Source organism: Lithobates pipiens, unplaced genomic scaffold (assembly GCF_037356315.1).
Source record: "Lithobates pipiens isolate NorthernLeopardFrog02 unplaced genomic scaffold, aLitPip1_a1.2 Scaffold_3, whole genome shotgun sequence".
Lineage (NCBI taxonomy): Eukaryota > Metazoa > Chordata > Amphibia > Anura > Ranidae > Lithobates > Lithobates pipiens.
The window spans coordinates 111139020-111427377 of record NW_027507790.1 but is presented as its reverse complement, the minus strand read 5'-3'; the positions used below and the strand labels follow the sequence as shown (position 1 = coordinate 111427377).

At 40.8% G+C, this 288358-nt stretch overlaps 1 protein-coding gene and 1 pseudogene across 4 annotated transcripts; one reads left to right on the top strand and one right to left on the bottom strand.

Moving 5' to 3' along the window:
* Window positions 1-21824: 21824 nt before the first annotated feature.
* Window positions 21825-22130, top strand: LOC143941241 (galectin-1 pseudogene; annotated as a pseudogene).
* A 100658-nt stretch (window positions 22131-122788) lies between these two features.
* On the bottom strand, window positions 122789-230791 carry ZNF608 (zinc finger protein 608). Of its 4 annotated transcripts, none has more exons than XM_077462175.1 (10): window positions 230632-230791; window positions 225248-226343; window positions 187178-187430; window positions 137903-137990; window positions 133906-136354; window positions 131551-131956; window positions 129309-129484; window positions 127416-127569; window positions 126316-126397; window positions 122789-123799 (listed from the first exon to the last, which is right to left on the bottom strand). In XM_077462175.1, exons 1-10 carry the CDS (start codon window positions 230670-230672, stop codon window positions 123793-123795), a joined length of 4752 nt encoding a protein of 1583 aa, XP_077318301.1. In that variant the 5' UTR covers window positions 230673-230791; the 3' UTR covers window positions 122789-123792. The 4 variants fall into 4 exon arrangements, with proteins under 4 accessions (XP_077318301.1, XP_077318304.1, XP_077318303.1 ...); XM_077462178.1 differs by lacking the exon at window positions 230632-230791 and adding an exon at window positions 226823-227478; XM_077462177.1 differs by lacking the exon at window positions 126316-126397 and having other exon boundaries at window positions 230632-230790.
* Between the last annotated feature and the right edge of the window lie 57567 nt (window positions 230792-288358).

Below are 288358 nucleotides of genomic sequence, written 5' to 3'. Positions count from 1 at the left end.
GCCGCTCTTCGTCGGCGCCTCGGCGGACATACTACAATTCGAAAGCCGCGCCTCCGCCTCCGCCTTCGCCTGTGATAGGCGGAACACTGAATTTCCCAGCAGCCTGTGTTCCGCCTATCACGGACATCGTCTCATCCTCGTACTACGGACGAGGATGAGACGATGTCCGTGATAGGCGGAACACAGGCTGCTGGGAAATTCAGTGTTCCGCCTATCACAGGCGGAGGCGGAGGCGGAGGCGCGGCTTTCGAATTGTAGTATGTCCGCCGTCTGTCTGCTCGATACGCTGATCGAGCAGTCAGACGGCGATGACTCGAGTATAAGCCGAGGGGGGCACTTTCAGCCTCAAAAAAGAGGCTGAAAATCTCGGCTTATACTCGAGTATATACGGTAATATGTTTTAATAAGCATATTTAACCTTCCTGATGTTTAATAAACATCCTGAAACTTTAATCCATTATCTAATTCTTAAAATATAAAACCACATTGTAAAACATAGAAAAAGTTTACCCAAAAAGTATTCTAATGTGTTTTAAACATAGAAGTTCTACACCATAAATTTAAAGGAAGGCATAACAGGAGCCATATTAGAGAGAAATCTCACAACAGTTTGACAGCATGTGGCATAAAAAACAGAAAATTACAAATTCCTCCAACCTTGATCAGGTTGCTTGTAAAATTTCATCTTTTTTTTAATTTTATTTTTTATAATCGCTTCTTCTTTATTAAGACATACAATATAGAAAAACACATTGCACAATATATCTATATAAATCTTTTCAATAACATACACCACACTAACCCCCCCCACCCCCCCACCGAGAAAACACACTGGATTCTTGATCATGTCCTCTTCAAAAGAGAGAAAAAAAAAAGGAAAAAGCCCACCATTTACCTACCCATAACAAAAACTCAATTTCTGCAAAACATTATTCAAATTATTATTAAGAAGACAGCTTTATAGCGCCCTATCATGTGTGTCAAACAACCAACAATACAAAAAAAAAACATAAATAATAAAGAAAAAATATATAAATAATAATAAAAAAGTGTATAATTTCGAATTACTATTTTCGTATCCTATTATGTTTAGTGTTTTAATTTAATATAATCTCACTCCACTATTTCATTTTTATACCTCTCCGCCTTTCATTTCAGTCTACCCTTCTTTATGTGATTCCATTACGTGTTGCCCATCCCGTGCCTAATTGACTATTATGACTTATTCTCTTCCTTTAATTACCGTATTTATCGGCGTTCAACACGCACTTTTTCCCCCTTAAAATCGGGGGAAAGTCCTGGGTGCGTGTTATACGCTGATCCCCACTGTCTGTGAGGCTAAAATACTGAGCGGCGCCGAAAAGGACTGAGCGGCGCCGAAAAAGACCGAGCGGCCCCGAAAAAGACTGAGCGGTGCCGAAAAAAACGGAGCCGTCTGCTCGGCTCTGCTCGTAGTCCCGCCTCCCTGCTGTTTCTGGAGCGAACGCTGCCGAAAAAGACCGAGCCGACTCTACTGTGTACTCGGCTCGGCTTGCAGTCCCGCCCATACTGCGGGACTGCAAGTGGTGGGCAAGCTGCAAATGACACTGATCATTCTGCAATGATGGACAAGGCTGCAGATGCACACTGATAAGGCTGCATTGACGGGCATTTAAATGTAAGTTTTTTTTCCCTTAAACTTCCCTCCTAAAACTTTTTTCCTTAAAATGCCCTCCTAAACTTGGGGTGCGTGTTATACGCCGGTGCGTGTTATACCCCGATAAATACGGTATATCAATCATCTCTCCACTGTGCCTCCCAGAGGAGGAAAAAAGAAATAACACAAGAAAAAAACACAAAAAATAAAAAAAACACCTCCGACCAATTTCTCCCCATCAGATGCATCCCGTAGACTATTCGATCCATAATGTAGCATTGCCCCCAAAAGGATTTAATCCATCCCTATTTCTGAGGAGTAATACAGCCATCCTGCCCGTGTATCTTTCAATTTATTCTGTTGGTCTTTAACTGTTTGCCGACCGCCGGCTGTCAAATGATGGCCAGGCGGGCATGGCTCTTGTGGTGGGAGAGTGTCATATGACATCCTCCCATTTAAACAGGGAATGCACTTGATGGTGCGCGCGCATCCCTGTTTCTTCAGTGGCGGCGTGTCACGGAGACACTGCTCGCCACCGAGGGGGGTGAACAGCCATTAGGTATGGCTGTTTACCACGTGATCGGCCGTGATGAAGTGACGGCCGATCACAGATGGTTACACCCCCACTGTGCACGGCACGTGCGCACGATCGCAAGCTTGCTGTGTGTGCACATCGGTGGCAGCGTGTTCCCGGGAACACTGCTCATCACCGACGGTGGTAAACAGCCATTGGCTGGCTGTTTACCCACGTGATTGGCTGTGATCGTTTCACTGCCGATCACTAAATGTAAACAAACCGTGGTAACAAAATGGGTTCTCCTCCTCACACACCGATCGTGTGTGAGAAGGAGATTGCGGTGACATCTTGTTACGGCACAGCAAGAGAGCAGAAAAGCTGTTGCCCCATTTGTCAGCAGTAGCCTGTAACTAGCTACAGAGAGTGAAGTCCAGTAACAGCGCTACAAGAAATTAGCGTACAGTGTCAAAGAAGAAGGTATCTCCAGGTATACCCACGTTAAGATACCAGAGCTGGGGACGCTAGGAGATTTATATCTACATTGTAATAAGGCTGTAAACTCACAGCCGTGAGGTAAGGGCACCTCCACCCACTTACTGGACGGAGGGGAGAAATAATCACCACACCCCTGTGTTTGCATTATCTATGACAGCACCAACACCAGAGTTTGAAACATTGCTGAAGCTTATACTGGCAGAATTTGCACGTTTAGTCTAATTTTATGGACTGTGTGTTTGATTTATTTAATCATTCATAGCACCAGCACTTTATTTAATTTGTTTGCTGCTTGCAGTGTTTGCACAATGGAATGCACTGGATAGAATATCAGCCCATGTTTATTTGCTGCTAGCCGTATTTGCACAATGGAATGCACTGTATAAAATATTAGTCTATGTTTTATTTGCTGCTATTTTTTCTTTGTGATATATTGAGTGTGGATTCATATTTTGCACATTCACTTGGCACTTTTTATTAAATTTTTGCACATTTATAATTGCTGCTATTAGATATTGCTCATATGTATATTGTTTTTTTATATTATCCAGATACAGTCTCATGATCACTGATATACTATATATGAAGCACACTATGCTCATTGTGGAGCATATATGTTAAAAGGGGACTTTTGACACTAAGCAAGTCTATATCCATTTATACACTTTTTTCTCACTACTCTTTATCTATATTCTGAATATATAACTCTCCTGTTCACTTTATCTTGCTTTGCCTTCCCTCTCTCTTTTCTTTAATCTCTATACATACTGCGCGACACTATCATCTACAATTAAACATCTTGTTACCGCTTACGGTGTACACCAATGACACTGATTGCCCCCAATAAAGAGGACCTGTCACTCTCAGTCCATCAGAGTACCTGTCACTAGTGATGGACGAACTTCCGACGGGACGTTTCGCGAACGCGAAACGCGAACGGACACAAACGTTCGCGAAAACGACCGTTCGCCGCGGGCTCCATTGACTTCAATGGGAGGCGAATTTCGCAAACCTTTAGGTCGAATTTGCGGCCACGGGGTAATTATTAGGGGGTAGCACGTAGTCCCACCACCTGGACAATAGCATAATACATGTATGAGGTGAATTTGGGATCGATAACTACAAGCATTTTTTTTTTATTTGGGAAATTGTTCTGACAATTCAGGACTATGGAGCTAATGAAGACAATGGAGGAGAGGGAAGGTCAGGGACCAGGGTAGGCAAACAAGAGGGTGCAGGAGATACAGAGCACTGACAGCAGCACCGTAATACAGAGCACTGACATCAGCACCGTGACATACAGCGCTGACAGCAGCTCCGTGACATACAGCGCTGACAGCAGCTCCGTGACATACAGCGCTGACAGCAGCTCCGTGACATACAGCGCTGACAGCAGCTCCGTGACATACAGCGCTGACAGCAGCTCCGTGACATACAGCGCTGACAGCAGCACCGTGACATACAGCGCTGACAGCAGCTCCGTGACATACAGCGCTGACAGCAGCTCCGTGACATACAGCGCTGACAGCAGCTCCGTGACATACAGCACTGACAGCAGCTCCGTGACATACAGCGCTGACAGCAGCTCCGTGACATACAGCGCTGACAGCAGCACCGTGACATACAGCGCTGACAGCAGCTCCGTGACATACAGCGCTGACAGCAGCTCCGTGACATACAGCGCTGACAGCAGCTCCGTGACATACAGCACTGACAGCAGCTCCGTGACATACAGCGCTGACAGCAGCTCCGTGACATACAGCGCTGACAGCAGCACCGTGACATACAGCGCTGACAGCAGCTCCGTGACATACAGCGCTGACAGCAGCACCGTGACATACAGCGCTGACAGCAGCTCCGTGACATACAGCGCTGACAGCAGCTCCGTGACATACAGCGCTGACAGCAGCTCCGTGACATACAGCGCTGACAGCAGCTCCGTGACATACAGCGCTGACAGCAGCTCCGTGACATACAGCGCTGACAGCAGCTCCGTGACATACAGCGCTGACAGCAGCTCCGTGACATACAGCGCTGACAGCAGCTCCGTGACATACAGCGCTGACAGCAGCTCCGTGACATACAGCGCTGACAGCAGCACCGTAAGCAGCCCCAGGAGGAAGTCAGCACAGCACAGGGATGGTGTGATCCCCTCATAATAAGAACCCCCAGGAGGAAGTCAGCACAGCACAGGGATGGTGGGAGCCCCTCATAATAAGAACACCCAGGAGGAAGTCAGCACAGCACAGGGATGGTGGGAACCCCTCATAATAAGCAGCCCCAGTAGAAATATGACACCGCTCAACCTCTTCAAAGAGGAGGGTAGGGGCATATAGTACGGTGTGCTTTTTTGGGTCAGGGAAGTGAGCCAAATGAATTAAGAAGGTCTGTGTGCTTGATTCCAAAAATTGTTTATAGACATATACATGGTCTACTGATCACATGTGTTGAATTCCTCCGAGATCCATGCCTCATTCATTTTTAGAAATGTGAGGTAGTTAACACTGTCGTGAGCTAGGCGAGTACGCTTATCGGTCACAATCCCCCCTGCTGCGCTGAACGTCCTTTCGGACAGGACACTGGATGAGGGGCAAGCCAACAGTTCGATTGCAAATTGGGCAAGCTCTGGCCAGAGGTCAAGCCTGCCCACCCAGTAGTCTAGGGGTTCATCACTCCTCAGAGCGTCCACATCGGCCGTTAACCCAATGTAGTCGGACACCTGACGGTCTAGGCGTTCCCTGATGCTGGATCCGGATGACACCTGTCGATGGGTCGGCTGAAAGAATGACCTCATATCCGAAGTCACCAACACATCTTCAAACCGGCCTCTTCTTGCAGGCGCTGTTGGATTGGTACCCGCAAATCCTTCTCTGGGAGTGGGAATTGCTCCTCTGCCAGCGCACGCAAAAGCAGAATGCAGCATTTCTCGAAGCAAGGCCTGGAAGTGCTGCATTCTGACAGCCCTCTGCGACGGCGGTAACATTTCCGCCATTTTGTGTTTGTACCGGGGATCTAAGTACGTTGCCACCCAGTACTGGTCCTTGACCCTCATGCTTTTTATACGGGGGTCCCTATTAAAACACTGGAGCATGAAGGCCCCCATTTGCACTCAAGCGGAAGGTATGTGGTGGTGGTGGTGTTGTTGGTGGTAGTGTCTTTGGGGGTGCACATAGCAGAGAGTGAAGAAGAGGGTGCAGATCGAGAGGATGAGGAGGGTGCAGAAGAATAAGGCTGAGTGAGCCACTCAACCAAGTCTGGTGCGTCCTTTAAAGTAATTGAACGCACCTTCTGCAACTTCCCACTTTGGCTCAAGGCTGTTGCTCCTGCCCTACCCCTACCACCCCTGCGGAAGGGCCTGCCTCTTCCTCTGCCTGTCATTTTTTAAATCACCCTGTGACAAAACTCTTAGTCCCTATACCGCTGAAGGACTGCTGCAGTATAGGGCAGCGGTCAGCAGTAGTGCACGTCAACCCTATGTATTGTGGACCGATAGCGGTCCTTACAGAACAGCAGACTGTACTGCACTCAGGCCTATGTACCGTAGCACCCTATACCAAGTTACCAGTCCTTATAAAAACTTTTGTGGACCAAGCAGGTTGTGTGTTAGTGTTTAGCAGACTGTGCGTCAGTCCCTATACCGCTGAAGGACTGCTGCAGTATAGGGCAGCGGTCAGCAGTAGTGCACGGCAACCCTATGTATTGTGGACCGATAGCGGTCCTTACAGAACAGCAGACTGTAACGCACTCAGGCCTATGTACCGTAGCACCCTATACCAAGTTACCAGTCCTTATAAGAACTTTTGTGGACCAAGCAGGTTGTGTGTTAGTGATTAGCAGACTGTACGTCAGTCCCTATACCAATGAAGGACTGCTGCAGTATAGGGCAGCGGTCAGCAGTAGTGCACGGCAACCCTATGTATTGTGGACCGATAGCGGTCCTTACAGAACAGCAGACTGTACTGCACTCAGGCCTATGTACCGTAGCACCCTATACCAAGTTACCAGTCCTTATAAAAACTTTTGTGGACCAAGCAGGTTGTGTGTTAGTGTTTAGCAGACTGTGCGTCAGTCCCTATACCGCTGAAGGACTGCTGCAGTATAGGGCAGCGGTCAGCAGTAGTGCACGGCAACCCTATGTATTGTGGACCGATAGCGGTCCTTACAGAACAGCAGACTGTAACGCACTCAGGCCTATGTACCGTAGCACCCTATACCAAGTTACCAGTCCTTATAAGAACTTTTGTGGACCAAGCAGGTTGTGTGTTAGTGATTAGCAGACTGTACGTCAGTCCCTATACCAATGAAGGACTGCTGCAGTATAGGGCAGCGGTCAGCAGTAGTGCACGGCAACCCTATGTATTGTGGACCGATAGCGGTCCTTACAGAACAGCAGACTGTACTGCACTCAGGCCTATGTACCGTAGCACCCTATACCAAGTTACCAGTCCTTATAAAAACTTTTGTGGACCAAGCAGGTTGTGTGTTAGTGTTTAGCAGACTGTGCGTCAGTCCCTATACCGCTGAAGGACTGCTGCAGTATAGGGCAGCGGTCAGCAGTAGTGCACGGCAACCCTATGTATTGTGGACCGATAGCGGTCCTTACAGAACAGCAGACTGTAACGCACTCAGGCCTATGTACCGTAGCACCCTATACCAAGTTACCAGTCCTTATAAGAACTTTTGTGGACCAAGCAGGTTGTGTGTTAGTGATTAGCAGACTGTACGTCAGTCCCTATACCAATGAAGGACTGCTGCAGTATAGGGCAGCGGTCAGCAGTAGTGCACGGCAACCCTATGTATTGTGGACCGATAGCGGTCCTTACAGAACAGCAGACTGTACTGCACTCAGGCCTATGTACCGTAGCACCCTATACCAAGTTACCAGTCCTTATAAGAACTTTTGTGGACCAAGCAGGTTGTGTATTAGTGTTTAGCAGACTGTGCGTCAGTCCCTATACCGCTGAAGGACTGCTGCAGTATAGGGCAGCGGTCAGCAGTAGTGCACGGCAACCCTATGTATTGTGGACCGATAGCAGTCCTTACAGAACAGCAGACTGTACTGCACTCAGGCCTATGTACCGTAGCACCCTATACCAAGTTACCAGTCCTTATAAGAACTTTTGTGGACCAAGCAGGTTGTGTGTTAGTGTTTAGCAGACTGTGCGTCAGTCCCTATACCGCTGAAGGACTGCTGCAGTATAGGGCAGCGGTCAGCAGTAGTGCACGTCAACCCTATGTATTGTGGACCGATAGCGGTCCTTACAGAACAGCAGACTGTAACGCACTCAGGCCTATGTACCGTAGCACCCTATACCAAGTTACCAGTCCTTATAAGAACTTTTGTGGACCAAGCAGGTTGTGTATTAGTGTTTAGCAGACTGTGCGTCAGTCCCTATACCGCTGAAGGACTGCTGCAGTATAGGGCAGCGGTCAGCAGTAGTGCACGGCAACCCTATGTATTGTGGACCGATAGCGGTCCTTACAGAACAGCAGACTGTACCGCACCCAAGCCTATGTACCGTAGCACCCTAGACAGACCAAGTTACCAGTCCTGATAAAGAGCTTTGTGGAACAAGTGAGTTGTGAATGATTAGCAGACTGCAGCAGAAGGGCAGCAGTCAAGTATAATATTCTTTCTATATTTGGAAGAAAGAATATTATACGTGTACAAGCCTATTACCGTACCACTGATACCAGTCCTGAAAAGAACCTTTGTGGAACTAATAGTAACAGCAAGTCTTTAAAATTATCCTCACTGCCTGACACACTGCTTCCTGCCTGTCCCTATACAAATTGGCAAAAAAGAGTAGGCTGGAACGATTAGCTGGAACAGCTCTTTTGTGGACCTGATAGTAACAGCTAATGATGATGATGATGATGATGATGAAGAAAGACTAATCTGGCTGAGCTGTCCCTAAAATAGCAGCATACAGCGCTCTGTCCCTTTATCTAAACTGACAAAAGAAACTCAGGCTGCTGACCTAACACCTATACCAGTCCTGAAAAGAACTTTTGTGTACCAAATAGCTAGCGTTTTCTCTGTCCCTACTCCACACAGGATCCTTTCCCTACAGTGACAGAAGAAAGAATGTAAAATGGCCACCGGATCGGGTGTATTTATAGGTTAGGGGGAATGTCCAAGTGTCCCTGAGCTGTCATGTCTCAATTGGTTGTCCTGTAACACATGATAAACGTGTCACGAAAGGTTAAAGTTCTTGTATACATTAAACACGTAAGTCCGCCGGGGCGAACGACGGAAAAAGGCGTTCGAACCCGCGGACGGCGAAAGTCGGAAATTCGCCGCGAAACGACCGCCGGGCGAAACGTTCGTCCATCACTACCTGTCACAGTCCATCAGAGTAATGGACCAAAGGGCCTGGTAATGGGCAGCGGGATTCCCATGCTCTTTTTTTCAATTATCTGTATCTATATTGCCGAGACCCAACAATTCATTACAACCATGATCAGTTTTATTTTTCCTTTAGAAATGTAATTTTGCTGTGGTACTGTTCTAAACACAGGAAAAATGCAGCACTTTACAGGCATACTATAGACACCCCCAGGCACGATATTTAAAGGACAATTTAATTTTTATTGTTTCACTTTAAGCATAAAACAAATCACTGCGGACGTTTAAAAAAAATTGCATTGATACATGTTCCATGGGGCAGGACTCGGATCCCCAAACACTTTTTATGACAATAACTTACATATAAGCCTTTAAAATTAGCACTTTTTCTGCTGCAAACCGAACAAGAGGGTGTTCTGCTCATCCCTACTTCAGAATAGGTAGACTGGTTGCAAACTCTCTCTAAAATAGTGAAATCTAGCAGAAAGGTTAATCTGAAACAGGAATCTTAATGAACTTGGTAGATGTTCACTGCAATCCTGCTATATACCTCCAGGCGAATTGATCTTCTGGATTGGTAAAGGGATCCTTTGGACTCCTTACCAGTTCACATGAGGGTGAATCCTATTCTCTGATCTAATATGGGCTATCCAGGTTAGGGAAAGAATGTCCCTATGTCTCTCCATTAGAGAGATTAAGGGAAATGGGGATTTTAAAATGCCTAACAATGCAACTAATGACCAAATAAATATTATTAAAAGTGGTGTTGTTCCCAAACAAAATTGACGTCTTTTTTCCCACAAATAGAGCTTTCTTTTGGTGGTATTTGATTGTTTGTGTGGTTTTTAGTTTTTGCGCTTTAAACAGAAAAAGAGCAACAATTTTGAAAAAAAAGTAATTGTTTACTTTTTGCTATAATAAATATCCCACATTTATTTAAAAAAAAAATTCTTCATCAGTTTAGGCTGATATGTATCTTCAACATATTTTTGATAAAAAAAAAAAAAGAAATCAGAATAAGTGTGTATTGATTGGTTTGCACAAAAATTATAGGGTCTACTAAATAGGGAATAGATGTATGGCATTTGTATGGCATATTTATTGGGGAGAAAGGGTTACTGGGACATGACAGAGATTAATGTTCTCAACCACTGGGAAAAGTAGATCCCTGTCATGTCACCTGTCAGAGCGAGGAACTGCCTTGTTTACATAGGCATTTCCCCATTCTGACTGCGTACAAGGCAATCACGGGCCGCCGGAGGACATTGAGTCCTCCCGACTCGTGGGCACGCTCCCGCAGCATCCAGTGGGAGCGAGCACATGCCGCTGACACGTGCCCACCTGCAACTGAGCCTGCGCGAGCCGCCATACACCTATGTCAATTCGTGAAGGAGAGCCAGAGAGACAGCTGTCACAATACCTCCACCACATTGACATCTGGAAAAGTTATATTGACGACATATTTCGTTTATAGTCTGGCCCTATTGGGTTGCTGCAAGAATTTATTGAAAGATTGAATGTGAATACCTTTAATCTGTAATTTACTTTCTCATTTGATATCCAACAAATTTCCTTTTTAGATCTGAAGATCTACAACGGACCTAACAATCAATTAGCGACAGCACTGTACTGCAAACCTACAGATAGAAATGCCCTTCTACATGCACATAGTAATCATCCAAAACATGTCATTCAAGGTATTCCTATGGGCCAATACTGTAGGATCCATAGAAATTGTAGTGAACTTGATGTTTTTGAAAAAGAAGCTCAAAATCTATGTTTTCTTAGGAGAGGTTATAGTCATAAAACAGTTAAATGTGCATATCGGAAAGACAAAAACAGTTCATGAGACCTAATTCTGTTTCAGGGAGATAGGCAGCATTCTCCCAATGCAACCAGATTTACTACTGGATTTAATGCACAATCTGAACAAATACATAATGTGTTTTACAAACACTGGCACATTCTGACAGAGGAGGATATTTTGAGATGCACGACCTAGTATCACATATAAATGCAATCAATCTATCACAGATATGGCAACATTTAGCCATTACATGGCAGGTGTGATGAGAGAGTTGGGACATTAAAGTGGCCAAACAATATATAGATACCGGACAAACCCTCCGAACATTAATCTAATAAAAAAAATCCCCCCAATATTGGGTGGGTGCGGTTTACAAACAGTGGGTGTGGCTTACATTATAAAATGTTTGTCATGCATTTTATATTGTAAGAACGATATGTTGTTTTTGGGTACATACATGCAATCATGTGTGCTGTATTAAAGGTGGTGATCTGTTCAGCCCAGTTGCTTGCCTTTTTGCTCAATGTCCAAATTTGACGTACTACAAACTACAAATTTGATGTAAAATTCTTTATAAGGGATCCATCCACATGCAAAAGGTGGTGAATTTGATAAGATCGTTTTACAATGAAAATGTAGATGGATTTACAATTTGAAAGCTTGTAAAAAAAATGGTTTCAACTACAAACTTAGCATTGCTCCTTTCCTAATTTTATAATGAGGAATATTGATTGTCAGCTATTTTAGTTAGTTCAGTATCCTCACAGCTTACCCTTATGTGACAAAATTCTTCCCCCCTCCTCCTCCTCTTTTTGCCCTAGCCTTCCCTCCCTCCCATGTAATATATATAAATCATTTTTTGTCTGTCAGGGTTTTGTATTTTGTTAAAAACATATTGTCATGGTATTCCGTTGGAATTATTGTTCATTCTGCCCCTTTTCCTTTTTTTTTATTTAGACTGGCTCTTAATTGATACTTGATTTGCATATTGTTTCCCATAATGTTTTATTTGTTACTTTTTATCTCATATATTGTGTGGTAGTGTCAGTTGCGGCTGTGATTTTTTGGAATGGTTATACAGTATATGGTTTCTTTTTTCATGCTCCTTGTCATACAGCTGTGGGTCCCTCTTGACACACATTGCATTGCAATGGTTCCCTGCTGCCTTCCGATATAGGCGTGTTCAGAAAGTTATGGATGTCACCTACAGTTCTTCACTTTGGGAGAATGTCTGTCTGGAAGTGAGTCACTGGTTTTTGCCCACGACCACCTCACTGGGCATGGGGGATGAGAGGCAGTGTTGGAGCCACCCCATGGGATATATAGACGGCCCCCACTCCAACCTCACTTGGCAGTGCCATTTTTTTCACTTGTCTGGCATGAGCACATTGTAGTGGAGGTTTATGAGGTTATATCAGCATATAGGTAAGTTGCTTTTTGTACTTGATCCTATTGTACCTGTGGGGGTTTTGGTGGGACTGATATTTTGTCATTCCTCTCCTTGTTTTGTATTTAGTAGTTGCAATAATTCTTGTTTTGTTTTCTTGAGATGGCAGTCCAGTTTTATATAACAATATTTGGTTTTCTGGTATTTTTTTATGTACCGTTTGAAGGTTGCCAACGCAGCTGGGTATTGTGTAGACATTTTATTACAATTTTTGGGTATGGATTTAGTGCCTAAAAAGTCCACCCAAGGGGAATTTATATTTTGTTTAGTTGTATTGTTAGGCACTCTAAAATCCCCATTTCCCCTAATCTCTCTAATGGTGAGACATGGGGACATTATTTACCTAACGCTGTTTGCTACTTGGGGACTGTGGTTATCTTCTTAACAAGCTCCCCCTGCCCAATACTCATTCATATGGGCTACCTGTCCATCACAGTTAGCATAATGGTTGTAATTGTTTTAGGGATCTCACATGTCTTGATCTGTATTTACAGAAAACATGGATTTGTCTAGGAAAATGTAACATTACCTATAGTAAATCTTCCTCTTGCTCCTTTTTCCGGTACAAAGCATGTATAGTCAAATGCATAAATCTCTAGAAGGTAATATAAAATCAGTTTAGTCAAATAATGTTCTAGGTGGCCCTCTAATTTCTTATAATACAATGTAAAGCATATACATGTATGGCTATATAAATTGATATAAAGCATTTTAGGGTAGGGTAGAGTAGATGAATGAAATTAGGTTGGTATAGTCTGATGAATATTTTTCTTTGTAATGTCAATTTTGCTGTACCACATCCTGCAGCAAGAAAAATAAATTCTATAAAGTCCTCCCCAAAATGCAGTCACACTGATGCAAAGTAAAAAAGTGTTTTAAATTGCCAGCAAATGACAATTCTCTGTTGTCTTTTTTTTTAGGACCCCCAAAACACATGACACACATAGAGTCTGATACATATTTTGGCGGACCTTTGGAGGGACCTGTGTGTTATTTTGTAACAAAATGTCATTTTCTGGCAATTTAAACTGTTTGATTCATGTTTTTCTTGCATATGTCACTTTTGCTGTAGCACATCCTACAGTAAGAATGGCAAAAAAAAAAAAAAAATGCATAAAGTCCCTCCCCCTCCAAAAATGCATACCAAATCTTTTAACTCTGGTATGGATTTTAAAGTATACTGCATGCAAAAAAAAAATGCATGGGGTCTCCCAGAAAGTCCCATACCAAAGTTAAAGGATCTGGTATGCATTTTGGGAGGAGGATTCCAATGAAAAAAAAGCATGGGGGTTCTCCTTAAAATCCATATAAGATCCTTAATCTGGCCAGCCTTGAAGGCGGGGGGGGGGGGGGGGGGAGTGTTTTAAGGCCCTCTCACCAGCCATTATCTCCCTACATTACACAGAGAAGCACACAAACCTAGTGATGATGTCACTGGGTCTAAAACAAGGTACAGTATTGTATGAGTTAATTAATAATTTAATAATTTTATTAGTATGTTGATGTTGATATGCTATGTTAATTTGCAGCTGTTTATCATCAGCCAAAAAAGCCACACCATGTGAATTGCCATCCTGCACTGAAATTTTTCCCACTTTCTGTGACTGAGACACTTTTCTGCAAAAATAAAACTACCTTTGAAGCCAATAAATATCTTTTTGAAGAAAACACCAATATGGGTTCTGATATTCATGCATGTACTAATTTTATGAACAGCTTTTACTGAACTAATGTGATACTAGAGTTCAGTGTGAGCATTAACCACTTCAGCCCTGGAGGATTTGGATACTCAATGACCAGAGCACTTTTTACAATTTGGCACTGAGCTGCTTTAACTGGTAATTGCATGGTCATGCAATGCTGTACCCAAACAAAATTTGCATCCTTTTTTCCCACAAATAGAGATTTTTTTTATGGTATTTTTTTTTATATAAATGGAAACATTTTGAAAAAAATAATATTTTCAATTTTTTTGTTATAAAAAAAACAAATCAATAAATTCAATTTTAGTCATACATTTAGGCCAAAATGTATTCAGCCACATGTCTTTGGTAAAAAAAAGTCAATAAGCATATATTTATTGGTTTGCACAAAAGTTATGACATCTACAAACTAGGGTACATTTTCTGGAATTTACACAGCTTTTAGTTTGACTACCTATCTCATTTCTTAAGGTGCTAAAATGTCAGGGCAGTACAAACCCCCTCCAAATTACCCCATTTTGGAAAGTAGACACCCCAAGGAAATTGCTGCATGTTGAGCCCATTGAATATTTTTTTTTTGTCAAAAGTGATTGAAGAACGACAAAAAAATAAAATAAAATACACAACATTATCACTAAATGATATATTACTAACACATGTCATGGTTATATGTGGAATTACAACACCAAAATACATTCTGCTGCTTCTCTTGAGTATGGGGATATCTCACGTGTTTCAGGACCCTGAAAACCAAGCAGTGCATTCAGGATTTCTAAGGGTGTAAATTTTTGATTTCACTCCTTACTACTTATTACAGTTTTGAAGGCCATCACATGCCAAGAAACCACAAACAGCCACAAATGATCACATTTTGGAAAGTAGACACCCCAAGCTATTTGTTGATAAGCATGTTGAGTCCGTCGAATATTTTATATTTTGCCACAGGTTGCGAGAAAATTCTTTTTTTTTTTTTTTTTGCACAAAGTTGTCACTAACTGATCTATTGCTTACACAAATATCAAATATTTCATGGCCACAACATGACTTTCAGCAAAAAGCTTAAAGTATCTTCTTACCAAAATGGGGTAATTTGTGTGGGTTTTGTGCTATCTTGACATTTCAGGGCCTCCGAACCTGTGATAGGTAGTGAGGAAGTAAAATCACCATTTTACGCCCTTAGAAAGTCTGAAGGCAGTGATTGGTTTTTAGGGTCCTGTACAGGCTCAGACTCAGGCTCCCAAAAAGTCTCACACGTGTGGTATCCTCGTACTCAGGAGAAGAAGCAGAACTTATTTTGGGGTGTCATTTCACATATGCCCATGGAATGTTTGAGCAATAGATCATTTAGTGATAACTTTGTGAAAAAAAATAAAAAATTGTCATGGCATACCTGCTAAGCAAATGATAGTTAACAATAAAACAAAGTAACATTACAGTATAACAGTAAGACATACCATACCTGCAAAGCAAATACAATAAAACATAGTAAAAAAAAAAAAAATGAATGCAATCTATACCTTAAAAATAAGCATAGGGGCATATATGCTCTTTTTTTTAACTGTGATGGTGAAATCACCTTTTACAATATTGTAGTCACTGATTTACGTATCATGGGAGCAAATGCTATTGCTGTCAAGATGAATAAATCAGTGTTTCAGCTGAATAGCGTACCTGAAAAAAAAAATGGTTAACAATAAAACACAGTAAACAGTAAAGTATAAAAGAATTACATACTTACATACAAAGCAAACATGATAAAATATAGTAACAATAAAACATTGCATTGAAGAATACAGTAAAAAAGAGCAGAACAATCGAGAGAGAGAGAACAATAAAACAACAACCTTTTTTTTGTAATATATATATATATATATATATATATATATATATATATATATATATATATATATATATATATATATATAATATATGTATGCAAAGATCATGATGTTCAGGACAGGAGGGACAATAATAGCAGGTGTCACGCCTATATCAGCTCTTTCTACAGACACAACATTTTGTTTGGGGGGCTCGTTGGGTAGGGGTACCAGGGAGGACATTCCGAAAATGCCTCTCATGCAGCCCTCTCATGAAGCCGGCTTACTGCATTTGGGAAGATGGGCCACAGCACCATCTTGAAACAGCAGGAAGGGCACTATGGGCTCGACAGGCCTGTGTTTGTCTTCTTCTTGGTGGCTTCAGGACACTAGTTGTGCTAGCCACCACACCAGCTTGAACTGCCCTTATGGGACTTGGCATGTCATCATGTGATACTGCAGTGCTGGTTTGACTACGACCAGGGTGTATTAGGCTGCTGGTGCTTGCCAGTTCACCAGAAGGATGAACAGCACTAGTACTGGCTCTCTACTCCATACAAGAGCCCTGCAGTTCTTGCACCTCAACAACAGCAGAAGAACGGGGTCGGGTATGCCGAACCTTGGCAAGGACCACAATTCTGTCATCAGAGCTATCTGTCAGGGTGCTGTTACTGTCTACAGGATCGTATTCTGAGCCTGAATCTGACAGATGAGTGACTTCCTCTTCACTATCTGTCATGCTCAGAAACGTGTAGTGTGATAACAAAAAACTTGCCACTACCCTCATTTATAGCTGGCTATTGAACTAAGCACCATTGGAGGGCTAAAACAGTTAACAACAAAGGCCTGGGGAATGCACAGGAAAAAACCAAAGCCTACTTACCAGTGTCTAACAGTATGCATTAAAAACAGAGGTTTAGTCCGCACGCAAACGTGTAGGTCTCTTCACTAGTGTACCTTCAATTTTACATTTTGGTCTCTAAATTGTCTGGTACACTAATGAGACTCACAGGAAAAAATAGCCCCTGACTGTCAGCGAAAACTCACACATTCTGACATTCAACTACGAGACGGAAGCTATTGGTTACTGGCTATTGATCTTCCTTTTTTAGTCCCGTCTTACGTGTTGTATGTCACCATTTTCTCGATGTTCGGAATTTGGTGTGACCGTGTGTATGCAAGACAGCTTAAGTTAAATCCCATCGGAATTCTGTTGGGAAAACCATCAATGCTTTTTCCGACCAAAATTCTGATCATGTGTACGCGGCATTAGCATTCACAGGGATCAGGCCTGACTGTGCGAACACTGCAGTTATGTGTGTTGTGTCTTTGTATGTGACAGTGAACGATTGATATATTGAACTTGGATGGGCTGAGCTGGGCTGGGCGGAGGGGCTAAATGCAGGTGCTTGCAGGTATCTGGGCTGATTTTTTATTTTTTTTGGGGACCCTAAACTATTAAGAATGCTAATAGAAAACATTGGCTAAGACCTGAGGACTGCCTCATGTATTGATTTTTGGTGTATTGATATGATTGTCAAATGTATTGCATTGCCTTTTTGAAGACTTTTGACTTTTTATAACTGACTTCATGCAGGAGGCAGAAACTTGTGAATTAATCTTTTTAAAACAGCAGTTTCTCTGGTATTGGTTCATTTTAATTGCACTGAAAAACTAGCATTTAAATACATCAAGAATCAACAAGCAAGATTTGTTTATTTGAAGGAAATCAGGTGATCTTTTAGAAAAAAGGCTTTATTGATGATGAAAATGTTATTTTCAACTCCATCGAGCAACCATTAGAAATGCATCTAGTGTCTTTCTTTTTAATGTAAAACAGCTTTCATCTTATCTTTATTGTTCCATTAAATTAAATCATTCTACTAATAAAGTTTACCGGAACCTCTGAGTTTTGTTCTTTTCAGTTTTACAAATAAATTTTTAAGGCTACAGAAATCACTATTTAACACCAGCAATCTTATAACAGATGTGCTTTCAAAGATAAAGAGCTTTACGGCAAATACTTTTAATAAATCCAAGGATTAGTTTGCTTTCAGTTTGCATTATACTATGCATGCTGAATTATTTGGAGACTAGAGTGTTAGCTAAAGAACATGTTGATCTGTATTACATCACTCCAGGAAAAGGTCATTTTATATCTCAACAAATCTTTAAAACATAGAATTTACCAAAGGATAGAAAGATCTTGAAAAATATACCATGTAACATTGGAATATATATTATGTAACCTTGGAATGGAAAGAAACATAAAACAATGCAAGACATTGTATTTGAAATATAGAACATGAGCACTTTTAAGTAGGGTTAACTTCTGCATGGGTATCACCAATAGGGGTGATCTAAGGCTACATGTACACTGGCCACTAGAGTTGGGCCAAACACCCCCCAGTTCAGTTTGCGGCCAAATTTTTAAACCTGAATTTGAAAAATCAAAAGTCCCCAATTTGAAGAGTTATGCTACGTACACACAAGCGGAATCTCCGACAGAAAAAGTCAGACGGAAGCTTTTCATCATATATTCCAATCGTGTATGCCTCATCTGACTTTTTTTTTTTTTTATTCTGGTGTACCTAGAAATAGAACATGTTTAAAATATTTCTGACGGAACCAATTGCTATTGGGAAAACCACTCGTCTGTATGCTGTTCCGACGGACCAAAAACGATGCATGTTCCGAAGGAAGTATGAGATGGAGGCTACTGGCTACTGGCTATTAAACTTCCTTTTTCTAGTCCCATCGCACATGTTGTACGTCACTGCGTTCTTAACGATCGGACTTTAGTGTGATTGTATGTAAGCAAGACAGTTTCAGCGGAACTCCGTCAGTAAAACCTTTGGTGTTTACTCCAATGGGAAAACTGGTCACGTGTACGTGGCATTATATGCAAGTTATTGGCCATAAAAAGGGGTATGGGGGCCCGGGTACAGCCCTGGGGCAAATGTATCAATGCAAAAACATTTTTTTTAAAAGCACATTTTTACAGGCGCAGTGATTTTACCAATGTTTAAAGGGTTGTAAACACGTGTCCTTTTTCACCTTAAGGCATCCTATGCATGCCTGCAAGGTAACCCCCTGAGATAGTGCTTCTCCCAGGGTGTTTACCAACGCGAGGAGGAGCCGCAAGAGCTACTGGGGGACCCCAGGTGAGGTCCACACTGTGCAAAACTAACTGCACAGTGGAGGTAAGTATGATATGTTTGTTATTTTAAAGAAAATTAGGGTTTACAAACTCTTTAAAGTGAAACAATAAAATTAAAAAATCCCTTAACCCTTTTTCTGCCAGGCCCTGTTCTCCATTTTTACACTCATGTAGCCAGGCCTTTTTTTCTTTTTTTCCATTACTTTTTTATTTTTCCTTACAGCTTTCAGAGTTTGTTAAAGACCTGCCAAACCATATATTTTCTGAAAGCACATGACCAGTAGAATACAAATGAGGTACTACTGATTTTTAGGGTACAATAATATTTGCGCAAATGTTTATCAAACAATATTTTTGTTAACAATACACTAAAATCATTATTAGCAAAAAACACAGTACATTTTACAAAGTGCCTACTAAATATAAAAGCTTAACCTGTATTGAGTTAATAAATAACAAATATTTGTCATTTTTAAATTACGCCTTTTATCAAAATGTTGAAAACTGAACATACACAAGAATGTAAATAACTAAATTTCTCTAAAAATCTGAAGGTTTTCATTGTTCCCTTACAGCTTTCAGAGTTTGTTAAAGACCCCCCCCCCAACCATATATTTTCAGAAAGCATAGGACCAGTACAATAAAAAGAAGGTGCTACTAATTTTTAAGGCCCCATGATATTTGCACAAATGTTTATCAAACAATATATTTGCAAAGAAATCTCTAAAATAATTTTTAGCAGGTATAAGCACAGCAAATTTGACTAAATTCCTACTAAATTCCTGCTAAATATATAAGCCTAACCTGTATTAAGTTCCTTTAAAAATTACACATATTTTTTATTTATTATGTGTTTTTGTAAAATTGTGAAAACTGAAGGCATGCAGATATGTAAATAACCACTTTTCTCTAAAAATTGGAACGTTTTCATTGTTCACTTACAGCTTTCAAAGTTTAATGATCCCCAAACCATATATTTTCTACAAAACATAAGACCAGTAGAATAAAAAGAAGGTGCTACTGATTTTTAAGGCCCCCCGATATTTGCACAACTGTTGACCAAAGCAATATTTTCACAAAAAATACACTAAAGTCATTACTAGCAGATACAAACACAGCATTTTTTACAAAATTTCTGTTAAAATTAATATACAAGCTTAACCTGTATTGAGTTAATAAATAACAAATATTTGCCTTTTTGAGACATAGTGAAAATTGGACATACGCAAAAAAATTCTTTAAAAATCTGGAGGTTTTCCCTTTTCACTTACAGCTTTCAGAATTAGTAAAAGACCCCCCAAACCATACATTTTCTAAAAGCACATGGCCAGTAGAATAAAAAGAAGGTGCTACTGATTTTAAAGGCAATGCAATACAAAGTTTACGCTAAAAAAACACAAAAATCATTAATAGTGGATTTATACATGGCAATATGTACAAAATTCCTGCTAATTTCCTTGTTAATATAAAAGTTAAACCTGTATTGAGTTGGGGGGTGTGGCGACTGAGCTCCATGATGGCCTCTTAATTCAGGAGCTCTGTCAGGTGACTGGAGAATCCAACAATATTGGAGCCTCCACATCACTTAGACAGTACCTCCATCAGACCCCAGAGCACCTCCATCATGACGAGGAAGAAGAAAAGGCTGCCGCCACAGCCAAGAAAACTTTCAGACTTCCTCCCCTGCATCTCCCATGGACTCTACCAAAATGACGGTGGCGCCAATGTCTCACAGCCGAATGAATAGGCCATGGCCTCTCCGTGCGCTGGACACCATAAGGCAGAAGACACAGTGACATCCCTCCACAGTGGATCATCCTCTGCAGCCTCTACACTGACTACCAGAAGCCCGTGCCAAGTCTAGACCATGCAGGGAAAGCTGGAACCCTGCTATGAAGGTGAGTGGTCTTCAGGCCTCCCAGACCATTGGCATCCGCATTGTCCCAGACCCCATTGACAGCTTTCCAACCTCAGGTCAGCCCATATCTGACACCATGCTAAAAAACATGCTCCTATCACTAAAGTCTTCCTTACATAATGACATGGTTGCAGCAATGAGAAATTGCCAGGCTGAAGTACATGCTCTGGGGGAGAGAGTGTCAGGTCACCTTGAGGCGAGGTGACAGGTGCACACCGTAGGATCAGGAGTGCACCGCAAGGTTGTGGACCCTACAGCTGACTGCTGCAGACGGGGGACAGATCCCACTGGGGTTAGAGCGTAAGATTCCCTGGGGCGCGGAGTCTAAGAGCCAGCAGGTGTTCACCAGCGCCTCTGGTGGTGAGGATTGACTTGGCTGCAACTGGCTCCAGGTCGCAACCCCCAGGGTCCCCCAGCTCACACCCACAGTAGGCAACAGGAGGATAGGGATGGTGAGGGACAAAGCCAAGGTCGGGCCACAAGCAGACAAGAATAGTCGGGAACACGCCAAAAGGTCAGGATCACAGGCAAACAGGGATAGTCAAAACATGCCAAAGTCGGTAACGGAAAACAGTAGAAGAGCACACGGCAGGAAACAGGAAACTAACACACAAAGAAATACACAATGGTTGATCAGCACTGATGGCCTGCAGTGCACAGGTTAATATAGGGCTCCCTGATAGGGCCTGGGGTGGAGCCAGGCTTAGAGGAGAGGTTATAAAAGCCACCAGCTGGCCTCTTAGTCTGAAGACATGAGGGGAGGTAAGCAAACACAGGAAGATCACTGCATAACCATGACAGAGAGTAGATCATGTGGAGAACACATTGGGAGAATACTCCATGTCTTTTAATACCCTGGTGGATGCTCACAATGTTGTTAACGATGACATTCTGTAAATCAAAGATAAAATAGTGGACTTAGAAGATAGGTCCAGATAGACAAGTTTGTCTGATAAGGAAGCAGCATGGCAGATAATGTTTTCCATAAACTTGGGAAAAGATGAAAAGAATATAGTGCTGCACTTTAACCCTCGCTTTGATGACCACAAGATAAACTTGAACTCTATGGTGGACGATGTCTATGGAGAGAAGCTGAGGGAAAGTGTCTTCCCCTTCCAGGAGGGGTCAGACACCACGGTTTGCTTCCAGTTTGAGCAAGGCAAGATCACCATACAATTGCCTACCGGAAATCCTTTCTCATTTCCAGTCCACTTTCCCATAGAGGTGATCTCGTACTTGTCTTTGGTGGACCTCCAGCTCAAATCCATAACATTCAAATGAAGAATCCCACAGAGGAACCACCTTTCCCCACTTGTCCATATCCAGGATCTGTGAAATGGCCATAGTGGACAAATATTCTTACCTTTATTTAAATAAAATCAAATGAGCTCTAAAAAAAAAAAAAAAAGAAGAAGGTCCAGATGGAGCAATCTAAAAATCAGGGGTATCCCTTAAACTGTACTGGCATCTCAGCTTCCACAATACATCATTCAAGATCTATTCATTGCATTATTGACCACATTGCCAACACTAAAGGCTCACCATAGACAGGGTACATAGGGTGCCAAAACCCTCTTTCCTGGCAAATGAAGTCCCTTGACATATTCTTCTAAGACTTCACTTCTACCGCTCCAAAGAACTCCTTCTGGATGCATTTAGGAAAGCTACACAATGCTCAGAACAATACGCCTCACTACAAATTCTCCCTGACCTATCCAGACATATGTTGCAGCGTAGACGCAATCTAGCCATGATCACCAAAGCTTTGCGTAACCATCAAATTTCACATGAATGGAAATATGCAGCCACTCTCCTAATCACTCACAATGGAACCACCACTGCAGTGTCCTTCTTAGATGAATGTCTAAAAGCCCCTAGCCGATGGGGTATCATCACAGATGTCTCCCCTAGACCCTCCCTACCTGACACTCCACTAACCATTAACTCTGAATGGCAAGTGGTGACACACAAGCGCTCATCAAAAGAAGAAAAACACCTAAAAGGAGGCTCCTCAATCCTAACTCTTAATGGCTTATCAAGGGTCCCCGGATATGGACTGATGATGACCAGTTCTTTGTTTCCCCTCTGAACCCACCAGCAACATTTACTGCTCCTGAATCCCTCTGTGGATTCCCCTTTTTATAACTATAGATTTATTGTTCTTGTTGTCGTCTTTTGTTTTACTTTGTTGTTGTTCTCTTCACTTCCCTGGTACACCAACAGAAATCAGTGATCATCTGCCTGTAGAACTTTCATTGCCTCACCAATGGTCATCCAAAACGCTCCATGGAGTCTGTCCCTCCATCACAATTGTCTACCTGAAAGGATACAATTATTCGCCAAACTTTCAGCGGATGTACTATTTACTAGTAGTACATCCTAGTAGCTCCTTTTACAGTAAGTACCTAAATCACACCCCTCCTTCACTCCACCAATATGACAATTAAGTGCTTGTTCCTTAACACTAAAGGCCTTTACCACCCAGCCAAAATATTTTCATTATGGATGGAGGCTAAAAAAAAAAACAAGCCAAAGCAGAAGTGTCCAAGAAACTAATTTCCAAACATCAAAACTACCGAATTGCTCACACAAAAACTCCTTTATATCAAATGCCTCTGAGAAGAAACGAGGAGTATTACTAGCTATAGGAGACACTCTAACCTTCCAACTCTGAGACTCTATTTTAGATGATGATGGGCAATACATTATCATCACCTGTGATATAAACACTCAACCTTATACCCTAGTGGCGCTCTAGGCCCCAAATTCACACCAACTCTGATTTCTCCGCCGGCTCCTTAAGCACATCAGAACTATCAGATATGTATGATATATAGTATGGGGGGACTTTAACCTTACTGTAGAACCTCTTCTAGACTCTACATCGCGGAGCTCAGCTCGCACTTCTATACTACGCCACCTGCTCCACTCAGAAGGAGCTGTATGATGTCTGGAGGTGTCAGCACTAGGGATGAGCTTCGTGTTCGAGTCGAACGTACGTTCGACTCGAACATTGGCTGTTCGTGCGTTCGGTGAATTCCGAACGTTTTGGCCGTTCGCGTCAAAATTCGAGTGACGCGCGCGCGGACCACAATGCACTGCGTTGGCGCAGTGCATTGCTGTCCGATGATTGGCCAAGCATGCACTGTGACCCCGCATGCTTGGCCAATCGCAGCGCCGGCAGCGAGGAGAGCCATGATTGGCCACAGGCATCCTGCCTGTGGCCAATCATAGCTCAGACTGTGTAGTGCACGCCCCACACTATATAAGGCCGCCTTTAAGGCGGCCTCCTGTAGTGTGTTACTTTGCATCTGAAGCAGTGGGTGTTCTGTGTACCTTCAACACAGTACACACCAATCGTTTTTGGCTGATTTCCTATCTTGCTGCTGTGTAGTGGTTGTTGTCTGTGCCCTGACTGCAGTATACACCACTATATTCACCTCACCTATATAGCTAGTGATCTAGCTTTAACCACTTAACAACTGCCCATTGCCGATTAACGGCTTCAGGGCGGTTGTTTAACTCAGAGAGGCCGTTAATTAACGGCCTCCCAGAATTCTGCTCTCGCGTGCCCCGAGGTGTGCGCACTCGAGAGCATCCGTGACCGCCGGGTCCATAGGACCCGGCGCATCACGGTAAACGGCCGCTCATAGCGGCCGTTTACCACGTGATTGCTCCGTCAAATGACGGAGTGATCACTTGGAAACAAACCGGCGTCATGTTATGACGCCTGTTCCTCCCTCCCCTTTCTGTACCGATCGGTACAGCGGAGGGGAAAGAGATCGATGTCAGCAGCGATGTGGGCTGCATCTGCAGTGCCCACATCGCTGCTCACCGAATTTAACCCCTCAATTCCCTGCCAATACTCTGCAATACCAGTGCATACTCTGCAGTACCCTGCCATTACTCTGCAGTACCCCGCCATTACTCTGCAGTACCCCGCCATTACTCTGCAGTGCAGTACCCCGCCATTACTCTGCAGTGCAGTACCCTGCCATTACTCTGCAGTACCCCGCCATTACTCTGCAGTACCCCGCCATTACTCTGCAGTGCAGTACCCCGCCATTACTCTGCAGTGCAGTACCCCGCCATTACTCTGCAGTGCAGTACCCCGCCATTACTCTGCAGTGCAGTACCCTGCCATTACTCTGCAGTACCCTGCCATTACTCTGCAGTACCCCGCCATTACTCTGCAGTACCCCGCCATTACTCTGCAGTGCAGTACCCCGCCATTACTCTGCAGTGCAGTACCCTGCCATTACTCTGCAGTGCAGTACCCTGCCATTACTCTGCAGTACCCTGCCATTACTCTGCAGTACCCCGCCATTACTCTGCAGTACCCCCCATTACTCTGCAGTACCCCCCATTACTCTGCAGTAACCCCCATTACTCTGCAGTACCCCCCAATACTCTGCAGTACCCTGCCATTACTCTGCAGTACCCCCCATTACTCTGCAGTAACCCCCATTACTCTGCAGTAACCCCCATTACTCTGCAGTAACCCCCATTACTCTGCAGTACCCGCCATTACTCTGCAGTACCCCCAATACTCTGCAGTACCCTGCTATTACTCTGTAGTACCCCGCCAATACCCCGCCAATACTCTGTAATACCCTGCCATAAATTGCCATACCCAGCCATACTCAGAGATACCCAGCCATACTCGGTGATACCCTGAAGTACCCAGCCATAGACGCCCCCCACCCCTCACCGCCCTCCGGTGCTTCTACCAACTCGCCAGTACGATCAAAGCCAGAATCTTTTTTTTTTTTTTTTATTTCAGGCTTCCCAGCCTAGAGGTGAGATGTGGGGTCATATTGACCCCCCAGATTTCACTGTAAAGAGGACCTGTCACCCCATATTCCTATTACAAGGGATGTTTACATTTCTTGTAATAGGAATAAAAGTGATCAAAAATATATTTTTGGGAAAAAAAATGTCAAACTAAAATAAAGTAAAATGAACAATAAAAAAATAAAATAAAAATGAAAGCGCCCATGTCCCCATGTGCTCGCATGTGCCACACATGTGAGGTATCGCCGAGAATGTTAGAGCGAGAGCAATAATTCTAGTCCTAGACCTCCTCTGCAACTCAAAACATGTAACCAGTAAAAAAATATTTAAAGCGTCGCCTATGGGGATTTTTTAAGTAGCGACGTTTGGCGCCATTCCACGGGCATGTGCAATTTTGAAGAGTGACATGTTTGATATCTATTTACTCAGCATAACTTCATCTTTCACTTTATGCAAACATTGGGCTAACAAGTGGTTAATAATAGAGCTTGCAGTCAGTAGTGTTAGGAGATAGTGCGTGCTGTCTGCGTGCTCTGTACCCAGTACATAACGCTATAATATAGGGCAGGCCCCTACTTTCAAACATCCAACTTACAAACATCTCCTACTTGCAAACGCAAGGAGACAGCAGCAAGTGAGATGAAAAAAGATGGACGACAAAACAAATTATACAGGGGTGATAACCCTTCCCTATGTTTTCCAAAAGGCTTAAAGATAGTTTTTTTGACTGGAGCTACACTTTAAAAATGTACCGGTTGAAAATGACAAACAGATTCAACTTAACACAACAAACCTACACAGTCCCTGTCTTGTTTGCACCGCCTGTATACTGCTGTTCTGAGTATATAGGGCCTGGGGGCCACACGCATTTCCTTTTTTTAATATGGGTACGGGGTTCCCCTTAATATGTGTACAAGACCCAAATAGGCTGGTAATGGGCAGGGAGGGCTACCCATGCCATGTTTCTCAATGATTTTCAACCATATTGCAGGAACCAGATATAACATTAAAACCGCAAGCAGTTTTAAATGGTGTTATTTCCGTTTAATGTCATTTTGTGCAGGGACTGTTCTAAACACGGGAAACACGTGGCACTTCACAGGCATACTATAGACACCCCCCAGGCACCATATTTAAAGGAATATTTTACTTTTTTTTTTTCACTTTAATCGTCATTAAAATCAGTGCTCCCGCCAAAACGGTAGTTTTTAAAACTTTTTTTTGCAGTGACCCATGTCCCCTGAGGCAGGAGGCAGGTCGCCAAACCCTTTTTAGCACACTATCTTGCATATTAGCCGTTAAAATTAGCACTTTCCAATTCGAACGTTCGAGTCCCATAGACTTCAATGGGGTTCTAACGTTCGTACCGAACGCGGGGGTCGTTCGCAAGTTCTGGTGCGAACCGAACCGGGGGGTGTTCGGCTCATCCCTAGTCAGCACGCAAGCTAGAGAGACTACACTTATTTCTCCCCAAACACCATACGTACTCTTGTATAGATATGTTTCTCTCTGACAAGTGATTATTGTAAAAAGTTCCATCCTCTGTTATACATGACATTACTTGGTCAGATCACTTTGCTATATCTATAACACTCCAGGAGCGGATTGCCTCCCCCTCCAGTCCTATTTGGTGTTGCAATGTCAACATTTTACAAGAACCCAACACCTCAAAAGTAATCTCCCAGCATCTCTGAAAATGTTTCCACCACATGACTGCGTCTCTTTAGGACCCTTACACAGTCTGGAATGCCCACAGTGGCATTTATTAGGGGGATACTCGTTCAACAAGGAGTCTGGCTTAAAACAGAACTCTAACCTTTACCTTAATACTCTCACTGCAGAAATTCACAACCTAGAGATAAGCAACAAATCTAAACCCACACTCAGAACTGAAAACTCCCTTCACAGACTAAGGGAGGAATTGAGGACTTCATTAGTCCAACATTACGATAGACAGCTAAGACACCTGAAACTCGCATATTATGCCAACATGAACCGAGCGGGAAAGTTTCTAGCTAACAAACTCAGAGGAGTACAAACTAAAGATCTCCCACCTGCGCCATCCTACCCTAAAACCAAAGTTGTTAACCCCCAAAGGATTGCTGACCAATTTGCGGATTACTACAGCAAGTTGTACAATCTCAAAGATGATCAACAAACTGCCCAACCCACCGTCAAATACATTGCTGCTTTCTTAGAAAACCTTAGCCTCCCCCAACTCTCAGAAGTTCAACTTCGCTCCTTAAATGCGCCATACACAACATGTGAGCTCAAGAAGGTTATAGCATCCCTTCCAAGCGGCAAATCGCCAGGGCCTGATGGCCTCTCTAATGAATACTACAAAGTCTTCAGCACATTATCATCGCCACACCTTACCATGGTAAGCACTGCAGCAGCCTCTACTTCCTCATTATCCCCGGAGATGCTGAGAGCTTACGTGGTCACTATACTGAAACCGGGGAAAGAACCCACTATTCCAGAAAATTATAGGCCAATCTCACGTCTGAATGCAGATGTAAAAATACATGCTAAAACGCTGGCAAGATGCCTAACTAATATCATCCCAACTCTCATTCAAAACTACCAGGTGGACTTTATACAGGGTAAGCAGTCCTCTGATGCTACTAGAAGAATCCAAAATATCTTACACTTTTCAGAGACCTCACAGACGCCTTCTCTGCTTCTTGCCATAGATGCGGAGAAGGTGTTCAATAGGGTCCATTGGCATTAAATGTTAACTGTATTAAATAGATTTGGTCTTAAGGGTTCTATCTGTTATACTAGCTTTATACTCATGCCCCTCGGCCCAGGTTTACACTTCGGGCTTCCTATCCAAGCCATTTCAGATCACGAATGGCACCCGTTAAGGATGCCGTCTTTTCCCCACCATCTTCAACCTAGTCATAAAACCACTAGTGGAGAAGGTTTGCACGCACTCTCACAGCTCAGGATTTTAGTTCAAGGACTGACCACATACAATAAACTTGTTTGCGGGTGATGTCATCATTTTCCTGACAAATCCCTCAACTTCACTCCCTCAGGCACACCAGGTTCTTGAGCACTTTGGTAGTATATCCTATTACAAGGTCAATCACAACAAATCCCGTAACCTAGACTTATGGATCCCCTTACAGAAAGCCAAACCCTCCAAACCCAACTACCATTCACATGGAGCTCAAAAGGCATTCCTTACTTAGGTGTCACTCTAACAGACTCTTCATCCTCACTAGCCCAATCTAACTTTACATCACTCATCTCCAAAATTAAGAACCAATTAACACACATGTCTCAACAGGAGCTTACCTGGTCTGTTAGATTAGCAGCCTTTAAAATGGTAATTCTTCCCCAGATACTTTTTTTTTTAACTTTATCTCTTTATTGATTTTTCTTTCCCAATTTAAACATAACATACCACATTGCCATATAAAACAAAAGCACCATACAAATTACATATAGCCCTTTTACACCCTTCCATTCCCCACATTCATCTCATTCCCCCACTCACTCAGACTCACTCCTCACACTATTTCTTAACTGGCAACTCCCCCACTCACTCAAACCCACTCCTCCCACTATTTCTTGACTAGCAGCTCTTCCCCTTTTAAGTATAAACACCTTCATTCATTTTCTCATACCACAACTTCCAGATCGTATCCATTTTTTTAATACCGCCCTGTCTTATATATGCTACCCTTTCCTTAAGAATAACCCTATTCATATTCTGCGCCCACTCTTCACTGGTAGGAGGTGTTGGGGACTGCCATTTCTGAGCTATAAGTTTCCTGGCTTGAAAGAGGGACCTTAGTTTCGCTAGTTTACTATCTTTGGGATCACTACCCCCCTCAATCCATCCCAATACACACCCCATAGGTTCCACTTCTACTACCGTCTCGAATACTCGATTGACTATCGTCACTACCTCTCTCCAATACCGATGTAGCTTGGGGCATCTCCAAAACATGTGTATCATATCTTCTTCTGTCCTTCCACACCTAGGGCAAGCCGCATCACGCCTTCTACCAAACAGAAAAAGCCTCTTGGGGGTGTAATATGCTCTGTACAACAAAAATAGGTGAGAAAGCTTTTGAGGAGGGGAGATGGACACCCAAGGTGCCAACTCAAGAATCCTCTCCCACTGATCTTCCGAGATGCTTCCCACATCTGCTTCCCATTTTTTTCTATTCGTTTGCTCCTGCGTTCTTACCTGAGTCTTCTTACACAAATTTACATAGACTTTAGATATTAACCCTTTCCCCGTTTTTACTCGTAATATATCCTTAATTACTGGCATCTCACACCATTCTATTACATCCTCCCCAAACTGTTTTCCCAAAGCGTGTCTAACCTGCAAATATCTGAAAAAAGACTTCTTCGGAATTGCAAACTGGTCCCTTAACTCTTGAAATTGTTTCAGATTGCCGTTCTGGTAAATCTGATGAATAAACTTTATGCCGCATCTTTCCCTTTCCCTTATTTGTCCTATTTTCTGTATCTCATCCAGTTTATTATTACACCAAAGGGGGGAGTACTCCGTAAATCCCCTGTATCCCAATATTCTTTTGGTTGCCTCCCACACCTTTATCATCAACCCTAGAGTAGGAACATCTCGCAGATAGATCCCTGACTCTAGTGTCACTATCAACGTTCTACCAAGAAGTTGTTCAAGAGGGGTTTTCTTTTTCCGTCGTCCATCCACTAAGCCCTCTCCCGCCAGGTGTTGTAGCTGGGCCGTTAAAAAATAGTTGAATGGTTGTGGAAGTGCCACTCCCCCTCCATTACTTGGAAGTTGCAAAGTTTTTAAGCTAATACGTGCTTGACCCCCTTTCCAAATCAATTCTCTAAATATGGAATCCACCTTATAGAACCATTTTTTGTACACCCATACTGGAGAATTGTGTAGGACATATAAAAGTTGCGGTAAAACTATCATTATAATTAAGTTACATCAACCTGCTGTTGATAAAGGTAATTTCTTCCAGATATTAATTTTATGTTTGAGTTTAAATAGCAAAGGGACCAGGTTGTTCACTATGTACTGTTTGGGGTCTTTAGTGATGCATATGCCTAGGTATTACATTTGGGTCACTATCTGGATGTGTGCAGCTTCACAAGGTAAAGGACTATCCAGGGGATCAATAGGCAATATACAGGATTTCTCCCAATTTATCTTTAATCCCGCAAAATGTCCAAAATCTTTAATTCTATACATTACCTCCCCTATAGAATGCTGCACATCTCCAAGAAGCAGGAGAAGATCATCTGCGAATAATACTATTTTTTCTTCCTCGTTCCCTCTCCTAAATCCCTTTATCCCCATATTTGATCTAAGGGACACGGCCAAGGGTTCAATTGCCATGGCAAACAGGAGAGGGGACAGAGGGCATCCCTGCCTCGTTCCTCTCTTCAGTCGAATCCCTGCCAAGCTATCGTTATTTATTCTTATCCTTGCTTCCAGGGATCTATATAGCATTTTCACCCATTTTATAAATACCGGGCCCACATGGAATTCCTTTAAAACCCTCCACAAATAGCTCCACTCTAGAGTGTCAAAGGCCTTGGCGGCATCCAAGGACAGGACAGCTCTCTGACCATCTCCATCCACTGGTATTTGAAGGTTTAAGAAGACCCGCCTTATATTTATACTTGTGGATCTACCAGGAATGAAACCTGATTGATCAGGATGGATGAGCTTTTCTATCACTCTATTTAATCTAGCCGCCAAGACCTTTGCTAGGATCTTTACATCCAAGTTCAGTAAGGAGATAGGTCTATATGATGAGGGGTTGAGGGGGTCCTTATTTTCTTTCGGTATCACTATTATGGTTGATTCCATCATTGAAGACGGAAGCTCTCCTGTTTTTAATGCCCAATTAAAAACTTTTAGCAGTTCAGGCATTAACATCTCGCCAAAATGGCGGTAAACCTCCACCGGGAGGCCATCTGGGCCTGGGGCTTTTTGTCCTGCCATTTCCTGCACGATACGCCGAATCTCTTCTATTGTTATAGGGCCATCAAGGGTATCACCATCTTCCTTAGAGAGGTGAGGCAATGTCAACTCACTGAAAAATGTATCCATTTCTTCCCCCTTCTCAGCCTGGTTAGAGTAGTATAGATCCCCATAATAGGCTCTAAATCTCTCTAATATGTCTAACTTATTTGTGGATATCCCACCCTCTGCCATACTAATCCTTGTTACCATAGAAGGTGTTGAGTTTGTTTTCACTAAATGCGCTAGCATCCGACCAACCCTTTCACCTTCTCCGAATGCTTGTTGTTTCTGGAATATATATTTGTTTTCAGCTTTCTCTAACATTATATGACGGTATTCCTGCTGCGCTTTTAACCATTGTCTCTGGTTATCAAGTGTTGGGGCATTTATATACTGGATTTCTAACTTCCCCAACTTCCTTGAGGCAAATTCCTCCCCAGACCATTTTTTAATTTTAGAGATCTGTTGTATCAGGAGACCTCGAAGATAGGCTTTTAATGTATCCCAAACAATCCCCGGCGAAGCCGTGCCTGTATTCTAATCAACATATTCCCTTAATGCATCAAGTAGATCTTTTGGATCTCTCATAAGCTGCAGCCATGGGGGACTAAGTCTCCCCCCTCGTTACTGATTTCCCTTTCCTATCTCCAAGGTAGCCATCATTGTCGAGTGGTCAGAAAGGCTCCTTGGCATATATTTTATTTTACTTATTAATTCAACTGCCTCGTCATTCCCTAGGATCATGTCTATCCTTGACAAGGTTGAATGTGTAGTAGAGAGACACGAAAAAGACAGGGATTTGGGGTTCTGATTTCTCCAAAGGTCCTTCAGTCCCATTTCTCCCATGAACTGTAAAAGACGGCTTTCCGTTGTAGCTCCTTGTTGTATCCTCCCTTTGGGAAATCTGTCCATTGTTTTATCAATAACCATATTAAAGTCCCCCGCTATCATCAATGGGACTCCCAGCTTATCCAACACAAACTCAACCAATGCATATACAATATCCATGGAAGAGGGCGGCAGTATATAAATATTGGGCAAAAGTTTTTTCCTTTATCTTACCATATAAAAAAACATACCTCCCCTGTTCATCAATCTTAGCCTGAAAACAATTAAAGGGTGTCCCTGCTTTGATCAAAATACTAACCCCCCCTAGAAAAGGAGGTATGTACTGAGTGATATTGGATAGGGTACTCCCCCCAACTTAACTGCGAAATAGAAGCATTTGTAAAGTGTGTCTCCTGTAGGCAAAAAAACGTTACCCCATGTGACCTAGCTATTGACTTAACCGCCATCCTCTTCCTCGGATCTCCCAGACCTCTAACGTTCCAAGAATATACAGTGAAACTTTCCTCTTTTGACACTGTGAATTCACTCATTGATAATTATAGTGTTCATCCTTATTATAAAATTTATATAATCCACCTTTAGCACTCAGTTTTATGTGGTTATCTCTTATCCATTGTTTCCTTGTGGTTAAGTATACTTTATACAGTGCTCTTAGAATGTGCTTCTCCCACCCTTTTCTACATCCTATATACCGACCAACCCTTATACCCCTCCCCCCCATCTCTCCAATCACACCCACCACCCAACTCACACACTTCTCCCGTTGCCTCTCTAGGCACCTTCTGGGGCCTTCTAATGTGACCTTCCCATACAAAAACTTTCCACACCATTCTACCGTGGGTTAATCCCTTTCCTCGCCCCCTCCCCTCCACCCCCCCCCCCCAAAACTCTCCAAACACAAAATATACCACATACAGCAAACATATGGGGAGAGCAGCCCGCTAGCCTCCCCATATAAAGGGACATCATGCGTGCCGTTCCCCCCCTTCTCTATCTCGCCCTCCCCTTTCACCTCTCTCCCCCACCAATAGTAATAGAAACAACTTCTTAACAATCGTCTCCCCCCTCCCCCAACCTCCCCCCCACAACAAAAAATGGTCCTGTATTCTCCCTCCTCTCCCCCCTCCCCCCCAAAACAGGGAGAGGAGAGGGAGAGGGGGGAAAACCGAAGAAGAGATTAGCAGTCCACCAGCATTATAGTCTCTAAGAGTGGGACTCCAACCACTCCTCAACACCTCTAGGGCTATTGAATATCATAGCCCCTTCAGGGGCATTTAACCGCAGTCTTGCTGGATATAGTAAAGCATAAGTCACATTCCTCCGGCGAAGTTTACGTTTTACTTCCCCAAATTTAGCTCTCCTCCTTTGAAGATCCGGCGAAAAGTCCGGAAAAATCGATACTCGAGAGCCATTATATACAATCTTGCCCATCTCTCTAGCTTTACGTGTAATGGTTTCTTTGTCTTTATAAAACAATAATTTGGCCAAGAATGGTCTTGGGGGAGCACCAAATTGTGGAGGTCTTGCAGGGACTCTGTGTGCCCTTTCGATAGCAAAGAGTGGTGAAAAAATATCTTGACCAAACATATCTCCAAACCATTTCACTAAAAAAGCTATAGGGTCTGATCCTTCACAGTGTTCTGGCAAACCCACTATCTGAATATTTTTCCTCCTCATCTTATTCTCCATTTCGTCTAATTTGTTTTCCTGTTTGGTTAGCTGTTCTTGCATAGACCTGACTACCCGTATCAAAGAATCCAGGTTGTCTTCAACCCGCCAAACCCGACCATCTAAGGCTGTAGTCCTTTCCTGAATTTTTGGGACATCCTGTCTAACATAGGATAATTCCTCCTGAATGGAGATAAGTTGAGCACTCATTCCTCCTAGGGATTCTCTTCATGAATTGACTGCCATCAGAACTTCTTTTAACGTTGGCTCAGATTCAGATTCCAACACTTTCAGAGCCCCCTCTTCAAGCGCGTCAAGTGCTCCTTCCAGGTTTGCAGCAGTGGCCTGACCCTGGGTGTTTTCCATATCTTCATCTCCTTCCAATACCATCACGGGGTGATTTAACCCGTGGCTTTTCCTAGTGCTCTTGGCACCTGACAGTCTATTAGTTTGATTTTGCTGTCCTTGTTGGATACCCTTCGGGGGGGTCTGGCCAAGCCCCTGACCAGGGTTATGGGCATATTTTTCTAATTTCGCGGCCGCGGCTGCTTGGCTTGCTTTAGTCGCACGATGTGACGGCATAATGACTTTAACTTTGTGCAGGGCTATTATTCAAAATAAATAGAAACAACCCCAAATCCGATCGGATAGTATGCCAACTATCCTTCAAAAAAAAAAAAAAGAAAGGGAGAGGGGGAGAGGAGAAGGAGAGCATACACGACAAGAGAGATATCCTTTCTTCACCTTTATCTTCTCCCAGGGCAAATAGTAATTTATCTATTTGAATTCAGTTTACCCGATATCCCGTAGTAACTTAATAGCCTGGTATATTACCCCAGAGTGGATCAGACCCTGGGGGAGGATGCAATAGTTGTTATCAATACTATGGACAGAGGCAGCTCTTTACAATAGGTTAGCAACTCCTCCAGTGGATACAGTTCTTTATGTTATTCTCTTAAAGTGGTGTTGCCACCAAAAAATGAAAAGCTGCTTAAAATTCATAAAAAAAAATAAAAAAAAAATAATTGGCAAAAAAAATTTTTTTTACTCACCTCTAAATACCGGTTGCTAGGGGTTCCCTCGTAGTCTGCCTTCTTCATTGCCCGGGCTGGTGACATCACTTCCCCTTGCGCCGCACATTCACCTGGGACCTGTCACGTGTCCCAGGTGACTGTACGGCGTATCACGGCGCCCTACGCCACTCGCGCATGTGCAGTGGGTGCCCGGCTGTGAAGCCACAGCCGGGTGCCCACAGTATGCATGACGGCGCCGCGAGCAGAGCGGGGAACAAGGGGGGGGCTTCGTTCCCCCCGCATCGCTGGACCCTGGGGCAGGTAAGTGTCCGATTATTAAAAGCCAGCAGCTGCAGTATTTGTAGCTGCTGACTTTTAATTTTTTTTTATAAGGGGTACCCCACTTTAAGCAAAGACCTTAGTTATCAGAGCTGAGGCAGGGGAAAAGCGCAGAGCAAGCAGATATATAGAGTGGGATTTTAAAGGACTGTCTGGGTTTATTTTATAAGGTAGCTTTCATAGCCTGGTGTGCTGTCCCTGCATCAATCAAACCCTGGGGGGGGACAATGTCCTAGCAGATCCAGATGAATCTAACAGCAACAACTCCACTCAGTACTTGTGCACACAGACAGGCTCTTTAAAATGAATTAACGACTCCTCCAAAAAAAAAGAAAGAAAACCAATTCCTCATATTATCTCTTAAGCAAGCTGCTTAGTTGTCAGAGCTGAGACAGGGGGGGAGTAAGAAACAAATATACAGGGTGGGAGTTTAAGGAACTATTCAGAGTCCTCCCTCAGCGTATGCAATCTTAATCACAGTTCACAGTTCAGTTCAAGATTCACTGGGCAATACTCACTCACCACCCTCTTTAATACAAAAGTATTCCACTTCGCTCAGCTGCTTCTCACCACCTTCTTTTGAAATCCTCTGCATGTTGCTCAGGTCCTGTCTCTTTTAGCGGTAGATACGCAAAAAGCCTGTTCCTCCTATTGTTTGCTTCTCTGGTCTCAGCCTTCAGGTCCCGGGTTAGTCTCCAGATCTAACCACTCCCGGGAAGCAGGAAGAGAGCTGCCCCATCCAGAGTTTCACCCACTGCCTCCGAATCACAAGCTCCGCCGCACGGCGGAGCGGCAAGCGGGGGGAGGAGAGAACGTCCGTTCGGCGTGGAGTCCGTATCCCAGGCTGCTGTCCATCCGTGAGCAGGCGGGGCTGGTGGGGGGAAACGCCGCTCAGTGTGGAGACATGAAGGGGAGAGCGAGACGCCGGCTCACTCACACACGTACAACCTCCTCCCTCTGCATCCGGTCACGCCCTTCCCCAGATACTTTACTTATTTTGAGTACTACCAATCCTTGTCCCGCCATCCTACTTTAAAACCCTAACTACTAAGAAGCTGCATTTGGGAAAACAAGAAGACAAGATGTGCAATCCTAATAAAACACAAATATGTAGAAGGAATGGGATTAGTAAACATACAGGATTATTACTGGGTGGCACATGTGGACCAACTTAAATACTGGTTTGGCAACAAATGTGACCCACTCTGCTCTGCCCAAGGCATCTTGCTCCCTAGCTCCCTTGTTACTTCCTCCCATGCTATCCTCTGGGACTTTTCCAGAAGCTTTGCCATTCTCTGGAACTCTCTACCTTATTATGTCCAGATAGCTCCTACCCTGTCCTCCTTCAGGCAATCCTTGAAAACTCACTTATTCAAGGAATCCCACCCCACCTCCATCTAAAAACTGTACCTCCATCAGATCATCCCCTGCAAATATTACCTTTAGTACTACCTCCCCCACCCTTTAGATTGTAAGCTCCAGGGTCCTCCAATTCCTTCTGCATTGAACTGTATTGTACAACTTGTACTGTCTCCCTTTATGTTGTAAAGAGCAGCACAAACTATAGGAAACCTAAATAATAATAATCCTTTTTTTGTCCTATGTCTCTATATTATTTATGTTTAATTTTGTTAGGGTCTTTTGTTAAGTGATTTTTTACAGGGTCAGCAGCAGCAACAGCAGAGTGAAGTTGCTGGTGATACAACAAAAACTGCCCTTTGTTTAGTGATATAACTAAAGCTGCATGTTATTGTTGTTTAGTTTAGTACACAAAAGCACCATAGATTCCGGAGAAAAGCTCCACACTGCCAGCAGCTGCTAAGCCCCATATAAACAACATCATATATGGTAGGCCCAAAGTGGTTCACATGCAGCCATCAGGGGGTGAGCAGCACCCTTAACCACAGGCCAAATGAATGGTCCATGTACAGGAAATATATGTTGTTATTTTTTTTTTAAAATGGGAGTGCCAGTGTTGAGTGGCTAATTAAGCCTTTATCATCGCCCTCTATCTCCCAGGCACAGAATCACGTGCAGTCAGAAGCAGCTGCTAAAGTGTAATTTTCTGCCTCATCCACAGTTATTCCTGCAATTTCTCACCAGCTATTGGAGCACAGTATCAGCCACTTGCTTCTAGAGGATATTCAACAATTTGAGGTTAAGGAGCAGAACAATGGGAGTGTAGAGGGAAGAGACAAAAGGCAGGAAGAACCAATTGGGACCAACGTTTCTGAAGCGGCAGCCTACTGCCAAGTTGCCTCTATTGATGAGGAGGGGGGATAATGAGGTTTCTGGGTAGCAGATATAGCAACGGAGGAAAATGCAGGAGAAGCACAGCATCAGCTAGGCAGAAAAATATCCAGATGCAGCTCAAAGACAAGTGGAGGGAGCAGTCATTCTATGCCATGTGTTAGCAGAGCTTCTTGTGGGGAAGGGCACTGGTATCCTTGTGTGCTTCCTAAAAGTTAGCTCCGTAGGCCTTTTTCAGCACATGCACTGTAGACTTCACAGTGGTAATTTTCAGACTGCTTAAAAAATATCAAGTGTAACAATAGCATTTGGGTACCATGTATACGAAGAGACACATGACTTCTCACCATGCAGCTCATTTGAAGCAATGCCTGAATGCTAGCCATCCTTTTCAACTATACCCTCACTATGCAAGACTCCCAATCAGAAACCTCCAGCAAAAGGGTTGAGTGTCTTGAAGGGGTGTCAGAGGTTTACCTTATGGCTCTTCCAGACTTAAGAGGGTCAGCATGATGCTATGCAGAGTTTCTCTACCCCAGATGCTGAAACAGAAGACGTATGTACCAGCCTCCTCCATGCCCATCAGCCCATCAGTTCAATGCTTCTTTGCAAAATTGCTGGATTATAGCTCCTGCCATTCCAGCTGGTGGAATCAGCTCTTGATCTGGGATTTGTAGCCTGTTCTGTACCACAGTGGCAGGTTCCCTTCCATCATTAAATGGAGGGTAATGTTACCATTGGTTGGACCATGAGGTCAGCAGAAGAGTCCACCTGAGCACATCAAATATAGGCATGGAACTTATATATCATTTATGACCCGTTGGATAACTCTGCTAGCTTCTGGAAAGCATGCAGGGTGGATCTGGTTGTATAGTCAAACATTCTTACTGCTGGTGGCAGTGACTGTGCAGTCACCTCTATGTACTCATCATCCTCAATTTCCTTTGTAGATACATTGAACCACAATGTTATGCAATGATTTAGGCAAAACAATGCCATGTAGAGTTACATCTGGTGTGCCTAGGGGACAGGAGCCACACTGGGACATACATTCTGCCAGCTCGGCAACAGGAGGCCTAGAAGTGGTTAACCCCATACCATCTTGTGCCGGGGAAGGTTATGTGTGACAATGGCACCGACTTGCTGTTGCTCCTTCAGCGGGTAAAGTTCACAAACGTGTCTTTACATTTCCTCAAACTGATAGTGCAGTGCTTCCTGGAGAGGTACCTTGGCTTACAGAATGTTCTGAAAAAGGTCCAAGGGGTATGTAGTAATTTCAGGTAGTCATACCCAGCCAGTGTGTGGTTAAGTGAAATTCAGCCTGAGCTTCGCCTGCCTACACACTACCTGATATGTGACATGCCCACCAACTCTACCTTGGCCTTGCTGCAGTAGTTGCATGTGCATCAGAGGGACACAAATGAGTCACTATGTGAGTATTAAATGAAATCAGGCCCAGGAGAGCTGAAGTTCTTCTCCCCATATCTGTAACTGTAGTGTTAAATATCTGTGGTGCTAAACTGTTCAATGTTGACCTCATCAGTCTTTTAATCAAAACATTATTTTTTTATTTCTACATGTAATATACCTGCTTAATCCCTAAGAAATGGTTGCCTGTCCAAAAAGGCTTAATAGCTGTGGTGCTAAACTGTAAAATGTTTCCATCTTCAGTCTCTGAATCAAGGAACTCATTTTTTTCCTCCCAGAATCAATCCCTCACAAATTGCAGCAAGTCCATACAAAATTCGAAATTCAGAAATTCGGAAATCCAGAAATAAGAATGAAAATACAAATAATTCAAAAGAACAAAAATTCTAAAATTCAGAAAACCAAAAATAAAAAAAAACTGAAATAATAAATAACTAATAATAACTAACCACTTGCCGACTGGACCATAGCCGATAGTTGGCTGCAGCATGGTCGGCTTATTCTGGGAGGGCATCCATGGACGTCCTCCCACAATCTTGACAAAAGGGCTTAAAAATCCAAACTTTTTGGGCTTTCCGTAAAAAAATACACTATTATTTGTTTAATCAAGAGGAAATCTGCATGTTTTCTCCCTCTGACATAGTATCTTTGTTAAAAAGGAGTACTATTGCTCAACAAACCAGTGCTGTCTTTTTGCTTGTGGCTCTGGAAACTTTCCCTTTTAGCCAGTGAATACACTTTCATGGTGTGCAGCACGTCTGTGAAAGATTTCAGGCTCCGGACTGTGACATAATGGAGTTAAACATTAACTCTAACTCAAAGTTAAATATATATTGCAGTGTATCAGGAAGGATAAATGGTAATACATATTGGAGGATAATAATAGTCACTATCCCAAAGCAATTCATATAATACATACATACAAAACCAATTATGATACATGACAGTAGAATAGATAGTAGGTGAGCAACCCACTAACTTCTCTATGAGGTATCAAGCATTGTTAAACATAATATATTGGTACAGATGCATATGAAGTGGGATCATAAAACATTTAATAAAGGTAATAGAGTTACATATAATTCTGATAAGCATATGTAGCACTCACTCTCGAAGGAGTGTCTGATTTTGATTTGGGCCTGCACTCTATTAACAGCACCCCACTAACTTGGCTCAGTCCCCTTGACACAGCTGTGGTGCAATACAATACAGTACAATATAATACAATGCAAGGTACCCATATTATAACCTCAGGATCCACTGGCTTCATCTGCTGGGAGAAAACAGTACGCCACACAACTGGATATTTAAACAACAATTTACTGTGAAAATATTCAAGGAGGTGATTACAGTAATTGCGCTGTCATCCCAACATAGGACGACTGCACAATGGATTTCAATATAAACAATTTCAAACAATATGTATATATATATATATATATATATATATATATATATATATATATATATATATATATATGTATATAAATACCCGGGAGCTCCACCTACTTTTTAAGCTATGCGTGAGATCTCACTTAAAGTACTTCTTGTCTTCGCTAGGTAAAATAATTCCTTGTGATTTGTAATCCACAGGTTAAAGTAAGTTAAGTTGAGATAAAGGTGCTCCTGGTATAACTTCAGTACTTATACTACAAGGCTTGAGATGTCAGAGTAGGTAGGCCTCAAGCCTGCTCAGTGTCAGTTGCTCTGCTCCTCCTCCGTGGAACTATAAATCCCAGTGAGGCCTGCGAATGAGTCTAACTGCGTGTGAAAGTTAACAAACTGTGGGCCGTAACCCACTCATCAACTGGATCGGAGCTCCGTGTAGTAGCTTTGTGCCGGTGACTGCAGCTTGCTTCTCCATCAGCTGGCCCCGTCGCTCCGTTCTGCTGGGTGAGCCCGGTCCTCTGATGCTCAAATGAGTGTCTCTGGATCTCTCCAATCTGATCACTGTCTCTCTGGCACCGTCAGGTCACTTGCACAAACAAGCGAGGTTTGCGCTTCGCAAAGGCTGTGGGCCACTGTCTCCGGGAGGGCCCTCACACAGATCCTCATAGGCAGGCCATGCAATCCCCAGAGACCTAAAATAGCCACTCAGGTCCCTTTTATGTCCTACCCAGCATGCACTGCTAGAGAAAGTGTTCATGGGTAGGTCATCAAGCCTCCTGAGTAAAAGGGTCAACCTTCTGATCAAAACAACAGTCACTTCCTGTATATGTCTTTTGTGCTGTCTTCAGAGCAATAAACATTTAAGTTCAGTACCAGTATTTGGCCGCTAGATGGCGCCAAATACTAAACCAAAGACATGTCCATAGACTTGTGATTATAGCATGAAAACACACATTAATAAGCGAGGATGTCAGTGCTACACATATAATGAATATAAACACGTTTCATGGATTAATCCACTCTTCAAGAGTAGGCTTGTGAGATAAATCTGTAATGATATTAATAACTTTCTATATAGTCTGATATTTGTCCAAACAATTAAATATAATGTGGAAACCCAACTCTATGAATACTTACAAAGCAGCTCTGTGTTTGAGATGAAACACTATGACCTAGAAACCCCATAGGGCATCATTTCCGGGAACTGTGGCAGTATAAACTGCATATTGGTCCAGCACAGGGTCAAAGGGGGACGGTGTATCCAAGAAAAAAAGATCTCAATAAAAACCATGGATATTGACAGAGCCATCATAAGGGGGCTTCTATAAAAAAACATTAATATGTGTATTGATACATGATATAGGAACTATCCAGCACTCAATTATAGGGCATGGAAAGTATAGTTAAGTACATAGTAATGTCAGTGAAGCCCAGACAGAAGGGAACAAAATATAAAGACATAAAGGTGAAGGAAAAGAGACTGTGCCACCATGGAAACTCAAACTCATAAAATTGTGTATCAAAAGAGCTTGTGGCAAATACCATGTGCTGAGGTGCTACCTAGTGTTAAGCCGTGGAGGGCTGGAGTCAAAAGTGGTACATGTAGTCCAAGGAATAGAGGTTGAAGATTCAATAAGATACACAGCCACCCAGGTATGAGACCTATGTGGGCCCGGCTGTGGTACACTCTCAACATCACATAGGCGTGCAGGGTAGGAAGAAGGTGCCCTCACCTGCATGGCTGAGCCACCCGGTGTTTGGCACCAAAACATTCCTCCCATGTTGCTTCAGATGTAAATAGCATCGGTGTAATGGCATCATCTGTTGGTAGGGGGCGTGGAGTCAATGCGTAGTGCAAGACATCCCCCAACCCCACGTATAGGTAGGAAGAGGGAAAGCCTGCTGTAGACATTGCAGCTTCCGGAGCAGATGAGAGCCAAAGGACTCATAGACCACATCACGTGACACAAACCACACATTATAAATGTAGCGGTACCTCCATGGGGGATGCTGAGTTTGTTCTTTACGTTTTTCCAGACTGCTCCGCTTCCGATCCCCCATGCAATTACATGACAGACAAGCAGTCAAGATTCCGGATTTATGATTCTTTATTTTGGGTATAAGTCGGTGAGCTATTCAGTAGGGTATATGAGATGCCCCATCCGACCCCAATTTTAGGTTAAAGGGTATTAATCTGTAGCCGTGGCTTTGATAATTAAGGCCCTTATAGCGATCCTTTCCTGGTTCCACTTCTATTTCTGTCATAACACTTCCAATTTGGACAAATAAGCATTACTCTGAATAACACTGTGGGTGTTGAACTCAAAGTCACAGGCCATGCTGCCTATTTCCGTTACTTGTATGGTCAAACTTCCCTTAGTCCTGGAAAGTGTTTGATACTGTGGTCCTTGGATACACAGTATGAAGTTCCTAAATAGCTCTACTAGGTTTGCAGTCCCATTGCTCTCTCCCAAACAACAGTTCATGTTCTACTCACAGAAAGTCGAGTCCAGCCTTCTTTCTTCATTTAGCTCCTACTTCCTCCTCCTCCAACGCTGCCCGGCACATCCCTGCAGGAGATGTCTGGTATTCCTCCAGCGCTACATGTTACCTCCTTCTCCAGGGGCCAGACTATCAGCCTCCCTGGACTCGCCTCCTCCCAGAGGCTCCGGGATCTCTGAACTTCCAGGCCTCCGGACCTGAACCTTTGAACCTTGAACTTCTCCTCCCAGGCCCCCAAGAGCATGTGACCTTTTTATGAGAGACCTCCCTGTTGACCATATGAATTAACCATTGGTCAATTCTCTCACGTGGGGTTTCCTGCCACTCAGGTCTCAGCCCATCCTCTCTTTCCAGCACAATCCACTATCAAGCAGAAGAGGTATCCCTGAACCCAAGGTTAGGTGGCCACACCCCCTTCTACTCTGAAACTCCCAACCCTGAATAAACAACCAGGCCTAGTAAAAGTGTACAGCCCTGGCTAAATAAATCTGTCTCTATATCTTACACTGTCAGAAAAAGACTATTGAGCACCTATTGAAGGTAGAGGGTGCTACATAAAGAAATAACTACTTGTCGATTTTGGAAGATGGAATCGGTAACCACCAACCAGATTGATGTCATATCCCTCATAGAGGGATGAAGTAGAAAACAAGATAAATAGTTAAGCCGCGTACACACGGGCGGACTGTCTGGCCAACTTAGTCCGTCAGACAATCCGACGGACAGTCCGTCATACTTTCGAATGAACGGACTTGACCACACACACCACTTTTTGAGCGGACTAATACGGAGTACTAAGTCCGCCATACTATCCGCCCTACTTTTGAAATGAACGGACTCGCCCACACACGCGGAGGAAAGTCCGCTCATTTCGAGCGCGTCTCCAGGTAGGCGGGGCCCGCGAAGGAGACGTCGCTGACCCCGCCGCCTGGTATGGACTTAAAGGGGAACCCCAACGCCGAAAAAATTGGCGTGGGGGTCCCCCCCAAGTCCACAACAGACCCTTGTCCGAGCATGCTACCCGGCCGGCCAGGAAAGGGGGGCGAGCAAGCGCCCCCCCTCCTGAGCCGTACCAGGCTGCATGCCCTCAACATGGGGGGTGCCTTGGGGAAGGGGGGGCCGTGCGGCCCCCCCACCCCAAAGCACCTTGTCCCCATGTTGATGAGGACAAGGGCCTCTTCCCGACAACCCTGGCCGTTGGTTGTCGGGGTCTGCGGGCGGGGGGCTTATCAGAATCCGGGAGCCCCCTTTAATAAGGGGGCCCCCGGATACCGGCCCCCACCCTATGTGAATGAGTATGGGGTACAATGTACCCCTACCCATTCACCTGTAAAATAAAAGTAAAAAAAAAAACACAACACACGAGATAAAATACTTTATTGCACAGCTCCGGGGGTCTTCCGTCTTCGGGGGTCTTCTCGCCGGACTCCTCCGCTATCTTCTTGTAGCTCTTTTGCTAGCGGAGGAGTCCGGCTTTCTTCCTCGCCGCCGGCCTCTTCTCCCGACTTCGGGGGTCTTGTTCCCCTCTTCGGTTCTTCTGCCGGGCCACCGCACCTTCGTATAGCTCTTTTACAGGCGGTGGCCCGGTCTTCTGTCGCCGCCGCCGCCTTCCGTTCTTCTTCTTCTTCTTCTTCTCCAGGAGATGTTGCCTCGACGATCTCTCCGGCCGGAATGCCAGGGACGCACTGCGCGGCCACTTATATAGGGACAATGGGGCGGTGTCACATGGCTTTATGTCACATGGGTTGGTCACATGGGTTGATGTCACATGGGGACTATGACATCATAAGGGGGCGGGGTCACTATGTGACACCAACCCATGTGACATAAAGCCATGTGACACCACCCCATTGTCCCTATATAAGTGGCCGCGCAGTGCGTCCCTGGCATTCCGGCCGGAGAGATCGTCGAGGCAACATCTCCTGGAGAAGAAGAAGAAGAAGAAGAACGGAAGGCGGCGGCGGCGGCGACAGAAGACCGGGCCACCGCCTGTAAAAGAGCTATAAGAAGGCGCGGTGGCCCGGCAGAAGAACCGAAGAGGGAGACAAGACCCCCGAAGTCGGGAGAAGAGGCCGGCGGCGAGGAAGAAAGCCGGACTCCTCCGCTAGCAAAAGAGCTACAAGAAGATAGCGGAGGAGTCCGGCGAGAAGACCCCTGAAGACGGAAGACCCCCGGAGCTGTGCAATAAAGTATTTTATCTCGTGTGTTGTGTTTTTTTGGTACTTTTATTTTACAGGTGAATGGGTAGGGGTACATTGTACCCCATACTCATTCACATAGGGTGGGGGGCCTGTATCCGGGGACCCCTTATTAAAGGGGGCTCACGGATTCCGATAAGCCCCCCGCCCGCAGACCCTGACAACCAATGACCAGGGTTGTCGGGAAGAGGCCCTTGTCCTCATCAACATGGGGCCAAGGCACCCCCCCATGTTGAGGGCACGCGGCCTGGTACGGCTCAGGAGGGGGGGCGCTCGCTCGCCCCCCTTTCCTGGCCGGCCGGGTAGCGTGCTCGGACAAGGGTCTGTTGTGGACTTGGGGGGACCCCACGCTGATTTTTTTCGGCGTTGGGGTTCCCCTTTAAGTCTATACCAGGCGGCGGGGCCAGCGACGTCTCCTTCGTGGGCCCCGCCTACCTGGATACCCGCTCGAAATGAGCGGACTTTTCTCCGGGCGGGAAAAGTCCGCTCATTTCAAAAGTACGGCGGACTGGCATACACACGGGCGGATTGTCCGCCGAAATGCGAGTCGACGGACAGTATTACGGAAATTCCGAAATACTTAGTCCGCCAGACTGCACGCTGAAAAAGTCCGCTGAAGCCCACACACGAGCGGACTGTCCGCTGAAATGTGTTTCGGCGGACTAAGTTGGCCAGACAGTCCGCCCGTGTGTACGCAGCTTTAGAAAGACAACTGTAAAACATTATATAACAAAACAGGTTTAAACACACCACTGCATGCTTCCATCCCTATTAATCATTAAAAAGAAAGAAGATTTGGGACTTTGAATGGGGCGGCAACCTGGTAAGGTCAATATGCCTCCATCCCTGGGACTTTAAATGAAGTATGCAGTCAAAAAAAGGTCAAAGTTTTAATATGTGCAGTAGTATGTTTATACAATATGTATGGCTGCTGTCCTTGAAATAATATAGACTAGCTGTTATTTAGTGAACACAAATTTAAAAATTATCTTTCTAAGATTGTTTCCCTGGGCCCAAATTAATCTACTGCTGTACTCTCAAGCCAAGTGCTACATGTGTGGCTATTGTCTCAGAAACATGGTTATACTTTTTTCAGGTTGGCAAAACAACTGCCTCTTCTCTAGAATGTAGCTATCAGGACAGATGCACACTGTTGGAGTCAGGAGTGCACTGCTAAGGTAGTGGACACTACAGCTGACTGTTGCAGATGGAGCTCTGGGTGGTTCAGGAAAGCAGGTCCACCGGAGCACCAACACGGATCCCATTGGGAGATAGAGCATAAGATTAACCAGGGCATGACATCTATGAGCCAGCAGGTGTTCACCGGAGCCCCAAGTAATGATGATGAAAAAAAAAACAGCAAATGCTAGCTCTCAAGATACCGGTATGGTGACTCACAATAAATTCAATAAAAACTAGTAATACAAGGCAGGACTGGATAAAACAATTTTAAAAAGCCCACGAGTAAGTATAAAAAGTCCAATCAGTTATAAAAGATACTGAGTAGTGGATCTAGGGAGCTGAATAGGGTGGTATAGTCTAAAGGGAAACAAGGACTAATAGCTGCTCTTCTCAGGAGTAAAGCCAACTCAGGATCAACATGGAAAACAAAAAAAAACAGAAAAGCACCTAGTGGCGAGGATGGACTGTGCTGCAACTGGCTCCAGGTCGCAGCCCCCAGCAGGGGACGGCTGGCAGCCTTAGGCCTGGGGGGCAAGTCCAGTCAAGTGGCCCATTAATACCTTGCCGATCAGCTGCCATCGTTATACGGCAGCAGATTAGCTCCCTGGTGCCCACGGCGTGACGCTGGACCCGATGCGCGTGGCCAGTGACCGCTATATTTGCCGGCGACCTGTGATCGCTCCTGAGAGAGACAGAATGGGGATCTGTCAATGTAAACAGACATCCCAGTTCTGACAGGGGTGTTAGAGAGAGATCTGCTGTTCCTAGTGATCAGGAACATCTATCTCTCTCTACTCCCAGTCACTACACTGCCCCCCACAGTTAGAAACACCTACCCATGGAACATTTAACCCCTTGATCACCCCCTAGTATTAACCCGTTTCCTGCCAGTGACATTTATACAGTAATTAGTGGGTATTTTTAGCTCTGATCGCTGTTTAAATGTCATATTGGCCTAGACTGATGGAGAAATATATACATTTTTGGGGATATTTATTATAGCAAAAAGTATAAAATATTGGTTGTTTTTTTTTCAAAATTTCACTTTTTTTTGTAATGCAAAAAATAAAAACCGTGACCAAATACCAACAAAACAGAGTTCCATTTGTGGACAAAAAAACCTGTCAATTTTATTTGAGTGCAAAATCACACATCGTCAGTTATGGCGATGGTGATGGTGATGGGTTTACTTCCCCTTTGATTCCCTGCAAAGGTAAAGCATAATGGGCTACTATGCATCGCATAGTAGTCCATTATGTGTCACTTACCTGACACAGGAGCCAGCGAAGTCACCGCTGTCCCATGTAGTTCCGAGCGTCCATCTTCTTGGTGGGTCTCGCTGCTCTGGCGCTGTGATTTACCGGAGCCGCAATGATGCCATTCCCACGCATGCGCACGGGAACCGACACTCGCGGCATATCGCCGCGATCTGCGGCTTGCCCAGTTCGCCTGCGTGGCGGTGGCTGTCTTCAGGTAAATATCTCCTAAACCTATATGGTTTAGGAGATATTTCTTGGACCTACAGGTAAGCCTTAATCTAGGCTTACCTGCAGGTCAAAGTGGTTTGTAAGGGTTTACAACCACTTTAAAGCAATGCAATTCCGTATGGCAAAAAATGACCTAGTCAGGAAGTGGGTAAATCCTTCTGGGGCTGAAGTGGTTAAACCACTGAATCAGCTCACCATCATCAGTGCCCATCAATGCAGCCTGATCAGTGCCGCCTCACCAGTGCAGCCTGATCAGTGCAGCCTCACCAGTGCAGCCTGATCAGTGCCGCCTCACCAGTGCAGCCTGATCAGTGCCACCTCACCAGTGCAGCCTGATCAGTGTCCATCAGGGCAGCCTCACTAGTGCAGGCAGTGCTCATAAGTGCAGCCTGATCAGTGCCCATCAGTGCAGCCTCACCAGTGCAGAAAGTGCCCATCAGCGCAGACAGCGCCAGGCATCAGTGCAGCCTGATCAGTTCAGACAGTGCCCATCAGTGCAACCTGATTAGTGCCCATCTATGCAGCCTCACCAGTGTAGACAGTGCCCATCAGTGCAGCCTGATCAGCTCAGACAATGCCCATCTATGCAGCCTGATCAGTGTCCATCTATGCAGCCTCACCAGTGCAGACAGTGCCCATCCATGAAGCCTCACCAGGGCAAACAGTGCCCATCAGTGCAGCCTCACCAGTGCCGCCTCACCCGTGCAGACAGTGCCCATCAGTGCTGCCTCACCCATGCACAGTGCCCATCAGTGCAGCCTGATCAATGCCGCCTCACCAGTGCACATAGTACCCATCAGTGCAGCCTGATCAGTGCTGCCTCACCAGTGCCCATCAGTGCAGTGTGATCAGTGCCGCCTCACCCATGCAGACAGTGCCCATCAGTGCAGCCTGATCAGTGCCGCCTCACTCATGCAGACAGTGCCCGTCAGTGCAGCCCGATAAGTGCTGCCTCACCCATGCAGACAGTGCCCATCAGGGCCATCTGATCAGTGCCACCTCATCCATGAAGACAGTGCCCATAAGTGTAGCCTAATCAGTGATGCCTCACCAGTGCCCATCATCAGTGCAGCCTGATCAGTGCCACCTCACCAGTGCAGACAGTGCCCATCAGTGCAACCTGATCAGTGCCGTCTCACCAGTGCCCATCATCAGTACAGCCTGATCAGTGCCACCTCACCAGTGCCCATCATTGCAGCCTGATCAGTGCTGCCTCAGCCATGCAGAGAGTGCCCATCAGTGCAGCCTGATCACTGCCGCCTCACCCATGCAGACAGTGCCCATCAGTGCAGCCTGATTAGTGCCACCTCATCAGTGCAGACAGTGCCCATCAGTGCAGCCTGATCAGTGCCGTCTCACCAGTGCCCATCATCAGTACAGCCTGATCAGTGCCACCTCACCAGTGCCCATCATTGCAGCCTGATCAGTGTTGCCTCAGCCATGCAGAGAGTGCCCATCAGTGCAGCCTGATCACTGCCGCCTCACCCCTGCAGACAGTGCCCATCAGTGCAGCCTGATTAGTGCCACCTCATCAGTGCAGACAGTGCCCATCAGTGCAGCCTGATCAGTGCTGCCTCACCAGTGCAGACAGTGCTCATCAGTGCCATCTGATAAGTGCAACCTCACCCATGCAGACAGTGCCTATAAGTGTAGGCCTGATCAGTGATGCCCCACCAGTGCAGACAGTGCCCATCAGAGCCATCTGATCAGTGCCACCTCACCCATGCAGACAGTGCCCATAAGTGTAGCCTAATCAGTGCCGCCTCACCAGTGCCCACCATCAGTGCAGCCTGATCAGTGCCCATGGAATGTGGGGGGTCAGCTGGGGGTGTGTCAGGGTCTGTATTACAGCTAGGTACCTACTTTCCTTGCACAGCCTCTTCAGAGTGGGTGATAAATCTCAGTCACTTCTTCTCTGCCACTCCTCAAGCCAGTGCCTGGTCCCAGCCCACAACTGCTCAGGTCATGTGTGACGTGCTGGCTGCCTCTGAGGCTCTTGGGAGGTGGGAGTTGTGGTCTGCTGCACTGTTGAATTCCTCCCATCGCCAGGAACTTCAGTGAGGCCAGACTACAACTCCCAGAGTGCCGCGCAGCAACAGCCAGCCAGCCGGCGGCTAATACTGTATAACACAGTCACACATCACAGCCTGGGAAAAATAAAGTAAAAGTAACAGACAAAGTCACGGCCATAAGGTAGGCGGCTTGGGGGGAGATTTCCACCCTGTCCCCCGGCCCACCCCTGGCCCCCATGGTCTCCAAGCTCACGGTAGGCTACTGGAGGATAGAGAGGAAGCAGCAGTCCAGGATAACAAGGGAAAGTCAGGAGATAAGCCAAAGGCCAGGCAACTAGCAGACAAGAATTAGACAAAGAACACACCAAATGTCAGAGTAACAAGCAGGCAGGGATAGTCAAAGAACAAGCCAAGATCAGTGAACAGAAACAGACTTAGAGCACATGGCAATAAACACACAGGAAGCCAAACACACAATATTTGATCAGCAAGGCTTGGTTTGCAGTGCACAGGTTAATATAGTGTTCCTAGTTAGAGGCTGGGGTGGAGCCATGCTTGAGGGAAGACTACTAAAGCATACAGGTGAACAGCAACTGGCCTCTAAGCTGAACACAACAGAAAGGTGAGCAAACAGACATGAATACTACTGCTTGTCATGACAGTAGTCTTGGAGATGTTTTAGTGCACTTTGAGTTGAAACATTTTAGTAAAATTTGTACACAGTACGGAGTGGTAGTTGTTAAAATTAACTTTTCTTAAAGTATATACTCTGCAATATATTTTAGCTATACTGTCCCTACTACTTCCAGAGCTCAATTATCATTTTTTACTGCTACATCGAAAAATTATTGTCTTTGAAAAAAAAAAACATCTTCTAAAGCATTTTTTGTGAAAATCAACCATATTGGTTTGCTGCTATCATTTGTGAGCCAATGAATAATATATATATCTATATCTATATCTATATATATATATATATATATATATATATATATATATATATATAAAATATTATATGTGCACTTTATGCAATGCCACAAAACAGTTTCACAGATGCTGTCTCTGAGAATCATAAAGTTCCATGTGCATTGATTTAGAAATGGTGTGTTCAGATGTTTTCTAATTCTGGGTATTTTTAAAATACTCCTTAGGTATCAAAACATACATGTCTTCTAATGTCTTCTAATGAACGGTCTAGGTGTGAGAAATTATGTTCCACAGGTGTAGATTCATTATTTTCTGTAATTTCTGTTTTGTTTCCCTATTATACCATCATTTGTTGTTCTTGTTACATTGATGCACCACATTACTAGGAGTGCAGCTGTATGAGCCTGTAATACTGAAGGTTTTTGTTGTATGTGTGTTTTTTTTTTAATGGATTTATGTAGTTGCAACATTTGCAAAGCTGTTTGTTGAAAGGATTGTTCCCTTGTTTCTTTGTTTTTTTTTCCCCCAGAGATTGTTCTTTTGGAGATTTCTTTTTAACATTTTTACCTAAACATTTATGTATCTGTACTGCTTGAACCTTAGGAGCAGAGTGTAAACCCAGAAAGCTTGTGCTGAAAATTATTAGAAATCCCTTCACCAACACTAAACAGATGCCAGAGATGTTTATGCTGTCCGTCAATTGTGGTAGGAAACTGGTAGAGGAACATTTGAAAGAAATAAAATGGCAACATTGTCCTGTGATGAGAAACAGTTTTATATAAATAATGGATTTTTCTGTGCAAAAAACAAAATTTTGCTTTTCAACTAAAAATCAACTTTAACAGGGGGCCACAGTCCACTTGGCATCAGGCTCTCGCTGCAGCCTAAACAGTTCTCTGCCCTCCAGCTACTTATTTTATGTAACCTTATGAGCAGCAGCTCTGCTGCACACATGTGCTTGGTTATTCTGCTGAGTGCATTGCAAAGTATGCAATAGTCTATAAATACATCTCTATGCAGATGGGGCTCAGAGAGTGTCTTTAGAGGCTGTTTATAGGCAGAAGGTTTCTATGCATTAAGATAAAAAAACCTTCTGTGTGCATCAGCCTCCCAAGCACCCCCACCCCCCCCCCCCCATTACCTACCTGAGCTCCTTCTCTCTCCAGCAATGTCCACGATCCCCTCAGCCATCCAGTACACTCCTCCGGAGTGGCTGAGACAGAGCAGTGGCTCTATTGGCTCCTGTGGCTGTCAATCAAACTCAGTCAGCCAATCAGGAGAGAGAGGTGGCGGGGCCAAGTTGGGGCTCCATGTCTGAATGGATACACAGAGCTCTGACTCAGCTTGGGTGACCCCTGCAGCGCGCTGCTGGCTGAGGGGCAGTCAAAGGAGGGAGGGACTAGGAGAAGCAAAGAGGGACCCGAGAAGAGGAGGATTCAGGCTGCCCTGTGCAAAACTCACAAGTATAATATGTTTGTTATTTTTATTTTATTTTTTAAAACAAGCCTTTACTATCACTTTGAATGGGTCCCCCAAAATTATACATTGTGAAAGTAACTAAGGCAGAGTGGCAAAATATAAAAAATAATAATTATGTCAGCTTTTCCCCAAAATCTTTATAACCAAGAGGGATATTTACAAAGTGTAAGCATTCCACCAAACACATTTAGAAAAAAAAAGAAAAAAAAAAGTAAAGTATTATAAAATGTAAACAAAAAAATATTATCTTAATATTCAAGAGTTTTATACAAGGGCTCAAGCAAATCCCTTGTATTTTTTTCAGAAAGCATACATGAATGAACTTACCGTAACTTACCATACTACTCTAGGAAAACTATCTCTGGATAGAGTAATAAAGTTTTTTTGCAGTTTGTGTTACCAATTGGGATATTCACCCATTCGTTGTCCTGTTGACTATTGTCACTGAGACAGAAAGTGAGGGGAAAGAAACATTTTTAGAGCTGTCCCCAGAACCTGGGACTTTGTGAAGTTTTGTTAAACTTTCTATTGAGAGTGAAGGAAAATGTCCCCAATGTTACACAAACAGTAAAAACTTCCTGGCAGTGGTTTTAACCCTTCCCCCTCTATAACAAAAAAAAAAAAAGATGTTGGCTCTTTATACAGTTAAATAATTAAAGATACACACACGCCAAACCCTTTACCAGGTGTATCACCACAGCGCTTAAATGACACGAATTCTACACCTTAGCTGCCACTTCTTACAAACTATCAAAATATATAAAGGTGCATACAAACTAGTGCTAAAGATACAATTAACTAATTGGTTGCACGTGGCGCTGTTACCTGTGTGCCTTTCAGTCAACACTCCCTAATCTTCTAAAAAATCCTATCCCACATCATACAAAATGTGATAATTAATAAACACTTAAATAGATACCCAAATTTTCATTTAGATTAAGTGTACAGTGACAAAAATGAACAAACGTGAATATAGTCCATCCACCGAATATAAGAAAATCTAGAGTATATATAAAAAAAAAATTTATATATAAAAATAATAATAATAATAATAATAATAATAATAATAATAATAATAATAATTATTATTTTTATATATAAATTTTTTTTTTATATATACTCTAGATTTTCTTATATTCGGTGGATGGACTATATTCACGTTTGTTCATTTTTGTCACTGTACACTTAATCTAAATGAAAATTTGGGTATCTATTTAAGTGTTTATTAATTATCACATTTTGTATGATGTGGGATAGGATTTTTTAGAAGATTAGGGAGTGTTGACTGAAAGGCACACAGGTAACAGCGCCACGTGCAACCAATTAGTTAATTGTATCTTTAGCACTAGTTTGTATGCACCTTTATATATCTTTATACAGTTAACTGAATGATTTAAAGGCTTTTTAAAAAAAAAAATCATAATAATAATAACTGCACCCAAATTTGCAAAAAAAATGTGCACTTATATATTTTTTTGTCAACGAGCCTAAAATGTATTGCAACAGTGATCAGCAGATAGACTCCTGCAAACTGTCCCCAGCTCTTTCTCCATACTGAAGTAGGGACTGTCAGTGACACTACACTTGCCTTTCATTGATAACTACAAGTCTGTCTGCTGCAGTGACAGATTAGACTTTGAAATGTATTTATTATTATAGGTACTTATGCAGCACCATCAATTTACAGAGTGCATTACATATTCATTGTACATTCACATTAGTCCCTACCTATAGGAGCTTACAATCTAAGATCCCTAACTCACATTCATATACTAGGGACAATTTTAGACAGAAGCCAATTAATCTACCAGCATGTCTTTGGAGTACTGGGAGGAAACTGGAGTACCTGGAGGAAACCCATGCAGGCACAGGGAGAACAGGCAAACTCCAGGCTGGGATTTGAACCAGCGACCCTTTTTACTGCTAGGCAAGAGTGCTACCCACTATACCACTGTGACATCCAATTATTTATTTAAAGGTCTCTGTAAATGAATGACGCAGAGTTACCCAAAATTCAAAACTGACAGCTGTGGCTGGTGAGAAGCCCCCTGCATGCTGTTAGAGGAGGGTTATTTTGGAGTGGGGAGGGGGTCAGCTTGTCACCATGTTACATCCTAAATGTGTAACTTGTAACATGCTCTAAAATGTGGAGTTAGCCTTTAAATCTCATTAGCTTTTTTAATTTAGCGATGAACAATAAACAAGTTTTTAAGTAGATAAACTGTATATGTCATTGTTTTTTACTGCGCTTGGGAAGCTACCATCCAATCTCTCTGAATTCAGTAAGGAAAGAGGTTAAAATTATGAGTAGCTCTATGGGTGGTCCCTTGGGCTACTCTGGAAATCAAGAGTTGGTTTAAAATGATATTTTAAGGCTCCATCATCCTTTGGATAGTTACATAAGCAGCATACACCCCTCCCTTCTCTTCTTTATCTTGTTTAGTTTGTGTATCTAATTGTTTTCGCTTTTTTTTTTTTAAATCATGACTATGATGGGTTCCTAACCAGGGGGATCAATAACCTAATAGGCATCCATCTAAGGTTTAAGATTTGATCTGTTTTCAATTGTATTCCACAGTGAATAACTAATAATAATAATAATAATAATAATAATAATAATAATTCTGTGGATGGCTGTGTCTTACACTTTTGTGAGCTGTAATTACTTTGTGTTACTTTTAGTTATACGGTTATTCTTCTCCTTTTGTGTCTAATTGCATTTTGCTGCAGAAAGTGTACAGAAACCCACATTGCAACATTTGTTCTCCTAGAGTCTAGAGACACAGTTTTCCCCTTTTCTTTTGTAACAGATTTCAATAAATAAAAAAAAAAAAATGAAAAAACAAAACAAAAACGTATACACAATAGCCTTGAATCCTTGTGTGAACATTAGATTATTTACTTTCCAAACTAATCAATAATTGTTATAATTAAAACTGATAGTTGCAGTAACATGACAGAAGGCTACTGCCAGAATGCTGATTGTGTATTTGGCTTAGAGAGATCAGCCGCTGCAGTGTAGAACACTTATTTTCCAATTTGTTTTTTGCTGTGTGCAAATTGCTTTAGCAGTAGCCAGCTGATTCAGACCTTGCCTGGAGGCACACTAGATTAATTGAGAACCATGCATTCACTGCATACAGAATAGACTCTGTAATTGCTGAAATTTGTTTGTATGAATTTTCCAAGAAGTAAATTCATTTTTATCTATATCCTTTCCTCCTTTTATTTTAAAAACATGTTAAAAGATTGTGGCAGTGGCAATTTTAACTAACAAAGCTACAAAGTCTTGTGCAGTTAAAACCAACATCATTTATAACAAATGCCCTGCACTAAGCCTATTATACAATTAGAAATAGAGATTAATAAATTGATTTGCCATGTCTGAGGTTGGATCTTGATGAGCCTGATTTGCTGAAGGCAGATATTTGCAAGCGTTTTACCAGTCTAGCCAAAAAGTATTGCTCCCTATCATTTCCATGTGCCCCCATATTACATTTTTATTCTTTCTCATAACAGATGAAAAGGGGTTGTGCCAATATATACAGGCCAGTATCAAAAATATGTCAGGAACACATTTTTGGCATGTGATTACATTTGTAACTGATTATATCTTAGTGCTGCAGTGTGCAGAACACTTAGCATAAGGAGCAATTCACACTACAATGCACATACAAATGTGCCTGCAGTCAATATCACTTCCATGCATTTTTTTTTTTTTTACTTTGAGATTTTTATTAAGTATCAAGATGTACAGGTACAATAAAAGGTAAGTATTTATGGACCTATACATTGTACATTTGAGGAGCAATACATGTAAAATAAACAGAATATACATAGACTATTTCAGTATTTGTTTTTCCTATACTTTTCCAGGGTTCCTAATATAATAGGTTGGGGTATCCTCAGTTAGAGGAGAAGCCTGTCACCCCTATTGGGATCATTCTGTGAGCAGGCTAGTCAAATATGAATTCAGGAACTGCTATAGCGACCCATGTACTGGTCGCTTGAAGTAGATAATTGTCAAACAGCAATGGTGAGAAAAAAGAAAAAAAAAAGAAAAAAACAATATAATAATACTGAAACCAAACAGTATAAAAGAAACTATACTGTCTATAGGGAACTAAGACAGATACTCAGATACTCAGATACTCAGAAGCTCAGAAGCTACAATAAATGCTTTGTGACACCTTTAGATGTGATTTCCATTTATCAACTAGGTGTAACATTAGGAATACTCATGTAACAGCACTAAAGGCTTTTTTGGATGACAACCATTTATCCAGGAACTTATAGTATATATATATATACACTCTGCCTTCTTTGTATGCTAGCATTCGAGCCTTTAGGCCGCGTACACACGCGGGGACTGTTCGCTCAACTTTGTTCGTCAAACAGTTTCAGCGGACAGTCCGCTCAAAATTAGCATGGACGGACATGGCCACACACGACGTACGAACAGTTTGCTGAAACCGTGCGCGATGACGTGAACGGCACGTACGACGGGACTAGAAAACGACGTCCTATACACTGCAATGCAACCTTCGGCGTATAAATTCTTTCTGAGCATGCGCGGAACTTTGTTTGACGAACAAGCCTACACACGAGGGGACTGTTCGCTGAAACAAGGTTTCAGCGGACAGTTTTTCGGAAATTCCGAAAAACCTTGTTCAGCAGACTGTTCGCTGAAACTGTCCGCTGAAAGCCCACACACGAGCGGACTGTCCGCTGAAACACCGTTCAGCGGCCAAAGTTGAGCGAACAGTCCCCGCGTGTGTACGCGGCCTTAGAGTTTATTCTAGCAATAACTTCTTCAATTTTTGGGGAGGTTTTTGATTTCCATTTTTTTTTCTATGGAGATGCCTGCTGTATATAATATGTGTGCAACTACTTTTTTGGATAAGAAAGTAAAATATTCTATACCCAAGCTTAATAATGCTAGTTCAGAGGTGGGAGTACAGATGATTTTAGTAGTTACTGATAGGTGGGAGAACACATCTCTCCAAAAACCGTGCAGGTCTTTACAATGCCACATTATATGTAGCAGCTTGCCATTGTGTTGGCATTCTCTCCAGCATAACAGGGACACTGTAGGATTCAAGGTGTGTAGACGCATAGGGATCATGTACTGTGTACCTGTGAAGTATTTTATGTGTATTATCCCAGTGGTCCACGCACGCTGATGATTTGCTGTTGTTTTTTTTTTTTTTTTTTTTTTTTAGTTTCAATCGTTTTTTATTAAAGTTTTTCAGAGAAAATACAGAGTCGTTGATACATTCTTTTAAATACTGGAATAATAAATCCATAGTAATGCAATGTATAAGAGAACAAATTTCAAATAGATATATTTAGAAACAACTGAGGTTAGTGGGCACAGGTACATCAATCAATATAAGGGGGAAAGCCGCCCCTCTCCGGCCCAAGCTTCCCCAATGGTCTCAAAATTTTGAACAGTATCTTGTAGGATACTAATAATTTTTACCTGAGCCATGATCCAAGATATTTTCCGTTTGGCCTGGTCACTGGAAACCGTGGACTGCTTCCATGCTTTTGCTATCGTAATTTTAGCTCCTAGAAGGATGAAGTGAACAAGGCTCCTTTTACTTTTAGAGGCTTTTTCTATTGGGAAGTTCAGCAGTGCTATGTGGGGGGACATAGGGACAGACAAATCTGTCGTCTTTCTGATGATTGCAAAGATCCTATTCCAGAACCCTCTTAGTTTTGGACATTCCCACCAAACATGGATCATGGTGCCTGTGTGATTGCATCCTCTAAAACAAAGGGGGGAAGTTGAAGGATATAATTTTGCCAGTCTAGCGGGAACCATCTAGTTAGAACTTTTAGGTCCCTACGCTGAAAAAACTGAGTGGGGTCCCCCCCAGGTCCATATTAGACCCGGCCGGTCAGGAAAGGCGGTGGAAACGAGTGAGCAGCCCCCCCTCCTGAGCCGTACCAGGCCACGTGCCCTCAACATGGGGGGTGCTTTGGGGAAGGGGGGCCATGCGGCCCCACCACCCCAAAGCACCTTGTCCCCATGTTGATGAGGACAAGGGCCTCTTCCCGACAACCCTGGCTGTTGGTTGTCGGGGTCTGCGGGCGGGGGCTTATCGGAATCCGGGAGCCCCCTTTAATAAGGGGGCCCCCGGATACCAGCCCCCCACACTATGTGAATGAGTATGGGGTACAATGTACCCCTACCCATTCACCTGTGAAAAAAGTGTAAATAAAACACAACACACAAGGGTTAAAAATAATTTATTGCACAGCTCCGGGGGTCTTCTTCCATCTTGGGGGGTCTTCTCGCCGGACTCCTCCGCTATCTTCTGCTAGCTCTTTTACTAGCAGAGGAGCTTTCTTCTTCGCTGCCCGGGGTCTTCTTCTGACTTCGGGGGTCTTGTCCCCCTCTTCAGTTCTTCTTGCCGGGCCTCCGTGCCTTCTTCCAGCTCTTTTACAAGCGGTGGCCCGGATAGTTTGATCGTGTGTACGCGGCATACGTTTCAGTTAGGGGCATTTCAAGGATATTGATACAGTGATTGAGGGTGAGTGGACCTGATGAGTTAAAGTAATGGCCTATTTTGTATAGCCCCTTGTTCAGCCACCATTAAAAGGCTCTAATGTTCATGCCTGGGGGGGAATTGGAGATTGTGGAATAAATGGGCCAGCGGCTTAAACGGGGATACATTTTGAGTTTGTCCCATACCGACATCGAATGAGATAATGTTGGGGCAAGAATTGCTGGTCGTTTACTATGGTGAATCCACAGTAATAAATCTAGTGTGAATTGTGGTACTGCTTCCCTTTCCAAATTCACCCAATCAGGTTTTGCAATCCGGGAGTAGCTCACTGATATTTGGGCCAATTGTGCTACTTGGTAATACCTGTGTAGGTTAGGTAATCCTATCCCTCCCTTGTTTTGGGCTCTAAAGAGAACCCCCTTAGCTAGCCTGTTCCCCTTTGATCCCCAAACAAAGGCTATAATTTTTGCCTGAAAGCGTTTCAAATGGTCCATTTTAATAGGTATGGGTAGGCACCGAAAGAAATAGAGAATACGTGGAAGTAGTGTCATCTTTATAGCGTGAACCCTCCCTAGCCATGATATAGGTAGTCGAGACCATTCACACAAATCTGATTCCAATTTGCAAAATATTGGCAGATAATTGGTTGCATATAGCTGCTCTATCCATGCCATGTAAAGGCGGAGTGGCTTTTTAGCCGGGAAACTAAGAAATCTGGTAGATTTATGTTAAGGGCCTGCGACTTTGACATATTGACATGTAGTCCTGAAATTTTTCCGAAATTGTCCAGTAGGCAGCAGACATTTGGTAGAGAGATGAGTGGTGAGGTGATGAAGAGGAGTAGATCGTCTGCAAAAAGAGTGCATTTGTGTGATTGTGGGCCACATTGAACGCCACAAATATCCTGATGAGTCCTGATCGCTATGGTTAAAGTTTCAATCGCTATTGCGAAGATCAGGGGGGATAGGGGGAAACCCTGTCATGTGCCTTTAGAGATTGTAAATGGCTCTGAGTAGTATCCCTGAAGATGTACTCGCGCTTTGGGAATTGAATATAGTGGTCTTAGAATTTTAGTGAAGTGTCGTCCAAACCCCCAATACTGTAATATTTTGAAAAGATAAGGCCATGAGACAGTATTCACGGCCTTGTGTAAATCTATAGATAGTAAAAGTCCTTCTTGAGATTGCCCCCCATCCCAGCCCGATCTCAACAGTGAGATAATGTCAATTGCCCGTATAATTTGATCAGGGCCTTGCCTACCCAGGATGAACCCCACCTGATCTTTATGTATGTATAAGCTTATGAAGGAGGATACCCAGTCCGCTAACAATTTGGTTAGGTCATTATTAATGAATGATATGGGCCTGTAGTTGTTAACCTTCCCCCGGGTCTTTCCCTGGTTTTTAAAGCACTGTGATAAATGCTGAGCTAAGTGAGCGTTCCAGGGTCGTTCCCTTCCTCAGGGCATTAAAGAATCGTGCTAGATATGGGGAAAGAATGGGTAAAAACTTTTTTTTTCAAATAAGGTTTTAATTTCAAAAGGAATAAGACAGCAAAACATAGGTACATATATGGTAGGCATGTGGTACACATACATATGCAGGAGTATATTTCCGAACATGCCTAGACAGACACTAGAGTTGTGGCGGGAGAATCTCCCTGCAGAGTTTGGCATCACATATTTCAACAGTAATACCCCTGCCTTGGGTTGTGTGTGTAGTGTATATTACCTTGAGTCCAAAGTCTTGCTTAACTGTATACAGTTGTCTAAATAAACAGAGATATGAAAGGGAGGAAGAAGAGAATGGGGGGGGAGGGGGTAGGGCAGATCATGGTAGAGAATATATAAGAATAGGTAAAAAGTACTAAGATACCTCTGTTTTTCAACCGCCGGGTCATAACGGGTCCTCCCGGGAATGCCACCGCTCCCAGGTACCATTGTGGTCATCCAGTTTGTCCCGCAACTTAGCCGCCATCTTCACCATTAGTTTCACATCATTGACCATAGCGTAAAATGGAGTCTTGAGATGGGGGCACAGGTTTCTTCCAGTGGAGGGCTATTAAGCACCTTGCTGCCATAAGAACATGCCTAAGTAGTTTTTGTATGGTTTAGCTATTTTCGGTTGGGAAAGACCTAACAGGAAGAGTTTCGGATTTAAGGGTATGGGTGTTTCGAAGAGGCGGGCCAGTAATTGCTGTGTGGAAGTCCAGAATGGGACTATTAAGGGGCATGTCCAGTAAATGTGGAAAAGTGTGTGCCTCTGGTTTTTTGGCATCACCAGCAGCGATCTGAGGTGGAGGGGTATATTTTATGGAGTGTGTCTGGGGTCAGGTACCAGTGAAAGAGAATCTTATAGGCATTCTCCTTGTACAAAGTACACAGGGAGCTCTTGGCAGCCTGATGCCAGACCGCACCCTAGGCCTCCTCAGGGATTTCTTCTCCCAATTCCTTTTCCCGAAGAAAGAATATATGCATGCTTGCCCTGTTTTTGTATAGAGTGCTTGTTTAAAATTCGGTATATGGCAGATGTCAGTCCTTTACGCGATCTGCCCTAATACATTCAAATGGGGAGGGTGCAGAAAACTGAAGGCGTGGGGTTATGTTTTGGGCATAGTGTCGCATCTGTAAGTAGCTGTAGAATATCTGTCTGGGAAGGTCATATTTGGATTGTAGCTCGGAGAACGGGAGCAGCTTAGGGGACCTGGGGCCCACCAGATGTCCGAAGTGAAAGAGGTTTCATGAAGCCCAGGGCCATGACATCTGATGAGTGAGACTATCTGACACTTCGGGATTGTATAGGAAGGAAGTCATCAGTGAGCATTCAGATTTAAGCTCGTATTCACGGGATAACTTCTGCCACAGCCGACGGAGCTGGGATATGGGCCCCTGCAAACAGCCAGGTTCCACTTTAACATTTGTGTTCCATAGGAAGCTATTTAGGTGCATGGGTGCTAACCAGATTTTCTCTATCTCCGTCCATCTATTGTACGACCTTTGGGGGAACCAGGAGATTATTGCTCGTAGTTGGGCCGCCTGATAATATCTAACCAAGTTAGGGAATGCCAGGCCTCCGTCGGTGCGAGCCGCCATCATGACCGAACGTGGGATCCTATGTCGTTTGTAATTCCACACATAGTGCAGGAGGTCAGCCTGTAGTTTGTGGAGGTGGCTGTAGGGGACGGGGATGGGGAGGGTCTGGAATACGTATAGGAGTTTAGGGAGTAGGACCATTTTGATGGATGCGATTCGCCCTAATAGAGATATTTGGTGGGTATTCCATTTTTTAATCAGCTCTCTAATTGACCAAAACAGGGGAGGATAATTAGCCTGGTATAAGGACTCAAAGGATGGGGTAAGATTAACCCCCAAGTATTTCAAGGAGCTCCGCTCCCAGTTGTAGGGAAACTCCGATTGTAGATGGAGAAGTTCTCTCTCTCTCTGGGATGTTAAGCGGGAGGGCCATGGACTTTGCAGCGTTTGTTTTATAGCCCGATAGCTCGCCATATTTCTCAAGTTCAGCAAGTAGGTTGGGTAATGAGATTCTGAATTGGGTAAGGGTAAGGATGATGTCATCCGCGAACAGAGATATCTTAAATTCTTTACCTCTTACAGGTATACCCCGAATATCTGGGTTACTTCGAATGGTCGCCGCCAAGGGCTCCACGCATAGGGCAAAGAGCAAAGGGGAGAGTGGGCATCCCTGGCAGGTACCATTGGTCACTGGGAAGGTAGGTGAGGTGGCAAATGGGGTTTTTACCTGTGATGTAGGGTTGGTATAGAGGTGTCGCCCCGCTTGCAGGAAAGGTCGCCTAAAGCCCATGTGGCCTAACATGCCAAGCATGAATGGCCAACCAAGGCGGTCGAATGCCTTTTCTGCATCCAAACTCAGGACCAGGAATTCCGTGTTGTCTCTATTGGCCACATTGATTAGGTTTATAACTTTGCGCGTGTTGTCACCTGCTTCACGAAGGGAGACGAAGCTCACCTGGTCCTTATGAATGAAGGAGGGGAGTATCTCGTTCAGGCATGTCGAGAGGATTTTTGTAAAAAATTTTAGGTCGGTGTTTAATAAGGCTATGAGCCTATAGCTGGCGCAGGAGGAGGGGACTTTGTCCGGCTTAGGGATTAGGGTGAGATAGGAGCATTGCATGTCGGTCGGGATGGGAGTCTGCTGGAGGAAGGCATTATAAAGTTTGGTCATATGTGGGAGCAGCAGAGGGAGAAAGGTTTTGTAATATTCGTAGGGAAGTCCGTCCGGTCCGGGGGACTTGTGGGCAGGCAGGGCTTTTATAATCATTGTGAGTTCCTCATCAGTGATGGGGGCATTTAACGTGAGTAAGTCTGAGGCTGACAGTTGGAGAATTCCAGCTTGCTCTAAATATTGTGTCATTCTGTTCATTAGGTCGGGTGAGGGGGGTTTGTGCAGGATCTCGGGTTTATTGTATAGGTCAGTGTAAAAATCTGCAAATGCGTTCGCTATGTCCCGGGGGTGGGATAAAAGGTCCCCTGATCTGTTCTTAACTTGATGTGGAGTGTCGGTGAGTGTTCGATCTGCCAGTTTCCTGGCCAGTAGGGCATGTGCATTGTTGCCCTTGTCATAGTAGAGCTGCTTGGGTCTAATCAGAGCTTTTTCTACCTGACCTATTGCAAGTTCCCTGAGTGTGGACCATATGCGGGTGATTCGTTTAAGCAGTGCTAGAGATGTGGAAGTTTGCAGCTGAGCCTCTAGAGTCTTAAGTTGCGTTTCGGCCTGTAATTTGGTGGATTTGGCATCTTTTTTAAGAGCCGAGGAGAGGGCAAGACAGCGACACCTGAGAACCGTCTTAGCCCTTGTACACACGGTCAGACATTCTGATGGACAATGTCCAATAGGACCGTGTTGTCGGATAATCCGACAGTGTGTGGGCTCCATCGGTCTGTTTCCGTCGGAGTATCTGACAGACCAAGTTTTCCAGCTGGGCTATAAAATTTTCGACAACATGATCCGATCGGACTTTGTCCGATCATGTGTAGAGAATTCCGTTCGGACAAAGTGCCACGAATGCTCAGATCAAATTCCTAGAACAAAGCTATTGGCTACCAGCCTGAACGTAGTCCCATCCTAACTAAATAACGTCATCACGTTAAGTACAATCAGATTTTCTGACAACTTTGTCCGACTGTGTGTATGCAACAGTTTCAGACAAAATCCGTCGGACAAAATCCATCGGACAAAATCCGGCCGTGTGTACAAGGGCTTATGGGCTGCCCAGAGGGTGGTAAGGGATATGTCTGGTGTCTCGTTTTCGATAAAGTAATATTTTAGAGTGGATTCTAGTTCAGTTTGTGAGGGGAGATGCTGTAGAAGGAAGTCATTAAATCCTCCAGTTGTATGGTCTGCGCAAGGGAGCTTCAAGGTTTAAGGTTACTGTAATGGGGGCATGGTCAGACCAGGAGATGGGGAGTATCTGTGCAGAGTCAGTGATGCGGAGCACATTGTTATTAACAATTAGATAGTCTATATGCGAGTAATTATGATGAGGGGCCGAGTAGAGGGTGTACCTGCAATCACCTGGGTGGAGCGCCCTCCAGGCATCAAAGAGAGCATGATTTCTAGTGAGTTGGCGGAAAAGCCTAGAGTCCCTCACGGCTTGAGGTTGTGGGGCCTGGGGGCTCACCACGAGGCGATCGCAGGCCACAGAGTGCGATAGGTTAAAGTCTCCCCGATTACAAGGTAGTCGTGGGGCGTTCACGATAGACACGTGAGGACTTTGGCTAGGAAACTATGTTGGCGGATGTTCGGGGCATACAGGGCGCAGAAATTAACTTCTTGGGTCCGCCATCGGCCTCGGATAATAATGTAGTGACCTTGCGGATCTAGATAAGAGGCAGAACAAATAAATGGGCATCCCTTTTAAATAGTATAGTGACGCCCGTCCTTTTTCGTGGGTTAAAGGCCTGATAGATTTGGGGGTAATGTCTGGAAGCAAACGTGAAGGTGTCCCCCTTATGATGGGTCTCCTGAACCATGATAACGTCTGCCCCTGATTTTTTAAATTCCCGAAGTGCCAGGTGTCTCTTCTTGTTAGAGTTCATGCCGTAAACATTTAAGAACATAATCCTAGCCATTGTGTATGGTGAGGTGGGTAACGTCTATACTTAACTGAGTCTGTAATTGGTAGATTTGGGTCTGGAAGTATGGCATCCATGGGTGGCAACCCGACAGTCATCGAGGCATCTGTTAGATTTCGATCTGCAGCAGGGAAGAGGGAGGAGAATCTAGGGAGGAAAAGAGATATGTAATATAACAATTATATACATATGTTATATATGTTATATACAATTATATACATATGTACAATTATCATCAGATAGGTCCTGTTCTAATCTATAAAAATGGCGATCTTCCAGTTTGGGAATAGGTAAAGAGTCTAAAATGGAGTCAATACCAGCCTGAGCCTCCTGTGCACCTCCGCTATATAAAGTTTTATAAAAATCATGGAAGTTGCTCATTAATTTCTGAGGGTTGTGTGTCCCAGATCCATTTGGGAGACGTATTTTTGGTAGGGTAGTAGAGCGAAGTTTGCGAGCTATACCAGCTGCTAGTATTGAATCTATTTTATCTCTCATTTGGTAAAACTGGGCCCCACTCCATCGTAAATTTTTCTCTGCTCTTGATGTAAGAGCAAGGTTTAAAGCCAGTCTGGCATCATTGAGTTTGGCTGCCGGAATAGATTTAGGGTCTCTTTTATGTTGCTTGCTAATAGTTAAGAATTCCTTTTCTAGTTTTTCTATATCTATTTTATTTGCTCGTTTGATTTGGGAAGAAATCTGGATAAGTTTCCCTCTGATGGTGGCTTTATGGGCTGCCCACAGAGTTTCAGGGTTTATATCTTCCTTGTCATTTAGGGAAAAGTAGCCATTGATGGCTTTCTCAATTTCAATTTACCTCACAGGGTCACTAAGTATTGATTTGTTAAGCCTCCAGTGATTCTTTCCATGAGGACTCAGGGCTCCTTGCATGAGAAGAAAACCATAGAGCGGTCAGACCACACATTATCTCTTATGAATGATTTGTGTGCTAGGGATATATGCGTGGTAGACTGGAAGATATGGTCAATTCTGGAAAAGGATTGGTGTGGGTGTGAAAAATGGGTATAATCCCAAATTTGAGAATTGAGTTCTCTCCAAATGTCAATTAATTTATGTTGGTGAATGAGATTAGCTTTGTTTGGTTGGGCGGGTAGTTTGAATACCCGGTGGGCGCTTTTTGTCAAGCCCAGAGTCGAAAGCTATGTTGGTATCTCCTCCCATCACAATTGTGCCTTCCAGCATGGGTCCCAGTTTCTGGAACATTTGTTCAAAGAATTTTGCTTGGTTTTGATTGGGTGCATAATAAGAAACAAAGGAGTAAAGTCGGTAATCCAACATTCCCTTGATTAGGATGAATCTTCCATCCAGATCTTTATGTTCCAGCTGGAGTGTGAATTTCAATTTGTGTGAGAAAAAGAATTGCTACACCCTTAGTCTTATTATCCGCATTAGGAAGGTAAAAATTTGGGAATTTAGGATGGATGAACTTGGGGCAATATGATCTAGGGAAATGTGTTTCCTGTAACAAGATCACATCAATCTTTTGGCTATGGTAGTATTGAAATATTTTTCATCTTTTAATCTGGGAGTTCAATCCCTGTTTATTTTGGGATACTATTCAAAGGTCAGTTTATCAGCTTCAGCCATGGAGTAGATGGCAGGGGAGCTCAAGTGACACACAGCCACTTACCTGCAAACCTCGTGGAAGAGGTATATAGGATTTGTCCTGGTGTCTGGAATTCAAGTCAGGTAGGGAAAGGATGCAATATTTTCAGGAAGGACATCTGGAAGAAAGACAAGCATGAGCAACAGAAAGAGAGGAGAAAAGTATGTAACAATGGTGAGATGATATAGCTTATATAGATATAACTTCAGAAGGGAGGTGGGGCAAGGCCCCAACTCTCCCTTAAACAAAATTAAAGAGTATTCTTCTGCCAGAGAAGAAGCAACCCTGTCCAGGGGAGAGTGGTAATCAACATCTCCTGTTCAGGCAGAGGCACCAATAGGCTGCTCCGACAGCAGCACCTTTGTATTACAACATATATGAAACAATAGCAATTTATGATAGTAACGGACATGATATGATAATTCGGACATGGGGTCCCGTTAATCTTGTTACCGGTGTAGTTTTAATAGTGTGGTCCCTCCTGCTGAAATCAGCTAGGACATGACCCACAATTAAAATAATAATAAATTAAAGAAAAGAGAAAAAGAAAAAAAGGGGGGAACTCCCCCCCACCACACCGTATCTGATAAACTACATTTAAAATATCATGTTTTAAAATAGAACCAGTATAGAACCCAAATAAACCTGTCCCCGAAATCCCTCCCTACCCTCAAAAAGTGGTAAAAAATTTAAAAAGAGAAGGGGTGCAAGAAGTGCTCTGAAGAGACCCAGCTAGGGCCATTCAAATGGGATGGACCCAGAGCGAAAAAACAGTTTGAGCGCATCGAGCTTAGATAGTCACATATAGTTAGCTAATTCAGGTAGGTGCGGATTCTTTGGATCTCTTGGTTTCTGGTTTGTGCCACACCGGAGTGATCGGCTCATGGGCATCTGTCGTTTAGAGGATCCAGCGGCAGGTCCAGGTGGAGGAGAAGACGAGGTCTGAGTAATGAGTCCCAAATGAAGAAGGAGTTTTTTTCCCTCCTGAAGCTTGGAGAAGGTATACGACTTGTTCTTGAGATTGAATGGAAATAGTCACCAATATTTTATGTCATTTCTTAGTGAGCACTGAGAGGAGTGGTTTAAGCGATCTCCTTTTTTGGATGGTAGATGGGGATAAATCCGCAAAGATTTGAATGGAATGATCCTGGATCTTGAGATTTGCGATGGAGCGTGCCTGCTACAGAACTTCCTTAATCTCATAATAATGTAGTTTCACCACAATATCTCTTGGCAGTCTGTCTGAACAGGGGGGGGGGGGGGTCCCAGAGCTCTATGAGCCCTGTCCACCTCCAATTTGCACGGGTGAATATCAAGGATAAGGCTCTGAATGAGAGAGTGAACCACTGCATGCACATCTGTGACTTTTTCCAGAAGACCTCTGATCCTGAAGTTGTATCTGTGAGATCTATTTTAGACATGGCCGTCTCGAGCTGGTCTTGAAGGTCCTGTATACGATCAGTGTTTTGATTTTTTCTGGTGATCGTGGTGTCCAGGCGTGATTCGATTGTTTCTTTGCAGGATCCTAAGGTCTGGAGTTCCTCTTTAATGTTCCCTGTAATTTTGGCAGCCGTTTCAGAAAGTCCAATGCTCAGCATGTCTGAGAATCTGGAGAATAAATCCGCCAAGTTATTAGGCATATCAGGCCGGAGAGCATGGAGATCCTCCCTTAACTGTGGAAGAACAGAGCTTTCTTCCATAGGGGATAGTAAGAAGTCTTCCATAGTGTGCCCTAGCAATGATTCCGTGGATGCAGGGGATGCAGCTCCTGTTAGTTTGGTGCTCTCTAATGCCCTGGGGAGAGGACTAAGGTGTATGGATTCCAGGGCTGTGCTGTGTGGGAAGTTACCCTGATTATCCTGTGCTGGAGGCTGGGTCATGGCCGCCATCTTGGTTCCCTGAGGAGAAACCACAGCGGGAGAGAATTGTGCCTTTGGGGGCCTATTAACCGCTCCTGTGTATCGGATGTGGTACCCGCTCTCGTCACCTCTCAGGGGCTGCCTGATGAGCTGGTGATGGGACTGGTTGCGTGCCTGTGTGGGCGATTGTGTGTCGGAGCAGAGTGGTGCTCCCAGACTACATGGCCATCTTAGGAGCCGCTGCCAAGCGTGCGCCTCGGGTCAGCTTCATTTCTCTGCCAGAATCCCAGAATATCCTCCCATATAATGAGGATGATGGCAGGGGATGATGTGGCAGAGTCTGGTGGAAGGATGGAGAGTATTAGTCTATCTGTGTCCAAAGATGGAGCTGGATTGAGCTAAAATGGCGGCCAGCCTCCAACTGTGACTGAGGGGAGAGCTGATTGCAACTCCAGACTACTCACTCCGGAGGCTCGCCTACAAGGCTGGGAGGAAGGCAGGTGAAATCCAGTGCTGCTTTGGTGGAGGATGGTGGGTATTAGGCCCTGGGAGCCTGAGAATGACTCCGGGAACAGCCGTAATGTACTAGGCCGAATCGGCACAATAGTGGTATGGGCCAGTGCAGGGGATGATGCCCAAAAAATCTGTGGGGTCCAGATCTGTTCCAGGCGTGATGAGGCTTGGATGGATGCGGCTGGAGTGTTGGGGATTCAGGACCTCTTCTCTGAGGCGTCCTGCTCGGCTCACTTCTGGTCAGTGATTTGCTGTTGTTTTTTATAGCTAGTAGCCATTGTGGTAAGGAGAATGAAATTTGTAGTTGCAATATTTATTGCATATGGATATACCTTTAGTGCTGGGATTCGTTGTGTTCATTAGAAAGTTCCATATCGGAAGTAATACCTCCATATGGGGGGTCAGGTTTTTCTGCTTGTAATGGAATGATTAATTTGTTGGATTTTAAAGTTGTCAAGGGTAATTGGATTTACTAATTCTTCTGTGGAGAAGTGGATACCCTTCTGGTTCGAATGATTAGTTGAAAAGGTTTGTTAGTGGTATTCATATGTTGTTAAAGGTATGTTTAATCAAAACAGTTTTTCCTCTGGATACACTTTCTTATTTAGTGAGGACTAGGCCGTGATTGAGGCTTGAAAAGTCGGGTTAGGGGGGAGTGAAAGGTTTGTGGTGTATAGTAGAAGCCATTAAAGTGCCGTAAGGTCATGTCCTGGTGTGATTTCTTATAGTGCTAGAGCCACTCTAGGATTTTTATCTTGCCAAATAAATGTATTTAAGCTTGACACCAAGTCGGAAAATAACTTTTGTGGGATGGGGATTGTGAGAGTCCTGAAAAAGTAGAGTAATTTAGGGAGACTGTATCTGGTAAGCTGCTATTCGACCTACCCATGTTAAATACATTTTGGTGAGTTGGAAGAATTCTGCCTGTATTTGAGATAATAATGGGTGAAAGTTGGTTGCATACAGATTGGAGGACGGATGGGTTAGTTGTATGCCCAGATATGTGATGGTGGGCAAGTCCCATGTGCATGGGAATATATTTTTAAGCTTGCAGATATTGTCCATAGATAGATTTAAGGGGAGAGCATAGCATTTAGTAGTGCTCATTTTTGTAGTTGGTTATTTTTCCAAATTCATGTAGTATTTTTTGTACTGTATGCATGAAGGATTCAGGGTTAGAAAGAGTTAATATAATGTCATCGGCAAAGAACCCTAATTTATGGTCCTTGGACCCTATTTTGAATGCCTCAATGCATGTATTGAATCTTACGAGTTTTGCTAGTGGATCTGTGGCTAAAGAGAAGATTATTGGGAACAGTGGGCATCCTTGACGCATTCCATTTTTCAGACGGAAAGAGTCAGTTAGCATTCCTGAGGTGTATACTTTGACTGTGGGGTTAGAATGGACAAATCCCCTCAGTATGAGTTTTGTAGGTGTTTTGGATAAGTATTTCCAATCTACTTGGTCAAAGACCTTTTCCGTGTCTAAGGCCAAGAATACACTTGGTCTACATGTGATTTCTGCATTTCTTTGTAGGTTTATCATTCCTCTTGTACCGTCCGGGGCTTGCCTCCCTTTTACAAATCCCACCTGATCCAGGTCTACAAGGATAGGAGTAATTTCCATTAATCTGTTAGCTAGTACTTTGGCATAGATTTTGAGGTCTGAGTTTAATAAAGAGATAGGCATGAAGTTTTGGGGGTGGGAAGGGTCTTTTCCGGGCTTTGGTATGGTTACTGTTATAGGCTTGAAGCATTTCATTGGCGAACGTTCCTGTTTATGCTGCAGTATTAAAGACTTCCACTAGTTTGGGGGTGAGGAGGGGTAAGAATGCTTGATCGTACTCTGCTGAGAGGCCGTCTACTCCAGGGTATTAATGCTTTGGTCTATTTAAGTGTTGAAGTGATTTCTCATCTATTGAAGGAAGGTTAATTTCCCGGCAATATGTTTGTGTAGTTGTGATATGTGCTGTGTTTTTTTCCTCTTTTCTTTAGTTGCTATTTGTATCCTCTAGAGAAACGTTCTATATTAAGTTGCACTATGTGCTCATGTGAGTGAATGCTAGCAATAAACCTTAATAATGCTAAATTATATATATATATATATATAAAGTGACTCCGTAAATAAATAAAAATTGATTGATTAATTAATTAGATCATGTTTTAAATAGTCCACCTCCACCGCTGCACACACTGCCGATTACCACCTCCAAATGATCTCCTATTACCGGAGATCACATTCGCTTGTGGCTTAATACCCAGCCCGGGCCTTTTTAGAGATGGAATGGTGATCCCAGTGTCTTCACAGAATGTAATCTTTCAGGGGCACGTGTTGCCCATTGATCCCTCAAAAGACATGAAAGCTTCCATAGTGTAAAATCCTAGGTTACTTTATTTAAATAAGAAAGTATTGCACTAACAGTTAAAACAATAAGAGATTGCAGTATAAATGAGCCGGCCAGCTCTTGGTAGCAGCCCGGCACTCCAGGACCTGTGTGAACGCAGTGGCGTCAGCACATCTCTCCTCCCTATGCATTTCGTCACACCTGACATCGTCCTGGGGCTCTGTAGAGAAAGCCTTGTGAACACACCAAACTGTGGTAGGGTGACATTCAGTATTTTCATTAAACATATAAAGTATTCTTTGTCTTTTTTTAATTTCCTCTATAATTTGGGGTTGAGAGAGAAGATAAGTGTTATTATGCCATAAAGATGCGTGATGTGTCTTGCGAGTATCCACAATTTCAATTGTAATGGGAGCATGGTTTGACCATGTGATATCGTGGATATCCGCTTTGATCACTTTTTGCAGCGCATATTTGTCCGTGAGAAAGAAATCTATCCTGGAATAACTTTTTTGTTCAGATGAAAAGTAAGAATAGTCCCTCTCAGTTGTGTGGAGGCATCGCAATGGGCCTTATAGATCCTCTGATAGGCAGTAAGGTCCATAGCTGTTGCCTCCACCCCACTGAGGAGGAGTCCACTTCATCATTTAGGACCACAATAAAATCCCCGCAATTTTTTTTTGCCCTTTGTATGGTTTTACAGATGAATTTCACTTGCCTATTATTGGGAGCATATCAATTTACCAAGGTATTGTAAGGGCTTGGCTCAGCCCTTCCTTCTCTGAGCTGGCTGCTCAGCTGTCGGCTAATTGCCAGCTCCTAAATCTCCACAGTGACTCACCTGTTGATGATATCCTGCTTGTCGGTCCTGTCTACTTAAGCCATCCAGTCCAGATGATCTCTGCCTTTGCCTTGGCCACATATCTAGAGACACTCTCTTATGTTTCTGTTAAAGACTTGCTTAGCTGACATTCCTTCTGGTTCCAGATCCTGCTTGCTGTTCTACTACGCTGTTCTCTGGCTCCATGACATTTTGGCTTGTTTGATGATCTGTTTTGATTCCTGAACTCTGGCTATATTTTGGCTACGTTTACTCTGTTTACCTTTTTTTATTATTACTAAACAAGTGTGATTTAACTGTACTTCTGTCTCAATCTGATTCATGGATTCTGACAGGTATAGAGGCTGTTGTTTTATCTACTAGAATGATATACCTACCATGACCATCAATACATTTATCCAGGAAAGTAAATGTGATAGAGTCCTTAATAGCTACTAGAACACTATTAAGTTTACCAGAGTCATTCGTTGTGAAGATATGCAGAAACTTATTGTTGGAACATTTCGGAGGGTTCAAGCTGGAGAAGTGTGTCTCCTGCACACATAGCACATTGTGTTTTTTTCCAATGCTGTTTTCCACATTGTTCTGCGTGTGTATGGGCTTTTGAGGCCTCTAGTGTTGAGAGACATCTGATTAAGAGAAATTCATGTTGTCAGTACTGCCAACTAGTGGGTGCACAGAGATGATCTTAGTTTCCAGTGCAGTGGTATGATAAGGTCTGCTTGTTGAACTAATTAACAGAACGTTCCAGTGAGATGGAGGAACAAAAAATAAACACATAGTAACTTGCAGTATGTATATTAGAACAATCATCAATGGAATGAATTTGGGATAGTCCCACAAACAAAAGTGGGGAAACTTTTTTTTCCCAGTGCAGCTAAACATTAGATGCTTTCTGTTCTGGCATAGGTAAGCATGTTATTAAGTGAAGTGCCAGGGGGTAGATCTGCTTGTAAAGGTACAGGGAAACAAACCTGTATTTTAGTGGAAAAAGGTGAGTATTAGGAATGGTAATCCTTATTATTGTGATAGGATTTAGGCCCTCTTCGTGAGGTCATAGGGCCTGGAGTCTCAGAGTCATTATCATGAGGGAGAGGCCCCATCCTGCGCATCAGCTCCAGCCCCTTTCCCAGGGATGATATGACAAGTGATACATTGCCTCCTTCCAGTTTGGCTGGGAAACCCCATCTATAAATGTTTGTATGGTTCCACAGCATCTTGGTGATAGGGATTAGGTTATTTCTGGCCACCATAGTGGCTTTTGAGAGATTGGTATATAGGGTAATACCCGCCCGCATAAGGATCTGGGAGAGCATTGTTTTGTTACCCGCATAAGGATCTGGGAGAGCATTGTTTTGTCTGGAGAATCTCATTAGCTGATCCTTGATGTGGTATAAATGAATTCTAACAATAACATCTCTAGGGATTCTTTCAGGCAGGTGAGGTGGATTGGGCAGCCTATGGGCCCTATCAATGGTGACATCTGCAGGCATGAGGGATGGGAGAGCTTTCACCATGAGCTGCTGGAGGAAGGTGTGCTGGTTTCACTGATTCAGGGATCCTCCTAAATTTAATGGTGTTCCTGTGGGACCTATCCTCGAAGTCAGCTACCTTTTAGCCTGAGGGATTTAAGCTCATCCTCTACCTCCATATGTGCATCCACATGCTCATTATGGGCTGCTGTGAAATCTCCCATTTTATTCTCCACATAGTAATTTATATTTCCCAGGGCAGATATTTCTCTGGTTGTGGAGCACATAAAGTTAGCTATATCTTGCTGGATAGCTCCTCTGAGGGTAAGAATCATATCTTTCACGGCGATGTCTGTTATTGGCAGCCCTGAGGTGGGAAATGCATCCAGCTTTTGGCTGTATTCAGAGGTCTGCTCCATATCATCTTCCCCTGGGCTACTCTCAATGTCAGTGTCATCTGGTGAGGTCAGTGTCCGTTTTTGCTTAATGGGGCTCTTTGGCTCTGTGGATGGGGATGTGTGTGTGTTATCTCCATCAGTCGACTTATTAGCTCCATTACAGGGCACACTGCTGTGAGTAGAGTGAGGAAAAGAAGCTTGGTTCCCAGCATCAGCGCCATCTTGGATCAGCCTGGCCAGGGACAGTCAGGAAGAAGTCTGTCAGTTTTCTTTGTCCCTTTCTCTACTTTCTCTTGAACATGATTATGGTCCATTCCCCCCAGCTTTCACTTTTCGTCTGGTCACAATTAGGCTTTGTCACACTGTTGTGAGTAGCTGTATAGCTACCGGTGTGTCAGAGCTGTCCTCCAACAGCTCCATCCACTCTGGCTGTCGACTCTGCCCCCACTTCCATGCATTTTTATGAGCATCTCCATGTGCATTTCCATAAGTTTTTTGCATGTTTATCTGTATAGTTCTTTTTTAATTGGAATGTTTCCTATTGCCTTTATTGTTGTGGGGGAGAGGTGCATTGCAGCATGATGCATTTGTTTGCATTTAAATGCATTTCTGTTCATTACAGTGCAATATTCTGCAGAAAAATGCACAGCTATGGAATGCAAAGAAACACAACATTCTGCTATTACCATAACACACATAAAACTAATAATCTGTGTGTAATTGCAGTTACCTGTGTTTTTTACATGAGTAAAAATCCAGGTATCTGCACATAATATGAACGGGCCCTTGTTTACAGTGTTTCTAGCTCTTATTATACAGTATTAGGTGAATTGTACGGTATTGATAAAACAAATTGTTGCTATTTTGTCAATTATTTAGTTAGACAGTTATTAATTAATAAGGATAGGGACTGCTATTTTTAGAGACCCGGCGATGGTTTCCTGCATGTATAAACAGCAAATAAAGCATCTGTGGAACTATGGTGGTTATTTACTAAAGGCAAATCCACTTTGCACTGCAAGTGAACTTGGAAGTGCAGTCACTGTAGAGGGGGGGGGGGGGGGGCATGCAAGGAAAATAAAAAAAACAGCATCTTTGCTTGTACATGATTGAATGATAAAATTAGCAGAGCTTCCCCTCACTTCAGATCTTCCCCTCAGACTTAAAACAAGTGCAATTCCAAGTGCACTTGCAGTAAACTTGTTGTGCAAAGTGGATTTGTCTTTTGTAAATCAATCGCAATGGATTTACATCAAACTCTAAGGCCCGGTTCACACTGTTGGAACATGGGATCTGGCTTGTGAGAGCATGGCATGTCAAATTAAATGTTTCCCTATGAGATCCGATCTTAACTGATCTAACACACATTGCTCAGACTTTAGAAAAGGTTCCTGAACTTCAATGCCATAGACCAGTGGTCATCAACCCTGTCCTCAGGGCCCACTAACAGGCCAGGTTTTATGTATTACCTTGGGGAGATGCAGACTAGAATACTGCAATCACTGAGCAGTCAATTATATCAAACTTGACCTGTTAGTGGGCCCTGAGGACAGGGTGGATGACCACTGCCATAGACTGTAAAAAAGCCACATTTACGCCCAGTTCACACTCATGAGGCAATCACTCTGACTTTGGAGCACTTGTCACATCAGAGGTCAGATCCCATTCTGTGCAATGGAACCATTCTAATCAGTGTGAATTCAGTTGTACCGACTTAGAAAAAGGTTGCTGCACTACTTTTGGTCCAACTTTGGTTTTCTGGTAAAGAAGCCACATGCAAAAGTCATGCCAAAGTCATGCTGAGGGTCCGACTTCAAAGTCGCAGGCAGTGTGAACCCAGGCTAAGTCAGATTATAGTCGAACTGAAATTGCAGGGTAAAGTCGGATCGGAAGTTAACCAACTTTCATGTCAGAGCAGTGTGAACCTAGGCTAAGGCTAGCTTCACACCTACTATATGCATTATTAGTGCATTTTATGGTAAGCAGAAAAGCACTACAGTGCATTTAACGGTTTCCTATGGGACATTTTCACATCTATGCATTTTTCAGCCGCTGAATTTTTGGAAAGGGTGAAGGACTTTTTCCCACAGCAGATTGCAAAAAAACAAAAAAAAAACATCAGGAGGTCCCCCAATCCATACCAGACCCTTTGGGTCTGGTATGCATTTTAAGGGGAACCCTATGCCAAAATCCATACCAGACCCTTAACCAAACATGCAGCCTGGCAGGTCAGAAAAGGAGGGGGATGAGCCAGCCCTCCCTTCCTGAGTCAGCCCTCCCTTCCTGAACCATACCAGGCCACATGCCCTCAACATAGAGGGGGTGTATTGGGGCTCTCTGCCCCCTAACAAACCTTGTCCCCATGTTGATGGGGACAACGGCCTCTTCCCCACAACCCTGGCTGGTGGTTGTGGGAGTCTGCAGGAAGCTTATCAGAATCTGGAAGTCCCTTTTACCAAGGGGGCCTCCAGATCCCGGCCCGCCCCTATGTGAATGAGTATGGGGTACATGTTGAGGGCTTCTGGCCTGGTATAGTTCAGGAGGGGAGCACTCACTTGTCCTCTCCTTTTATGACCTGCTGGGCTGCGTGCTCAGATAAGGGCCTGGTATTTATTGGGGGGGACCCACACCATTTTTTTTCTTTTTTTTTCTCTTTGCCGCCAATATCGTTTTTTACATTCAGTTGTCAGTGGGGGACCCTGCTGACAGCTGATGACTCAATAGTTATTAAGGATGGGGAGGCGTGGCGACTGCTCCCCAAGATGGTCGCATAGGAGAAGAACACCACACGAGGGTAATTTACAGCAATGCGACCGTTCCCAGATCTCCTCACCAGCTGCCACCGCATTCAGGAGACCTCCGCTATCCCCAGTCACACATTGCCATGCGGAGGAGGCAACAGGACAAGCCCCAGTCCTTAAAATTGGCAGTTTTCTTTCCGGCCATGTCCCACGGGCTTCAGTGACATGGCCACGGGAGTCCACAAATGCCACTATCCGCCAGACCTCTATCACCAGCAGCGTCCAATCACACAGGAAGAGCGGAGCAAGACAATGAGGAAGGCGCTGCTCCAGAGGACACACAATCTCTCAACTCCAGCTCTCCATGCAGCTCTCCCTCATCCAGGAGCCCAGTCAAATCGAAACCAAGACTAGACACAGAGATAGATGCACAAGGCAACAGATACTCTGTGCTAGCAATTGAGGTGAGTACATCCCAAAACACAGAGGCTAATACTACACAGGCTGCAGGTCCCATTGCTCTCTTTCTCACTACAGGCCAACCTATTTTTGACATTGCTATGAAACAGGTGTTGGTGCTATTACGATCCTCTCTACAGTCAGACATGATATCATGCATCCAATAGTGCAGAGGAGAAATGCACGACCTAGGGGACAGGATTCATCAAGTTCAATCACGGATGTGCGAAGTCACATCATCCTTCAACGCGTTGGTGGATTCCCACTTGTCGCAACAAGAGGTCATATCAAAACTCCAGTCAAAATTATCCGATCTCGAAGATCGTTCTCGCAGAAATAGCTTAAAGATCCGTAGGATCCCCGAAACCATCTCTTCCCAACAACTACCCACATACACACGTGACCTCTTCTAAACAGTGATCCTTTCGCTGTCCCCAACAGATATCACCAGCTGTCCCCAAGAGATGTGTTGCTAAGAGTTCACATCTTCCAAACCAAGGAAAAAATTCTCGATGCATTCCGCAAATCAGAAAATATTCCAGATTATGCAGCCAACGTGCAAGTGCTACCGGATCTCTCGCAACATACACTTCAACAATGTTGAAACATGGCGACACTCACCAAAGCTCTGTGGAACAACAAAATAATTTACCGCTGGAAATATCCAGCCAAATTCAACATCTCCCACAATGGCTCCAATCACCTTATCAACTCCTTGGAAGAAGGCATTAACCTCCTAAAAAAAACTGGCAAATACTACCACCAGATACCAGGCATAACCCACTCCCTCAGCATAATTCTCCTCCGGGCAAGGTCCACCAAGATTGGCAAACTAAACACCATCGAAGAGCATCCACAAAGCGCACCTGAGTTTTCGGGATACTGAATCGCCGTTCGACCTTTCACTAAGATTCCCCAAGTGCCGCTGGTACCTGTCATCGTACCAATACCCCGCTGTTTTGTCAGCTTTGCTGTCTTGGCCATTTGGACCCTTTCTTAACTTTAAGTTAGCTGGTTGCAGCCTAACCTTTTGGCTTTTCTTATTCTTCTTTGGTTCCCCGTTGGGGATCATTGCATTTACGTTTGTTTTTCACATTGAGCTATCATTCCGATGCAAACATTAATACATTATGCCCTCACCTGATAGAGCATTGAACCTAACTCTCAACACTCCTGCACTTTTCCTTCATTTTTACCCAGTACTCTACACTACCTGGGTTTCAAGTCTATACTCTCACCATATAAGTGTACCTTTCCTTCCAACAGGTGACAGACAAACTGTCTTTATGGAATACTATATAATTTGGAACTACAAACATGAGTCTTAAACTCCTATCCATAAACGCGAGAGGACTTAATCATCCCGCCAAATGAAGATCCCTATGGAAAGAGACTCTTCATCACAAGGCTAACATCCTCGCAGTACAAGAAACTCATTTCCACAAGTTAGCCTCCCCCAAATGCTCTCATGCAAACTTTCCCCACATGTTTAACTCTTCAATCTCAGCAAAAAAGAGAGGCGTAATGGTGGCCATAAGGGATACGATCTCTTTTGAACTCAAAGACTCATTCATTGACCCAGAAGGTCATTACATTATATTGGTTTGTATAATTAATAAAATGCCAATCACCTTAACGAATGGGTATGCTCCCAACTCGCACCAAATCAAATTCCTCAAAAAAGTTCTCCAAAAAATTACTCAAATGCGAGTTGGAAGCATATTAAAGGGGTTGTAAAGGTAATTTTTTTATTTTCTACATAGGTTCCTTTGAGCTAGTGCATTGTTGGTTCACTTAGCTTTTCCTTTGATTTCCCTTCTAAATGTTTTTTTGCTTTGTCTGAATATCTCACTTCCTGTTTCTCCTCAGTAAACTTCTCACCATCATTCGAGCTGGTGGTTAGTCAGCCAGAACAGCTTACTGAACAGCTTACTGAGGGGGAACAGGAAGTGAGAAATTCAGACAAAGAAAACAAAGAAAAAAAAACATTTAGAAGGGAAATCGAAGGAAAAGATAAGTGAACCAACAATGCACTAGCTTAAAGGAAGCTATGTAGAAAATAAAAAATTTACCTTTACAACCCCTTTAATATGTGGTGACTTCAAATTGATTGTGGATAAAGACTTAGATACTACCTCTCCGGCCAGGAGTCACTCCCACCTTTTTTGGGACCTCCTGGCCAGAGAGGAACGATACGATGTCTGGCACAGCCAAAAGGCAAGTGAAAAAGCATATACATATTATTCTCCCAGGTTAATTCCTATTCAAGGTTAGATTTGTTTTTATCAGATAAGATATTGTTGCAGAGAATTTCCACTCATCTATCCAAGAGATAATGTGGTCTGACCACGCCCCCATTACAATCCAAATAGAGAGTGGGAACACCTTTGCAACAATACGAATATGGAGATGTAATGAATTGTTAATTCAAGAACCAGATTCACAGAAAGAAATATCCCAACAACTAGATGAGTTCTTTTGCCTTAACGTCCCAAACTATACTAATTCCTTTGTTAATTGGAATGCCCACAAGGCGTATATACGAGGTGTTCTTATACAAAGAAACGCCAGATTACGTCATATTAGATCTGCGAAAAATTACTGATCTCTTGACCGAAATCCACAACTTAGAGTCGCAAAACCAGTCTAACCCATCTACTCATTTGGCCACGAAGTTGTCCGGTCTTCGATGCAAACTTAGAGAAATGTTTTGTACCCAAAATGAAAAGTAAATTCAAACTAAACTACCATGCGAATAACAACAAAGCAGGCAAACTTCTAGCTAACCACCTCAAAGCACAAAGGATCAAAACTAGAACTCCACACATTTTTCACCCCAAAACTGCAACCAAAGTGGAGAACACACAGGAAATCGCAGATGCTTTTGCAGACTACTATTCTTCATTGTATAATCTTAAAGATGACCCTAGAACAACACAACTGATTAGCATGGACATAGACAACTTCCTGGCCAAAATAAATTTACCTACCCTTTCTGCACCTCAGATACAACTATTGAATTCCCCATTTACCTCAGCAGAGCTTGAAAGTACTATTTAATCTCTCCCGCCGGTTAAGGTTCCTGGTCCAGATGGACTGTCTAACATATATTACAAAACATTCAGTCAGACCCTAATCCTCAACCTACTACCCCTGTTCAATGAAGCCATGTCCTCAGGCACCTTTCCAGTAGAAATGCTAAATGCCTATGTCATTACTTTGCCCAAACCTGGAAAACCCCCTTACACACCAACCAACTTTTGTCACATTTCTCTATTAAATGTGGACATCAAACTATACGCTAAACTACTAGCAAATAGACTTTTCGACATTATGCCGAGATTAGTGAGACGAGATCAAACAGGGTTCACCAAAGAATATCAGGCTTCTGATGCCACAAGACATTTTCTAAACATCATCCACTATGCAGAATCTTGAAAAACGCCTTCCCTGCTTCTTTCTATTGATGCAGAGAAGGCATTTGATAGAGTGCACTGGGGTTACATGAAGGCGGTGCTACACAAATTTGGTTTTCATTGTCAAATGCTCTCCGCAATACTCGCTCTATACTCAAACCCCTCAGCAGAGGTTATCACATCAGGTTTATTGTCGAAAAGATTCATTATCTCGAATGGCACCTTCCAGGTCTGTCCGCTTTCCCCCTTTATTTTCAACCTAATGATGGAACCCCTGGCGGAGGCCATACGATCTTACCCCCACATTTCAGGATTTCAATTCCAAAAAAATCGCATGTAATCAACCTTTTCGCAGATGATGTTATCCTCCTTCTCACCAACCCTACCATATCACTGCCTTTCACCCATGACAACCTTAATTTCTTTAGTTCCCTGCCATACTATAAAGTAAATTTTAGCAAATCCTTAATCCTGGATCTCAGGATCAGTCATCACACTCATACACACTTAAAACAACTACTTCGCTACACCTGGGCAGAAAACTCCATCCCATATCTAGGCATTTTATTAACATCGAAATCATCCCTTTTAGCAGAAACCAATATCAAACCTCTCTTATCAGACATTTGAACAACTCTAACCCATATAGCAAAAACAGAGCTTTCTTGGGAAAATAGCTTCCTTCAAAATGTTGATCCTTCCAAAAATTTGATACGTATTTTGCACCCTACCAATCCCATTTAAATCTACAGACATTTCTGAACTAAATAAGATTTTCAAACACTTTATCTGGCAAAGGGAAAAAGAGCGCGTTGATCTTACAAAATTCTAATTCAACACAGAAAAGCAGGAGGGATGGGTCTACCAGACCTGAAAGATTACTATTGGGCTACCATACTATCACAAACTAAACATTGGTTCATGTCTCCTCTGGAAACCCTTTGGGTGGGTATAGAAGCTGACATGGCCAAAACCTCCAATATGAAACTCTTATTGCTGGCTGATGCATGGAAACCCTTTACGCTCTCTACAATCCCTTTAGCAACCCAAGCCCCACTATTAGCATGGAGACACTTACGGACTCAGTCAATGTATGACAACGCAACATCCATGATCAAATTCCCAATCTAAACTTTAGAAACGTTGATCCCTTACTGCTCAGTCAACATATGGAAAGAATACGGTATAGAGTGGGTAATGATCTCCTCCTTGAAGATGAAAACCATTTGTTTCTCTACAGAAGAAATATAATATCCCTAACTCAAGTCAATTTCTACATAGACACGTTGCCTCCTTTCTAACCAAAAACCCACCCCCCGTGATTAAACGAAATTCTAAAGTGTGGAACTTTTACACAAATACCAACAATAACTGCAAAGGCATTTCTCTCCTCTACAATATACTTCAATTTAAACAACAATTTACTAAGTCTCCTACCATTTTATCCTGGGAAATTTGAACAAAACATTTGACCCCGAACAATGGGATACAGCGTTCGGATACAACTACAAGGCTTCACATTGTATTAACCATTGGGAAATAACCCAGAAGGTTCTAACGAGATGGTACAGAATTTCCCAACTGCTAGCCAAAATGCTCCCATCTCTCTCCTCACTTTGCTGGAGAGAATGCGGTATTCCGGGCACAATTCTTCGCATATTTTGTCAGTGCAAGAATCTGTCCAGTTTCTGGAGGAAAATCATCAGTGTTATAGTAGAAGTCACTGGAATCCTTCAATCACCAGAGCCAGCGTTAGCAATCCTTCACCTAGGTATAGACAGATACCCCCTGACATCACGTATAGTAGGTATCCACATCCTAATCACTGCAAAACTAGTCATAGCCAGACACTGGAGAAGCACCTATTCTCCTAACCCCTCAGAAGTTCTAGCCCAGGTCAATCTCAACTACCAATGTGAAAGACTCATAGCTATAAGGAAAACCTCTTGCGCAACTTTTGATAAATATTGGAAATGTTGGAAAGAGTGATATAGACAATAACGCATATAACGGTTAAGAGTTGTAGCTTTAACTCTAAATCTCTCCTTTCTCGTTCACTCTCCCATTCTATTTTCTTACTCCCTAGGTCTCTTTAAATCTCTTATTTCCTACCTGATCTAATTTCTCCCTCTCACCTCTTCATGCCTCTCTCTAACTCCCCCAAATATCATACTCAAAATGGATGTACTGTAATCTTAACTACTTCCCACACGGCCAATGTATATATACGGCTGAGTGGGAGCTCTCTACTTCTGACTGAACATTCCTGAACGTCCTTCAGAAGTAGGGGGATTATGCGTGCCCACACAGCGGCGTGATCCCGATGCGTTTGTGTCACCCGGACATGGCACATCTCGGATCAGTAGGAGGGCTCTGTGATTGGCCTTCCTGATCACATGACGGTCATGTGAAATCACAGCCATCATGTGATGTAAACAAACAGCCAGTTGCTAGGCAATCAGCTTTCCTCTCCTCACATGGAAGTTGTTGCTGAGGAGAGGAGAGTGGATCTCTGCAGCCAGCTGGTGATCAGTGAGTATGAGCTGTTTTTTACAGCTTTTTACTCACTGATTACCAACCTAGTGTAAAACACAGTATAAACACAATGTCCCCAAAACACACATGTCCCCAAATAATAAAAACACATGTCCCCAATAATAAAAACACATGTCCCCACATATGTCCCACTAAAATCACATGTTCCATTGATTATCTGCATACATATGTCTGTGATCACCTGCACACATCTGTACATGATCATTTGCGTACATATGTCTGTGATCACACAAACCAATTATTATACACTTAACGGAATTTTTTTTACCAAAGACATGTAGCAGAATAAATTTTGGCTTGAATTTATGACAAAATTCGATTTTATTGGATTTCTTTTAAAATAGAAAGAAGAAAATATTGTTTTTTTTCCAAATTTATGCAATTTTTTCGCTTATATCGCAAAAAATAAAAAACAAAGTCGTGAATTAATACCACCAAAATAAAGCTCTATTTGTGCAAACAAAATAATAAAAAATGTCATTTAGGTACAGTGTAGCATGACTGCGTAATTGTCATTGAAAGTACGAGAGTGCTGAAAGCGGAAAATTGGGCTGGGAAGGAAGGGGGCGACAGTGCCCAGTATTGAAGTGGTTAATACTACCAAACCCTACTATGTACACCTTAAGTTCTGTTGATCTATGCCAGGGATCTCAAACTGGTGGCCCTCCAGCTGTTGCAAAACTACAAGTCCCATAAGGCATTGCAAGGCTGACAATTACAAGCTTGACTCCCACAGACAGAGGCATGATGGAACTTGTAGTTTCACAACAGCTGGAGGGCCACCAGTTTGAGAACCCTGATCTATGCTGTTGATTGCATGTGACTCCCAGTCCCTCCCAGCACAGTTTGATCCCATATGGGGTGCTGGATGAGCAGGGGCAGGGATCGCCATTATTCGTATGTTTTGACTTACTACGGTTAACTCACCTGTTTGGTCTTTCTACTGTGTATACAAAGTATCAATGACTGCTCAATGTATTTCATTTTCAAAACTTGAATAAAAATTATTGAAAATAAAATAGTTATTAAAGACGCGGCAGCCATCCACTCCTTAACAACCAGCTATTCACAGTTAAGGAGAATAAAACGCAAAATGCATAAAAAATGCATGCAAAAATGCATGTTCAAAAATGGAAATGCACAGAAAAACCACATCAATCGCAACCTCAAAAATGTGAACCTAGCCTTAGACACGTTTCACACTAAAAGAGGCTTATTCATAAGGCTATCTTATAAATGAACCTTATGAGAAAATACATCAAGACTTTTGTTGTAAACCCATTGCATTCCAGTTTTATTAAATAAATCTTCAGTTTGAGGATAGAGTCCACACAGCTCATGGTACAGATATACCCATAATAAATATGATTTCTTATTCTTGCGCGGCTTCCTTTTAACTTTAACTAAAGGAGGGAAAAAGCAAGGGTGACTGTTGATTGTTTGAGTGTGTGAATGTTGAATTTATCTACAACTTACTGTTTCCTAGATATTGGGTACTGCATGACACTGTCTATTTTCTATTTTCCTCTTGCATATGTGTGCCATGGCTTGGTTAAGCCTGTTTGTTTCCTACAAGTAAACTTTATGTAAATGAAAAATAAACACCTCTCAAAAAATTCCTCCTTTTAACACACATTGTTCCGAGGTTCTTTTTTTCGCTCGTCATGTATGTTATGGCTGAAGCAAGGCTTTGCATCTGGTGCAGAGGCCTCTTTGCCATTTTGATGTTAGCTAACAAGTGCTATCTTTTGTTTTTCTAAAAGCTCTCATAGCTCAAAAGTGCCATTCTCTTCAACACAAATCAAACCCCAGTGCCAAAAACTATTTTTTGATGCCTTAAACTGGATATATTTTTTTTGTACTACAATTGCTTGGTAACAGAGCAGCTACAGGTGGCGGTGGTACAAAGCAATAGCTTTAACAAGCCATATCTTTCATTCTCAGAAGCTCTTGGCAGTTTTGGGTAATGGTATATCTACTCTGTGGAATCAAGGGTGGGTGGTAAAAGGTCTCAGATTATCCAGGCCTTGTTCATTTTAAGCCCCGGTTCACCCCGAATTAGGCTTTGAGATTCATGTGTGGCTTGTCAACATCTCTGCACCTTCATACCTTGTGCCGAAAGAGGCCAGTTCTCAATGTATCTCAGATCTCTACTGGTCAGACTGCCATGATGAACACAATCCTAATTGAGCACTGTTTTTTCCGTCACGCAGACCTGTCTCTCTCTCACTCTTTCTGAGTAGAAATTTCTTCTATAGACAGAAAAAAAGTGCAGATTATGCACAAAAAAGTTTATTTTTAAAACCATAAAAATGTTTATTATACCTCAAATGAATAAAAGCAAGGAATAACAGCACCTTGCATACAGTGTTACAAAGTTATTCTCCAAAAAGCTTCCCCAATGCACATCATCAGTAGTGGAATAGTGATGTGCCCTATCCAGAAGCGCCACTGCTCAGGCCTGTTGCCTTGGTCCCCCTCACCTCAGTGCTCCAGTACACACTCAGTACCTTTGCTCTCTTCCAGATTATTGTTGCTCTGTCACCTTCTACTCCTGCACTGTGCAGATATATATGGTTTGGCTGCCCCTTGCAGCCTCTCTGACTCCTGGGGAAGGACTGGGGTTCTCCTGACCCCAATGCAGAGACCTCCTGTCTCAAAGGGGGAACCCTGAACTGCAGTCAGGTACAAAATTATAAAAGCTGTGAACACCTGCACACTCTGAACTAACCTTCTGGAGCCCTGTACTCTGCATATGTGCAAACTGTGGGTCACTTTCTCCTACATTTTCATAGTGGAAGGGTCTCATACTACCACACTAGCACATAAATATTTTCTCTGTCTCTAAGTTGGATATATTTCTGGTCCTATTACATTCTCATCATTATTCAGATAGTCCAGGTCTGCAAAACATTATGTGTACTACGAAAATGTCAAAATGTGAAGAATAAAGCCGCGTACACACGGGCGGACTGTATGGCCAACTTAGTCCGTCGAAACACATTTCAGCGGACAGTCCGCCATACTTTGGTTTCAGCGGACAATCTGCTTGTCAGTAGGCTAGTTCGACGGACTAAGAATGGCGCATGCTCAGAAAGGATTTACACGGCGAAAGGTTGCATTGCTGTGTATTGGACTTCCTATTTCTAGTCCCGTCGTACGTGCTGTACACGTCATCGCGCAAGCTTTCGACGGACTGTTTGTGCATCCGTGTGTGGTCAAGTCCGTTCATTCGAAAGTATGACGGACTGTCCATCGGATTGTATGACGGACTAAGTAGGCCATACAATCCGCCCGTGTGTACGCGGCTTAAGTTGTATATTATGCTAAACCAGACCTGGAAAAACTAAAGGTGGCTATGAACTTTGATCACTGTGAACAATTGAGGTTGTATGGATAGAAGTACCAGCTTCAATTGTGGTTTTAACTTTACATTGAATGTTATTCTTGTAAGAAGTGTTTTCTTACCAACCTAGAAGAATAAGCTCTGTGTATTTCTATTTAGATATCCTAAATATCCTACATGCCTGACACTGCAGAAAAAATGTAAGCATCCAGTACTTTATCACATTTGTCATTCTTTCTAAAGCCCTGTACACACAGGCTGGTTAAAAAAAAAAAACTAACATTTGGCCCATGTGTATGCCACCCTGTCCGATAGAGCTTCTGTTGGAAGAGCATGCTGGAAAATGAGCAGCCAACTGACTCCTGATCAGTGCTCTCCGCCAATGGCTGGGAGCACTGATCAGAGTGTTCTGGTGGGGGGGTGTTTCCCTGTCAGAACACAACAGCTCAGCATGGGAGATCGCTATAGTAACTTTGCATAGTTAGTACAGTGGTTCTGACCGGAGCTGACAGTTTTTTTTTCAATCAACCTGCTGGGTTGAACAAAAAATAAAATTCATAGTGTGTACCAGGGTTAACTCTACAACATTCTTTTATTGTCCTCATTAAGAAATTACTTTGCATGTCCACTAGACATCTCTAATTATTTCACATCAATTTGATTATATATTGACCGATAGGCATTGAATTCCTAGCAGCATTTGTTCAAATGAAAACTGAATCAACGTTTTCAGTCTGTTGTAGCTATTGAAGGAATCCTTGCAACATCATGTTGTGAACCCATCCAGTACTTGATTTTGTTAGCAAAATGAAGATTGATATCAGTACTGTGCTATGCTGAGCTACATTGTTAAGATTCTGTTTTTGATTACATGTTCTGTAAATGTTCCTGTAAATGATATATTTTTAAAGTTCAGTTCATGCAGTTAGATTTCTGTTATTTTGGGGTCAATTCACTAAAGCCGCGTACACACGTAGCCGTCTGTCCGACGGACTTAGTCTGGCGGACTTCCCGCCAGATTGTCCGTCGGACTTTCCGAACGGGCTACTTGCCCACACACGGCACTTTTTCAGCGGACTAATACGGCGTACTAAGTCCGCCGTACTATCCGCCCTACTTTTGAAATTAACGGACTCGCCCACACACGCGGAGGAAAGTCCGCTCATTTCGAGCGCGTCTCCAGGTTGGCAGGGCCCGCGAAAGACACGCCGCTGGCCCCGCCACCTGGTATGGACTTAAAGGGGAACCCCGACGCCGAAAAAAATCGGCATGGGGGTCCCCCTAAGTCCACAACAGACCCCTGTCCGAGCACGCTACCCGGCCGGCCAGGAAAGGAGGGGCGAGCGAGCCCTCAACATGGGGGGTGCCTTGGGGAAGGGGGGGCCGCACGGCCCCCCACCCCAAAGCACCTTGTCCCCATGTTGATGAGGACAAGGGCCTCTTCCCGACAACCCTGGCCATTGGTTGTCGGGGTCTGCAGGCGAGGGGCTTATCGGAATCCGGGAGCCCCCTTTAATAAGGGGGCCCCCGGATACCGGCCCCCCACCCTATGTGAATGAGTATGGGGTACAATGTACCCCTACCCATTCACCTGTGAAAAAAAGTACAAAAAAAACACAACACACAAGATAAAATAATTTATTGCACAGCTCCAGGGGGTCTTCCGTCTTCGGGGGTCTTCTTGCCGGACTCCTCCGCTATCTTCTTGTAGCTCTTTTGCTAGCGGAGGAGCCCGGCATTCTTCTTCGTCGCCGCGGCCTCTTCTTCCGACTTCGGGGGTCTTGTCCCCCTCTTCGGTTCTTCTGCTGGGCCACCGCGCCTTCTTATAGCTCTTTTACAGGCGGTGGCCCAGTCTTCTGTCGCCGACGCCGCCGTCACCGCCTTCCGTTCTTCTTCTTCTTCTCCTTCTTCTCCTGGAGATGTTGACTCGAAGCTCTCTCCGGCCGCAATGCCAGGGACGCGCTGCGCGGGGACTTATATAGGGACAAGGGGCGGTGTGATCGGTTGATGTCACATGGGTTGAGGCCCTTCCCCAAGGCACCCCCCATGTTGAGGGCACGTGGCCTGGTACAGCTCAGGAGGGGGGGGCGCTCACCCCTCCTTTCCTGGCCGGCCGGGTAGCGTGCTCGGACAAGGGTCTGTTGTGGACTTGGGGGGGACCCCCACACCGATTTTTTTCGGCGTTGGGGTTCCCCTTTAAGTCCATACCAGGTGGCGGGGCCAGCGGCGTGTCCTTCGCGGGCCCCGCCTACCTGGAGACCCGCTCGAAATGAGCGGACTTTTCTCCGGGCGGGAAAAGTCAGTTCATTTCAAAAGTACGGCGGAATGGCACACACACGGCCGGATTGTCCGCCAAAATGCGAGTCCGGCGGGAAGATTGGAGTGCAAAACTACTTTCTAATTCCGCCGTACTTTCGGGTCAAAAAAGTATGCCGGAGGCTACACACGGGGGGATTGTCCAGCGGACTTGAGTTTGCCGGACTTTTCCACCCGCTTGTTTGATCATGTGTACGCGGCATAAGAGTTAAATAATGGCTAATAAATGTGGTAACAAGTGTGCAAGTGTTAAATTCACTAAGAATTTTGAGTTAAATACCAAATGCAGTATTTCTTCGATTTAGCTGTATTTACCACATTATTTAATGCAGTAATTTACTGCATTGAGCTGGTTGCTGAGGCATGGGCTCGGGACCCGGCTGACAGCTGAATGTAAAAAAATGCAGACAATTGAAAATTATGGAAAAAAACAGTGTGCTCCCACCAATGCTTACCAGACCCTGTGGGTCTGGTATGGATTTTAAGGGGAACCCCATGCCAAAATGAAAAAAAAAATGGTGGGGGGCCCCCTAAAATCCCTACCAGACCCTTATCTGAGCATATACCAGAGCGCCCCCCTCCTAAATCATATCAGCAGGCCACATGCCTTCAACATGGGGGGGGGGTCTGTGCATTGGAGCAGGGGGGGCTCTGACCCCCAAAGCACCTTGTTTTCATGTTGATGGGGACAAGAGCTTCATCCCCACAACAGTGGTCGTGGTTGTGGGGGTCTGCAGGCGGGGGGGCTTATCGGAATCTGGAAGCCTCTACATTGTACCCCTACCCATTCAGTAAAAAAGTGTATTGACAATGGATCTACATTGAGGGGCATTTATTTTTGTTTTTAAGACAAAATGGAATTGTCAAAAACACCAATCACAGTCCATCTATGCCATGCGATCAGCTGCGGCCAATCACAGCTAATCACAAGAAAACAAATTTAATTAATCAATTTTATTCAGAAAAATGCTTGGTTATAGCAATGAAATTCACTACTATATTCAAACATAATGTGTAAAAAATAAAAATCATGATTACTTCCCCAGAGTAGTATAATGTTACTATGGTAACATTATATTGCTCTGGTCAAAGTGTAAATCATAAAAAAAGAAAAATATAAATACAAGAAAAAAACTAATTGAAAAAAAAAATGATAATTTTTTTTGTATGGTCACCAGTTAGTGTCCCTGATCACCACCACACCAGTTATATGATGATACTGTACTGCACTGGTGATAGTATGCAAAATAAATTCCCAAAAAATCATGACAAAAAAATACAACATCAAAAAACTCACCATGCCTCTTACTAAATACCTTGGACTGTCTACATGTCCAAAAAGGGGTCATTTGGGGAGGTATTTGTACTGTTCAAGAGATGTTTACATTCCTTGTAATAGGAATAAAAGTGATAAAAGAAAATTAATTGGCCAGTGTAAAAATAATAATAAAAAAAGAAAATATATAGGAAAAAAAAATGTAAAGCACCACTTTCCTTCTGTGCTCAAGTACAGAACTGAAAGCATACATAAGTTGCGCACGCATATGAAAACTGTGTTTCTACCACACATGTGAGGTATCGCCCAAAAATTGGCATAAAAAATTTGCTGCCCAAATAAAAAATATAAAAATTTGTGATCGCCATTTTATTCCCTAGAGTCTCTGCTAAAAATAAAATATAAAATGTTTGGGGGTTATAAGTAATTTTCTAGCAATACTGATTTAACTTGTAAACAAAAAGTGCAGAAAAGTTTTAGTCTTATTCCTGCTTAAGCCTTTTAAAGTTCGCTGGCTTTAACTTTTCTGCAAATACCTGGAATAAAGAGACTGGTGGTTATTTCTACAAAATGCTATAGAAAACATAAAATGACTGGATAATAAGATTTTCTTTTAACTTGCAAGCCAAATACAATTCACTAGAGCTTGACGTTAAAGATTTTGGAAAAACAACATTACTACAGATACAAATCAATTATTCTCTAGAGGATTCTGCAGAGGAAAATTATTGAGAGAAATGGTACTTATAGGGAGACACTAAAGATGACAACCACCATCTCATTCCCATAGGAGAAGATGAGGCTGACAAAAAAAAAACCCTTAGGCTTGTCACTATCTTTTAAAATATTTTGTGCAATCTGTTATACTGTGATTGTTCTTCATAACTCACCCTGGGGGATGTACTGAATCTGCAGAGAAACATGAGATGCTCAAGCACAAACACTATAAAAATAATGTATTTTAGAGATCAAATTAGACAAACATGATAATAAACAGGCACACATTTTTGCTTCCTGTACTTACATTCCACAATGGATGACTGGCAAATCTAGGAGCCTGAAGGAATATGCCCTTGCGGGACATAGGGTTAAGGTCTAGTACAGGTAGCAAAGAAGCCAGCTCTGAATTTTAGATTCAGAGTTCTTGTCCCTCTTGATCACCACAGTTTTGTACAAAAGATAACCAGCAGCAAGGAGTAACTGCAGCAGAAGAAATGTATACAATTAGATGGAATTAAAGTGGGAGTAAACCCGCTGCCATTTTTTTTTTCTGACCTGCAAGGGAAAAGGCATAATGAGCTAGTATGCACCGCATACTAGCTCATTATGAAATACTTACCTTAGAACGAGGCCCCGACATCTCGCTTGATCCACGCCGAGGGAGCTGACATGTTCCCTTGGCGTGTCTTCCAGGTATCCCAGGTCTGTTGCTGTGAGTGGCCGAAGCCGCGATATCATCACTTTCCGGCAGGGTCCGGCGCCCGCCGGACTTTCAGCCGAGAATCCCCTGTGCACATGTGCTGCTGTAGTCAGCGGAGCATTGCGAGGGGAATATCTCCTAAACCATACATGCTCAGGAGATTTTTTTTTACCTACAGGTAAGCCTTATTATAGGCTTATCTGTGGGTTAAACTTATAAAAAAGACTCTACAAACCGCTTTAACCACTTTCAGACCGGACCAATTTGCTGGTCAAAGACCAGACCACTTTTTGCGATTCGGCATTGCGTCGCTTTAACTGACAATTGCGCGGTCGTGCGACGTGGCTCCCAAACAAAATTGACGTCCTTTTTTTCCCACAAATAGAGCTTTCTTTTGGTGGTATTTGATCACCCCTGCGGTTTTTATTTTTTGCGCTATAAACAAAAATAGAGCGACAATTTTGAAAAAAACACATTATTTTTTACTTTTTGTTATAATAAATATCCCCCAAAAATATATAAAAAAACATTTTTTTCCATCAATTTAGGCCGATACGTATTCTTCTACATATTTTTGGTAAAAAAAATCGCAATAAGCGATTATTGATTGGTTTGCGCAAAAGTTATAGCGTTTACAAAATAGGGATAGTTTTATAGCATTTTTATTAATAATTTTTTATTATTTTTTTTTTTACTAGTAATGGCGGCGATCTGCGATTTTTATTGTGACTGCGACATTGTCGGGGACCCATCGGACATTTTTGACACATTTTTGGGACCATTGTCATTTATACAGTAATCACTGCTATATAAATGCAGTGATTCCTGTGTAAATGACACTGGCAGTGAAAGGGTTAACCAGTGGGTGGCAGTGTAGGGGTTAAGTGTTCCTAGGGGTGTGCTACTAACTGTGGGGGGGTTGGGCTTTCATTTAGTGTACACTGATCTCTGCTCCAATCACATGGAGCAGAGATCAGCGTCACTAGTTGCTAGGCAGAATGGGAAAATGTTGTTTATACAGCATTTCCTCCATTCGGCCGCTCCGTGAGACGATCGCGGGGATGCCCGCGGCGATCGAGTCCGCGGGTCCCGCGACCGGACTCACGGGGGTCCCGACCAGCGCGGGAGCGCGCCGCTGGCGGCGCGCTCCCGATGGCACGGCGGCAACGAATATTGGACGTACATGTACGCCAATATGCCTGCCCGTGCCATGCTGTCGACGTACATCGTCGTGCGCTGGTCGGGAAGTGGTTAAAGAAAGAGACTGTTTATCTGATAGACCTACCAAACCACATATGATAGAATCATATGGATGGTCATCTATTAGTGAATTCATTATAAAATAAAGTAAAATAGCCCCTCACCCTAGTCACTGTATATGTCATCATATCTTACTCTGTATTGGCACCATGTAATCAAAAAAAACTATATGTTGTATATAGCATTAGTTTAACCACCTCAATAGAGGGCACTTACACACCCTTCCTGCCCAAGTCAATTTTCGCCTTTCAGCACTGTCGCTGTTTAAATGACAATTGTGCGGTCATGCAACACTGTACCCAAACAGAATTTTTTTTATCATTTTGTTTCCACAAATAGAGCTTTCTTTTGGTGGTATTTGATCACCTCTGGGGTTTTTATTTTTTGCTAAACAAATAAAAAAGACCTCAAATTTTGGAAGAAAAAATCTTTTATTTTATAAAATTTTGTACATAAGTATGTTTTCTTCTTAATTGATGGGCACTGATAAGGCAACACTAATGGGCACTGATAAGGTGGCATCAATGAAGTGGCACCAATGAGGTGGCACTGATGGGCACTGACAGACACTGATGATGGGCACTGATAGGCGGTACTGATGGGCACTGGTAGGGGTAGAGCCAACCAATGCCCCCTATCAGTGCTGTCTATCAGTGACAATCAGTGCTTCCAATCAATGCCACCTGTCAGTGTCAAACAATGCTGCCTATCAGTGTCACCTATCAGTACCAAACAGTGCTGCATATCAGTGCCCATCAGTGCTGCCTATCAGTGCCACCTGTCAGTGTCAATCAGTGTCCATGAATTCTGCCTATCAGTGCCACCTGTCAGTGTCAATCAGTGTCCATGAATTCTGCCTATCAGTGCCAATCAGTGTCCATCAGTGCCACCTATCAGTGCAGCATAAATGCTGCCAATCAGTGCCCATCAGTGCTGCATATCAATGGCCATCAGTGCCACCTATCAGTGCTCATCAGTGTTGACTATCAGTGCTGCCTATCATTGCCCATCAGTGCTGCCAAATAGTGCCTTCCAGTGGTGCCAATCAGTGCCACTAAATGCTGCCAATCAGTGCAACCTATCAGTGCCATTAGTGCTGCCAATCAGTGGCACTTATCAGTGCTGCCAATCAGTGCCAACCAGGGCTTTCTATTAGTGCCAATCAGTGTCACCTATCAGTGCCAATCATTTCTGCCTATCAGTGCCACGAATCAGTGCTTATCAGTGCCATTAAGCAGTGCTTATCAGTGCCCATCAGTGCTGCCAATCAGTGCCCATCAGTGCTGTCAATCAGTGGTGCCTATCAGTGCCAATCAGTGGCACCTATCAGTGCCATGAATCAGTGCTTATCAGTGCCATTAAGCAGTGCTTATCAGTGCCCATCAGTGCTGCCAATCGGTGCCCATCAGTGCTGTCAATCAGTGGTGCCTATCAGTGCCAATCAGTACCAATCAGCGCTGCCTATCAGTGCCAATCAGTGTTGCCAATCAGTACCCATCAGTGCACTGAGTGCAGGGATGGGGTGATGAACAAAGCAGCTAGTCCATGGGGGGGGGGGGGGGTCGGCCTGGTGGGGCACAACTGAAATATGTTTTTGCCACATGTCGATCTTTAGTATAAATTGAATTTCTATTTTCTAGATTGTTACACTTAATTTTGTATGCTTTAGTTACTATTATAATGTGAATTTTTGCACTAGAAGTTAATATTCCACCACCCTTGCTAAGTCCATGTCTTTTTGGACCTTGATTTGTGCACTGGTGTGCAGTCATGTTGGAACAGGAAGGGGCCATTCCCAAACTGTTCCCCCAAAGTTGAGAGCATGAAATTGTCCAAAATGTCTTGGTATTGTGACACCTTAAGAGTTCCCTTCACTGGAACTAAGGGGCCACCATTTAGGAGATATTTACATTATATACATTACATGAAGCCAGTGATGTCACTGGCACTTGTGCTCTGAAGGGACGGCCAGCCACACTATTCCTTCCCAGCCCTGTTATGTAATCCCGCATGCATGGGAGTGACATCATCGTGGCTTTGGCCAGTCACAGAGCTGGTATTCTATCAAAAAGTGCATCCTGGCGTATAATTCCTTAGACCAGCGGTCATCAAACCTGTCCTCAGGACCCACTAAGGCTAGGTTCACACCATAGCGATGCGGGAACGCCGCGAATCTGCAGCGTTTTCCTGCATCGCATGCCTCCCGCCGGCAGTTCACACTGCCCTATGCGGACTGCTGGGAGTGTCAATGAAATCTTAATGACACCCCCAGACCAGTCCGCATATCGCAGTGCGATCTGCAAACTCGGACAGGAATCGGATCGCATGGTGTGAACACCCATGCGATCCGATTCTGCTGCGGACCAAAAAAAGGGTCCTGTGTGAGTTTGCGGCGGGTGCGATGTGAATTCAGCCATACTATCTGTATGGCTGAACTCGCATCGCACAGACAGATCGGATGTGATTTGCACTGCAGTGCGGTGCGAATCACATCCGGATCTCTCACCCGCAGCGGTGTGAACCCAGCCTGAAAGGCCAGGTTTACAAGATAACTGAAATACATCACAGGTGATATAATTTGCTGCTCAGTGATTGCAGTATTCTAGTCTGCATCTCCCCAAGGTAATACATAAAACCTGGCCTGTTAGTGGGCCCAGAGGACAGGGTTGATGACCACTGCCTTAGACAATCTGCTCATGCACAGTGTGTAACATCACTTCAGCTGATATTTTGATCAGCTGGCATGAAGCCAACACGGTGCATGCCCAGATCGTCTGAGCCATTATTTGTGGATCTGCAAATGGAAAATGTAATTGTGAAACACACCAAAATCAGGTGATTGCTCAATTCTCCCGCATGAGCAGAGAGGCGAACAGAATCTGATGATTGCATTCTCCCTTGCAGATCGTTGGATAATGCCTCTGGCGATCTGCAGTGTTTATGTCACACCAGCTGATCAGCATATCAGTTGGAGTGCCGTTGCTTCCTGTACATACACAGATTGTCTGAGGCATTATCCAACAGGGATGCACTATTCGATAGAACACCTGAGCCCATGAACCCAGAAGCCAGGTGAAGATGTAAGCAACAATACCTGCTTAAAGCATGCACACATGTTTTTTTGATTATGAGTACAACATAGTTATGATGTTTTATTGTTTCCTTGTCTTACTGCAAGCCTGTACATATAGTGCCTTGAAAAAGTATTCATACCTCTTGACATTTTCCACATTTTGGCATGTTACAACCAAAAACGTAAATGAGTTTATTGAGATTTTATATGATAGCCCAACACAAAGTGGTATATAATTGTAAAATGGAAGGAAAATGATAAATGGTTTTCAACATTTTTTTACAAATAAATATCTGAAAAGTGTGGCATGCATTTGTATTCAGCCCCTTTACTCTGATACCCCTAACTAAAATCTAATGGAACCAATTGCCTCACCTAATTAGTAAATAGAGCCCGCCTGTGTGGAATTTAAGGGTTAGGTAAATAAAACCTAATAAAAAAAATATCCCAAGCTTTAAACATCTCACGGAGCACTGTTCAATCCATCATCTGAAAACTGAAAGATTATGGCACAACTGCAAACCTACCAAGACATGGCTGTCCATCTAAACTGACAGGCCGGGCATAGAGAGCAATAATCAGAAAAGCTGCCAAGAGGCCCATGGTAACTCTGGAGGAGCTGCAGAGATCATCCTGAACACACCATCCCCACTGTGAAACATGGTGGTGGCAGTATCGTGTTGTGGGAATGCTTATCTTCAGCAGGGACAGGAAAGCTGGTCAGAGTTGGTGGGAAGATGAACAGAGCCAAATACGGGGCAATCTTAGAAGAAAAGAGTCTGCAGAAGACTTGAGACTGGGGCAAAGATTCAGTTCCCAGCAGGACAACAACCCCAAACATACAGCCAGAGCTACAATGGAATGCTTTGGATCAAAGCATATTCATGTGTTAGAATGGCCCCTTTAAAGTCCAGACCTAAATCCAATAGATTATCTGTAGCAAGACTTGACTCCATCCAATCTGACAGAGCTTGAGCTATTTTGCAAAGAAGAATGGGCCAAAATGTCCCTCTCTAGATGTGCAAAGTTGGTAGAGACATACCCAAAAAGACTTGCAGCTGTAATTTCAGCGAAATGTGATTCTACAAAGTATTGATTGAATACAAATGCACACCACACTTTTCACATATTTATTTGTAAGATATTCTGGAAAACATTAATACATTCCCTTCCACTCCACTTTGTGTTGGTTTATCATCAAAAAATCCAATAAAATACATCTACGTTTTTGGTTGTAACATGACAAAAAAAACCTTGGAAAATTTCAAGGGGTATGAATACTTGTTCACTACACTGACATAACAATACAGTCTCTAGGTGGCTTATCCTAATATGTGAGCAGTTGTTTGGCAGAGTTGCTTAGGGCACTCCCTGACATACAAATAGCCACTGCAGGGAGAATTTACAAATCCAATTATGAAATGCAATTTTGAAAATAAGGAAAAGCAAGCAAGTAAAATGTGAAAGTCACACAAAAAAATTACTTTAAGGTAATTATTAAAACATAAACTTAAATTGTGCCCTCATGGAAAATATACAATTGATTTTCTTTAATCTCTCAGTTTTCTTAAATTAAATCCTAACATTTTTACTGAGCTGATACACATGTACAGTTCCATGAAGTTTTAAAAAGAAAAAGCTGTTTTTCATAAGTGTAGGGGAAGCGATCAGCTCTAACAGCATATGTAGATTTTTTTTTCTAGAGCTGACACTTCTTGTAAAGAGAAAGAGAATTTCTATTTAGATGGCACACAGAATTTTATCAGTTTAGAGTGGATAATATGGGTATATCATCTTACCGTTACTTCACTTTTTTTTATAACACTTGTAAATAGCATATTCATTAACCTCCCTAGCGGTATCCCCGAGCGTGACTCGGGTTTGTTTTTTTCCTGTATTATCGGTAACCCCGAGTCACGCTCGGGGTAACATTGCAGAGCGGCGAGCGGAGATCTTACCTTCTCCCTGCGCTCCAGCGATGTTCTCCGCTGTCCTCCGTGTCCTCCCCTGTGATCGCCGACGCGATCGCCGGCGAGGTCACGCCATCCTGACTTCCTGGTTCCGTTCTCTGCGAGCAGCAGCGGCGCACGGGAGCGGAACTGGGCGGGAAATTCAAAAAGTTACAAACACACAAACACATAAATAGAGGTGATACATTGTAATCTGAGAGGATTACACTGTATCATCTCTATCTGACTGATAAACCATACAGTGCCCCTTGCCTCCAATAAAATAAAATCTAACATGGCATCAAAAAAGCGCTGAGTGACAGCGATAGCGACACGGAGTTGCTCGCAGAAATTAGCGATAGCGAGTCGTGGGGAGATTTGTCGTCTGACACTGACACGGATCTGACAAGTGACAGCGGTGATGATCCTGCCCCTGACCTCAGCGATGTGCGCAATTGGTGCCCTATCGACTGCAATACAGACCAGGTAGCGCCGCCAAGATTCCCTTTCACTGGATCACCTGGGATGAAGGTAGATGTCGAACGTGACAATCCTCTGGCATACCTGCAATTATTTTTCACTGAGGATGTAATTTAAAAAATTGTCACAGAGACAAATCGCTACCAGGTACAGCAATCTGCTACGCTGCATGCCAGGTTTTCCCAAAGCAGAAAGTGGGAACCTGTGACCAAAGAGGACATCTGGCAGTTCCTGGGACTCATCATGCTTCAGGGAGTGGTGGGGAAACCGCTCCAAAAATGGTACTGGACCACCAATAAATTACTGGCCACTCCGTTTTTTGGCACCGTGTTGTCGGAATACCGTTTTTCCCTCATCATGAAATATTTCCATTTCACGAACAATGAGGAGTTTGATGAGGTCACGCATCCTGCACCCAAACTGAAAAAAATCTGGGAGGTATCGCAAATTATTGTGAGCAACTTCCAGCGGACCTACATGCCAGAAAGGGACGTCTGCGTGGACGAAAGCTTGATGGCCTACAAGGGACGCCTGAGCTGGATACAATTTATTGCATCCAAAAGAGCGAGATTTGGAATAAAGTCCTACATGCTCTGCGAGTCATCCACCGGGTACATATGGAATGCGGTCATTTACACCGGTAAAGGCACGAAGTTCAACCCCAGGTACAGCGGCTATGGGATGGCCACATCATCAGTCCTCACACTGCTGGAGCCATTGCTGAACCAGGGATATTGTGTCACCATGGACAATTTTTATACGTCTCCGGAACTTTTTGATGTTTTGCTAAAAAACAAGACCGATGCGTATGGTACGGTTAGGCCCAATCGACGTGACATGCCATCTCTGTTCTCCCGGAAAAATCTAAAAACCGGAGAAATGGTTGCCTGGCAGAAGGGTAAGATGATGGCAATGCGATGGCGAGATAAGAAGGACGTGTGTCTGATGAGTACCGTGCACAATACCGCCACTGCCATGGTCCACACCAAACATGGGAAAGATGTGCTGAAGCCGCAAGTCGTCATAGACTATAATTGCACTATGGGAGGCGTGGACAGAGCCGATCAGGCAATGACATTTTATCCGGCTATGCGCAAGCAGCAAAAAAAATATTATAAAAAGATTTTCCGGCATCTTCTGGAGCAATGCCTTTGGAACGCATATGTCCTATATAGAGCACAGAGTCGCAAGCCTCTTATTCATGCTGATTTTACCTGGAAGGTGGCTGAGCAGATTTTTCTCCAACACCAGACACCATCAGGATCTGGGATCAGACCTGGACGACATGCTGTTGACGTTGTCAACCCAGAACGCCTAACAGGTCGTCACTTTGTGGACTACATACCACCAACCGCAAAAAAGGCAGCACCTACCAGGATGTGCGTTGTTTGCTGCTCAAAGAGAGATAGCAGTGGGAAAAAAGTCAGAAAAGAAAGTCGGTTCTATTGTCCGGATTGTGATGTTGGACTGTGTGCTGTACCCTGCTTCAAAGTGTATCACACTCAGGATGTTTATTGAATTTTCTTTGTTTGACAAATTTCATTATTTCACATTACATTATTGAATAAAATTATATTATTTATAAGATTATAATTCATGATTTTGTGTTTCTAACTTGATCACATCTGGGATGTCTACTAGAGCCTTGTTTGGTCAGGTTTTAGTAAGTAATTACTAAGAATTACAGGCCTATGATACATAACACCAAATTTTCATGCAAAAGAATTGTACCGCTTTTGGAATAGAATTCCTGACAGAATCATACCGCCAGGGAGGTTAAACCATACTATCTAAATTAAACATGTACCAGTTATATGGTAAGAAAATCTGACTTACTGTATAAGAATAACTGTCTGTAATTATTAGCCAACCAGCAAGCCGCAAAAATTATTGCAGTCTTATGCCCTGTACATGCAGTCGGACTTTCCGATGACAAAATCCGTCAGATTTGTTCCAACGGATTTTGGCCCAAACTTGTCTAGCATACACGTGGTCGCGCAAAGTTGTCTGAAAATCAGATCTTTCTGAACGCGGTGACGTAAAATATGTACGACGGGACTATAAACAGGCCAGTTGCCAATAGCTTTCATCTCATAATTTATTCCGAGCATGCGTGGCACTTTGTCCATCGGAATTGTCTACACACGATCGGATTTTGTTGTCGGAAAATTTTATATTCAGCTCTCAAACTTTGTGTGTCGGAAATTCTGACGGAAAAAGGCCAATGGAGCCCACACACGATCGGATTTTCCAAAAACACATTCTGATCGCACATTTTTCGTCGTAAATTCCCCCGTGTGTACAGGGTATTACCCTTACATTTGCATTATTTTTTCTCTGTAAGCTTTATATTTACATACTCTTGTGCCTGGTGCCATGGGCTTTTAGATTCCTCCATTGCTCGTATTATTTCAGAGCTATTTTTAACTTTAGCAATCCTAGCCATCAATTTCTCCATGATAACAAGTTCAGTGACGATACAACAATACACCACAGAACAGACTTCTGACACAGTAGTCTACCAGTTAGAATATGCACAAGAGGGGAGATACATCTACACCCAATAAACAAAAGGTAGAGGAGATGTGCTGAACACTAGAGTAAAATAGGCCTAGACAAATACACAGCAATCTATCTAATTGTACAGAAAAAGGGTAAAAATCCTGGATTACATGAAGTAATAGAGTATATTCCTTAAAACATTAATCTACAAACAATAGGACAGAAAATACATAAGACCAACATATTTAGATACAAGTACAAGGGAGATTTCCCACATTTACCATTCCCATAGAGGTTCAATTCACGTGACTGCTCTGCCATAGAGTGTGTTTTTCCCTCCCATCTCGTCTGTGTATATCATTACAGGCTGATGTCTCATTGGTTGGCATGGTGTGGCTCTGATTGGTGGGCTTCCCTATTCCTGGTTCAGTATTGGCTATATCTCCAATCCCTATACTTTGCTTAAGTCATACCCCCTTTAATGCAAATCTTTGGCATTGACTATTTTGAGTATGAGACTTAACTTGTAGGTACGTGACCTTCAGGAAAGTTAAGTATTGATGATGGTTGACCCTCATTGCATATCTAAACATGGGATCCTTTGAAGTAAATATGTGTAGAACAATGAAGTTTGGGTCCCATTGTTTAGATATGTTTAGACATGTTAAGATATCTAACAGACACTTCTGTGAAGCTATGTTGCATGCCCTACATAGCTACATAGATACAAGCTAAATTAAATATATTCATAATTACAATATTTTACAGCTATTAATGGAGATTTCACATAAACTCATAAGGCAACAGCGTACACTTCCTCCACTCTGCGTACCTCCATCGCTCTGTGTACCTCCACTGCTCTGTGTGACTCCACCGCTCTCCATACCTTCACTACTCTGTTTACCTTCACTGCTTTCTGTACACTTCCACCACTCTGCGTACCTTTACTACTTTCCATACACTTCCTCCACTCTGTCTGCCTCCACCACTCTCCAAAGATTATACACTACTATACACAATGATTTTTTAAATGTCAGAACTAAATATGTCCTCCCATACAGTGCCTTGAAAAAGTATTCATACCCCTTGACATTTTCCACATTTTGTCATATTAACACCACAAACGTAAATGCATTTTATTGAGATTTTATGTGATAGACCAACCCAAATTGGCACTTAATTGTGAAGTGAAAGGAAAATGATAAACGGTTTTAATTTTTTTTTTTTACAAATAAATATCTGAAACGTGTGTGCATTTGTATACAGCCCCCTTTACTCTGATACCCCTAACTAAAATCTAATGAAACCAATTACCTTCAGAAGTCACCTAATAAGTAAATAGAGTCCTCCTGTGTGTAATTTAATCTCAGTATAAATACAGCTGTTCTGTGAAGTTTCAGAGGTTTGTTAGAGAGCCTTAGTAAACAAACAGCATTATGAAGGCAAAGAAACACACCAGACAGATCAGGGATAAAGTTGTGGAGAAGTTGAAAGCAGCATTAGGTTCTAAAAAAATACCAAGCTTTGAACATCTTACTGAGCACTGTTCAATCCATCATCTGAAAATGGAAAGAGCATAGCACAACTGCAAACCTACCAAGAAATGGCCGTCCACCTAAACTGACAGGCCGGGCAAGAAGAGCATTAATCAGAGGAGCAGCCAAGAAGCTGAGGTAACTCCGGAGGAGCTGCAGAGATCCACAGCTCAGGTGGGAGAATCTCTCCACAGGACAACTATTTGCACAAATCTGGCCTTTATGGAAGAGTGGCCAGAAGAAAGCCATTGTTGAAAGAAGACCATAAGAAGTCCCGTTTGCAGTTTGTGAGAAGCCATGTGAGGGACACAGCAAACATGAGGAAGAAGGTACTCTGGTCAGTTGAGATCAAAATTTAACTTTTTGGCCTAAAAGCAAAACGATATGCAAAATGATATGCGTGGTGGAAAACTAACACTGCACATCACCCTGAACGCATCATCCCCACCGAGAAACATGGTGGTGGCAGCATCATGTTGTGGGGATGCTTTTCTTCAGCAGGGACAGGAAAGCTGGTCAGAGTTGAAGGGAAGGTACATACAGGGCAATATTAGAAAATAAAACCTGTTATGCCACGTACACACGATCAAAATTCTCGTCTGAAAAAGCTCTGATGGTTTTCCCGTCTGAATTCTGACGGAATTCCACTCAAACTGTCTTGCCTACACACGTTCACACCAAATTCCGACCGCCAAGAACACGGTGATGTACAACACGTATGACGGGACTAGAAAAGGGAAGTTCAATACCTAGTAGCCAATAGCTTCCATCTTGTAGTTGAATCTGAGCATGCGTGAGTTTTTGAACATCGGAATTGCATACGCGTGATCAGAATTTCCAATAAAAAGTTTTTCCATCGGCCAGCTAAATTCCAATGGAGAATACACACGGTCGTATTTTCCGATGAAAAGCTCTCATCGGTCTTTTGCTGGCCAAAATACCAAAGTACCGATCATGTGTATGCGGCATTAGAGTCTGCAAAAGACTTGAGACTGGGGTGGAGGTTCACCTTCCAGCAGGACAATGACCCTAAACATACAGCCAGTGCTGCAATAGAATGATTTAGATCAGTGTTTCTCAACTCCAGTCCTCAAGGCGCACCAACAGGTCATGTTTTCAGGATTTCCCTCAGATGAAACAGCTGTGGTAAGTACTAAGGCAGTGAAAGCTGATCAAATCACCTGTGCAAAATAGTGGTAATCCTGAAAACATGGCCTTGAGGACTGGAGTTGAGAAACCCTGGTTTAGATCAAAGTATATTCATGTGTTAGAATGGGCTAGTCAAAGTCCAGACCTAATTTCATTTGAGAATCTGTGGCAAGACAAGAAAATTACTCATCACAGACGCCCTCCATCCAATTTAACAGATGGGCTTTTTTACAAAGAAGAATGGCCAAAGATGTCACTCTCTAGATGTGACGCCCTCCATCCAATTTAACACCTTGAGCTTTTTTACAAAGAAGAATGGCCAAAGATGTCACTCTCTAGATGTGCAAAAACATGCACAAAAATGCTTTCAGCTGTTTTGCAGCAAAAAGGTGGTTCTACAAAGTACTGACTCAGTTGAGGCGATTCAGTTCATGTTGTGCACTATATAAATACTTCAAACATTCATTCATTCATTCAGGGGGCTGAATACAAATGCATGCTACACGTTTCAGATATTTCCCTGTGATTGGAGCTTTGGAGGGGATTCTCCCTACTCCAAAGCACCCTCCATGTTAAAGGCATGTGGCCTGGTATGGTTCAGGAGGGGGAGGAGCTTGCCCCCCTTTCCTTGCCTGCCAGGCTGCAAGCTCAGATACGAGTTTGGTATGGATTTTTGGGGGACACCATGCATGTGCCTTTTTTTTTGGCATGGAGTTCCTCTTAAAATCCAGGACCCCCTACACATTTTTTTTCAGAATTTTTAATTGCGGGCAATTTTTTATTTTCACATTCAGCTGTCAGTGGTCCACAACCAGCTATTCATCAAATAGAATTTGAATCGTTCGATCAAAGAAAACTGATGTAAAAACTGAAGTTAGAAAATCGAATGTAAAATGGATCATTTTACATTCGATTTTCTAACAAAAAAAGTCACTGAACGAATGAGAAAATGGAACACCCATGGGAATGGGGCCAAACTGCTGGGAAATGCAATGAACCAACCACACATGTCTGTGGGTATTCTGTAAATATAAAGTATAAAAAACATTTGTAGTTGCCATGGTTACAAGAAACTGATATTTGCATATTTATCATTTTTGTAAAATCATAGCTGATGTAGATTAAAGTAGAAAGGTCAATTGAACTTACCCTTTAAAAAGGTCATGTGTGGAAGTAACTGTGTGCCTTTGCTTACTTGACTAAGTATTTTCGTTCAAACATTCCAGCTTAATACATTCATATGTTTACATTATATTACAAAGTGCACAGAAGAAATATAGTTAACGTATGCTGTGTATAAACTCACAAAGACACTGTTCTGGTATTTCATTATTCTGTGCCACTTTTATTTCACACAGTCATGCTATAAAGACAATTTACAACCTTTTTAAAACAAATACATGTTACTGAGGTAGAAGGTAACACCGAGCTTACTTATGATTTTATCTCAATCTAATAATGTTTATTTATTTGGGTCAAGATGTAACAGTGCAGGTTAAAGATTAATAGTGTAGACACATAAATCAATAAACTATATGATTAGTTACAATGGGGATGATTTATTGTCTATTAAATTAAATCATATTTGGTTTTATTTATTTTTACAGGCATTTATATAGCACTGACAATTTATGCAGAGCTTTAAATACTGTACATTTACATCAGTCCCTGCCCTCAAGGAGCTTACAATCTAAGGTCCTTTTACTGAAGTCAATTTTGATTGGAGTTATTAAACTTACCAGCATGTCTTTGGAGTGTGGGAGGAAACTGGAGCAACCAGGGGAAGCAAATAAAGGAAAACTCCATCCCTGGCTGGGATTTGAACTGTAGACCCCAGTGCTGCAAGACCGCCCTTTCATTTTATTATTGAAATATTTATTATATACATTTTCTAGTACCAATTACAACAACCTGTATTCTATTATTGGAGGTTGTTAACCTGTGAGCACACAGTATAAGATAGTGTCCATCTCGCAAATAACAAAATGAGCTATTAAAGCTAAGCTACAGGAAAACAGCTACATGCACATATATGGGAACTATTTTAACTGCTAAACATGTAAATTAAAGCCGCCATTTTTTTTTAAATCCAGGCACATTGGGCAGTCATCACTTACAGGATGTGGCCTCACATTTCTGCATTACAGTAAAGTCCATCTCTGGGTACAATGGAATAGATGGAAAGTTCCTTTACCACTGCCAAAACACAGTTCTATATACAGTACTGTGTGCAGCTGATGCTGCATACAGTTTATAACGTGCTCCTGGCTGGTGCATGCATTATTAGTTTCACTCAAATTAAAGTGGAGGGCCACTTTTTTTTTTATGCATTAATATTCTTAAAAAAATAAATTAACTATTTTTTTTAACTTACCTGAAACCGCTGTTGCTAGGCAGTCTTCCTAACCTGCCTCTTCATATTCCGTGGTGCTTCCTCCTCTTCGGTGAGTGGCCCCGTTTCCTTCTGGGACATGTGCGTGTCCCAGAAAACAACGGGCCATTCACAAAGCGCCACACGACTCGTGCATACACAGTAGGAAACGGGCAGTGAAGCCACAAGGCTCCACTGCCTGTTTCCCTTCGTTAAGATGGAGGCGACTGCAGCCGATCCGATGGATGGATTGGCCTCGGGGCAGCAGACATCGCGGGATCACTGGACAGGTAATTGTCCTTATTAAAAGTCAGCAGCTACAGTGTTTGTAGCTGCTGACTTTTAAAAAACAAATTCTTGGCCAGAACACTCCTTTAACCATCTAAAGTTAAATCAAACCTGTAGTTGGACTTTAAACAGTATAAGCAATATATAAATGTTAACAATACCCATAAGGGTAATCTATCTGGCCTTACAGTTAAAACAGAAAGACAAAATATGAGCATGACTACAGTTTTGAAAGACCCTGGGCACCCTAGGTTAGAATCCATAAGTCATTTGCGATGTGCACCACAGCAAACAGTAGGCAAGGTCAGCTTAAAGTGGTTGTAAACCCTTACAAACCACTTTGACCTACAGGTAAGCCTAGATTAAGGCTTACCTGTAGGCCCAATAAATATCTCCCAAACCTATACGGTTTAGGGGATATTTGCCCGAAGACGGGCACCGCTATCTACGGCGCATGCGCCGTAGACAGCGGCGCGCAGGCACACTGAGCGGGGCATCGTCGATGACGATGATGCCGCGCAATGGCGCGCGTCTCGGCTCCCGTGCGCATGCGCGGGAGTGACGTCATCGCTGCTCCGGCGAATCACAGCGCGGGAGCAGCGAGACCCACGGAGACCCACCAAGAAGATGGACGCTCTGAACTACAGGGGACAGCGGTGACTTCGCTGGCTCCTGTGTCAGGTAAGTGACGCATAATGGACTACTATGCGATGCATAGTAGTCCATTATGCTTTGCCTTTGCAGGGAATGAAAGAGGAAGTAAACTCATCAGGGTTTACTTCCTCTTTAACAGAACTTATGCCTATTCACTGTACATAGAACACACATATTCTGCAGTCCTGGAACCCACACAATACTATTATTGTGCTGTGAGTGACAGTCTCACAAACACACACATCTCTAGACAAAGGATAATTTTTTTGAAAACAAAACTTTTTCAATATTTCTGTTTTTTATTCACATACAATAGAATCCTTTTGTCTGAGCCTACTCTTAAGAAAAACTTCATTAAAGCCAGACATTGTTGAGAAAACCCAAAATTTAGTTTAGAACAGGGTAATGTGCAACACTATGTATAGCATGCAGCAATCAGGAGTAAGTAACATACAACAGAAAGCATAGATGCAGATGGCTTGGGTACACAGGTAGTAAATTAGTAATATAATGTGGATGGAAACTCTGTATATACACACAGCACTCTACTGTCACCTCCCATTAGTAGATGTTTTGAGTAATCGGGTAGTGATGTAGATGGATCCTTGTTAAATTGCTTTACAGTATGTGAGTCATTTATGGTGCTAAATAACAAAAATATTTTTTTACAATTTGTTACAGTTAATTTCATTAAAGTGATTGTAAAGCCTCAAGGTTTTTCACCTTAATGCATTCTATGCATTAAGGTGAACAAATGGATGAGGGCTGCTCTGTGCAAAACATTTGCACAGAGCAGGTTAGTATAGGCATGTTTGTTATAAAAAAAATTTTTAAACAAGGGTTTACAACTCTTTAATACACAGAATATCAACACATTTTTAAGGGGAAATAAAAACGCTTGCACTGATCACACAAAGACCCAAAACCTTTGGTAACTTAGCTTCAGTAATTTTAAAATACAGTATAAAATTAGCAAGTCAATTATTCTGTACTCAGTCAGACGAATGCGCAGTTCCTTCCACCCAGTCTATGTCTGGATAATTAAAATCCCTGTTATGATGACACTTCCCATCCTTTCTGCTAATCCATATTGTGATAGGAGGTCCATCTAACTCAGGTTAGGGGGGCTATAGCATACTCCCAGTATTATTTTCCCCTTAGTTTCATCCCTTTCGAGCTCTACCCATAAGGATTCCACCTCCTCCCTAGCTCCCTTAGTGATGTCATCTCTCACATTCACTTGTACATTATTATTGATATACAGGCATACCCTTGAATGGTTGCCAGCCAATCATGGGAGCTGTTGAACCAAGTCTTTACAATTCCCACAAAATCGAAATTCTCCTCTTACAACAGTATCACTGGTTTTCTTATCTTGTCCGCAAGGCTCCTGCCATTGGTGAACATGCCATGTAGTTTAGACAAGGTCGCATACTGTCCTCTTATTGGGTGTTCCGAGATTGCAAATAGTACTTGCTACTATACTTACCTTGAGTTTATGTGCTTTAGTCAACCTACCACTAATGCCCCCCATACTACCCTTTGTAAAATATGCTCTGATTATAATGGTCAGCTTTTATTTATGTAAAATCTTAATCTGAAAAAGAAAACAAAACTGGCTTCCATGTGTTAGTGAATTTAAATCTGATAGTACATCTAACACCCCCTCCCCCAGACTGACAATGTTGCTGTTTACTGTGCCCCCTGTGCTTATTCATCCAGAGTGGGAGCAGAGTGGCCAGATCACCAGGTAAAAACACAGGGGAAAAAAGCCTAACTAAACCGATGCAGCTACTGTACCACATCTAATGATTTTTTTGGGGTTTAATACCACTTTAAATAATAATTACTAGCCAGGGTTGTGACTCCTAAGTTCATTCTCTTGCAGCAATCTCTTGCATCACTACTGCAGCTCATTAATGATCAGTGTCTGACATAATTCCTCCCACTGTCTTAACCCCACCACTGCATTCCAAAGTTCCATCTGCCAGCTGCTACATCAATACTGTGTCCTGTAATGATATAGTGGCCAGTGAGTGGAACTACAACACTCAGGAGCTGAAGATTGTTGATTGCAGAAGATTCTTAGGCCACCATACCACTGGAAGAACTATAAGTAGGGACACAGCTTTATAAACTTGACAGAGTTTCTAACCCTCCCATACTCTAACTAAAACAATAGAAATGTTTTCTCTATAGGTACACTTTAAAGCGGTTGTAAACCGCTGGACAATTTATTAAATTTTTTTTGTACCTGCAAGGTAAAGGCATAATGTGCTAGTATGCATCGCATACCAGCACATTATGTTAAACTTACAACGAAGCCCTCCAGCATCGAGATGTCATCGATGCATGCATGCGCTCTCATCTTCACCCATCTTGCTTCCAGGCTTGTGGATTCCAGCTTTGTGACTGGCTAGAGCCACAATGACATCACACATGCCCAAGGGAGCTGCTGTTCATGGCACAGGGCTCTAATGAAACTGCACAGTTGCCCATTCCTTCATAGCGCATGCGCCAGTGTTGTCACTGGCTGTATGTAAACTAAATATCTCCTAAACAGTGCATGTTTAGGAGATATTTACTCTAGCTATAGGTAAGCCTTAATATGGGCTTAACTAAAGATAAAAGTAAAAGATGGAAGTTTACTTCCACTTTAAAAAATGTATCTATTTTGTAAAAAGCTTATTTTTTTACATAAATAACCTATAAAGGTGAAAACGTAAAACCAAAATGTTAATGATTGATTTGCAGAAATTCTGGTCTGAAGACAGAAACTGCTAGTTGATAAAAGGTTACAAAACCTTTATTTCAGCAGGGAGCTAGCAAAGGTGTGGCAAATGGCCTTTATACATTATTCATTTCATCTTTTTATTGCTTAACATTCAGTGCCATTTTGACACTCTCAGATACTGAAAATGACTGCTCTTGGTTTTGAACATGAATATTTTAAATTGTTAAAGATTGTGGGCTTTGCTCATGGCAGAGCTTTGTAAATGTATCAAACAGTAAAAACAGCTTTTGCCTAAATGAAAAAAATGCAAACAAGGCAATGCAATTAACATGCCAATGCAGTTACAGACAAAAACAACACCTCAAATAAACAATAACATCTCAAATATCTCAAATGTGCTGCAGAAATCCAAATATCCTAAATTTATAGGCCATATAGACATAACCTGTTTAAAAATCCCCTTGAGCAAGCTATCATTAAAGGATAAGTTCACCTTTAAAAAAAAATGCTATTTTTGACTGCAGCATCAAATATTGTATGTTAAAAAGTTGCAGTCCGTGTTTATTTTGTGGCACAGCACTAAGGTGACGTTTTCCTACGGTAAGTGTTTATGTGTACTGAAATATTAGGAACAACACATTTTTTTCTACTTTTAACTAGTGGTGAGCCAAGCGTACCTTGGATCGGTTTTATGAAAATGATTGCAGTTTAAGTCCCAAAGTAAAGCCCAGTTGAAATCAATGGGAGCTGTTGTCAGTAATGGCCAAGGGATTCACAAAGAAAGAGCATGGGAAGTTGAGCACTGACCTGGGGACATGTAACAAAGAAAGAACATTTAAAAATGATCATTTACTTTACTTGAACATTTTTGCTTGGCTTACATATAGTTCTGCAACCCAATATGATTAATTTCCATGCCAAAATGTTATAGTAGGTTGTTTTTGTGTAGCAGTAATGCAATAATAGGCATAATTTTATTAAACGTACACAGGCCATTCAAATTCCACATGTTGATAGAGTAATTCATTCTCTATGTTAACACTTCTTCTTTTTTTTGTTTCATTGTAAGTAAATAGGGAATTGTATGTAGAAGCAATGGGACATCACTGAGATCTTGATAAAGGAAGGGTGCAGGATGGTCAACATCTGCAGAAGGATACAGAATGTTTATGGTTATGATACCATAGACAAGAGCAATCAGCAAAGATGGGTGCGGTTTAAATCAGTAGTAAACCGCTGGTGGTTAAAAAAAATAAAACATTCCTGCAAGGCAATGTCTAGTATGCTAGTATGCATAGCACATTATGAGAAACTTACCTTAGAACTAAGTCTTCCCCACGTCACAGTGTCACCACTGAGACAGCTGACATCTTTCCCCGGTCTTTTCCAAGTTTAGGAGATATTCACAGTACCTACAGGTAAGCTTTATTATAGGCTTACCTGTAGGTACAAGTGGTAGTACAGAGTGTTCTACCACTTTAAAGAGGGGGAAATCAGCACTGAAGGCAAACCACGCAGTGAAAGACCATCAACTGCCACCACTGACATGAATTGTGAGCAACTGGACAAATTGATTTGCATGGACAGACAAGTCACAATCTGTGACATGCTACACAACTGGACTGTAGTCACAATGCCATACAGAAGATGGTGGAAAACTTTAGGTATCGGAAAGTGTGTGCAAAGTGTGTACCTTGGCAATTGATACCAGATTTGAAAATAAGGGTGCAAATTGTTACATAGTAGGTGAGGTTGAAAAAAAGACACAAGTCCATCAAGTCCAACATGTGTGTGATTATATGCCAGTATTACATTGTATATCCCTGTATGTTGTGGTCATTCAGGTGCTTATCTAATTGTTTTTTGAAACTATCGATGCTCCCCGCTGAAACCACCACCTGTGGAAAGGAATTCCACATTCTTGCCGCTCTTACAGTAAAGAACCCTCTATGCAATTTAAGGTTAAACCTAATTTCTTCAAAATTTAATGAGTAGCCACGTGTCTTTTTAAACTCCTTTCCGCAGAAAAGTTTTATTCCGATTGTGGAGTCACCAGTGTGGTATTTGTGAATTGAAATCATATCCCCTGTCAAGCGTCTCTTCTCCAGAGAGAATAAGTTCAGAGCTCGCAACATTTCTTCATAACTAATATCCTCCAGTCCCTTTATTAGCTTTGTTGCACCCTGATTCCCTCGTGAAGACTGAGGAGAAGAATAAATTCAATACCTTCGCCATCTCTCCATCCTTTGTAACCAGATTTCCTTACTCATTTTTTATGGGGCCAATATGATCTGTCCTCCTTTTTTACTGTTTATATACTTTAAGAATTTCTGGCTCTCCTCCACTATGTGTCTTTCATGTTCTATCTTAGCCACCCTAATTGCACCCTTACATTTCTTGTTACATTCTTTGTAAAGTCTGAATGCTGATGATGTTCGCTCAGCCTTGTACTTTTTGAAGGCCTTCTCCTTTGCTTTTATATGCATGTTTACATTGGAGATAAGCCATCCAGGACTTTTCTTCGCCTTTTTAAATTTGTTTCCCAATGGGATGCACTGGCTCATGCCCTTATTTATTATGCTCTTAAAGCAATCCCATTTCTCCTCCGTGTTCTTTGTTCCTAAGATTCTATCCCAATTTATATCTTCTAGCAAGATTCGTAGTTTAAGGAAGTTGGCTCTTTTGAAATTCAGTGTCTTTGTATTCCCCTTATGTTTCCTATTTGTGTGATTTAAACTGAAGCTAATTGACCTTTGATTGCTATTTCCTAAATTGCCCCTTATTTACACATCCGTGATCAGGTCTGTAGTGTTGGTAATCAGTAGGTCTAGTAACACTTTGTTTCTAGTTGGTGCATCTGACTCATGAAATTGTCCTGCAAGACATTTAGGAACTGGCAAGCTTTAAACAAATGTGCGGTTCCTTCTGCCCAATGAATGGTTGCCAGCCAATCATGAGATCTGTTGAACCAAGTCTCTGAAATTCCCACGAAATCTAAATACTCCTTGTACAACAGTATCTCTAGGTCTCCCATCTTGTCCGCTAAGCTCCTGGAATTGGTGAACATTCCACTGAGTTTAGACCGGTCACATACTGTCCTCTTATTGGGAGTTCCGAGATTGCAAATAGGACTTGTTATTATACTTACCTTGGGTTTATGTGCTTTAGTCAACCTTCCACTAATGCCCCAAATACTACCCTTTGGAATATGTTCCACGCTGACTATCTCTACCTCTAGATCCTCCCCCCTGTCACCTAGTTTAAAAGCCCCTCTAACTTTTTGGCCATCTTCACTCCCAGCAGATCTGCACCTTTCTCATTTAGGTGCAATCCGTCCCTTCTATAGAACTAGTGACTGACTGAGAAGTCGGCCCAGTTCTTCAGGAACCCAAACCCCTCCTTACTACACTACAGTTGTAATCTGCTGAAAGCGTTTGAAGCCAAAGAAGACATGCTTTTTGCAAACCTGGTGACAAGGGATGAAACATGGGCATAGCTTTAAGATCCAGAAATGAAAAACCAGTCTATGGAGTTCAAGAGCCAGTAATGTTTTTGGGATGGCAAAGGCATCATTCCCCTTGATTTCCTGGAACATGGCTGTATTGTGACCAGTGGGCAGTACATTGAGACACTTAAGAAGCCATTAGGGGAAAAAGACCAAGCAAGAATCTAAAAATGATCCACATTCACCATGAAAATACATGCTCACACCTTTTGCCAACAAAGTAGGAGATTCTCTCATTCCCAGTCCCCCATTCATCAGTTGCCTATCCTTTCCTTGCCTATCCTTTCCTCTCTCTTATCAGTTCTTATCCCTCCCTTCCATTATCTTCGAGTTGCCCTCCTTGGATCAGTACACCAGATGATTATCTCTTCTACCTGACACACAAAGCAACTAAAATGAGAACGTGCTCACATTTCCTGGACAATATTGTAGGACACAAGGAGCTAGACTTTTTGGAGGTTATGTGTTGAGGTTTTTTTTTTCCTCATTCTCCTCTCCCCCTCCATTTCCATTTTTCCCTTATTGTACACTTAAACTCAATTGGAGAGTCTTTGAAAAACTGCAGAATTAGCAGAATCAAGAACATTGGAGGTCTCATTCATGGATATAATACTTTTTCTGCTTCCTGTCAAATGTTTAAATATTTCTAACATGCTCAACCAACCTTCATGTTGTTACCATAGCTTGATGTGTCTTAATTTAACTTTCTGTGGTGTTCTTTCATGTATATACAGTGCCTTGAAAAAGTATTTATAGCTCTTGAATTTTTCCACGTTTTGTAATATTACAACAAATACGTGTTAGAATGGCCCAGTCAAATTCCAGACCTGAATCCAATTGAGAATCTGTGGCAAGACTTGAAAATTACTGTTCACAGACACTCTCCAATCTGACAGAGCTTGGGCTATTGTGTAAAAACTTCACTCTCTACATGTGGAAAGCTGGTAGAGACCCAAATAGACTTGCAGCTGTAATTGCAGTGAAATGTGGTTCTACAAAGTTTTGACTCGGGGGGGTGCTGAATACAAATGCGCACCACACTTTTCAGATATTTATTTGTAAAAAAAAATTTAAAACCATTTATCATTTTCCTTCCACTTCACAATTTGGTTTCACTTTGTGTTGGTCTTTCAAATAAAATCCAAATAAAATACATTTACGTATTTGTTGTAACATGACAAATGTGGAAAAATGTCATGGGGTGTGAATGTATGTTTCATTGTAAACATTATTAAAAAAAAAAATGAAAATAAAGAATGTTTATTACAAATAAAAAAGACAAACTAAGCAGGCAATCACCAAAGTAAATAAAAAGGCCCACTTTTGCATCACTTTTGTACAGTCCTCGTAATTGAGTTTTAGAAGCAGCAGAATCAATGTGGCAAAAAACGATCGTAAGGTGTATACTTTAAGAAAAAAAGTTATAGCTGTCATTGCCATAATTGCTAAATGTGGGAAAAAAAGAGCCTGCAAGCAATTTTATTGGGGCCCAAAGCAGCAATATAAGGAGGAGAGATGAGTCAATTATTTTTCCAATAAAAAACAGCTATAGAAATTCCAACATAGGAGCCCCTAATAGCCCATTATAAATGAGCCAAACTGCCCTTGGTTCAGTTTACGCAGGCTCTGGTGAACTTCCCCACCCCACTACCGTTTGACTGTGGGCGGGCGTCAAGTGGTTAAAGCGGTTGTAAGCTCCTCTTGGTAATTTTTACCTACAGGTAAGCCTATAATAAGGCTTACCTGTAGGTAAAATTAATATCTCCTTAACATGCACCGTTTAGGAGATATTCACCCTGGATGCAGCCAGTGATGTCACTGACATAGGCCCAGCATACTTTGCTGGAACTTCTGAGCTTCGTGCCGAACCGATGGCTCCTGCATGCACACACGGGAGTGACGTCATGGAAGAAAGATGGGGGATATGTCAGCCTTCTCAGCGGTGACTTTATAGTGCTGGAGGGCTTTGTTCCAAGGTGAGTATTTCATAATGTGCTAGTATGCTAGTATGCAATGCATTATGTGATTATGCCCTTGCCTTGCAGGTTTTTTTTTCTTTTAACATCCATGGTTTACAACCTCCCATCAGGTGGGGTGGTGGGTCCCATTGGCTCCTTCCCTTCACTTTTTAACTTTGACCATGATGGACCTACATCTAAAGTACAATCATCGGGTGCCAAATTGACACACCCATTTTGGGTGATTGTCCAGCCAGACAGGTGGACACTGGGGATCTACAATGAACTGAGGCTGGGGCTTTTACCAGTTCTGCCCCACCCCCAGTGACCATTAAGATCTAAAAATGATAAATCTATCATCATAAAAACTTGATACGGTGCAAATTCAAGTTTGTCAAGTTTTGTCCTAATCAAAATGTGGACAAATTTGAGGTCCTTAAAGATCTACAGTTATTTGCCAGGAAGCTGATCTTAAAACAGCTTTTTCTAAACAAATCCCTACAAAACCGGATTTCGAGCCTCAAGAATTAATAGCCTTTGATACTTTGATAGAACTACTTGAAGAGAATGACCCTCCAGATTTGATTGACCAGATCGATCTTGAACATCTTTTGGGCCGTTATGATCAAACAGAACCACCACCTACACCCAAAACTATATTGAAAAAGAAATCGGATAAGTTCCCACCTCTCAGTACTAATGCGAATGTCCTGGCTTTTATTAAATTGACATGTAGCGAGATTTGCAAAATCAAAACTCCACCCTCTAAGGGTGATAATCTGTCCAGGACTAAAAGGGATGCTTTAAAATCCCTTACTAATAATCCACTCATAACGATAAAACCATCGGATAAAGGTGGGAACATAGTGGTTCTTGATTAGGGATGAGCTTCGAGTTCGAGTCGAACTCATGTTCGACTCGAACATCGCCTGTTCGCCTGTTCAGCGAACAGTGAACAATCTGGGCTGTTCGTGGCAAATAGAAAAGCCGGAACACCTTTTACAAGTCTATGGGAGAAATCTAAAGTGCTAATTTTAAAGGCTAATATGCAAGTTACTGTCCTAAAAAGTGTTTGGGGACCTGGGTCCGGCCCCAGGGGACATGGATCAATGCAAAAAAAAGTTTTAAAACAGTTTTTTCAGGTGCAGTGATTTTAATAATGATTAAAGTGAAACAATAAAAGTGTAATATTACTTTAAATTTCGTACCTGGGGGGTGTCTTTCCCCCTCCTTTCCTGCGGCCTGCCAGGTTGTGTGCTTGGATAAAGGGTCTGGTATGGATTTTAAGGGGGACCCCCACGGAAATTATTACCCCATGCTTTTCTTTTTTTTTTTATCAATGAATGACTTGTCGGCTCTGTATTACACCGCAAGTGATTTTAAGACTTTTTTTCCTGCAGAAATTACACTTTGTGCAGGGAGAGTTCTAAACACGGGAAACATGCGCCCCCTCACAGGCATACTATAGACACCCCCCAGGTATGAAATTTAAAGGAATATTACACTTTTATTGTTTCACTTTAATCATTATTAAAATCACTGCTCCTGAAAAAACAGCCGTTTTTAAAACTTTTTTTTGCATTGATCCATGTCCCCTGGGGCAGGACCCAGGTCCCCAAACACTTTTTAGGACAGTAACTTGCATATTAGCCTTTAAAATTAGCACTATAGATTTTGAAAGTTCGAGTACCATAGACTTTAATAGGGTTCTAAAGATCACACAAAGTTTAGGTCTGTTCGCAGGTTCTGGTGCGAACCGAACAGGGGGTGTTCAGCTCATCCTTATTCTTGATAATACCTTATATGTTGACATGTGCAATAGAATTTTAAGTAACAAAGATTGGTATCAAAAAATTCTGAAAAGCAAAATTTATAAATTTATCCAAGAGTTTTATGATTTGGTTGATCAGGCTATGGCCTCCAATATCCTAAGTAAAAATTAATGGAGCTATATAAGAGTTAATAAACCATGGATAGCTACTTTCTATTGCCTGCCTAAACTTCCCAAAAGTCTCCATAAACCTACAGGTAGACCAATCGTGTCAGGGAACGGCTCCATCTCTTAGTGAATACGTGGATGGATACCTTCGCCCATAGGTGTCTGAGCTTCCTAGCTTTATACAGGATACAAGAAACTTTTACAGAACATTGATGGGGTTTGCATCCCACCATTAGCTATATTGGTGGCAATCGATGTAGAAGCACTCTATAGTAGTATTCTAAGGGCCTGGTGTGTATTAATTACATCTTATCACGTGACATGGATTTGGCCCCTCCAACCAGAAATTTTATTCTGGGCACCTTGGAGTTTATTCTCCAACATAATCACTTTGTCTTTAATGGTTCCCACTTCCTCCAGGTGCAGGGCGTGGCGATGAGGACTTCATGTGCCCGTCAACCTGTACCTGGGGGAGTGGGAACCTGCAATTAATGAAAATGAGGACTTAACTACCCTAATGAAACATGTGTTACTTTGGATGCACTACATTGATGACGTATTTATGGTGTGGGACGGATCTATTGAATTATTAGAAAAACTTCTCGTCAAACGAAACCAAAATGAGTTCAGTCTTACGTTCACTATGATACACAATAGTTCTAATATCAATTTTCTCGATGTAACCATACACAAAGATGAGAATGGTGCATTAAGTACAAGCCTTTATAGGAAGCCAACAGCTGGAAACTCCATTTTACATGCGAGTAGTTTCCACCAACAGGCACTTACAACCTCTATTCCATACAGTCAATATTTAAGGATCAGAAGAAACTGTTCAGATAATAAAGTTTTTAAAGAAGAGGCTGATCTCTTCAAGACAAGATTATTTGCGCGTGGATATTCAAAAACCTGCCTTAAGAAGGCGTACAACAGGGCTTGTCAAAGATCTCGTAATGAGTTATTATACAATCCCACGTCTAAAAGCAAAAAAGAAAATCTGATATCAATAATTATGGGATTTTCAAACCAGCACAAAAAAAAAAAAATCTATAGTACAGCAATACTGGCATGTCCTCACAATGGATCCATCTATAGGCCCTTTCGTACTGAAGAATCCCATGTTCACATATAGATGTGCTAGGTCTCTCCGTGATCAGCTAGCATCAAGTGAATATAGACAGGGTGACCCCAAGGGCCCCTGTAAACGCTTTGGCACTTTTCCATGTGGGGGGTTGTAATTACTGTCGCTTTATCAATACTTCCAAAAATCGGATTCTACCAAATGGTGAAAGATACTCTCCATGCCACTATGCTTATTGCAGCACAGTTGGAGTGGTTTACCTTCTCTTCTGTGGCTGCGGGTGTTTTTATGTAGGAAAAACAGCCCAAGAATTCTGGCGACGAGCATACCATCACCTCGCAGCTATGCAGACTTGCAACCCAATTCTCCCTCTTGGCAAACATGTGACCGCTGTTCACGGTGGAATTTTTCCCAAGGTCTCGTTCATCATCCTGGATCGCGTCCATCCTGGTATACGTGGGGGTGATTGGAACAGGATCTTGCTCCAGCGTGAGCAGCGGTGGATATTCCGCCTGAATACTACCTCACCCCCTGGGTTAATCAATCTCATTCCGACCCTTCTTAGAGGGTTTTACCTCTGGGGGGTCCGAATGGGAACCCTTGGATACCACCTTTTAAGTTTTTTCATTGATTATAGGTTACTATTTGTTGCCACTTATATCTAATGCGCAGTGTTATGTATTATGTTTTGTAATTATGTTAGTGTCCTATTTGGCTTATGCACAATATAATTCTGTGCATGTAATAGATTGCATCATTCTTATCCTTGGATATCTTTTTGTTGGTGTCTGTTTAAATATTCAAATATTTAATTATTATATCATGTTTTCATTTTGTCCTGGTTTTCCCGCTTTTTGAATCCCTCTTTTGTTGCTGACTCCCTTGGTCCCTCCCCTTTTCAGCTCAATGTCCTGGCATGACGGCGGAGTATGGGTCCCCGGGTTTCCGCACTTGGCGCATGGGGGCCACGCGTGCTCTGTTTGCGCCCCCAGCCCTTTGTTTATACATGGTGTCATGTATCCGGAATCCTTTCGGATCATGTGACAATTGTGTGTTGCATTGCGGGTAGGCGGCGCATGGTGGCGCAGCCCACAGGCCCAGGTTCCCACAGTTTCTCGATTTTTTTGCGATTTCCTGTGATACCTGTTTGTATACTGCAGTTGTATATATTTATATATCTGTTGTATTAATCAAGCTTCCAGATTATTATATATGTTATTTATGTATTCAACTTACTATTTTGAATGTGCTGTTTATCTTAAATAATCTACATTAAAGGTTTTACATTTTTTAAATTTTGCTTACTTTAGCTAACTGCCTTAATCTAAAGTCCCCCACCAGGAACAAACCCTCTATTCCATTTCTAGCCTAAAGGAATGTAGGGCAGACTAGCATTCCGTGCAACATGTAGCACAGTTCTTTAAATTTTCTTGGATGTCATTCTGATCATCTTGCTTCATTACTCTAAACATTTTACATTTATTTCATGTAAGTTTTTTTTATGTTTTTCACATATGATTCAATTATAAAATGTATAAATCTTAGGTAAAGAGTTTTATAAATAGATCCCTGAGTCATTGATCTAGAACAAGTATGCAGATCAGAAAAGTCACAGCTCCTTATTTGCTACACTTTACAGGTTCATGACTCAAAGTGTGAAGGTAAGATGGTCATCAAAGCAACTACATGTTTAGAACCAGATCTCAGCAATAAAACCCCAATAAATTTAGTTCAAGATTATATGAGAATAAAAAAATTAGAGAAAAATTAATTTTTCAGCAAAGCTTATTTCCTAATGCACTGTGCTTTTTAAAAGCCTATCCCCAAATATTTGCCCCAAAATATTATGGACAAAGCTTAATGGGTACAGGGATGCCACATTAAGCCCCCTGAGGACTTTCACACTGGAGTGGTGCGCTAGCAGGATGGAAAAAGTCTTGCTAGCAGCATCTGTGGATCAGTGTATACACTGCTCCTTCACTGATCCTGCCCATTAAAATCAATGGGGCAGCGCTTTGCAGTGGTTTTAACCCTTTCTCTGCCTTTCTCAGCTGCTAGCAGGGTGGTAAAACTGCCCCACTAGTGGCCGAATACCACCGCTAAAACTACGGTAAAGCGGCTCTAAAATAACACCATTTTCCCGCTGATGCTTCTCTCACCCCAGTGTGAAAGGGCCATAGTGCTGCAATGTGTGTATCCAAAGCACAGACATGAAAAGAATGTCTTTGTGAAATGTTAGTAAAGCACTAAGGGTTTGTTTACACCTGTGCTTAGTAACACACTGTAGGTGTGGACTGCAGTGCAAGGTTAATAGCATCCCAATGCATATCTGCATTAAAGCACACAGCAGCACACAGATACATATGTGTTGCACTTAAAACAAAAGTGCAATACCTGTTTTCATGCGCTGAATAGCATTAAGTTTATTCATTTTGAATTGGCTATCTAATGTAACATGCCAAAAAACACAAAACTGTGTGTAAATGAGCCATAAGTATGAATCAGCTTTGAGCAGACATACATAAGCATACATGAGCCCAATTTATGTCATTTTCAGATCGGAATATCAGTGAATGACAGTTGTTGAATGACATGTAGTTGTGAACACTCAATGTTATAAACACTTTATGTAATTGTAACTATGCAGGCACCATAACTGCTTTTATCTAGTTTCAAAAATGATGTTTATTACCTTTTTTACAAAGTTAAAAAGTTGTCATATGAACATTTGTGTCTTCTTCCTGATAGTGGAGGGTCTATAGGGGGCTGGTCTCCTAATACATCACACACATGTTGGCCTTTTAGTGATTGAGCAGGGGGCATGTACAAGAGGTAAATGGTAATTAGGCGAGGGTGTGTGCCAGGGGCAAGCTGTGATTGGAAGAGGCTGTGTGCCAGAGGCAAGCTATGATTGGCTGGATGACCTGGTGGCTTGCAAGACTAAGGAATACAGGCATGCTGTGCATCTGTTTCTGTGGTTTCCCCTGGTCAGTTTAGAGGAAGGAAGGAATGTGACATTATCAAGATGGATGTAGGTTCAATAGTCCTGCGTTGGATGTGAGGAATTTAAATTCCAATCGTTTTATTAGGTTTTAACAATTACAGAAAAGAAAAAGAAAATGGATGCTTTGATGAAGTTGTACAGAACATACAGTTGGTCTATTTTAAATAGACATTACTTAGTACATAAAGATCAAAAATCTTAGGCAAATTTACATAGATACATAACACAGGGCTAGTCAAAATTATTCCAGAAGGGGAGGGGTAAAGAAGAAAAAAGGGAGGGGGATGGGAGAAAAAAAAGAAGGGAGGGTTAGATAAAGATAGAGAACACCAGCTTAAAGCTCATATGAGCATTGAACAAAATTTTTCAAATCCACATTTGTGCCATACATGTGCCGTACGTGCCAAGAGGACCAGTTGTAAATATATTTCTCCATTTGCGTGTTTTTTATAGCTATCTAAGTTTCCATCTCCCACTGGGAGTTAAGGTCGGAGACCATCTTGAATAATGTAGGATCATCTGTGGTTCTCCATAGTCTGGTAATATGTAGCAGCTAATAACAGGTTTATCACTATAGATCTGGTGTTTGGGGAAAATTTCTCTATGTCAATATGCAGCAGCATTAAAGCCGGGTAGATAACATAACAAATATTTGTTTCCAGAAGGATGTGAGAGATTTACAGAACCAAAGAGTATGGGCTAGGGAGCCTATGCTGCCACATTGTCTCCAACAGTTGGGGGAGGTACTATGGTATATCTTTGAGAGCTTGTATAGGGTTAAGTACCACCGGTGAAGAGTTTTCTGGTAAGCCTCCCAGTGATTGGAGTGGGGGGGGGGGGGCTTTGTAAGTTGCTCTGAATGAACGTTGTCACATAGTAGCTCCTTCATGCATCCTGTTAGGGAAGTGACCCATGTATATGGTTGATGGTTGCTTAGGACCTCATAGAAGGATGCAATAATTATTTTGGGATAAGATGGGTGTGTGAAGAAGTTATATATGGGTTCAGGAATCTTGGTCATTGGTGTAAGTTTAAAGGTGTAGAGGAAGTGGGCTATTTTCATGTAGGTGTAGATGTCTGTGGCTGGGAGGTTAAATTCTTTGCAGAGTGTCAAACATTTTTACAATCTTGTCTATCATAAGGTCTGGAAGTGTCATGATGCCATGCGACTGCCAGTGATGCATTGGTAAGTTGGGTATATGGGTGCTTAGAGCCCTCAGAGGGATTGGAAGTTTGTGGATAGGGAGAGAAGATAAATGTGTTGAGGAAAGTTGCTTCCAAGCCTCTAAGGATGCAGTGATGGAGGAAAATGGTGCTAAAAGAGGAAGTAAACCTATTTCAGTTAGAAGGAGGGAATTGACTAGCCCATTACTAGAGCAAGGTCTCTATGATGGACCATATTTTTCTGCGGTGGGATTTCACTAATAATATATATTGGTCCAGAGCTATGGCATGATAGTAGGTACAGATGTGAGGTAACCCAACACCTCCCTTGTAGTAAGCTCTGGTTAAGGTAGAATTAGCACAATGAGGTGTTTTTGAATCCCATATAAATGTAGTAATTTGCTTTTGTTGTGCTGTAAGGAATAAAACAAGGGGATATTGCATGTATTGCAGAATGTGCTGCCATTTTTTTTGCCCTGAAATACATTAATAATTTCAGAAGGTAGTCACCTGTGATTTACTTATGAAAGTTTTCTAAATGAAATCAAATAACAAAACTACAATGGACAACGCAGTACAAAAACAACTTCTTTAATTTTGATTGCCAAATTATTTAAGGCAGGTATAAAAAGAAAGCGTTCAATATACATTTTACATAAAATAAACTAGATTACAGCATAAAACAAGTAACCAGGCAATGGCATTATATTCTCTCTTCTAAAACTGGATAATTGTAAACATTAAAAAAAGACTGCAGGACTATTCAAGTAATAGAACAATCACAGATGTCTTGTGGTATGCAGGTCTTCAGGTTATTTGTCATTCAAGATTAAAAGAGACATTTTATTATTCACAGATGTTCATTATTTACTCAGATTTATACAGTATGTACAGCAGATTTACTTTTTTTTATCTTATACCATGGTACTGGCAACCCCATGCCTTCCATATGTACATTTTCACAATACACAATTACAATAAAACAATTATTACAATAACATTTTACACTGATGCATCTTAACGGGAGCCACCAAAGAGACATCTACATTGTACCAAAGTGTCCTCATTTTACAGCCTGCCTTACAGCCTATGGCCAATATGATTAGTTTCTGCAAGTTTCAGGCACGTGAATACATAACAATATTTACATTATAAGGAAGAAAAATAATCAACAGCCATTTGTAGTAAACACTAGTCAACATGACAGTTACATTTTTTTTCTTTTTAAATCGGGTAGTGTGCAGATTAGCAGCAGACTCTATGAGTGTGTGAGCCTGGTTATAGATACAAAAATGTAAAGAATATATATTTATTTATATATATTTGTGTGCATGTTAATATACAAACATAATGCTGCATGTATTGTACTTGCACACAGACATTTATTACAGGAACATATTATTCCGCTATTAAAAAAAATAAAAATAAACAAGAATCTGGAATTTACAACACAAAAATGAAATGACGTGTTTTGCCTCCCATTTAGGCATTCTAGGTAAACACCATGGAACTGATGTCTGTAATTAATCACTCTCCCATGTGATCCAGTCACATGATTTAATGTACATTTTCTATGTATTCATTCCCTGAAAAAGAAAAAAAAATAATTAACATTACTATTATTAGTTTTATAATTAGGGGACAAATTTGTTACATACAAGTACACATATTTAAACTGCACTGTACAATGCACACATCCTAATCATGAGGACATTTTCATTTTATTATCACAGAAATGTTATTGTCGGTATACATTCATTTATTTATTTAATACTGAGTGGAAGATCAGAGAGAAAGATGGAACATACATTTCTAACAGTCTCATGGGTGCCCTTTGAATTGTTATCAAACAAGCTTGATTTCATGGTTGGAAAAATTCCCATTATACATACAATGAAATTTATCCTGCTGGGTCTTGTAAACCCATGTTGCATAATTCTAAAGTGTACAGGGTTGACCAGCAAAAGGTAGTTTGAAAAATGCTCAACGATGACTTACATAAATCTGCCATTTAATTCCTATACTTAGTTTTTCAGATTCCATGAACATCTAAATACTCGGCTCTTTATTCATTTGTTTATTGTTTTATGTGCTGACAGTAATCCTTACAGAAGCAAGCACAAAAATGTAACTGCTCTGCAGATTAAATAGTAATTGTCACTTTCCTATTAATCTTGGACTAAGCAGCACAAAAACGTTCACTGAAACTTGTGCTTTTCTGCGTTTAAAGCCAAACATAGGGTGCTTATAAACCTGAGATGGCAGTTGCCCAATTCAGCTTTTTTTTTACTAGATTAAGGGACAATCTCCTGCCTGTGAGTGGCCCCTGCGTATTACCTTCTGTTAATAAAAAATGGTGGGCTCATTGGAGCACTATTTCTAAGCTCTGCTGTGCTTACAGCTTGCGCATGGCACAATGTCTGTGATCACAGTGACATAAGCACAGATCATACAAAATTATCAAAGCCAATCAGAGTGGCTCTGTACCTTAACCAATCACAGATATCACCAGTGTTAATACTGCTTTGTTTAAAAACATTCACCCCATTCACAATGGAGAAAGGAAAGGATGAAGGATTATAGGAAGGAATGAATTGGCAGCAGATTTTAGGTGTGTGTGTGTACGTGGGGGGAGGGAGGAGAGATTAAAATGTCACAGACCACCAAACGTTTTTTTTTTAAACCACCGACCCCTAAAGTTGGAGGTGGGGTGGGGGGGGGGGGGGTGGGTTATAATGCCACTGACCATTTTAGAACAAAATGTAGACAAAACTTTTTTATTGTAGCTGATAGTTGTTTCCTTTATATGATAACAAAAAATGTGGCTAATAATTACCACAAAAGTAAAGCATTACCTGTCTCAAAAATGATGTGCAGTTCATTTGGGTAATCTACCAGCTAGTACTCAAGTGGGTACAATAACTACCCCAGTTTCCCCCGATTACCTGCCAAAAGGCCCTACTTACAGCTCTGTCTCTTGCTTATAATATTAATATTAAAATTACTGGTAAGTTTATAAGTTAATATAGAATTCTTAAATATTCTGATGTGGATTTGCCAAAGGGTAGTGGGATCATGCTTAAGTTTGGAGTAACAACATAAAACATTCTTAAAATGTTCCAGGATCTCTCCCCGACCATATTAACCTGTCAGACCTGGAGGGCTGAGGAGTTGGAGCGTAGAATATACTCCCGATAGATTCCACCTTCCACACCACATTTGATGACCTCCATCCAAATGGAGGGGGATAGGACACCGGGAGGCTCTCACCCTGCACAGTGTGATCCCAGCCGGGGTGCAGGTGAGGCCCAGTAGGTGATAGACATTGAAAGTCCGAATATTAGGGGTGTAAGTGGAACTGGAGGAGACAGTTCAGAGTATTAAGCTTTTAGTTTTATGTTGCCCTCTGAGTATACCTTTGTGACTGGCGGCTATGTTTTATGTCTCTAACGCTTGTATCAAGATATTAGTTCTGTTTCCGTGCTTTGTAAACTCAATAAAATCTTTGAAAGTAAAAAAATTCTTAAAATGTATTGTAACCTTTGCTAGTGCTGTTACATTTATATTTTACTTTCTCCTATAACCAACCCCAAACAAGTCCTATACTCACCTTTCCTCGATCCAGTAAGATATTGCCATGAAACTCTGAAACCACCTGTCTACGAATGCACAGTATCCTTTTATTTATTCCTAGGGAGACTCTGTGCTCCAGCATAGTACAAACTATTAATAGGATTGAATGGAGGGTTTCACTAGTTTATAATCTTTATTCAAGTGGACATGGTTTTTTAAACCTATAGCATTAATTCTTTAATGCCTATGACTCCTCAATACGAATGTTTCAATTAAATTATTTCAACTTATATGACGTAAATGTCTTTCTATAACCTTTTTTTTCTTATTTTATTTATAATGTACTGTGTATACATAATGGAAAACATACCATTGTACTGTTTTGTTTTTGTTTTATTTGCTTGCGTTATAAAGCACCAGGGCTCCATGATGGTTAAAATTTGCAATACTGAAAAGTTCCACTCAAATTTCTAAATGCATGTATAGATATTAATAGATACAATGCCATTGACTAAGATACTCTATTTACCTTCTTTGTGTAGGAAACATACCGGATGCAGATGCCTGAGCAGCCACCTGTTGAGTGGCAACAAGGGTAGCAGAGGTCAACCCTAGAGGAAAAGCCCCGTGTGAGTACATTCACTTGAATGCAGTGCACATGCATCACAAACTCCCTCCCCCTAACTTTTCACAAATAAAACAGTCGCACCATTACAAATATAAGACAATGAATTTCAATTTGGCTGGTGGACTGAGAAAATAATTCACACAATCACTATGCTTTCTACTAGACAATCTTCACTCCCATGCTACGTCCATAACATTATTATATTTTTTCTTAAACCATAGAGTGGACTTATTCAGTATATTTATACATATATGTATTTTATCTTTCACACCCTGAAATTAATAATGAAACCTATCAGTATGCATACAGATCAGAACATATTTCTCTGATGTTTAACCAGTTTATTTTAAATATACACAAATAACAGAAAATGCATGAAATCTATTCTTTTTCAATTTTATAAAGATGGTAAGGTTAGACAAGACTTTACACCCAATTGCTCTGAATGAAGTCATCTAGATACAACGAAGTGTAAAATTAACAGTATTTTATGCTAGTGTGTGACCTTGCTGCATTGTCTATTATGCCATAATGTTCATTAAAGAACATACAAGCTCATTCTGCACTGTCCAAAGTCTACAGTACATAGTTGCTAATTTTGCTTTCATGGGTAGTATGTATACAGCATTGGTGGGATTCTTTGTGAACAAAGGAAGCCATAGCTAAATTGCATCCTAAAACAATAAATACCACACGCTCTTGATAATGTGATACAGATGCTGCTGGATGTCCCAAAGTCATTAAACTGGCAATTTACTTGGCTTGTGCACTGCTGCTGACATGCATACAAATTATTAGACTTCGTATATATTATGCTTTTCTTGTTGACTAAAGACAGTCTTTTGGAATGCAACAAAGATCACAATAGTACTAGATACTTATCAAACACTGTGCTAAACTTGAAATCATACCAAGAACAGAAGCATCATAAAGTTAACAAGCCATAAAATAGAATTAAAGATGATAAAGGATCAAATATTTAAGATAAAACAGGTACTAACCTTGAAATGGGTCATACTGTCCAGGTATGAGAGGATATCCCATCCCAACATGTGTATGATGATGCGTATGAAGATGTCGTTGGCTAAAAGGTGAATGTCGCTCTCTCTCCCTTTCTGTTTCTCGTTCACGCTCAGTTGAAGCTTTTTCTGCCAGCTGTGTAGCAGACACAATGGATTATACAGTGTACATTTTCCAATATACCTCCTGCATAGAGTCTTAAGCTTTAGAATACTAACTAAACACAACACAGATGCTAGCACAAAACTAAAAAAATAATTAGGCACAGTATTCAGATAGTGTGTTCACTCCAATTCCTGATCAGAGACTCAAAATGGTAGGCGGTTTTAGAAAGTATGTTGTGGCACACAATCAGAGTATCATATATTTTCTAAAAAAAAATAATCCCAAAAACACGATGTCCAAATTAAATAACATGTAATGCAATAGCTAAATTTAAATGTTTATATTAAAGTGTGAACTTTATTACAGATTCATTTATTAAGGTTTAACAGATAATAATTTTAAAGTGAACTTGTTTTTTGAAAGGCTAAACTGTAGATTCACTTTAATAATGGCAACAACAGCAGCTTTTATTTAACTTTGCTCTTCCATACCTATATTTAACCCTTTGTCGACCTCCTTGCATATGAGTATCACAGCAGAGCACCTCTCCTGTGCCGGATCATATACCTAGTACATGATCCGGCACCTCTGGGTAGTGGCTGTGCTGTGGTTAGCCACAGCACAAGCCGTTCAGTGGGTGCTGGCCGATGGATGTCCGATGGCACTTGCTGATCAGTGAGGAGACACAGAACTGAGCTCTGCCTATGTAAATAAGGCACAGCTCTGTTTGGTCATGCCAGGATGTAGTGGATTTTGTTTCCCTGAAAAGCAGGCAATTAAATCCAGCACATCCCTTAGTAAAAACTGCACACAATAAACACAAAAACTGATTTTTAACCTCTTCCCAGCCAGTGTCATTAGTACATTGACAGTGCATTTTTATAGCACTGATCACTGTATCAGTGTCACTGGTTCCCACAAAGTGCCAAAACTGTTAGTGTCAGATTGTCCGCCGTAATATTGCAGTCCCGATATAAGTCAATGATTGCCATCATTACTATTATAAGAAATAAATAAATAAAACCATAGTTTTAGACCATATAATGTTTGCACAAGCCACTCAATATACACTTATTGGGAGTTTTAGCAAAAATATGTAGCAGAATACATATTGGCCTAAATTTCTGAATAAATTAGATTTAAACAAATTTTTTAGATATGTTTTATAGCAGAAAGTAAAAAAATCATTATTGGTCTTATTTTTGCTTATAGTGCTAAAAAAAAAAGAAAAAACTGTGGTGATCAAAGAGCACCAAAAGAGAGCTCTATTTGTAGGGGGAAATTATATCAATTTCAATTATGTACAGTATTGCATGACCACGCAATTATTAGATAAAATAACACAGTGACAAAAAACAAAACATGACCTAGTCATGAAAGGGGGGGGGGGGCTAAATCTGTGCAAGTGGACATCAGCAGCTTTTATTTAACTTTGATCTTCTATATCTATATTTAATCATCAAGAGTAAAAAAAAAATGGGAATGACAGGTATGCGGAAGCATGTAACAATATTCTACAGCCCATATGCAAACACTGGTGCTTGGCAAATGGTCCTTTAGCAGCCACCTCTGTTACATGGTGGCAGGGAGAGAGTCCTAACCCCTGTGTGAGTTTCTGGCTGCCAAATGGAGTGGCAAAATACTGTAGCATTGTAATAAATAATGAACATAGAGAATAGGTTCAAATGAAAAATGTTTTAAACATCAAATTGAAAACAAATAGAAAAGGCAGATGTGTTTAAAAACAACACAGATGATATGGCACTTACAGCTGGAGATTTGGTGCGGTACTGATTGGCATGCTGCTGCAGCAAGTCCAATGCTTTCGATTCAGATGATGGTTTTGAGCCCATACTAGGACTGGTGCTGGCTTTCTCAGGTTCTTCTCTTCCTGAAACTTTTCCATAAACAGAGTAGTGAGGAAATCCTGGGGAAAGATAAGCCCCTAAGACAAATAGAAAGAAATATTTTTACTATGGGTAAGGTTTCATTTGCTTTTAAATATTAGAGTATTACTTTTTGCCAGAAATGGCAATGCTTGTTCTAACACCTTGAAGGAGTACATACAGCTGCAAATTATATACGGGATAGATAGATAGATAGACAGAAGTTCTGCAGGTTGTGTGAGTGCCCAGGTGCACACACCCATTATAAGGCACATCTGAGCATAGTTCATGGGAGTTGGTGTGGGAGCAGTTGCTGCAACCAGGAGAGAGGTGTGCTACTGTTTAAGAACCCAGGCAATATCCTTGAGACGGCACTCCATATGGGAGAGGTTCCAGGTCAGTGGACAGGGAGTTGGGCCAGCTGAGAGAGTCGGGGAGACCATAGCTGAGACAACTGAAAGAGAGTGTCTTGGGGACCAGAGGGGACCATGAGTCTTGGAGGAGTGTGAAAGCCTGGAGTGTCAGGAGAACCCCTTCGTAGAGTGGGCCTGTGCACCAAGGCTGAGTGAGCCTTGAGAGTCAGGTGGCTTGGCATTGTTGTTTGTGTTGTAATTTTTGGGAGAAGAACCCTTGTGTGGGCAACTCATGCATGTATGTACTTTTATTTTTGTTACTTTCAATAACAGTGGGCTACCACGCCCTTAAACCTAAGTTCCTGTTGGCTGTGAACTCACTGAAATGCATCTACCACTGAGCTAGACACCCCCCCAATATCACAATATATAGGTTTGGGCATTTTTGGACTGTAAAATTATTCAGGAAATATGTAATATTTCTTTGACTTTGTGGATTGTGTAGGAAAGAATGCTATATAGGAAAGTGATCAGCCAGTGATACCATCAGACTATGCTGTGTGTGAACCCTTACATTGCCCAATTCCAGCACTGTCTATTGTGACTAGACAAGGATTTGGCTTTGCAGGGCTTAAGAAAACAACAACAAGGGATTACAGCCATGCTAAAGACGTGTTCTCTTACGCAATGATTTTCCAACTTGTTGGGAAGTCTCTGCTTAACTTGCTCTAATCTTTTTCCATTTCAATTAAGAAAAGGAAAATAAGGTGTAAATCAGGTGTTTATCTCCTCTCTTCATCAGCAAGGATTGAAAAATGCATCACAACAGGTCCATGATGGGGAAGATATATTTTTTTTATATATGGTGAGATAGCAGCCTGTCTGGTATACCAAGAGTAAACCTGACCAAAGACATTAGATGTCAGTGAGATTGTGCAACAAAATCTCTAGTATATTTTAAGTGGAACTAAACCCTGCTGTATTCACCTCCTCTCTAGTGATGCAACGGGCATCTTCTCCCTGGCTTGTCCCAGGTTTTGGGTTTTTGGCCATCTCCATTGGCTGGACTAGGATAATATTACTCGGAACTTAATTTTTCATGGCACTAAAGCATGCCAAGAATGCACATTGGGTTGCACATGCAAATCTCATTGTACATTCTAAAACATGTAGCAAAGAAGAAAATAATATGCCTTTATTGCGGTAGACAAGTATGGGATAGATTTACAGGAAAATAAATTTTTTACTTGAATGGGAAGCTGCACTTTTCAATGAAATTTGCCCCAGAGTTTAGTGAATTAGATGAATCACTGTTGACCATCCACTCATGGGCAAGCAAAAATGTTGTTATTTTATTTGCTTGCATATAATTGGGCATTTTTAGGGCCTAGAGTAAGTTGCCTTGCAAATTACAACATCCCTTACAAAGTGAACAGCCTATTTGCCATTAGTAAATCAACCTCTGTGTCTTTTCTGAAATAAAAATCCTTCCTTCCTTTCTTTCAATTCAGGGCTACATTCAACATTAAGCAATGCTCTAACATGAGCACTGCAGCTAAAATCTATGCAGAGAAAAAACTTTCTATGACTGACCAGAAAAACATTTAGCTGACTAAATTAATACACAATTTTACAATAAAGTAACTGCTCTGTTTTGAAGAGTTTAAAAGGTATACATTCACATAAAAAAACCTGGAAAACAAATATCCCTTTTCCCTACAGATGTTTGAAAAAGTTATAAAAACTGTATGGTTTGAATATATGTTATTTACCTGGATAACTGTGCATCAAAACTGGAGACACTGCTCGATATGCTGGGTGATTGGGATCATACATCTGCGTATATGGGTAGGCATGCAAATACTGAATATATGATTGATGTTGGCTCATAGGTGAGGAAACAGCAACTCTTGCATTTCTTGAATCTTTCCAGTTTACAGGAGTCTTCCTGTCCTCATTCCTGCTCTTGTTTTCTTCTCCTAACTGGGATTCTGGGCGCTTGACCTCTTTGGTCTCTTCTTTTGTGACTGGTAATGTCACTGGTAACGCACTCTCTTTAGAAGGAGTTTTCTGCAAATGTTCTTCCTTTATCTTCTTGTCTCTCTCTACTTCCTCAGATTTTTGCTGTTCTATGTATTTTGACTGGTAAATATAGTGGTGCCATCTTGAGTCAGCATCCTTAATAGAGGAACATTTAATTCAGTTAAACCAGATATTAATTGTGAGAAGCCTTAATGTACAAGTACATATAATCTACAGCTGATAAAAAATGATAAAAATTGCATTTTTTCATTAAAATTGGGGTTACTTGTAAGAAAGAAAAAAAACAAGAAAAAAAAAACTTTTTACTGGATGATTGTAATGGACTCTCTCTTTACTGATTGGTAAACATCACTCATGAAATTGTATTGATTGTAATAGAATCTCTCTATACTGGTTGGTAAGCCCCAGTCATGAAATCTGAACAAAGCACATATAGCTGTAGTGTTTACTTGTCTTTCTCCAAAGCTCTAAATGTCATTTCGCTCTGGTGCTTTGTTTCTCTGTCATCAGCATGTAGAGCGCTTATCACGCAGCTTGTCTATTCAGAACACAGCTCTGCATCCTTCCTTCATTCCTGTGCTGTGTGTAATGGGGGGTTTGTTCCCTTCCTTCACTCAGCTCTCACACACTGTAAGCCCCTGTACACACGGTCGGAGATTTCGACAACCAAATCCGTCGGATTTTGTCCGTCGGATCTTGTCCGAAACTGTTGCATACACACGGTCGGACAAAGTTGTCGAAAAATCCGATCTTTCAGAACGTGATGACGTAATTTCGTTACGATGGGACTACATTCAGGCTAGTAGCCAATAGCTTTGATGTAGGAATTTGATCTGAGCATGCGTGGCACTTGGTCCGATCAAAATTCTCTACACATGATCGGAGTATGTCCGATCGGCCCAGTTGGTCAGGAAATATTTCCAACAAGTTGGAAAATTGGGTCCGACGGATATTCCGATGGAATCAGTCCGATGCATACCACACACAGTCGGATTATCCGACAACACGGTCCGATAGGACACATTCCGACGGATTCTCCGACCGTGTGTACAAGGGCTACAAGAACTCTAACTGCAGCTCTCCCTAGCCTTCCCTGTGCTCCTTTTAGATGAAGAAGAATTTTATCCAGTACTTTTGAAGGAATGTAAAAAAAGAGAAAAATGCAGATAAACAAGTAAAACTTATCTAGAAGAATTTGTTTCATCTCTGTGTATCATCTGAGACTGTTCACATCACTGGGCATATGTAAGGGTTTATAACCACTTTAAAGTGTCCCAATTTAAAATACATGAACTCTGTAAAATAGCATGTTTATATTGTAAAGTGCTGTGCAAACTTTTAGCGCTATATAAATCCTGTATAATAATAATAATAATAATAATAATACTTTTTAATACTTTCCTTTCTAGCAGACACTGAGATAAAAATTAGCTTTCTTTAAAAGCTAAGGTCACTGCTGGTATTCAACACTTTCAGGTAAGTAATAACCATGTTATTTTACAGACTTTGCGTCACACATGTTAAGATCACTTTATGTGCACTTTCCACTTTAAAGGTAGCTATAAATTACCCAATGATAGAAAGAAGGGACCCTAGACCAGCTTCTGGCATCTGAGGTGCTCCATATTAAACTGTGACATTCAATTTGTTAGAAAATCTCTCTGAGTGGACTTTAATCTTTATTCCTTTTAGTACCATTGGTTGAGAGTTACAGAAGATCCTAGTATCATATCACAAAAATTATATCTGTTGTTCTTAGGAAGACATCTGCTTATCCTAAATCTACTAAGATTAGTAACATTTTCCTCATGTGTCAGATACAATTTATGCCTTTGTATGATTTTAGAATAATTTGAGCTTTGCAAAACAGAAAAAGTACAAACAAACAAATATGGAAGCTTACAAAAGTAAAACTGTAATAACTGATAAAGAATCATACAAATGAACCAAAGTGTAAACAATCCAATTGTTGCAAAGCCAAGCTGTAACTGTAATTCAAGTTTGAAGAATGAATAGAGAAATATTTCATAATGCAAACCTTAAGAAACCAGGTAAATCTCTCATTAATTAATTATAGGTCTTACCTGTTTAAATCGTGCAGTGGGATCTACTCCTGTTTGCTTCATTGAATCCATTACAGATTTCATTTCAACTGCCTCTTTTATGAGTTGGTGGTTTTCCATCTGCTTTGCCTTGAAGCTATCACATGAAAGTTGCTGATGATTAGGCAACATTTGTGGTTTCACTTGATCTTCTGTTTTACTGACAACACCTATTTTAGAGTTCACTTTACTTGGTTCAGGAGTAGAAGGTGCTTTTGAAATGGTAGCAGATGGCATATTTTTAATTTTGCTATCATCTTTTCCTGGCTCCTTAGAAGAACTGTCAACTTTTCTTTCACACTCCCTTCCAGTTTGTGCTATTTTTTGTTCTGCCATTCTCTGGTCTTCATAATATTTTTCATACTGTTGCCTATATGCAGGGTTTGATGCAATTAAAGACTTTTGGTCCATATATAGTCCATAGGCATACTGTCCATAGTAAAGTGACTGGGCTAGTGCAGGGTGCCTCTGTGTGATAACAGATTGATGCTGAGGTGGCACATTATTGGAACTTATGTCATTCTTTTTACTCTCCATATTGTCCAAGTTCTCTTTCTTTTCAACTTCATCATCTATTTCCTTTTTGCTTTTACCACCCTGAGGGGAATTAATATTTCCAGTTACAGTAGTGTTGACCTGTCCAGAATGCACATAGGTTGGGGAATAATAAGGGTCATAACCATGATAATATGGAGAATGAGATTCTTTCATGTGAGATGATTGAGAAATAGGTGTAGAATGACCCTTAACAACATTGTCTTTATTACATATAATTTCAGAGGGAGAGCTAGTCTTTGACCTCATGCCCTCTGATCTGCTATCAGAACCACCATCATCAGCAGCATCTGAAATATCAGAGTATGCTGGACTATTTGTCTTTGCAGCAGAACTATCACCACCATTTTGTGTCATGACATGCAATGGAGCCATGGGGGACTGTCCATTTATCACAGTGCTGCATTCAACCCTAGAGGCACTTCCTATAGATGGGCTTGGCGCATTGTCTGTAAATGTATAGACCTTATCAGCTTCAGCCTTGATACTAGCCATTCGGCTTTCTTGTGTTTCAGGCAGTCCATTAGTAAGAGATTCGCTCTTGTTAAGATTATCTTTTACAAAATTACCAGATAAATCCTTTCCAGATGCTTTTAAATCCTCTACTTTACACATTTTAGAGTCTGCCTTAGGGCTTACAGCATCTTTACTTTCCTTCTCCTTTAGTTTTCTTTTTTCCTTTTTCTTTTTGTCCTTGAGTGATGTGAGAGAAGGATTTACAGTGCTTGGCTCACCCATAATTGTAGGCTTTGGTTGAATAGGTTTTAATGGGGGGCTCTTTGGTGTTGCCTGGCCAACAGGAGTTGTTAAAGAGGGTAATCCTGTTATTGTTCCTGTAGTAGTGTTTGTAAAGGCTGGACTAGGTATAGCTATTAATTGAGGAGGTGTGGGAGCTGGAGCCGGAGCGATTGGCCGAGCCATTTTCAATTTTGAAAGGTTTTTATCAACCTTACAGTTGTTGGATTTTTTACCTTTTTCATTTTTCTTGTCAATTAGCCCTTCTGCTTCTAGTTTTGGCATTTCTACTGTAAGATTGCCATCTAAGATTGCACAATTGTCCAGTGAAACTGACATGTTTGATATTATGGGAAGGTTATTAAGTTCCACATTAAGAACTTTCTTTTTTCCAGAATTCTTGCCTGCTTTGGAATTCATTTGGTTTGGACAGTTGTTTGCTAAATCTCGTTTGCCCTTTGGTGTGCCAGGGGCACTTTGTGAACCGGGCGACATGGGTGTTTTTATTTGATCCAAACTTGTGCTTGACTCATTGCATTCAAGTGCCACATTGCTCAGTGCTTCCTCACAGTCTGAAACTTTGTCCTCACTATCCTGCTCGAACTCCAGTTTGTTTTCAGCATCCAAATGTGCATGTGCCTGGTGATATCTCAGCCCATTTATGTGCTTGTACTTTTTGTTGCAGTTTGGATGTGGGCAGTCTATTAAAACGGGAGATGAGCAGCCTTGATCCAAAAAAGAAGAGTCATTTTTGCCTTGTGGAGTTGTTGGCATGCTACGAGAATTTGTTCTAACCCTTTTTCCTGATTTATTGTCCTCTGAACTGGAATTCAGATCTAGTTCCATTGGAGGCTTGTTTTTCCTTTTGCCAGCAGGAGAAGGGCTTGCTTTAACATCCTCCATTGAACAGTTTGGAGGGGTACGGCGACCACTTGTATTAATGCTTCCACGTCTCCCTTTCCCATTAGCTCCTCCTCTATTTTTGTTGTGGAACCCTCTCAATTCTGTAAAATTGACATCACCACCAGGAGCTGCTGCTGATGCTGCTGCTGGCGGTGCGCCTGGTGCTGCCGACCTTGCCCTTTTTCCTCTTCCACGGCCCCCGCGCATTTCAAGGTCACTTGTAGGTGAATCACAAAACCTGTACATAAAAAAGAAAAGTTAAAATAATATATAGTCCCTAATAAAGATGCACTTTTCACTATTTTGCAGCCTGTATATGGACCTCCTAGCATCTAACAGTTAGAGTGAATGTTTTATTTGCCTGTGTAAGGGGGAAAAAAATCCCCCTGTAACCATTTGCACATTTTCTTTTTTAACTTTGCCTTCTTTGAATATTACTCTGGGTATCAGGGCATACTTGACTCATTCCACTTCTGTCTATGTGATTGTGCTTGTGTTTAGTGACTGGCATTTAAGCCCTCAGTGCTGGTACATGGTGATTTGAAAAGAGCCAACAGACCTCTGCAAACTCCAAGTCATAAAATGGAATTCAGTTGGTGTATAGGGAAATATAGCCAGCTATGGTGATTAAAATTACACTTAACCTGTTGTTTTGCCCTGCTTAATAGTTTCATCCCAGTTTCTCGCCAGCTGTTGAGAGCAACATCCAGTGGTACAATGACCATGTTTGATGGTCAATCCAGAAGCACATTCCAGATGTTTAGTGAAGGAAATGAACATCTGTGTAAATTTGGTCCTATATATGTATGGTCACCATCTGTTGCAGAACAGGTTGCAGAGATTTAGCCAGACCTGTCTTTATTTAAAGACTTAAGTTTCTTTTAGTGAGTTTCCTTTAATGATTATGCCAAATACCATTTATTTTAATTAATGTAAGAAGACCTGTTCCATGACCTGATTTCTGCTATGTCTCTTTTGTGTTATAATTTTCACATTACACTAGTGTGGAGGAGTGATAGCACGGGCGTTGCTAAGTTCTCTAAAGAACTGAGGCTAGAGCCCATAGCAGCATAGTAAAGAAAGTCATATGGTTGGGCAGGCATATACTTGTGTATATACAGTAATATACATGTGTGTATATCCCAGAGAGCCCCCCTCTTACATCAGGGTCCTCAGAGAACCACCCCTTACATCAGGGTCCCCAGAGAGCCCCCCTTATATCAGGGTCCCCAGAGAGCCTATGCCTTACATTAGAGTCCCCAGAGAGCCTCCCCTTTGCATCAGGTTCCCCAGAGAGCCCCCCACTTACATCAAGGTTCCCAGAGAGCCCCTCTTACATTAGGGTCTCCAGAGAGCCTCCCCCTTAAATTAGGGTCCTCAAAGAACTTCTCTGTTAAATTCAGGGTCCCAGAGAGTCTACCCCTTGCATCAGGGTCCCCAGAAAGCCCCCCACTTACATCAGGGTCTCTAGAGAGCCCCCTCCCCTTGGGGATCCCTGCAGAGACTTGGGGCTACGGGCCCAGATTCAGGGCTATAGCCCAAAAAGCCACTCCCTAGTGATGCCACTGAGTGATAGTATAGCAAATGTATAGTTATGATATAAGGGAGCAAGGATATTGCCTAAACAGTTAGGGTTCAACCACATATAAAATATGGGGAGAGTAAAGTAGGATTAATATGCTCTGATCCTGTATATGAAAGGGCTGGACTCAAAGCTGTATCTATCACATCCACAGGGTACAGCTAGGCAAAGTTGGCTCAGTTTAGATTTAAGTCAGTATCTTACCTTGGAGGTGCCCAGTCATGCTTCGTGCAATCCAGTAAAGTACCAACGTATGTCTTATTCCGCCATGTGACATTAACAACCAAAACACCTGCAAGTTGAAAGAACACTTGTGAGTTTGTATATTTTGGCAGTTTATGAAAACATTGAATCAATGCATTATATACAATTCTATTGTCTTCCTTTTTTTGGTTTTATTGGCCCCTGAAATGTACAGGAAATGGTTTACGTGTATGCACAATCAAGATAGAACCAAAGAATTGACAGCAGGAAATAGCTGTTGCTGAAAATAAAACATTTATTGAAACTGCAACGCATGTCATGCTAGGTTAAAAGTAGAAAGCCATGAGATACACCATCATCAATTTAGACATGTAAACCAGCAAAACATATTACCCTTTTGGAAAAAAAAAAGGATTACCTTTGCTTAAAAGGTATAAAGCTATTCCTTGTTGTGTACAAAATGATCATACCTATCTACTACACAGGCTACAATAGTATGTGCAGCCATTTATTTTAGGTTATTATTCAATTTACCTGAATGTAAATGTCCACCTATAAACATTTTAGGCATGTGTTTAGAAAAAAAATCGGATTCTTCATAAATCTCTTGTAAAGAAGGAAAATTAATTTTGAGACAATAAAAAAGGGCCATAATTCCCCCCCTCCCCTAAGTCCTGGGACATTTACTCTTCATACATGTATAAGTACATGTGCCCAAATACAGAGAAGTACTTTATACATGCATTTTACAAATACAGTAAACTGGACTATGTTACATAGTCTGTGATGAAGCATATGTGTGTAATGAAGACTGCTTAAGAGAAAACATAAAAGACAGAAAAAGCTTACCATTCAATGACTAATAGAAAACATAAAAGCTTGCACAAATACTTAAACTGGATTCTTAGTAAAAAAGGCTTTTGTTATTTCCTTTTCCCTGAGGGCTTGAAGATTCTTAAAATAAGCCAATGAAGGATTGGTGGTGAGCTGTTGCTGCAAACAATTCAAAGTGACTAACTATAGATGCAGCTACAAAGCAAAAAATGCTTCACAGCTTTTACATTCATTTTTTGTAGCAGGCGCAGCTAAACTGTTTATTGTTGAGAAGTCAAACACTATGGTAAACATAATTTTCATGTTGATATTAAAATGCTAAAATATCTAAACCCCATCACAAAACACAAAGATACCTGGAATATAAAAAATGAATGTAATATACAGTATAAAAGCATCAAAAAGAGAATAAATCAAATGTGTCTGAAGTTGCTCACAAAGCCTTTGAGGGGGAAAAAAACTCTTATATTCAGATGTTAACTGAATTCAGTCATGTGAGCTCTGCTATTGCTCTCATTAGGCATCCCAGCAAGCCTTATTACTCCCAGACTACCTAGGGTATCCACAAGGAATAATTACTCTTGGGCCCCATAGAATTCCAATATGCTAGGAAAATCACAACAACAATAACAAAAGTTTCCAAGGCTTAAAGCGGAGTTCCAGCCCCATTTTTTTTAATTGATCCAAGCATAATTGATTACTAAATTAAAAAATGATTATATCATTTTAATAGTGGATGTTGCTAAAATAAAATGTTATACTCAAAAGTTTTTCTCTCCTGTTGTGGCCGTTGCCACCATGATTGTGGGCATGTGAAGCCCAATCAATAACTCTTCCTGGACGAGCTTAGGAGAGATACATGCTGGGTAACCAGCATGCACCTCTCGATCTCGCGCATGCACGATTCACCGACGGCCAAAGCGTTGATTGTTTCTAAAGTTGCTGTAACAACAGGCGATGATGGAGGAAGGTCCCACCCTGTTGTTATGGCAACATAGATAAACACATCTCGGTGCTGTGATCCACCTTAAACCACGTAATTTCCTGTCAGGAAATAACCCGATTTTTGATGACAGTATTGCCCACAGACTACTGGTAAATTATGTAATTTCCCAGGAGCACAGGCAAGGGAGGAAGTGACGAGGAGCTCCACGGACCAGGAAGTGGCAGAAGTAGCAGGACTACATAGCAACAGGGCAATTCTGGTAAGTAAAAAAAAAAAAAAAATCCAATTTTTTTTTATAGGTTTAGAGGAGAGTCTGATTCTGAAAAAAAATAATTCAGGGTGGAACTCCGCTTTAACATGCTTGTTATTACTAGAATACTAAACAATGTACTGTCTTGATTATTGTGTTGTTTATACTGATTACAGGGGAAATGGAAAAGGTTTAGGCACTCTATATGACTAACAATATATTACATCAATCTTATTCTCAGATTTTCTTTCCTGTATATTCTAATTTTTCAATTTTCATAAATGTCAAACATTTTAAAGAATACAGGGAAAGGGTGAAATCTAAACACAAAATAACAAACCAAATTGGAAAAAACGGCTTTTACAAATATGTACAAAGTTTCCGAAGGAGTGAAAATTTCAGCAAACTAACAAAAAAACTCATAGACTGCATTTTGCAGAGAATGCAAATATTCTATATTATGTATTTTTCTGATCCTAATCTTTAAACACAAGTTGGATGACTGGTCTCTTTTGCTATTAAATAATATTACATTTTAAATATTTCCTAGATCAGTAACATGCTCTCGATCAGACTCTTTCACCATATATTTGTTAATTCTTCTCTTTTACATTTTTTTAACCCAAGAGCAAAAATGAAATATTTTGTGGCTTACTAGTCCCTGGATTTTTTTCTCTGCATTTTTCCTTATTTTAACCTGGTGACCTAGCCAGTAACATACTTCCTAAAATAGTGTGACCACCCACTCATACTGTATATGTATGGAGCAGCACCCTAGAACAGGAATTCAGAACACTTCCCCATTTTTGCCAAAACAGTGATGTTTTGTAGTCTATTGAGATAGCAGGGAAAAAAGTAGCTCCTTAATTGTGTTGTGCATATGTTTGCCCTATAAAAATGAAAATAAAAATGATAGCAAGTCATACAACATTCTTGTTGCAACTCTAGTGGCACTTAGACAGCGTTGTGAGACAAAAACAACATAATTGAGAATTGTTTGACAATATAGGGAATTCAGGTGTGAAAACCTGAAAACATATCTAGGTTACAAAGTACAAATCCACGCAAGGTTGACTGACTGACTGAATGACTAAATATTTTTCATCTTTGTAAAACAAACTCTCTACTGCTTGCTTTAAATTACCTTTGGAGCTTCTTAAGTATTCAACTAAATGCATTCACAATGTCTATTTCCCCATAAAATGTAAAAATGCTGATGTGACTTTATATGTATTTTAACTACTGCATTTTGTTTGTTTGTACTATTTGGAAGATGTTACTACATAAGGGCTTCATTGTGAGATATGCAGACTATTCTGAACTGAAACAAAAGTAAAGCTATCCAATTTTTATGATGGCTACCAACATAGCTGGTAACTGAAAGTGCTGTAAACATGGGAATTAAAAAAGGGTTTACTACAGTGTTACTGCTGCTCCCAAGGTAATGTGATCGTGCCCCTAGCGTATATAATCCCCAACTTGATAGAGCCATGCCACAACAGTTGCCTCAGACTGATGCAGAACATATGTGTTAGTGCTTATTTTCACTACTCTGATCACTGCTGTGTGTGAAGTGTGACTGATTATTAATGCAGAATTGCTGGACAGCAACTGTGCCATATGATAGCTTCCATTCCTGATCATCTAGCAGTTAGAGATCTGAATAAGTGCCATTTTCAATTCATATATCACCAAAGCAGTTTAGCTTTTAAGCAACGAAATAGAGGAAATATATAGCTTGTCCCAATGGGGACGCCTATAGTAATGGCAACTGAATATCAACGATCTTTGAAGAAATCTCCTCTTACTTCTGGCTATATCTATGAGACAGGAAGTAAATGCACATTTCTCTAATGGGACAAAAAAACTGATTAGGTTCTTAACCATTTTATACTCTAACTAAAACGTAAAAGAACGTTTTGGCTTTGCATACACTTCAAGGGTTTTTCATTGTTTTTTAATATTTAAAGGTGCAAATATGGGTTGCTTAAGCAAGAAAAACAACTTTGCAATAAGTTTGATAAATGCCCCCATTTTAAGGAAGCTGAGGTACACCCAGCCTCTGCCTGTATTTGAAAACAGCACTGATAGAAATAATACACAAGATACTTTGTATCACAAGGAACTACTAATCCCCTGTTGGTAATGAAGGTATGGGAAGTCAAGTCGACATACAAATTAATCCAGACATCCTTCCTAGCAAAATGTGATGCTGTTAAATTCCTAATCATCTCCATCATAAAATCAACATTCAGGATCTCAGCTTCTAAATAAATACTAAGCAAGAAAGGAGGAGGGTCATGGTTTGTTTCTCTTTGAGAATACATCATATTAACCTTTTTCCCCCTCGAAGGCACTTTGTGAAACAATAAATTACATTGACAGAGAACAATAAAAGACATCTACAAGCACTACTAATTTTTGTAAGAAAAATCCAATCTGGTGGATGACATTAAGAATTCAAACAAGAATCACAACTGTGTTTTTTATTTATTTGTATATGTAAGCAAATTTAAATAGGCACAATTGTCTTTAAATGTAAAAAAAAATCTACATATTTAAAGGGCAAGTGTATAATGAAACATACATGTACTGTATGCAATCCAACTTAATGGTAAACTTAAGTAACATAATATCTTACAAATAATGTCTTAAGCACGTTCTATTATTGGAATAAAACTGTTGTAAAAATAGAAATCTGTGCAAGATTGTATTATGTACAGTATGTCTAATGAATGATTTAATACATTTGTCTAATTTTATTTCTAGCTTGCAAAAAAGGTGTATAGCTATATGGTTCCTAATTTTAGGACAAATACATTACTAATTTCTTTATTACCATTGTCTCATACTGGGGTGACGTTTGTTAAAGCAATGTTAGCTGCTCCACGTTGGCTAAGATGTAATAATTGGAACTCCACCTTCCTCAGCTTTGGAACGAGGAAATCATAATAGCTCAGATGTAAAAATCTGATACCACTGTTTTTTATAAGAGGCTTGCTGCTGAGCCAAATGTTTTAAGAGTCATTTTAACCACATCCAGTAATCAAACCATCTGGAGCACAGAGCTGCTGATTAGTCACCCTTAACACCGGGCTTTAGCTGGACAAATAATGTACTGCAATGGAGCTCAGGAGATAGGGCAGAGCTCACAAAAAGACACATAATGAAACATTTTATGCCCTAGTGAGCTCCTGCAACTACAGTTGTAAACCTTTGAGACACATTGCTCTTGTGTTTATGTACTAAGCAGAGATTAAAATCACTGAAAGGGCCAGGCATTGCTGTTTGCACTGTTGGTGGTTGGAGAGTAAAGACTTTATTCGACATTTATTAATTACATCTCCTTAAGCAGCAAAACAGGCTAAACAGTGTAATTCCTCTCTTTATTTGTAAATAGCCATTTAGAACGTTCATGGAAAGACAGGCAATGAGGTGTTTAGGAATAACTGTTGTCCGGGTGATTGCCATTTATTATTTCAGGCTCTGTACAGGCAGACAGAAAAAGCTAATAGGCAGCCAAGTAAGAAAACTGAGTGGCATGGCTTTATACAAGGGCAAGAAAAATCTTCCCAGCCTTTATGCATCCTTTAAAAAATAAAAAAAGCAAGATCTTTGAAGACCTTCTCTGAAAGAAACACAGAGAAAGCAATGAAAAGCATAACACAGACTTAGGTTTCCCCTGGGTCTGCCTGCTCTTAAACACAAAAGAACCTATCACCACCTCAATCACTGTCGCATCCCCCGCAGCCTTTGTTCTGAAGCCTGATGAGCTGTATTGATTTGGGAAAATCGTTCAGCTTCTTGGAAAACTAGACTCAAGCTTATTCACTACCATCTATTTCTTCCTCATGAAAAGACAGTTGGTCAATATCCAGTTGACTGGTCAGCTAAAAGCATCTCTTGCTGCTTTCCTTTTTCCTTGCTTCCATAGTAACAGTCTCCCCCCTTCCACAGATACAATGAATTACATTGTGTCAATGTGGCTCTGTGGCTAAAGAACCTTGCTCCATAGATCTTGCTCAGTACATTACAGGAAGTAAAAGGAAGACTTCAATCTGTCTAAATTAATAAAACATATGTTTAACAGAAATTATTATGTGCTGGGTTTTCATCCTGCCTACAATGGCACTGTTCAAATTATGGCTAGGAGGTAACAAAAGCAATAACACCTTTATCATTTAAAACATACTGCAACATGAATAAAAATGTTATTCAAATGTCTTAAGTATTTTATTCTTATCTTTAAATGGATTATGAAGATCAGTGCCAAAAGGTATGTGTTACATAATTTACAATATGTGTGATGCAGCTTCAAGTCAATGCATGTTCGTGTTATACCTAGCACGTAAACCATGATGTAATGAAGAAATCCTAGACAGAACAAAGCAGAAATTTTCTCAGCAGTGGTGGAAAACACACAGCATATAAGCGCTCTGCTGTTCAGTGTTTCCTCTACAACCCTGGACCCCTCTGTCCCTTAAGACAAGCAATAATTTACAGAGCCATCAGTTTATTTTCAGGCTAACTTCCTATACTCTGTATTAATCACATGATTTTACCTGCCAGATTATTTTCTACTATATAGCTCTGGTTATAAAAAAAAAAAAAAAAAACATTTTAATAAAAAAGGACATTGAATATGTATATAAAACCAACGCAGACTGGGGGGAAAAAAAACTGGAAAACCACACCAATTAGTATATATTATTCTCATATAGATAATTTCCTGGGTTACTAGACCACGTGCTTTTGATTAATTGGTCATGATCAGATTTATTGCAAAAGGTTGTAGTTAACAAAAGGGTAGTACCTTACTCTAATTAATCAATAGTAAATATCTGATGTATGGGCTTTCATTCACTAAATCTAAAATTCAGAATTTTATTTAAACACTATGATTCAACTGGTATACAGTTTTTGAATATAATTAGTTATACAATAAAAAGCTGTCCTATTGCATAGATGATTTCTATCTAAGCCAGTCAACTTAGGAAGCAATTCTATATCTGTGAGCAGTCTGCTGCATCTGTGGGTACCTCCTGGCTTACTGTGATTGTTCGAATGGCATGAATGTTCCTGACTAATTGCTAATCATCTTCCTCTGAGGTAAGGTTGGCTCTGAGGCTTTCTGCTCAGTGCTAAAATATGCGTGCCGGGCAGACACAAGCATGCGCATTTATGCCACAAATAAACCAGTCAGACCTTACTAAAGTCTCACATCTATGGACAGATTTTATGCTGGCCTGGCAACAGTGAGATATGAAAGTAAAACTCAACTACTTTTTTTTTTTGCCCAGCTTTAGCTTTTTTCCAGCTATTCAGAAGAGAGGGCAGTCTCAAGGACCATACATAGAAGTTTTCTAGGCAGATTGAGAGACATGTCCATAGGCACAGAAATAATGAGAGAGCGAAAAAGACATGCACTTCCCCTCTCTCCTTTCAGTGTTGGAATAATAGCATCACTGCAATTTACTGGTCTATATAATGATTGGTGGAAATAATGATTATTATGATTGATGTATACTAACAGAATGAAATAGGGTAGGGGATGAAGCATCAGGTTCATGCCACCTGCTACATATACCTCTCCTCCCTTACAGCCTAAATGTCTATCCATATGTTTTTAATCATCAAAATGGTCTTTAAAGGTATGTCGGTTAAATATATTTCAATAACTGTGGTTAAAGTGTATAACAAAACTAAGTAAAAAAGTAAATTGTCTGTCAAATAAATCCATACCTAGTCTGCCAGAACTGTCTAGAAGCTGGGGCATGCTTTGGATAATTGTTTTTATTTTAGTACTTTTGGAGGTTAGAAGTTTTCTGATAAAATGTTAATGTTTGTTGATCTTAAAGGGACCCTGTTATCACAGGATCCAAACAGCATTAAATGATACCTGCGGAAAGAAGAGGTTATATACTTACCTTTCTCATGGACTTTGTCTTAAAACTCTGCCACCTGGCCAATGCAAGTATTCAGCCACCCAGAAGGGTTAAATTCCTATTCATATTCCCTCAGTGGTTCCTTCTACCAACCTGCTGACTTTATGTGCTTCAATGTTTAAAAGCATACCTCCTCCCCAAACTCCCACATAATAAATAAATTAACAAATCATACATATCCTTGTATCAGTGCTTAAGGATTCATTTAGACCAGTATGCAAATGTAAACATGCATTTTTACTTGAATGACAAACTGCACTAAAATGCAGCAGGCAGGTCTGAAGAGTTTTTTATATTTTGCCTAATGCAACACATTGGTGTGAACAGAAAAAATATTGTTGACTATCAACTATAAAAAATTGTATTGCCATTTTTTGAGTAATCTGACCCATTAAAAATGATCTTCTTGCTTCACTACATATGTTTTCATACCGTCCATGCCATTAACACTGTGGACTGACTCTTCAACAACCTACATTGCATCCTTTATGGCCCAGTACTGACAAGTAAGAAGTGGATATAAGCTATGGAATTCAAAGTTCTGTGTTAGATAAAAACACAAAATATTATATTAGGCTCCTCAAACTGTGATCCGTGGCAACAGCTTATTTCTACATGGTTCCTTACAAAGGATAACAAATCATAATAACAGTAACAATACTAACCTCTCTCTCCACAAATGGGTACCCTAAGTTATTTCAAGATAAATTATCTACCTGCTGTTAACGCTGTGAAAAAAAGATCTCAGCTAAAGCCTGACCACTTATTCTGTTGTAGAAATGAAACATTACACATTCATGATAGATATTTGGAGCTCACTATAAAAAGGACATGCTGAAAAGCAGCACATATTCTGTGCTAGAGCAAAAACTGTTATCTATTCATGCTGTGCTGGAGAGTGTGAAAGCAGCCTCATAAATTATGATGTTTTAGTTAAAGTCAAAGCATTTATTTGCTTTTTTGCCAGCTCTGGGTCCTTTTCATCTTGTGCTACCAGGCCCCAGAGAACACATTCCTAAACCTCTGCTGGCAGCCAGCTGAGACCTCGCTAAATCATGAAGCCTCCTAATATGCAATTCTTTAAAGAGCTGCAATTGCTTTTACTAAAAATGATCTCTTTCCATTAGGTATCCTAGGTGGAGGTCTGAGCAATGGAAATGCTGTACTGGCATGAAATTGTTGCTTACGCCTTACAAAAAAATTGTAATATAAAATGTGAATAGAAGCTAATATTTTAAAAACAGTATATTTATACTACTGTTGACATTACAAAAATGTGAAGGTTAAACAAGTATCCATTTACCCACTGCAGTCCTATAAGGTTTTACCCACTTAATGACCAGGCCATTTTTGCGATACGACACTGCGTTACTTTGACAATTGCACGGTTGTGCAACGCTATACCCAAATAAAATTGATGTCCTTTTTTCCCAAAAATAGAGCTTTCTTTTGGTGGTATTTTTTTAAACAATAATGACGGGGATCAGTGAGTTTTAGGAGGACTGCGACATTGTGGTGGACAAATCTGACCTTAAGTGATACTTTTTGGGGACCAGTGACACCAATACAGTGATCACTGCTAAAAAAAATGCACTGATCACTGTATCACACTAATAGGAAAGGGGTTAACACCAGGGTCAATCAGGATTAACACCAGGGGCGAAGATTTAACTGTGTCCTAGGGATGTGCTTTCTAACTGTGGGGTGGGGGAGTGTTACACTGGAGGAAAACAGAAATCATGTTTAAGCTTGGCTGAAACAGAAGATCTCTGTTTCCTCACTGACAGATCTGCAGTGTGCCTTGTTTACATAGGCACACTGTGCTCCCTGTCTCCTGTGAATGAACGGCAGGTTGCTGCGGCCATCACGGCCGCTGGTCCCGCTGGTCCAATCACAGCAGGAGAGGAGCTCCGGCTGTGTGCACGTGTGCACAAAATCACGTACAGGTACGTGATTTTGTGCAGCTGGGCCGCCCTGCCACAGTATTCATATGGCGGGCGGTCCAGAAGCAGTTAAAAAAACACTTCTGTTATGAGCAAAACAGTTGAAACAGCCCTTTGCAATAATAATAATAAAAGGGGCCATGCATACCATTTATTGTAGCTAATGCAAAACAAATCATATAATTGCCAGTTACTGCAATGACCGATAAGCACCCTAAACCTCAGCAAAGTCCAGAACAGACAAATATGTCTCTGACACTATCATACTTAGGGCCCATTCAAACCATATACATTAGGCTGTGCTAGGCAGCCTTGCCCAAAATGCAGTCCCAATGCATAGACCAGTCTACATTAGTGTACACTGAAAAAAGTAGGACATGCTGACAAGTAGTATACCACATTGCAACCTTCTGTGTGAATAATAGTAAAATGTGCCTGCTGGTTTTAGTGAGCCTGAATGGTTTGTATGATCTAACACACGATATCCTAGAGTTTTTTTAGCCGATGCAACCAAATTTCATTTTCACTAAACACTTGTCATTCATTAAAGCACAACATGAAAATGAAACTATATTGTTCTGCAGTATTATAAATACTGTACAATATACACAGGAAAACAAAATCTATTTGGCCACTAGACAGATGATGGTTTTCCAAACAGTTAAACCAAATGATCTCTTTTAATTTTTTATTCATTAAACAGCCAATTCAACGACACTAAACACAGTACATGTATAGCATTCACTTTAGTCCCTGCTCTTGAAGGACCATGCAATCTAATTTCCTCGCAATTTTCAGGCATACAAAGTCAAATTGAAATAGGCTATATCAAACATTTAAAAAAATATTTTGTCACACTATAGGAAATGATGAACTAGTTCAAAACAATTCCCTGGAATTTAAAGATTTTTTTTTTATGTTTCATAATACCGGAAATTCAAGTGCTCAGTTTTGATTAGCAAAGGGACTTTAATGCCAACAATAATGGTGGATGACCATTTTGCATTTATTTAAATCTCACTCTGTTCAAAATACATATAATGTGCTCATTGTAGAAGGATAGTTTCCAACTCTATTTAAGATTTACAATTTTTGTGACTGTTATGAAAACAGGTTGGTCAAGAATTGTTTCTTTTACACAAAACAGTAGAATGTTTCTGTCTGACAAACTCTGTGATTTATGATTTGCTCATGAATGTTTTACCTAGTCCCCAAAGGCAGATCTCCTAGCAAAGAGTATGTGCCTTATTTGGCTCCTTTATACTTAGATTTGTTAGAATTCATAGCCCTCTAAGCAAGAAATTCCCTTTCTCTACAAAAGCCTTCAACCTTCTATTAACACATTAAGTAACATTACTTCAATTTCATATTTAAAGTAATGCTGAATGTAGCACATTACTGAGAAATCTGAGCAGCTTAGGAATTGCGTGAGAATGTCCTTTATAGTCTTGTGTACTTGAATTCCTCCCAGCAAGCAGCTGGTTTGTTCTGTAGAAACACATTTGAGGCATGTTTTAAGGCTAACAAAGCAGTACTATATAAAATAAAGAAGGAATAAAGCAGTGGGGGAAATAAAGCCTCATTCTTTTCATCTTGAGCTAAAAAACTTGTGCAGGTCTTTGTACAAATATGCCATCTTATCCTTTACTATCAGTTTACCATTAAGTAAATCAAGTACAATTTTTTTTATTTTTTACAATATACTATGGAACAGGTATTTCCACTCAGTATGTCTGAAGAATAGAATCATGTAAGTAATATTGTCTGTAACAAAAAGCCCTGGTCTACATTCCAGACCTGCTTATCTTAAAAAGAAAAATGGCAACACTATTTCAGAAGCAAGCTAGCTCTATTCTTTAAACAATGCTAATGAAGTGTGACTAATTGTGACCTTTAAACAGAAAGAAAATATGTTTTGACTCTGCATGGAGTTGTCTTGTAGAGGCAAGGCTATGTTAACTGAAATAAGCTTTTAAAATTAGTTGGAGTAATAAGAAAACTGCAATTCCAGGCCACAGCAAGAAAGTGCCAGATAAACTCAGAGGTTTATTGGTTAACTCTGCAGCAATAATAGGTCTATGGACTTGTCATCGCTTTAATCAACACAATCCTTCGAAGCATGAATGTTTTACACAAAACCAATGTTAAAGCTTAGAGCTACACTAATAGCTTACCACTGTAAAAAAAATTCAAAGAAAAATAAAATGCACTTGATAACTTTGAAGGTCTGACTTAAGGAAGTTTATTATATCTTAAATTACACTAAAGCAAGTGTGGTAAAGTGACTTTGTGGCTAAAATAAATGTTCTACATACAGAATCCCTTGCAAACAGGACAATAAATTGGTGTCCATCCTGCTGTCCACATGAACTCTAATGTATTGGAAAAAAAAAACATTGACTAGAGATCCTACAGAATAATTTTTTTCTTGGAAGTGTTGATTTCCTGGTCCACTGCTGTTTGTTGTGGTTAATCCCTCCAGCCTCTACATTACTATAAGAAACAATAGTGAGGTAGGAACCAGAGGACTAAACCGGTGAGTGCAGTGGGGTACCAAGAAATCAAAGTATAAGATTCTGGATTTTCAGCTTTGTGATTTCTCTTCTGTAAGGCCAGGTTCACATATGTGCAGCTGAGGTCCAGAGCATGGGGGCTGGTGCATTCCTGTTCACTGGTTCAGGAGCGAATCAGGTAAGAATTTTTGCCTGCATTCACACCTGAACCATACCGAAACACACACAGGACTCCATTGGAATGCGGACCGTGGCTGCCCCGGACATGTGTAAATTGGTTCCATTGAAAACCAGTAACACTCGTATTTCATGTGAATTGGATGCGGGGAAACCCACACCCAATTCGCACATATGTGAACCCAGCCTAAAGCAGTGGTTAATGTTGCACTTGAAAAGAAGAGTACAGTATTCCATTTTTTGTTTGCAGGATGTCCTGTATTTAGAAATGTGACAGAATCACTTTAACCACTTCAATACAGGGCACTTTTACCCCCTTCCTTCCCGGGCCAATGTTCAGCTTTTGATGCTGTCGCACCTTAAATGCAACACTATGCCCATAAGAAACTTTTATAATTTTTTTTACACAAATAGAGCTTTCTTTTCTGATATTTAATAACTGCTGGGTTTATTATTTTTTTACTAAATAAACAAAAATAGACCATATTTGAAAAGAAAAAAAAATGTTTCTTTGTTTGGTATAACATTTTGCAAATAATCTTTCTTCATATATTTAGGTCAACATGTATTCTAAATTTCTTTGGTGAAAATTAGTGTTTATTATTTAATCTTTAGGAAAGTTATAGAGTCCATATAACTGAAACGTGATCAATCCTGATGTACTGACACCCTATCTCATCTCTTGAGGCCTGAAAATGCCAGGCCTGTACAAATATCCCCCAAATTACCCTATTTTGGAAAGTAGACAGTCCAAGGGATTTAGTAAGAGGCATGGTGTGTTTTTTGAAGTTATAATTGTTTATCACAATTATTTGGAAAATGAAGAAATAAAAAAAAAATTGTCACAATTTCTTTTCTACATACTGTTACCAGTGCAGTACAGCATTATCATATAACTGGTGTGGCGGTGATAAGGGACACTGACTGGTGACAGCATGTAGAAAAAAAATGTTTTAATAATTTTTTTCTTTTTTATTACACTGACTATAACAATACAGTGTTACCATAGTAACTACTGTGGGGAAGTTATCAGTATTTTTTTTTCTTACACATTATGATCAATTTCATTGGTAATAGCACACATTTTCACTGTGTGAAACTGGTTCATTCAGTGTCTTTTGTTCTGATTAGCTGTGATTGGTCAAAGCTAATTACATGGTACAGATGGACAGTGATTGGCTCTGTCTGTACCATGTGATCACTGTAAACAATCACAGCTAGGAACACAATTGTAAACAATGGATGGCAGGAAAGGAAGCCGTCCATTGTTTAAAACTGTCGTTTAATCTACTGTGATTGGTCACAGCTATCACATGGTGCTGGCAGTAGTCCGGTATAGTGATCAGTTATTAACTGTGTCTCGTGACAGATTGTGACACAGTCTCACTGCCACACGAGAGCTGCTTTCTGGGAGAACATCATATAACGTCCTTCCAGAACAACAGTGCTCACTGTACTATGGGCCGGGCGGGAAGGTGTTAAAGTGCCTTTAGATTTGAGATAACAGTTTGCTGATTCAATGACTGAGTCAGCAAACTGTTATCTCAAATCTAAAGGCACTTTAACACTTTCCCGCCCGGCCCATAGTACAGTGAGCACTGTTGTTCTGGAAGGACGTAATATGATGTTCTCCCAGAAAGCAGCTCTCGTGTGGCAGTGAGACTGTGTCGCAATCTGTCACGAGACACAGTTAATAACTGATCACTATACAGGACTACTGTCATCACATGACTGGTCCAATGTGCATTCCACAAACTCTGCTGACAAATACTCAGATTTTATGGATATTCTCAAATGTGTCAAAAAATATTCACTCAGTGTTTGGAATAAATTCCAGATCCTGATGTGTGTAGGCAAAGATTATCAAAGTTAAACAGATAAAGCAAAAACAAAATATTGTCCAGTTCCTTCATTCTTTTGTATAAAGCTTGGGTGATGTAACTGGCAAAACTAAATAAATGAATAAAATATATTGTTCCTGCATTGATTCATATATCCAAGAGCTACACTTTGTTATCTTTTATTTAAAAAAATCTTCAAATGCATGTTCCAAAAAAATACATAAAAAATCACACTGGCAACCTGTATGTTGCCACTGAATGACTTATTCATGCACAATTAATATTTCCATTAAATGTTTTACTGCAAGCTTTTATGTTAAACCCTGACAAATCAAAATAGCACAACGTTTATCAAAAACTATTTGGAAACACTTAAGAAAGGGTGTAATTATAGGGTGTAAGTATTATCTTGATTTTGTGATGTTAAAAACAAGTTGTAGAGTGCTGGTAAATCCCATGAGATATGATTAATGGCAAAGAGGGTGGCAGAGAAATCCAAACGGCTGGAAAGCAGTCTTCTAAAATCAGTGTAGTAAGATTTCTGGCACCAATGTGCAAAATATGTCATCTTGTGGTTTTTCTAGTATATGTGCAAGTAATGCTAACTATTCTGACAGATGCACTCCAAGCACTTACAGCAGTCTAAATGACTACCCATAATGCACTGTTATCTACAATATCGGCTTTTCCAGCAGATAATCTGTAACCCTGAGTGGCACATGAAATCCTCTCAGAAAGAGAACAAGAGCATTATTGCTTTGTTCTGGAGACTGCAGTGTAGACGCCAATCAATCAAGACCTTTGACAGTTTTTACAGCCTTGTCCCATTAGGCCTTAACTCAAGCTGCAGGGTTTCTATTCAGATTATTTGCCTCTTTTTAGAATGACGTTAAAACAAGTCCAAAGTTTCAGTAAGTAAAGAAATATGCCTCTGTAATCTGGTTATCTTGTATTGACTTAGCTCCATGGAAGTTTCCCACACAGAAAGCAAAGCTGTAGGTGTCAGTCAATGAAAAAATATAATAGTTACTAGGATAATTAAGACTTGATCTTTATAGCTTTCATTTGCTGGATGTATGATATTGGAGACTGTAAAGGTCTTCACTGTATTGATTTTCATAGAAATGGGTTATTTAGTTCAAGAAAGGGAATTGGCTTCAATAAGTGTAGCATATCCAATATATAGTAGATTTCTAAGAAAACAGGTATGGCGGGAAACTTTATCGGATTGTTTAACACTTTATTTTATATGTCACATTGAAAAGATTTTGGCATATATGCCATATCCAAAAATACATAAGTCTTTGCACAACCGCTAAAATTATACATAAACACTGCAATCATCAGCCATAAAATTACAGTATATCTTATTATTTGCCAGCTTTGCCATTATGTATGTTAAAAAATGGCAATTTGCACACATGTGCATGCCATGCTCCATTCACACCTATCCATATCATGTACAAGTGCATAGCTGGTGTGTAGCAATGTGTTTCCATCCACTCAGTATGCTGTCCAAATGAACATTTGCAGTATAAAAAATTGTAACTGCCTTTAATCACTTCAATACTAGACATTTTTACCCCTTTACTGCCTAGACTAATTTTCAGCTTTTAGTGCTGTCCCACTTTGAATGACAATTGGGCAGCCATGCAACAGTACCAATATGATTTTTTTTATTTTTTTAACACAAAAATAGGTTTCTTTTGATGGTAGTTAATCACCACTAGATTTTTTGCTAAATAAAAGAAAAAACACCCAACATTTTCTGTTATAACATTTTGCAAATAAATAATCTTTAATCTTTCTTCATAAATTTAGGCCAAAATGTATACTGCTAAACTTCTTTGGTGAAAATAACCCAGATCAGTGTCTATTATTTAGTCTGTAGAAAGTTATAGAGTCCACACACAATGCCAAGACTTCTGAAAATTGATCAGTCTTGATGTACTGATGGCCTATATAATTTCTTGAGACCAAAAAAATGCCAGGACAGTATAAATGTCTCCCAAATGACAACTTTTTGGAAGGTAGATAGTCCAAGGTATTTAGTAAGAGGCATTGTGGAGTTTTATGACGTTGTAAATTTTTTGCCACAATTTTTTGGAAAATTAAGAAATTAAAATGTTTTCATAATTGTTTAAAGTTTTGTACATACTGTCACCAGTGTAATACTGCGTCACCATACAACTGGACACAGAGGGATGACAGTTTGTAACACTGTATTACTCTGGAGAGATAATTAGGATTTTTGTTACGCACTATGATTGCTTATAACTGTGAATCTTACAGTTATAAGCAACCATCTTGTTCTGAATGAAAACTTAATTCAGTGTTTACTATTATTATTAGCTGTGATTGGCCACAGCTAATCACATGGTACAGATGGGCTGTGATTGGCCCTGTCTGTACCATGTGATCACTGTGACCAACTACAGAGCTCATCATAACAGTACACAATGAATGGCATGAATCAAAGCCATTCATTGGGTACAATTTTCATATGATCTGCTGGGATTGGCCATATCAACCACATGGTACCGGCATTGGGCCAGTGCAGTAATCTGTCATCCGTTGTGTCTGGTGGACACAGTGGGTGACAGATCACGCCGGAGTGTTGACCGATCCTGGGGGGACGTCAAATGACATCCTCCCAGAATAATAGGGCCCCTGCTTGGCTCTCATCTTACAATAGGCACAAAGGAGTTAAGCACACCAAAGCACAATTATGTTAATCCACTATGTGCTGCAATACATTTCCCAAAAGAAATACTGGTACTTTTTATTTGTTTTGAGGCTTGTTAAATGCCTATTGAAAGTAAATAGGATGCCTTAACACAACACACATAAGTATCAATAAGGGCCTAAAATGTGCCAGAAAGCAAGGTTTAAGAAATATTACCAAAACAACCCATGTAAAATACAACATATGTTTGCTTCTTATTTGTGAATCCCATAGTTCTTTGCTGAAGAATAAGATAGTGCATCTATGAGAAAGTTATTTAGCTTCCAATGAACAGTAGATAAATATTTTACAGGAGTTTTTTTTTTTTTTTTGCTTTTTTTTCTTAATGTGTACTTCTATGTGAGCTTTTATTGAGTGTAGATTTACATTTACAAAGCCCACTTGTAGGCAGACTTCGCTACATTTGGATAGAGCGGGCAGGGTAAGAACCTCTGTCAGGTTGTATCTGATGTCTGTGTTTTCTTTAAATGTACTTTCTGTCCCCCTAGTAACCAGGATTGGAAGGGAGAGGAGGGGAAATTCTCCAAACGGTGAAGCAGCTATAGAAGCAATGATATTTGGCTGGAGATTGGGCTGGAGTTGGGATTTCAGAAGCATACATTTCAGTGTGGAAGTCAGAATATGCACAGAGTATGTCTCATCAAAGCAATTAAATAATACACATACATATACATGTGAAGCAGGGTTATAATTACTGAACAACCCAGCAAAGCTACAAAGCTTTGTTAATTAAAACATGTAAATAATTACCTACTGCAGTGACTTATAATTAGACAAATTTTGTTATAGCAAATGTAAAATGTGAATATTTAGGCTATTTTAAAAATGGTCTGTGCTAATACTTTGTAAAATATTAGGCATTGTCTAAATTTCCTGCCTAAAATAGACTGTCAGCCCTTACAGTTCATTTGCTATTCCCTAAAGCTTTGGCATTAACTAAGCACTTTTTCTTTCTAGCAGAGGAGCTGGCGAAGCCCCAAAGGGTTTTTATACTGGGAAGTGCCAAGAGAGATAAAGTCTATTTTAATGTTTTTGGAAACTAGAAAAGCTTCTCCTTTCAGCCATCAGCCAGCACGTGACTCCACTAAAAATTGGATCCACTAAGACCTTAAAGCTGAGCATATCTTTTCAAATCTGAAGACTCCATTACAATGCTGGAAGATCAAGATTATACACCAATAAGCAGCAGTGCTTATACCATTCCATATAGCATGCCACAAACAAAAGAGCTTTCTGAATTGCCTTCCAATAGTAAATCCTGTCTCATTGCTCTGCTTTGCCCTCTAAATAAATAAAATAAGATGTGAATTTAAGAACAATATCCTTCCTTATTCAATCAACTGAGGATTAGTGCAGCTGTATGCATGCCAGCATTCTTCTAATCTAAATGGGTTCTTTGTAAAACAAATGGTGAAAGAGCTTAAAACATAAGAAAGCTGTTGCTTTCCAAACCAAGTATATATTAAATGGATAGACTGACATGAAGCTTTAGTCATTTGTATTTCTGAGCTGATTTATGGTGTTAACAATAGTCTAACTAAAGTGATCCCTTAGCTACTATATGTATATATTTTTTTTATTCTGAAATAGTTCTTTCTTTTCAAGATACAAAGACTGCAGTAAGAGCACCACACCAGAGGCAACAGAGTGCAGAAATATATTTTATTGGATAATTAGCAGTATAATTTGTATCCATTTTTGGCCATCCCTGATACACTTCTGTCAAACAGGAATGTTGGAAAACATTTGTCAATCAGCTGCAGCCTCTGATATATTCTGACAGCAGAAAGTCCCACTGTATGAATACAATATGTCAGCTGGGGGGATTCCTTCATCCACCTTATTTGAGTGGATGGAAAAATACATTTGTTTTTTGGGGTTTTTATAGCCCTTTGGCTAAATGAAAAAATGTTCCATATGTGGGCAGTCTAAATGTCTGCATATTGGGCGGCATGTTTAATACACATTTTCTCTATAACTTTGCACATATACAGTATGCTTTCCTTTACAGTGGAGAATGTCAGAAATAATTTCTCTACAGAAACCAAATGAGTGATTGAGACCAGCTAAACCAATAACTAATATTGAACAAGCACGATCCACCTCAAATTAAAGCTGGTCACCTAGAGAAGAATTCTCAAACAATTCTCCCTATTTTTCCAATTATCCCTCTCCATTCATACCTATTGTTTAAAGCATGTTTGTCAATCTCCAAACTTACAGTCTACAAGCAGACATAATGATCCCCCCAGTTATATATATTTGTGTTTAACCACTTTCAGACCGGACCAATTTGCTGGTCAAAGACCAGACCACTTTTTGCGATTCGGCACTGCGTCGCTTTAACTGACAATTGGGCGGTCGTGGCTCCCAAACAAAATTAACGTCCTTTTTTTCCCACAAATAGAGCTTTATTTTGGTGGTATTTGATCACCCCTGCGGTTTTTATTTTTTGCGCTATAAACAAAAATAGAGCGATAATTTTGAAAAAAACGCATTATTTTTTACTTTTTGTAATAATAAATATCCCCCAAAAATATATAAAAAAACATTTTTTTCCCTCAGTTTAGGCCGATACGTATTCTTCTACATATTTTTGGTAAAAAAAATCGCAATAAGCGATTATTGATTGGTTTGCGTAAAAGTTATAGCGTTTACAAAATAGGGATAGTTTTATAGCATTTTTATAAATTTTTTATTATTTTTTTTTTTACTAGTAATGGCGGCGATCTGCGATTTTTATTGTGACTGCGACATTGTGGGGGACCCATCGGACATTTTTGACACATTTTTTGGGACCATTGTCATTTATACAGTAATCACTGCTATATAAATGCAGTGATTCCTGTGTAAATGACACTGGCAGTGAAAGGGTTAACCAGTGGGTGGCAGTGTAGGGGTTAAGTGTTCCTAGGGGTGTGTTACTAACTGTGGGGGGGTTGGGCTTTCATTTAGTGTACACTGATCTCTGCTCCAATCACATGGAGCAGAGATCAGTGTCACTAGTTGCTAGGCAGAATGGAAAAATGTTGTTTATACAGCATTTCCTCCATTCGGCCGCTCCGTGAGACGATCACGGGGATGCCCGTGGCGATCGAGTCCGCGGGTCCCGCGACCGGACTCACGGGGGTCCCGACCAGCGCGGGAGCGCGCCGCCGGCGGCGCGCTCCCGATGGCACGGCGGCAACGAATATTGGACGTACATGTACGCCAATATGCCTGCCCGTGCCATTCTGTCGACGTACATCGTCGTGCGCTGGTCGGGAAGTGGTTAAGGTTTGAATATAAATTAGGACAATACCTTCAAATTCAAAAGAGGATGGGCCACCCCCCTCTCTCGGTCTGCCTCTCTGTAGACTCAACTCTAGCTCTCCAGTCCACTGCCTTCCAGCTGAGCGCTCCATACCAGCCCTTCATGCAACATACAGCAGTTTTACATGTACTCAGGTTGAACTAAATGGACTTGTGTCTTTTTTCAACCTGACTAACTATGTAACTATGTAAGTGATCAAATTGCCCTGAATGGGCAGGTGACAGTGTGTCTTTAATACATCAAGAGATAGTGTTTTTGGCTGTGTATTTTTCATGACTTAGCTTTAATTGTTTAAATGTTAATGTTGCCCCACCATTGCTCTCATGCTTTGCCTATTTTCTCAGCCGTCCCAAAAAATATTAATTGAAGCACATCGAAGCACATGGAAGTAGAGAGTACACTATATCAGTTCATGTATGCATAAGTGATGTTAACTTCTTCAGGTAGGCAACAAAGAAAATAAGGTCAACCAGTGGGTTGAATGAAAAAAACTGACTAATGTATGGGTGATTATTTTTTCAGGATACAATTGCTATATTTTCTTGAGAGTTAATCTCTTAAATTACACAGTTAAAAACTCAGATTCGCTATTTTTGACCACTGGTATTAATATAGGAAACTAAAAGACAAACAAACATCACTTTTCTTATCAAGCTTATTACAATACTGTCAGGTATTTATTCCACACTGTTTCAGGTGTGTTGGCCATCAAATATGCAATATATATAGTAGAAGTAAACTTATTGATTCTTTACTACAACTTTTAAGTATAACCATGTATATTGCTTAAAGACAAACCATTCTCTTTGTGATTATTAGCTTGTACCAGTATCAGAATGATGTTTAGTTATGTGGAGGGTGATGAAGGACTGGGTCTAATTTCATAAAATTGGACATTGATCCAATTGCCTTCACAGCAGGATATCTGCCCCATTCACACCTGCCTAAAAATTGGAATAAAATGTTTCACAAAAAAATGTAGTAGCAAATGTAATTTATTAAATTATTTTTAGCTATACTAATATAAATTTCACAAAATATTTTATTAAATATAAAACATTCAATAAAATAAATAAAATAAAACCCACATTGTTTCTAATTTTACTCATAGTGCTAGCAAGTTAGTGCTTAAATGGTTAATACAAATTCACAAGGCAAAAGTACACAAGCCAAATGGTTTGAGAATAATTATACAGAGGGTATGTTACACAATACATTTTAAAAATGCCCGTCTGCTCTTTTTCCTTGTAATAGTAATGCACATTTCCAGTGCCTCAGTGCTTAAAGCTGCTATTCTACTCCAGGAAATGTGCAGGGGCCCTTATGTCTGAGATATATTTCATTACAAGCTATAATTTTGTCAGTTTGCAGATGTAATCAGAATACCTCACACACGGATATGAAGTGACAGTTTACCAGGGCAGTTTGCCTTTTGCTTCACCAGCAATGACTGACAGCCACAGTTTACAACCGCAAAGCTTTAACCAAAAAAAAAAAAAATACGATTTTTTTTTCTATTTTGCATGCAATAAAACTACAGATGCTAAGCCTTTCCAATCAAAAAATTGTTTGAACTTAACATCTTACACAGTGACATTTTTAAATTCACATCAGATGAAATGATGCAGTTTAAGGTTTGTTATAATGACAATGTCAATCCCTCTACCAATTAAAGCTCCTGTGCATATAAGGCCTATTAGTACTAAATTGCTGATACCCATAATCTTATATATTCTACATTAATATTTAAGGCAACCTCAAATACTAGGTGATCATCCTAAATTCAATATTAAAAACTTCAGTGCTTGTTAGTAAAGTGTTTTCTTAATCTGCTAATTTGGATATCTTTAGCTAGTAACACGTTGTTCCTCTAATATAGGAATGGTGCAGATGTCTTTTTTGCTCACAAACAAAGTTGCTCATTAGAAAATACATTTCTTGCCTATGTGCCATTTGGGCAAGAAAAGAAAATGTGCTGGCTTGATTACTTGCTAATATCCAATTGCTTTTGTCCTTCAGATCCCAAATACACAGATATAGATATATGTGTATTGAGACAAAAGATCCAGGCAAACTATCACTGAATGAAACTTACAAAAGAGTGGTCAAAACTGAGAATTGTCCAAGGTCATGTGATTAATCTCTAGGGCCAACCATGGACCATTCAAATCTCAGCCAATACAGCAGGAACTGGCTGAGATTTGAACTGTGTATGGGCAGACTGAATGTATCAAATTGATTGTTCAATCAACCTTGTTACAACCAACCTGCTGGATTCACTTGCAATTATCCCTAGCATCTGCTATAGCTACTAGCAATAATCACTGTCCCCCCCCCCCCCCCACCGGGAAAATACAATGACTCATTAGGATAGGATAAGATAGGATAGGATAGGATAGGATAGAATAGGATTCCCCTGTCAGCACTGTCTGTGTTGATGGGGGAATCATGCGAGTTTCTTTCCTGCAACCCAAGGTTGCAAGAAAGAAATTTGCAATGTCTATGGCTGGATTAATGGATGCCATAAGAATAAGAAAGATACTGTTACAATAGGGAACAGTAATACTCAGGAGGTCTCAGACAGCTTTTTGATAACACTTGCACATTAAAGTTTTATTATATACGTTCTTTTCTCCAATGAATAGAAAACATTTGTGTCCAGCTACACAGGAATAAGAAGCAATTGTTCTTCTCCTCCTGTTTAGCCTGCAAAAGACACTAATAGGCTCACAGCTGTTTCAAGCAATTCTGCTTGCAATTACTGACCACACATATAAGGTAAAGTACTGTTTAAACAAAATATATTGTCTTACGTATATTTGTATGTATTTAAAAGAGATCAACTTGATGTCAATTATCACAACCGTATGAAACCCAAAAGCAAACATTTATTATATTTCAGCTTACTAATTCTTAAATGTGATGGCTGTATTAGTTTCCTTCTTTAGGCATTCTTTCTTCTATTTTTATCTGATAATCCAGATAGCAAGTCTGTTATTTTTCACTACTCAAGCTCTCCAACTGAATGTGTCAGTTTACATGGATGAGACAAACCACTTAACACTGACAGGGGTGATTAAAATGGTCAACTTTTATTTATTCATGCAAAACCTTTTTCCCCAAAGAAAGAAAAAAATTGATGCAGCCACCACATATTATGATTGATAAGCTCCAATATATTATATTTTTGGTTTTGGGTTTAATACCAATTTACATTTGTAATGATACATTTATATTGAAGCCTCAACACAAACAGGCACTACTTCCTGCTTTGCAATGTTTAACAGTGGTTATGTTTTACTTGTCCTTTTCAATATTTTGTCCCAATCACAGACTTAAGATGGCTGTATGTGGCTTAAATTTCTGGTGATTCCCACTGACAATACCTGGCTTAAACTTCAACTAAGAAATCAAACGAGCTAACCAAAAAAAAGTAAACACAAGAGCAGAGAACACCAGAGCTGGCAGCAAGATATTTGAAAAGATAATTATCTACATGGATGACCAGCTTTACATTGTGAAGACAGTGCTCTCTCTTTGGGAAAACACTTCCCTTATCTCCCTATCTCCACAGTTGTTAAGAGATATCTAGACCAAAGTGCAGCCAAATACAAACATTTAATTCATTGTGACTTATGAAGCCTTAGATGTGGTGGCTGCCTTTGTTTTTTTTTAAGGTTAAGAACATTTTCCACATGTACAGAAACACCTGCAAAAATGCAATGTCCTTGTCCCTTCCCGTTAGCTGAACTGAAAGCACAAATAATGTTATCTTCCTTCAAAGGACTACTATCCCCATGTGATGGAGATGATAAGGCAAACAATGCTTAAAGTCTAACCTAAGTGACCATCATGGCTCTACCCATAGATGCAATGGAGTGAGTAAGCATAGCCACTAAAATACAAGGAAGTGTTATTAGCAGGAACTCCAACTAAAAATAAAGGAAAGAACCTAGGAAACACAAATATAGGCACCACATGAAGGGAATGACATAATATGGCTGGGGTCCAGACTGACAGTCCATGCTGAGTGACTTCTCAAGGGTTTTTTTTTTTCTTTCCCCTTGTTTCTTGAACCACCCAGCCAATTCCTATATGGTCCCCTATTTTTAAACCAGCCAACATGATTAAGGCTGCCTCAGTTGCCTCCCTCTATTGACCATTGATCCTCTGTGGGATGTGTAAGCTATCTCTGCTGGTCTGGACACTTGTTCACAGTCATTCTTTCTGATTGCTTCCACCTTCTATCCACTGAAGAAGACTTTATATAAGTTAAAACATGTTGGGTTGATTTGGTGTTTATGCAATTTATGTTTAACCTTTCTTTCTTATCTACTGTATTCCTGCTCCCTGTGAGGTTAGCAGGAAATATTTTACAGAATAGGATGTGAACTGTATAGATCAGCTATTTTTTTATTCATTGTTCAATAAAGATTTCTTATTTTTATACATATATTTCTATTTTCTGATTTCTATTGCTGAAACAAAGTCCCATAGGAGATATATTTTCCACAATTTAATAGGGGTGGAGGAGCTATAGTAACCATGATATAATTGCTACTCTTTGTTTCCGGAATGGTATAGTATAGGCAATTTTTATTTTTGGGGTATAGAAAAGCTTTAGGCAGTTGTTGACCCTGCCTCTAGTCATTCACATACAAATCCCAATAAGTAATACAAGAACTATAATGGGTAAGAGCAAACATGTAGAAATCTGCTCACTAGAAATATATTATGCTTTCCCTTTAACAATAAACCTTAGGTATGAATTTCATACATGTGTCAGATTTTTCCATTATTAGTTCTTTACACTATAAAATGGAAAAGCATATTAGGTTTTAAAATATATATATATATATATAAAATTGTATAATACATTTATCTAATGGTTCAGATACATACCAGAGCCTTTATAGAACAATACTATTAATCTATCAAACCCTTATCAGCTGTTAAGTAATTTGGAATCTATTTACAATTTTGCTTTAGCTACTTTTCTACTTAAAACTTCCTTCTCCTTTATCTGCCTGGAAAATGTGGTTACCATAGTTTCTGTGTCATGCTGAGACTTGATCTGTAGAGCTGCTATTAAGCTGCTGATAACAGTGTTTCTGTCGCAATTTATGAGAAATGTCTGTTGAAGACACAGAGAATTGTACACGCTATATTTTCCCAGCTGGAGAGATCTGTGAATGGAAAGGTAAAACATGAATACACATGCTCTGAAGGTTACAAAAGGCAACAGCTTGCTTTTGTTGGGTGGTTGATTGTACAAATAGTGGAATATGGATTGGAAAATAGGAACATTGCACCAAATTAACACATGACAAAATATATTACTCTGGTGTCGTTTGCTTGTGTATTTACAGTATATATTTTTACTAGCTATATACATCAATGAATAATGTAATCAGAGGACATTTATACTTAAAAAAGCATGCCTTTTTTTAAGTGCATGCTTATGTATTTTTATGGTTACTATATGTTTTAATGCACCTGGTATGCATGTTTTTGCATGCTTTTTTTAAAGGATGATTCTTGCTTTTAGTGTGAGGATTTCCTTTTAGTCAATAAATTCAGGGTGTCATTTTTTTATACTACAAATTGGAGCATCTCCTGTATTGTTTGAGATTGTTTTAGAAATTACATTTTTCACTTCAGTTTCAAATATTTTAAGTATGGCTACTCTATTTGATAATTAGTCCTTTGGGACTGGACCTTCCAGACATTCTCTTTTTATTCCTCCTGTCAAGTTTGATTTGGTTTTGTTTGGATTTAAAAAAATAATGATTTAAAAAATAACTAAAATCATTTCTAGAACACAATTCACCTAAATATCTAAGGCAGGCCATACACAGTGCACATTTTTGTCCCCCATTAACACAGACAGTGCTGACAGGGGAATACCTCCTGCCAAGCAATTATTTGCTCCTGGGGGAAGCCATTCCTACCAGGAGAAGACAGTTGTCACTAGCAACTACAGCAGCTGCTAGCGATAATTACAAGAGAATCCAGCAGGCTGGTTGTACCCAAGTTGATCGATCAATCAACTTGGTACATTCAGACTGCCCATTAATGGTTCAAATTTTGGGCTGGTACAGCAGGAAATTTGAACCATGTATGGCCAGTCTAGTACTTTAAAAGGAGTAGAACACTACAATTTTTTTCTTTTGATTAACATGATAAACATACAGTAAAGGAGCCTGTATCCTGGCTATGTGGAAACAAACCTCTCAGTTAAAGAATGCACTTTTCAAGAAATGTGCAATGTTCACCATTCTATAAACAGATATAGCAAAAGACTGTTCAAAATTGGGAATATTACAGGATACTACTTATTGATGCACACAACTTAATAAAAACAACTGAAACACGGTACTGACAGTATTTAAACCATGGCAACCAACAGGCTGTTACAAATAAAACTCCAGTCTTTAAACTCCTAATGAACACCACTATCCAAAAATTGGGCATTGATCTTGTGCATCTGGCAACATTGCCACAAATTAAATGCTGGGGTGAATTGCCCTACTGGGTATTCTTAGCAAAACAATTGTGGGCAAAACGCATTAACAGGACCTCCTGTATTCAATTGTATTGTAACTTTACTGTCTACCCCCAAGTTGTAAAGCGCTTTGCAAACTGTATACTCATGCCAATGAAGAACACTAAGGCTGCGTACACACGGGCGGACTGTCCGCCCAACTAGGTTTGTCAAACAGTTCGACAAACAGTCCGTTCAAAATTAGCATGAACGGACTTGACCACACACGACGAACGAACAGTCCGCTGAAAACTTGCGCGATGACGTGAACGACTCGAAAAACGACGTCCTATACACTGCAATGCAACCTTCGGCGTGTAAATCCTTTCTGAGCACGCGCGGAACTTAGTTTGATGAACAAGCCTACACACGAGCGGACTGTCCGCTCAAACCAAGTTTCAGCGGACAGTCTTACGGAAATTCCGAAAAACTTTGTTCGTCAGACTGTCCGCTGAAACTGTCCGCTGAAGCCCACACACGAGTGGACTGTCCGCTGAAACACTGTTCAGCGGACAAAGTTGGGCGAACAGTCCGCCCGTGTGTACGCAGCCTTAGTGTAATTTCTGTCTGCTCCTTCATTCCTCTACTATCATCATGAATCACTTCTGCCAAGTTTTACATGACACTAAGAGGAAAAAAAAGTGACAGCGGTGGGATCTCCAACTGATTTACAACCTCAGCTCCATTCCTGTGTGAAAAGGGTGTGAGCACTGAGCTCTGAAGACGGTAATTTCAGCTCTCTGCCCCATTTTTCTGACAGCTCAGGGAAGCTTTATAAACTGGACTTTGAATGGATGTAGAGAAGAGAAGACTGCAGATAAACAGATACAACTTCTGTAGATGAATTTGTTTAATCTCTGTATCATCTGTGGCCAGTCACTTCACTCGGTATATGTAATGCCATGTGCACATGACCGGACTTTCCGGCAGACTAGGTCCAACAGTCTTCCCGACTGACTTTTCGGCTGAGCGCTGACGGACTTGCGAACGAACGGACTTGACCACACACGAACGGACTTTCAATGGAAGTTCAAAAGTCCATTCGTTTTGAATGTGATGATGTAAGACAGGACTAAAAAAGAAAGTTCAATAGCCAGTAGCCAATAGCTTCCCTTGCATCATATTTGGTCCGTCGGACCAGCATACAGACAAACGGTTTTCCCGATAGGAGTTGAATCCATCGGTCAGATTTGAAACATGTTCTATTTCTAGGTCCGTGGGATTTTTTAAATGAAAAATGATAGGATTAGCCCACACATGATCAGAATGCCGATGGACTGATTCCATCGGACCTAGTCTGCCGTAAAGTCCGGTCGTGTGTACGCGGCATAAGTGTTTACAACAATTTTAAGGTGCATAGAATCTATATTTAAAACTCTCAATTAATGAATTGTGCCAGTGTTAAAGAGGACATAAACGCACACACATACATATCCACATACCAACAACTCCATACACTTTTTATAATTGTATTGAGTTCTAACAAAGAATATGTCCTCACTTGGCACACAGATTCCTGATTTCTAAAGTCTATATTATAGTGCAAAATTCATGAATCATGCTTTCCCATACAGAATGTAGACATATGGCCATCCATTTCAAAGCACAACTCTACAAAAAAAGCTGTTTTCTGTATTAGTAATTGTTTGCACTACCTTTTTAGCTTTTACCATTCTTTTAAGACACAAAGTGGTTGATTTGGCCTGTGCACTCTGCAAGTGCAGGTGCACTCATTTTCCCATAGCTCAGTGAATGTGGTGACGCTCTGCTAATTTCTATCATACAATCAAGTGCAAGCAAAAATGCTTTTTAAAATAAAAAATTCTTGCACCTGATTGCGTATTCTTTACATCACATTTACTAAGCTCTGATGAAAACGAGTGAGTACTTACCTTTAGTAAATCAACCCCAAAATGTTGTAGCAATCTATATGGAATTACCTTTGGTCCATGGTCTTTTATCAGATGGACTTCCACAGCCACAGCTGTTGTGCTGTTTACATACATTTCTAAATAGGAACATTCTGGGAACTGTTTCCCTATTTCATCACCTTCCCATTTTAACCTCCAGTATCACCTTGAGTGGTTGTAACCATTGAAAATGCCTTACATACGACTCTTTCAATGACTTTGCTGTGTCACACTACACTGTGCCTCTCATGGAAAGCAATAGTTCTGGAAATCTGTTCACTCTGACACTAAAGTGCACTGGCATTGGGTATTCCAGATACATCATCAAACGCTAAAATATTTCTACTCTAAGATTTTATCAGGCCATAGTTAACTCCTCCACCTTTTAGAAGAAGTCAAGGACCTAGTCTTGCTCTTCCCACTCCTAAATGTGAATAGACATTATTTACAATATGATAGATGTGTAAAAATGACACAACTGGACATTCTAAGTAAGTAAGGTTTTTCTATTGCCACATATGTTTGACCGCTGGATTTTAAAACTCGTCTTTCTCTCTTTTAAGGCTGAGCTCCAGAAATTACATTTGTTGCATACTTCCATTGGGTCACTGGGTATGCTGTAAATGAATTTAGTAGTGCATGCTACATACAGTGAGAGCAATGATTCCTGGGGTTCTGTGCTAGTGGATTTGCCTCTACACTAACTACATGGGGGTCACTTGCTTGCCACTTCCACTGAAAGAAAACCTTGCATTGTTCTTAATTGCAATAGGTTTTTATTAAAGTATTTCTGAATACAGGTTATAACATAAACAAGCAGGTAGATACAGACAATGCACCACTAGTCACTGGGACTGTAGCTACCAAGAACATAAATACAGCAATAGGCAAAACAAAAGTCAGAAAATATTTGGAGGGGTAAGCTAATAGTACAAAAGTAATCCATAGGTAACTGGAGAAGACTCTGGCAGATAACAAGACACTGACCAGGAAGTTATAATAAGGTGTTTCAAGAAATATATAGGAAGAAAGGTTAAGGAGTCTCCAGAGCTTGAATTGGAGAGAGGAAAGTAGATGAGGTTAGGTTGGGGGAGGGAAGAAGGGCATTGAAGACACCCAAAGCCAGGATTTCAGAGAATGGGACCTATGGAGCAGTATAGCTTGCAAACTGAAAAGTGCTCATTCTTACGTGTGTCTAAAGGAACACTCGTGAGCTTTTAATTAATGAAAAATACATCTACATATTGGTGGACTAAACAAAATGAACAAACTGCTTCTTCCAGGCTTTCACAATTGTCTATTTTATCCATCAGGACATCGGTTTTTCGTTTGAATTGGGACTTGGTGAGATCTTTGGGTTTAAGATGCAGTAGAATTTATTCAAAAGATGAAAACATGGACTTTATAGGCACATCTGTAGTGTTGAAATACAAAATTAACTTTTATTAATCTTTAAAATTCACATTATTGACATGAGATGGTAAAAACAAAGCATGGCGTTTGGTCTAAATGACGCTCACACCACCTAACACAACCAACTATTACCACAGTGAAACAGATCGATCAATAATGATTAAAAATGAGATGATGTCAAATGGAAGGAACAGCTGGTTGGTAGTAGAGATGTAGTGAAGAGCATGTCCACCATAAGTGTAAGACATCTCCCAAGGGGGAACAACATTGAAAACATATGCCAGGAAAAGAGGAGTGAAAATGTTCTAATCAGGATGGAACCATGTACTGCCTTGCAATGGTCTTGAATGTAGATTCAGTTGTATTTATGTTATGTCTTTAGTAAACTGATGGTCTTTTAACCACTTGGAAACATAAGTGGGAGTTGCATGATTATTAGAGTTTAATTTTGAGTAGAACATGGATATCAATTTGGGGGAGAGAGACTTAGGATAGTAGATATGTTCAAAAAGTGAGATCTTGTTGGCTAACATGGTGGTGAGCCAATGCTTTATTTCCTGGAAGCCAAAGAGTCCAGAAAATGGGGCTTGATATTTTTCTATAATTTCTGCCCAGGTGTAAGTGGTTCAACTATTGAAGAAAGAGAACGTGTATTGAAGCTTGTGGAGATGCCATCAGTGGAATCAAAAACCTTGTATTTTTTACAGTGAATACAAAGCATTCTCTGATTGTATGAGGTGGAGATCATGATATCACAGCCCCTCCTCTCCAACTTTTCCAATCAGAGCTCCTGGAATTATTTTCTAATTTTAAATATTTTAACATCTTTACCAGCAAAGTAAAGTAAACAGCTTACCAAACCCTTAAGCATTCTGTCAACATATTCATTGATTCAAGAGACTTGAAACATGTCTTTTAATTTCCTGACAATACTATTCAGTAAGAAGGACATAATTAACCCCTTTATTACTGAATTTGTTTATTTTCCTGAATTTTTGTTAATATACAGGTTACATAAAATGGGAAGGTGAAGAGGAAGAGGTCAATCTTAAGATGAGCATTATAAGGGAGGTAGAGGGTTAATATAAAGGTTACAATCAGAGACAGGATGGAGTTTAGATGTTTGGAAGAGGGGGACTGGACAAAGGGGTAACAAAACCTTCTCACAGTCAGTGAAAATTAATGAATAAATCAGCAGCTAATGCCATTTCCCATTTATAGATTTCTACAATTCCTCTCATGCCTGTGCCGTAAGAGGAAGGGGAGGAAATAATAATCCAACCAGTAGTATGTGATTGCTGTGATTGGTTACCAGGGCAATCACATGCTACAGAGCCACTCGATTCAACTTGGAATACTATAGCTGTGAACTAAGCTATCTAACAATGACTCAGTTACCATTGATGCGCAGAAAAGGGCTGTGTATACAGTGGAGTTTATAAACAGCAGTGGGTGAATAGCAGTCCACCATTGATATACATTGTGATAGAAAAACTTTTTTTTACTGGCTATCTCCACTTTCAAGTGAAAAAAACATGAAAAATACTGCGCTATCCCATTAAATAATAAACAGCAGCCAGCACAGCAAAAGACAATTGCAAGCAGAAAATAACAAATTAATGTGCAGCGCTAATAAGAACGGCCTCTAAATTAAATAGGGCCGTACATAAATCATGTGAATCTTAAACACATAAAATAACACATATGAAATCACATGATTGATAACAACCACAAATCTGATAATAAAAAATCATCAACAGTAAATGGAATGGAGATAAACATAAAGTCCACAAGTGAAGATGCCGAATGTGTGATTAGTCCAAACAAATTAAAGAAATTCTCATGGCATCCTCATGACATAAAAAGTGGAGACAGATGTGAGGAAAATACAGGCAAAATATCCACCACCGACTGTATGGAGGCTTACTGGAATACTTGGACTTAAAAGGACATACACCTGATGAGTCAAAAATGCTTGTGGTGAAATGACACCATTTGGTGGGGGCCATTTGTAGGCAACCTCTGGCTTGTAAAAAAGGTGATTCCATAGTCATTCAGATGGTTTCACAATGACAGTAACCCTCAAGGTGGACAATCTCAGAGTATGATGAATCAAATTTCTACGGTAGATTCATATAATAAGATCAAGAAGGAGAACAGGGTGCCACATAGTGTAAATCGGTTTAGCAAAAATGTTATGTTTATCTCCATTCCATTTACTGTTGATTTTTTATTATCGCATTTTTAGATGTTAGCAATGACGTTATTTCATATGTATTATTTTATGTGTTTAAGATTCACATGATTTATATATGGCCCTATTTAATTTAGAGGCGGTCCTTATTAGCGCTGCACATTTATTTGTAATTATCTACACCTTGAACCTCTGCTGGTAATTTTTCTTCATCTATTTTTTTCTCCAAATGTTATTCCAAACCTTTAATACTTTTGCTTCCTCTTCTTTTCACCAAGAGATTAGGTGTTTATTTATTAAATCATCAAAACATGACTTCCAGAAGCATTATAAATCTGAAATGTATTTCATGTATCAGTAGGGCAAAACCAAATCCTTTTGGTAATAAAAAAAATTGTAAGGATTAATTTCAAAATTGGTCAGGTTACTAATGTTTTATTTTCTTCAATTTTTTCACTACTGTGTATTTATCTTGAGTGCCCCTTAATCTTTGACTCCACCTTTTTTATTTCTTTGTTCTGTGCTTCTATTTAGTTTTCATTCTCTATAAAAATATATGTATACAGTATATATGTCTTCTTATGCTATTCCTTCCTTTTTTCACATATTATATACCCATAGCCTTTCCTATTAATAGAGAATCTCAACCATTTCCCATACCAGTGTATCCCATTTACATTTCTCTTGCTTTGTAGCTTTTTCCCTAAGATTTATCAACCTCTTTGCTTAAAAGTTCATTCCATTTATTATATTCCAGATTATCTGTAAACGTAACTAATCTTTCAGAACGCTGATTAATTTTCTGTTCTAAATCCTCTAGCTGAGCTCTCATTTACAATTGGTTGCATCACTTTAAACCCATGGAGATATACATTTCTTTCCAACGTCGTAAGAATCATTTTTTATGCTATAAGGGAGTTCCTTTTATTTTTACTTGAACTTGTTTTGACTTAATGTATTCCATTTGCTAGAATTACATGAAATAAACTCCAGATCTCTGCAGGCAATTGAGCTTGTTGATGTCATAAACTTCCACATTTCAGGGTCAGCATGGCATATTGCAGCAACATCTATTTAACAAGCACACATTTTACAGGAAACCAAGGATTAGCTTTCCTGAACAGCCTTACAGGAAAGCTCTTACAAACAGGGAAAAAGGAGAATGTTACTTATCCGTAGAAATCAAAACACACTAACCTGTGGCAGGCAGCCAGCAAAACTATTTTAGATCTGTTATCCCATCTGGTTGGCTTGTAAGTCATTGAAATATGCATGTTAATATCTACTTAAGAGACAAATACACACTGGGACTCATAAAAGTCTTGGGGTGCTGTTTATTATGATTGTATAGCTTGTGATCCATAAAGAACGGTGTTCCGGTACTTGCAGAGATTCGAACAGTTAGCCAAAGCACCTCAGCAACTGAAGAAAAGAAGCCTTGACAATTCCCATGGCAGAAAGCCATAAAAGTCTCACATATCAAGCAACAAGTATTATATTTTCATCGTTCTGTTAGCAAGCTCAACCTCATTTTCAAATCCTGTGGTCCTGCTATATTATAATTGAGTGCAGACTGTTCATCCATATATGTAAATATAAGTAAACGCAAGTCTAACATAATTTTGGCAAGATTTCAATGCTACAAAGTAATGTCAACAGCTACTTAAAACTCTATTATGCTGGCTTTAAGTTTGGATTTCAGGTTACCAAATATTAAAAAGTTTACTCCAAGTGTTTCCTGAGAGCAAAAATAGGCCTTATAACTACAGTCCTGCACTTGGTTGAGAGCTCCTCCCTTCTTCAGCCACTCTTTCACATGTTTTTCTTCTTTTCCTTCCCTCCTATTTATCCATTTTCCTCTTTTTGTTACTTCTGTCATTCAAAATCATTTTGCTACTTTGCATAAAACTTTCATTACTTTCATGAATTCTACCTGATGGCTGCGTCCTGCATTTCTAAACTATGTGTCAACCCTTCAAATTTCTGGACGAATCTTCATTTTATGAGTATTGGAAAAACCTATGGACACAAGTTGATTGTATTTGGTCTTAAAAGCAGTGGATGAATTCCAATGCTGACTACTTTAAAAAAACGATTGTGTATTGATACAGAATAGTCAAGGCAGATCAAGTTATATGAGGATGAGTCAGTTCACATATGTAGCTATTATATAATTATTTCTATCACTTATTTCTATCACTTACACACCTTGTGATAGCTTGGACAGTGACAGGTACTCTTTATTGCGATCAGAGGGTCTATGGAACCCCTGATCCCTCCTCTGAACCAAGATCAGTTTGATTAACTGGTTCCTAGGCCATACCGGGCCAGGGAAATGCTAAACTAAAACTGTAAGTGACAAAATCTTCTCTGTTTCTGGTTTCCTACATCACAGATGAGAGGGGTTACTCCTTCTCCTCTGTATGCAGCTGATAAGAATGATTACAGTAGACCGAATGTTCCCTGGAGGAACGGGAATGCCCAGAAACTGCATCAGGCAGCAGCCAGAGGGGGGCTTCCTTCCAAGAAGTGTAAAAACTCCTGCTCACATCATTGTTACTGGAAAGTCATCGGCTGAAAAAAGGTAATGCCAGGATCATGCTGCGGCTGAAGCCATGAACCTGGTATAACCGTTTCTTTGGGAGGCAATGGTTATATATTGATCCACCTATGGTGTCCCCTATGTCTATATGCTATATGGACAGTGACAACACTTATTACAATCTTCAATCCTGCATGCTTCTGGAGCACAAATATATATCCAGGTATTACTCAATGGTATTCTCAAACCTACCCTTTCCCTCTAGATCACATTCTAGCAATATTGTTTCTTGCCTACAATGTTCATGTAATGAGGAACAACGTTTATTACCCCATGTGACATTTTCACCAGGCTTGTAAAATTCTTGTAAAGACAACTGCTTGGAGGTCAATTCCTACTGAAGTAAGCAGAGCAGTACAACCACATCTCCTAACAACCTTTTCACCATAATGTGAAAAGACACTCTTGGAAATGGAGGCAGCAACATTTTTTTTAATGAAAAAAATAAATAAAAATCAAGGAATACATATGGATAAAGAGGTGGAGAAATGTGTTTATCTGTAATCTGACAGGCAGGCAAGATTGGAGAATAGGTGGCATTCTGCGGTCTAGCAGGCAGAACTTACAATGCTGGTTGGGATTTCAGTTCACCAAAAGCAACGTATTTCAGCCTATTTCTGAGATCAGATCACATATTTTCATGTGCTTGCATTATTTGGTGATGCAATATGTACAATATATATATATATATATATATATATATATATATATATATATATGTGTATATTTCTCATTTTGCCCTACACTACACTAACATCTACACACTGATGATGACCATCTTGGGTGGACCTTCCTGGCTTAAGCTGATATCAAGTTTCACCTGGTATGAAGATTCATTATCAAGATATAATTTAGGCAATTCCAATCATTTCAATGAAAGGTGATTCAATACATAACTAAATAATTTATTTATATTTGTCTTGAGTAATTAATATATTTATGGTTATAAGCTATAAAAAAAAAATTGGTTGTCTAGCCCTACTAATGTTTTTTTTCACACCATAAAAGCATGTCGTACCAACTCTGCAGCATCAATGTAAAAACATAAGTTTGGAACCAGTGGGATAAGTTTTGTTATTTTGCCCTTTTGACCCCAGATAATGTAACACTCTCCCAGCTGGTTGCAAAACTGACATGAAAACAACGTTGACGTTTTCTCCTCCATATTCTCCCTCCTCTAACTACAATAACAGTAACAGGTTGTGCTGAGAGAAAAGACTGTCAGCTTGTGGATGTGAGAAGTGTGTGGCATGCTGACAGCTTGTTCAGCACACAAAAGCTGCAAAGTGAAAAATGGCTGCCTGCTGAACAGTTTTCAAACGCACAAATTATCAGACATTCTATAATTCAATCTGAGCCAGAGAACAGCTCAAACGATTGGTTGGATAACTGCAATCATTCTGCTTTCTATTATTTTGCTTTTAACAGGAAAAAAAAAACACACACACACACTCATTGCTTTCACACATTTCTAAAATAATCATTACACACCAAGCTGAGAATTTTACTGTAATACAAATTCTTACTTTATAAAGAAACCAAATCTTTCCAAGTATTCAACTGTTTAACAGTTTTAAAAATAGTTTTGCAAATACAAAAGGTGTAACAGTAAATTAAACTACGTTTTAAAAGAACAATGTTACAAAATGGCTGACGCACAATTAAATACCATATTGGTAAATAAAATAGTATGTCAAACCCCTATTCCTACTAACATTAAAGAGGAACTGCACCTTTTAAAAAAAATATTAAAAGCCAGCAGCTACAAATATTGCAGCTGCTGACTTTTAATAAATTAACACTTACCTGTCCCAGGGTCCAGCGATGTCGGCGGCAGATGACGAGCAATCGTTCGTCTCTCTGCTGCCCCCTCCGCCATCCTCTGTCAGTCATTGCGGCTTCACTGCCCGGTTCCCTACTGCGCATGCACGAGTCGCGCTGCGTGTCTCTACTGGTCCCCGCTGTGTCCTGGGAACTGTGTGTTTCCCAGAACACAATGGGGGGGGGGCGGGCATCTGCGGCGGTCTGCAGCGGTCTTGTTCCGGAAGTAGGGTGCAGATACCTGGATTATCCAGGTAATTGCACCCCCCTCCCCCCTGAAAGGTGCTGATTGTGGCACCGGAGGGGGGGAATGATCAGATGAGCGGAACTTCAACTTCAGGGTGGAGGTCCGCTTTAAGTAAAGTTAGATCACATCATTGAAAATAGCAATACTGTATATTCCACTCTATTCAAGTTATACACAGCCAAGGGGCAAAAAGAAATTAGATGTATGGCCTGTCCACTAAGTAGGAAAAAAAATGTTTTTTGGGCCTTGTGATTGAAGACATGTAGCTAAGGCTATACTATGCTTCACTTTGGCTCAGTGGAGGGATTTTGTGTTCCTTTTGGTCTTCTTAATCATAACCTCTTGAGTTGTATCTTCATGGAATTTTGAAAATCTTTTATATGTAATACACAGAAGTACCTTAAAAACACTCAGAGAATGGAATGAGGAGGGGAGTTGTACACATTTCAATTTTTCAACAGCATATTCTTTAGAATCAGATTTTTATATGAAATCTTGATTAATTACAAGCAAGGTAATGTTTATGATAATCCCTGAATTGATTGATCAATCCACGGTTGGATTAAACATTTAAAGTGGCTGTAAACTTTAGACATGAAATATGGAGAGTTCATCCTTCTATACTGTGGACTTGTCTCTATCCAAAGCACTGAGAGTAATTTCTCTCCATGGGTTAGTTCATCTGTTATCTGCATGAGTCACTTCTTGCAAGTTTTCCTGACACCAAGAGATAAAAAGATGACAGGGAGGGAGCTCCACCACACCACACTTGTAAATCATACCCTAATTTCTGCATTGTTTCTGTGTGCTGTGAAGATGAGGGTGAGTCTGCACCTTTCAGAGCTCTTGTGTAACATCAGTTCCCCGCCCCCTGCTTTGTGGGTCTGTGAAAAAATCCTCTTTATTTCTGAGTTTTAGAAGGCTGTACAGGAAAAATGGCTGAAGATAAACATGTACAACCTTTTAGGAGAATTGGTTTATTCTTTGCGCATCACCCCAGGTTACTGGGTATATGTAAGGGTTTACAATCACTTTAAAGGATAAGTTCACTTTTCTAAAAAAATAATAATAAATGCAAATTTCTTTGCAGGTAAAGAAATGTGCATTTTTTGAGCCTGTAAAGCATTGCACCGGCCATCAGAAAATCACTGGTGCCATGCAGGTCTCCTGCAGATCTGTCAGTATATCTGTACATCTCGTACAGGCATGCAGATACACTGACTGGAAGAATCGATGAACTATCATGGCACTCCACAGCACTGGTACAAGTAAACTCCCACAAAGAATGTCAGGGCTTGAGGTTCATTCACACACAGAGCTGTGTAAATAAAAGACAGCTAGTACAGGGAACTTCTCCCCGTAGTGCTGTCGCCGTGGGGGGGGGGGGGGATCGGTCATCAACTGCAGCAATGGGAATATGTTACATGTTCCCAAAGTGAACTTATCCTTTAAGATAGAACTACAACATTTCATCTCAATATACACTATGTAGGGAATCAAGCCATATTCTAAATCCTTCTAGATTGTAAGCTCTAACAAGCAAGGCCCTCTGATCCCTCTTGTATTGATTGGTATTGTAAGTCTACTGTCTGGCTCCATGTTGTAAAGCACTGTGCAAACTGTAGACGCTATATAAATCCGGTATAATAATAATAGTAATAATAAAATTCAAGTAGTACAAAAAATGTACAAATTGATTGTGGAGAGGATGTGATTTTCCGGCATTGACCTGTGCTTGAATTCATGGTGACTATAAATACTTAATGATCCTATTTTTCAGTGCTTATTTTTGCAATTTATACTGGTCAAATTAATTCAATTTGCTTTAAATGTTGATGCTTTTGAAAAACAGGTTAATAAGTTAAAAGAGAAGTGTGTTCTTTTTTTACAGAATCATACTTACCTAGGTGAATGCAGCATCGGTCCACCGCCTACTCCAAAACTGAGAACTGAGCGATCAAACACCCCCGATCACTCAGTTCTCAGTGCTCTCTGAGTGGAGAGCTGGTGACTCTCAGTCACAGCTGTCTGGTCTGCCATCCACGCTAACTGGAGCACTGTGCTGTGGAGGGGGTGGAAGTGGCTGGCTCAGGCTCTTATCAGCTCCCTGAGAGGCTGAGCTGGGTGCCATGTCAGACATGTGGGTGGATATTGACTTAATTATCGATCAAATTAAGTGTTAATTGCCTGCTGGCTGCTAAAACAGGTCACGGGCATGCAGAACAAACTGCACTCCTGTGATCCACAAGAGAAGTATAGCCAAACAAGCTTTGAAGGCACTTCTTTAAAAAAAAGGGATGCACTATGTAAATGTACATTGGATCTTTAACCTTTAATGTTGTCCTTCAATTTATAATGTACTTGTCTTTTCTGGCAAGAAAACTGTTCATTATGACAGAAAAAAGTTTCAATGCTTTTTTGGCTTCTAACCAATATTTAAGTGCCTCTCATGATCATCACATATATGGACAATAAATGACTATAGATTCATATTTTGAAATGTCAAGACATGAGCTGAAAATGTTAAAAATATTGTATCCAAGTAGATATGATCACTACATAAAAGAGAAGATTTTTTTATATGAATAAGTCAGTTGGTTAGTAATAGAATACTGACTTCTTTAGGGTGTTAAATATCAAGTGATGATATTACAAATTTACCCATTGTATACATTTTTACATTTATTCTGATCAACCTATTATGCAAATTGCCTTGCTTAATAAACAGTGCAAGCAGCAGAATACAAATCAGCCCATAGCCCTCAGAGTTCATATTGTTCAAGCAAAACCAACGCAAGATTAATTCTGGTTGGTTGCTAAGAGTACTTCACTTTGTACTTATTTTTTTATTGAAGTCTAACCATCCTAAATTATTAGGTTTGGTGCTTAAGTACATCAGGGCTGTCAAATAAATAATTTGGTCAGACAGTTTTGCCATTTACTTACAGAAGAGGTTCTAATTGCTCCATATATTTTAGCACAAAACACTACCCTGCATAAGCCATATGCGCAGTACAGATGGCATAAAACAACATCAATTCTGCAGTTAGGATAAAGGAAAAAATATAGGAGTCAAAGTCTCCTAGCTTCTATTGATTTTATAATATAACATTTCAATATAATGTACTCACAGTCTAAGTACTCAATACCCTCTTAATGGCTTTCATGAGTAATTTTATAAACATTAAATCTCTGTCATTAGTTATAACAACAAAGTACTCATGGTAGAAAGAGAAAATGGGCACAAAACAAGATCAAATAAAAGGTGATCTGATGCTTAGAAAACATTGTTATGATGTAAAGGTATTCAAAAGTAAAAAATACCATAACTGCATCTATAATTCTTTTAGGTTGTTGTTATGGTAATACCAAAAACAGAATTGTCTAACAAAATACACGGTTCTCTATTCGTTTCTTCTTTTAGCAATACCTTATGGCATATATCTCTGCCTTTATTCATTAAACAGAAAAAGCTTTTATGAAATGGAGTACACTTGCTATAATGTGCACTGCTCAATGACATGGTCGGAATATGCGGATATTTTGAATTATCAATTGATATTTTGATATATCAAATGCCATTTAGAGTTAAATGTTACATCCACAATATCTTCAAAGATTTAGGTCTTAAAATTACAACTTCCCTAAATAAATATCTAACCCTTTTAAGGCTTAATTTACACGGGATGTTTTTGCAACCTCTCCTGAATTATTTAACTTGACAGATAGTAACCCACATTTAAAACTTCAATTTTGCCACGTTTTTGCATCTAGCCACATTTAGCTGCATTTAGAAGCGTTTTGCACTCTAAATGCCTCCAAACTCAGTGTCTGAACTAATTTTTTGCTTTGCAAAAAAGGCCTAAAAACGACATTAAACTAACCTGTGTACTTGTACTCATAAGATAACATTGGATGATAGAGTCCTTCTGTCTTTTGGTATTTCTTAGTCCTCATGAATATTGGGCGATATAAAAACACAGGTAGCATTAGCTGTAGAACACTGTAGCTGTAGAATGAGTTTTGCAGCAATGTTTTGCCGTGTTTTTTAGTGTTTAGTGTTTTAGCGTTTGTGTTTTTTAGCAAAACTATACTCCCAAAAAAGCTTAAGGCTCAAAAATTCTTATAAATGTTAGCTGCATTTTGCCACTTTTTTTGCATTTTTACAACTGAAAAACACCTCTTCAATTGCAGTAGTTCTGGGTTTTATTTCCTGCCTGAAATATGCCCCTGTCAAAAAATGCTGATAAAAGCATGTGTTCATGGACACATATTATAACGTGTTGGGGGGGTTTACTGGCTGTTGAAAAAAAAATGCCTGACACCCAAAATAGTAGCTGTAAAAAATGCCCAGTGTGCACAAGGCCTTATTATTGCTTTCAAATAAGACAATAGTCCAGTGTGTTTATTTGGTATCAATGAACAGTACTGAACAGCAACATAATCAGGCAGGTTGGAAAACCTTGACCACTGCTGGTCTTTCTCGGCTCCCTCCCTCCTCTATTACCTTAGACAGGTGCACTTGCATGAATAAAGTGACTCTGTTTAGGGATAATACCTGCCCAGAAAACATTATGAGCTAGTCAGTTTATGAATGCAAAACTTTTGGCTAGCTCAGAATGAGTCCAACAATTAATACAATTACTATGCTTTCCCCCATAGAACGAAGAACATGTAGCACTTTGCCCAATGTCAAATTCTGCCGTGAATCCAGAGCTAGCATGGCCAATAATGCCTTCACTGTCTGACCAGACTCCTCTGTAACAGACCAATAGTGTGCTTAGAAAAGACAAGCACTGTCACAATGCAAGTATAGGGAGGGGGCATCTCAGAGCATCTTACTCTGAAAAGTTCTACAGGTGGACTCACAGCAGATGGGAGTGAATCAAGTGAGCTCTGTTGGAGCAGAACACAAATGTACAATAAATAATTATGTAAGAGAAAGGAGCATGTTGGCACTCTCCTCCCATTGAAAACATATGCAGATCACTGTCAGCAGCATAGAGCTTTATGATACCAACAAAGTAAGTGCAGGACATAAATAAAGCCAAATAAAAAGAGAAAACATGTCTAAAAATATATTTATGACATTGAAGAGGTGGCTTTGCATCAGAGCTTTGCCTGAACAAAATACAGACAAATTGGGCCCCTGGCAGGGGAGAAGCTGACAGGCAGGAGTGTAATATGTAAATATTTTCTGCACAGCATTTATGTGAAAAAGCAATGGGAGGTATTTCTACATTTACAGTATGTACAGACAGGTATTACATTTTTCATTTTTAATGAGGCTTATTTAAAGAGATCTTGTCACCAACATATACAATTGCAAGTAAAAGCAAAGAAGCACAAAGTATTTTAAATGGCTTATTTGCCATGTTTTTCCTTTACTAACTCATTTGTATTCATGCCTTTAAACTTGCTAGAAGAATTGACTAGTCAATTCCTTAGCACAGTACCCTCTCTCCTTGCACATCATAGCTAGCTTTTCTTCTGGGGGTGTCTAATTACTAGCAGCATATATAAAACATTTTAAGTTTTTCCATGACGGTACACATTTATCCAGGTTATAGTATATCTAGCAGTAGTTAGCCACATTTAATTGGGCGTGATGTGTAATGTTGAAGAGCTTTTGGAGCTAACGAAGCTAACTTCTTCAGTTCTAGTGTATGTCAGCATTTATATTGACACCTCAACCAGGCATGTACTGGCCATTGGGACTACAGGGAGTTTCCCGGTGGGCCGATGGCTCAGTGGGCCGGTTTCAGTGACAAAGTAATGGCTGCACGGCTTGCCCTCAACTTCACACCGTGATATGAGAAAAATACAGAGGTAAATAAGTGAAATAATAAAAGAGGTCAGTGAGGACTCTTTCTGTTATGCTACTTATGTTTTTTTGCACAATTACGTATAGTTTTATATACTGTTTTTGTGCTTGTTTGCAAGATTAAAGTGGGCTGGTCTGCATAAAGTCCAGGGCCAAATTTTTGTCCCAGTGCAGCCCTGACCTCAACCCAATCACCATGGAATGTGTAGATGTAGATTGCTCAAGAATAGGATGGGAGGTGGGGAAATTTTAGAACCATTCCTTAGGTAGCTGCTGGGGAAGGAAGTCAGTGAATTGCTATAGTGAATCACTTGATAGACAGCTTCTGGGGCTGCTGACATCACATCCAACATGGTGAAACTCCCCCTCCCCTCCCCCTTCCCCCACAGCAGTCTCAGGGCTTTTAGATTTCTATACAAAGGAGGCTTTTAGGAGTAAATAACATACATAAAATGTAATATTTTTTGTTCAAACAAATGGCACCAGGATCTCTTTGAGGCTACCGTGATTTGAGAAAAACAAAAATGTATACACATATACATGTACACTCACTTATATGTACACACTCACGTCACTTAGAAAAAAGAAAAACCATATGCATTAGACTGATATACAATACATTACCGTAATGTAGACATTTCTCTTTGAAAAACAAACTAATATAACTCTAAACATATGCTTCCCTGCTCTCCATCTTTCCATGAAGGGAAATGAGAAACACAGCAGCATGTGACAAGTTGAGTAACAGGTCTCATTTAATAGGAAGCTCCTCCAGAGTATTAGGTTCCCAAGCTTATGTCTAGCAAGAGAAACAACTGGATTTAGTGGAGGTCGGAGAACCCTCAAAAGTACAGGGTTTTTATTTTGAATCACAGTTCCTGGAGCTGAACAAAATTTTGTGTTCATAGTAACTGTAAACAGGCAATTGAGGCACAGCTCAGAGCTATCATGTGGTTCAGGATCCCCTTGGCCCAAATACAGACACATTTTAATTAGCAGTAAACAACTCATTTACATAACTTCAAACAGTGCAATTGGTTTTGCACAGATGAAGTGGAATAGACACAACAGCAGTTAACATCTATGCTGATCAGAGCTCATGTAACCAATTCAGTGCTCAAAGATTTGCAGAAAGAAGAAATAAAGCAGACAGGATTCTAATAATAGAAATACGTTTAAACTACATTGTGTTGACTTTTGATTAGCTAAAAAATCCAATGTGTGAAAAACTAAAAAAAAAAAAACAACTACAAGGACTGGGATAAGAATTTAAGAGGCCAGATATACTAATATTAATAATAATGACCAGAGCACTAAAAACAGGCTGGACAGAGGAAATCCTAAAGAAAAAAAAAATCTGACTACACATAGTCCAATGCCATGTGTGCCCCAAATGTTACAGTGCAAATGTTATGGAAATTCTTCTATGCATCTGCAAACAATTTTACACAGTGTTTTCTTGTGCCAATGAACTTTTAAAGCAATGCACATGAAAAAGTAAGGAAACCCAAAACATCCTCAGACAATTTTACATGTGAACAGAAGAATTTACATTTCTTCCAAGTCAGACATTTGCTTTTTTTACTTCTGAGCAGCATGAATGTCTCATTTTCTATAAGAAAGCCCTGAAGGGCAATAGCAAGTCACTTGAATTACAGAGATGTCTGAAACAACTATCTACAGTTTGACACAGCAACAACTTATTTGTCATTTAACAACCAGTTCTACTCAGATCCCTATAATCATTCTTTGCAGCAAAAAGCTGAGAGCATTTAAATAGATTGCGGTGGGCTGGGAAGTGATTGAAACTTTCTTTTCGTATGGTAAACACAGTACAGAAGGAACTTGAAAATGGTGTCATTGATCTTTGTCGACTGGAAAGATAGCCATTAGAGGAAGTACTGTATATTACAAAGCAATGATAATTTTTCCCCATTTCATTCTGCAACATTTTGAAAACATTGACTATTTAGTATAGACATCAGTGTTTCCTATTCAATCCCTTACATGAGCAGATATGCGCACAGTAATTAGTAATTCCTTGAAAATTAGGTAGATCACATCAATCTGTAATTATATCCTGCCCTTTTTGCCAGTGTTGCGGCCTTTGCTGAACCAGGTAGTAATCATCTAAACATTAAGTGTTTTTCACCCAATGGACCACCTATTGACCTCATCCACATGCACTTCCCAAACTGCCCTTTCTGTTCTTTTATTGATCTTCTAATGTCTACTCTATTTATAACATCATCCCATGCACGTCTATAAGATTTCACTCAACTGCTGCCATTTTCTAGAAGTATCGTATCGTATCTAACCCAATATTCCGTGAGTGAGTGCATTTACTTTGTTCATTTAGAAAAGGATGGCACTGGTAAATTACAAATTTACTATCCCCTGCCCCCACTCTCTATCCTAAAACATCCCCCCACACAAGTTGGGGCGGAGGGAGCCAGCAGCGCTGCGGGCGGGGAAGCCAACACAGGGAAAGCCCAGGCAGTAGAGGGAATAAGCACTGCACATGAGTGATTAGGGTGTGCCCAGGCACGCCAGGCACACTCCCTGCGCACACCTATGCCCTGCTGCTTAATACATTGGCACTTTATAAAAAAGATAACAGTTCTCTAATTCTACTGAAAATGTGTGTGATGAAACAATTACACAATTCATTATCACATTGTGAACAAGTAAATAGGATTTGTGAATTGTGTGAATCATTCTGGTAAATGGACATTTGAATATTCAGACTGGAAAAGTCTCATTGGGGGTTATTTACGAAAAGGCAAATCCACTTTGCACTGCAAGTGCACTTGAAAGTGCATTGAACATGTAGTCTGTAGATCTGAAATGAGTGGAAGCTCTGCTGATTTTATCATCCAATCATGTGGAATCTAAAATACAGTTTTTTACTTTCCTTGCATGTCCCCCTCGGATTTCCAGTGACTTTACTTCAAAGTGCACTTTCAATGCACTTTCAAGTGCACTTGCAGTGCAAAGTGGATTTTGCTTTAGTAAATAACCCCCATTGTGTCAGTTTCTCCAGATCTTGAGGACTCTATGACCTGCAGTTTGTTTATTTTTAGGAGCCTGAAGCTTTTAAACTAAAACCAGTCATAGGACTTCTGTGCTACCAGCCTTCTGGATTTTTTGCATTTTTTTCTATAGCTACCAGCAGTAATCATTGGGTTCAGCCCACAGGGAAGGTTTCCCGCTGCCAAAACACAATAGTTCTACAGGAGGAATTTCCCTATCAACACGTAGTTGCAGAAAATAAAGTTTAATAATTCATGGCTTGCTTAACTCCCTGTATTTATCTATTACATAACATCACATTTTCCTCTCTAGATAGGACATCAATAATTATATTATCATCAGGCAGCATTCTGAATAAATGTGCATAGATGAAGTATAATTTTTTTATGGCCTAATATAATTGGTCACTACATAAATTATATTACAATGGATAGAGGAAAATATAATCTCTGTTTGAATATGAAGCTGGTTTGGCTTCCCATTGCAATAATTCAAAATGGGAAATTTAACAAAATTTCATAATTACTAATCCAAGTATGCATCAAAATAAAAATCATATGTTGTGGAGGTGAAAGAAAATAGGCATTTTTAATTTGCTACAGCCACCCTAAAAGGCTCAGAAACGACATCCTAACCACTAGGTTAAGTGTCCCTGCCCCAAACTAGTAAAAGTACAAGGAATAATTCTGGCTTGATCCCAATGCTAAGTGAAGTGCTGTAATTGCAGCAACATGGGAATTCTTCTGCTGTCTCAGATGTTTCAGCATTATTCCATTGTAGACTACAAAGCACAAGAGTATTTGCTGCTGGCACATCTGTAAATAGAAATGGTCCGGCACACAAGAAGCACTCTTTAATTCAGTGAAGGTCAGAAGTTTAGTTTATTCAACTGGAACAACTCCTTCAAAAGCTAACCTACTTTTTCTTCTCTATAGTAAACTATTGCTTATCTCAGCACTGGCTAGTGAGCAGAAAGGTTAAATCCACAGTTTGTATTAATGCCTGTGCCATAGAAGCAAGTCGAGTGCACATTCGAGTGAACATAGTGGAATATACATTTTGAAAAGAAACCCAAGGATCAGTAATCTTTAAATAATTCAGAATTTAAAAATAAATAAATAAGGTTCCTTTATATAGATCAGTTGTAACCAAGCTTCAATATGACTGAATATACCGCTACTCTCCCACAAACTATTGCATCTTTTTAAAAAGCAGGAAAGTTGCTAGCTACACTGACCACTAATGTAATAGAGGCATTCACAGTAATCAATGTAAGGACTGGGACACTGGCCACTAGTGTGAATAAAAGGATTGTACACCAAGCCCCAATGTAATGAGAAGATTTACACTGACCATCAATGTAAAGGGGAATTACACTGACCACTAATGTAATAGGAGCATTCGCAGTAACCACCAATGTAAGGAGGGATTTACACTGACTACTAATTTAAGGGGGACCTTCACACTGTGAATGAAAGGATTCTACACCAAGCCCCAATGTAATGAGAAGATCTACACTGACCACCAATGTAACTGAGACATTTAGCCTGCATTCACATTTGTGTTTATCAGGAATGCATGCAAAATCCCTTTCCTGGCACCACAGAAACATACGGCCCTGCAGATATACAGCAGTGTCATTATTTGTTAATGACACTCTCACGCATCTGCCCTTGCAACCTAAAACCCCTGCTAACCTCTGCACCCCAAACCTCCCCCATCTTCTCCACTCCAACCCTCCACCACATTAACTCTACCTGCCTCCTATGCTCATCTTTTCACCTTCCTTACCTCTATACACCCCTCCTTGCTCACCTGTGCACCCAAACTGTAATTCCTTCTGTGCTTACCTCTGCACACCCCACACTACCCTTACCCCACCAATTTGCTTACCTTTGTAGAACAGTCTGATTTTAGGCTGAATGACCACAGTTGTAGGCAGGATTTTCAAGCATGCCCCTTTATCTCCCCAGTGGGCAGCATTCAGTTTAGGTACTGGTGGCTATGACCTCCGGAAGGCATGATATACATATGAATGCAGCCTCTATTTACATATGAATGCTGCCAGTATGTGACTATTTACATATGAATGCAGCCACTATTTACATATCAATGCCAGGTATTTACATGTAAATACAGAGTCTGCATGTGAGCCTTCTGCACACAACAGGGCAGAGCTGCTAACATTAGTAGCAGCACTTCACACTGAGATATCGGGACACAGCGCATGACTAAAATTTTAAGGGACAAGGCAATATAAACTAGGATAGTTGGCAAGTATGAGGTAGCTGCTTTGGGCCCCACAACAATGACAGGGCCCAGGGCAGCTGTCCCTTTTATCCTGCCTTAAAGACAGACCTGCTGTAACCCATGTAATTAAAAAGTCATTCACTTGCTTCAAATAATTTTATACATTAAGGAAACTCAAGGCAAACAGCTAAATACACATATACAATATACATTCAGTGCATATTTATGTACATACACTTTATACAAGCTTCCAACTGTTTTTTTTTTTGCTTCTTTTACTTGTTAAATCACTTGCCTTCATAGCACATTTTTATACACAGAACCCACGTACCAATAGATTTTCTATCAAAAAAGTAAAAAAGAACACCCTGGTATCAATGCCACCCAGTCTATTTTCTATTGTCAACATAAAGAATATATACCAAAAGATTCAAATAAATGAATATTTTTTTTTAGAAGCCTATTATAGATAGCCAGTATTAAATGTGTCAAAAGCGTAATTCAATGATTGCAGTGCTGGAAATGATAATAAATTGAATCATTACAAAAAACACCTAACCACCATTAAAGGGGGCACATTACTCACAATACATTAATGATTACGCCACACAGGATCACATTACATTAACAAATGGCTAAGGACCATTTCAGTATCTATGAAATAATGTAAGCAATGTAATAATCAACATCAGCAAGACAGCTTTTGCTCAATAAGGGTAACAGAATTGAACTATGTCTGAATGGACACAGAATATTTCTGTATAAATTAATTATATAATTCATAACTACAGAACACAACAATGGAAATTATACATAGAGATTAAAGTCTGAGCAAAAGAAATCATCAGGGACATTTAAAATATAAACATGTATAATGCATTAAAAACAATGTTTTAATTTTTCCAAGCATGAAAATATTAAACACATACCTTCTTCAGTTTCATGCCAGACGATCCCTTCCAAGTTGACACTGGTTCCTGGTTCACAAGGCCCAAGGCAGTCTGGTTCTGTTACTACTCCTACATCACATGTGTTTACACCAACTGATCGAGTCCGTACTAATAGCTGCTCCACTGGTGCAGCAATGGTTGCAGATGGTGAAAAGTAAGATGGCAGAATCTGAGGTGAGATGCTGCTGGAAACTGGCGGTGGAGGGGCAGGCACTGTAAACAAGGGATCAACCTGATAAAATAAAAGATATGTTTTCAGTATAAAATGCAGTTTAATGTAAAGCCAATACATTATAAATAACTTTGTTTGTTGAGCAGATGAAAAAAAATGAAGGTATAAGGCACAGGGGGTTATTTATGAAAGGCAAATCCCATTTGCACTACAACTGCAAACTACAAGTGCAAACTGCACTTGAATTTGCACTGAAAGTGCACTTGGAAGTGCAGTTGCTGTAAATCTGAGGGGTAGATCTGAAATGAGTGGAAGCTCTGCTGATTTTATTATCCAATCATGTGCACGATAAAATGCAATTTTTTATTTTCCTTGCATGTCGGATCTACAGCAACTGCACTTCCAAGTGCACTGTCAGTGCAATTTCAAGTGCACTTTGCACTTGTCAAAGTGGATTTGCCTTCAGTAAATAACCCCCATAGTCTTCTTTTGGTGAAACTCATTTACGTTTGGTAGGAATAACAAATGCGCTACCCATTGCATCAATCATATTGATTTCAGCTGTCACTTTTCTGGCACAGATTTGAAAATAAAAGCTACTGGGGCAAAACATTGCATGTATAGAATCTCAAAAGTCAGTTTATTGACAGATGGCAAGAGCTAACAAAAAAAACCTACTGATAGATAGCAAATACCTAATATTAATCATAAAACAACTTACAGAGGAAGAAATATACATCACATACCAATATGTGCTACATACCAATGTTATAACTTAACAATGTTACATAACAATTTTAACAGAGTGCCGCATACAATGCTACCGTATTTTCTGGCGTTTAAGATGACCTTTTACACTTTGGCTGAAAATCGGGGGTCATCTTATACGCCGGATCAGCCCCTCCGATGCCTTCTGAAGGTTCGGTAATACTGTATGTAGCTTCAGCTACATACAGTATATACCGCTGAGCCAATCCCAGTGAGCGATGTATTCAAATGAATATAGAGCCTGCTCGGATTGGAGTAACAAACTCTGCCAATCCGAGCAGGCTACTCTGTAGCCTGCTCGGATTGGCATTGAGAGTCAGAGAGGCGCGGGCTGATGATAATACAGTCTCTGCCAATCCAAGCAGGCTTTGTATTCATTAATAGAATACATCGCTCGCCGTGATTGGTTCCAGCAAAAGCAGGACGAAGGATATGGCGCCAGCTCCTGCTCCAGCAAGAAGGACGAAATATCAAGCTTCGGAAGCCTTGGAAGGGGGTCGTCTTATACGGTAAGTACAAGAAAAAAATGCTAAACAACAGTAAGATTAGGGGGTCGTCTTATATGCCCGGTCGTCTTATACACTCGCATATACGGTATTTACTTTTCCTTTTAGGGCTGCAGGTTTGCCCACTCAATGAAACATAATATTGTGTCTCAGCAGGAACTAAGCAGAAAGATACGGTTGTTTACCACTCCTAAATATCTTATCTAATATGTTTTAAGGCCAGTTTAATTCTAAATTCTTTACAGTCCTGTACAATTATAGGTTATATGTCTAAAATAATTTTTGCAGCAGAATGCCTAATATAAATGTTTCTTTTACTGGAAATGTGTTTCTTACACTCCCAGTCTATTGCTGTATGCTGGAATTAATGAGGCACTAGGATATGTTGTACTGTCTTGCTTTCAGCACACACTCTGACCTCCCATGGAATGAGAAGGTGTGTTGTCTAAGAAGGGTTTAATGATTCAAACAGGTATCAAGTTGGTGGCATTTACTGCTCAGGGGTGAATGTACCTTACTTTATAAATGTTAAGTGTGAACAAATATTACACTGATCCACGCTTACTATTTTCCGAAAGATCATGGAAGCCATATGTCTATTAAATAATGATTTCTCCTGGAATGTTACAGTTCCTCCAAGAAAAATAGTAACTGCTTTACATGAATAAGGCTACAGTCAACATTCACAAAATACATTCAAAATTTTCACACTTGTTAAAACAGTATTTGAGATGAAGCATTTATCTTGAGAGAAGCATACTTGCTGAAGTGAAAAGCTTCAACAACTGCTTAAAAGAGATACAATTTTGGTAATATCAGAGAGCTGTTAAGTATAGAATAAATGTGCACTTGTCAGTATGCTAAACATGCTCTTATGCTTACACAATCCTGGCTGACTGATTGTGGTGAATACCCGATCAGTGGGTGAGATTATTCCAGTTAAACATTAGTAAAATTGGTAAAATCGTTACTAATGCTAGCCATGTGTGCATATAATCTAATAGATTTCTCTATTAACACTGTTTAAGAATCTCTCCTGGGAATCTTCTTTGGTTTTGTTTGACATGCGTCGCCCTTCCATGTGCTCCTTGCTGCAATGGCCAGTTATAGGTGGAGACATTGGCTACTGGTGAGGGGACGCACTGTAAACCTTTGCTGCCATAGTGCTATATACTGGGTGTCCAGTGTGCCCCTGTGCCTTTAAGGGGGGGGTGGATTCCCTCCAGGCTTACCTGCCCTCTATCTATTCATTATTAAGCATGTGCTTCTGCTAAAGAGGCTCTCACAAATTTGGAACTGCAGATAATACTGGGGTGCCATGAAGTGGGCATGTATTTGTAAATGTGTGCAAACAAAATCCTTGTTTTTTTTTAACCCAAACTGTTAGATATTATAATTCAGTGGGTTGCAGGCTGGTTGGTAAGTTGAGCTGGGAACTGTTTTTGGTTTTGTTTGATAAGAATCCCTCCTTCTGCTGATTATTGAATTCAGAAAGCTGCAATGCCTACAGCTGGCTGAATGCCCATACAGTGACTTCATCTGATGGGCTGCAGTTCTTTGAACTGGGTGGTGCCGATAGGCCAACCACAGCTAAAAATTTGTGTATGGTTAGCTTTAGCTTATTCTTTGAGACCTAATGTGACAAATGTGTTTGTCATCTGGATCTTACAGAAATAATTTAATAGGTAGAAAAGTATTCTAAGGTTATCATAAACTAAACAAACACAGAACAAATTGATAAATTAAAATGTAATCTGATGTCCACCAGATGCAAGAGTACAACAGACCAGCATGTCAAGGTTAAAACATAATAACCTTAAAACAATCTAGAATTAGTTATATAAAATAACCTTGCAAAATCTTCATTATACAGTGGTTCTAAAAATAATTAACCTTTTATATGTTATTGAAAGAAAACAAAAAGGTATATTATAGAACACATTTTAGGAAAGAATAAAGATCAAGTAATTAAGTGGCAGAAATATTACAAGCCAATGAAGGAATTATGGTTTCAAAAGGCATGTGGAACAAACTGTTTCTAAGCTACATATTTGTCAAGGGATATGCTAATTTATTTTATTTTACAAGCTGTTAGAAGAAAACATATAGCAAATCATATTGGTTTCCTGAAGAGGATAAACATGGAAGTGATCCAAGGTGAAGACATTATGAACTGCCTCTGGCAATTATTTTTCCCCTCATATATGTATATATTCTTTCATGTATTAAAAGAAGAAACAGATACACAGTAGAAAGCAAAAGACTACAGTTTATCAAGTATGATTTATAAGCCACACTGATTTAGCTGTAGGATAACACCACTGTCTAATTATGAGTAGTCAGAAAACAGCTACGTGAACACATCAATTATGGGCGACTGCCAAAAGCCCTTGAGATCTGGGAGATTAGCATCCAATCCTCTGTTTTACAAGCTTGCATCATACAGAATATTAATAAGAATAGGGATGAGCCATTGCATTACAGCCACTGAACCAAGACATTCTTTTCTGTTTTCAGCTACATTGGGTCCAGAACAGGACTGGCAAGACTTGTTAAGTGAGGATCTGCCAATACTGCTGAAACAGCTTTTACAGACATTAGAAACAATGTAAAAAGTCTGTACACTCAACACAAAACCAAGACACAAAATAGATTGAGCATAAAAGAGCTCAGTTGCCTTAAAGATCTATTTTAATCATTATTGTATTCAAAAAGATTATATGGGTTAGCAACCATTTTAATTTTAAATGAACCACATCTTTTCACACATGTACATTTCTGTCCCATGTTGTCACTGTTTCTCTTAGCATGTCTGAACAAGCAAGGTTTGAAATAGGAAGAAAGATTAGCTTCCAAGATGCAACCCACTCCTTGATATTTGCCCTAGTCTTTTCTAATTAAATTGAGTGTAACAAAAAAAGGGGGGTTACATACAAAATAATAATCAGCTTTTCCAAAGTTTTAGTTTGAAGATATATTGAGAATTGAGAAGAATATTTAAACAATTTAAACACTGACATTAAATTGGACACATATGGCCAGATTTTTCTAAAAGAACATGCAATGGAGAGCTTTCTATCCATTCTTAGAAGAGTACACTTTTGGCCCAAAAGCCTGGACCCTCTCAACAGCAGCATACATGCAGTACTTTTGAATCTTGGCTTTCCATTTAAAATAAAGGATCAAGCCTCCTCACAAGCACCTTATTACCAGTCTCCAAATCAGAAATTCCCCAATATTCCCAAATCATACTAAAATTCATTTTTATTTTTAACAAAAGTAAGGTCATCCTTAGGAGCTGTACACGGTCCTATTATGGCACTAGCTGCAAAGTTGTGAGAATCTAGCTGTGCATGGATTATTTACAAAGTGATAACAAACACTATCAGCTCATGTAAATCTAAAAAAAAAACAGTGTAATGGATGCCGGCCCTTCCCTTTCCCCATAGAAAAAAGGAAAGAAGATCTAACCATATACAGTATGTACCAGTATGTAATGTAATTTATCACAGCGTTCCAGCCTTTTTAGGTAGACAAAAGACAAGCAACAGCAACTGAGTTGAGAATCTTTATACAAATTTTGTGAATATATATTCACTTAAATTATTCAGTCATGTTCAAGTGACAAAGTCGATTTTTACATAGAAAAACATTACATGACACTCTGAAGACTTTTTTACACACAAATCTACATTAGAAAAAAGTACTTTAGAAGGAATTAAGAGAATTAGTAATTAGAATAATTAGTAAATTATTATTTTTTGTTATAGCGGTTATATTATGTTATTTCCAGAACAGGAGAAGCCAATAGTTGCAAATATTTTTTTCTAATCTTTATTATAACATCTATGGTAAACAACATATTGGAAACATCAAGTTATATTTGTTTTGTTCATTGTGTGTCTCAGTGTTCTAGTCTACCAAAAACTACATAAAACAAATTTCTTCTGCACTGTGTACATTCAAATAAAAAACAAAGGTAAAAGTAGGCAATCTACCCTCTCTATAGCAACTGATCTTGTTAAGTGCCCTGTAATCTACTGCTGAGTTTGAGCATTGTGCAAATATTCCTATTAGCATTGGTACTAAACCTTTCTGACATTAAGGAAATAAAGGACATTGCCATCATGAAAACCATATATAATTTTGTATGTAAAAGATAAATGATTTTTAAAGACCTTAAAAAGAATTGGCTTTTAAACAGGCATACTTCACTGCAATTATAGTTATGACGACTGGAGCAACATTCCTTTTTTATGTGTATAACCTTTTCTCTAAAGCCGGGTACACACTACAGTTTTTTTTGTGAGACCCCGTGGGTTGCATTAAATAAAAACTGACATCTAAAGTTGGAGCTGCTGTACTAACCATGCAAGATTAGTTCCACAATCTCCCCCACTGAGCTGTTGGGTTCTGACAGGGGGATGGCCCCCCCAGCCCAAACACTCTGATCAGCGCTCTCTGCCATTGACTGAGAGTGCTCATCAGGAGTCGGTTGATTGCTGGCTTTTCAGCATGCATGTCTGACAGAAGCTGGCTGAAGGGTCGGCTTCTGTCAGACTGACTGACATACACACAGACCGAATGTCGGCTGTTTTTTTTTAAACCAGTCATTGTCTCCTGACAGTCAGGCTGAAGTGTCTTCAGTCTAGTTGAATGACATCTCATGCCCTTCTCTTTTTCTTCTGTGGGTTAAAATATCCTGGGCTCACAAGAGATGTGTTTTTTGGTCATACATGTACAGCAGGAAAAGAGTTGGTGGTGCTGGATCTCAGAGTATTGAGTCTGTGGGCGATGTCATTGGGGCTATGCAGAGTATTGCAATGCAGCATACACACAACCGACTGACTTTTGGCAGAGTTCCGATGGATTTTCCGAACGAATGGACTTGGCCACACACAAGCACACCAAAGTCCGACGGATTCAAACGTGATGATGTACGACCGGATTAGAATAAGAAAGTTCATAGCCAGTAGCCAATAGCTGCCCTAGCGTCAGTTTTCGTCTGTCAGACTAGCATACAGATGAACAGATTTTTTGACCGGACTCGAGTCCATCGGAAAGATTTGAAACATGTTTTATTTCTAGGTCCGTCTGACTTTTGGGAAAAAAAAGTCCGCTGGAGCCCATACACGATCGTAATATCTGACGGATTCATTCCGTCGGACCTAGTGCCTGAAAAGTCCGGTCATGTGTATGCTACATAAGAGAAGTTGCTTTTTGATTTTTAAATGTGATAGGATTTTTTCTTTTTTTTTAAAGAATTGAGTTGAAAAAATGGTTAATACTGTGATGTGAGTGCAAGACAGGCTTCCCAATTATTTGTTTTCTTTTTACAATAGAACAACCTGCTGACCTTGATGCTGTGTAACAGATTTATTTATAAATCTGTAATTAATAAATGTTCATGTTCACCCTAGACATGGTCATGTTGTTAATTTAGTATTTAATAAAGATTAGGAAATACATTTTTGAATCTTGACACCTGAAAACCCTGATTAGTCCAGAACTTAGTCCAATTGGAAACTGAGGGTAAGACAAAGGCACATAAAATCATGAGTGGAATGCATAGATATTTCCAAATAATGTCAGACAAAGGCTCGGTACACACTAAAAGAAAATTGGTTTTCCTCGATGTTTCACAAGTCAAAACTGAAGATGGTACTAATTGTGCGAAAATTCTCGAACAGAGGCTGTTTTATGTTTGACTTATTGTTGTTTATGGTTTCTGACCATGCACAGTCTTTTGTATCTGCTTTTCTTGTACGAAAACAGTATACATTAAATGAAAATCGTTACTTCCATTCAAGTACTATCAAAAATTTTCAGTTTGTCACTTTGGAAATTTTCATATGGAAAATCTGAATTGGAGGTTAAAAGTTGCGTTCACATTATACAAAAAAAGTTATTATCATTCCTCATACAGAATTTTTCTTCTGACTTTCCCATAGTGTATACCCCACTTAACTTAACTGGTCAAATAATTAGCATGAGCATGAATAGCCACCACAAATCTATACCACTTCCCTGCATGCAGCAGTATTGTCCAGCAGCTTCTAGAACAAGAGCAAGAACATTTGGATAGAAAAAATGTTCCTGTTCATGTGAATGGAGAGGAGACATGAAAGAAGATAAGAGATGCTAGTAGACACTGCCAGAATTGCTTTTCCCAGGGGTAATCGAGAACAATCTAGGCAGGTTTCAAAACACTGTTGGGAACTCCCTCTGGACATGAAATTATCATTAATGATGTCTCTGGGAACATTAAAAAATTTACAATACAAGACTTTAGCTGGGAAAAGATACATGGAAGAATGTTCCATGTCCTTATATGCTATAAAATATAAAGTTGTAATAAAACAAAGAGAAAACAAAATACCATAACTTTGCTTAGCTATCTTTAACCATGTCTGTTTGGATACACAAGGTTTATGTACATTGAGAGGCTATGGTGTTCCAATTCAAAAGCATTCCCTTTTCACACTTTTTTTTTATAATTCAGACAATTAAACAAAAGAGGCAAGCCACCCTGCCAATAACTGAAGTGCTATTGCTGAGAGTTGCCTGGGTTATCTGGTTCCAAGCAGACAGCATAAACAAACCAACACATTTCCCTACCCCCAACACCTTTGTTATTTTAAGAGACACAGAAAGCTTAGAAGTAGTGTCCTCACAATTCATTAATGTGCCTCTCTTGGGCAAGAAGGGAGCAAAACACAACAGTGACAAAATCCATAGCCAGACATTCATTTCCTGAACCTCAGTGCTTTATTTAACTGCTTTGTCTGTAGCAGTTGGCTACCAACTAGGTCTTAATCTGTAAACAAATGATTTGCTCTACAATTAAACTATTCAGTTATTTCCTTTTCCCCCTTCTTGGAGGTAGTTGGCAGCTCTCCAATCCAAAGGCTCATAGGTTTTTCTATTATTTAGTACTCATGATGGTTAAAAGGCAATAAGCTCATTCAGAGTTTATAAAACTGTAAGCCGTCAACAAAAGCATTTAATGCTTCTGAGAAGCACTGTGGCTTCTGCTTGCAGAATTAATAATGTAAAAAATGTACTTGCTCTTTTGAAGTGCTAGTACAAGCAAAATCTTCTTGAATTAGAAAACGTGTGTTACATTTCATTCTGGCCAAAATTCACAAAGTAACAAAACTATAGAGATGATAGGTTGCCAATCAGAAAGCCAAATTATTTTGATTGATAAATGAATGGCAGCATGCGAAACATTCATAAGGTAGGATATGCACAAATGTATTACTGATGCAAATGTCCAACCACATGGAAAAGTGTTACACCTTATTGAAATAAAACCTTGTTCATTGCCCTAAATATAACCATTGCATAATTAGCACACATAGGATGAGTAACACCCTAAGACCCCATTCACACCTGAGCGTTTTGTAGCTTGAAGCCTGAAGCTACAAAAAGCTAGAGGGGAAAAAATCTATTATTCTCAATGGAGATGGTTCACATCTCCACTCCATGTCGCCTAAAGCCAAATGCCTGAAGCTCAAAAAAGTTCCGGACCCTTTTTTGTCACTCGAATTGAGCAGATTTGGGCATTTTTCTTCTTTTAACATTAGTGACCTTTTGCCCTGCACAGAATCGCGGGAAATTGCGGTAAAAAACGCCACAAAAAACGCAGCAAAATCGCTGTAAATTTGTGCGATTTTCTGCTTGAAAACGCTACGCTCAGGTGTGAATGCAGCCTAAGAGCCTCAAAAACTATGTTTGGTCCCTCCATCCCCAAACAGTGACTGTTAAACAAATACAGTAAAGGTTGTTATATTTTTTGAGCTAAGACAACCCATACATTAGTCATTTTTTTTGTACAACAAAAAAAATTATTTGATTCCCCCATGCACACATTTGATTTAACAAATGATAAATGGTAAACATGATTTTTAATTTCAAAGGTAGGATTAACATTACTAATTACAGTGTGACCTTATTACATACTAATAGTACTTGTGTTTTTCTTACCATTAAAACATACAAAACATTTTTTAAGCTTTTGAACTGATGATATTGGTCACCATTTCCAGAGTACATAAGCCTTCAGAAGCAATTATTACTATTGAGCGGATGCTAAATGTACATGCATAGTGAGGTATCTTGAAAGGACATAAGGCAACCCATACCCTGATCTTTTTGTTCAACCATCATGTGGAACGAAAAAAAAAATATCTGAGAATTCCCACATCCACTTGGAATGTGTGGATGGGGAAATTCTTCCCCCTATTATATTGTATTGTGACAGCAGGGAGCATTCCCTGCTATCAGAAAACAATGATCAATGTTGCCGGCTGTAGCAACAGACTAGTTGTACACAAGGCCCCGCTGAACCAGTTAAATTTCAGTTCACGCATGACCGGTAAAACACTGGCATTGTAAGGCTGATAACCTGTGGTATCACTACATTTTATTTACTTAGGAGGACAAAGCCTAAGTAATGTGAATAGCCACAATAAACATATTGCAGTGACATTTGCACAAGGGTGCTATACTCAGCAGTCAGTCTGCATAAATAGCTGTTAGATGTGACCCCAAGTAAATTTGTTAGATTTACCAGGTAAGGGTGAATTCATGAGGAACAGACAGACAAGGAGTGTCAAAGAAGTGAGAAGTGTTGAGAATTCTCAGACTTTTGGGAATGTCTTGCCAGCAAATTGCTGAATACTATTTCACAATCATATAGTTTTGCCCAGCATATAAGCATCAAATAAATTAAAAATACTGACCTTAAAAGTAGTAGTGGTTATAAATACTCAAATGAATAAGATCACAACTTTTAATTAAGCATGCAAACATATCCAACTCATTGATTGCTATACCAGAGAATATAATTTTACAGTAATGTTATCCAGGCATCTTTTTGCAAGGTCCAGATTAGTTTCTGAAACTAACATTTATAACCTTGAGGTCTTTTTGAAAAGATCAAATTAGTTTCTGAAACTAACATTTATAACCTTGAGGTGAAAAAAATGAAGATTTAAAGTAAAAGCTGCAATTGGCTAGATTTACTAAAGTAACTTTTTACCTTACTTCAGCACATTTACCGGTGTTTACCTTCAACATTTCTTAGTTTAGCCTATTTTTGCACTTTGATCCTATTTTCAATCATCTATTTCTGGGTCAAACTTTTCAATATTTCTGCCTAATTTTTGAACTGTAACAGCCATGCACTGTAAAATGCAATGAATTATCTTTGGTCTGTAGAGGATCAGCGTCGCCCTCTATGTGCAGTGAATTCTTGACTAGTTTAGCTAGATACAGTGATTCCAAAAAGGATCCATAAACTGTCTCTTGCCTTATTGGACCACCATATGTGTGGCTAAATATAGTCTAGGATTGCCCCAGCAGATATTCAATGGATACCAAGTCATTGCACATACTGTATACATCTGGTAATTTATAGTGTTTCTGCAAAAGTTGTAAGAAAAGTACATATTTAAATGTGGAATTGAGATTTGAAAATATATTGAGACGGGATATAAAATATTGGATAAGGTGCATTTACACACTTCAAAAGTTTCAACCATTTTCTACACTGTTCTTGATTCTGAACCAGATTGTCACTATTTTTCTGAATGCATGTGTTATTATTTACACCGTTATCAGTGACTATTAAAGCTTATTACAGAATTTAATGTAGCAGCTGCTCTCAAAACACCACAGTTCAGAGCTTATATAATACAACCTGCTCATGCAAATGGTTTGTTGATGTGTAGATATATTATCAATAAAAAAACATATCCATTATTACCTGCATGTTACCCGGCTATACCAAAACATTTTTTGTAGCTTGCAGAAATGTTTTGCCCCAAAGCTTTTTGTCTGAAATTACAAATTATAAAAATAAGTCATTTTCTGTGAATGAGTATTCTAGGAGTATATGGCACTTTCCAGACAAGCATGACTTCAAGGAGTAGTTTTTGGGATTCAGAAATACTGCACTTCTCAACAGAGAGCACATCCATATGCTGCAAAAAGTAGTATGTTTTTCCTGAAAGGAATCAGATTAGCTTGATTCATAGTTAATCACAAACTTTTGCAATCCTTTTTCCCATAATCAAGACATTAAGGAAAAAATACTGGCTGATAAACACCAGAGTAACCCAGGTATAAGAACATGTTGACAAGCAATAGAGGTAACTACAAATCCAATGTGCCTGAGAGCCACAGTTATGACTCCCAGAGACAGAGGCATGATGGGATTTGCAGTTTCACTACCATTGGGGTGCAGGGGATCGCCTCCCCTTGGGCTAAACAATCTTTGATTGCAATGCATATTACAAAAGTTGGCATAGCATGGTTTCTATTTTTTTTAAGTTTGTCAAAATGAGTAGTCATGTAATAAGCAAATACTGTCTAAATACTTCACTTTGAGTATTTCTTAAAGATCTGTGCAGTAATTCAGCAAAAAAGACAGGTCATTTCTGCTTTCTGTCCTCATGCAGGGTGACTTGCTTAGTCTCCTCCCCTTCTGTAGTTTTTTTTAAGGCCAACTGTAGTGGGTGGACCTGTTGGGCCCATTCCACAGCTCTACTATTCACACAGGCTATTTGCAATATAGTGATGATGGCACTTTAGAAAGAAAAGTGAAATGAGTCTATTGTGGACTTTCATGGTATTGTAAAGGCTTAACATACACAGGCAAGCATAATTTTTTTTTATTTTATTCCAACAATGTTTTAAAAACATACAATCTACAAAAAAATAGACATGGAGAACTGTGTCTTGAACATTCATCGCTTTAGCATCACAGATGGGGTGACCGATAGGAGATGATTATTGCCAACTAAAACATATACTATTTGTGTGTTGGACGCTCAACATGTTTTGTGGGAGAAACCATTGCTTCTTCAGGAGCTTGTTATATAATAATATTATAGAGAAATAATCATATTTAATTACTGGGTGCAGTCAAAATGCAGGAGACCCAAATAGTACAAGTCTATCCAAGCGAATGTGGGAACTCCAAATTAAGGGGGCACACGTTTCCCCATCATAGTAGCAGATGCAGATCATCTGAGACAGGTCCTCTCAAAGTTGAGACTAAATCAAGGCAAGGAGACTATAATACCAGCAGTGATACAATTATAAAAGGAAAAGTAGCGGAATATAGATGTGTCTATAGCTTTAACAAATTCCTATATCACATTAAATCCTCAGATAAACCTTATGAAGTCAGTGAGAACCTGTAAATGAGGGTAGTTGCAAAGGCAAAGCCTTGGAGTGATCAAACTGGTGGCCAGCACATGTCGCACATACACCTTCCTGCCCTCCAGAGAGGATCTGTGTCCAGAGAGGATCTGTCTCAGGGCTACAGCAATTTACTTCTCTTTCCATTTGATAGGACATAGGTACCAGTTTTATGTGTCTCTGTACTCGGCACCCCTTTTTCAGGATGATGTCACTGTGACCTTTACAAGTAATTTGCAAACATATTTAATTTACACATGAAGTGGATCAACATCTTTTTTGGCTATTGAAAAATATATTTAAATAAAAGTTTTTTTTTGCCTGGAGTTCAGAGTTGTTAAATTAGTAATGTAATTGGAGTTCCATTTCCATTTCCATTTTAGAGCATATTTTAAAATCACTTTTATATGATGTGCTTAGCAGTGGTAAAACTTAAGTTTAACCTCAGTGTTTGACTTTGAATAGATTACAAATAGATTTGCTTTAAAAGAGAGTGATGTACAAGAAAGTATTTGGGTTTACTTATTTGTAAAAACTACACCTCCACTACACTCTGAAAGGGATCTTTAAGATAGGTTTGTATCCATTTACAGACTGAGTCTGGATCATCTATTCTGGAAGGAACAACCCTATTCCGACCACGTCTTGTTATAGTATATATATATATATATATATATATATATATATATATATATATATATATATATATATATATACATACATACATACATACATACATACATACATATTTAACCCCTTCATGATGAGGATCAGAACAAACCTTAACATCCAAGCTCAATTTTGCAATTTTGACATGTGTTAGTAAAATTGTACAAATGTCTATCTTGTGTTTTCAAGACAGATGGGCTTTCATTTGGCAGATATTTTACTGTATATGCCATTTCCATGACCCACTACCAATTGTCATACACATGGCAATCATGGCTATACCACATTTTTGTGTGTTTTTTTGTGTTCTTTAGTAGTGCCAAGAAACAACACATTTTGTTTTTAAAACACACTGATCCTAATCCACTGGTCACTTGCACTGCACTAATTGTCACCATTTATTGCAGGTATTTATATAGATTTATTAATTTATGCAGTGTTTTTACATCTATATTGTATATTCACATCAGTCCCTGCCATCAAGAAGTTTACAATCTAAGGTCCCCAAGCCAAACTCATTTACTCGGGACAATTAAGATTGGAGGCAGTTAACTTACCAGTATGTCTTCATACTATGGGAGGAAAACCACGCAGGGACAGGGAGAACATGCAAGTTCCAGGCAGGGTTGGGATTCAAACCAATGATCATAGAGCTGCTAGGCAGAAGTGCTAAACACGTAGCCACCGTTCTGCCCACTAACTTGTCACTAACTGACACTTACACTGACAATAACTCACACTAACAGTAACTGTACTGACACTAACTACTGACATACTGCCCCTAGATGCCCCCTACACCATCACTAACACTGATATCTACATTTACTAAGCTAGGGCAAACACTAATCTTTATTTTTTTCAAGAGATTTTTTTTGTACACATGTCCTCTAGTGAAGAGGTAAAGATACAGTGCATCTTCTCCTCACTAGAGGGAAAGTATCTTATTTATCTTCTTCACATAGGAAAAACAACACATTGACTGTCTACTGATGGAAGGATCACTGTGGGACAGTGGTCACTGTAAATCAGAGGCTATTACAGCAATCATGTGATCAGGATCCAGTTTCCCCAGGTCACTGTAGAGTCCACCTCACTGTTGATTGGCAGTGCACAGTGGTTGGCAGATTCATAGCTGTTATTCAGTCCAACAGTGGCTTTTAATTCACTCCAATGTAGTGCAAGCAAAAGTAAAGCAGACCTAATGGGGAACTAGTCTTTCAGTTCCCCATCAGGCTCCACCCAACCAGTGAGAAGTATTTTTCCAAATATGCGCCAAATATGACCATTGCCATATATGGGTAATGACATCAGCTGTATCCCATGCCTTTTGTTTACAGTTAGCTATCAGTCGTAGAATCTTTCATTTGATAGCTAAATATGGCCGGTGATAGAGTACTGTGTGGAAAACTGTCTCAGTCATGATATCTTCCAATCACAGCCATACCCCCCTAATCAGAGTACTGACAAACCTCTGTATGCCAGGACAGAGCTGATCTTACATACTTCCAGTTTTCTAATCGTATAACGGGTGGTAATTCTTAAAGTGGCAGTAGCACAAACTACCTGAATTTGCTGCACGTGTTGATATTGTTACTGCCATTGGAGCAGCTTAATTTAAGGGCACCCAATACAAACATAAGACTAATGCCGTGTACACACAAACGGACTTTACGGCAGACTAGGTCCGTCGGTCTTCCTGACTGACTTTTCAGCAGAGTTCCGATGGACTTTCTGAACAAACGGACTTGACCACATACAATCACACCAATTTGCAACCTTTAAAACATCATAGCAGCTCCCCCGATCGCTCAGAGCCCCCTGACAGGGGGAGCAGACGGAGGAAGTTTCAGGAAGTATGGCGGAGGTGGAGGAGATCACTGGGTGACCAAACACTCCCCCATCCACTCAGAGAAGGCTAATAAAATTCCATACTCCCAGCACCAGGACCCTGTTACCTTTCACAGTTTATTTTTTTTAAAGTCAGCAACTACAAATACTGCAGCTGCTGACTTTTAAAATATGGACACTCACCTGTCCAGTGCTCCCGCAATGTTGGCACCCGAAGCCGATCTGTCGCTCAGCTCTCGGGTGCTGCTGCCGCCATTTTCGCTATGGGAATCAGCCTTGCAGCTTCACTTCCCGGTTCCCTACTGCACATGCGCGAGTCGGGCTGCATAATACGGACGTCCCTGCTGTCTCTGGGACCCATGTGTTTCCCAGCAGACAGTGGGGAAGTGTCGTAAATACCAGAGATACCACAGATTCTGCGGCTATCTATGCCCGGAAGTGGGTGAAAATACCTGTATTATACAGGTATCTGCACCCCCCTCCCCCTGAAAGGTGCCAATAGTGGCACCAAAGGGGTGGAGGGTTCAGATGAATGGAAGTTCGACTTTAGGGTGGAGCTCCGCTTTAAGAAGCGAAGGCATAAAGATATATTCTGAATGTTCAGTTTTATCAGTTTTATGGTGAGTTTATCCCCAACGGAGAGTGTTTCTCTTCACGAGGTGACAATCTTGGGGTTTTGGTGCATGGATTGATGAACTTTCTTATCTCCATCCTAAGAAAACTTGTGTTTTCCTCACTTAAAGCCACTTCTATGGACTATTTTTTGTTCATTAATTTATCCTAATACTTACGTGTACATGAGATTGTTTCTAAATGTCATATGAAATTTAAAGTGAGGTTATGATGTTTTAAATGTTGCACTTTTTTTGGATTTTTTAAATTCATCATTTGTTTTACAAACATAAGACTACCTTATCATTCTTGGATATGGAAGAATAAATTATTGCCTCAAAATTCTTAAGCTATGCTGCAAGACTTCTCTTGGCACTAAAATAGTCTCCCGTCTATATAATTATTATTTCATAAATGCACACGTTTTATGCTCATATGTTGACAACAGTTATTGTTGGGCATTCAACGTCTACAGGTTATGAAGAAAAATTGTTAGATATTGATAAATTGTAACCAGAGCAAAACCACATCCATTTTAAAGTCTAACCTTACCTTTTATATTTTCTGATTAAGTCTCTGGTACATGAGATAATTATTGGACACATTTGACCTTTTCCAAGGAGCTCACAATGCAATATAAGGTCATAAATGCTATATGACTGCGGTTATATGACAACAATTATGTCAATAATATCTAAGGATTATACTGACAAAGGTACATTTGTATCTTCCTTTTTAATATGCATTAAAATAGTTTAATATAATACTTAGTGTAATGTGAATTAAGTTGACACTCAGCAGGTACCAGTTAGGTCACCTCTTCGAAAAGGTCAGAGATGTGAAGCATGCACTCGAAAGATTATGTTCCTTGAGTGTATATACCCATAATATTCAGCTCTGGCAGACTACCCAAGCAGTAAATCAAAATGATCCCTGCTTCTATCTGTTAAGAATCCTTTATATTTATGCATACTATACAGTGATCTGTACTTGAATTATGCATTGATGATACAGTTTAATCAAGTTAGTGAAAGGAAGACTTTGTCAGCACAAAACCATTTGAATTCTTGTCACCATCTGAAAAATAATATGACAGAAGGTATGAAGGCCATGGAAGTCACTTAAAAGCAGCTGGTGACTTTAAAACTGTAGTCTCCAAACTAAATAAAATAAATATTCCAAAGTTTTTTTTTTAAGTACCAGAAAAATAACAGCAGCTAGAATGTGGAAATTTCAGTCACATTTGAAACTAATTGGAAGCAGATTAGGATTCTGCCTCAGGGGAATGTTGTCAAACTAGGAGCTGGAGTAAATGAAGAAAGAGGTGAAAGTATTGTGAAGAGCTGACAGATTTACAGTGCTTAAGGCAATAAACGGGTACTAGATGAAAATGAATATGCTTTACTGTAATGCATGCAGTTCTGTCAGTCACATCTGAGCAATAACAGCATATGACCTGGAAACAATGTCTTTTAACTTATAGAAAAAGGAGGGAGTGAGGCTCAAGTGAAGATTCCGGTCCACATGTTAAGCAAAATAAATGGTAATACAAAACTGTGCAAACAGAGTACAAGCAGGAGGAACAAAAAATAAATAATCGAGGTGATCTAATGGAAAGTATTCTTCTTTCTGATTTAGTGACAACCAATAAAAAAATAATCATCATGTTTCTTATGAACTGCATTGATTATGTGTACAAGCAAAAAAGATTGTGTAAATTACTAGAAATGGCATTTATGAATTTGTAAAGCTGTCAATTTACTTCGCAGGATTGATAGCAAACTTTTTTTAATTTTGGATAGAGTAGGGAAGTGTGCAAACCCCTGTCAGGCAATATGAGAGAGGGGCTCCGCTAGGGGGTCCAGGCTCCTCATTGCTGAGCAAAGTCTAGACCACAGTGGGATTCCTCTGCTGTCAATGAGGTGAGCAATGATCACTACCACAAGCACATGGACACAACCTATACTGATCTTATTGCCTCCTTTCCTACAGCAAGCCACCCTGAATGTCAGGAAGGCTCTGTCAGAGACAGAATAATAGCTGCAGAAGAATTCCTGTCCCCTGAATGCCTGGAAGAAAAGGAGCGTACTAACTTTCAAACACATGTGTGTATGCGCAAAAATGCAAACATGTAAATGCATGCGCGAATGTGGGGGGTGCATTCTGTGACAGATAATGCAGCAAATGGACTATATAAGCTGGATCAGCACCCAGGATCAGTGCTGTTTCATCTACAGTGTTCTGTGAGTATCCTGTTTCTTGTTGCCTGTATCTGCTTTTGAAGTATTGACCCGGCTTGTTTCTGACTATTCCTTTTTTCCACCTGCAGCTTGTCCTTTGACCATTCTCCTGCCTCCGCATCTGTACTTGATCTGATCGTTTTGTGTATGACATGACTTGTCTGACTCTGCTTAATTTCCAGCCCCTCCAGAGCTACCAATTTTCTAGCACCTGTCCAGCTACCTTTGGGAACTTCTCTTCGGCTAAGTAAAAGTCTGTTCCTGCCCATGGAGACCTGCTGCCCTCTGGCAAACTACTGGATCAGCAGCCCAACAACAAGCACATTTAACTGGAACTTGTGCGAATCTGTGCTCCTGCGCTACTTGTACACACAACCAGGGGCCCGAGTCAAAGGTGCAAGAGAGGCCTACCTCTTCATAACCAGGCTCTACCCACCAGGTACATGACGTTGAATCTAATACCACTATAAAGAATTAATGCTGTCCTTGAAGGCCTCATTGCAAGTGGATTCTCCCATATACCGCAATACAAAACCTGATTTAGGGAAAAGAGTGAATAATGTGGAGGATAAACTGTCTGAATTTGTCACATCTTTCAACATGTCTATACTATACACAAATAAGATGCTTCCTGGCTCAAGGCTAAAATCATTGACCTAACAGATAGGTCACAGAGAAACAACCTAAACATTTGAGTAATTCCAGAATCCATCCAGCCTTCTCAACCTTACAATCTCATATCTTACATCTGCGAACTTCACCATAGATGTTTATCTGACATATTAATATGCACTGTCATTGATAAGCCTTATACACTGGTAATGGTTTATGCAACCAACTTGCACAAATTTAAATGTTTTCTAAAGCTTTTTACAAAGATCTCCTAGGTTCAATATGGGAATCTAGTCTTGTGTGGAGACTTTAATTCAATGTTTAACCCTACCCTTGATAGTACCTTTTTGGTAAGGGGCCACAACCCTACCTTACACAGACTATTACACAAGGAGGATGTCTATGGGATTTTACTTTCTATTCTTCTAAACACAACTCATATTCCCACTTTGATTTGTTTATTGTAGAAAATAGGTGTCCCATTCCTCCATCTCTGATTTCTCCTGATCGGATCACACAGCCATATCTATCACTGTAGAGGCGTGGAACTCCTGCTCTCCTGAGTATTTCCAGCAATATAATAACTCTGTTATGTAACATCTCAACTCCCAACAGTCGTTTACTGAGCATAGCCAAGATTATTTTAAGGACAATGTCTCCCCTGAAAGCAGGGTATTTACACTATGGAACGCCCAAAAGGTGTACATGCATGGCATTCTCATTCACCTCCAGAGCCAAGAAACAGTATACCTCCTGACAGAATTCCACAACCTAGATCTACAAAAGAAAGCCTCACCTACAGGGGCTACTGCCACATCCCTATCCAAACTTCGGAATGAACTAAGGAAGTTGTGAAAGCCATGATTAATACTTGTGTATATAAAGTGAAGTAGCGCTAATTAAAAGTAATGTTAAAAGCTTTTTACGCATTCATTTAAAAAAATCTTGCATAATAAAACTGGCTTACAAAATAAAAATGGCAGCACAGGCCAGACAAAAATGAGTATCAAACAAATACAGGACCAATTGCACTTTAATTTTATATTTATTTGGATCACTTTATGTGTGAAATTATCAGAACTTTCTTGAACACCATTTATCACTATTTATGGATATGCTTATTCCCTGTTGAGACTTGGTTTAAACATATCTTAATGTATTCACTGTTTTGCTTTGTTGGCTTTTAATTAGCACTACTTCACTTTATATACAAATATTTAAGGGTGTTGGCAACACTTTTGAAGTTTAGCAGCTTCTTCTTTCCATTGAGCACTTTATATTTATTCCCCCATATAGCTACTCTTAGTTAACACAGATTGTTTTGTTAGTGTATTAGTACTTTCCTTTTGACATGATTAATACTTAAGTCACCTTAAACTTGTATGCTAATAGCAAAAAAGCAGGTAAATTCCTAGTGACCCGAATCAAGGAGCAAGAAGCTAGAATATCGTACTTACTACACTCCTTTACCAAACACAGGCTTACAAATTCACAAACTATGGTGGATGCCTTTGTGGATTATTATGGCTCACTTTATAATCTAAAAGATGATGCCTCCACATTTCAACCCTCTGAAACTGATATTCAAGCCTTTCTTACTCAGTTACAACTCCCCACTCTCTCTGAATCCTAACTTAAGGATCTAAATTCACCCTTTTCTCCCTCTTAAGTTAGCAAGACTATAGATTCTTTACCAAATGGTAAATCAACAGGCCAATATAGATTCACAAATTAGTATTACAAAATTGTCAAGCCCCTTCCAGTATTTTACCTAGTGACACTATTCCACACGGCTGCATCCATAGCATCCTTCCCCTTGAATATGCTGAGAACACATATTGTATATATTCCTAATCTAGGCAAAGGTCCTACTACCCCAGTCAATTTTAATCACATTTCCTTACTGAATTCTGGTGCAAAAATCTATAATAAATTGTTGGCCAGATATCCGTTAAATGTCATTCTTACATTTGTCAGACCCGGCCAAATGGGTTTAATGAAAGGTAGGCAGGCCTCTAATGTCACAAGATGTATTCTCAATATTGTGCATCATGCAGAGAGTAGTCAAACACCCTCTTTTCTCCTCTCTATAGAAGCGGAAAAGGCATTTTACAGGGTACACCACGAAAGTCCTCACAAATTTTGGTTTCATGGGAACTATATTGTCTGCCAAAATTATGTTATATGCAGACCCATTTCCTCAAGTCTTCACCTCCAGCCTCTTGTCTAAACCGTGTAAAATCTCTAATGGCACCAGGGTTTTCCACGCTTCCCATCTATATTTAATGAAATGATTGAGCCACTTGCAGAAACCATTCAATTCCAACCTCATATATCTGGGTTTCACTTTCCAAACAGATCCCATGTAATTAACCTATTTGCAGATAATGTTATATTACTACTTACTAACCCACTCATATCCCTACCCTTTGCCTAGCAGGGTTTAACCAATTTTAGTTCTTTGTTCTACTACAAGGTCAATTTCACAAAATAGTTAATCTTAGATACAGTATACAGTAGTCTATGCATTTTGGACAGATTCAATTTCAAATCACTCTAAAATTTGGAATTAGTTAGAAAACAAATAAACAAAACAAAACAAAACAAAACTAATTTTTATGAAATTTGTTACTCTTGTCATTCGGAAATTCAGATACAGTTGAATCTCTGAATAACCAAAAATCTGTCCAAACACTGTGTACGGTATGATTTTATCATTATCTATGAAAAATAAAACAAGAAAAATGTTATCTCTCATGAAATATATGACTGGCACATTAAAATTCCCAGTTGATTTGAGCATGTATCACTTTTTTCTTGTCTAAAATGGATTAAATTACATAAGCCTGTTTATTGCAGTCCTTATCTAAATACCCTCTTCATAAAATCTCCATTGCCTGGCCATTTTGATATGAAAGCTGATATCCAGAGGTCCTTTTCAACCTCACAATGGTGCATAGCCTTTCATTATACTTATTCTGTCACCCACTGTGTTAACCACTAGGAACTGGCACAGAAACTTGTGTCACGCTAGTACATAACTCTTTACCAATTGGCCTAATTCTCCAAATCCCTAGTTTACTGGAGGGGATGTGGACTGTCTTTACCACATAGGACTTGTTGAAGCCCTACAGAATTCAAAACTATATTGTTACATTCTATGTGTATATGTATGTATGCACAGTATATATTTTTTTTATACACACATACATACACTCACCCATGTGTCATATGAGTATGCACAGCAATGCAAATAAAAAGCATCTATTTTTTTATATTCCTTTCCCCTTAATGAATGTACTTGGTGTATTTAAATTAAATGATTTAGACAGAGTTAGGACCTATATAGCATACACTTGTAATAAAATGGTGATTGTTCTATTAGGAAAGCCTTCCATATACACTACTCACCCCTTACAAAGCAGCAACAGCTTTAAATGCTTTTTTGATTTACATCAGTGATCACAATGGCACAGAAATGAATCTCCGGCAAAACACGCAACAAGAAAAGTGCAGCTACACTGCAGTAATAAGCCTATAATAAAGCCCAAATTTGATAGCATTATCCATGTAGTGCGGTGAACCACACACAAACAAACAGCCTGGTATGAAGAATGAGAACTGAAAGACTAAACCCTTCCAATTCAAACATCATTATTGCTTTTTAACTTCAGCTTTCCAAAATTATCCAGCCAGGGAGGTAAAAAGGAAATCCAAAAATAATTTGGTCTTGCTGAATATTTTGAAAAAATGAAACTAAGGGTTACTAAACACAACACACCACTTAGTTAACCCTTTTTATGTGTTTATAATTTGCCCTATTAAAAAAAAAAAAAAACATGATCACACACAAGCAATAACCCAAAGTTCCTGCACACTTAATTCCTTCCTCAAATTCACTTCCATGGCTGTAATATCAACAATCCAGGCTAATGTCATAATATTTAGAGGAAATTCTGCTTTTAGAGGGTAAAGACTGATATTTTAATACAAGCCCTTTCTGAGAGTGTAAATATTACATCTGTATTCTAAATTTAGGCTTGAAGAGAAATTGCTTTCAAAGGGTTTTGAAATGATTTTCTTTGATCAGGAGCTATTTGATAGTTGAAAGGGTATTCTTCCGAGAGAGACCTGGAGAGCATTATGAAAGGTTAAAATGTGCAGAATTCATATACTGTATGATATTCACTAAAGCACTTTTCAATGTGTTCAGTAAAGGGCTCTTCCTTAGTAGCACTGGATATCAGCTATTGTTTTTCTTCCTAAGAGTATAATATATATCTATATATCAAAATCAAACCTTTTTTTTAAAATTAGAAAGAGCAGCTCCCTTTATTAGGGCATAAACAGCAATTAAAACCTGACAGTGGCTCTAATACCTCACCACCCAAATATAAAAATATAATGTTTTGCCTTAAGTTAAGTTATACTTTAAGTTTATGTTCATAGCCATAAAATTGTAATGTTTTGCCTTAAGTTAAGTTATACTTTAAGTTTATGTTTATAGCCATATATTATATTTTGCCAAGCAACATATACCTACTGTAGAGTAATGTCTGATAAAACATTTGGGTTAGATACTCAGAACCCATCAATGATTACAGCTTTAAAGTGGAAGAACAACCTAAGTCTAAATAGTGGTCAATAGCTGGGAATTCTGGGAGCCATGACATCAACTCTTGGTCAACTTGGTCAAATTCATGAACCATTCTTAGTGCTCCATCTTTCCCTTCAGCAGATGCTCACCGACACAAGGGAGTCAGAGCTGTGGGATCATAGGACTGGATTAAAAATAGGTAAGCACACACATCTTTTTGTGTATAAAGGTTGGGCAGGATAGTTAGGTAGGAGGAAGGGGAGAGAACAGTTAAGAATATGTAGACCAAAGACCCGTACACACTAGTAGTTTGTTTTGTTCAACCCAGCAGGGCTGAACGAAAAAAAAAACTGATATATTAGGAGGAGCCTCTGTATAACTATCTAATGTTAGTACAGCGATCTCCCCTGCTGTTCTAGTGTGTTCTGACAGGCCCCCCTGCCAGAACACTCTGGTTGGTGCTCTCAGCCATTGGCTGAGAGCGCTAATCGGGATCTGGTCAGCAGACTTTTTTTAGTCACGCCCCTTTGGACCGACTCCAATACACATGGGCCAAATTTTGTCTATTTTTTATTGACATTTGGCCCATGTGTGCTAGGCTTTAGGTTTTTCTTCCATTACCATTTAAGCTGCCAATATGAGTTCCCATTCTAATGATAATCAAAGCAGTTACTGCCATATCTTTTCAACTAAATGTGAATTTCTTTGCCAAAAGTGGGTTACCTTGTCCCTTTTTAATTGTCCAACCACTGAAACTCCTTGATAGCCTGACACATATACATATTACAAGCCACCCTTCCCTATATTATATAACAACACTAAATTTAGATGCAGGTTTTTCAATCTGCCTCTGAACTACATGGAAATAAATTTAGTAAATTTAAAAACCATCTATTGCTTTTTTTTTCCCCCTGTATTGTTATTGTACTGTATCAGATTATCATGTGAAGCACCAGAACTTCTATACTCGACAAAAACATGCCACTGCCTATGGGGAGTTTACATTCCAAACAGACAGATCTGCTGCATGAGACTACCTAGACTAGTTCAATAGGCTTGTGTACAGGAATAGAGGACCCTTGTAATCTCTATGGGGTTTTTATTTTTGTGTCCCAACTAATTTACATATACTCATCACCATGGGAATCACAGTGATCTGGCTTTATATATTCAACTGGTGTCTCTAACGTATTGAATAAATTGTTCGTCTTAAGATTAATCCTTATTTATAAAAATTGAAGGACAATAGGGTGGAGGGTTTAAAAATGTTAGCAGACCACTGTGTTGTTCAGTGTTAAATCCAATTTCAGTAAAATTTACATTCCCACCATCCCGCAATGCTGCTGGATTCACAGTGTAACATGAGTATTTGTACCTGAATAGAACAATGATTTTGCATTCAAATGCAAAACATACCATTCCAATTACAATGGCCACTAAGTGAGAACTAAGGTGCTATCAGCCTTTTCCTTCTCTAAATGACTCACAATACAAGACTGCAAATAACACTGCTGGAGGTAAAATTTTCTGAATAACAAGCTGGATCTACTACCCAACACTGGAATGTACTGGTTTCCTCAATGATCACATAACAACAAAACTATACACTTTACTAAGCAGCCAAAAACAATTATCAAGCCTGCTAGAATTTCACAAGTACTCTCAGGTTTCAAGTAGTAAAATAAGTGATATAAAAGCCTATGTCTTCAGATTGTACTGGTGGAAGAAAAAAACACAACATTATCCCACACTCTAAGTAAAAGCACTTTACATCAATTAATTCTTTTTTTTTATAGAGTCTAGTTTTCTCATTTCAGGTTATTTTTTTTTTACGTTAGCCTGGTTAATGTATATTGTAAAAAAAAGTATTAATATTGTTTTTTATGGTAACAAAATAACAGTTAACAAGAGTCATAATAAATACATCCATGAAGTTTTCAACAGATATCATTCAAAGCAGGTCTATCGCAAGAACTAGTCTGCTCAAATAACTTATATATGGCATATGAAGTAATGTTTGGCCAAAAACCTGGGAACTAATATATCCTTTAGTAATTTTTTTTTGTTGAGTTTAAAATGCTGTGCTTTGAGGAGATTTCCCCTCACTTCCTATTGCTCTTTCTCACCCAATAGCCAAAAAAAGGATGGAATTCTCTTTAAGATTCCCAAACATATAATGAATGTCTTTCATCCCTTAGGAATCCCAACACTATCACAGAAAAAAAGTTATGTGCAGAAAAAAAATGTACATCTCACAGTTTGCAAGTGATATGTTTTTTTCTGAATGTAGAGTGGAGTCTATTGTGGTATTCATAGTCCATGGTTCATTTATATAATATAACACAACAGAGTATGAGAATGCCAGAAAAAAACAAATAAACAAATGTTTTATAAGTCAAATAATTCATACATAACCTTCATATCATGAGCCCTGGGTAGGCATGCTTTGGGAACAACAGCCAAACTCTAAATCTACCCAATTGACCTTATTATACAAGGGTTCTTCAAAAAGTTTCCACACTTTTTTGACTCTATTAATATATAAAAAAGTGCAGAGAATTTTTGAAGACCACTCAGAAAAACTACCACAGAATTAGGTGCTTGGAAATTACATAAAGCAAGAGCACAAAGCAAAAAGGCAAACTAGAAACCTACTGTAATTGTGTTGTGCCCCCTATACATTGTAAAGCGCTGCGTAAACTGTTGGCGCTATATAAATCGTGAATAATAATAATAATGTTCTTATTAGACAAAATGATAAAATTATGTAATATACTATGGATACCACACAGTAATAATAAAATACAAACAAATACCCAGTTACAAAGCAAGACAGATGTAATACAGACCATTCGCACATGGTGACGTTTTTCCTAGAGATACAAAAAAACAATGTATGTTGTGAGAAGATGCCTGTCCTGTCAGCGGGGAAGAAGACACATGAATGCTGAGGGGATTTCTAAGTTCGTCGGCAACCTGTGACATGGCTATAGCAGGGCTCAGAATCGCTGTGCTCCAGGTCAGTGGGACGGGGGGTTATGGACGGGTTCCTGTGTAAGTTCACCTTACAGATTTTTCTGTAAAAGTGAACTTACATTTTAAATATACAATAAATTTGAACTCATTGCAGGTTAGGCGAGTCTGCCTGCTAAAAGTATTTGGTCCCAGTGTTGCATGGCAGGTTGCCTTTCAAGGAATGAATGATTACTTTATAATCTCTTGAATATCACCACTGTTCCTGTAGACTGTGCAAAAAGTATAGAACCTCCACTTCCCCTGAAAGTAGTGTTGGTCTGTATCCACAACCCTTAGACAAGTGGGAAGGGTCTGTAACCTGTGTGCCATTGTTCTCTATGCACCAAAACATATCTACCTGACTGTATCCTGCATAGTATATATTTGCATAGTTCAGGTTTTACAATAGGACAATCTACATAAGGACAATTTCTGACAATTGCTGAAATTACTTTTGTAGTAAATCAATCAATTCCCCCATCTGCATGCATCTGCAACAGTAGGGATGAAGACATATACACTAAAAGCTATAGTATTCTGACTACATTCAAGCTATGTATGGCCAGCCTAACAAAGTTGAAATATCCAGTAATGGGGCCTTAGCAGAGTGTAAAGCTGATACACTGATCAAAATTCATCTGATTTAGCAGCGACTTGATGAATTTTGATTAGAGTATGGCCACCTCTGCTTGGCAGAAGTTGATCATTTGATTGACTTCTATTGAAGGGACATGTTGGAAATTGTTCCTTAATCTGCAGCTGCCGCTGTCAGAAAAAACTCTCCTAGGGAAGGGGGAGGATTTCTCCAGCAACCTTGTTTGTAGATGGCTAAATTAAAGGAAAAACTAACCATGTACTGCAAGAAGATAACTCAGCTAAGTCAACAATACTTACATTGTAAACAAACCTTAATAGAATGTTATACTTTGTGCTCAGTATTTTAGCAAATACTATTACAGAATAAGCATTACTACCCCCAAATCAACATTACACACACTGTTTTACATCTGTTAAAACAAGAAACTACTTCCCTATTATGCTATGTCAAAAGATCTGTGTTTTCCCTTTTGTTATAGCTATGACAATCCCTCCCTGCAGCTTCAACATTAACATGTCTGTTGCCTGTCAGACCACTCAAAGATAATGTCATTTATCTCAGGGTGGCACAAGACCAGTCATTAGCCTCAATAAAAGGCCTCAAACAAAGGCCAGATGATGTTTTCCTTTTCAAGGCTTGTATGCTGGCAGGTCACAGTTGTAATGGATGAATGACTAAAATTTAAGTTTGCCTAAAAACCTTCTCAACAGGGAAAAAATGTAGAGACACATAACATTTTTATTAGGTGATTTGCCACTTACCAGACCGCAAACCTAAACATTAATTTGCCCATTGAACATTTGACAAGAAGTATGCCTCATACTCATTGATTGTCATTTTCTGGAGTAAGATCATGATAGGCTATGCTATTCACAAATCAATTAAACTGGAAATTATCCAAATCAAGAAAATCCTCTCATTGATGTGGTGCACATTTTGTAATAACTAAAGTATATGCAATAGCAGAAAAACACAGTACATAATAAAAGCCTTGTGTGGCTTAGAATATAGTGGTGAAAATGAAAAGCAGATGTAGTGTTTGTAGTAGAATAACATTTACCATCTCTGTATGCAGTTAACATATACACACAGCCAAGACATTTAAGAACAATTGTAGCACAAATCAAGACAATGTTGGACCCATTCCAGTAGGCTAGTAAATTTAGAGGAAAGAAGCTCACAACATGCAAGTTCATTTTAAACTCTCAGTGACTTTTATGTCACTGAACATTACTCTCTCTGGTGAGTTAGGGAAACATGGGGACAACCCTTCAGTAGTACATCTGTTTTGAACAAACCTGCACCTATTTTTCATTTTAGGCTCCCTTCTACCACGCCAGCAGTCTATACCATAATCTTCTTCTAGGAGATTTTAGATCCATATATGTCTATGCAATCATTTCTGACACCTGAAAGAGCTGTGTAGGTAGCATCTAAACATTGCCTTAACCAAGATTTATGGAAGGAATTTGATGATTTTAGACACAAAGGCAAACATAATTTTTACATATTACTCACCATAAAAACCTGCAAAGACTACCCCCTCCTCACATTTTTCTTCCATAGCATCCCAATGTGCATTTTAGGTCAAGAAACAGCCTTGCATATTCCACCCAATTTGGGAACACCTGTGTACTGGCTAAAAGGATAGAATATAAGATGTACAGGCTCTTAACCATATACAACAAATGTAAAGGGTAAGTAAATCTAAGGGCACCTACGTGTGTCTAAACAGGTCCCAAATCCAGTTACTACATGATGCACATGCCTCACAAGTAAACAAAAACTCAGCAAAATCTTCCTTTATGTGTGTCCCCCCATGCAACCCCTTCCAGGCACTGCAGCTCACAGTGGAAGGGTTTCAGTAACAAAGGTAATGCTGTAAATTCTGAAAACAGTTGGCAGAACTAGGTGCAAGACTAGGTGTGGCCAAGTGCTAAAAGACAAAAACAAACTACAGGCTTTTGAATTATCTTTGAAATTACTGATAGTCATGTCTCCTGAAACAATATTTTGTAGACTTATGATAATTAAGTGCTGGAGCAGTTTTTAATAATTGGGAAACCATAGTTCTACTTTACTGTGCATAGGCAATAGACTGGACATTCTCTTTACAACAACAAAAAAAAAAATTCTTAACAAACAGTCTCTTGTAATGAAGCTAAATGGCAACTACTTAAGCTGTTAACTTCTCATGCTTTAGCTAGTATGTCTTTCTGTCACATCATAGAAAAAAACATGTTAGATTGCTTATATGCACTCACAAAGTGTGTGATCTGTAAACAAGATTTTTTGTTATTGTAGAAGGCTGTCTTTTCATAGATTCAAGTTATCCCTATTTAAATATTTTATTTATTTCCCACAGCATTACTAAGACCACCACCAATGTTTGTTTTTTTAACCACTTTAAGACCGGACCATTTTGCTGGTAAATGACCAGAGGTCTTTTTACACTTTGGCACTGCGCTGCTTTAACTGGTAATTGCGCGGTCATGCAATGTTGTACCCAAACAAAATTTGCGTCCTTTTCTTCCCACAAATAGAGCTTTCTTTTGATGGTATTTGATTGCCTCTGCGATTTTTATTTTTTGCGATATAAACGTAAAAAGACCGCAAATTTTGAAAAAAAATGATATTTTCTACTTTTTGTTATTAGAAAAATCCAATAAACTCAATTTTAGTCATACATTTAGGCCAAAATGTATTCAGCCACATGTCTTTGGTAAAAAAAAAGTCAATAATTGTATATTTATTGGTTTGCGCAAAAGTTGTCACATCTACAAACTAAGGTACGTTTTCTGGAATTTACGCAGCTTTTAGTTTACGACTGCCTATCTCATTTCTTGAGGTGCTAAAATGGCAGGGCAGTACAAAACCCCCCCAAATGACCCCATTTTGGAAAGTAGACCCCCTAAGGAAATTGATAAGAGGCATGTTGAGCCCATTGAATATTTTATTTTTTTGCCTCAAGCGATTGAATAATGACAAAAAAAAAATTTTTTTTTTTTTTTTACACAAAGTTGTCACTAAATGATATATTGCTCACACATGCTATGGGCGTATGTGAAATGACACCCCAAAATAAATTCTGCTGCTTCTCCTGAGTACGGGGATACCACATATGTGGGACTTTTTGGGAGCCTAGCCGCGTACGGGGCCCCGAAAACCAAGCACCGCCTTCAGGCTTTCTAAGGGCGTAAATTTTTGAGTTCACTTCTCACTACCTATTACAGTTTTGAAGGCCATAAAATGCCAAGATGGCACAAAACCCCCACAAATGACCCCATTTTAGAAAGTAGACACCCCAAGCTATTTGCTGAGAGGCATGTTGAGTTCATGGAATATTTTATATTTTGCCACAAGTTGCGGGAATATTACAAACTTTTTTTTTTTTTTTTTTTTTTTCACAAAGTTGTCACTAAATGATATATTGCTCACACATGCCATGGGCATATGTGAAATGACACCCCAAAATAAATTCTGCTGCTTCTCCTGAGTACGGGGATACCACATATGTGGGACTTTTTGGGAGCCTAGCCGCGTACGGGGCCCCGAAAACCAAGCACCGCCTTCAGGCTTTCTAAGGGCGTAAATATTTGACTTCACTCCTCACTACCTATTACAGTTTTGAAGGCCATAAAATGCCAAGATGGCACAAAACCCCCACAAATGACCCCATTTTAGAAAGTAGACACCCCAAGCTATTTGCTGAGAGGCATGTTGAGTCCATGGAATATTTTATATTTTGCCACAAGTTGCGGGAAAATTACAAACTTTTTTTTTTTTTTTTTTTTTTCACAAAGTTGTCACTAAATGATATATTGCTCACGCATGCCATGGGCATATGTGAAATGACACCCCAAAATAAATTCTGCTGCTTCTCCTGAGTACGGGGATACCACATATGTGGGACTTTTTGGGAGCCTAGCCGCGTACGGGGCCCCGAAAACCAAGCACCGCCTTCAGGCTTTCTAAGGGCGTTACAGTTTTGAAGGCCATAAAATGCCAAGATGGCACAAACCCCCCCCAAATGACCCCATTTTGGAAAGTAGACACCCCTAAATTTAGGGGTACACTAGTGAGACTAGGTAATAAATGGCGGGTGCCCTGAAACTATAAAAAAATAACTAACCAACCAGCGTCACCTGTAACAGTTATATGGTGATCACTGGTGAAAGGGTTAACTAGGGGGCAATCAGGGGGCTTTATGCGGTAGTATATGGGGGTCCCTGGCGCTATAAAAAGCTGCGGCGAACCTAAATACCTACTTGCCTAACTAGCGTCACCTGTGACACTAATACAGCGATCAGAAAAACGATCGCTTATTAGGCTGGGTTCACACTGGAGCGATGCGGGAACGCCACGAATGCGCGGCGGGTTCCCGCATCGCATGCCTCCCGGCGGCAGTTCACACTGCCCTATGCGAACTGCTGGGAGTGTCAGTGAAATGTTACTGACACCCCCAGATCAGTTCGCATATCGCAGTGCGATCTGAAAACTCGGATCGCATGGTGTGAACACCCATGCGATCCGATTCTGCTGCGGGCCAAAAAAAGGGTCCCGTGCGAATTTGCGGCGGGTGCGGCGGGTGTGGCGGGTGCGGCGAATGGCTGAACTCGAATCGCACAGAGATCGGATGTGATTTGCACTGCAGTGCGGTGCGAATCACATCCGTTCTCAAACCGCTGCAATCTGAACCCAGCCTTAGTGACACTGGCGACGGGGGGTGATCACGGGGTTAAACCTTTATTGGGGGGGTTAGGGGGGTACCTTAGAACTAAAGGGGGCTAACCCTAACTGCCCTAACAGTTATTAGTCACAAATGACACCCGCCGGGTGATCAGGGGGTTAAACCTTTATTAGGTAATAAATGGCGGGTGCCCTGAAACTATAAAAAAATAACTAACCAACCAGCGTCACCTGTAACAGTTATATGGTGATCACTGGTGAAAGGGTTAACTAGGGGGCAATCAGGGGGCTTTATGCGGTAGTATATGGGGGTCCCTGGCGCTATAAAAAGCTGCGGCGAACCTAAATACCTACCTGCCTAACTAGCGTCACCTGTGACACTAATACGGCGATCAGAAAAATGATCGCTTATTAGGCTGGGTTCACACTGGAGCGATGCGGAAACGCCGCGAATCCGCGGCGGGTTCCCGCATCGCATGCCTCCCGGCGGCAGTTCACACTGCCCTATGCGAACTGCTGGGAGTGTCAGTGAAATGTTACTGACACCCCCAGATCAGTTCGCATATCGCAGTGCGATCTGCAAACTCGGATCGCATGGTGTGAACACCCATGCGATCCGATTCTGCTGCGGGCCAAAAAAAGGGTCCCGTGCGAATTTGCGGCGGGTGCGGCGGGTGTGGCGGGTGCGGCGGGTGCGGCGAATGGCTGAACTCGAATCGCACAGAGATCGGATGTGATTTGCACTGCAGTGCGGTGCGAATCACATTCGTTCTCATAAACCGCTGCAATGTGAACCCAGCCTTAGTGACACTGGCGACGGGGGGTGATCACGGGGTTAAACCTTTATTGGGGGGGTTAGGGGGGTACATTAGAACTAAAGGGGGCTAACTCTAACTGCCCTAACAGTTATTACAGTCACAAATGACACCAATGCAAAAAAAAAAAAAAAAAAAAAAAAATGACATTGGTGTCACTGTGACTGGGGGGCAGGGGTAATTGGGGGGGTGATCGGGGGGTAAAGGGGGGGTGTGAGTGTGCCTGGCATGTTCTACTGTGTGTGTAGAGTGTTGGTGCAACTCACCGATCCGCTCTCCTCCGTGTCGGAACGGAAAATACCGACACGGAGGAGAGAATACATCACTTCCTCTCCTGTGTTTACATTACAGGAGAGGAAGTGATGTCACGGGGGATTTCCATTCGTCGAGAGAGATCGCGAGGGGGTGGCCATGAATGAATGGCCGTCCCCTCATCCCTGATCTCTCCCGAACGAATGCCGACCGCCGCAGGCACCGGGGGGGGGCCCGATCGGGCCCCCCACCCGCGGGCAGGCATGGACTTATATATACGCCAATATGCCTGCCCGTGCCATTCTGCCGACGTATATCGTCGTGCGGCGGTCGGCAAGTGGTTAACACTTAAAAACATATATGAAATAGTTTTTCCTCATAAAAATAATAAATAAAAAATAATAATAGTAAAATAATAATAATAATAATGATAATAATAATAATAATATCAGCTGCACTAAGTAAAACTGTATGATTTTGATTTACACAGCTTTTTTGAATAAGCCAAATGCTAGGACAACTCAGCTAGGGTCTTCAGTTGGGCTTATTGGTAGACACCTATATTTAGCAGTGCTTTAACTGTTAAATCACTTATGTAGATTTAAGAACTAGCTGCTGTGAAGCCTCAACAGATTTTGTATTTCAATTATACCCAGTGACCTCTCTGACCCACTGCTTTAGCTTGAATAAACTACACCTTACGTTCAAATCATTGAAAAGACACACTATAATCAAGACCATCAGTTCAGTAAGTAAACTCAACTTAGACTTTCTACAATGCTAAAGGCAGTTTGCTGGCCTCAATATATAACCCAATAAAATATTAGACTTTGAAATTTAAAATAAAAAGCAAAATATGCAGTTAAGTCTTTCTTTATCTTGAGTGATAAAGTGTTGGAAGCCAGTAAATTCACAAGGACTGCTCAAGATATAATGTTACCTACTGAACTTTGTAACCTAGCTCTTGAGAAACTTTGCTTTGATCAATCGGATATACAAAATCACCGGGTCCAAAGTTAAGCCTTATTGTTAAATCCTTGGCCATTACAAATTCAGGAACACACACCAAACAGGTATCAAAGAGAAAATGAAGTGAAACATTTCCTGAGATGTACAAAGAAACCATAAATTCCAACCATTTGCTACTTAATCCTTCCAAAATCATTGTATCATATTCAGAAATAAAACTGACCACCTTGGGAAAAAGGATTTCTTTCTAGGTATTCCTTTCATCATTAACACCTTACGTTAAAAACACATATGTTTGAACTAGGTGTGTTAACCCTACAGGCTCACCTAATAAGGTATAAAGCAAAGCACAGTACCCCCCCCCCCCAAAAAAAAAATTATATACAAATATATATTTAATCTGCAACAAAATAGAGCTAATTGATCACCATAAGCACACAACTTCATCATGACTCTTTGCATTTCTTAACTGGTGCCAGGGGGAGTTTGTCAACCAGAGACAGTACATTTGCATCATTCAGTAAAAATGCAAAAATCAAAGTAATGCTACCACATCACCAAAATATAAGGCCAAATTCACTAAGATATAGTATACGTGCAATTTGTCATGATTTAGGTTATTTTCTATTATGTGAATGCTATTCTTAGCTCTCATTGGCTGTTACTGTTTAAAATAAAGGTTATGGCAAATAACAACTGCTATAGCAAATTTAGTCCATGTTGTAAAGATTTCTAAATAGTTATGAAACGTTTACGAATGCATAAAATGCAAATTTTTGTCAAAAAACATAACTTCAATTAACAGTAATACAAAAAATATGGTGCTTGTGGTCCACTTTCCAATCTTCACTTACCTAGTTTGCAGACTGCCAGATTGTAGAAAGAACCCAATTAACTAACATCTATTTACTTTTACTCATTTGGAATGAATGGAGAAGAAAAACAACCAATTTTGCAGTATTTACCCAATTATCTTTTTTGTAGGGTTCATCCTAGGCCCTCTAATGTTTAACATAAGTGGCAATCTAACTGTATAAAAGTTACAGTTTTGAGACAAAAAAACATACACAAGGCATGATTCCTAAAGTGTTAACAGAAAGATAAGTATCTTTACTTTAGCCATGTGATGGTAATGTTCAAATATCTTTGTAAGCAACCGAAATTAACTGTCACTTAATAAGTATGTGTTTGAATTGAGCATATTTTTTTTCAAATTATTACATCAAATGACTTCCTGACATAATGGATAAAATTGATTTTATTAAAAGGCACTGTGCATACATCCTTATAAAAATGGTGTAAACTCTGTATTATTTAGCAGCTTCCTATCCAACAATTCCAATATAGATTTTAAAAGAACTCTTGTCATGAAGGAAATATGGGTGCCATCATTTCTAGCCTGCTTCTAAAAAAAAGGTTATGTCTGCCTATTACTCAGAGCCACTAGATTTAATATTATCAGAGTTTTTTATCCAAAATAATTATGTAGACTAGAAAAGTCAAATAAAAGTCTGGAATGATCATCTTTATACTTGTTTTAGTGATACAAAGTATTGAAATGAAAAGGTCAGAATGATGGCCCAGCAACTATCATTTACAAAAGGCAAGATGAGCAGTGGAAGCCTATATGTTTCTCACATTGGTTTCAGCTAAGGAGAAGAATAAACAGTACTGTTACAAATATGCAGATTTATACTTTGTGTCAAGGTTAGCCCTTATCTCTAACCACTTTCCCTGGCTGCTGAGGTAGGTAGAGAGAATTGACTTATGACTGTCACAGAAAATGAAAAAGTCTCTGATATATGGGGTGACACCTTGACTTCACCTTCTGCATGCTGTGTAGGAGACAAGATGGCAGAGCACAATGGGGAAATAACTTGGTCTCTGCAACATACTGGAGCAGGGTTTTTGATCACTAAGAGAAATTATCCAAGGCTGTAAATGACAGAAAATGCACAAGTCTTTGATATATGGGGTGACACCCTGACTTTATTTTTTCTATACAGTATGAGAGGCAAGACAGCAGAAAGCAATAGGACAAATAAATGGGTCTCTGGGAAATACCGGGGGCAGGGTTTTTGATCACTAAGAGAAGTGACACTTGATTGTCACAAAAAATTAAAAAATCTCTGATGTACGGGAAGACATTCTGACTTCGCCTGCTCCATACTGTTCGAGAGGCAAGATGGAAACACCCATTGGGGAAATAACTGGGATCTTTTTGTTATTAATTATGCACTGGTTTGTTGTTTATAAGCTGAATAGTTCATACATGGCAGCAGTGTCTATTACCATTGAAAAAGGAAAGGTTTACTTTCAGAAAACACAATATGTATCTGGATAAATCTAGAAATTATTACTTGTATTTTTGGTTATTTAGAGTAAACAGGGTGTTCTAGCGCTCAATTGACTTTTGTAGCAAATTTTAAATGTTTATTTTATTTTAAAGGACATAATCTACTAATGATCATTATGTGACTGACTTTCTTAAAATAACAAGCAAACACAGCAGAAAAAAAAAGGTTTCTATTTTATTCTCTAGTCTAGATAGTACTTCCCATTATCCTTGGTTACTCAGTTCCTAATGATTCTGAAGAGTCAAACAGCCAAGATAAGTTATCACAAGAATCTGGCTGGTTCAAAAGGAAATATTTGCTTGAGGCAAGGAAGAGAATAAAAAAAAAACACACAGAATCTGATGTGAAGCACAACTTCACCCTTACAAGGCCAGAAAAAGCTATAGCAACTGCTTTGTAATTGAATTCACCGTGGAGTTAATAACTGCAACCATAAAAAAACACAACAATGGCTAAAAATATACTTCTCACACGCATTTTTCTCTGAAGAAGTGTTGTGAAAAGAATTATTAAGAGAAGCAGGGAGACCACAGCATGCTAATCTTTGTTGCCATGACAGCAGCCTTTCAGATACCGAAATGTACAGATTGCCAGCTAAACAAAATTGTAGATTGTGAACATTTGGCTGGAAGATTAAAAGGCTAAAGGGGATATAAAAGGGCAGTACCTCCCACATTCCAGGAAGCCACTAAATCCAATCGAAAAGACCTGACTCCTTAACCAGTGCTATTATAATCACTGGATTAGGGCAATTTATCTGGACTGTTAAGGCTGATTAAGAAACTGCGCATTAGAGATTATTGACAGACAGAATACCTATGGTAAAAGAGCTAACATATAAACAAAAGGGCGACAAATGTATTCAGAGCAGAGGGTGCCTCTGTAAAATGTGATTATTTTCCGGAATCTTTCCAGAAACCCTAATAGTATGACACACTCAACTGTGTGCTATTTTTCTGTTAATACATCAAGTGGGGACATGACATAATTATAGTGAGTCATTTCCAAAGCTGCAATCGAAGGCAAAGAGCTTCTTATTAACACACACACAAAAAAAAAAATGCTGGCAATAAAAAAAAAAAGAGATACATTATGAACAAATTAAGAATGGCAATGCCGCTTTTATTTGAAATATGTTCAGTGATTTTGGACGAAACAAGATTTCTTGTAAATGTTAAACAGTGAATCAAATGATGAACACGGAATACATAATCACCACAGTACTTCAATTCATGAAAGAGGAAAGAGAAAAAAAAAGGGAAAAAAACACACAGGGTTCACAGCCTGTAGAATGCATTTGACCCTTAATTATCAATCAACAAAAGCACTAGTTCCCCAGAGAAACCTTACGCCCTCTGGATAACTGCTAGTAAATAACCTGCCTCAATGAGCAGCAAGAATAGCCATTCTCCATAACCAGTCCTAACATTTGATTTGCTCATGTGCTTTCAGGCTACTTAGCATTCACACAGTTCAAGACAGACTGGTTGAAATCAAAGGAGTGCCTCAAACAGTGCTGTCTTGCATTTCTTGAAATAGCTCTCTAGTTACATCGTTAGAGGGGTAGAAAAAAAAAGACATTTTTTCACAGTGCAATACTATCTAGTACAGCTCTGCCAATGCAAGAGGATACATGAGACACCTCCCCCACCCCATAGGCAAACAGAGCAGATTATTGTAACCATGTCATCTCTCACTGGTTGTTTATACTCTAGCCTGTTGTGCAAATAGAGCTGGCTGCTACAGGCAATAAGGATTATGGGGGGAGGGGTAGCATAGTAGCTACTTTAACACCAGATAAACATAGGGAAACAAAACAAAGCCAAAGAAATGAACTGCCTTGAAAAAATAGTGCAAATAAGCAAGATATTATTTGAAAAGACAAGAAAAGGACACAACCTGCTGAGTGGTTAACAATAAAGACAATAGCAGCTTCTAAAAATAAAGAGGTAATAGCAAGCATTGACAAAAGGTAAAGATTTGCTATGGGCATGCCAGCGTTTCTCCAACCTCAACATGTACCTTGCCCTTACATGCCTCTTTTCTACCAGTATAAAAGTTAAACATAGTGATTATTGTTGGGATCAATATGACAAGCCACAATACGAAAGTTTCTTACCTTTTCTGTTTTTAACTTTTTGTTTCGCCTGTGACATTCTTCATCCTCATCTTCCTTTTTTGCCAATGCAGAGGTCCCCATAATCCCTGAATCAACAGAATTCTTGGCCAACTCCCCTTGAAGGCTACTGCCACAGTGGAAAGGACTACCATTTCCTGGGGTCTTGCCACTTCCAAATCCATACAAATGCACAACTGCCTGGGTATTCACTCCATTGTTAGCATGCCCAAGGTCATACAATTTATTAGTGCTGTCCTTTCTGGACTTTCCAGAATCCTTATCCCTTTTGGAGCCTCTAGTGCTTTGGCTTTTTCCTCCAGTCCTTTCCTCTTTAATATTTTTCCCACAAGTAGTATTAGCTGCAAGGCCAACTCCATTGGTGTTGGGGCCCAGTGTGGTACTCATGCCAACTGTCGATGCTACTTCCACAAGCCGCCCTGCTTCCTGCTGCCGTTTACCAGTGCTGCTACTAATTTCAGGAATCCCATATAAAGATGCAGAAGGCAATGACTTATTAACATCCTTAGAAGCTTTACTCCTTTTCACTTTTGATTTGCTTGTCTCTTTGTGACTGCTCCCTTGGGGCCCCGAGGGCTGCTGCACAGAGGCAAATTTGAGACTGTCAACCAATGTAGAGGAGGTAGAATTAACTGGTCCACTAGGTGCCAAGCAATGTCCACTGTCCTTGGATGCACAGCCACTGCCTGTTGAGTTGCTCATCTCAAATTTCTGTCTGTCCTTCTCCAAATCAGCATCCAGATCGATAATCAAATTTCCCACACCAATTTCCCAATCATCCCCACTGTCATAGGCATCAACTGCATTCGTATCCACACCTTTACCTATAGTAGAAGTGCTTACTGACATCCTGAACATGAGATTGGTGGTATTACATTCCCATAAACTTGCTTCCAAAGAAAAGTTGACATTTGTCAAATCCCATGGAGATGCGTCACAGTTTTCACGATGATCAAAAAATAAAAGAAAGTTGAAAGAAAATAATAAATCCAATTTATTCCACCGAAATAATAGGTCTTTTGTCCTAAGTACTACAATAACTGTCCAAATGTGACTTTCTGCCGTTGGATTACACCTCCTGTGGGGGGAGGGGAAAGAATCTGGGTTATACATTCACTTAAACGAGATATAATGAAGACATAGACATGTGTTTTACAGGACCTTGGATGTCGATTCATAACAGCACAATATTTTCACTTGCAATGAGGTAATAAATAATAAAACATATCCAAATCATTACATGATGTAACAGGACCTTGCAGCAAAATGTATCAGCTAAATTACTTAAATGCCTGAGAACAGTCATGAGAGAGAGGAAAAAAAAAATCAAATTGCAGCAGGATCAGGCAGCAGAGAGTTGCTAAGTGTGTTAAATATAGTATTACTGACTGCACAGGAAACTGATTAAGACATACACTTTAAGTGATCTGCACCAAGGTGGCCTCGGTGACCGCAAACAAGGCAGGTTTTGACAAAGATGAGTTAAAGGGATTTTTACAGGGACAAACAATATGCAAGAATCAGAGGGATTATTACAAAAAGAGGCAAATGACTTACCTTATTACTCCTTTTTTGTCATTTTTTCCCCCTTAATAAGGCCACCAGGATAGAATCCGACAAAGCATACAATCAGTATAAGCTGCCCTCATTTTATTTAAATGCCGCTGATGAGCCAGAAGACAGAAAGTCATGTATCCCAACCAGAGGGCAATCATTTAATTCACAAGATCCCTTCTCAAGAAAAACATCAGTTTTGTTTTTTTTCCCCCTTCTATATTCCTCTTTTGCCAGTCTTCTCTCCTTTTCAGTTTTTACATATCGAATTTAAAGTGAAGACAAAAACAGTAGCGCAAATGGTCTCAAAATTTCAACCATAAAAAAAAAAATCAATGACATGCCAAAAAAAATGCATGGGATAAAAAAAAAAAGTTGTGGGTTTTATTTCCTTGCCACCACTTCAATCACGTCTTTCCTTTAAACAGAGATTTCACAGCCATTCCTGATCAGTTAAGTAATGATCCCTATGAACAAACCTACAGGCGTCCGCTTGTAACAAGACAGAATGTGCTAACATCGGGATAAATTAGTGAAAGGGAGAGAGAGGGGGTGAAGAAAGAGAGAGAGAGAGACACAGAGAGAGAGAGAGAGAGAGAAAAAAAAAAGAGGGACTGAAACTCTGGTCTGGATTCAGCTCCCTGCTTACTCAGGAAGTGGCATTTCCCACACCCTCCCCCAACCACCAGTTTTCCTGACAAATCTGCTTTCTTGAACAACACATGAAGAGCAAAAGTAGGAGGAGGGGGGGGTGCTGCCTGGAACAGTGATGGATCTGAGATCTGATAAACCTATTATCAAAACATTTTTAAGTGTGATGTTCAGTCTTCAGAAGGAGGTGAACCTTATCCTCTGTGCACTATAATTTGTTTGTGCTGCTTCAGCAAGTCATGGTGGGATTTAACTGTTTCTATTCAAACTGCAGAACTGACACTCCGATCAGTACTTGCAAAAATAAATACATAATAATTATAAATATCTTTTGATCTCCGGGCGACCCTACTTCATTTTTCCTTTTCCCCTTTTCTCTTTATCTGTGCCAGTGAAAATGATCTCTGTGCACGCTCAGTATTTTTAATTAGCTGACATTCTCGCTTAAAAAGCTGTAATGAATTGCTGATGGATTGGAAGCCTAGAGTGGTTTGTTAGAAATGGAAGAGGAGAGGGCAGTGTGGGGGTGGGGGGGATGGGCAGCTAGCAACAAGCAGCCAGCTGAAAGCTACAGCAGCTATTTTGTTGCGGCTCAAGCTTTTACATCACGTGAGGATCAAGGGCTCAACTGCTTGTCGTGACGTGAAAACACAAAGTGGGTGACAGGCAATATCAGGAAAATGCTCATCCCTCTCTCTCTAACACAAGCCTCTTTAGGTTGTGCTGCTCTCCCTTCCTCCCCTGCCATAACTATTACTCATGAATGTGAAACAGTTCTCTCTGCAGCTGTACATCTGTGTCTCAGGGAGAAAAAAAAATGAGGCAACGTGCTATGCATGCATACGAGGTGTGTGTCTCAGCATAATATATCTCTCTATATATACAGTATATATATATATATATATATATATATATATATATATATATATATATTTACAAGATCTCAACGCCAAATGTTTCCTGTATCCTATACGGGTTAACAGAGCCAATCTTAGCAAATAAAGGAGAAAAGACCCACAATAAAGATTTAAGCCTTGTAAAATGTGCTGTATGAACAAGCCATTTTTTTTTTCTAAATGTTAATCGCAAGTTATCTCTATGTAAGAATGATATTAATGGCCCTAGGGTTTTACAGGATCATAGATATCTTAAAGCTAAACATTTCTCTCTCCCACACATGTTAATAAGCTGATTTTTAGGAAAGGGAGGAAAAAAAAAGATCAACATAAAGATTTAAGGCATCTTTATTTAAATATAATAACCGCAAGTTATCTCTTTGTTTTATAGGCTTCCACTGTGAGAGCGGAGATGGAAAACTAAAATTCTGATCTATATGCAGTGTGGGTGCGTTGAGCTGGCAGCACACCCAGCCAGCAATAAGCTGCTACACATTCAGCACTTTCTGCCTTGTGCACAGCTTGGTATTAGATTTAGGTCTATATTAGTGGACAGTTCAGTATTAGAATTAGGTTTATATTAGTATACATGTTAGTATTAGATTTAGGTCTGTATTTGTAGACAGTATAGTATTAGATTTAGGTCTATATTAGTGGACAGTTTAGTATTAGAATTAGGTTTATATTAGTATACAGTTTAGTATTAGATTTAGGTCTGCATTTGTGGACAGTATAGTATTAGATATAGGTCTATATTAGTGGACAGTTTACTATTAGAATTAGGTTTATATTAGTATACAGTTTAGTATTAGATTTAGGTATGTATTTGTGGACAGTATAGTATTAGATATAGGTCTATATTAGTGGACAGTTTATTAATATAATTAGGTTCATATTAGTATACAGTTTAGTATTAGATTTAGGTCTGTATTTATGGACAGTATAGTATTAGATATAGGTCTATATTAGTTGACAGTTCAGTATCAAATGTGGGTCTATATTAGTGGATAGTTTAGTATTAGATTTAGGTTTATATTAGTAAACAATTTAGCATTCTATTTAGGTCTAGATTGGTGAGCTGTTTTATGTTACATTAGTGGACAGCTTAGTATTTTTGTAGGTCTATATTAGTACTACATTTATGTTGATATTGGTTAACAGTTTAGTATTATATTTAGATTTACCTCAGTAAAAACTTTATATTATATTGAGGTCTATTATACTTAGCAGTTTAGTATTTTGTTTGGGTCTATATTAGTGGACAGTTTAGTATTCTATTTTGGTATACAGGTATGCCTCAATTAATGACCAGCTTCTGTTCCAACGACCAGGTCGTTAAACAAATTGGTCGTTAAACGAGGAGCCACAAGTAATTAAGATTTTAGGCATTCTTAACTACTGTACTGTACTGTAGTGTGAAAAAAATCTAAAACACAAAACTCCAGCTCAATAACGTTGTTTTACTTTGCATAGGTACCGAACATAAACAAAAATTCTGTACTGTACCATACAATGATGTATAGGGGGTTGTTCAGATGGGGAGAGCTGGTCATAAGTCTAAGCGGTCGTTAAACAAAGAGTATCTGTATATTGGTGGACATCTTCGTATTCTGTTTGGGTCTATATTAGTGGACTTTTTAGTATTCTATTTAGGTCTATATAGTGGACAGTTTAGTATTATATTTAAGTTGATCTTAGTGAATAGTTTACTATTATCTTAGTGAACAGTACAGTATTATATGTAGGTGTATATTAGTGGGCAGCTTGGTATTATATGTAGGTCTGTATTAGTGGACCACTTAGTATTCTACTATGTCTATCTTATTGAACAGTTTAGTAATATAATAGTGGACAGCTTAATATTATGTGTATGCCTATATTACTGAACAGTTTCGTATTATATTAATGGACAGTTTAGTATTCGATTCATGTCTATATTAGTGGACAGTTTAGTAATATAGCAGTGGACAGTTTCGTGTTCTATTTAGGTGTATGCTAGTGAACAGTTTAGTATTATACTAGTGGAGAGTTTCGTTTTATGTGTAGGTCTATATTAGTGGACAGCTTAGTATTCAGTTTAGGTCTATATTAGTGGTGTGAAGTTTGTTTCTGTATAAAATGCCCTGAGTGTTCCATTGATGCTATGCTGCACACTCACTCTTTCATTCCTCATGGCTTAGGCTGATCTAGAACAAACAGCTTCATAGTTCTTTTTACAGTTCAGAATCACTCATTTGACACAGCGTTGCACACATCTGTACTTACGATCTGAATAGGATCAAGATGACCTTTGCTTCTAATTGCATCAATGTTTTATGTTGCTGCCGAGGGCTTTTTTATATACACCTATTTTGTTTTCACGTTTCTTCCACTGGTACATTACTTGTACAGAAAAGTTACACAATGCTTCCTTCTTAATGATCAATAACACAGCTCACTAGGCGAGCAGCAGAACTGCCTGAAAAAGAGAGAAAAAAGCATGACACAGTCTTTCTACCTGAAAGGACTTTTCTTTGTTCCTAATGCCCTTTCTCAGGGAGCCAATCAAAGTGGAGCATTTGTGGAACTAGGCTCACTGATTGGCTCTGTGTTTCTTTAGCCTTAGTGGGGGGAAGGCAAAAGAGAGCGTTGTGTGTGTATATACATATAACAAACACTCATGTAAAAGGAGAAGCCAGCAAGCAGTTACACAGCAGGCTGCAGGGAAAAAAAAATTACCCTAGCAATAAACACATGTTCCTAACTGAATTATGAGCAGTGTAAAATGCAAACCTGCTCAGCACAAAGAAATTGCCTGTCAGAATACAGCTCTGAGCACAGTCCTGACTGTGAAAAATGAATATTGTGCCAGAAAACATGTGCAATTACTGTATGTTTGGCATCCAGTCTGCCTACAAATAGAGCAAACAGTTTATGTGTATTTGCTAAAGGGTGACTGCAAGTATACAGTAAATAAAGGATGTTAAATTAATACATACAAATTACATTGATGTTAAAATGTAATGCTTTTAGGACATGGGGTATGAAAACTTGGCAGGCTTTTTTTTAATATTACTCCCAAACTTGTTTTTTAAATATGGAAATCTATATCATATTTCCACTCTGACTTCATAAATCATGGCCATTGCATAACTAAAACAGCTGTATATACCATGCAAATAAAACCTAAAAATAATCTAGATTTTCATGTATACACAGCGAAGACAACCCATTTTACATTTGATTTGTTAGAATTGTTTTGTGTAAAATAAAGTTATTATAGGAAAAAAATGGTTTTATTGATCCCTACAGACACATGAAAGCCCAACTTTACATTTAAAAACACTCAGCAGATGTAAAAATAAAAAGGAGCTCTGACTGCTATACTCACCCCCTCTCCAGCATTGTCATTTGCAGGCTAACCATTCTGTAATCTGGTGCAGGCCTTTTGGGTTGAGTAATGCCCAGCATCATCCAACCAGCTTCCTTTAAGCCCACAGTGTCATGGACATGCTACCTGGGGTTGTATCACAATGCATGCCTGCTAGAGCTTACAGTACCCCTGAGTAGTGTGGCGGTCACATGTGAGTGCCACACTGTCCGTAAGTAAAGACTGTCATCAGACCTGCCACCATCCTGTAGTCTGCAGAAAAAGGTTATATATAACTGAATTTAAAAAAGAAAAAGTTGTAGGGGTATAAAAATGTAGCAATGACCCCCAAAGGAGCTGCTGGTTTTATTTTGGCTTACCGTTACCTCACCTGCTTGCTTCTCTGTCTTGGGAATCTCATGGTAGATGGCCCAAAGAATGTTGAAACTGACACTGAATCCTCTTTTGAGTTATTTATTTAGAACAAAACAAAGTCTCTTAATGGAGGGTAGAGGGTTAGGAGTGAGTTCAGGCACCTAAATTGCAAGGTGGAAGTCTTGAGAGAATCCAGAGAAAAAAACTGTTTCACAACTGAATTCAACAACCCCCGGATAGACCTCTCTCACGAGGCCTAGCAGCCGGTGGGATGCTCAACAAACTCTCTGCCACAGACTTGCGAGGTACACTTGAGCGTTATTGAGGGATGTGGATAAATTTAAAGAACTGACATAGGGTACCAGTTTCATATGAGTACCATGAGTGTTGATCCAGGGTGAGTCCTTCAACTAAGCCTTCAGGCTCCATCAGAGAAACTAGCCTTGCACATGGTCTTCTCCTGAAAGAGTCCTCCCCTGGGGTTCTTCAGTTGCTGGGCCTCTCCCTTCAGATGAGATGGCACCGGACCATCCTTGGATCAGTAGGCCCCGAAATTCGCTCTGGCCTATCCCTGCAGTTGTGTCGCCTCAGGCCAGCCGGCCCCGAGACACAGGATGATTAGTTCTGCACCCCAGGCTAGGAGGGCCATGGGGCTGGGTCAGGAGGACCACCAGAACCAAACAGACAGAAAATAATCTCCTGCCAACATGGCGTTGGTACCTTAAATACCACCCCCCAGAATGCAAAGCAGGAAAACACTCACACTGGGCTGGTTCCGAGAGATAAGTGGCATTCAATGCACCCAGCTAGACTGCATTTCTACTCTTGCTAGTGGTGACAGTGACACCTGGTCAAGGAGAACCCAGTGCAACCCAGCTGGACTGGTACTGAAACCAGAAATTTAGAGAAGTAATCCCGAAGCCCAAATGTGGCTTCAGGCAACTTAACTTTTCAAAAACTATAGTGCCTGCTCGTCAGGATCCAGCGCTACAAAAAAATATGGGGTTAAGCTAGGTACACACCATTATATTTTTTCTTTTCAACCAGGGGTTGGATAAAAATAGAAATCTAACAGATTCCTGTATCCACATTCTGACAGCAAGGACTCACCACTGTCAGAATACACTGTTCAGAACTTCAGCAAATGGACTGCAAGCCACTGATAAAATCAGGTTTTCCAGTAGGTTCGTTCAACAGGAACCAATCTAAGGAAGCCAGTTCTAATAATTGGCTTCTGTCAAGGGCTACACACAGATCAAAATTCAGCCGGTCAATGCTGAACTGGCTGAATTTCAATCTGTGTGTACCCAGTTTCAGGCTTTAACATCAATAGACATTTACAATAGACTGAACAACAATCACTATCTATATAAGTGGGTCAGTCATTCTGGGGGGGGGGGGGGGGTAATTGATCAGCATTGTTTGTTCAAAACAGAGGCTGGAGATCAATTGTCTGCTAAGTCTCTTTTTTAAAAGAACTTTCGAGAGCTTTGTAGTTGGATTGTCTTTTCACATCCAACAACCATCTTGTGCTAATGGCCTGTTTTACTACAGACAAGATTATGAAACAATGTAAAAATTACATAAGCAATATTCATAAACATAAGTTTATCACACCCAAAATGATATGCCTTTTTAGCTTGTAATGAAGGAAAATAAACAAATTTAATAGATCAATATACACATGAATAAATAAACAAATATGGTTCAATTATAGACATCTTGTCAGTGACCTACTAGTTTTTTGTAATCTACTAAAGCCAGAGTCAGATAAGTATCTTACATCTCATTAGAATTACAATATATCTTCAGAAACTTGTTTTGCAAGTTTTAATCTAATTGGCGGCTCTACTTTTTAGTATTGATTTTTTTTTTTTGTATTTGAGAGACAAAAGGCAAAATACAATAAGCCTGTAATGTATGTATATGGTAATTCCTCAGATTACTGTAAAAACAGACTAAGGCAGTTTGTTGTACTAAAAATATGGCCATATTAAAAACTGAAGTACTGAGCGTGGAGGCTGTACTCTCTATATGCATCTCACAATATAATCTTCAATGTTGCCTGGAGTGACCCTTTATTTAATCAAATGGAATAGTTCTGACCATGTCAGCATAATCATTTGAAGCAATATAACTACAGCAATTTAAAGTAGATCTTGCAGTAAAATACAAGGTCCTGCTTATTAGATCAATGCCCCCACCTCTTGTAAAAATTGTCATATATTACAATACAAAAATGTAACGAGTAGGGCCCTCTGATCCCTTCTGTATTGATTTGTATTGTAACTGTACTGTCTGCCCCATGTTGTAAAGCGCTGTGCAAACAGTTGGTGCTATATAAATCATGTATAATATTAATAATATGTAAGGAAAAAGTTGGAATTTACACCCACCTAACCTTTGTCTTCTGCTTGCATCACCTAGACAAGATGCTGTAATCCTTTCTGGGATTTCTTGGAGTAATCCTGAGGATCCCAAATCTCATGTGAAGATAATTTTGCTCTGGGCTGGAGTGTCTTCTCCTGAAATTTGGGATCATTCCTCCCCTTAGGAATGTTACTGGAATGATAGTGATGTCATGCTCTGCAGTGCAAAGCCAAGGGTTAGGTACAGTAAGTAGGGATAGGCCATACGACTCCCTGTTAGGTTCGCACCAGAACTTTCGAACATCGCAAACGTTTGGAACTGAATAACAAACCCCATTGAAGTCCATGGGACGTAAACATGAAAAATCAAAAGTGCCTATTTTGAGGGCTTATATGCAAGTAATTGGGCATACAATGGTTATGGAGGTCCAGGTACTGCCCTGGGGGATATGTATAAATGAAAAAAAAAGTTTGTATAAAATGTAATTTTTAAATGAGCAATTATTTATTGATGCTTAAAGTGAAAGCATAAAAATTAAAAATTCCTTTCAATATAGTGCCCGGGGGCACCCTTAGTATATCTGTAAAGTGGCACATCTGTACAGTGCGTAGAAGCTGCTGCAGCAATAATTGCATTTATAAAGCCAAAAAAATTACGTTTTCCCTGCAAGCTGTCTTTATTTTGTAAGCAACGGCTTGCGGAGCCAGTCTGTATGATGAGGCTACAATGTAGTGCACTGGGAACAAGATTAGAGATTTTTTGGATAAATTCTTGTGTCTCTTCCACAGACTTTGCATAAAAGTAACAGGTGTGGAAAAATTGGTCTTTGTGTGCCAGTGGTGCCTTCATACCATAACCTTATAGAGTCACTCTTGATGAAAGCAAAATTTGGCCATGCTGTTAAAAATTACAATGATATGCACTTGTCAAACAGGTGCGAGAAAATTGGTCTTTGGGTGTCGGTGGCACCTTCACACCATAACCCCAATGAGGTATTTATTATGAAAGCAAGAATTGCCCTTACTGTCAAAAATTGCAATGATATGCACCTGTCAAACAGGTGTGGAAAAATTAGTCTTTGGGTGTCGGTGGCGCCTTTACACACCCTATAGAGGCGCTCTTGATGAAAGCAAGAATTGGCCTTGCTGTCAAAAATGTAAATGATATGCTCTTTTCAAATAGGTGTGGAAAAAAATGGTCTTTGGGTGTTGGTGGCACCTTTACACCATATCCTTGTTGAGGTACCCTTGATGAAGGCAAGAATTGGCCTTGCTTTCAAAAATGTAAATGATGCACAACTGTCAAACAGGTATGGAAAAAGTTATATTTGGGTGTCATTGGCACCTTCACATCGTAACCCGATAGAGGTGCTCTTAATGAAAGAAGAGATTGTCTTGCTGTCAAAAATTGCAATGATATCCACTTGTCAAACAGGTGCCGAAAAACTGGTCTTCCTTTGGGTATTAATTGTTCCCATGAAACCTACACCAAAACAATTCTTCCAGATGAAATCAACACCCACAATCCTAGAAGTCTTGCAGAGATTCCACATCCCAAAAGCACTTAATCAGTGACCTCGGCATCAGGGATTTCATAGCTGCTGGTAATCCAGGACTGATTAATTTTGATAAATGTCAGACGGTCCACAGAGTCTGTTGACAGACACATTCTATTATCGGTAGCAAAACCTCCAGCAGCACTGGATGTCTGTTCAAAAAGCAGGCTGGATGCAGGGCAGCCCAGAATCTCAATTGTATACTGGTAAAGTTCTGGCCAGTGGTCTATTCTCATGACCCAGTAAGCCAGTGGATCATCGACTGGAAAGTTCTCCAACTCTGTTTTTGCCCCTAGATATTTATCCACCATGTGATGCAAATGCTGCTGATGGGATGTGGAAGCTGAAAGCCCTGGGTGGCGAGGACTAAAAAAATTGTGAAATGCATCACTTAGGCAGCTGCCTTCTCCACCGCTACTCTCTTGACCAACAGAGGCCTTAAAACTATGTTTTACACAACACTGTAACCTACCAGTAAAAGCGTTAGATAAACTCCTTTTTAAGGTGTCCTCAAAAGATTTCATCTTCTGCACTGCCTGTGGGTGTGGGATGAGTTCTGAGACTTTCCCCTTGTAACGGTGGTCAAGGAGGGTTGCCAACCAATAGTGATCCTTCTCCTTTAAGCCACATATTCTTGGGTCCTTTCGCAGGCTTTGAAGCATGAGGGAGCCCATGCACTGCAAATTTGTGGAGAAGCAGACTCCTCAGGGTCACTGAGGATTAAAGTATCTTGAACTGCCTCCTCCCAGCCACATACTACTCCCAAGGGTTCTGGGGATGGAAAACCATATCTTACTGTTTGACGTATGTCTTACTGTGCTTCAATGCCTCCAAAATTGACAGAATCCTCCTCCTCCCTCTCTTCTTGTGTTTTTTGTGGCATAGGAACAATGGTGTCTGCATGAAGTGGGCATTGAGAGGAAAGGAAGTCCTCCTCTTCCTCCTGCTGCACTGCCTTAAGTGCCCTGTCCATAATGAAGTCAGCAGGAACACAACAGGGATTGTGTCACTGACACATGCATTGTCATGGCTCACAATCCTTGTGGCCTCCTCAAATGGTGACAGTACAGTGCATGCATCCTTTGAGCACTGGATCTGACAATCATATTGGGTTTCAAAAGGGATCTTTTGTAAATATATATTGAGTCTTTGCATTCTTCTGCAACTTGGATTGGCGTGGGAAAAAAAAGCTTAGCCTGAGCTTGTCCATGTGCCATACTCACACAGGTACTCATTGACAGCCCTCTGCTGCATGTGCAGCTGCTGCAGCATTGCTAAAGTTGAGTTCCACCTGGTGGGCATTTCACAAATCAGGCAGTTTATGGGTAGGATGAATTCCCGCTGAATTTCAGCCAACCAAGCACTGGCTATGTATGACTGCCTGAAATGGCTACAGACTCTTCTGGCCTGCTTTAGTAGGTCTTCCAACCCTGGGTACCTATTTAGGAAATGCTGCACCACAAAATAGAGGACATTTGCCAGGTATGGCACATGTCTCAACTTTCCCTGTCTAAGGGCGGACAGTAGGTTTGTACCATTATCACACACCAACATTCCTGGCTCCAGCTGGGGTGGCGTGAACCACCTCTGGGCCTGCCCCTGCAAAGCTGCAAGAATATCTGCTCTGGTGTGGTTCCTGTCCCCTAGACATACAAGCTGAAGCACTGCATGACACCTTTTAGTCTGACTTCATAGAACAATTTAGCAAATGAGGGCATGGAGGAGGAGGGGGTAGAGCTGACAAATTTTGCATCACATCATCACCATTAGCTGTATGGAGATGTGGGAGCACAACAAGCTGCAGCACTGAGCCCTGTCCTGCATTCTTCTGAGTTGCAAGCAGCATTACCCAGTGTGCTGTGAACTAAATATATCGTCCCTGACTATGCTTGCTGGACCACGTGTCAGCATTAACATGGACTTTGCGGCTGACTGCCTTGCCCAATGTTGCCACAACATTACCTTCCACGTGATGGTACAGAGCTGGAATGGCCTTACGTGAAAAGAAAATAGCAACTCCGAACCTACCATTGTGGTACAGCATATTCTGCAAATCCACCAGATGGAAAGGCAGAACTTGTAGAGCCAGCATATTTGACAAGCTTGCATTTAGATGCTGGGCATGTGGGTGGCTGGTTACTGTATTTTTTTTGTTGCTGCAGCAGATGGGACAGAGAAATTTGACAGCTTTGGTGGTGTGCTGCTGGCAGATGTGCTGCAAGGACCTGGGCCACCCTGATCTATACCATCATCACTGTCAGTGGAGGCTGCTGAGAGGTTATGAAATATAGCGGGGGCAGACTGAGGTGAGTAAGGAGGAGGAACAGATTTACACCCATTTTGTGTGGCTTTTAGGTGCTCTTGTCAATGAGCTGAGTGGTGGGAGGTTAGCATGTGGTACCCAAATGGCTGGTGTTTTTGCCACGTTGTGATGTGCTTGACACAAAGTTTGCAAATTGCAACATGTGCTAAAAAAGGCTGAGCTGTGGGAAGTGGCCTGGAGATAGCAACTCCTCAATGTGATGGAATAGAGTGACTGCTCTCCACTCTTCCATGATGACTGCCTTGTTGAGGTTGGGCCTCACTCTCACTTTCCTCCTCTGCTCTATCTGGCACCCAAGTCGTGTCAGTGACCTTTTTATCATCATCTCCGACATCCTCATTACCACTGGAGACAACTTGGCAATACGTGGCGGCTGGAGGAACATGACTGCCAATTTGTGCACCAGTGTTCTCCCCTCTCTGTAGGCTAATGTTCCTGTCTTCCTCAACCTCAACCTCAACACCAACATCTGAATCGAGTAATGGCTGTGCATCATCAAAGAGCAAGTAGCTGACACTGTGTTCATATAACTCAGCTGACTTCTCCATGCCTGGTGCTGGGTCTATAGCAGCAATAGCTGTGGACAAGGAGGCAGGTTTAGCCACTCTGACAGCTGCAGTGGACTGTGCACCAGTCTCTGCTGGGGTGATGAAGGATGAAGAGGATAAAGAGGATGAGGATGAGGATGGTTTAGTAAGCCAGTGCATGCTGTGGCTGGATAGCTTGGGCAACATTACTAAACAGAAGAAATTATGCCCTGCCTGAGGACTGACTATATCCACCTTTGCCTGTGGACACATATGTTGCTGCTCCACTCACAGTGCCATGAGAACATCTGCCTCTCCTTGTCCTCCCAGACATGATGGGGGAGGTGCATATTTACAAAATGTAATATAGATGTGGAAATGTGTATGTGCACTGTAATCAATGGAAAGTGATGTTTGGTGCACTTTATCTTGAGTACTAACTACACAGACACACTCCACTGATACACTATAATAAACTTCAGTAAAACTGCACTGATGCACTGCAATAGAAAGCATCAAATGCACATTAACATGCAGAAATATACTGCGTTAAACAGCAAATAACACACTGAAATACACATTGTTAAACTTGCAGTGACGTACTGAACTATACTGCGTTAGAGGGAGGATTACGAACTGAAATATACAACATTAAACTTGCAGTAATGTACTGAACTGTACTGTGTTAAACTGAAGGTAACACACTACAATGTACAGCGTTAAACTTGCAGTAATGCACTGAACTGCGTTTAATGGAAGATAATGAACTGAAATATACAGGATTAAACTTGCAGTAACGTACTGAACTGTACTGTTTTAAATGGAAGGTAATACACTGCAATATACGGCATTAAAATTGCAGTAACGCACTAAACTATAGTGCCTTAAACAGAATTTAACACACTGAAATATACAGCATTAAACTTGCAGTAACAAACTGAACTACTAAAATAAAAAAAACTGTGCTAAACCCGAAGTATATCAGAAAAAAATCAGCACACAAAAAGTTCAAAAATTCAAGAGCAAAAAAAGTGTAGCTCTAATTACTGCAAACAATATATCAATGTACTCAAACAGTGATGATATACATGCATAAACTGTATAGGGGATGATCCATAATGGTATTAAGATAAAAAGTCCCACACAGTGAATAGTCCAATCAAGCAATCTGTGATTCAATTGCCCAAAGTTGTGGTGATATAACAGAAAATCCCACACAATGAATAGTTCAATCAATTGATCAGTAACTCAATCGTCCAAAATCGTAGTCAGAGTGAATCTTAAATCAATCTCGGTAGCTTCACAGAAGCTTCACTGTACCTGAATTGCACACTGGTTCACATTGACATCTGCAAACTGCTGGGGGTGTCAATGTAAAGTTAACGACACCCTCAAATTGGTTCGCAGATCGCAGTGTGAACTATGAAATGGTAAAGAAATTGGATCACATGGGTATGAACACTCATGCAATCCGATTCCAATGCAGACCAAAAAAAGGGTCCTGCACTATTTTGGTGTGAATGCAATGGGATTTCCGCCATACAGTTTGTATGGCTGAATTCACATTACACATACATCGCATGTGATCTGCACAGCAATGTGGTACAAATCACATGCAATGTCTGCCTTTGCACAGTTTGAACCCAGCCTTAAGGTGCCCTTAAATTAGGGTTACACGGTGATACTAGTATCGTGCTGATACCGAGCATATGCATGAGTACTTGTACTCGTGAAAATTCTCCGATGCTTGATCCGATACTTGGGCAGCCTTAGGGATGATTGCTGTAGCAGTAGGCTTAGTTACAAGCAACAATCTCCCTGTATAGCTTTTCTGACAGCTGCTTTTCCTCCTCTCCCTCCTGTGGCTGTCATGTAGATCTGTGCTTGTAACTCCCCCCACCGCAGCACCAATCACCCACAGCTGTCCCCCTCAATGATCCCCAGGTCCTTCTCTGGGTCCCCCTCTGTGCTTCCTGTGTCTTGCTCCAGGTCCTGATCCATTTTGTCCTCCAGGTCCCCCTGCATCCTTCCCAGTTCTCATTGTCCTGTTCCGGGTCCTGATCCATTTTGTCCTCTGGGTCCCCCTCTTTGTCATCCTCCGGGTCCCCCTGCATCCTCCCCAGCTCTCAGTGTTCTGCTCCGGGTCCCGATCCATTTTGTCCTCTGGGTCCCTTTTTGTGTCATCCTCTGGGTCCCCCTGTGTCCTCCCCGGCTCTCTGTGTGTTCCTCCAGTCCACCTCTGTCCTTCTCATGTCCCCCATCTCCCGGATCTTTCAGGATGGAGAGCAGAGGAAGGAGCCAGTAAATCTGTCATTTACTGGCTGCTTCCTTTTCTGAATGAACAGAGTCACTGACTCTATCCATTCATAACTGTTTATGAATGGGGGCAGCCTCTGTCTCTGGTCCATTCATTTTCAGTGCAGCTGAGGCTGCTGAGAAAGGGACTGGGGAATCTCTATCCTCAGTCCCTTTCACTGTCTCAAAGGTGAGATATCAGGGGTCTGTTTAGACCCCTGATATCTCATCAAAGCCCCCCCCCCCCCCCCACAGGCCTAAAAAAAGTAATAAAAAAGAAAAAAGAAGAAATTGTATTAAATATTTTATCGTTAAATTGTAAAAAACAAAAAAAAACGCTGACACCATTCACTAAAAAATATAAAATTGTAGGAAATTATTAAAAAAATTGTAGAAAAAAAAATATATATTTTTAAAAATGACTGACACATGTGCCACTGTCACATGACATTTAAAAAAAGTATCAGTAATCGTATCGGCGCGTAAAAAAAGTGTTGGTACTTGTACTCGGTCTTAAAAAAGTGGTATCGGGTACAACCCTACCTTAAAATACTGGATGACAGTTTTCATCCAGTGTTGGTACTTGTACTCGGTCTTAAAAAAGTGGTATCGGGTACAACCCTACCTTAAAATACTGGATGACAGTTTTCTAGTGTGACCATTTAGGCCTGGATCATGATCTAATTTCTTTAAACAGCAGCAGACACAACCATATCCACATAATCCCTGTCAAATCTGTATTTCCAGTGAGATAAGCCAGTGGCAGGGAATGAAGCAATAGCTCCCCATAACACTTTATTGCCTTCAATCACATTTCTGCTTTAAACATTTCTTTTTTTCTAACAGATGTGCTTGAAGATATCATAAGGCAGTCTTAAGTGCTTGTCAGATATTTTTTTATGGTTATGACTAGCCTATGTTTAGTGCACCAAGGGGCATAAAGGTCAGTCCACATAAAAGTGACATTTTAGTTTTAAAATTGTAGTGAACTCTTTCTTTATTATTACCTCTATGTATTATAATAAAGCTTACCTGTAGGTTACATGAATATCACCTAACTATTCACCATTTAGGAGGTATTCTAGTGAACATCAGCTGGTGATGTCACTGGCACATTCACTCTGAAGGAACAGCATGGGTATGTAGCGCAGTGGCGTCATTGTGGTTTGGCCATTGAAGTGACCGCAGCCCGTGAACTAGGAAGGAAGACCAGATGGAGATGGAAGCCTCTGCAGTGGTGACAGTGTGCTGCTGGAGGGCTTTGTTTAAATTTCTTTATTTTTTTCTAAAAGATTACTAATGCTTTGGGTAGAGTATAATGTATAATATAGTGGCTTTAAGGTGCTGGCATCATATATATCATAGATATTCCAACACTAGGTTCTCCTGGACATATTTCCTTACTCTGTTCTTATCTACCTGGAAGTTTTGGGTTCTGTGTTACAGAATCTTGTTGTGTATTCTCTATAGCACAAAATATGCTTTCTCCTTTAGAACTTCCACAGCATGTGTGTATTCTCTGTAGTGTGCATTGCCTTACAATTGCTGCAGTAGAAGTGCATTCTCTGTAGCATAAAATATAATACGACTCCCTTAGAACTGCTAAAGCATGTGTGCAGTCGCTATTTTGTAAATATTTTATTATATATTTTCATGTGACAACACTGAACAAATGACACTTTGCTACAATGTAAAATAGTGAGTGTACAGCTTGTACAACAGTGTAAATTTGCTGCCCCCTCAAAATAACACAACACAGCCATTAATGTCTAAACCGCTGGCAACAAACGTGAGTTTACTCCTAAGTGAAAATGTCCAAATTGTGCCCAAAGTGTCAGTATTTTGTGTGGCCACCATTATTTTCCAGCACTGCCTTGACCCTCTTGGGCATGGAGTTCACCAGAACTTCACAGGTTGCCACTGGAGTCCTCTTCTACTCCTCCATGATAACATCACAGAGCTGGTGGATGTTAGAGACCTTGCGCTATTCCGCCTTACGTTTGAGTATGCCCCACAGTTACTCAATAGCGTTTAGGTTTGGAGACATGCTTGGCCAGTCCATCACATTTACCCTCAGCCTCTTTAGCAAGGCAGTAGTCATCTTAGAGGTGTCTTTGGGGCCATTATCATGTTGGAATATGTCTACGAAGGGAGGGGATCATGCTCTGCTTCATTATGTCACAGTACTCATACATCTATTTCCCAAAGACAACCTCTGGATATGATGGTGAGCATGTGCACTCAACCTCTTTGGCCGACCATGACAGGCCTGTTCTGAGTGGAACCTCTCCTGTTAAACCGCTGTATGGTCTTGGCCACTATGCTGGAGCTCAGTTTTAGGGTCTTGGCAATCTTCTTATAGCCTAGAAAATCTTTATGTAGAGCAACAATTCTTTTTTTCAGATCTTCAGAGTTCATTGCCATGAGGTGCCATGTTGAACTTCCAGTGACCAGTATGAGCGAGTGAGAGCGATAACAACAAATTTAACACACTGCTCCCCATTCACACCTAAGACCTTGTAACGCTAATGAGTCCAGGGAGGGAAAATGGCTAATTGGGCCCAATTTGGACATTTTCTTCTTAAAGCCTAGGTCAGTGACGGCGAACCTTGGCACCCCAGCTGTTTTAGAACTACATTTCCCATGATGCTTATGCTCTCAGCAATGTAATTGAGCAATGCATCATGGGAAATGTAGTTCCAAAACATCTGGGGTGCCAAGGTTCGCCATCACTGGCCTAAATCATCTTTATGTAGAGCAAGAATTCAGATCCTCAGAGAGCTCTTTGCCATGAGTTGCCATGTTGAACTTCCAGTGACCAGTATGAGAGAGTGAGAGCAATAACACCAAATGTAACACATCTGCTCCCCATTCACACCTGAGACCTTGTAACACTAATGAGTCACATGACACCCTGGAGGGCAAATTACTAATTGGGCCCAATTTGGACATTTTCAGTTAGGGGTGTACTCACTTTTGTTGCCAGTAGTTTAGACATCAATGGCTGTGTGTTGAGTTATTTTAAGGGGACAGAAAATTTACACTGTTATACAATCTGTACATTCACTACTTTACATTGTAGCAAAGTGTAATTTCTTCAGTGTAGTCACATGAAAAGATAGAATAAAATATTTACAAAAATGTGAGGGTTGTACTCACTTTTGTGAGATACTGTATATAGTATAGCACCCTAAAGCTATACATTATACATTTGTCCTGTTTAATTTACTTTAGATTTACCTTTAACTTTGTAGTGCAAGGGCCTGGTTGTTTGCATACAAATGAGAGTGCTTAGGTTTTAACATATATTATATGGTTTTGGTAAATCTAAAGGAAAATTGTATAATGCATGGCCAGCCTTAGAGTTACTAAAGCATGTGTGCATTCTCTATAGTATAAAATATAACATAATACTGAGAATTGCTACAATAGGTGTGCATTCTCTATAGTATACAATATAATATAACTCTCTTAGAAATATTACAGCAGATGTGTAGTTCCAAAAGCCCCACTAAGGCTGGCCATTATACAATTATCTTGTACCATTTTCCTTTAGATTTACCAATACCATATAATATGAGTTCAAACTTAAACACTTTCAATTTCTTTGCAATCAGGCATGCTTTGCACTATATGGTTGAAGGTAAAGCTAAAGTAAATTTAATAAGAAAATTGTGTAACGTATGGACAGATTAAAAAAAATATTCACACATATGACATGGCCAGGTTGTTCAATTCATTGTTGTGGCTGCCCATTGACACAAAATAGTTGCCTGATCTGGTAAAACAAGACTAAATTAGGCAACTGTCATCTTATGTCAATAAGTACCTTTAGGGCTCCATACAAATATAATTTTCAGCTATGCAGTAAATCTGTTTTGATTAATTGTGCTTTTTGTTTGCACACTAAAGCTGTAAAAAAATTCACATTTGACCAAGTCTTTAGGTTCAGACTGGGCACTTAGCAGAGAAAGCTTAGCATAGATTGATTGGGAGTATCTCTACTTGTCACACAAATGGAGTTTGTTGTGGTTTTCATATCAGCATTAGGAATGTATGCCATGCTTTCCAATTAGGAAAGAAACCATTCACCTGACCTCAACTTTAATTACATTTTCTCATTATGCTGAACATCTTTTCGTTTATTTAAATACTATAAACATGCCATCTACAGTATAATGTCTACTTGGCATCTTATCTTGAAGAATGAATGTTTCCTGCCCTTTGCTCTCTATCCATTTACACCCAATTTAGGCTCAAATATACATGCCAATGATTTATAATGAACTGCCTGGATTTTATGTTTAACCTTCATTTGCAGAAATGAACACTTTCTTTAATTAGTATTCTAGGTTTTTATCCATGACACTTGAATATGTCTATATATTGTAGTTTATTTTTTTTAATTTATAGATAACAATATCATTTGGTGCTAAGGAGGTGAAATATTGCTTTTTTTTTGTACATGCCATATTTGCCTATTACATATGTATATTGTGTTTTTTTTTTGCTTATTGTGATTGTGATTGGGCTTCAGTGCTTCTCATATCTCACTGCATATCTATGGGGTTGATTTATTGAAGTAATAGAGGTTGTTCTCATTAAATATCTAATCATGTACTATTAACCACTTGACCTCCAGAAGATTTACCCCCTTCATCACTAGGCGATTTTTTGTTATTAGGCATTGCATTACTTTAATTGACAATTGCATGGGCATGCAATGCTGTACATAAATGAAATTTATATAATTTGTTTCCCACAAAAAGAGATTTATTTTGGTGGTATTTGAATACTAGTGGGTTGTTTTTATTTTTTGCGCTATAAACAAAAAAAAATACAATTTTGGAAAAAGAAAACAATATTGTTTTACTTTCTGCTATAAAACACAGCCAATAAAAAAAAATGAAATTTCTTCATAAATTTAGACCACAAATTTGCTACGTTTGGTAAAAAAAAAAAGTATATATTGATTGGGATTGATTGAAAAGTTATAGTGTCTACAAACTGTAATATATATATTTGAATTGTTTTTTATGTTTATTCTTTTTTATCAGCGGAGATCAGTGACTTATAGTGGGACTGTGAAATTGCTGCAGACAAGCAATGCAGGAAGCAAAATCCAGCACATCCCCGCTGACAGGATGGAGCTCTGCACTGTTTACATATGCAGAGCTCTGTCCAGCCCGTCTCCTCACCGATCAGAGGGTACCGGGGACATCCATTGGCCGGCACCTGCTGTCACTTGTCAAAGAAGAAGCAGAGCAGTGCACGCACATGCCCCTGACTAGGAAGTGCAGAATCACGTATACATACAGTATCTCACAAAAGTGAGTGCACCCCTCACATTTTTGTAAATATTTTATTATATCTTTTCATGGGACAACACTGAACAAATTACACTTTGCTACAATGTAAAGTAGTGAGTGTACAGCTTGTATAACAGTGTAAGTTTGCTGTCCCCTCAAAATAACTCAACACCCAGTCATTAATGTCTAAACTGCTGGCAACAAAAGTGAGTACACCCCTAAGGAAAATGTTCAAATTGGGCCCAATTAGCCATTTTCCCTCCCAGGTGTCATGTGACTTGTCAATGTTACAAAATCTCAGGTGTGAATGGAGAGCAGGTATGTTAAATTTGGTGTTATCGCTCTCACTCTCTCATACTATTCACTGGAAGTTCAACATGGCACCTCATGGCAAAGAATTCTCTGAGTATCTGAAAAAAAAATGGTTGCTCTTCATAAAGATGGCCTAGGCTATAAGAAGATTGTCAAGACCCTGAAACTCAGCTGCAGCACAGTGACCAAGACCATACAGAGGTTTACCAGGACAGGTTCCACTCAGAACAGGCCACGCCATGGTCAACCAAAGAAAATGAGTGCACGTCCTCAGTGTCATAACCAGAGGTTGTCTTTGGGAAATAGACGTAAGAGTGCTGCCAGCATTGCTGCAGAGGTTGAAGGCCTGGTGTGTCAGCCTGTCAGTGCTCAGACCATACACCACACACTGCATCAAATTGGTCTACATGGCTGTATTCCCAGAAGGAAGCCTCTTTTAAAGAAGATGCCCAAGAGAGCCCACAAACAGTTTGCTGAAGACAAGCAGACTAAGGACATGGATTGCTGCAACATCTTGTGGTCTGATGAGACCAAGATAAACTTATTTGGTTCAGATGGTGTCAAGCGTGTGTGGCGGCAACCAGTTGAGAAGTACAAAGATAAATATGTCTTGCCTACAGTCAAGCATGGTGGTGGGAGTGTCATGGTATGAGGCTGCCTGAGTGCTGCCGTCACTGGGGAGTTACAGTTCATTGAGGAAACCTTGAATGCCAACATGTACTGTGACATACTGACGCAGAGCATGATCCCCTCTCTTCAGAGACTGGGCCACAGGACAGTATTCCAACATGATAGTGACCCCAAACACACCTCCAAGATGACCACTGCCTTGCTAAAGAAGCTGAGGGTAAAGGTGATGGACTGTGTCAAGTACCTGGTAGGTGAGCCTGACATATAGAGGAAGGCCTCTCATACAGCTCCGGCTCGTGACCTACTGATAGTGAGACAGTGGGCTCAGGAGCACAGCGGGGTAAGAGTGCCTATAATCAGTCCAGAAGTCTTGTACCAGTGGAAGCCGGAACTGACAACAGGAAGCCGGATCACAGCAGATACCAGGCAGGTGAGAAGGCAGATGGCTGGCAGACTTGGCAGCAGATAGGCAGAGGTGCACCGGAGGAAGCAGGAACTTGTAGCAGGCTAGACGGCCAGGAGAGCCGGGTAGAGAGTGGACAGGCGGATCAGGCAAGGCGTAATCGGGTCACAAGCCGGTTTTGGTAACAGATGGGCAAATCAGGCAGAACAGATGGCAGGAGCGTAGTCGGGTCACAGGCAGGTTCGGTAACAAGAGTAAGGTAACAGGAACTGGAGACAGAGATCAGGTCGTGGAAATCCTGAGGTCAGGGCAGGAGGCAGGCAGAAGTAGTTGGGAGCAAGCTGGAACAGTAACAGAAGTCAAATACACAGGAAGAAGGATTCAGGTAAATGCTGTAGACCAAACAGCAACCCATACAGCTCTGTTTAAATAGGCCGACGTGCATGCATGTCTACAGAGACATTTGTGCTTGTTCTGGTTGTTCTGGATTGGCACAGGTGTGCGCACAGGTATGAGCACAGGTATGCGCCTGGAGACAGCAGCTGCTCTTCACAGATGTCTTTCCTGACAGACTGCCCAAGCATGTCTCCAGACCTAAACCCTATTGAGCATCTGTACAGCATCCTCAAATGAAAGAGAAATAGTAATAAGATGGCACAAAAAAATCAATCACCGTCCAAAGCCTCTATAATAAAAGGGGGGAGAGGGAGGGGGAAAGGGAAAAGGGGATCAAGGGAAATAATATATATATATATATATATATATATATATATATATATATATATATATATATATACACATATATACACACACACATGCACACACAAAAATATAGATAATGTCCACAAAGTTCCTTAGGTATGATCCATAAAAGTTCAACTTCCTAACACCAGTGGCAGCAACTGTCTTGAGAGGAGAAGCACAACTCTCTAGGAAATATAATGTAGAAAAGACAAGAAGTGCGCCAAACTAAGTGTAGTATATAAAAGAAATAACATTTAATATGATAAAAGCACACAGCCAATTGGCTACTCACAAAATGACATAGTAGTCAGGCATAATATAGCGGAGGGGAGGGTAATCACAGCCACTTCTATCCGGAGGAGCGAAGATGGTAAATTGCTGGAACGGCCATTAAAGATGTTGAGCAGTAGAGACTTCAGTGTAGCAGTCTTAGTTTTGTAAAAAAACGCCACCTCGTGGATGTCAAGATGATGGCAATAGGCAGTATCAGGGCTGTCCGGAGAGCCAGAAAACCGGAACCGGAAGTGTGTCTCAGTGTGGAGTGCAAGCTCCGTATACCGGAAGTGACGTGTTGACCAATCAGAAGACGCGTTTCACAATATCCATTGTTTCCTCAGTTCTAATGGCCAGAGCAGCAGGGGAAGCATTTATATTGAGAGCAGGATTGTTTCACACAGCAGGTTTCACACAACAGGTGATGTCTCCTGGCATTTGGCCCAGGGCTGGTAGCTGGTCATATAATGCATTTTATGTCAGCACTCAATTAGCAAGGACACTATTTACACTGCTTGATGTAAAGATGAAGAGTCTATAAATATAAAATATAAATATGTACATGGAATATCATCATGTAAATCTGACAAAGCTAGCAAATACAGTGTAAAAGTCACATAAAAAGCCCTTTCAACTAACTGTTGCAGAATTCAGAACTGGATTCAGTATAATTCACTATAGCCTTCTTTTAAGAGCAAAATTGCATTAAAATTTTTAGTTGTAGTAGTATCTTGGCCAGTTCTATTTCAATTATCCATCTGCAGAATAATTTTTTTGTTGTTGTACATACAGGTACACAAATATGAACTTATATTGCTCACAAGTTTATATGAACTGCGCAGAGTCCTGCCAACTGATAGTAAGTCACTAAGAAAGTCTATGTCTGCCACTGGAATTCATGTCATCCAACAATATTTGGCCTTGGGTATGATGCCATGGAATAGATAAGGGAGGCTAAATCTTTTATTAAAACCACAGTGATCATATGTGAGAACTTAATTGGGAGTATGACAAGCATAATGGTTTAGGCATTACCATGAATGATCAGATATGATAATTTAAAAGATTGATTTGAGCATTTAGTTTAAATCTTAGCACCTTCCTGGAGGATACAGTTGTTTAACTGTTAAGGCTTTTATCACTATGCTCACTCCCTTAAGCCTACACAATGATATTATCAGAGGAATGATCATCCTTTTTTTTCCATGCTGGTCTCTATACCGAAAATGGATAGGGCACTAAAGTGTGAAAATTCTCATAGAGAATAAAAGTTCGGAAGTGATATAATGTATTTGGATTTTATTTTTGGTTGAAAACTATATTGATTAAACAAAAATCACACATCTAGTATTGTATTAGAAATTTGTTTGTGTTTGTCCTTTCGGAAAATTTTGGATGAAAGTAATGTACTAACAATCTGATTATGGTACGATTGCTTCAAAATCAATAATTTTTGTATGATATTCTGATTGTGTGTACAAGGCTTTAAGGGGACCCTTTCACTGATCTCAAATTCCAATTGAAACAGCTCCCATGTGATGAAGAAAGGATAAACTTATCACTCCTGCTTTCCTTGCTGCCCATCACCTCTCCATTGTAGAGGAACAAGTGGGGTTGCTTTTGGAGCTGTCACAGTACGGATGTGGAGGTAGCACTGAGCGCTGCAGGGCTAAACAAGATTGAGTTAGACATCTGTCATCTTATATCATTAAGTACCTTTAAAGCTCAGTATATGTGCGATTTTTAATTGTGTAGCAAAACTGTTTCAATTGCAATATGTAAAACTTTTACATCTGATGGGGAATTCCCGTCCCATAAATTTCGGTTTCAGAGGAAACTTCACCTGACAATTTTTCAATGGATCTGTGCTGAGAGTTGCAGCAGTAGTATAGATAAGTATATGCTTTATTTTTTTACATCAGCAGTAAAATCCTAACAGAAGTTATAAACTGTCTTCCTTCTACTAGAAAAAGCACTATGGAATTCTCCTCTTCTGTCTGACACCTGAAAAATAGACTGGAAATAAGAAGATTTCCCCACACTTCCTGTTCTGCCTGCTATCGATCAAATAGACCAGAAATGGGGAGCTATACCCTCACTTCATGCTCTGTTTTATACCTATCAAAAAACAGGACATGATAAATCCTTAAAATGTTCTAAGCCTTTCAAATTCTATCCAAGACAAAAAAAAGTTTGCTGTTAAAAGCATTTAGCTTGTGCCACTGTGCTATGAGCCACTGTGATAGAATGATTCTTTTTTTTTAAGTTTTTATTTGAAGAAAAGAAAACATTTACAAAATTCTCAAATAACTGTTGTGCATAAACGGTTATTGGAACAACAAAAATGTGTTACAAGAGCAAATTTGTGATCACTTCAACATAAACCTGTACAGAATGTGTCTGGGCTGCTTTTTCCCTACAGTATGGGTCGCGTTGCTTTGTCAAGCTTTGACCATGACCAGGGTCCTTATGGTGTGTTATGGTTCCTAGACTGTCTAAGGGGATGATAAGATATCTAGGGTACAAAATATAGGCCCATTTTTACCATATCTGGAGGGAGTCAGGGATCTTAGTGATGAGGGGTACATTATACTATAAGTTCATGTGTGGTCATAAGCAAGTGCAGCTGGGGAATTTGTGAAGTGAGTTGAAGTTATGTAAGGAATCTGTAGGTGCATGGGTTGGGAATCATATTAGAATGTAGGGGTAAGGGGGTTATAGAGGGGTATAAGAGAGAAGTGGGAGTGGTGGGGGGTGAGGGAAGGGGGGGAGAGAGAAAAAGGGAGAGGAAAGAAAAAGGAGAGATAGACAAAAAGGTAGAGAGGGGGAGTGGAAGAGGAAGCCGGCAGTGACTGCCCCCCTGGTTTTCGAGGAAGGAAGGAGTTTCTGTAAAAAAAAAAAATGCTTCTCTCACACCTACAACAGAAGCACACAGTCTTTCATTGCTTGGCATACCATGGGTGTTCGATAAGCATGTGAATTTTTTTTGACCACTGATCTCATAAACATTGATTGTGCTGGATTTCTGAACCCATTTTTATCTTAAAATACAATTAGGATTGGAAATCAATGACTGTATCAGAGTTTGCATTTCTACATGCTTGTTAAAATGTATTGTTTGCAGGAGCAAGACCACCATTTTCCTTTAAAATAAATATGAGGTAGTACATGGCCAGGATAGACAACAATATAGCATCAATATAAATACTAGAAAAGGATTCTATTATCATCTGATCTGTTTACCTGCTCGAAATATGGAGAGCGTGTTCATGAATTTACATTTCAGATATTAATCTGGAAGACATTTTTAGATTTTTTTTTAATTTTCTGCTCATACTCAGACTAAAAAATGCTGTTGTTGTTCATGGCATTTTTATATAAATACATGTATTAAGGATAATATTTTAACAAATAGGACTGTAAACCATGTCAAGACTGAAAGTAAGTCAATTTTTAAATGTTACTTAAATAAATACACCTATAGTCCATAAATGCATTGCATAATTTTTTATTTGACTAGATTAAAAGCTAAAGGCACCATATTACAAAGACCAGTATCAACATTAACCAGCAATACTTGACTAAAGCAGCATACTAAATCAACAAGTTAAGCTGGCAAAAAGCTATTATATTTTTTTTTATTTAGTCTGTGAAGGAAAAAAAAATCTGCATAAAGCATGGATAGGTGGATCTCCAGTTGAGGCTATTATATTCTGACAGCTGTCCCTGTCTGCTGTCAAAATACCTGAATAACAGTTGTACCTGATTACATTTGAAATAAAGGATGTCAGGTGGGAGTGTGATGACAGGGCCACTCGCTGATCGCATTTTGACAGATTCATTAGGACTCAAATGAAATTCATACAGTATATGGCCAACTTTAGTCAAATGTATTGAAAAAAAATAATGCTTAATTTGAGGTTGTTAATATACAATATAACAGAATTATGAAATACAGTTACCGTATATACTCGAGTATAAGCCGAGATTTTCAGCCTCTTTTTTGAGGCTGAAAGTGCCCCCCTCGGCTTATACTCGAGTCATCGCTGTCTGCCCGCTCGATCAGCGTGTCGAGCAGACAGACAGCGGCCATTCTATAATTCAAAAGCCGCGCCTCCGGCGCCGCCTTCGCCTGTGATAGGCGGAACACTGAATTTCCCAGCAGCCTGTGTTCCGCCTATCACGGACATCGTATCATCCTCGTACTACGGACGAGGATGATACGATGTCCGTGATAGGCGGAACACAGGCTGCTGGGAAATTCAGTGTTCCGCCTATCACAGGCGAAGGCGGAGGCGCGGCTTTTGAATTTTACAATGGCCGCCGAGGCGCCGACGAAGAGGGCACGGGACGGAGGCAAGGCAAGGCACGGCACGGCACGGGACGGGACGGAGGCAAGGCAAGGCACGACACGGGACGGAGGCAAGGCACGGCGGCAAGGAGGCAAGGCACGGGACGGAGGCTCGGGACAAAGGCTCGGGACACAGGTAGGCTGGACACACACACACACACACACACACACACACACACACACACACACACACACACGGATGGAGACACACACACACAGGGATGTATGGATACACACACACACAGGGATGGATGGATGGATGGAGACACACACACACAGGGATGGATGGATGGAGACACACACACACACAGGGATGGATGGATGGATGGATGGATGGAGACACACACACACAGGGATGGATGGATGGATGGATGGACACACACACACACAGGGATGGATGGACGGACACACAGGGATGGACGGACACACAGGGATGGACGGACACACAGGGATGGACGGACACACAGGGATGGACGGACACACACACAGGGATGGACAGGCATGTCTCACCCTCGGCTTATACACGAGTCAATAAGTTTGCCAGTTTTTTTGGGGGTAAATTGGGGGCCTCGGCTTATATTCGGGTCGGCCTATACTCGAGTATATACGGTATCTGAACTCTGTTAGTTATTATGTACAGACAACTATGAATCAGATGTAATTTTATCTTGAATAAACTCAGGCCTGTGTACAAAGTCTGAATATGGCAAAATCCATAAAAGTGGGCTCGACTTCTGACCCTTTGGAGCATATTCACACCATAAACCGGTGCAAACCAAAGACCAGTTTCTGATAATCTTTGTTTTCTCTCTGCTAGATTCTGATCATCTATGTCTGATCCATCTTTCTGTCTCTTTTTTTTTTTTGTTTAAAGACATTTTATTGAAGTTTTGATAGAAACATAAACGGTAATCCAATAACAAATACAAATATAAAGCCATTTGTTAAGGTACGGAACAAAGTGTTACAATGCCGCAGAAGGTAGATGCGGAGTCTGACGCAAGAAAATCTAGAAAGCAAACGTGTGGATGAAAAATGGCAAATAGAAAGGCTCTTTGAGAAGCACCGTTGTAAGTATTTTAATCAATAGTGAGTAAAAGGTGTTATATGAGCAGAATGGGCACTTTGCTTCTTTTAGCAAAGCGAAATCATATGTAATGCTATAACAGCTTAGTAGGTAGGTAGGTTCAGTCTTCACCAAGGAAGTGTTTGGAGAGGCAATGATATGCGGGTGTAAGTTCAAAAGTTATACAGAGTGTTGTCCGCTAATATAGAAAACTAGTGTGCATAACATTTAAGGATGCTTGTTTAACGAAAAAGAAACTGGTCCAGCCAGTCTGTATGCAAATAACAGACATATTCAATGAGTCAGGGAATCAGTGAGCAATATTCTGGGGATGCACGGAAATGCAACCAACTTGACCATGTGCAGGTAAAAGTAGAAGGGGTGTCGTTGGCCTGGTGTATCAGGTTCTTTCTTTTTTTTTAATGAAAAAGTCACCTCTTCCCAACAATGCTAGTCTACAATATCAAGAATGATATCCCTATAGCATGAAAAATACAAGTATTATATCATCATGAAAGCAATAAAAATACAAAAGTACTGGATTCTTTTACTCCATGAGTTTCCAAGTCAATGTTGCACTAATCAGGAATGTTTTATGCCCAATTATAGGGCCTCACACCACACTTCTTCATTTTAGTGCAGTTACATGTATGCAAAACTAAGCAAAAAGTACAAGATATGTGCCATAACTGTCAATGGTGGTGTTCACATGTATGACTTTTCTTCCAGGGTGTTTATTTTAAGTCAAGCCTGCAGCAGATTTTCTGAATTTCAACAAATACTCATATCCTATCCTATAAAAAGATTTGGACCAGTGCTCAAAGCAAGGTCCATAAAGACATGGATGAGCGAGTTTGGGATGGAGTAAATTGACTGGCCTGCACAGAGTCCCGAACTTAACCTGATAGAACAGTGACCATCAACCCTGTACTCAGGGCCCACTAACAGGCCAGGTTTTATGTATTGCCTTGGGGAGATACAGACTAGAATAATGCAATCACTGAGCAACAAATGATATCACCTGTGATGTATTTCAGTTATCTTGCAAACCTGGTCTGTTAGTGGGCCCTGAGGACAGAGTTGATAACCACTGCGATAGAACACCTTTGGGATGAATTAGGGCAGAGACTGTGAGCCAGGCCTTCTAGACCAACATCAGTGCCTGATCTCACAAATGCGCTCCTGGAAGAATGGTCAAACATTCCCATAGATATACTCCTAAACCTTGAGAACAGCCTTCTCAGAAGAGTTGAACCTATGGACTAGGACTGGAATGTCATTGAAGTTCATATGCGTGTAAAGGTAGGTGTCCCAAAACTTTTGGTAATATAGTGCATCTGTACAGTGGAGAGCTCATCACAGATTGTATCAATATTATTTTTGAAGTGACTTGCAATCTCCTGGGCAGTGAATGAGTTAGTGGGTTGAAGTAGTGAAGGACAAAGTAGAAAGTAAAATGTAGAAATGAGTTGACTGCGTGAGAGAGTGTTACTGAGAGTGAGAGTGGTCTGTTTGGCAGTGCGAATGCAGGAAATGTATTTTGTAAGATGCAAGTGAGAGAACAATCAGCAGAAAGTAGTAAAATAATGGATGAGTATTGTTGATGTAAATGTAATATTTTGTTTAAAAAATAAATAAATCAAACACATTTAGGTAGGAGACCTATGTTACAGAATAATATGGTTATCAGTGTATGCACAGTGTAGCTTTGAAAGTATATTAAAGCAAACTGAGTAAAAAATAACCAAGTTCTCACTTGCATTCTCCTTTAGTAAACTGGGATAGTAGCAGGGATTATTTTAGTTGGTAAGGGACGAAGAACAGTGTTTACTTTAGCCTCCATGGCGGTATCCCTGAGTGTGACTCGGGGCTTATTTTCTCTGCCAGGAGCGGTAACCCTGAGTCACGCTAGGGGTAACATTGCAGAGCTGCCAGCGGAGACCTTACTTGGCGATCCAGCGAGGTCCTCAGCTGTCCTCCGCAGCAATGTCCTCCGCTGTCCTCCGCTGTGATCGCCAGCAAGATCACCGGCATCTGAATTCCTGGTTCCGCTCCCTGCAAGCAGCATCGACGCATGGGAGCGGAACTGGGCGGGAATTTCAAAAGTGAAACACAAACACACACACATAAAAAGAGGTGACACATTGTAACCTGAGAGGATTACACTGTATCATCTCAGATCTGACTGATAAATGTACAGTGCCCCTAGCCTCCAATTTTTGCCAATAAAATATTTATAACGTGGCATAAAAAAAGCGTCACTTCGCTACAAAATCGCCTTTGGACCAATTGAGCAACAGCGATGCGGAGTTGCTCGCAGAACTGAGCGATAGTGAGTTGTGGGGAGATTTGTCGTCTGACACTGATCTGGCAAGTGACAGTGGAGATGATCCTGAACCTGATCTCAGGGATGTGCGCACTTGGTGCCCTATTGACTGCGATACGGACCAGGTAGCTCTCCCAAGATTCCACTTCACTGGATCACCTGGGATTAAGGTAGAAGTTGAGCGTGACAACCCTCTGGCATACCTGCAATTATTCCTCACTGAGGAGGTAATTAAAAAAATTGTCACAGAGCCAAACCGCTACCAAGAGCAGCAATCCGCTACGCTGCATGTTAAGTTTTCCCGAAGCAGAAAGTGGGAACCAGTGACCAAAGAGGACATCTGGCAGTTTCTAGGGACTCATCATTCTTCAGGGGGTGGTGGGGAAACCGCTCCAGAAATGGTACTGGACAATGAAGAGTTTCATGAGGCCATGCATCCTGCATCCAAACTAAAAAAAATCTGGGAGGTATGCCAAATTATCGTGACCAATTTCCAGAGGACCTACGTGCCAGAAAGGGACATCAGCGTGGATGAAAGTTTGATGGCCTACAAGGGACGCCTAAGCTGGATACAGTTTATTGCATTCAAAAGAGCGCGGTTTGGTATCAAATTCTACATGCTCTGCGAGTCATGTTACATCTGTAATTTGTTCATTTACACCAGTAAAGGCACAAAGTTCAACCCCAGGTACAGCGGCTATGGGATGGCCACATCATCTGTTCTTACACTGCTGGAGCCATTGCTGAACCAGGGATATTGTGTGACCATGGACAATTTCTACACGTCTCCCGAACTGTTGGAGGTTTTGTTCCAAAACAAGGCTGATGCGTATGGTACCGTTAGGCCTAACCGACGTGACATGCCAACTATGTTTTCCAAGAAAAAACTAAAAACCGGAGAAATGATTGCCTGGCAGAAGGGTAAGATGATGGCAATGCGATGGTGAGACAAGAAGGACCTGTGTCTCATGAGTACTGTGCACAATACCTCCACTGCCATGGTCCACACAAAAGGTGGGAAAGATGTACTGAAGCCGCAAAGTCATCATAGACTATAATTTCACTATGGGAGGTGACGACAGAGCCGATCAGGCAATGACATTTTATCCAGCTATGCGCAAACAGCAAAAAAAATTATAAAAAGATTTTCCCGGCATCTACTGGAAAAATGCCTTTGGAATTCATATATTCTGTACAGAGCAAAGAGTGACAAGCCTCTTGTTCATTATGATTTTATCTGGAAGGTGGCTGAGCAGATTTTTGTCAAACACCAGACGCCATTAGTAGCTGTGAACAGACCCGGATGATGTGCTGTTGATGTTGCCAACCCAGAACGCCTAACAGGTCATCACTTTATGGACTACATACCGCCAACCGCAAAAAAAAAACTACCAGGATGTGCGTGGTTTGTTGTTCAAAGAGAGATAGCAATGGAAAGAAAGTCTTAAAAGAAAGCAGGTTCCATCGTCTGGATTGTGACGTTGGACTGTGTGCTGTACCTTGTTTTAAAATTTATCACACTCAGGATGTTTATGGAATTTTCTTTGTTTGACAAATTTAATTATTTTGCATTACATTATTGAATGCAATTATATTATTTATTAGATTATAATTTATGATTTTGTGTTTCAAACTTTATCACATCTGGGATGTCTACTAGTGTCTTGTTTGATCAGGATTAAGTAAATAATTACTAAGAATTGCAGGCCTATAATACATAACACCAAATTTCCATTCAAGAAATTGTACCGCTTTTGGTACAAAATTCCTGACGTAATCATACCACACGGGAGGTTAAATACTTTCAAAAATAAGGATGTTGGTTTCCTGTTTGATTGCTAGTATGTGCTTTTTATTCTCTTGATTTCAATATTAAATTACAATGTATTGTACACTGCAACTATTTAATATAAGACTGTAATTAAATATTAAGATTTTTTTTAAATTGCTGGCTTACAGCAATTATTCAGGTCTTTGCAGTTATAATACAACCTTTAATTACACAAAAATGTATGAGCTCAACAGTGGAATTAACTTGCATCTCTGGACACAAGTTAAAGATTCTTTCAAGAAATGTGCTTAAAGTGTATGCATATGCAAAACTTTTTTTTACTTTATTTTTGAATACAGTAGCGAAGGATCAGAACCCCTGTCAGTTTTGTATTGCTATCTATGTCTCTATTGGGCATATTCTACCTCTTTGTTTGCCCTGTTACTAAGATTATAAAGATAGCAAATACAATATTTTTGCAGACAGAATTGCTTTTCTCATAGTCAGTCCAGTTTCTACAGTTTTGGGTGGAGTTTCTTTATGATTTCACATATGATTTTCAGGCTTTGGTGATAAACTACTATCAAAGTGTCACAGGCCTCCATGTGTTTTTTTAAGGAATGGAAACTAGAGGTCTCTTCTCCGTGCACTGTAGCCACATTGGATGAACTTCCTTCTGGGATTAAGCAGATGTGTATCCAAATCCATAGTTTTAAACAGATATGATAATACCATATTGCTTTATTTCATATTATGGAGTTTTTTTGTATGTTTGGTGTGAAAGTCTACTGAAGTAGGCTGATTTGTCAGTGAGCTAGTGGTATATAGAGTTTTTAATATAGAAAGAATATATTGGTAGTGGTATATATAGTTTACTAATTAATTTTAACTATATAAATGTGTATCTAGATGAATACGTGAGCTTTACATTTTTTTGTTGGGTGAAAGTACGTGTACTTCTTTTAGAATTTAGGAAAGTCCTCCTCACTGTTTCTGGACTGCAAATGGGGAGAACCTTGAATTTCACAAGGACTACAAAAACTTTCAGGGGCTAGAGAAAGAATTGGCATCCAAAAGGACACTATAAAGCTAGCTATATATGGGTCAAAACTCACATTTCGATTTATGTATGGGCAGGGAGGTTGTACAGAAGTCAATCTACTGATCGACTTATGTACAACCACCCTGTCAGATTTTGCCTGTTCCATCAGCACTGCAGGCTATAGCATGTAATGCTTATCAGTGTATTCAGACGGTGGGGAAGTCTCCCTGCTGTCAGCATACAATAGCACAAAAGGGAGAATTCTCCCATCCACACACTTGAATTGAGACAGTTTTTTTCATTCAACCCACTGGCTGAAACGAAAAAAAAATTGACTCATTTATGATCTGCCTTAGCCAGTCACTGGGTTGTGGCTTCAGGATATAACAGACAATTCAAAATAAGGTAAAATAAGCAATTCATTGGATTTTAGCACAGTTGAGTTTGACACTAGGGATGTTTGACACCCCCCGGTTCGGTTCGCACCAGAACTTTCGAACGGACCCCAAATTCGTACGAACTTTAGAACCCCATTGAAGTCTATGGGACTCGAACGTTCGAAATTAAAAGTGCTAATTTTAACGGCTAATATGCAAGATACTGTCCTAAAAAGGGTTTGGGGACCTGGCTCCTGCCCCAGGGAACATGGGTCAATGCCTAAAATGTTTTTAAAAATGCCCGTTTTGGCGGAAGCACTGATTTTAACCACTTGCCGACCAGCGCACGACGATGTACGTCGACAGAATGGCACGGGCAGGCAAATGGGCGTACATGTACGTCCCTTTAAATTTGCCGCCCTGCCATCGGGAGCGTGCTGCCGGCGGCGCGCTCCCGCGCTGGTCGGGACCCCCGATCGTCTCACGGCCGCCCACGGAGTGGCCGAATGGACAAGTGCCGTTGTAAACAACATTTCTCCATTCTGCCTAGCAACTAGTGACGCTGATCTCTGCTCCATGTGATTGGAGCAGAGATCAGTGTTCACTAAATGAAAGCCCAACCCCCCCACAGTTAGTAACACACCCCTAGGAACACTTAACCCCTACACTGCCACCCACTGGTTAACCCCTTCACTTCCAGTGTCATTTACACAGGAATCACTGCATTTATATAGCAGTGATTACTGTACAAATGACAATGGTCCCAAAAATGTGTCAAAAATGTCCGATGGGTCCCCACAATGTCGCAGTCACAATAAAAATCGCTGATCGCCGCCATTACTAGTAAAAAAAAAATAATAAAAAATTATTAATAAAAATGCTATAAAACTATCCATATTTTGTAATCGCTATAACTTTTGCGCAAACCAATCAATAATCGCTTATTGCGATTTTTTTTACCAAAAATATGTAGAAGAATAAGTATCGGCCTAAACTGAGGGAAAAAAATGTTTTTTTATATATGTTTGGGGGATATTTATTATAACAAAAAGTAAAAAATAATGCGTTTTTTTTTTCAAAATTGTCGCTCTATTTTTGTTTATAGCGCAAAAAATAAAAACCGCAGAGGTGATCAAATACCACCAAAAGAAAGCTCTGTTTGTGGGAAAAAAAGGACGTCAATTTTGTTTGGGAGCCACGTCGCACGACCGCGCAATTGTCAGTTAAAGCAACGCAGTGCCGAATCGCAAAAAGTGGTCTGATCTTTGACCAGCAAATTGGTCCGGTCTGAAAGTGGTTAATGACGATTAAAGTGAAAAAAAAAAGTGAAATATTCCTTTAAATATGGTGCCTGGGGGGTGTCTGTAGTATGCCTGTGAAGTGCCACGTGTTTCCCGTGTTTAGAACAGTCCCTGCACAAAATGACATTAAATGGAAATAACATCATTTAAAACTGCTTGCGGTTTTAATGTTTTATCTGGTTCCTGCAATATGGTTGAAAATCATTGAGAAAAATGGCATGGGCAGCCCTCCCTGCCCATTACCAGCCCCTTTGGGTCTTGTACGCATATTAAGGGGAACCCCGTATCCATATTAAAAAAAGGAAATGCGTGTGGCCCCCAGGCCCTATATACTCAGAACAGCAGTATACAGGCGGTGCAAACAAGACAGGGACTGTGTAGGTTTGTTGTGTTAAGTTGAATCTGTTTGTAATTTTCAACTGGTACATTTTTAAAGTGTAGCTCCAGTCAAAAAAACTATTTTTAAGCTTTTTGGAAAACATAGGGAAGGGTTATCACCCCTGTATAATTTGTTTTGTCGTACATCTTTTTTCATCTCACTTGCTGTTGTCTCCTTACGTTTGCAAGTAGGAGATGTTTGTAAGTTGGATGTTTGAAAGTAGGGGCCTGCCCTATATGCTCTGCAGAAATGGCGCAACAAGGTGTTGGTTTTGCCACAACATTGTAAGCCCTCAAAGTGACTCTTAGTGGGCGCTAGAGCTCCCTGCTGTGAACGATTATATCAAGAATTGTAATTACATGCCATTGTTGAACAGTGGTAGAAAAATTGACCTTTGGTGGTTGTGGTGCTGGTGCCACAACACTATAAGTCCTCACAGTTACTCTGAGTGGGCACAGGAACGGGCCCTCCTGTGAAATATTATATCAAGAATTGTAATTACATGTCCCTGTAAAACAGGGGCAGAAAAATTGGGCCTTAGGCACTGGTGCTGGTGCCACGACACTGCAACCTCTCCCATATATTCTTGTTTTATTGCAGGAATTAGCCCTGCTGCAAAGCATTGCATAAAAAATTTTAATTAAACGCCCATGTTAAACAGGGGCAGAAAAAGTGGGCCTTAGGCACTGGTGCTGGTGCCACCACACTGCAACCTCTCCCATATACTCTTGTTTTATTGCAGGAATTAGCCCTGCTGCAAAGCATTGCATCAAAAATTGTAATTAAACGCCCCTGTTAAACAGGGGCAGAAAAATTGGACCTTAGACACTGGTGCTGGTGCCACGACACTGCAACCTCTCCCATATACTCTTGTTTTATTGCAGGAATTAGCCCTGCTGCAAAGCATTGCATAAAAAATTGTAATTAAACGCCCATGTTAAACAGGGGCAGAAAAAGTGGGCCTTAGGCACTGGTGCTGGTGCCACCACACTGCAACCTCTCCCGTATACTCTATTTTTATTGCAGGAATTAGCCCTGCTGCAAAGCATTGCGTCAAAAATTGTAATTAAACGCAGAAAAATTGGGCTAATGGCATCACCCAGAACCAGAAATGTTCTTCCAACATATCAGCGGAGGAGGAAGAGGATAGACAATCAACATAACAGGACAGTCACTCAGCATCAGCATAGGCAGTCTTGAAGGAATGTGATATTTAAAAGAAAATTATTCGGTTACATCAGCTTCAGGTGCTTGGTAGCTGTGGGTGATCCAAGACTGATTCATCTTGATGAAGGTCAGTCGATCAACTGATTCGGTGGACAGGCACAGCCTGTGATCGGTAACAAACCACCAGCAGCACTGAAGGTGCGTTCCGAAAGAATGCTGGATGCAGGACAGGCCAGTAGCTCAATTGCATACTGTGCAAGCTCTGGCCAGTGATCCATTCTCAAGACCCAGTAAGCCAGAGGATTTTCGGTGGGAAAGGTGTCCAAGTCTGACCTTGCCCCTAGGTATTCCTGCACCATGTAAATCAGACGCTGGCGATGGTTGCTGGAACCAATCATACCTTGGGGCTGCGGACTAAAAAATTGTCTGAAAGCATCAGTCAGATGGCCACCTTCTCCACCGCTCCTTCTGACCGATGCCTCAGCAACACGTTGTCCAGGACCAGGAGTTTGTAACCTCCCAGTCTCTGGGAACGCGTTGCACAGACCTTTCTGCAAGGCCTCCCGGAGATGTCTCATCCTCTGCTCCCTCTGCGATGGCAAGATAAGGTCGGCAACCTTACCCTTGTACCGTGGATCAAGGAGAGTGGCCAGCCAGTAATGGTCCCTCTCCTTGATCCGAGGAGAATACAAGGATCCTTCCGCAGGCTTTGCAGGATCAAGGAGGCCATGCAGCGTAGGTTAGCTGAGGCATTCGGTCCGGAGTCCTCTGGGTCACTAAGGACAACATGATCCGCAGCTACCTCCTCCCAGCCACGTACAAGTCCACGTATTTCTTGGGACTGTAAATCATCCCTACAAGACTGCTGCTGCTGATGCTGAGTGCCAGCCTCCACCTCCATGCTGACACAATCATCCTCCTCCTCCTCTTCCTCCTCCTCATCCTCTTCCTGTGTGATGGGTGGCACAGCAGGAACACTGTCTGGATAAAGGGGGCCTTGAGAGGCAAGGAAGTCCTCTTCTTACTGCCTCTGTTCTGCCTCAAGTGCCCTGTCCATTATTCCACGCAGCGTATGCTCCAAGAGGTGGACAAGAGGTACAGTGTCACTGATGCATGCACTGTCACTGCTCACCATCCTTGTGGCCTCCTCAAACGGTGACAGGACAGTGCATGCATCCCTGATCATGCCCCACTGGCGTGGTGAGAAAAAACCGAGCTCCCCTGACCCTGTCCTGGTGCCGTAGTCGCACAGGTACTCATTGATGGCCCTCTGCTGCGTGTGCAGCTGCTGCAGCATGGCCAACGTTGAGTTCCACCTGGTGGGCATGTCACATATAAGGCAGTTCTTGGGCAGGTTCAACTCCTTTTGGAGCTCAGTCAGCCGAGCACAGGCATTAAATGATCGGCGGAAATGCACACAGACTTTCCTGGCCTGCTTCAAGACATCCTGTAAGCCGGGGTACCTGCCCAAGAACCGCTGCACCACCAGGTTAAGGACGTGAGCTACACAGGGCACATGGGTCAGTTGTCCCTGTCGGAGGGCGGAGAGGAGGTTGGTGCCATTGTCGCAAACCACCATTCCTGGCTTAAGCTGGCGTGGCGTCAACCACCTCTCGGCCTGCCCCTGCAGAGCTGACAAAACATCCGCCCCAGTGTGGCTCCTGTCCCCCAAAACAAACCAGTGCAAGCACGGCATGGCATCGTTTTGCCTGCGTACTTGCATAGCCCCTGGAACGCCTACGGAGCACCGCTGGTTCTGAGGACAGAGCACTGGAAGAGGCCATGGAGGAAGAAGAAGAGGAGGGGGAGGAGGAGAGAGGTGTGTCACAACCAATAGTAGCATTTTGGAGGCGTGGTGGCGCAACACTACTGCACCTTGTCCTGCATCCTTCCCAGCTGCCAGAAGAGTGACCCAATGGGCCGTGAAAGACAGGTAACGTCCCTGTCCATGCCTGCTGGACCATGAGTCAGCGGTAATATGCACCTTACCACTGACCGTCCTGTCCAGCGATGCAAGGACATTGCCTTCCACATGCCGGTAGAGAGCCGGAATCGCCTTCCGTGAGAAAAAGTGGCGTTTGGGGACCTGCCACTGAGGAACCGCACATTGTACAAACTCACGGAAGGGGGCCGAGTCTACCAACTGAAAAGGCAGCAGTTGAAGTGCTAGCAATTTAGCCAAGCTAGCATTCAACCGCTGGGCATGTGGATGGCTGGGAGTGAACTTCTTTTGCCGGTCCAGCAGCTGGAGCAGGGACATTTGCCTGCTATAATCGGACGTGGGTGTACTGCTAGCAGAGTGCCCGGAAGCACTTGGCTGTGACACACCTAATTCTACACCTTCATTCCTCTCAGAGCAGGTTTCAGAGAGGACTGAAGGTCTAGTGGGGTTGGAGATGCCAGCTGATGAGGAGCAAGGAGAGGTCCGCTTTGTTCTTTGGTGTGGGTCTTTGAGGTACGCTTGCCAACGAGCTGCATGGCAGGTCAACATATGTCTGGTCAAGCATGTGGTGCCCAAGCGGCTGATGTTTTGGCTACGTGAGATACGCTTGAGACATATGTTGCAAATAGCAGCGGTGCGATCTGATGCACTCGTCTCAAAAAAGGCCCACACCAAAGAACTTTTAGAATAATGCGCAGAGGCAGCGCTCTGCACAGGTGGAGCTCTGCGGTGTGATTCAGTCGGTGTGCTGCCCCTAAGCTGGCCCCCGGAGGGCATCCTGCCTCGTTGGACATGTGCCTCCTCCTGCTCCTCCTCCTCCTCCTCTCTCCTACCAGGCACCCACGTGGAGTCAGTGCCCTCATCATCCCCTCCCTCTTCATCGCTGTAGCAAACCTGGCAATATGCTGCAACTTGTGGAACATGACTACCAGATTGCTGTCCTTCTTGAGCATCCCCTCTCTCTGCATTCACGCTACTGCCTTCCTCTAGCTGAGTGTCATCATCATAGGCTACAAAACACTGGGCATCCTCCTGGAGCATGTACCCACACTGTGCTCAAAGAGTTCAGGAGACTCCTCAGGAGGACGTGGTGGGTCTAGGGAAGGAGTCACTGATGATGACATTGAGAGGAGGGAAGACGATGCGTTGGCAGCTGCTTTGCTAGTACCCTGAGACTGGGTGAGAGAGGATGAGGAGGATGAAGAGGGCTTGGTCATCCACTCTACCAAGTCATTGGCATGTTGCGGTTCAACATGTCCAGCTGCCGAAAAGAAGGACAAGCGTGTCCCATGGCCACGTGCTGATGACAATGCACCACGTCCACGACCAGCACTGTTGTCTCTAGACACAGAGCCTGCTTGCCTCTTTTATCGGCTCGTGCCTGTCTGCCTCTCCTTGCTGGCCTTCCAGACATGGTAATGGCCTGAATGGAGTTGGGTAAAACAGCAGTTGGGTAGTGTATATTGTGCTGGAGGCACACAACACCCACTAACTCCTGCAGATGCCTTTATTATAGAACACCAGAGATAAAGGGGTATACTGTAATGGAGTCACACAACACCCACTAAGCCCTGCACATGGCTCTATTAGAGAACAGCAATAAAGGGTAGATACAGGTGTATATTGTGCTGGAGGCACAAAACACTCACTAACTCCTGCAGATGCTTTTTTTATAGAACACCAAAAATAAAGGGGTATATACAGATGTATACTGTGCTGTGCTGGAGGCACACACAACTTCCAATAACTCCTGCAGATGGCAAGTGGGCTCAAATAGAGAAGAGCTATGTAGGTGGATATAGCGGTGTGTACTGGGTACAGAGCACGCAGAGAGCACGCACAAGCTCCTAACACTACTGACTGCAAGCTCTATTATAAAAGATAGATCACTAGCTATATAGGTGAGGTGAATATAGTGGTGTATACTGCGGTCAGGGCAAGCAGACAACAACCACTACAGAAGAGCAAGATCGAAAATCGTCCGATAACGATCGGTGTGTACCGTGTTGAAGGTACACAGAACACCCACTAACTGCTTCAGACGCCAAAACACTACACAAGGCCTCCGCGCTGGCGGCCTTATATAGTGTGGGGCGTGTACTACACAGCCTGAGCTATGATTGGCCACAGGCATCCTGCCTGTGGCCAATCATGGCTCTCCTCGCTGCTGGCGCTGTGATTGGCCAAGCATGCGGGGTCACAGTGCATGCTTGGCCAATCATGAGCCAGCAATGCACTGCGATGACGCAGTGCATTGTGGGCCGTGAGCGCCACACGAATTTGGCACGAACGGCCAATAATGTTCGGAATTCGCCGAACGGGCGAACAGCCGATGTTCGAGTTGAACGTATGTTCGACTCGAACACGAAGCTCATCCCTATTTGACACATAACTTTCATAGTTTACTGGTTGGTTTCTTATTGTTGCCAAGAATTTTGTAGATGTGAAAAATTTTAATGCTATGAAAGCCTGAGATAAGCACCTTGCTAGTGTCTGGTCATAATGTCTCTGCTAAAGAACCTTACAGCAGCCTATGTCACCATTTTCTGCAATATCTTACAGAGAATATTTGTCAATGTAGCTAGTGGCTGTTGAATGAGTATAGGTCCACTTTAATATTTTTGTGAAATATCAGAATTGTAGTTTCACCACTTGGCAACCAGGCTTTTTCTGGCACTTGTTGTTCAAATTAGTAGTTTAAATCAGTATATTTGCTAGAAAATAACTTTTTCTATACACCCCAAACATTGCAAATTTTTTCAAGCAAAGACCCTAGGGAAAAAATGGTGATTGTTGCTATTTTTTATTTCTCACAGTATTTGTACAGCAGTTTTGCAAACACAATTTTTTTTTGAAAAAATACACTACAAAAAACAAAACAAAACACAATGTATTTGATTAATGTGAACGACGAGGTTATGCCGAGTAAATAGATATGTAACATGTCACGCTTTAAAATTGTATACACTCATAGAATAGCAACAAACTATGGTACTTAAGAATCTCCATAGGTAATGCTTTAAATGCCTTTACAGGTCACCTGTTTAGTGTTACTGAGGAGGTCCAGCAGTAGAATTATTGCTGTCGCTCTAACATACGCAGCAATATCTCAGATGCATGGTTCAAATACCCTTTACATGTGCGTGCGTGACTTATGTATGCCTTTGTTTCTGCACGTGAGAACAGAGGGATGCGGATGCTTCAAATATTTTTTTTTATCACTTTTATTCCTATTGCAGATGACAGGTCCTCCTTATGGAGAGATGTGGGGTTAAAAGACCCCAAATTTCTTCTTTACCTTTAGAAGCAAAAGATCCCAATTTTTTTTTTTTTATCTTCCGCTATATATATTTTCCTCCAGCCTGTACCGGAAGTGACATCATGATGGTGCGCCAGTCTTCCAAGGCCTTGAGTCAATTAAAACGGTGCTGGGAGCACTGTTTGATTGTTTCTCAGGGGAACTGGTGGTAACAGTAAGCCCGAGCGAGCGCCGGGAAGGGAGGGGGCATCCCCTCCTGCCACTTCTGAAATTGTTCCAATGGCTCATGAGCCCTCAGACTGACTTTATGAGAAAGCTAGGCACCTGCTGAAAAAAATGGTACCAGGTTATGGCTAATAATCCACTTGTTGACTGCAATGTATACTGTATATATTCGCATTGTGGTTGGCAAGTGGTTAATATCTTTTGGTATAGGTTCACTTTAATATCTTTGTAAATATCAGAATTGTAGTACATGTCCACTTTAATATCTTTGTGAAATATCACAATTGTAGTATAGGTCCATTTTTATATCTTTCTGAAATATCACAATTGTAGTATAGGTCCACTTTAACATCTTTGTGAGCTATTAGAATTGTCAAAATAGTGAGGGCCTGTTGTTTGGTGAACTTTAACATCTTTGTGACTGATGCCAGAAATAGCTAACACTGTAAAACGTCATATAAGCACTTATCAAATAATTATTTTCCTACGAGCACAGGTATCTTAATCCACTTTGTGGTGATTTCTGTGCCATTCACTGTAAGTAGCTGAGGGGATCAAAAATAAACAGTTATATTTTATAATTACAGTGATTTTTCTGAAGTAAAAATATATGCCAGAATAAATAAAAAAAGATTTGCGGATTAACATCTTATATGACTGTCACATATTACAAGATATTACGGCCAATGTGTTCTTGTAAGAGGTGAAGAATACAGGCCAGATTTTTTTTTTTAGCTTGTTTAGTATTAAATCCATGAACACGGCTTGATTCTTTGTTTAACTTGCAGTGTTTTTTTGGCTAGAAACCAACAGAAAGTATTCAACAATGGCTAGCATTGCACAATATTATGGTTGTGTCTTGGACAGGTGCTGTAAAGCTGTTCATAAAATAATGAATACATGACAAATGAACAAATGAAACTACCAAGCTCCTCATTCACTCCCTTGTTATATCCCGCCTTGACTATTGCAACTCCCTTCTCATTGGCCTGCCTCTCCATAGGCTATCCCCTCTTCAGTCTATCATGAATGCTGCTGCCAGACTTATCCACCTTACCAACCGCTCAGTGTCTGCCAACCCTCTCCTCCAATCCCTACACTGGCTCCCAATCACCCAGTGAATTAAATTCAAAATACTAACCACAACATACAAAGCCATTCACAACTCTGCCCCGAGCTACATCACCAATCTTGTCTCCAAATATCGCCCAAATCGTCCCCTCCGTTCTTCTCAAGACCTCCTACTCTCAAGCTCTCTCGTTTCCTCCTCCCACACTCATCTCCAGGATTTCTCCAGAGCCTCTCCAATCCTCTGGAACTCACTACCTCCACTGGTCTGGCTATCCCCTACTCTTGCTACCTTCAGGCGATCCCTGAAAACTCATCTATTCAGGGAAGCCTATCACGCCTCAAACTAATCTCCTACCACTTCCATCAGCTCATTCCTGACAGTTAGAACCTTTTGTACCACCTGCCCCACCCTATTAGATTGTAAGCTCTTCTGAGCAGGGCCCTCTTAATCCTCTTGTATTTTATTGTATTTTATTGTATTGTAACTGTATTGTCTCCTTTTATATTTTAAAGCGCTGCGTAAATTGCTGGCGCTATATAAATCCTGAATAATAATAATAATAATAATACACAAGTGCTACAAATGTAGAGTAAACAGTGAAATCCATAACAATCTGTGGCTGTCCACCAGGAATCACCCCTTGCAGAGAAGTGCCCCCCGTGGAGTTTTATAGCCACTCCATCCTACCTCATTCCTTTTTCCCATTTTGTATCCCTACCTCATTTTCCCTGTCCCTGTCTCTCCACCCACCTCTTTTTTACTTTTCCCCCCTTAACTCTCCTTCTCCTCTAACACCCTTCAATCCACATCATTCCCCTTCCAAGGTAAGGTGTACCCTATACAATCCCCCAACCTTACCTTACCACATCCTCTCACTGTCTTGTGTGGTACCAGTGTTCCTGAACATATATTGAGTTCTCTCTCAATCCTTCAGGAGACCACCTACTATATCCACAGTGTATAAACACTCATTTGACTTTTTTCCTCCTTGATTTCTCCCTCTCCCACACTTTCTGTCAAAAGTAATAGGGTTACAGGTATTATCCTTAAGGGAAGCTGAGCAAAATCTAAGATTGTTCTACATCTCTACAAAACCAGACAGACTTGAGACCACATATAGGTGGCTCCACGTTGCATGACCACCTTAAAACCTTTATGAGCTCATATGATGTTGGTGTGCAGAAAGAAGCTGGATGATAGATGCTAATGTTTTTGGAGCTGAAAGTGCATAGTAAGTGATGGATAGACTAGGATTTATTTTATTTTTTACGTTTGGAATCACTGCTTACGTTGATTGATGATAGACATGATGCACATTCTTATTTAATACTGGAACAGCAATAAAGCCATTTGCAGCCAGTCTGAAACTTGAAACATCTGTGGCAACTCTCACTGTAGAAAAATGTTAGTAGAGTAAAGCTTATATTATTACTATATATAAGCAGAATGTGCCTGTTCCCTGAATGTTTAATTCAGATTGATATGAATTAAGTAAGTCATGGTTTATGTGGCTTATGTTTTTTTTGTTTTTTTCAGTGAAAACATAAAAAAAGTGAAAAGTTTTTTTTATGATTAACTCCAGGATATAGTTTATGATCATATAAACTATTAGTCAAGTTTTATATTTTTATCTGGGACCTCACTTCTTGTACATCTGACATCCATACAAAAAACAAAGGTTATGAAAAGGGGAGGAAGGCACCGATAACAAAAATGACAAAAATTCAAACCCTTCCTCACATACGCAATATTACTAAAAGTATTGGGACGTCTACCTTTACATGTACATGAACTTTAATGGCATCACAGTCTTAGTCCGTAAGATTCAATATTGAGTTGGCCTAACCTTTGCAGCTATAGTAGATTCAACTCTTCTGGGAAGGCTGTCCACAAGGTTTAGGAGTGTGTCTATGGGAATGTTTGACCATTTTTGAGGTCAGACACTGATGTGGACATGAAGGCCTGGCTCGCAATCTCCACTCTAATTCATCCCAAAGGCATTCTATTGGGTTTAGGTCAGGACCCTGTGCTGGCTGGTCAAGTTCCTCTACCCCAAACTCACTCATCTATGTCTTTATGGACATTCTTTGTGTACTGGTGCGCAATCATGTTGGAACAGGAAGGGACCATTTTATTGTCATACTAAACTGTTCTCTTGATTTGGACTTCAAACATCTCCCCTCTACTTATATCCATTACAGTGAGGGAAAAAATGATTTAATTGCCTGCTGTAAGAAATGACCAGTCTATAATTTTAATGGCAGGTTTATTTTAACAGTGAAAGACAGAATAACAACAAAAATATCCAGAAAAACGCATTTTAAAAAAGTTATAAATTGATCAATCAGCAAGATTTCTGGCTCCCAGGTGTATTGTATTCAGGTAATGAGCTGAGATTAGGAGCACTCTCTTAACCACTTGCTGACCGCCCACCATCGTTATACATGTTTGAAGAGGAATACTGTTGTTATGGCAGAATCTAGCTGCCATAACCCTAGTATCCTCTTCTTCAGCGGGAGGTAGGTTTTCAACTGAAAGTGATCTGAGTGGCAAATCAGCACCCTGTCCCACCAAGCTCACACGCAGAAGTGAACGCATACACAAGTCGCGCCCACATATGAAAACGGTATTCAAACCACACATGTGAGGTATCAGCTTGTTAGTTAGAGGGAGGGCAATAATTCAATTATACCTCCTCTGTAACTCAAAATTGGTAACCTGGAGAACTTTTTAAATGTCTTCCATGGAGATTTTTAAGGGTCAAAGTTTGACGCCATTCCACGAGCGTGCGCAATTTTGAAGCATGACATGTTGGGTATCAATTTACATTATCTTTCACAATATAAAAAAATTTGCTAACTTTACTATTTTCTAATTCAAAAAAATGTATTCTTTCCAAAATAATTGAGCTTGTGAGCCCGCTGCGCAAATGCGGTGTGACATAAAGTATTGCAACGACCACCATTTTATTCTCTAGGGTATCTAAAAAAATATATGTAATGTTTGGGGTTCTAAGTCATTTTCTAGCAAAAAAACAAATTTAACTTGTAAACACAAAAGGTCAAAACGATGCTCTGTTCTTAAGTGGTTAAAAGGAGAGCTCCTAATTTCAGCTTGTTACCTGTATAAAAGACACCTGTCCACAGAAGCAATCAATCAATCAGATTCCAATCTCTCTACCATGGCCAAGACAAAGAACTGTCCAAGGACATCAGGGACAAGCTTGTAGACCTACACAATGCTGGAATGGCCTACAAGATCATCGCCAAGCAGCTTGGTAAGAGGATGGCAATAGTTGGTGTGATTATAAGCAAATGGAAAAAACACAAAATAACTGTCAATCTCTCTTGGTCTGGGGCTCCATGTAAGATCTCACCTTATGGAGTTTCAATGATCATGGGAACGGTGAGAAATCAGCCCATAAATACATAGAAGAATCTTGTCAATGATCTCAAGGCAGCTGGAAACATAATCACCAAGAAAACGATTGGTAACACACTATTCCATGAAGGACTGAAATCCTGCAGCACCCACAAGGTCCCCCTGCTCAAGAAAGCATATGTATAGGCCTGTCTGAAGTTGTTAATGAGCATCTGAATGATTCAGAGGTGAACTGGGTGAAAGTGTTGTGCTCGGAGGAGACCAAAATCAGGCACTTTGGCATCAACTCAACCCATGTTTGGAGGAGGAGAAATGCTGCCTATGACCCCAAGAACACCATCCCCACCATCAAACATGGAGGTGAAAACGTTATGCCTTGGGGGTGTTTCTCTGCTAAGGGGACAGGACAACTTCACTGTATCAAAGGGATGATGGACTGGGCCATGTTTCATCAAATCTTGGGTGAGAACCTCCTTCCCTCAGCTAGGGCATTAAAATGGGTCATAGATGGGTATTTCAGCATGAAAATGACACAAAACACACGGCCAAGGCAACAAAAGAGGTGGCTCAAGAAGAAACACATTAAGGTCTTGAAGTGGCCTAGCCCGTCTCCAGACCTTAATCCCACAGAAAATATGTGGAGAGAGCTGAAGGTTCGAGTTACCCAACATCAACCTCAAAACCTTAATGACATGGAGAGGATTTGCTAAGAGGAGTGGGACAAAATCCCTCCTGAAATGTGTGCAAACCTGGTGACCAACTACAAGAAACATCTATGATTGACAACAAGGATTTGTACTTATTTCACTCCTTAAAATGCAAATAAATTGATAACTTTTTTAAAATGGGTTTTTCTGGATATTTTTGTTGAAATTCTGTCTCTCACTGTTAAAATAAACCTACCATTACAATTATAGACGGATGATTTCTTTGTCAGGGGGCAAACATACAAAATCAGCAAGGGATTAATCAAAGATGTTACCTGACACCCTACTGCCTATCCAAATTGTACCCGCATGCGTCCAACTTTTTCTGGAGAAATTGTGGACAAGTAGGCACATTATTCCACCATCTATGGTCATATAAATCTTTGGCCAAATTCTGGCCTCATATTTTTCACCTATAATCCAAACTTACCACTATGCCATTGCAAATATCCCCTGGATCGGCCTGGTTGAATTTAGATATACAACAAAAGTATTATTCATATGATCAAATGTACGACTAGCTTCAAATTTTCTAATAGTTGCAATTGACAAATGAAGTCTTTGGCTAGAATGTGCAATAAAAAAAATATTAAATAGTATGATCAAACCATACCTAATGACATGTTTCCAATCATAGGTGGTAACCTCTGACCCATACTATTTATTTTATTTTCTTCTTAGTTGTGTCACTTAAGCTTTCATGTATTTTCCTCTTGTTAAAAGTATATTACGCAACTTGTAAGGTTCTCCGGGTGCGGGCTTGCGCCTCTCGGTGTGGACACCTAGGAACCTACCTTTTGTATTGATATACCAACTTTTGTACATCTTTAATACACTTTCTCAATAAATGTGTTTTGAATTTAAAATCTGCAGGGGATCAAATAATTTTTCCCTCCCTGTACATATAGGATTGTTTTAAAGTTTAAATTTGGATTACATTATGACACCTAACTATTCTTTTAAATAGAAATGTATTGTGTATATATTGTTTAACCATTTATTGACCGCCCCATGTACATATACTGCGGCAGGGCTGCCCTTAAGTTCAAAATCACATACCGTATATACTCGAGTATAGGCCGACCCGAATATAAGCCGAGGCCCCCAATTTACCCCCAAAAAAACTGGCAAACTTATTGACTCGTGTATAAGCCGAGGGTGAGACATGCCTGTCCATCCCTGTGTGTGTGTCCGTCCCTGTGTGTCCGTCCATCCCTGTGTGTGTGTCCGTCCCTGTGTGTCCGTCCATCCCTGTGTGTCCGTCCATCCCTGTGTGTCCGTCCATCCCTGTGTGTGTGTGTGTCCATCCATCCATCCATCCCTGTGTGTGTGTGTGTCCATCCATCCATCCATCCCTGTGTGTGTGTGTGTCCATCCATCCATCCATCCCTGTGTGTGTGTGTCTCCATCCATCCATCCATCCCTGTGTGTGTGTGTCTCCATCCATCCATTCCTGTGTGTGTGTGTCTCCATCCATCCATCCATCCCTGTGTGTGTGTGTCTCCATCCATCCATCCCTGTGTGTGTGTGTGTGTGTGTGTGTGTGTGTGTGTGTGTGTGTGTGTGTGTGTGTCCAGCCTACCTGTGTCCCGAGCCTCCGTCCCGTGCCTTGCCTCCTTGCCTCCGTCCCGTGTCGTGCCTTGCCTCCGTCCCGTCCCGTGCCGTGCCTTGCCTCCGTCCCGTCCCGTGCCTTGCCAGGATCGCCGCTCTTCGTCGGCGCCAATTCGAAAGCCGCGCCTCCGCCTCCGCCTGTGATAGGCGGAACACTGAATTTCCCAGCAGCCTGTGTTCCGCCTATCACGGACATCGTCTCATCCTCGTCCGTAGTACGAGGATGAGACGATGTGCGTGATAGGCGGAACACAGGCTGCTGGGAAATTCAGTGTTCCGCCTATCACAGGCGGAGGCGGAGGCGGAGGCGCGGCTTTCAAATTGTAGTATGTCCACCGTCTGTCTGCTCGATACGCTGATCGAGCAGTCAGACGGCGATGACTCGAGTATAAGCCGAGGGGGGCACTTTCAGCCTCAAAAAAGAGGCTGAAAATCTCGGCTTATACTCGAGTATATACGGTACCTGTACGTGATTCCTCTCCTTGGCTCTGGGTGTGTGTCCCCGGAGCCCCACTCCCACTGTGATTGGAAACTGCGGGAGCCAATCAGTGGGACCAGTGACCACAATGGCCACCGGAACCCGCTGACCATTCACAGGAGTGGCAGAACGTTGGTCTGCCTATGTAAACAAGGCAGACCGCCATTCTGTGAGGGAGGAAAATTGAGATTTAATGTTTCTGCTATGCAGGAACACAGATCTCTGTTTTCCTCCAGTCGCAGCATTCCCCCACAGTTAGAAAGCACTCCCTAGGAGCACATTTAACCTTAACCCTTCCCTGGCAGTGTGTAGTTTATACAGTGACAGTGCATTTTTTTTAGCACTAATCACTGTATTGGTGTCATTGATCCACAAAAAGTGTCACTTAGTGTCAGAGACAATTTTAAAAAAGTCCAAAAATCCATCCCATAATTTGTAGACGCTATAACATTTGCGCAAACCAATCAATATACGCTATATGAGATTTTGTTTCCCAAAAACATGTAGTAGAATACATATTGGCATAAACTGATGAAGAAATTTAATTTTTTACCTTTTTTTTATTGGATGTGTTTTATAGCAGAAAATAGAAAACACTGTGGGTTTTTTTTTCAAAATTATCAGTCTTTTTTTGTTTATAGCACAAAAAATAAAAACCGCAGAGGTGATCAAATAGCACCAAAAGAAATCTCTATTCGTGGGAAAAAAAGGACATCAGTGTCCCACGACCATGCAATTATCAGTTAAAGCAACACAGTGCAGTATTGCAAAAAATGGTTAAGTGGTTAAGCATACACCATAATTATCATAAATGGCAAGGATTATATAGTCGGCTTTGAGATAAAAGTGGTCTCTGCGAATGGATCCTTCTTCAGTCTGTGGTATGGAGCTGACTGAGGGAAGGTGGCCCCCACTCGGCTCCATACTGTTGTAGGGCAGACGCAACGTCAAAACTTCACTTCCGCCTATAGCTCTTAAAGGGACATTTTATTTTGTTATTGCATTTTATTGTAAATATGAGATCTGAGGTCTTTTTGACCCCAGATCTCATATTTAAGAGGTCCTGTCATGCTTTTTTCTATTACAAAGGATGTTTTTTAAAGAACAGTATAAAACAGTATAAAATAAAAAATAAAAAGTAAAATAAATAAGAAAAAATAAATTACTTATTTTAACGCACCCCGTCCCACCGAGCTTGTGTGCAGAAGCGAACGCACACGTGAGCAGTGCCCGCATATGAAACCAGTGTTCAAACCACACATGTGAGGTATCACCACGATCATTAGAGTGAGAGCAATAATTCTAGACATATACCTTCTATGTAACTTAAATGATGTGACCTGTAGAGTTTTTTAAACATCGACTATGGAGATTTTTAAGGGTAAAAGTTTGTTGCCATTCCATGAGCGGGAGCAATTTTTAAGCATAGCATGTTGGGTATAAATTTATAATGTAATATTGTCTAAAGCATGTAAAGCAAATTTGACCTGTGTTCGTATATATTCACAATAGTGTGAGATGCATTGCTAATTTCACATATTAGGATGATATACCTCCCTTGTTGGTGTACAGTAGAGGCAATAAGTTTGAAAGCCACTGTGTCCCTAATAGCAATGAGCACCCCTTTGGTTTTGTTTGGTGAATTTGCGAAAAAAAGATATGTGGAAAGTTATTGTGGGACATGGGTGGTGATTTGTCTTGGCTGAAGTGAGTTTCTTGAAGGCACAGAATATCGCATTGCAATTTGCAGGCTTCTGCCCGAAGGGAGTATCACTTCCCTGGGTGATTGAGGCCTTTTACATTAAGGGATGATATTTTAAAAGGCATAGTGGAATCTGAGTTGCTACTTTAGTCTATATGTAAGCTCTTGAGTTGTGATTTGTAAAGAGCTCCGATGTGGAGTAATGGCCATTGCTTAGGGCAAGGAGGGAGTGGAGGTGTTAGTGTAAAAAAGTAGTAAACTTACTATCTGGAAAGATTGCTCCCAGAATCTTCTCTCGATGACAAGTATTCAAAAGGGAAGAATCTTTGTCTTCACGGCTGGTTTGTTTAGTGTAGTGGATAAACTGTAAGATAGTGTAATTTAAATGTTACAAGGAATATAACAGAATATGTAAAAAGGAAATCAAGGATGCAAAAATTCAAAATGAAAAACAGATTGCAAAAGACAGTAGGACAAACCCCAAAAAATGATTCAAATATATTAATAGTAAAAAGGTTAAGTCTGAGCATGTAGGCCCTTTGCAAAATAATCTGGAGTGGGTGACTGGGGACAAAGAAATATTTGGACAGAATAAAGGTGGATAAAGCACCTGGACCTGATGGCATCCATCCACGGATCCTAAAAGAATTGAGCTCTGTAATTTCAAAGCCATTGTATCTAATTTTTAGGGACTCATTAATGACAGGAATAGTACCACTGGATTGGCGCAGGGCCAATGTGGTGCCTATATTTAAAAAGGGAACAAAGTCTTTACCAAGTAATTATAGACCCGTTAGTTTAACTTCTATAGTTGGGAAGATACTGGAGGGATTAATAAAAGACCACATAGACGAATTCTTGCAAGAAAAAAATATTTTGAGCAAAAGACAGCATGGATTCATGAAAGACAGAAGTTGTCAGACAAACCTGATTTCTTTTTATGAGGTGGTAAGTAAAACCTTGGACAGAGGGGTGGCGGTGGACGTGATATATTTGGATTTTGCAAAAGCGATCGATACGGTTCCGCACACACGGCTCATGTGTAAGGTAAAGTCTACAGGTTTGGAAACATCAGTTTGTAGATGGATAGAAAACTGGCTAAAAGACAGAATTCAGAGAGTAGTGGTTAATGATTCTTACTCTGAATGGTCTAAGGTTATCAGTAGTGTACCCCAAGGTTCAGTGCTGGGACCCTTGCTTTTTAATATCTTTATAAATTATATTGGGTCTGGGATCAAAAGTAACATTTCCATCTTTGCAGATGACACCAAGCTATGCAGTGCAATAACGTCCTTACAGGATGTCACCAATTTACAAGCCGACCTCAATGCTCTGTCTAATTGGGTGACTATGTGTCAGATGAGGTTTAATGTTGAGAAATGTAAAGTTATGCACTTGGGGGCTAAGAATATGCATACATCATACACACTAGGGGGAGTACAACTGGGGGAATCCATAGTGGAGAAGGATCTGGGGGGTTTTGGTAGATCATAAGCTCAATAATAGCATGCAATGTCAAGCTGCGGTTTCCAAAGCGAGCAAAGTCCTTTCCTGTATTAAGAGAGGTATGTACTCCAGAGAGAGAGATATCATTTTGCCCCTGTTCAAATCATTAGTAAGACCTCATCTGGAATATGCCGTTCAGTTTTGGGCACCAGTTCTCAAAAAGGATATCGGGGAACTGGAGAAAGTGCAGAGAAGGGCAACCAAACTGATAAGAGGCATGAAGGAACTCAGCTATGAGGAAAGATTAGAGGAACTGAATTTATTCACTCTTGATAAGAGGAGATTAAGGGGGGATTTGATCAACATGTACAAATATATAAGGGGTCCATATAGGGAACTTGGTGTTGAGTTATTCACTTTACAGTCAACAAAGAGGAAAAGGGGGCACTCTTTACGTCTAGAGGAGAAGCGATTTCATCTCCAAATACGGAAAGGTTTCTTCACAGTAAGAGCTGTGAAAATGTGGTATAGACTCCCTGCAGAGGTGGTTATGGCCAGCTCAGTGGATTGCTTTAAGAAAGGCCTGGATTATTTCCTAAGTGTACGTAATATAACTGGGTACTAAAATTTATAGGTAAAGCTGATCCGGGGAAAATCCGATTGCCTCTCGGGGGATCAGGAAGGAATTTTTTCCCCTGCTTTAGCAAATTGGATCATGCTCTGCTGGGGTTTTTTGCGTTCCTCTGGATCAACTGTGGGTATAGAATTGGGTATATGGGCTGGTATGATATTTATTATATATATATTTATTTTTTTTGGTTGAACTGGATGGACTTGTATCTTTTTTCAACCTGACTAACTATGTAACTATGTAACTATATATGAAAAGTGAACAAATACAAGTATTGATGATTATAATGCAAACACAAAAAACACAAAAAAAAGGAAAAACCAGCAGAACTCTGCAAGAGCAGTGAAAACCATGACTTATATTGGGGGTATAAGGCTGTCCAGTGGACATTTCCGGGTATGTATGTAGCTGCAGTAAATTTAAGAGAATCAGGTGGTCATGTCGTCAGGTAGGTCAGGGTCTCCCCATTCATCGTTTCTGTGATTGATGCAGTCTTTGCTCTTGTGGTTCCAAGATGTTCCATTGTCTGAGCAATGAGAGGCCTTTTTCCAGGGTGCAGATGGAGAAGGATCTGTCATTCTTTGTAACTACCAGCTTCACCAGATGTCCCCATTTGTATGGGATTTGATGATTGCAAAAGGGGTTTTGTGATAGTAGAGAGGTTCTTGCGTTGAAGTATAATATAGTTAGACAGGACAGCGTAGAAAGACAAATTGATGTATAGCTGAGGATAAGTAACAGGGCTTCGCGTGGCACGCATTACATTTTCTTTGACATGGTAAAAATGTATACGGGATATTTTCTAGTAAGTGGGGCTGAGCTGCCGCGTGTTGCGGCCGCATGTCCCATGGAGCAATCTTGGAGAGACAGTTTGTTTGGCAGTGAGTAAAACTTGGTCAGTTTTTGAGGAGCCGTCCACTCCTCTTCAGCATTCTCCCTGTTACCTCGGTGCCCTCGGGAAGAGAGCTGCGATCGTAGCTGGGGGATCCGCCTGCTGTTTTAGCCCTGGAAGCCGATTGTTCTCGGAGTTGTCACAACAAGCAGCCATCTCGGTTGACTTCCGGCCACGCCCCCCTTTTACTGCCATTTTAAATAAGTGCATATCAGTCTAATAAAAAAGCAAAATTATATTTAAACTGCTGTCCTAAAGTTTTCATTGCACTATGGGATTTTCACAAGTAATAAATATAGACATAGTTAGACATCCCTAGTAATAATCAGGGCATTTTTGCTATAATAATTAAACTCTCTCACAATCCAGTAGGATAGAATCATTTTATATTTTAACATTTGGAAAAATAGGGTGCTTCATGACCATTTCAAAACCAGACAATTGAACGACTTCCGGTTCCGGCGCCGCATGGAGTAGCTGTCCTCCTCACAGCTCCCGCAAACCGCCCGCCACATCAGCCTAAAAAATCGGCGTTTTTCCGCCCCGATCGCTACAGCAGCCTCCCCCACGACCCCGGCCATGAGATGGACCGATTTGTTGAAAAAACCGGGCCGCGATCGTACGCGGCCGCCGCTGCGCGGCCGGCCCCGTCGCGAATCGAGGCCCCGGCTTCGGCCTACGTGGATCCGGCATGTGCGGCCCAGCCTGAGGAGATGGCACCAGCGATGGAGGTAGGAGAAAGGCCCAATCTTCAGCCCACTATCAGAGACACACTACCACCACAGCTCCAGGCCCCCCCTCCTCCATCCAGCCCTGACATTTCTACCTTTATTCAGCAACCTCTCATGCCTTCACTGACACAGGACCACCACACGGAACTCCTGGCACAGGCCGTGGCTGCTCTCCTCTCCCCTATGATAGCTGCATCAGTGGAGAAGGCTGTCAGCTCAGGCATGCAGAAGGTCCAAGCCCAGCTGGGGGAACATGCTTCCAGGCTGAATGAAGCAGAGCATCGCATATCCACCATTGAAGAGGAACTTTACCAGACGCAATCTCTGGAACATGCTCAGGACAGAACGAACAAATTCATTCTGGAAAAACTCGACGACCTCGAGAACAGGTCCAGGAGGAGCAACCTGCGTTTTGTAGGTTTGCCTGAATCGCTTCATCAATCTGCCTTAATGGAACTTTGCGCTCGTCGCATTCCTGAAGCTCTGGGTCTGGGAGGACCATGCACCGTGGAACGTGCACACCGCGTGGGTGCCTTCAACTCGGAACGCAAATCACCACGCCCGATCATAGCCAAGTATCTTAATTACTCGGACAAAGCCGCCATACTGCAGCAATACCGGCAATCCAGATCCCTGCAGATAGACGGAGTCCGCATTCTGATTTTTGCCGACTATTCGGTGGACGTCTCCAAAAGACGCAAAGCCTTTCAGCATATTTGTGCAGAACTTCACCAGCGGCAAATCAAGTTCACACTGGCATTCCCGGCTACCCTCCGGATCAAAACGCCCTCTGGTGAACAACTGTCCTTTCAAGACCCGGATGAGGCATCTTCCTACTTGAAATCATCGCGCTCAAGCTCCCACCACAGCCCCACGCCCAAGGCCCCACCAATCAACCGAGCCCTGGATCAGAGAAGCCCGCGAAAAGACTCTCCCAAACGCTTCAGGGCTTCGGGTCCAACTCAACACGGCCTGACCGCGCGCTGAGGGGCGAAGCCTGGCCCCGATGTTTCCACACACAAGTGCATCCTTCTTTAAGGCACTGTTTGGCCTTCCTCCATACCTGGGTTAGGTGCTCTGACTTTGGACTCTCCCTCCTGGACAGTCCACACCTCTCAGGTAATATCCATTACTACTTGATCGGATGTGCGACTCTGTTTGCCTACATACCGATTTGACTTTTTTTCTTTCTTTTTTTTGCCTGTTGCACTATTTCGTTATGTTTTATTTTGTTTATACTCTTTATCATCCTTCAATGGTTCATAGCTATACAGGTATATTGCTTAACGTAGTATGCTATGTTTAATGACTTATGTTGATGGTATCTTTTTGTGTATGCAGCTATGCCCTCTTCCCCCTGGGTTTCTTTGTGCAGACCTGCTTCCACGCACTGTTATCTCGCATGCCCAGCTGCTATCTTATACCCCATCTCCGAGGGGCGGGAGCCCCTGACATGATACTGGGCTGGTTATGGGAACTGGTCTCCACAGTGATCCCCATGCGGAAAAAAGCGAAGTTGGTTAGCTATAATGTTCACTTCTGCTTACCCTATCTTTGGTTACTGCTTCAGTTCTACCCCACCCTCTCTACTCCTCCCCCTCTACTCCCTAAGTTTACTAATAATACACACTTTCCCCCCTCCTAGGGCCATACACATATGCTCCAGTGTAGACGACCACTACCCTCTGCGCTCCACTTCCTGTTTCCCAATGATTTTACTATTTGCTCACCATACCCCAGTCCTAATCCCAATATGCTGCGAATAATTTCGTGGAATGTGAAGGGCCTTCGTTCTCCCTCTAAGTGAATGAAGGTTCTTCGACATCTCAAACGGCTCAAAGCAGATATAGCTTTGCTTCAGGAGACACACCTTTCTTCACCCGACTTTGTTCGGATGAAGAAACTCTGGGTGAAAACGGTGGCTGGCTCAGAAGCTTTAGGCCGTAAAGCGGGAGTCCTTATCCTTGTACACAAGCATCTCCCATGTACCATATTGTCAACGGACACGGATACTCAGGGCAGATTGCTCTCTATCCGGGTCCGCATAGGGACGAAAGAAATAGTGATATCCAACATTTACGCCCCTAATAGTCCCACAAAACAGTTCAACACACTGACCACTTGGCTCCTGCGCTACCCATCACTACCCCAAGTCGTTGGGGGAGACTTTAACACCGTGTTCCACCCACTTGATGACAAATCACCAAAACGACGACTCGACTCTTCACTGACTCCTACCAATGTCACCTTGCTAGCGGACACAATGGAATCCCTTCGTCTCCATGACATATGGCGCTTACACCACCCGACTGATAGGGAGTTCTCATTTTACTCACATCCACACAATGTATTCACCAGGATTGATTACATATTTAGCTCACATGACCTACTCCCATTAATCCGCAGAGATACATAATATTGCTATCTCCGATCATGCCCCTATTTCTGTGTCTCTAGAGACTCCTGATATACATTCAAATCCAAAACTCTGGCGTTTCCCCGCTTTCCTCCAACACAACGCGGATTTCCACACCTATATCACAAAAGAATGGCACCTGTACACACAAACGAACGTGGATCATACGGATAATCCTAATCTGCTATGGGACGCAGGGAAAGCTTTCCTTCAGGGACGCATTATCTCATACGCATCCTCCTTCAAAAAGAACGCGCACCTTAATTACAACACAGCCAGTTCCAGACTTCACCAGGCACAACGATCACTCTATACCCATGACACACCTGAGAACCGGATAGCTTGGCGAATAGCCAAGCAGTCATTTGACACTTGGGCCGACACCCTGGAATCGATTAAGAGAGCTCACTTTGATGCCACTCTTCATAAATTTGGGAACAAGGCCGGAAAACTGCTAGCCCGACTATGTAAGGGTCCCTATCACCCAACTATTATCCCAGCTATCCGGGAGCCGGATGGCTCTATAACGACGTCGCAACAGGGCATAAATTCAGCCATGCTGCGCTATTATACTTCGTTGTATGCGGCCGACCCCATCGACGAGTGCACGGCACGCAAATTCATAGACAAAGTGACTCTGACCCAAATATCCCCCTCGCAACTAGACTCTCTTAATGCCCCCATATCTCTCGCGGAAATAACCAACACGATCCGGACTTTAGCATCCTTGAAAGCCCCTGGCCCAGATGGACTAATGGGCGAATTTTATAAATCCCTGAACTCGCTCCTAGCACCCACGCTTGAAAAGGTTTACCAACACATATGGATGGGTGGCCCCTATCTACCTACGGGCAATCAGGCAATAGTAAAACTTCTGGAAAAAAGGGGAAGGATCCTTTAGAACCAGGCTCCTATAGGCCCATCTCGCTTCTAAATCTTGATGTCAAGATTTTATCCAAAATAATAGCCACAAGGCTAGCTGACGTCATCCCTTTTCTGATTCACCCTGCCCAGTCAGGCTTTGTGAAGGGCAGAACGGCCACGATCAACATCAGAAAAGTGATGATGGCACTAGAGCACGCTAGATGTAACCCGAACGGGGATTTTGCCATTATTACTCTTGATGCCGAAAAGGCTTTTGACAATGTTAGTATCGAATGGCTATCTCTGGTTCTGAACAAAATGGGTTTCACCGGTCCTTTTCTACAGCTCATAAAATCTATGTATACCTCCCCGGCAGCCAGATTGGTTGCAGCTGGCTTGCTCTCGAATGAATTTCGCCTACATAAGGGCACGAGGCAAGGCTGCCCCTTATCCCCTCTCCTCTTTAATTTGGCCCTGGAACCACTTTCTAGGTACTTGTTAACAGTAGCCCCAATTCATGGCATTAAGATAGGGGAGCAACTTTTGAAGACGTCACTCTTTGCTGATGACGTCCTCATATTTTCCGCAAATCCTTCCGCAGATATGCCCACGATAAAGAACACATTTGATCTATTCAGGAAATGTTCCGGTTTACGCATTAACTATTCTAAGAGCGAGATATTGCCCCTCGGTCCCCTTCCACCTCCGGCCTGGACTCAAAATTCCATCTTCTCGATAGCAAAGTCACATATCACTTACCTGGGTATCAAGATAGGGAAACTCCCTTCCTCCCTCTATCATCTTAACTACCCCCCCCCCCCCTCTTTGCCAAGATCATTTTGGAACTGGAAAACTGGATGGATCTGCCTCTCTCGCTCTTGGGAAGATGCCACTTGGTAAAAATGGTCAGTTTCGCACGCCTACTATACCCTCTACAAACGATACCTTTACTTATCAGACATAAAGACATCCAAATTTTGAACTCTGCAATATCAAAATTTATTTGGCGAAACAAAAGACCGCGCATCGCTTTTTCGAAACTACATCTTCCCAGGACCGAGGGCGGTATTAGTCTTCCTAATCTTAGACTGTATAATTTAGCTTGTCTTTTGCGGGTAAGCCTAGATTGGATTGCCCAAAAGTCCCAATGCTCTAACTTTCGTCTGGAGACAGCAATGGTCCATCCCTACTCCCTTACTGCCCTTCTTCACTGCAAGTGGAAATCTATACCAACTCCGCACCAACACAACCTCTTGCTGAGAGACACTGCCATAGCCTGGAGGGAAGTGAGGAAAAGCCTCCGTCTGTCCCCTTTCATCTCCAAATTCCTCCCAATCCAAGGGAACCCAAATTTTACTCCGGGTCTGGAACGACAGCCTTATGATGAATGGCGCCAAAAGGGACTCGTTACTTTCTTCTCGCTGTGTGATCCGGAATCTGGTCGGGTAGCATCATTCAGGTCCTTAGCCACAAGATTCTCTCTCCCGGATGCCTCGGCCTTCCATTATGGCCAATGCGTTAGCTTCCTTCAGAAAACCTGCAGGAACGAATCCACAAGGTTCGCGCCTTCGTTCCTTGAAACACTCATACAAAACAACACCTGCAAAATTTCTGACATATACAAACCTTTACTTTTGAAAACTACTCCCTCTTTAGCCTCGTCCTCTGTGTCAAATTGGGCAAAAGACTTTCCAGAAGAAGACATAGTAGACAAAATCTTGCAAGGCCTCAATTCAGTATACAATCTGGTTCCTAACGAATCGTGGAGGGAAACACAGCTGAAGATCACACACCGCGCCCATATTCCTTTTCTTCCTACTTCTAAACTTTCCTCAGCCTCAACCTTGCCCTCAATGTGCCCATTGTGCCAGCAACCCAAGCCTTCTCTTGTACACCGATACTGGACTTGCACCTATATTGCCACCTTCTGGGACCAGGTTCTGGCTTATATATTCCGGATTACGTTGTTGAAGCTCCCCAAGAACTCACTCCTCCTCATCTTTGGACACTGGGACCCCACACTACTCCCCTGGTCCACCGCTCCCAGCCCTCCGGGGAAAGATTGGTCCTTGGTCTGCCTCCTGTTAGCAAGAAGGGCCATACTGGCCAACTGAACCTCTACAGCCAAGCCTTCCATCTCCCAGGTCGAAAGAGACCTACTACAGCTCCTTTTTCGGGACAAGATCAATACCAACCTGGACCAACAGAAGGCTTCCAAATGCTTCCACGACAGATGGGACCTCTTTATTAGGGCGCAGCTCTCTCCACACGACCGAACTCACCTTGACGAACTCTCCTTTGTCTACAAAGATCCTTGTCGAACATGACCCTTTCTACTACTGGATGTTTTCCCTCCAAATGGAGTATTGGATTTAGGAGCCCCCCCACCCCCCCTTTTCCTCCCCCACCCCTCTCCCATCCTTCCATCTGTTATATACTGCATTTGTTGTTAGCCATATAAGGTTAGTTTAGAGCCTTATGGTCATTAGATCCATCCAGTTATAGCCTCCTCATATTTTTCCAGTCATACTTGGGAGGGGATCAGTGTCCGCTCTCGAATAAGTTCCTTTTATCCTTTTCCTTCTCTTTTATGTTTTTTTCTTTGAGATGATGCGAGACTCGTCTTGTTGTCTTATTCTGCCTTATATACTGTACTTTATGAAAAAATGTATACCTATACCTGCTGATGATGATATTATGTACTGTTCTAACTCTTTCAATAAAATTTTATTCAAAAAAAAAAAAAAACAGACAATTCACTAGCACTTTTTTCCTAAGGAAGAAGCACAATATTGGTGTGTATTCCCAGTTTGCACTGGGCTATATACAAAATAAGTCAAAATTGGAAAAATAGAAAAGATGGGCTTTTGAGGTAACAGAAGGTAAAGAATATACGTTTATTCTTACAAAAGCCATTAAATTGCTATTTTAAAAACATAGCCACACTTTGTGCATAATGAACCTTGCTATAAAGGCCTCCCATAAAGTATATGACACTGACCCAATCACACATATGTATACAGGAGGGCTATAGAAATAAAAGAACAGAAATTTAAAGTACAAAAGAAAATGGATTATACTTGTATGAATGCCCCCTATGATAATAGTCCTCATCACGACAAATAACCACCACTAAAGGCTAAAAAATAACCTAAACCACAAGACAGCTAAACACACACCTCATATGCTGGATGGGCTCCTGTAGATATTACCCCAAAATCAATGGAAAAAAGGGGGTACCATATTTTCCTAGATAGAATTAATAATACCACATTTACAAAACAAAAAAAATAATATATATATATATATATATATATATTTTTTTTTTTTTATTATTATTTTTTTTTTAAGTGTATATATGTTCAGTATGATGTGTTCTATCTCAAACATTGAACTAACCTAAACAAACAAACAACAACAAAAACAATACAAGAGAAAACATACCAGTTGGTCAGGTATCAACCCCTTACTCCATTTCACCAGGAACAAAAGCGTGTATAATACACATGGACAAGCCTTCATAGGACTAACCTTAACCAGCCAGTAATTCATCCCAAGACCACCAAGCCTCCCAGGAGACCACATATAGCATACTGCCACCTTAAATACCCCCCGTCGGGAGAAAAGCTCACCCAACGCCAGTCTCTCAGTTGTAGCATTTCCCAGCCCGAGACCCAAATTTAATTCACCAAGTATGCCCAAGATGGTCACCAGTATGCACAATGCACATGGCATTGTGGTTATTGTGCATGAGCTGACAGCCATCTTGTGGGCGTGCAGTGATCCAGTTTAGGTCCTGGGTCAGGAGACTCCTCACACCAACCGGGAGACCAGCTTTGGGCAGACTTTTCTCCCAACAGGGGTATTTAAGGTGGAAGCATGCTATATGTGGCCTCCTGGGAGGCTTGGTTTTAGGATGAGTTACTGGCTGGTTAAGGTAGGTCCTATGAGGTCTTATGGAGTTTGAACTCATTATATTAACCATACTGTATGTACATTTTTTAAATAAATTATTATATTATTTTTGAGTTTTTTTGTTGTGGTACTCTTGATTACATCTAGGAAACTATATTCCCCTCCCCCCTCCCCTTTTGTCCATAGATTTTAGGGTAATATCTATGGGAGCCCATCCAAGGTATAAGGTGTGCATTTAGCTGTCTTGTGGTTTAGGTGTTTTTCAGCTTTCAGTAGACCCACACCTGCATTTGGGCACCAAGACCGCACAATCTGACCGACTACTTCACCTCACTGGTGGGCATGCACAGCCAAAATGGCCCTCAGGAAGACGGACGCTCTCCTCCTCCTCGCACACAGGCACAGCCTGACCTAGCATTTGGAAGCCTTGACAGACATGGAAGAATCCTCCCAGCAGCCTGATAGCTCTCCCATA

Excerpts from the sequence above, each read along its gene's own strand:
- ZNF608 (XM_077462175.1), bottom strand. The coding sequence starts at position 230,672 with ATGCAATTAGAAGCAAAGGTCATCTTGATCCTATTCAGATC. Across the intron at positions 226,344-230,631 it reads ATCTTGATCCTATTCAGATC|GAGGTGTAATCCAACGGCAG; the intron begins GTAAGTACAGAT and ends CTCCCCCCACAG. Across the intron at positions 187,431-225,247 it reads AAAAGTTAAAAACAGAAAAG|GTTGATCCCTTGTTTACAGT; the intron begins GTAAGAAACTTT and ends TTATTTTATCAG.